Source organism: Mauremys reevesii, linkage group 3 (genome assembly GCF_016161935.1).
Source record: "Mauremys reevesii isolate NIE-2019 linkage group 3, ASM1616193v1, whole genome shotgun sequence".
In the NCBI taxonomy this organism is placed as follows: domain Eukaryota; kingdom Metazoa; phylum Chordata; order Testudines; family Geoemydidae; genus Mauremys; species Mauremys reevesii.
Window position 1 is genome coordinate 193,684,242 of NC_052625.1, and position 234,334 is coordinate 193,918,575.

Sequence of the window (234,334 nt, forward strand, 5' to 3'; positions counted from 1 at the left end):
TCCTGGTAGGGACACACCCAGCTGCAGCTTTACACACACATGCTGAGATCAGCACTGCATGGGAAGGCTCAGCTAAGGAACTGCCCCAGTACTCAAGTGCACTCCCACTCTAGAGGGTAGACCCAAAATTGTACCGTCTTGCACTGCACAGAAACTTGTACAGCATAAGCACATGAAATATCCCCCCCCCCCCACCAATGTGGAGAGAGAGATGCAATGGCTTTTTGTCCCCCCAGTTATGAATTCCACACACTGGGTTTTAGACAAAACACAAACAAGTTTATTAACTACAAAAGATAGATTATAAGTGATTACAAGGCATAGCAAACAGATCAAAGCAGATTCCCCAGCACATAAAACAAAATTCAATCTAAGATTAATATTCTAAAGAAATTGGTTACAAGTAGAAAATTCTCACTCTAAATGATGTTGTAGGCAGATTGCAGAGACTTGCTGGCAGCTTAAAACTCACTCCAGATATTCCTTTCACAGGCCAGACACCCTCTAGCCTGGGTTCAGCCCCCCACCCATCCCCACCCCACCCTCAGTCTCTTTGTTTTTCAGGTGTTTCCAGCAGCCTTCTTTTTTGGCAGGGAGTTAGTGAAGAATCAACCATGATGATGTCACTCCACTGCTTTAAATATTTTTTGCATATGGTGTGAATCCTTTGTCTCCCAGTGTGGTTCCCACCCCTGGTTAGCGGGAAAATACTAGTATTATCATGGAATCCAGTACCAGGTGACTTGGTCACATGACCATGCAGCCATAACTCAGAGGCTGTTTGTAGCATCTCCAGGAAGACTTCTCAGTGCATGATTAGCATCTTCAAAGACCTATTGTTCTCCCTAATGGCCCTTCCCAGCTAGACATCTAGACTTACTGCATTCTGCCTAGTGGGCATTCCCCAGGTGTAAACACCTTTGTAATAGATGCATAGACAATATTCCTAACTTCAGATGCAAAAATGATACATGCATACAAATAAGACAATCGTATCCAACAAATCATAACCTTTTCAATGATACCTCACATGACCTATCTGGTATAAAATACATCATAGTTATGCCATAATCATATCATAACAATATCTCTATGAAGACTGGGGGCTTAGTGTTACACAGTCCACCTATCGAGGAAGGGGAAAGGCATATTTGGATACAGACTGACTAACCTAGTGAGGAGGGCTTTAAACTAGGTTCGAAGGGGGCAGGTGACCAAAGCCCACAGGTAAGTCAGAAACATGGAGACCTGGGAGAAGGGTTGGAATTTGGGATGCGGGGGCATGTGCTGTTATAGCAGGGATAAGGGAGAGACAAGACAGAACTGTGGAGTGGAAATCAAATCAGAATCATAGATGTCTGTATACTAATGTGAGAAGTATGAGGAATAAGCAGGAAAAATTCAAAATGCTAGTAAATAAACACAACTATGATATAGTTGGCATCACAGAGATTTGGTGGGATAATACACTTGACTGGAATATTGGTATAGAAGTGTACAGCTTGCTCAGAAAGGAAAGGCAGGGAAAAAGGGAGGAGGTGTTGCCTTATATATTAAAATGTATAAGATAATAAGGTGATAAGTAACAGTCAGCATGGATTTGTCAAGAACAAATCATGTCAAACCTCCTGATGGCATTCTTTGACAGGGTAACAAGCCTTGTGGATAGGAGGGAACCAGTAGCTGTGGTATATCTTGAGTTTAATAAAGCTTTTGATACTGTCTTCCCTGACCTTCTCATAAACAAATTAGGGAAATGCTACCTACAAGGTGCTACTATAAGGTGGGTGCATAACTGGTTGGAAAATCGTTCCCGTAGAGTAGCTATCAGTGGTTCACAGTCATGCTGGAAGGGCATAATGAGTGGGGTCCTGCAGGGATCAGTTCTGGGTCCGGTTCTATTCAATATCTTTATCAATGATTTAGATAATGGCATAGAGAGTGCACTTATAAAATTTGCGGATGATGCCAAGTGGGGCGGGGTTGCAAGTGATTTGGAGGATAGGATTAAAATTCAAAATGATCTGGACAAACTGGAGAAATGGTCTGAAGTAAAAAGGATGAAATTCAATAAGGACAAATGCAAAGTACTCCACTTAGGAAGGAACAATCAATTGCATGCATACAAAATGAGAAATTACTGCCTAGGAAGAAATACTGCGCAAAGGGCTCTGGAGTCATAGTGGATCACAAGCTAAATATGAGTCAACAGTGTAACACTGTTGCAAAAAAAGCGAACATCATTCTGGGCTGTATTAGCAGGAGTGTTGTAAACAAGTCACGAGAAGTAATTCTTCCACTCTACTCCATGCTGATTAGGCCTCAGCTGGAGTATTGTGTCCAGTTCTGGGAGACACATTTCAGGAAAGATGTGGACAAATTGGAGAAAGTCCACAGAAGAGCAACAAAAATGAGTAAAGGTCTAGAAAACATGACCTATGAGGGAAGATTGAAAAAACTGGGTTTGTTTAGTCTGGAAAGAGAAGACACGATAACCATTTTCAAGTACATAAAAGGCTGTTACAAGGAGATGGGACAAGAATTGTTCTTCTTAACCTCTGAGGATAGGACAAGAATCAATGGGCTTAAATTGCAGCAAGGGAAATTTAGGTTGGACATTAGGAAAAACTTCCTAACTGTCAAGGTGGTCAAGCACTGGAATAAATTGCCTAGGGAGGTTATGGAATCTCCATCATTGGGGATTTTTAAGAGCAGGTTGGACAAACACCTGTCAGGGATGGTCTAGATAATACTTAGTCCTGCCATGAGTGCAGGGGACTGGACTAGATGACCTCTCGAAGTCCCTTGCAGTCCTATGATTCTATTATTCTAAAAAACAAAAGAAGATTCATCAGTTACCAAGTGTGAGGCACATGGGATCTGGGGGTAACGTTTTAAATGTTCTGTGTTGTAAATATGGGTAGCAGGCCGCTGGCTGGTAACTCAAAGATTTTGTATCCCCCAGCCAACTGACTACTGATGTACTCAGTAGGGTTTGCAGCCCTAGTCTTTGTTACTGCTAATTCAGATCTGGGGTGAATTTAATGTATCTGGCCCAAGTTCAGGAAAGCATCTCAATTCAGCAAAGCACTACGCATGTGCTCAATGGACCATTGACTGCTTTCCTGAATGTATTTATATACAGTAGATATATGTGCTTTTCTGAATTGGGACCTATATAGATAATATGACCTCTGCCCAAATGTCACATCCAGCTTAAACTTAATAGCTAGGTAACGCATGATAAAATGTAAAGTCCGGTTGAGGCCACTGACCTTTATTAAATAATGTCCTGTGGCTTGATATATTGCTATGTGACCCTCTTCCGCTGTCCAAATCTTGGTATTATCACCTGCTATTTTAAGCTTGCTTACAGAACTGGAATAAAACATGGATATAAAAAGGTGATTACAGCAGTGCAAGTCTGAGCTTTTAAGTTCCTTTTCCATGAAAACAAACCAAAGAATGTTTTATCCAAAAGACAGACAACTGGCTGTTGCTTGCCATGGACTTGAATCATGTACCACTTATTTAAGAGTCGAGTCTGATGTTCCTCTAAAAACAACCCCCTCCCCCCCCGAAACTGGTCATGATTTTCCTTCAGTTGTAAGTCCGTATATTTAGATAGAGTCTGTGGGCCAAATTTTCAAAATGGCCCCAACCTGGCCACTAAATTTGCAGTCACGGTTTTGTGGATATGCACATTTTTGCATATTGAAAATTTTGGATTTGTGTGACTGGATCAAGTAGCAATTAACTTATTTGCCAGCACAAATTCAAGTGCCAGGACATGCAAAAATTTGCAATCACTAAAGCCTCTACATCTCACCTCTTGGGGACATGGACTCTGACCCTGAAAGGCATTTGGGTGCCTAGCTCCCACTGAAATCAAATACCTTTGAGGATCTGGTGCATAGTTCTCTTGTACATGGTTGGGAGATTCTGTCCTGTGGTTTATGCAAAAAAGCAGACACTCCCCTTTTTCTTTTCTCACTTCACACTGGCACATCAGGGCAAGAGAGGCCAGGTTTGACCCCATACTGTTTAATAACAACTGTGCACCTGTGTCGGGTCCTGCTCCCTCACCTCCACTGTTCACATTTCACTAGGGACTGAAGTCTATGTGTTATGGCACCACCTCAGGGCAAACTTCAGTTGATTCATTTAATTATAGGCGTTTCTAGCAGGGTAGGCATTGTAGCAATTAGCTTTAGTACATTTTTTTAATCCTGAGCGTTAGCAGCATGGGCTTTGCTAGTAAATTTGTAGCAATAAACCCAGTTTGAAGCAGACTGTGCATGAGTCCCCAGGTCTGTGTTAACTTCAGGGATACTCGTATAAAATGTGATTGTTGTTACTTGTCTGCTCATGCTGCTTATTTTCTATTGGCTGTACATATTTGCAGTGTCATATAAAGGACTAATAAGTTAATCATAATAACTTATCATCCACACTGCTCTGCTTCTGAAAGCATAATTATTTCTATAGCAATCTGTTGGAAACAAAGGCACATTTAGGCCTGACAGAATCCTGCTGTGGATTTTAAGAGTTTCTTTGGATAACATTTAACAGCATAAGCATAAGTAGAACTGCACATGTGCAAGAAATTGTAGAGTAGTCATGTTTGTAAGAAAAAGAAACGACAAAGTAGCTAAAAGGCTAGAAAAGACTGGTCTGAACTAACAATAAACCAGTACTGATGGGGAAGAGGAATTAACGGGGAAATGGGAGCCTAACTCATAGATAGAAGAAAAGATAACAAAAAATTATAAATAAGTTTGTGTAACAAAGGATGGCTGAAGCTGTATTGTCCAGTGATGGAGGTGACTGTGATAAGATCATCCCAATGAGCTTCCCACTTGTGAGTAATTGATCCCTGCTTGCTAAGTGTTTTGCTGTAATAGAGATTTGTTAAACCCATCTGCTGAGTGAATCTCAGCCCTACACAACCCACTGATGGTATCATCCTAATAATGAATGAAGATATCAGGAAGGAAAGAAGCAGATAAAAACTTAAAAGCAGGGATCATCGTTTCACGTAATGAAACAGAGGCAGAGCAATTCAGGAAATGATCTCCCAATGTAAGCCAAAATGTCTCCTAGGATGCTTTTCCAAAACCTTCCAATGAGGGTCAGTAGGTCCTGAAGCACTTTCACTGGCAAAGGCAACCATAAAGGTATCTACATCATTCTGAACCAAACATATCTAGCACAAGGGGCTCCTGGTCAATGCCTGGGCTCCTAAGTGTTATTGCAACACAAATAAGTAATAATACACTGCTACCCTGCTATAACCTGACCTGATATAACAGTATGTTAAAGCCCTCTAGGGAACATCACAAAGAGATTACTCATTACAGTACATATTACTACAATAGGTAGTATTTGTAATATACACTACTCATTATGGTATATACAAAGAGAAAGCCCTGAAAACCCCCTGACTTTTGGATAGCTACATAAAATTTAAACATTCCTAAAAATAAATCCCCAAAAATAAAATTAATGGACCTCCCAAAACAGAAGCTCTATTCACCTTGTATCTTTTGCTGCAGTTTGGGACATACTGGGCAAGTCACTCCTAATAAATCTCATCCTGAATATAAGAACCAGGAGTGGGCTTGGTTATGTATTAAGGGCTTACAATGTACACAGCACTGTACAAGAGACGAAATAAATATAGTTCCTCCCCAGAGGAGCTCTAGCCTAAAAGGAGCTGGAAATATGTGTACCAGGAAGGCAGGCAGGATGTTTAGAAACCACGTGCTGGACAGGCTGTGTTCTTAGTTTGGGTTTGATTCAGCTGGCGTCTTTGATACTCCTCCACAAACTGTATGTGCTGTAGGCAGCTATCAGACGGTTTCTTTGACTAACTGGCTGCTATTATATCCCATTCACCAATTTAGGGAGGAGGCAATCTATCAGCCTGGGAGACCATTTTGACAAGCCAGTTGCTGCAGCTTCGCAACTAAACATTTGGTTGAGCACAGCTGAGAACTCAAATGCTGCTGCTTGTAAACATGCAGCAGCAGCAACCCCGGGGCCATTCATGAGCAACCTGATCTAATGCCATTAGTGATGCTAGTGAGTGGTGCCTTCTGTTCTCATGAGGATGTGTATGCCATGGGGTGTCTCCACCACTCCAAGAACACGTTCAGTATATAATATAGCTTACAGAGGACTGAAGGGGAGCACAAACCCCACACCAGACAGGAAGGGGTTAATTAACAGACACAGGCTCAAATTGCCCTGCCCTGTAACACTTGTTGCTGGGTGTTAGGTTAGGCCGGGGGGATTTAAAAGGAGGGGAGTCAGGTAATGGCCTAATAGACAGGGCATATAGGTTGCTGGGGGAAGAAGCCTCTTTGGGGCTAGGAGCTGCCTGGACACTGCATTAGGCCTGAACCATATTGTTTGTGTGATTGAAACTCAGAAACCTGATAGTAGACCAAGACATTACAGCTGGGGGCCCCCCTGCCAGGAAGGGGGCTAACGGCTGGGCTGAGGATGTTTTTGTTTGGTGTCTCTAGTGGATTTTGACTGAAGGCCTCAGTTACCCTGGAAGGGGTGGAGTGCTCTGAAGTGATTTGACGGGAGGACTAAGCCACATCTATAGGGGGAGTGGTCTGAATAGCATGGGGGGAAACTGAGGCAAAGCTGCTGCATTATACCATGGGAAGGAGGTGCTGGGATGGCACCTCTATTATAAGGACTCTAAGGAGTCAGTTAACCAGTCAAGATAGAAGCAGTAAGAATTGCTGTTATGCTTCAAGATTAACTTTGTTGCAGAACAAAAGATTCTTTCTTTGCTAGCAGTAGAGATTATTTTAAAAGCTAGTGGAATTCTTTGTTCCTCTTACTTTACTAAGCATCAAGGCTAACAAACATTTCTCTTTAGTTAAAAACATTCCTCAGCTAGTATCAGAGGGGTAACCGTGTTAGTCTGGATCTGTAAGAGCAGCAAAGAGTCCTGTGGCACCTTTAGACTAACAGACATATTGGAGCATGAGCTTTCGTGGGTGAATACCCACTTCGTCGGATGCATAAATGCATCTTTCTCAGCTAGCTATGCAGGCACAGTAGTTCATTTTTCTTCAAAACTGTGGGTTAACTGTAACACAACAAATTTTTATTGGGGGGGCTCTAAGTTGAGTCAGGAATTCTACAATGTTGAAGAGAAAAGGACTTTTAGGGTGACTCATGGGCAGAACATGTTAACGCTGCCTCTGCTGTCAGTTGCCTTAGAATTTACTGTCACTTCTAATTAGTGGCTTGTGCAGTGATAATCCTAGTGGCTATGTTACAATATATATTTACTGACACATTTTTGGTAAAGGATTGGAATTATACAGCTAATCCAGAGAGACAGACAGACCTTCTGTAGCAATGTTTCATTTACATTTCATTAATCATTCCCTGCCACCCATAGCTGGGCAGGGTGCTTTGCAGACTAATAAAAGACCCAGCCCTTGCCCCCCAGTTTTATTTTGCTGTCTTTATTGCATTCTGCAGAAGCCCTTGGTGGATATTACACACATAAAGAAGGGTCAGATTAAGAGCTGTGGAGACAATGATGTCACCCTAACCAGCTACAGGGAATGTTCATGGGTAGGTTAATGTTGATCCAGTCAGCATTAATTTTACCCATGTTTCCCACTCTAATCGCTGGACTCTTCCTTTAAGGAGGATTCCTAATCCAGTAGCCGGTGAAGGAACTGGGGACATTCAGAGGGGGCAGCGATGGATAAGAGCCAGTATGTAGGACAAGAACTTTGTAGATCTTTATCTGCTTTGTTTGGGGGTGGGGGGAGACGAACTCCTTTCTTCTTCTGAAAGGAGAAAACGCTGACCCTGAAATATGTCCTAAGATTGCAGGACTGGGTCCTTGGTTGTATTTTGTGTGGGTGGTCACATATCAACACGATGGGCCTAATTCTTCTCTTAGTTGTACTGATTCACTTCTGTTGAAATACTGGTGCAACCAGAGTGTAACTTGGAGAACAGTTTGGCCCAGCAAATCAAATCCCAAGTATATTTACCACTCCCCTTATCTGCAGTGCAACCTGTGGGTACTGAGCAGCTCAGGGTTTGGTTCATTGGGTCTAATCCTGCATCCACTGAAGTCAATAGCAAAACTTTCATTGAATTCTGGGTGATCAGCACTGGGTCACTATTTGCAGATCTTACAAGGAGCTGCTGTTCTGTGGTTGGTTCAGGGATTCCTTCTCAACCCTGAGGTTCCCTGATAATCTACATATACTTGGGCCGTGGAGGATCCCTGCAGCACTCTGATATGCACAGCCTGGCTACTCAGACATAGTGTTTGAGTCCAAATTAGTAAATGGCAAGATTGCCTCTGAAAGGCAGGTTTCATTAGCTACCAGGGAGCTCTCTTTTCTCAGTCATTTTTAAATATTTTAAAACATAATTGCCCATTATTATGGAATTTTCCTAATGTGAGTGTTTAAATACTTACGGGGATATTCAGAACCCTGTCATTGTTTCCACTCTCATTAGTGCTTGCTTTGAAAAACATTTGATACTTTAAACACTGGAATCCTGTGTTGGTCTCCTCAGTTGTCCCAATAATAATGTTGAAATGCTTGCAAGAGTATTTCCAAAGCTCAGGCTTAGATGTTCCCAATTTTCCTAATTATGGGCTCGCTCAGCCCCCTCTGTGGAGATACCCAGGCGGTGAAAGAAAAACTCTGCCTGGTGAACTTTGACTGTCTTCCAAGCATGAACTTCAACTGGAAGAGGCACTGAAGAATGAATGGGGAAAATCAGGATTGTTGACTTCAAAGAGGAGACAAGTAAGAGGGGATGTGATACAGGGATATGGCATGTGAATGGTGCAGCGAAAGTAAATCAGGTGCACCCATCCTCAGAATACAAAAAACAAGGGGACAGTCAATGAAACTGAAAGGCTACAGGTTTAAAACTGAGAGACCTTAGACATGTTCAATATTCTTTTAATTCTGCAATTTAGATTGTAAACTCTTTAGGATGGGGACTGTTTTCTGTGGTTGTACAGTGCCTAGCACGATGGGATCCTGGTTGGTTCATGACTTGGGCTCTGACATGCTATTGCAATACAAACAAATCATAATAATTAATCTATGGATTACAAGGGTATCCACCCACAATAGTAAGAATTAAAAAACAGAGAACAAAGACTTTGGAAGGGATCTAAAACCTCATGCTTCAGGACATAAGGACAGCCTCTAAGTAATGGAGTCCGGAAGAGACTTTCCCTGTGTGACGGTTGTCCTACAACTATCCACTGCAGGATTTCTTGCACCATCTTCTGGCACTGTCTGAGATAGGACTCTAGTCTCATTCACCACAGCAAGTCATAAGGGCCGTTAGTGGAAAGAGCTTGAGTGAATTGTAACCTTTCTATTGGATTTTTTTATATATTTACTTAACAGAGAATCATACTTTCTATAGACATCTGTAGGATGTTTTAAAAAATTCTGTGGGAATGATCTCATTCTCTGTTACATTTTATAGATTTTTCACAGCCATTTCTGTAGAACTCTACTGATTTCATCCCCATAACATTTTATAGGAGTAAGGAGATACCACAGAAAACTTTACTCTGAGGTTTAGCAGCCTCTGACATGCAAATGGGAGAGACAGGAGGAAGAGAAACAGTTCTTTTTCCAAGAAAGCAGAAGATCAAAACTCTTAAACGACTTTCTTTTTAAAAGAAGACCCAGATTGGTCCTCTTCCGCTATAATGGACAGATATTTTCATCAGTTTGTGTGTGCGCAGTGAAATTGACATTCACAGATAAAAGTCTAATACTTCCAAGCCTAGTTATTATGATACTAAACTAGGGGAACACAACAGAGGAGAACGAGAGTTCTGGCATAGCAGAGATCTACATGCAATGCTTAATTTGTGCCAGAGCTTAGCCCTGGGACCTCCAGACTGGGCAGGTCATAATCCCGGCACCTCTGAGCTTGCAGGTCAATTATGAAAGTAAAATAATCTGCTTGTGCCCTGGCACCACTTTCATTACAAATTAAGCTCTGTCTACACTCCAGTGCCCAGACCCAGATGATGCCACAGAAACCTGAACTCACCTCCACCTGGTGGGCAGAGTTTTCCCTTTGCCCCCCCCCCCTATGGAAGTGATTGTGAAGGGGGAAGAACAGAAATTCCCATCCTTGTGCAGAGAGGGGGGGGCAGACAGAAATAGGGTGACCAGACAGCGAATGTGAAAAATCAGGACAGGGTGTGTGTGTGTGTGTGTGGGGGGGGTAATAGGAGCTTATATAAGAAAAAGCCCCCCAAATCAGGACTGTCCCTATAAAATTAGGACATCTGGTCACCCTAGACAGAAACCTCCACCCACTTGTGGCGAGGCAGTGACTGATTCCCACCCCGCACCCCCTCGCCCAGCCTAGCGCAGCAGCCGGGGATGACACGAGCTCGGAGCGCGGGCGTGCTGGGGAGGGCGCGGGGGGCGGGGGCGTGTAGACGGGCTCGGCTCTCCCGCGCTGGTTGGCTGGTGTGTGTGGCTGAGCCGCGGGGCTGGCTGATTGGGCCGGCGGCAGCTGAGCCGCTTTGTCAGGGTGACAGCAGCTCCCCGGAGCAGAGAGCGGAGCGGAGCAGCGGGCGGCGCACAGGGGGTGGGGGGAGGAAAACGAGCCCCAGCAGGTAAGTTCAGGCGCAGGCTGCCCGGTGTCCTTGCAGCGTGGGACCCTCCCCGGGGGAAGCCATTGCCAGGAATACCCCCCCGGAAAGGTATTCCCCCCCCCCCGGCCCGTTATCTAACATCCCCCAGGCATGCTGTCCCGGGGGGGGGCTAGGGAGGGACAGTTCCCTGCTCTTCCCTGGCGTGGGAGGGGAATGAAATCCCGCTTTGCCCCAGGCGGAGGGGGTGTCGCTGACGGGGCGGGGGGCAAGAAATGAATCGTGCCCGGCGCTTGGTGTCACGGGGGATCAGTAATTCTCATGTCACTGCTCCGATGGGCCCCCCCCTTGGTGTCCACTGACACCAGCCCCTTGCAGGGGCGTTCTGAGCCTCCACTGCTTAAAGGGGTCTGGAAAAAACCTGTGGGTGTGGCGGGGGTGTTCCTATCATCATCCCCTCGGGGACCCAGCTCAATTTTTTTCCATTTTGTTTTGGCTGGGTCTGTGACCCGACCCCCTCCCCCGATTTCCCCCTTCCCAGTGCGCACACATCGAGCACTGCAGACCTCACAGGACAAAGCCACCCTGCGCTGTCGGAAACGTTTTGGGGCAGATTGTGAAGCCTTTGGGGGCAGGGACCAGGTATTTCGGGGGCTGGTGGAGTATTGAGTACAGCCTTGGCATGTTGCAAATACGGGGAGGGGTGTTTGGATAATTCAAGGGGAGGGGGGCTTGCTGTGGGGTTTGGAAATAAATTACTTATTTGGGGATTAAAGCGGGAATTGACAAATGAGGGAGTGTCTCATGTTGGGGTGTAGGGATGTAAATAGGATTTGGATACAAGACCAGATATGGGAGATGCTAAACGGGGCTCTGCTGGGCTGGATTAAACATCTCCGCTCACCTAAAAACCAATGGAAGTTAAGTGACAACGAACCTGTTCTGACGACTTTGTGTTGCTTCAGCGTGTGGCAGTACAAAGAAACCTGCATCACAGGCCCCTCACAAAGGGACTCCCCTGTTTTGAGAGACCACTATAAAGACAGCCCTAGGATTCTACTACGGTTTTATCTGACCTCAGGCCATCTCTCCTCAGCAACCAATTTTCCCCTGGATCCATGAGTAGTCATTTAAGACAGGTTTCACTCCCCATCACCTTCTAAGTTTGTGTCCATAAACTCCTCATGCATATATTGTTTTTAGCAACTAGATTAAAAATAAAAGTGACAGATTCTATAATGTTTCTATGGATTTGTTAGCGGGGCTTATAGTTCACATTTTAGATTTTCATAGTCTTCTGTAGCTATATATAGAAAAATAACTTGCTCCAGTTTTGTTTGTTCATAGAGGTTGCTCTGTGGAATAATTAAACATTGTTCTTTTAAAATTACAGCATTAGTCCCAAGCAACTCTGTTGCTTCAGTAAACATACAAAACCAGTAAGAATAAACAGTATGCTTTCACAGTGAATACAACACCATCCTTTGAGAGTCTGAGCTCTGAGACCATTGTGCTGCTGGGAAATTGTCACAGAAACTACAAACTAACCTTCTGTTTTGCTCAGTGGATGGTTACTAAGTGGGAAAGATGTCCATATGTATTGTAAACTTGGCTTTGTGGTTTCTTCAGTGCAGTAAGAACTGAGGACAGGTGACCCCAGTTTGAGGAGGCTGGGGCCCATCTGACTAATGTATTTTATTCTGTCTTCTGCCAAACAATGTGCTTGGCTGGCTGGCTCTTGCTCATATGCTCCTGGTCTAACTAATTGCCATGTGTGGGGTCAGGAAGGAATTTTCTCCCAGGTCAGATTGGCAGTGACTTTTTTTTGCCTTCTGCTGCAGTATGGCGTGCGGGTCACTTGCCAGGATTATTTGCATATATCTCATGTAATAATTTCCCTGCTATTGCAGGGGCATTGGTGTGTCTCAGTATCTCCTATTCTCTGCCTATGGCACTCAATAGCCCAGTCTCCTGTGGGCTGCAATATCATGGCCTAATTTTGGTTGTTGGGTTTAGTGTACAGGTGCTAGGTTGTGCTGATGGCTTGTGATAGACAGGAATCAGAGTAGATGAGTACCTTCTGGTCCTAAAATGTATGGCTCTAATGTGGGCTCTATTTGTATCCTGGGTTTTGGTTTGTCCCCACCTGTATTAAGAACACTGATGTTTCACTTTTAACACTGATATGATGGTGTCTGGTTTGTAAACTTCTCCTATGCGCCAGCCATGACATCTATAAAGAAAGTTTCTCCAAACTCTTATATTTCCAATGGCTTCAGTTTTTAACTTCCAAATTGTGAGGAAGGTGCGATAGAAACAAGACTGCCTGGACGGTTATTGTTCGATAAGATTGTCTTGAATTTCTTTTCTTAAAAATACAATTTATTAGCCTTATCTTTTCACCATGTATGTCCATATCAATATTTTAAAAAAGCAGAGCAAAACTACAGTCCTGATCCCACAATGTGATGTGCAGACTGTGCACCCAAGCAGATCCCATTGGCTTAAAAGTTCTGTCCTACTGGTTGTCATGCCATGTCTATCACCATGGAGTCTGAATATCTTCTAGAGGTTCATTAAGCAAGGTGGATATCATGTGTGGTTCTCTCTCTTTCTCTTTGCGGTGGCAGTTGGGAAGAAATGTGTGAGGACTGGAGCCACCCATAGGCCCCAATTCTGCAGTACAAAACTTATCGGTATTACTTTACAGGCGTCCTGCATGAGAAGTGCCATATGGGCAGTGTGTCTTGTATGTGGGTGTTTTATTAAATGTAGCCAAAGGAAAGAGAAACGTAAAGGCTCATTGAAACTAATTAGAAGCCAGGTCTTAATGGAAAAATTACTATGAATGAATAAAAGTGAATGGCCCCTCTGGATATTAAAAACTCCCCAAAATTGTCCCAAAGGCTCAGCTAAACTTAACAGAGCCAGAATTTCCCTGGAAAGGATTAGGGGGAAGAAAGGGATTTGCATCACTTTACAAAAAGTCCCTCTGCCTTATCCTATAACTTCACCACTTTGTCAGAGGGAGAGAGAGGGTCCTTGCTTTCTCCTCTCCAAGGAATGATTTGAGTGCTCTCTACATTTGAGACATTTTTATTGCCACTAGAGGGAGCAGTGATAAACCTGAGGGTGATACAGGCTACATTGCTTCATTGTCTGCAGCAGTCCATTGCTTTTGTCACTTGGTGTCCAATTCAGCTATCTCTTTTTAGGTGAAAGTCCCACTGGCATCAACAGAAGTGTTTCCATGGTAGGGATTGTGGGACTGGGATTTTGGTGTAATAAAGAAATACAAAGGCAAGTTCTCCATCTAACTCTGCTCCTATTGCAGTCAATGGGAATTTGATTTAGGCCAGCGCTCATGTGTCTGGTAAAAATCCCATTGACTTTAATGAGAGCAGAGTTAGGCCAATGTTAAGTGCATTTGAAATTCTCAGAGAGATTGCTAATGTGTCTCTAGTGTCCTGGGACCAACCTGGCTACAACACTGCACACAACGCTTTGAAAATCTCTCACACAGGGCCTGAAGACAAAACTGCCATTGACTTCAATGGGAGCAGAAATGGGCCCCTTGCTCTTTGCTCATTCCTTTTAGATATAAAACTTCTGATTTATTTTTGGTTTGTTTTCCTATTTTTCTCATTTTCTGTGGAATTAGTTTTCCCAGAAGGTTTGCATCTATTTAGTATTATTTAGTCACTTGCAATTTTGGTTATGTTTAAACCTTCTTCATTAGTAGCATTTTGGTCTGTCATTCTATTTTTAGCTATGTAGTTTGTCATGGCTGGCAGCATTAGTCAAAAAAAGAAAAAAAATGCTTCCTAGCAGTTTCAAGAGATCTGTAGTATCTTGAAGATGTACCCAAGGGACCTTTTAAAAACTCTTCTAAGACAGAAAAGCAGTTTCTAAGGAAATACATTATTAGTTTCCATAAACATAGTAGAAATGGATATGTAAATGGTGGTAATTGAGTCCCCAATTCAGCAAAACATATGCTTAAGTCCATCCCCATTCAGCAAAGCATATGCACATGTGCTTAACTTTAAGCATGCGCTTAACTGCTTTACTTCAGGGTCTAATTTCATAATAATATATACTTAAATGTATTTTCAGTCTTTGACTAGCAAGCCATTCTCTGCTGTCCTGACGTCAGAATGCCCTTAGTGACAATTCCAGTAGAATTAATCAACTGGTGTCTATTGGTTCCTGCTGGCCTCTACTGATTTTGCTGGAGAACCATTAGTTCCAGGAACCAGTATACTACCTGAATACTTAAATAGATCTACAACCTAGTTGCCAGAAAAAATCAGCAGAGATTTTTCAACTAGAATTTCAACTAGGGCTCAGGAAAGTGAGGATTTTGGGTGATATAATCCATCTCGATGTTGAGGGCCTTCACAAAGTCTCTGAACCCCTTCAGCTATGAGGCATTACTGAGCTGAGAAGGGGATAGTGGCTTTTGCACCACTTGAGCACCCAGGTGGTGGGATCTGGGCTAGCTTAGAATAGGCTAGAATGGAGTAGAGCATTGGGATGTATGCAAACATAGTGGCCAGGGAACTCCTTATAAGGGAAGCGGAAGGGCAGTGGCCACTGGTGTGGGCCATACGCTGAAGGAGTGGTGGCAAGGGGCCTGCATTACCATTCTGTGGGTTAGGAATGGGTTTAACATGCACATATGGGTTTAACACACACACACACACTTTCTCTCTCTCTCTCTCTCCACATAAATGCTCTGGCTTTATGCAGGTTTGCAGTGTTGACCCTTTGGGAATTGTAGTTTAATACCCAGAATTAAAACCAAGGGCCAGACTCAGCAATGTTGTTTAGGGGGATGCATAGTGGTAAGATGATTTAAAGGAGACTCACTCACATGTCAAGGAGCCAGAAGAAGGTGGAACTTACATGAACTTGGACTCAGACTTGCCTCTGAATTTGACCTAACGTTTCAGACTCGGATAGGCAGGGGTCCTGCAATGGGATGTGGTAATGTGGTCCCTGATGCCCAAGCAAAGGCTCGTTGACTTCAGCAAGATTCCGGGCAATAAGATTCAGTGGATTCCATGATAAGATCACAGCGTGCTTGGATCCTTACATCTGAGGCTGTTTTTCAGTAAACGACTCCTACTGGAATTCTCAATAATTAATCAAGTATCATTTTTTTGTTATCTTAGGTGTTTGTAAAAGCTTGTTTATATAAAAGCTAAATTTGGGGCCAAATTTAAATTCAGTGTTTAAAAATATATATGTAACCCTTCTGCCGGGCCGAAACGATAGCAGCAAGGGCCGGGTTCAATACATAGGGGTCCCTTCCCCACAACATAATGCAAAACCAGCTCGAGCCCCCACCCAGTGACCTGGGAAAATCTTACACTCACCCCTGGGTGCCTCGAAGAGGAAATACTTCCCCTCTCGCAAGCACAGAGTTTTGGTATAGCAAAAAAGCTTTAATTACATGACAAACAACAAGCATTAAACTGGGAAAATACCTCAGCTAGAGTTCATAGGTCAAACCGTGAGCAAAGACCCACTCCAGCAAATTGGGCCATGTCCTTCTCTCGGGGCCCCTGAGTCCAGCAACCCCCAAATCACCCACAGTCCCACAATCCAAAAGTCTCTGTCCCGGGTCAGTGCAGCCCCAGAGCTCAAGAGTCTCTCTGCAGAGGTCCCCCTCCCCAGCCTGGGTAGAAAGGGGCGGGGCACCTTACGTGGTTTCGGGGCCAACTGCCCTCCCTCTTCATGGGGTTCTGCTTTCACTAGTCATCTCCGCAAACAGCTCAGCTCCGCTTGCTCTGTGGGCTGCTCCGCTCTGCCAGCTGCTCTGGTCCACAAGCTGTCCTGTGAGCCACTCCAGCCGTCCTCACAAGCTGCTTGGCTCCACTCACCCAGTGGCTGCACAAACTGCTCCACTCTGCTCTGCCAGCTGCTCTGCTCCACAGTATTGCTTCAGGCTCCCCCACTCATAAGCACAGTACTTAGTGCTCTCAGCTCAGCAAGTCCAGCTCTTCAGTGATTCCAGCTCTTAGTAGGGGAGCCCCAGTATCAGTGAATTCAGCTCAGTACCCTGCATTTAAATTCTTATGAGAATCAAAAATTAACTCTGACATTCCACAGTGGAGAGAGGCACAGGTGGAACTGGTGCTTCTGGCTCACACAAAGAGCCTGCACCACCAAATACAGATCTCTGTCCCCAGCCTCTCTCTTTTCAATGGGTTTTGGAACCCATGTGCCCCATCTAGCAAGCGCTATCCAGCTGACAATGAAACCCCCCATCACAAGACAGTTTTATAGTTCCCCATTTACCCAATCAGGGTGACAACATTTCATTCCTCCTGCCCCAATAACAACGAAATTGGGGCTCCCACAGCTGTGAAAATAACCATCCCATGCTGCTTTGCGGTATGCTAAGTGGGGTGGGAGTGCCCATGCAAATAACTGAAATACCAATGCAACACTTTCCGCACTCCCCATAATTTACCACCAGATGTCAGGGTGGGGCTCATCCTGACTCTGCTTACATATATATATATATAATGGGTCTGATTCCCACCCACACTAATAGGGTGGTCTGCCCCTTTAAGGGTTAGGGGTTCTGGGGTCACACAGCCGAGTTGGATGATCAGAGGGCTGGGAAGGGCTCAGGTGTTTTCTATAAAGGGCTGAGAGAGTTCAGGTGGAAGGTAGCTGCAGGGAGGAGATGGGCTCCAGGTAGGGCAATTGAAAGGAAGAAACACCTTCTCTTTGACACCAAGAGCGGCAAGGGGAAAAGCACCTGGGAGCTGTGGCAGGCTGAAGAACAGCTTTGTTTGGGTGTTTTGCTTATGTCTTGTGTTTGAGGAATAAAAGGTTGGCCCAGAGGAATAACCTGAAAGATTCTAGGTGAGTCCTTCGTGGGCTTGGGGATGTAAATTGCCACGGGCACACAGGGGCGAAAGAAAAATGCAGGCCTGTTATTTACCAGGCTGCACGTGGCAATAGACTATATTGGTAAGGGATGCAAGGAGAGTATGGGTCACGATGCAAACTGCAGACACACACACGACTAAAATTAATCAATTTAAAGTTTTATTGGGGATAATTACAAGGGGTAAGGGAGCAGCGTATGATTAGCTAATAGAGTTAATGAAACTTAAAACACACAATGACTAAAATATCTACTAACAATATTTATAAACAAAGATGCAGCATTTAGTAAGAACCGATACTTACAAATACAAACCAACGCATAACGACCGGCAAACGTAGAAACTCTGTTTGAAACACGTGAGCTGAGAGAGAGGCTTCGAGGTGATCAGGCTCGGTTACGGGTGTACACAGGATTCGTTTTTCTTTTTCCTCTCCCTGCCTGCACATGGCAGGCAGGCCTAAAGTACCAACTATGACGACATAGAAGTGTCATAGGGGACGGGGCCCAAAACCTGTTTGTGTTCGTTTCTGATTGGCACAAGCAAAGTTTACACCAAGTAGGGGAGCAGGTGCCTTAAAGTCTGGCTTCGCTCCCAAAAGGTGAGGAAATGCATATTGTTTTAGAATGCGTTCAACACTGAATGACAAAAGAAGAGGCCAGGGCAATACCGGTATGGGCAAGTTTTACAGGATGCAGACAGGAACTCATCTCAACAGGGGAGACAGGCCAGCAGCCTTACAGGTCTCCTACATTTTCAGAGCTGTGTGCAGTGGTAGTAAATAAGTTTTGCCAGAAACAGTAGAATGGGGCTTTAGTGTAAATCCAAATGTGGCCCAGTTACTATATTATGCCAATATACCTGCTTAAAATAACCAGTGAGATGGACTGCAGTCATTTATAAGGAATTAATGATCTTTTTGTGGGGGGGGTGAGGGGAGGAGGTTTCTAATGACACCATGGGCTGGTATTATTATTAAATGATTGGCTGAATTATTGGCAAGCAAATGTTTCTGCCCCGGGTTTGTCTTAGGTGATAAATGGATTTAATGGGTGAGTAAATACTACAACAAAACAGATGTTTGATAACCACAAAATCTTTTTCTTAGGAACATAGTCCAGCATCGTGACATAGATGAGAAAAATCTCCACTTGTGAATGGCTGAGAGGTCATTGGAAGAGTTAGCGAATTCTTCTATTGTTTACACCAAGGCTAAGAAAACTTAGATTTGGAACAAGAGTTGACAAATCAAATCACATATGTGAATCTTAATTGGGCCTGGCTACAGCTGAGTCCATATGTTATCTATTAGCCGATCAGATGACATGCAAATCCCGGTTTCCTAATGACTTTTATTTAGCCTTGATAATGTTTCAGAGACTTCCTAGTTGATATCCCAGAGGAGCCCCCACTTCTAATGCCGATAGACCCCGATTGGCAGTGACTGGGATCAAACTTGGGACCTCTGGAGTTTAATGCATGAGCTAAAATGTATTGGTTTGTTCGCTGGGGTTGTAGCAGCCTCATCAATCTCTAGCTGGCCTAGGCATCACTAGAGGGGGACAGAGTGCAGGCCTGGGGTTACACAGTCATCAAAGATACTAGATAAACAAGGTGGGTGAGGTAATATCTTTTATTGGACCAACTTCTGGTGTTGAGAGAGACAAGCTTTCGAGCGGACACAGAGCTTTACAACAACATTGCATACAATCGTTAAGGATGTCCGTGCGTTTGTGGGAAGACCACTGTGTGTAGGTGCGCTTCCCACCTTGTCTTGGACAGAGGATATTGTTATCCCTCTGCCTAATGGCAGTGGATATCAGAGCCTAGCTGGCTGGCATCTTAGTGGAGAAGAAATCAATGGCTTGGAATCTGGATATATTTTAAGTGTACCTTGTTTTATCTATAGCACCAGTCCTGGAATGAATGTGGTTACAGAACATGCAGGACAATCCCTTCTCAGGAATCTCGACCCAAAACTGACCCCCCAGTTCCCAGAGACCAGCTCTGCCTTAAGAATTTACTCCAATCGTAGGCCAATGCAGAGAGAAATCTCTCCTGCAGCTCATACAGCAACCTCTGTATAACCTTGCATAACAGAACTAACAGCAGCACACATCTTCCTAAGGCTGAACATTGTCTCCCAAACAGAGAAAAAGAACTTGGAAGACTGAGTAACACCATCACCTGGAGGTACCTGATATAACAATAATCCCCTTCAGAGGGTTTGCTTTTATTGCTACCTTAATTAACACAAAAACAAACACCAGCTTTCTCCCCAAGCTTGGCTGCCCTTCAGATTTCCTTGCAGGATCTCTATTGCTGCCTGCTGTTCCTTCTGCTTGAGAGACCCTCCTAAACTGGAGCTAATTGGACACACCTGCTCTAACCTTAGAGTGACTTATGGTACATCTAACTACCTGCCGGATTGGCGGGTAGTGATCGATCTATCGGGGATTGATTTATCGCGACTAGTGTAGACACGATAAAATCGATCCCTGATCGCTCTGCCGTCGACTCCAGAACTCCACCGTGGCGAGAGGTGGAAGCGGAGTCAACAGGGGAGTGGCAGCGGTCGACACGCTGCTGTCCTCATGGCCAGGTAAATCGACCTAAGATATGCTGACTTTAGCTACGCTATTCCCGTAGCTGAAGTTGCGTATCTTAGGTCGACATCCCCCCCACAGTGTAGACCTAGCCAGAAAAATATCTCTGCACCTCCCTGTGCATGGTTCAAATACCTGACATCAGGATGACTCAGTAGAAGAGGGGCTTAGGATCTGACACCCTGCTATAATTACATTTGATTTCTTTGCTCTCTTACAGGGCCACCTCCCCTCACATAACATCCCCTTGGAAACCATAGCAATTGCTTGCATGGAACAGTAATACTAGGAAAGTATTTAATCTATTTTTAGCTGCCTTTTAATGTAATTTAGCACCTGTAAACAAAGGGGAGCCAAGACCTTGTGACCAGCTAGCTCTCCACAGACCATTGGCAAAGGGTATGTTGACCACTGGTGGTCAATACACCAGGTTTTGGTACCCCTGGGCACCGCTCAGTACAAACATCACACAGTATGACTGTCTGACCCCAGTGTGTCAATATCCAGTGGCCTGGTACGGTAATTAGCTTGGGCCCCTAGAGTTTTACACTGAAGATACATCTACACTGCATGCTCCTTTTGTGCATAGAGAACATATAATCTACACCCCCTCCCCAGTAGCACAGGTACAAATAGCAGCATAGATGGTTAGGCACTGCTTAGGTAAGTAAAGACACTCATGAACCCTGTGGGTATGTACCCTACACGCCTCTCTACTTACCCAAGCAGTGCCTCCCTTTCCACACTGCTATTTTTAGCAGTCTGATGTCCTGTTGCTTCCCCACTCCTGGAGCCTCTTTCTGCTCCAGAGAAAAGGGCCAGCAGCTCCCTGCGGCAAGAGTCTTTCTTTGCAGCAGGGAAAATGATAGACTTTTGGGGCGACTTTAGATTCTTCTACATGAAGGCTTTCTTTTAGTCATATGCTCCCACTGCTAACCTCTTTGATGTAAGATAGCTGTATGCTGTGCAAGCCTGTAAAGCCAGTAGGGTTATACTGGGGTATAGTTATGGCAGATTGGGCCTGAAGGGTTCATGTTACTCATTGAGATTGTTTCTAAATATCCCAGTGGAGTTGCACACAGTATAAGCCTGGGCAGAATTTAGCCCTACAAGTTTTAGTTGCATCTTTATTTACAAATGTTAACAAGGAACAGCAAGCAGTATGCAAGAGAACAAGGCAAATCAAAAACATCTGAACAAACTATGCAAATGTAGCCCTCTAACCACTTCCTTTCAGAAAAGATAATTTCTCCTACAACACTTGCATATAGTTAATTGTCTTCAGTAATCTGGAGCTTCTAATAATTTTTCATCTGCATGTCTCCTCTTGGGGCCTGATCCAAAGCCCTGTTCTCAAGTCTATTCTCTGCCTTCCACCCCAAATGTTCATTAAAACTCCTTTAAAAAAAGTGTTAATGAGCTTAGAACAACAGGACATATATTCTACAGCAAACCTTAAATCCAGCTGCAGTTTATTCTGTATTGAAATAGTAGAATAACAGGGTGTTGTCTTAGCTATATGCACTGCTCTTTTCAATCTTTTTATAATATCAGGTTTTTTGAGGAGCTTTACCTTTTTTACTTTGATTTGAAATTTGGAACCACCCTTACAGAACTTTCATTTTTAAATCAGTTTTGAAAACCTCACTTTTGAAGGTGTGAGAGTGAGAAAGACACACATTGTAATGGACTAACGCACTGAAGTTGTGCCTCTGTCTAGCTGGAGTCCAGACTACAAGGCACCATGATTGGGTTTCCACTTACAGCACAGTTATCCCTTGACCCAGTGACAAGATCATTTGTTTTTGTAGAGGGGAGGGGACCTAAACCATGTCTTTACTTTCATGGGCCTTTGTGGTGTATCCTCATACTCATCTCTCATTCTGTATCGAGAGGTTGACTCCCCACCTCAGATCAGCTGATGACCAGCCTCTGTCTCCCACTTGTTAAATTTTCAAACAAGCACCTTTGTGCTTTCTCCCTTGTTGCCCCTCATGCTTTGAAGGAGTTCCTTGTAAACATCCAGAAAGCGACTTCACGATTCTCCTTCAAATCCTTCCTCCAAAATCCCCTTTGTCATGATGCCTACAAAAACAGTTGTCAGTAGTTAGACTGCTGGTGTGCGGAGACCACACTTTATCACGCTGCTTTTTGCTTTCTTGTACTCTACCAATCTCTCTGTATCCATCTGGTGTCTCTTGTACTTAGATTGTAAGCTCCTTGGTGTAAGGACCATCATTTTGTTCTGTGTTTGTACAGTATCCAGCACAGTGGGGTCCTGGTCCATGACCAGGGCTGCCAGGTGCTATGATAATATTGTAAATAATGTGCCAAACTTATGGACGTGTCCCAGAATTGTATCATGTTTTGACACATGGTTAGGCCTCTTTTAGGCTGCTAGTCAAAATTTTCATTAATGACTAGGTTATCTCTAGCTTGCTTCTTGCTTGCATATATAAACCTGCCCCTGGAAATTTCCACTACTTGCATCCGAAGAAGTGGGTATTCACCCACGAAAGCTCATGCTGCATAACATCTGTTAGTCTATAAGGTGCCACAGGATTCTTTGCTGCTTCTACAGAACCAGACTAACACGGCTACCCCTCTGATTAATGACTTGGATAATAGAGTGCAGAGTGTCTATAAAATTTGCAGATGACACCAAGCTGGGTGGGATTGCTAGCTCTTTGGAGGACAGGGCTAGAATTGAAAATGATCTTGATAAATTGGAGAAGTGGGCATCACACTCCAGGAAAGATGTGGACAAATTGGAGAGAGTCCAGAGGAAAGCAACAAAAATAATAGGTTTAGAAAACCTGACCTGTGAGTAAAGGTTAAAAAAAACTGGGCATGTTTAGTCTTGCGAACAGAAGATTGAGAGGGGAACCTGGTAACAGTCTTCAAATATGTTAAGGGCTGTTTATAAAGAGGACAGTGTTTGATTGTTCTCCATGTCCAGTGAAAGTAAGTCCATTACTTCTTGTCCTAATCTGCAGCAAGGGAGACTTAGGATAGATGTTAAGAAAATCTTTCTAACTACAGTACAAGGATTGTTAACCAATTCCAGTACTTAACTAGGGAAGCTGTGGAATCCCCATCACTGGAGGTATTTAAGAACAGGTTAGACAAACACCTGTCAGGGATGGCCTAGGAATACTTGGTCCTGTCTTAGTGTGTGGGGATGGACTAGATGACCTCTTGAAGTTCCTTCTGGCCCTATACCTCTATGATTTTATAATGTAGACATGGTCCTAAAACTTTGGTTTGAACCTCATTGAAGTTGATGGTAGTGTCCTGGGTTTCCAGCGCAAGCTATTGCATTGCTGTCTAGTGAAAGCGACTTTCAGATTGAGCTTGATTTCAAGTATCTCGTCTAGGACTAAGAATTCCTGGAGAGACTTGTGTGTATGGTTTAAAAGCTTTATAGAATAACCATAATCTTTTCTCCATGCCATTAGGAATGAGGGGAGAATCATATTTCCTTGGAATGCGAGGCCCTGGTCACTACGGCTGTGTTCTGGAGGATGGGGGACTTCTCCTACTCTACTCTATAGACCGAGACAAGGATATAAAGAGATGTTTTGCAGAGGAAGATTTTCATGAAATAACTGATTTCAATGATCTCCCAAACTCTCTCTTCGCTTGTAACGTCCACCAATCTGTGTTTGAAGGCGAGGACAGCAAGGTATGGTGTGACTTTTCCACTTACATGTGAAGTATGGAAAGTATTTGTTAACATTTCAATGGTGCAATGCTTGTTTTTACTGATATGGAGACTATTTTTTTAAATGGTCATCATGTATGAGGGAACTGGAGCACAGACTTAAGTCTTTTTTTGAGGGGAATAGGCAACAATGGTCAGCCCCAATATTTGACTCCTTAAATACGAGTTGCCTGCCAACTATAGTGCATAAAAAGGTTTTGGGTTTTGTTAATGTTGTGCAAATCTCCTCAAACGTGGGCACATGTATCATAGCAACCATCACTGCAGACATTGTGGAGGTGGCAAAGTTGAACACATGAAAAAATGTTTCTCCTGCTCACTGGTAACACATTACTGTGATGTTACTGCCTTTCATGTATTGCTCACAAATGTTTTTAAAATCTGATCTGAAGTAACTTCTCACCTGGGAAACTGGAAAAAGGTGGGTTCTTCCCCCTTCCTCCGTTGGTTTCATTTTTGCTGATCTTCAACTATGCTAGTTACGTGGAAATTTGAAAATATTTATAGTACTATAATTAGGCTTGAAAAACTGAACTGGAACCCTTTAAAAGCCTCTAGAATCCTGATGGCTGAACAGCAGGGTTTGTGGTTGGAAAAAGGTTGTGCAGGAGGTGTGGGATTCTTGTTTCTTAGGAAACACAGATTGGGGTATTGTTAGAGGGAGGCTGGTTTTAAAACAAAACTGATATTGTTCTATAATTATAAGGGATTAGGCTTGGCTGGCTGTTGCAGGGATGCCCAGCCTGGTAGTTAAGGTTACTTGGGTGGCTACACATAAGCTGCTTTTTTTTTTTTTTTCCTTCCGGATGGAGAATCTCAGACAAGCTGACTCCAGTGAACATGGGTTTTCACTGGAATTGTCTGAAAGCCAGGAATAAAGTTGATTTAGGATAGAGAATGGAGAGCCTGTGTGGCGGGGGGAAGGTATGGCTTTTAGGCTGAAGGGTTCCCAGGCCAGAGCACCAACAAGTTAGCTGGAAGCCTGTAACCCTTTGTGCTATTAAAGGCACTGGCCAGCGTTCTTGGTTGAGGTTCTGCAAGTTGAATTACCATGTGTACAGCTTTACTCATTTGTTTGGGGTGTTGTGGTGGGTTTCCCCCCTCATCTTTCTTCAAGGTGAAGATATCTTATGTACCCACTGTAAATAACATGGATTAGGAGGGAATATTCTGAATCTCTGCATCATAAAGAAAATGATCTGCTGTGGGGTCCCAAACTCTGCTTACTGATGGCAGCCAGGTTGGCACGAAGGTTGTTATGCTTATAAAAAGCACACGAGATCTTTTTATAGGGGGGAAAAAGGCAACCCGCCACATTTATTGAGAATACAGCAGTTAGCATATGCTTTTTGTTTTTTGTCTCTCTCTCTCACTCCCCCACACACACCATGCACACAGTCCTGCCAGTCGATGTTTATAGTTACCAGTCCAGAGTCTGGATCAATCTTATGGCCAGCCAGATTGGTCGCAGGGGGGAGGTGGGCTCTGTCAGTTGCGATCCGATGCTCCTGGAGTGTGGCAAGACGAACCCAAAGTTCCATGGCAAAGCACCCTGTTCTTATAGTCCTTTTTTCTCCATTGAAGTCTGTGGATTTTGCTGTGTCATTTATGACTGGTTATGCCTTAATTGGTGTTATCTTTTGATGATAATACTCCAAAGCACCTCCGAGAAGATCATCCTGTCCTGGTTTCGATTTAATCAGTTATCTTGTCTTTTAGGGATGCCAGCCTCCACCACAGGGTTGTCAATCTCCCCTTCCTTAATTATGGATGTGCCTTGATGGTTCTCTGGTGTCCTTAATTGTCTTCACTCCTCCTTCCTTGACCATCTTCTCTTTAACAATGGCCTTCACACCTTATCTTTTCCTGATGCATACGCTCCTCATTCACACAAACCATCTTTTACAGAGACCTTCAGTGGTATACAAACACTGCTGTTTGTATGTTGAACAAAAAAGACATTGTAAATTACACCTTACTAAATCTAGTGACCAAAACAGTTCACGCTGGGGCCTGGGTCTTCAACATGCCTCTAATCTCATTAATATAGACACAAGACAAGATCCGGTCTCTTACTTACTATACATTTCTTTGTTTTAAGGTTTATTTAAGTAAAGGGCCTAATTTGTAATGCATATAGGAAACAAGACCCCACAGTAAACATTATAAATTATCCTAAAACAGAGGGTGACCATAATCAGCCATAAGGACTGTTCTGGTCTGTTCCTGCCTTAACATTAGTACAGACACTATCAGTCTGTCAGATGCATTTCTACCAGTGTCCCAAAGGGTCATTCCTTTTTGCTATTCAAAAAGGGCGGCTGACAGGATGATCAAATCCTACGTTAATACATTTAATATGTATTACATTATTATAACTGTCAATCATTCTAACCTCTAATACAAATATCAAATCGTACTCCTACAAGGTGATCCGCAAACTTCTACAGACTCTTAATAATAACCTTAGAGAATTGTGCAGTCATAGGTCCTAATACAGAGGTACTGCACCACCAGCTCCCCCACCATGCTCTGAGAGATGTTGCCAATTGGTCTGCCACTGCTTATTGAATATTTGCAGCTGACCGGCATTGTTAGGGTGTTTTCCTATCTGTCGCCTTGAGATGCAGATGATGGGAGTTGGTTGCTCTTCGATTTAGGAATGAAAATCCCATTGTGGGATTTTTGGCTCCTGATCTCCTAAATTCCTTTTGAGAGTTAAATGAAATGCTAAGAGCTGCAATGCCGCTTAAATACCTTAGGAAATCTGGGCCTTGATTTCAGTGGGAGTTAAGGGCATACAGTATGTTGCAGAATTGTTATGTTAGTTTACCTGGGTCTGGCAGTGTAAAAAGGCATTCAGGTGGAAGCAAATGTGGATCTTTGATTAGAATCTTTTCAGAAAGATGAATTTCTCTAACCATAAGTAAAATCTCATGAAAGTTCCTTTAGACATACCGTACACTGAGCTGCTCTATTTGAAGCTGGATTATTCCAGTGTTTAGGCGATGGCATAGTTAGCAAAGGAACTGGTGTAACATAACTGAGTAAGGGACAGCAATCTCTGAAGATGTGCAAGAGTAATGAGTGTGTCTTAAGGATAGTGACTCAGCTTTGGAGGTAGATGCTCCAATGCCATGTCCACATTAGTGAGGTAGAGAGTGCATCCACAGATAACAATAGATTAAGGAGCTCTGCTTACAGGTAAGCAGTGACTCCTTTTATTTAACAGTCTATATGTTGGAAGCTGTATTGTAATTCTGTCCAGTCTAAGTAACACAAATGTGCACCAAGGGACCTGATTTCCCTAGAACAAATACTTGTGTTCCCAGCTGATCTGGTTTCATAATCCTTTCTATTATTAACTACTACTGCAGGATAAGAACACATGTGATTTTAATATAAAATCTTGTATGTTTACTAGGCTAAAGTAACTGTTGGTTGATTTTGGTATTTTAATAAGTGTCACTAATGGACTCCTATCCTGCAATATTGCTTTTTAAATCCAGTTTATAGCAATGGCACAGTGGCCTGTTATGAAAACCACATTGATGTAACTTATACCTACAGTAAATGCATAAAGTTTTGCCTGTATTACAGACCAAGTAAGAACTCTTTCAGTATGCTTGTGTTTGTTGGCTTTGCTACTCTTTGAAGCACATTTTTGGGGGGTCCGGTACAGATGGGTTTTTACAAAAGATAAAGCCAGAGGAGGTTGCTAGTGTAAATTACTCTTTTGATCTGGTGTGTGAGCTTGAATCCTAAATTTAAATCTAAGTTCTAGGTGCACATGGCATATAACAATTTTAGCCTATCAGGGGGTCACGTTGACAATTTTTAAAAAACTTCATTTTCTACAACTGATGTTTTTATCCTGGAACTGAACGCACTTGAGACAAACTATACTTAAAAGCACATGGTAGTTTGGAAAGTTCTTTGTTTAAAGTAAAACAAGCCAAGTAGAAGGATTAATGTACTTTTCCTTTTGTCTGGGGATCTCTTTCCTGCAACCTGTCACGTGGTGGTTGTGGGTGTTTTAAATTTGAGAAGAAGAGTTTCATATCTAAGTTGTAGCAAATACCTTTTCCCTACCTCAAAATTAAATATAATAATTTCTCTTTTGCTTTCTCATATCTACCCCCTTAGTTTTCATATGGTTCTTTCCTTTCTTCTGCATTTCTCCCTCCCTCTCTTTCTTAGGGCTGGGTCAAATCAGAGGGAAATCCCTTTTGGTTTAATTAAATGCAACCTAAATTGTTGGGCATATCCTCCTGAGGACTACAGACAAATGCTGCCTGGCTGGGAGGAGGATGGCTAAAGATGAAGCCGTGCTGGAGTCATTGGACTTGATCCCAATATCTGGTTTCATAGCAATGTCTTTTTCTGAATGCAGAATCCCCGCTGCTTCTCCTGCTCTTGGTCCTCTTCATATTATGAGGAAACCTTGTGGATGCCAGATTAGAAAAGATCTTTCTGATCTGGAGGATCCACTTAGAGAAGTGACTGCTTGCTCAGTGGTGGCAGAGGAGAGGAAGATCGAGACTATAAATGAACAAAGCTCTCCTCCATGAATGGTTGCACCACAGGAACTGAGAAGCCTTCGGCTCAAAACTAATTCCTTAGCCCAGAAAATAGACAGTTCAGAAAGCAAAGAAACCTTCATACTGGGCAAAAAACATTCTGAGGACCACTTCCTGATGAATAGATAGGTGGAAAAGAAGAGCACGCAACATTCTGAGAATTTCCATGGACAACGCCGTACCTGTAGATGTACCTGGGTTAATGTCACGTTTTTTTCATATGAAATATAGACTAGTTAGTGCTCAGTTTGCAATCTGATTAGAAAAGACAGTTTCAGAGGAGGAACAAAAGCACAGAGATGAAGTGAGTTGCACAAGGTCACCCAGCAGATCAATTGCAAAGCTAAGAACAGAACCTAGGTCTTCTGACTCCCAGTCTATGCCCTACCCACTCGCCCATTTTATTTTTAGATTACAAGCTCTTTGTAGCAGAGACTGTATTTTATTCTGTGATTGTGTGCAGTGACCAGCACAAAGAAGCCTTGATTATTGGTAGGGGCACAGGGCATTTTGCTACTGCAAAATGAATTAAAACCCTGGGAAACGGCACATGACCTAAGTAATTGGTTTAAGTCACTACTCACTAGTGAGAAACTGATGGGATTACTTGTGAGTAAGATTTGGCAGAAGTGGGCCTGTTATTTTTGGCTTCTAGAGTAGCTAAATGAGAGGATCTGCTCCTTTCCTGTCCCTGATAAGGAAGCTGTGTTGTGAAGCCAAAGGGCATGACTTTGATAACAGTTTAAGGATGTGTGTGTATTGCTTTTAACTTAGCTAATTGCTCTGTGTAACCATAGATTTTTCCACTCCGTGATCTTTCTGTTTAGTACAACAGCATTTCTCTGTACGGTGTGTATTAGTGTTTTCCTTGTAAACCCCTCCTTTGGGGGAGTTCTGTAACTTGATTCTACAATTTCCTTCAGGCTGGAATTGGCAAATATACTGTAACTGAAGCACACATTTATTTTCTTTTGTTAAGATGCTTTAGAGTTGTAGTTGAAGTATCAGTACATTCTAAAGCTTGTTAAATACCAACCTCAGAGGTGCCTTAAAAATGTAAGATGGGCAGAGAAGGGACAGACACTTGTCTCTTTGGTCAAGTCAGTGAAAGACTATACAGCTACTTCTTCTCTCGCTTACTTCTGTGTAAATCAGGAGTAATGCTTCCAAAAGAGATGGAGTTACTGATGGAAAAGCTAGTGTGAGAAAAGGTTCAGGTCCTGTAGGGTTAGGTCTTTATGGTGTAGCTGGCTGCAACACTATAGCTAAGATCACATTACAGATTTGCCTTTTCCAGTAATAGTAGTGAGAGAAAAGAGCATATTCATCCCTGAATCAGTGCTGAGATCCATGTAGGAACTAACAGGAGGTGATTTGTATCCTCCTCATCTTGGTGATTCTGGTGTGTGATTGCAGAGTATGTTCTAGGGAGGTAATTAACAATTTAAATTTAAAATAAATCTCCAGAATTGTGGAGAGAGAGAGAGAGAGAGTGTGTGTGTGTGTGTGTGTGTGTGTGTGGAGGGGGTAGAGAGAAGGGTGCAGCTGAACTGATGAAGCAGGATTGTAGCTTTCAGTGGAATGGCTCTAATGGGAGTGCAATACAGGGAATAGCTAGTGATTTCATGTTACTTTTCCAGTTTAAGATTCTTCAGCTTTGCTAATACGTTGGGCATGATCCTGCTTTCGTTAAAGACAATGGAAGCTTGTTGCTGACTTCTATAGCAGCAGGATTGGGGTCATTATCGTCACAGCCTTCAAGAGAATATAGGCTATTTTATGTAGTCTGAGTGTCTCAATCTATAGAATTGGCTCTAAGATCATGCCTTAAGCAAACTCTGTAGCCTGGGCTACACTCACATCAGATTTAAACACATGCTTTTATGCACTGTAAGTAAGTCCTATTGACTTCAGTGGTGGGTAAAGTTAAGCTTGTGCTTGATTAGTAATAAATATTATTTTTTCCTTGTGTACCTGAATTAATTTTGTTAGCAAAATAAATGTCTGCAACTATTGGCAATACTTAAGGTGTATTGCAACTCAATGAACTTCTACATTGCCTCTGTTTTGTATAATAATCATAACGTTCATTCTGGAACTGAAATAGGCAGTTGTGTTACTTTTCAGATGAAGATCATGCAGAAATGAATTGAAGTTCGCTTTGGCAGAGCTCCTTCCTAAGCAAGGAATGGAGGCAATGTGACTGGGCATCATGAGTGGAATGTGTCCTCGCTTCCATGTTCCAAATGGCTGGTTCAGGAGGCATGTGCTGGGATGCAGTTTTTGTTTGTTTGCAAGGAGATCTGCACTTTTTTTACTTCATTTTTTAAACACAGTGAAAACCCAGAACCTCTCTGGCCATATGACATCACTGGAGCCTCTAGGTGTTGAGTCATCATTATTTTTAGGAAGTGGCACACTTGTTTTGTTCTAATAATAGTATTCAGGCCTGGACTCTGTGGAAAGTCACCCCAGCAAAAATGAAGTCACCACTCCAAGGCTGGAATGGAATGCAGGCTCCATTCCTGGCTTCCTGGTACACTTATTGTTGCTTTATTTTACTTTCATTTTTTCTACCTTTTAAGGTTGTCTGTTTGTTGGTGTGATAACGCTATCTGAAACTGCCACTTGAAATGGCGGGATGTTCTGTGCTGTGGGATTTTTACCTAGTCTGTATATAGCAGAACATAACACGGTATGAATGTGTTAATCCATCACTTGGTAAAAACAAAACCTTCCCCACAGGGTATGTACTGTATAGGCAGCTATCTATACAGAGCCTGCACAAAGGGATAATGGTAACGCAGAATGGGGTCCTTTACCATGTTATGGCTCATAGCTTCATTATGAAATCTTAGGCTAGCGTCATCCTACCTTCTTCTCCATCTAGGCAAGTCTATAGACAACAGTGTACTATCATCCGCTGTTATTTAGACCACAGTAGCACTTAGTAAACACAGAAGACATTTCTTGTTCTGAAGATCATACAGTCCAACAAGAACCTTTTATTTCCCATGGCTTTGCTTTCTCACCATCTCCACAGACTCAAGTCCTTTCCCCTGCAATCTATGCCAATGCCATATTTGAAGCGCACAGCGGGGAGAGTGGTCACAATTTTATTCAGCTCCCAGGAATTTTACCCTCTAGGAGCCTGAGTCTCACTTGCAGGTGGGATTTTTAGTTCTTGGATCCTCTCATTCCTTCATTTCTATGGATGTCCGCCTTGTGCTTCACAAGTGTCCCATCGGGCCCTGTCTATCATAGAGTGCTAGTCCTTGCTAAAGAATCAGCTCAGTACCCCACTTTTGGAATTAGGGAATCAGTTAGGATGGGCCCTTGGGTCAGAAGCCTGCAAGACCGTTGTGTCCTTGTTTTCTACAACAGCAGGGCAGCAGTCATGCACATGCAGGGGCTTGCCATTTATTTGAATCCAGGCCTACCATAGTTCTGGGACTATCAAACTCGGGCTGGTACCACTCTCCCCAGTGTGTACAACTCTCTCGACAGCCCTACAACATGTGAGTTTTGGGGCTTCCCTGGTACATGATACGTTCTGGAGTGCCACTACATGCTTCACCCTAGAATGGAGACAACAGTAGGGGGCAGAGAGAGGTTGGAAAGGTCACTTTGAGTATGTTGGTGGTGGAAAGATGCCAGACCACAGAAACGCTCCATTTCTGGTTGAGAGACGGATACATGTTTTGATGTCTTCATATTTTTGTAGACCCACTCTGCCCCTTCACAATTCTAACGCATATGCCCCAGGAGGGATGTTAAATATGATGTAGGAAATTTCACTGAGAAGTTCCTGACTTTACGTTTTCTCCATTAACAAAGCCATTTGCAGAGGGTATTAACAGTGAGTCAGGCCACTGGTCGCAAAAACCTAGTTCTCTTTATACACATAGAGCCTGATCCTGCTCTTATCTGAATCAACTCTAAAATTCCCAGTGAATTCAAGTATCTTGTTGCAACCGGCATCCTATTTGCTAGATGGCCCACAGCCTGCTCTCTGTGTCCTGTCATTCCTGTTCATAGCCAGGGCCATCCAGAAAATGAGATGGGAGAAGGCCAGGCTAATTCTACTCTCACTTTCTGGCCAAGTCAACTGACCAGCTTTCTGATCTGATAGCCTTGTCAGAAGGCTCTCCCATGTTCCTCTCCCGCAGAAAAGACTTACTATCCTGGGGCCCACTGCTTGCCACAATCTAGGCAAGTTGAATCTAGCTGCCTCTTAGTGGCTACCCTCTGGGCATCCAAAAATTAATAAACAAATTTCAAATACTCCTCAATTTGGTCAACATTGTAAAAAAAAATTCTTACTTTTAGAAATATTTTCAGAATTCTGCATTTAGCACCTGGCTAGTACAGTGGTGGGTGCTTGGTATATGCCTGAGACAATGTCTGAGTTTCAAACTCTGTTGCAGAGGTTTATAGTATTTGAGGTTTATTTTCCTATAAGCCTACAGGGCGTTTAGGTGCATGAGTGCCTTCACATTGATGGGAGACTGTCTCTGGGTCCAGATCAAGTGGGTTAAAGGTAGACTTGTGATTTCTGTAGCTGAAGTTAGGAATGATGCTTCAAAGCATGCAGTAATAAGCCAGTGCTAATTTTATAAAGAAGAACTGATGAACATTCTTCCTAGAACACACAAAACAGCCCTCTTTAAATTTGGAAACTTACTTTTCTCTTATAAGCTGCTGTGGAAACATTCTTCTTAGCATTGCTTTTGATGGTCATGCCCTGCTCAGCTGCATGCAGAAAGTGCTCGCCGTGCCATGAACAAAGGGTGGAGGGGATGTTTGCTTGGGAAAGAACCAACCAATCAATATAAATAACCATAATGACAACTGAGAGACTCCTATGCATTTGGGTTGTATAAGGAGTGTGCACTATTCTAAATAGCGAGGCGTGTTAGTGTAGTTGTTGGAGAGTCCATGCCAAGATTTAGGAAGACTCTACGTGGTGACATTAGGATGCAAAGGTTGTGCTAATCTATGAGCTAGAGCAGGGGTTCTCAGGGCAAATTTTTTGGTGGCCTCAGAGTGCGGCCACCAACTTTTGCTGGTGGCTGCTCTCACACTTTTTTCTAAAATACTTAATCACTTTAGGAAAAACAAATAAGCATGCACATATACACATGTCCACATCATTGTAGTTTGTTTATTGTTAACTAGTAAGTCTGTTGTGAAAAGTGATATGTACAAGTATCACTTTTCACAGCAGACTTCCTCAGCCCTGTCAAGCCTGGGGATAAATTAAGCCCTGGATGCAGTTGTGGGCTGGAGCCTGAAGGCCTGTGGCCAGAGCCTGCTGCTCCGTTACCCCAAGGCTGAAGCCGAAAGCCTGAACCCCACTGCCCCTGGGAAGGTGGGGAACTCACTGTCCACCTGGTCCTCACGTATTGTGCCCCAGGTGTCTCCAGAGGGGCAGCAGGACTCAACCACTGCTGGCTGCCCCAGCAATCAACACCAATGCTGTGCATCCTGGAGCAACAGGGTGGGGCCACTACTTTGCCGCCCTCCCCTGCCCTCGCCCCTCCCCATAATAGCCCAGGAGGCTGTGGCTGCAAGAAAAGCCCCTTGTGGTTGCATGTGGCCACGGTGGCCGCATTTGAGAAACACTGAGCTAGATAGTTATAAGATCTTCTCTGTGGCCTCAGTAAAGAATCCCCGTTTATATTCGTTACAGCCCAGTCCTGTCTCTTCTCTAGCACAAGGGACGCTACAGGTTAAACAGTAGAGATGGGTCTGATCCAAATATTCCCGAACTTTATGGAAATTTGTACTAATGTCCCAATTCTACTACAGAAGGGAGCCAGTTGCAGGCTGATCCAAATCCCTGGACCTGAACATCCCTGGTCTTTGAGGAAGTTGGGAACTTTGAGGCTGGAGCACCCTTGCCAATAAACAGTGTTGGAGAGCAAGCATGTAGGTGTAGTTCCGCCCAGAACTTGCTCTGCAAAGGAACATACTTTGCTGGCTGTTTTGTTCTTCCTAGATAATTCTGCATGAACTTTTTGAGACGTTAGATGCACGTACAATGTCTTCACTGCGCTAGAACACAGCTGAGCCTGTCACAGGACAGTAGTACAAGATATAGCCTTCTGGGAGGATAAAAAGCAAAACAAACCAAAAATACTGCTGTAATCTACCTGTATAATTTTATGCCATTTTATTCCTAACCAGCTCAGAGAGTTTTGGATTAGAGTGCTTTGTGTCAATATTCAACGGTGAAATATTTTGGTCAAGTTTACTAGCAACTGGTACTATTTACACCTCATGCCCTGCATTGTTTCTGCATTGTTGTCTCTCTAGTCAGGGCATCTGTGGAGTGGCATAGCTTTGCCTGACTTCAGTCAAACCCACGGGGAGGCTTGACCACAGACAGAATAAATAATGGCAATAAACTCAGACTTTCACACAATTATATATTTTTGCATCTAATTTAAATGCTAAAAATGTTGGCCCAGTGCAGTGTTAAACTTAGAAGTAAACTCCTCTGTTGCATGTGTGTCATTTATAGCAAGGGCTTTGGTTCATTCCATCAGATGATTTTAATCTCCACTGATAGCAATCATTTTTTCTCATTCCTTTTTGTGCTGCCTCTTTGGTAAACAAGACTCCAGGGAGTCCTCATTCCTAAACAGAGAGTCAACAAATATCAGTTTTTCTGGTTGATGATAATCAAAAGTGCAGTAAAGCCATCCTAATGCAGTTAATGCAGCAGCTGTTCCCAATCTTAATACCATCATTGATATCGGGACTTGTGGCTGGATTAGGATCTGTTTTCTGGTCCAAGGAAAAGGTTTCCATATGAAGGTCAGCCTTTACTACAAGTAGATGTGCACCATCTTTATGTAAAGGCTACATTCTGGTTGAATAATGTACAGTGCAATAGGCTTGCAATTATTTCTGAAGTAAATTGCAATTATAATGGAGTTTTTAAATTAGTACAATACATTGTTTGTTTTGCCCAGCATCTGTCAGTCAAACGATATCCATGCAGAATTAAATAGCATAGTTACTAAGTGAAATAATGAATAATAGCAGAGGGAGAGAGAAATTAAGCAAGGGGGGCAAAACTATTTTCAAAGTTGAAAAGAAAGGAAGACTCTATAAAGCAGAGATACAGGAAGCTGTTCCTTGTAGCAGCGGACGCAGAAGAAAGAAGGCCAGCAATATCAAGACTGGCAGTGACAGAGAAGATGGTGCTAAACAGGCAAAGGAAGATAAGGTGTCTCTTCCCCTAGATTCATCTCTGAATTAGAGTTCTCAGTTGGTGAAGTTAGATCATTGTGCTGTTAAAACAACTGACTCACCCTCTAAACTTCAGGTGAAACCCTGCCCCATTGAAGTCTGTGGGAGTTTTGCCATTGACTTCAGCGGGGCAAGGATTTCTCCCATGGTTAGACTCCAGGGGACAGATCTCCAGCTGGAATGAATTGCGATAGCTCCAGTGAAGTTAAACTATGCCAATTCATACCTGCTGAAGATCTGGCTCTCTCTCTGCATTTGGCCCAATATCTTTGCTTATGAGCTTTAGCAAATCTATGGAAGGTTTAAAAAATGAAGAGCCTGATTCTCTACAGCCCTGCAACTAGTGTAGTCATTTATACATGTTAAGTTCGTTAGCGTTTTACATCCAATTTATCCTCACTTTACACAAGGAGGGCACGTATCTTGAAATTACTGAACCTTGAATCTTGAAATTAATGTGGAATCATTGGAGTTGTATGAGAATATAGATATACATCTTTACACGTTTGAGAAAGCTAGAAGAATCTTTCAACCTGTGGTGTACTGGATGGAGTCTAGAGAGCTGGAACTTAGGGAGATGTAGGGAAGAGTTACAGTATTTGAGGTGAAAGATGATCAAGGCATATATGAGGATAGGCAGTGTCATACATTGATTATTTTAATGTTCATTTCAAGTCAGCAGACTATAAAATGCATTATGAGATTCTGTTCAACACTCAGTCTTAGCCATGTTAAAATTCAGCCCTTGATGATGATGGAACAGTTTATTGCCAGGATGTCTGATATCCTTTCATCCTTGGCACTTAGTATGTTGGATTGCCTTTTGTTCTAAACCACAGTCATATTGGCTGAAATTTTCAAAGAGCCCTTTGGAAGTAAGGCACCCAATTCCTATTGCAATTCAGTGGCAGTTGGGAGTGTGACGGTATCTCCCATAAGGCTTTATGGAAATATGCTTAGAATGTGTTTTATGCTACATATGCCAAGTAACGTACATCCACAAAGGTTATGATCTACTGAATGTATTAATCCTATTTGTATGCATGTATCATTTTTGTATTCAAAGTTATGAATGTTGGCTGTGTACTGGCTTGATTTCTAAATAACCTTAGTAGAGTAGAGGTCAGTTTCTGGTTCCTGGAAAAAAAAATGTTGAAATTATCAAAAACACTTAAAGGACAATGGAAGAAATGGATCAAATCCATAACAGTCTACTTGAGGACATTCAAGGTCAAGGTAGCATGTAGCAACAAACAACAGCTGCTACCTGTAAAAAGTGCTGCACTGGACATGTGACTTGCCCAGGTGACTCCTAAACTCCATTTTTTTGGGAGTGAGGAAGGAGGGAGGAGGAAGGAGAGAGGGGGTCTCCACAAGGAGAGAGGAGCCCTTTCCATTTCCCCTCCCTCTTAGCTAGTCTTCAGCCTCTCATCCCCAGGCCTCTTCATCCCCAGGATAAAAAAAAAGAAAAAACTGCATGAGTGATTGCTGGACCCAGGCTAAAAGGAGATTAGTCTGTAAAAGGGAGCATTATGGAACTGGTGAGGACCTTATCTGTATTCAGTTTGATTAGACATAGATTTGCGTATTTTATTTTATTTTGCTTGGTGACTTACTTTGTTCTGTCTAAGCAGCAAAGAGTCCTGTGGCACCTTATAGACTAACAGACGTATTGGCACATGAGCTCCGATGAAGTGGGTATTCACCCACGAAAGCTCATGCTCCAATACGTCTGTTAGTCTATAAGATGCCACAGGACACTCTGCTGCTTTTACAGATCCAAATTAACGGCTACCTCTCTGATATTTGTTCTGTCTGTTACTACTTGGAACCATTTAAATCCTACTTTCTGTATTTAATAAAATCACTTTTTACTTATTAATTAATTAACTCAGAGTATGTATTAATACCGGGGGAGCAAACAGCTGTGCATCTCTCTCTCTGTGTTTATAGAGGGTGAACAATTTATGAGTTTACCCTGTTTAAGCTTTATACAGGGTAAAACAGATGTATTTGGGTTTAGACCCCATTGGGAGTTGGGCATCTGAGTGTTAAAGACAGGAACACTTCTGTTAGCTGCTTTCAGGTAAACCTGCAGCTGTGGGGCAAATAATTCAGACCCTGGGTCTGTGCTGGAGCAGACACGAGTGTCTGGCTCAGCAAGACAGGGTGCTGGGTTCCCGAGCTGGCAGGGAAAGCAGGAGCAGAGGTAGTCTTGGCACATCAGGTGGCAGCTCCCAAGGGGGTTTCTGTGATCTAACCCGTCACAGGGCGCTTAGTTCATTTAGGCCTCTTTGAAAATGCCAGCTACTTTTCCTTGTTGACTCTGAGGCTAGTGTTTTGAATTCCATTGACCCTTTTCCTTTATCACCAGCCACTCAATCGTAGTCCAAAAGAATTAGTTGTTTATCAAAATGTCTCAAAGTTGAGAAGCTTTTTATATATAGTTTAAAAAAAACAACCCTGCTTGAGCCAGAGAAATCCTTGGCTAAAAACAACTGTATTCCAAGCCCAATGCAAAGGCAAGAACTAATTCCCACTGAAGTCAAGGGGGCTCTTTTTATTGGGTAGATTGCATAGCATCAAGCCACAGCCCTGACTGAAGTGATGTGGAGCTGCTCCACAGCTGGGGAGATCAGTGAGGCATGTGTCTTAGTGGGCACAATACCATTCCCTAGCTCCCTCGCATGACGAGAGAGTGGACAAGCTGCAGTACCCCTTGGCATGGTGCGGACTGCTCCCTTGGGTGAAGCCAGCCAGCTCCACTTATGGGAAAGTCCTACAGAATTAAGTAGAAAGCGGTGACCTCTGTACCATCCCACTGAATGTAATAATATCCCTGCTGTAGAATTCTATAGGATGGTACAAAAACCCTATAGAATGGAGCCCATCCCCTGTTAAACGCTAGAGGGTTTTAGAGTAGTTCTACAAAGCCCTATTATATCACCATAGACTATTACTGGTTCCATACCTATTAAATTCTTTCAGGCTGGTCCATAAAGTTTTGCAGGCTGATGTAGAGGAAGAGGGGGCATGAACCTTCCCTTCACCCTCTGGGGCAGCCATCTCTGTGTAAACCAGGGAATGCAGAGGGAGCAGTACTGTGTGATAGCTCTTGGCTCTTCTGGGTGGGGTTACAAGGATCCTTGTACCTTTCTATTCACCACGCACCCATCCTGAGCTCCCACCACTCTTCTGGCCCATTAATTTGAATGGGGCTTTAATCAGGTTACAAATCCTAACCTTGCTGTCCGAAGAACTAACTCTGCCACATGCTAGCACTGTAATTACAAAGCACGCTAGGTATTCTAATTATTCATCATGCATCCTGGCTGGAGCACTCACCAGCCTAGGGAGCTGACCTTTCCAGATCAGCGCTCTGTCAGTATGGTGGATATGATCTAAGTTAACTCCTATGTTTCCTTATTTAACATAATTTTGTTTTTAATTATTTTCTGAGTCCTTTGGGTTGGCCACCTACAAATTAATGTGGATTATTATTGTAAATCCACCTCTGTCTCTGGATTTGGAGGGTGGCTCTCATGTTATCTCAACTCCGTTTGGGAAATTAAAAAACATACAGGGTAATATACTCAGAATTGCTTGCTACAGCCATATGCTCCCTCTTACAGGTTTTTCAGACCCACCCCACCAAGAGCCATTCTCTCTTTTGTAGTCTGATCTTGTCCTGATTCGTTAATAATTTACACCTCCTGTTAATTATTTACCCTAGCCAGATTTTTGTCTGCTAGAGCTTATCTTCCTGATGGGTGGTGAGTGGATGCTGCTTAGCAGCTCCCAGCTGTCCCTGACTCCAAGGGCTTGATCCTGCATGGTGCTGAGCTCCCTCAATTCCCATTGACTTTGGTGAGACAGAATTGAAGGAATTCAGCACCTTGCAGGATGGTGCCTTTAGTGTCACTTTTTTCCTTTCATGGAATCTCAGGGTTGGAAGGGACCTCAGGAGGTCATCTAGTCCAACCCCCTGCTCAAAGCAGGACCAATCCCCAACTAAATCATCCCAGCCAGGGCTTTGTCAAGCTGGACTTTAAAAACTCTTAAGGATGGAGATTCCCCCACTTCTTTAGGTAACCCAGTCCAGTGCTTCACCACCCTCCTAGTGAAATAGATTTTCCTAATATCCAACCTAGACTTCCCCCACTGCAACTTGAGACTATTACTTCTTGTCTTTCCTCCCTCCTATAAATCGAATTCTCAGCATCTCTTTGCATCCACAGCTCACAAATAGCCTTCCTTGTTGCTGCTGACCTCTGTTTCAAGCAGGGGTGCCGACTTTGTGATTTCCCCGGGGGTGCAGGACCCCTGTTCTGCCCCAGGCCCTGCCCCTACTCCACCCCTTCCCCCCAAGCTCCCACCCTGCCTCTTCCTGCCCTGTTACTCCCCCCAGGGCCTCCTGCATGCTGCTGAACAGCTGATCATGCGGGAGGAGCGGGAAGAGCTGATCCTCAGGGCTGCCGGCTGGAGCACCCACGGGGAAAAAAAAAAAGTGGGTGCTCAGCACCTACTGGCACGGTACCCTATTGAGTGTGCGTTCTTGTAGCCCTATTAAAGTGAATACACCCCCTTTTATTACACTTTCAGAGCAATTCGAGATGGAGAAATCCATCCACCTGAAGGTGCAGGATTGCTTTTAGAAACAATCTCCAGTGCTTTGTCCATTCCAGTTTCAAATGTCTTAAATAACAAGGCTTATGCTTCTTCTCTTGGGAGACTGAGCCACAGACTTACAGGTATTGCCCTGAGGAGTTTTTTTCCTAAAGAGCCTAACTCTTACTTTCGTAATTTCATCTTCTGACCACACCCATCTGTGTTAATTTGTGCAATCCCTCTCACACCTTGGTGTTTATGCCCTTCCAATAACTCATCTGCCCAGTGGTTCTGATGGTGATCATATGTGTACTGCCCATTTATTTAAATTTCTAGGAGCCTGCCTGTTTGCAGAGGCAGCTGCCACTTAGCGAGTCAGAGCTAAGGTAGCATGTTCCTGAGGAGATAGAAGCAGTGCTCTCTCATGGAGAGTTTACTTTTATTTTCCCTCCGGCTTTATTTTTTAATGAAAGTTGAGATTCTTTCATAATCACTTATCTCCAGGATTTGAGGCTAGAAGCAAAACTTCAAATACGGTGAGACTCGTGATACCATTGTGAGAAGTGGCAACACTGTGTTGCCAACTCTGGCTGAAGCTATTCCAGGAGATTTTTTTTTTTTCCATCCCAACATGACATAATGTCATTTTCTTAAAATATCCTATTTAAAATCTCCCGGATTGCTTTAGATTGATATCGATTCTGGGAGACTCCAGGCCAATCCTGGAGACTTGGCAACTGTAGCCTCTAACCAGAGAAATACTCCCCCTGCCCCATCCCAGTGGAGTTAACAACATATGCCACAGAAGAACTTACTCAGAAACTTTATACAGGGTCCTAACTCCTGCTGGCGGAGTAGGTTAACAAGAGAGCCCTGTACCATTGTGCAGGCTTACAGATCTCTGTGGCAGTGACTATTAGATGAGACTAGTGAAATGTTTTCAGGTAATTAGGCTTTATAAGTCTCCAATAAGAAATAATTATGGAATTCATCTACTAGGAATCAACTACCAATACTAAGATTGCTGCTACTAAGCAGATCTTGAGGCTCAGAATCAGTGAAAATTCGGTTTAACATCATCTGCCCTCTTAGATGGCAGTGATTAATAATACCTGTCTCTTAGACAAATACTATTGTCCCCCTTTTACAGATGGGGGAACTGAGGCAGGAGGCTAAGTTACATGTCCAAGCTCACAACAGGAAATCTGTGGTGATGGAGGAAATGGAACCTGGGTTTTCCATGTCCTAGGCGAGTGCCTTAAGCACTGAACCATCCTTCCTTTCACAGATGGAGAAAGTTCTATCTTCATTACTCAAGGCCCTATGTGAAAGATTATCAGATGCAAGAGAGAGCATTAAGAAAAACCAACCAGCACCTAAGGGTATGTCTACACTGCAATTAAAAACCCGCAGCTGGCCCATGGCAGTTCACTCAGCCCAAGCCCTGCAAGCCCAAGGGGCTGTTTAATTGTGGTATAGACATTCAGACACCGGCTCTGGGACCCTGTTAAGTGAGAGGGTACCAGAGACCTCTACACCACAGTTGAACAGCCACTTAGCCCAAGCCCCACAAGCCAAAGTCAGCGGACACAGGCCAGCTGTGGGTGTCTAACTGTAATGTAGACATACCCTAAAATGTGTGACGGGAAATCCTAGGAACAGCTGGTTTTTGGGGAGAAATTTTAAGATGAGGATTATTGTTGATCAATAAGGCCAAACCCCAGGGAGGAGGGTAATTCTGACTCAGTTTGCCACCTGCTCAATCACCCAAGTAGGTTCACTGTACCATAAGTACAGCAAGCACTACTTCCCTCCGCCCCTCACCCCTGTGATTGTAATTTTAAGCCTCCTGATGACATGATCTGATCATGCTCCTCACCATACCAGGCCTCAGTGATATTCACCGGGTCTGGCTCCCCATAAGCAGACATGGACTGTCACTCCCCCATTCTGATCGCTAACTTGCCAACTGTAGCACTGAAATAGGAAAAAATGAAGTCCTTCCTTTTTCAGTCTGAATGACACGGTCACTCTTTTTGGACAATAGCTGACTGGATGGACACCAGACTCGCCTTCCAGTTACTGAAACCTCACGTTAGTCCTTTGTCTCTAATACTCATTTACCCTAGTAAAGCCTTCTGATCTATGCATGTTTGATCCTCGTTTAAGCAGTTCCCTCTAGATCTTTATGCTAGCACAAAGGGACTTGCTTTGCTCAGGTGGAGCTATTCTATAGTGAATACAGTAGAACCTCAGAGTTAAACACCTCAGGAATGGAGATTGTTCATAGGGCCGCCCGGGGGGGGGCGGGGCAAGTGGGGCAATTTGCCCTGGGCCCCACAGGGGCCCCCACAGGAGTTTTTCAGGGCCCCTGGAGCGGGGTCCTTTACTTGCTCCGGGGGTCCCGGAAAACACTCTCGTGGGCCCGGGGCCCCGGAACTTCTTCCACTCTGGGTCTTTGGTGGCGGGGGGTCCTTCTGCTCTGGGGCAGAAGGACCCCCCGCCACCGAATTACCGCTGAAGTGGAACCTGCTGCTGAAGTGCCGGGTCTTCGGCGGTAATTCGGCGGCGGGGGGCCGTCGGGTCCCGGAGCGGAAGGACCCCCCGCCGCTGAATTACCACCAAAGCGGGGAGCCCCCCGCCGCCGAAGACCCCAGGCCCCCTAAATCCTCTGGGCGGCTCTGGTTGGTCGTAACTTTGAAGCGTCTGGAACTCTGAACAAAATGTTATGGTTCTTTCAAAAGTTTACAACTGAACATTGATTTAATACAGCTTTGAAACTTTACTATGCAGAAGAATTGCTTTAACCATCTTAATTTAAATGAAACAAGCACAGGAACAGTTTCCTTACTTTGTCAAATCCTTTTTTAAACTTTCCTTTTATTTAGTAGTTTCACACAGTGCTGTACTGTATAGTATTTGCTTTTTTTTTTGGTCTTCATCTGATTGTGAATTTACAGCTCCAAATGAGGTGTGTGGTTGACCAGTCAGTTTGTAATTTGGGTGTTTGTAACTCTGAGGTTCTACCGTAGTTTTCTCTTAATTCAGTAGAGGTTCTTGTTCCCTAAGAAACTAAAATGCTTCTGCCTCATTTATGCATTGAGACCTCTGACTGAAGCCTCTGTCCAGAACCGGCTGGCTAACTTCCTCTCTAATGCTAACTGAAAGCAAAAGCTATCGGGCCAGATTCTTGTTCACACTACAGGAGCATAGACAACTTTTTTTATTGGGGGTGGGGGGAGCAAAGAGTTATAACAACAATATTAATAGCTGTTGACTAACACTTTAATGAGTAGCTTCGTACCGTAACTATATTTATCCATTTTACTAAAAGTGAGCTAAAAGGGCTTCTGTTCCAAACTCAGTGTTCTCTTTAATTATTAATCTAATCCCAATTTTTTTGTAGAATGGGTATAAAGCCCCCCCCCAACCCTCAGTTGTGTACACATGCACAAAGCCCACTCCCACCTGCTTTGGCAGTGTTTTAAAGGAGCCTTAGAGTGCATGTAAATTACATTTACACCCACTTCGAGGCCCTTTCTGATGCCAGAGTGTATTACCGTAGCTCCTTTGTGCACATAAGAATCAGGCTCGTGGTTAAAAGGGGTCACTAGAATACACTTGCTTTGAAAGGTCGTCCGTCAGTGAGCAAATGGTAGCAATGGCTTACAACCCCCCCTGAAATCTTGTCTCCATTTCAGGGTCTTTCCAAATGACAGTAGTGCCATCTGCTGTCCCTCTCTTGTACGACAATACCATTTCCTTTCTTTTGAAGGAAGGATGAATGGCAACAGCCACATCTCTATTGAAGACTAAATGAAGAATATAGGTTTTAAAAATTACATTCCATGTTACTGGGACTATTACATGTCTCACACTCACACACACATTGAATTCTTAGTTGATTAGTTTTTATGCAGTTAGAATAACACACTGTTTGTGCTCTTAAGTTTGTGTTACGAGTGAATATCTGCCTTGAAGTTTGACAGTTAAAGGAGTGTTCGTGCCTTGCATTGTTCCGGTTGTAATATTTCAATTGTGATGATCCCAAGCTACAACATTCAGATCCAGATTTTGAATACCCTGACGTTTCTGGATATTTGGATCTGCAATGTGGAGCTGGCCGAATGTCTAACTTGCAAATGTTTTAATGCTAGGCTGCCCTTCCTCATCCCATTTCCCACAATCTAGTCTCATTAGTTTCCTGTATTTGGCCTGGGCATGCAACATCAAATAATCCATAGTTGTGTGGAACACCCTAGAACTGTCTACCCCAGTGTGGAATACCAGCAGCACTACTAAGTTTGGACACCAGGCACTATGGGTATCTCCGTACTACCTGCCGGATCGCGGGCAGAGATCGATCCAATGGGGGTTGATTTATTGCGTGTAGTCTAGATGCGATAAACCAACCCCCAAGTGCTCTCCTGTCGACTTCTGTACTCCACCGGCGCGAGAGGTGCAGACGGGAGTCGACGGGAGAGCAGCAGCAGTCGACTCACCGCAGTGAAGACACTGCGGTGAGTAGATCTTAGTACGTTGATTTCAGCTACATTATTTACGTAGCTGAAGTTGCATAATTTAGATAGATTACCCCCACCCACCATCCCCCAGTGTAGACCAGGGCTATGATTATAGTATTATCAATATACTAATTCCAGAGCACAGACTGCAGGTTGTTGTTGACTGAAGTTTGATCACACAGTCAGCGTGTAGTGGGTGCAGTAGGGAAAAGTTTCTCTGCAGACATCTTCCCAATGGGCAGCACTGTTCTTACAGAAAGGGAGCAAAATCCAAGCAAGCCTGGGTGTTGATTCTGCACTGAGTGACACTGATATTGATGCAGAGTAACTCCCAAAAGACCAGTGAGCTGCAAGCAGAATTTGTCCCTAGCGCAAGAGGCACCAACCCACAGGCCAAGTTCTGTGGGGTTATAAATGACAGTGTAAGTGAAACAGAGCAACTTGTACCAGTTAGGAATTTAGTGGGTGCCAAAGATGATAGTGAGGGTGCTCTGTCGGCCTCCAAATCTGCATGTCAGGAGGCAGCAAACAGTGGGTTGGGCCAGCAGAGGTGAGGGTGAGTCTGGGTTGATGTCTGCCATTGACCCTCTCCACCAGCGCTTCCAAACTCGGGATGGAAAACAGTACCACCCTGGAAGTCTAAGGGGCAGTGGTTAACTGCCGGAGCTTTAGCAGGGATGTTCCACCAGGGCTGTGCTCTTGGTGGGGGCAGGAAGGCACAAGTGTGTTGCTATGAAATCAAAAAGCTGGTCTTGGCCTTCAACTGCTCCTTGGGAGCCATGGCTCCCAACTCTGTCAGACAGGCTGAGAAGAAATCTCTGAGAAGAGATCGCCCCTTCTGCCCATAGATTTTAAGGCTAAAAGGGATCACTGTGATCACCTAGCCCAGAGGTGGGCAAACTACGGTTTGTGGGCCACATCTGGCCTGCGGGACCGTCCTGCCCGGCCCCCAAGCTCCTGACCCGGGAGGCTAGCCCCTGGCCCCTCCTCTGCTGTCCCTGCTCCCTCACAGCCTCAGCTCGCTCCACCGCTGGTGCAATGCTGTGGGCGGCAGGGCTGTGAGCTCTTGGGGCAGCGCAGCTGCAGAGCCCGGCCTGACCCAGTCTCTGTGCTGTGGTGGTGTTGGCGGCGTGGCCTGACTCCAGCAGGGGGGCATGGCTGTAGTGCCACCAGTGCTCCAGGCAGCGCGGTACGGGGACACAGAGCAGGGGGGTGGGGGGTGGATAGAGGGCAGGGGAGTTTGGGGTGGTGGTCCGGGGGCGGCTGGTGTGGAGAGGGGTTGGGGTGGTTTGGGGGGTAACGGGGTTAAATGGGGGCAGGGGTCCGGGGTGGGGCAGGGGTTCCAGGGGCAGTCAGGGGACAGGGAGAAGGGGTGGTTGGATGGGTCAGGGGTCCCGGGGGGGAGGGGGGGGAGATGTGGGCCAGGCCACGACCCCCTCCTCTAACCAGACCTCCATACAATGTACGAAACCTGATGCGGCCCTCAGGCCAAAAAGTTTGCCCACCCCTGACCTAGTCTAACCTCCTGCATAGGACTTCCAGGAATTAATTGCTGTTTGAACTAGGCCATATCTCTCAGAAAAAAATCTGATCTTGACTGACAAATTTCCAGTGATGGCACCAGTGCTAAATCACCATGACGATGAACACCAGAAATAGAAAAGAGACAGAGAGGCAACATCTTCAGACAGTTTGCAAACCCCTCCCAAAAAGTCTGAGTGAAGCACTGCCGGTTTTCTAAGTATCAGTTGAACTTGAACCAAAGCTGATCCGTGATCTGTATTAAGTTTGAATAGAACATTTCGTGCAGCTCCTGTTTGTGTTCTGCCGTGCTGAAGGCCATTTTGCAAAAAGCATTGATTTAAACACCAAAGGAAATCTGTAAATTATTGGTCATTTTTCTTTAAATTAATCAATTACTTTTAATACCTCCCAATTGCCTACTATGGACCGAAACCTTATCCTTTTCAAAAAAATACCTAGGGCATCATCTGTTCGCATATAGTTCATTTTATGTAAATGCCTATAAAATTTGCTCAAGATTTCATAGAACTTCTACAGTACTAATTAACTTTTGATGAAATTGCGTCTCTGCTTTTCTGACATCAGTAAATTGAGCTTTTTTTCTATAGAATCAGAAAGATTCTAAAATGCATTTAACATTGGTTCTAATAGTGGAATTTTGCTGTTTGATTTTGCTTTATACAGATTCAAGTGTTTTCTTAATTTATTTTGATTGCATCGAATGAGTCCATTAGGGTTCACACTTTGTTTGTGGTGATGAGCACCTTGTTAATGCATTGTGAATCATCTTGGAAGTCAGACATCCTGAGTACTGTAGTACTCAGCTTTAAAATTTACAACAAAGATGTGATTTATGCTAACGAAAGACACAAGGATTTTAGTAGGAAATTCAAGCTACCTAATACATTGACAGAATAACATGGAACTTGGTTTTAATGCCATATTGGTAACACACACATTTAAGGCCAGCTTCTGATATACTTATTCACAATGAGAAGCACTTTACTTCGTAGCTAATTTCATTGAAGACAGTGGGATGGCTCCTGGGGTAAGATGCTATTAAGCATGTATCAGGATTGCTGAATCTGCCCCATGGAGGAGACAGAAAACTAAAGCTAATGAAGTATTTGGTGGTGGGTTTTTTTAAGTGGCTCATTTGAGGGACAGAAAGAGAAACTCCTACATCAAAAAATTCTGCAAATCTAACTACCATGCTCATTGCCTAGATCAGGGGTTTTAGCAACCATTTTTTTTGGTGTTCTCAGATTGCGGCCACCAACTGTTGCTGGTGGCCGTGCTGACACTTTTTCCTACAATTGTTTGTTTTTTCTTAAAGTTCATAAAGTAATATGCACATATACATCCAAATCATTGTAATTTATTTATGTAAGGTTTTGGCTTTGGTTTTTTTTTGCCAGAAGGGAGGCTCCACCCACTGCCCATGTGCCCTCTACTCGCCTCCTCACCCCCACCCCGCTCGCTGCTGGCCTCCTCACTCCCCTGCCACAGACACCCCCGCTGCCCCCCATGTGAACCCCTGCTCGCTGGTGGCTCACTGTTTCCTGCTGCTTCCCTGAACCCACTTGAGAACAGGCAGTCAGCTGAAGTAGTATGGGCCAGCTAGACCCTTAACACACTGATATCTTCCCTCACTCAGACCCTACCACCAGCCTGCTTATTTGTCCTCTTCAATTGAGTGTTGAGTCACTATAGCTGGCACAGAATAGCAGTCATGAGTGAAAAAAGAAAATGCCCCTCTGGGGCAGCATTCAGGAAAAAAAAATAGAAAGCAAAGGAAGCTTTTCTATCTAAGGAGGAAGGAGCTCTCCTGAGATACATAGACACAAATGTTCACAGTGAGCCTTCTGGCCCCAGTGAGGATGTGAGTGGTGAGGAGATGCCTGATCTTCCAGTTAGTCAGAGTGCAGGTGACCAGGCAGCTACTGCAGCATCCATCTCTCCATCTCATGAAATGGACCATGCACATTGAAGAAAAGAAGTGCAGAGAAGAGAGAGTGTGGTGGTGCGAAGAGGCCAATGCTGCATACTGTTTTTGTTGCAAACTCTTCCAGTCTAATGTTCCAGCCACATTGGGTTATACAGGAGCAAAGGACTGGAAAAAATCTGGCTAGAAATCTGGCATGCTATGAGAAGGCAGCAAATCACCAGAGAACATACCGTAGGTGGAAAGAGCTTGAGATGAGACTAAGGTTAAAGGCCACCATAGATGATCAGCATTAAGAGGCGATTGCATCAGAGTCTCTTTACTGGCAAAATGTTCTGAAAAGGCTCATTGCCATTGTGAGAATGCTTGCTACCCAAAACCTAGCACTGGGTGGCACTTCGGATCAGCTGTATGTGCCAAACAATGGAAACTTCCTTAAAATTGTGGAGCTGATGGCTGAGTTTGATGCTGTGCTCCAGGAGCATCTAAGAAGAGTCACCACCCAAGAAATGTATGCATACCACTACCTTGGAAAAAAAATTCAAAATGAGATCGTACAGTTACTGGCAACAGAAGATTGTGGCAGATCTGAAGTCAGCAAGATATTACTCTGTTATTCTGGACTGCACACCCTGACATCAGCCATACGGAACAAATTACTTTTAAGGGTGCATTTTGTAACAACAACAGAACCTAGTGAAAATGTCCGTGCAATGGTGACTGTCAGAGAGCATTTTCTAGAATGTATTGACATTGATGATACTACAGGAGCTGGTATGACAAATGTGTTTCTTAAAAAGCTGGAAGATACAGGAATTGCAATAGCTGACATGAAAGGTCAGGGTTACGATAATGGTGCCAACATGAGAGGAAAGAACAGAGGAGTGCAGATACAGATCCGAGAGTTAAACCCTCAAGCTTTTTTTGTCCCATGCAGTTCTCATTCATGGAAGTTGGTGGTCAGTGATGCAGCTTTTAGTGAGGCTGCCGAATTTTTTTAATGTAATTCAAAGCATCTATGTATTTTTCTCTGCATCAACTCATGGATGGCAAATTCAAAGCAACATCTGGGAACATTCTCTCTGACACTGAAATCACTGAGTGCCACATGATGGGAAAGTCGAGTGTAAGTGATAAAGCCCATCAAACACCAAATTGGGAAGATAGATGATGCCATAGTTGCCATTATGGAGGATAATGCTATGACAGGAACTGTTCATGGGAGAACAGCGGCAGAGGGAAATGGAATCACCAGAAACATACATAACTTCACATTTCTGTGTGGCTTAGTGTTGTGGCATGAAATACTTGTTGAAATAAACGTTGTAGGCAAGAGACTCCAAGGTGTTGATCTCGATATATCTGGATCAATAGAACAACTGGACAAAGCAAAGTCATTCCTACAGTCTTACCGGTCAGATGAGGGATTTCAAAACATTCTGAAGAGTGCACAGAAGTTGGCAGAGGAACTTCACACTGAAGCTAACTTCCCACCCATTCAAGAATACAAGAGTCACCGAAGAAGACGACATTTTTTTATTATGAGCACGGGATAATCCCATAAGAGACCCAAACAACAATTCAAAGTTCAATTAATTAACTAGGTGCTAGATGGTGCAATACTGTCAGTTGAACGTTTCATGCAGCTCAAGGAACACAGCAGTATATTTGGGATGTTGTATGATATTCCAAAACTCCTCACTATACCTGAAGAAGACCTACACCAGCAATGCAGGGCACTAGAGACAGTGTTGACACATGATGACACGCGCGATATTGATGCGAGTGATTTAGGTGATGAACTGAAAGCCCTTTCAAGATGCATTTCAGCAGGATCAACTCCAAAGGCTGTTCTGGAATATATGTGCACAAATAAGATGACCACCCTCTTTCCAAATGCTTTTGTTGCTCTGTGCATACTTCTAACACTTCCTGTAACCCTTGACACTGGAGAACGCAGCTTCTCCAAGCTGAAGTTAATAAAAACACATCTACGCTCTACAGTGACACAGGAGAGGCTGGTCTGCTTTGCAACCATCTCTGTAGAGCATGAGCTGGCCCAAACTCCACAGGAAGCAGTTCAAATCTTTGTAACCAAGAAGGCATGGAAAGCACCACTTTGATTATTCAAACAGATAAAAATGCCAATGTTTACTATGCAGACAAGAAAAGTTACATTTGCTGTTCAGGCGTTTGAAAGTTAAATGTTACTTAACATTTTTGAACAAGGCATTTTAAGTTATTTCTCCTTTATTGGGGTAGGTAGCAGAGCATTATCATGAGAGGAGTAGAAAAGGAAGGGAGAATTGAGACCTTTCAAAGTTTTGGCCCAAGTGAGGGGGAATGGGGGTGTCATTTGAGCTCCCCACCTCAGGTGCCAAAATGTTGTGGGCTGGCCCTGCCCCAGCCTGTAGCGGTGAGTGGGATTCTTCCATCCTAATTGCAGGACTCTGCACTTGTCCTTGTTGAACCTCATCAGATTTCTTTTGGCCCAATCCTCCAATTTGTCTAGGTCACTCTGGATCCTATCCCTCCCTACAGCGTATCTACCTCTCCCCCGCCCCACACCTTAGCGTCATCTGCAAACTTGCTGAGGGTGCAATTAATTGCATCATCCAGATCATTATTAATTTGTGCAAAGTGGATGTAAGACACTACTATGATAGAGGTTGTTTTTTTTTGTCCATGCCACACAGGTGTAAATGACTACATAAAGTGCAAGGCAGTCTCCGGCCCTAAAAAAACTATGGAAGCAAATTTTTACAATATACTTAATTTTGCTAATATTGTATGAAGTGAAGATTTTTCAGTTCTGAATAGCAGTTATTGCAAAATATGTTTTACCCTCCTTTCTTAAAGTATTCTCCAATATTGTGATATTTCTCTGTGATCAGGCTAAATGGATTCATCTGCCTAACAGAAGGTGGAGACATGCAGCTTTTAAAAAGCTTTGAAATAAAGCATGGCAGTTTGCCTAACAATTTCATGTTTTCCTGGTTGTACTTTGAGTTTTGTGTTTTACTGACCCCGGCTGAGCTGTATCATTCTAGTGGCAGTATTTTTCTTACTCTGTTCCATGAGAGCTCCATCTATTTGGATCAAGTCAATATGGGATTTTCTTTTGGTGAGATGACAGGTTTGTTTGGTTGATAAAGGTAATAGTGTTGTTGTAATATACTTAGATTTCTGTAAGACATTTGACTTAGTACTGAAGGACATTTTGATTTAAAAAAACTAGAAATATATAAAATTAGCATGGCACATATTACATGGATTAAAAGCTGGGCAACTGACTGTCAAAATGTAAAAATCATCATAAAACTGGTGAGTTTCTAGTGGGGTCCCATGGGATTGGTTCTTGAATCCAGGCTATTTAGTGTTTTTTATTAATGACTTGGAAGAAAATGTAATATCACTGATAAGGTTTGCAGATTACCACTCCCCTAGTAAACTGGGCACAAGCAAACAATGTGTGTTTTAATATGGCTCAATGTGTACATCTTGAGACAAAGAATGTAGGCCAAACTTACAAGATGGGGGACTCTATCCTGGGAAGAAGTGACCGAAAAAGACGTGGGGGTCATGGTGGTGATGCTGTGTTGAAAAGGGCTAATGCGATCTTTGGATGTATAAACAGGGGTTTTTACCTCTATATTTGGCATTAGCACGAAGTGCCACAGGACTCTTTGCCGCTGGAATACTGTGTCTAGTTCCAGGGGTGCTGGAACAATTTGGATAGTGGGGGTGCTGAGAGCCCTTGAAACAAACTGTAAGCCCTGCATATGATGGAAACCACTTCAAGCCAGAGGGTGCGGTAGCACTCCCAGTTCCACCATCTGTGTCCAGTTCTGATTCCAGATGTTGATAAATTGGAGAGGGTTCAGAGAAGAGTCATGAGAATGATTAAAGGATTAGAAAACATGCCTTTGAGTGATAGACTCAAAGAACTCAATCTATTTAGGTTGACAAAGAAATCCATCTATGATTCTAAGATTAAGGGGTGGCTTGATTAGGCTATAAGTGTAGACTGCAGGAACAAATATTTAATGATGCACTCTTTGTTCTTATAGAGAGAGGTTTAACGTGCTCCAGTGTCTGGAAATTGAAGCTGGACAAATTTATACTGGAAATAAGGCATACATTTTTAATAGTGAGAGTAATTAACCATTAGAACAACTTATCAAGTCATCGTAGATTCTCCCTCATTGACAGTTTTTAAGATTGGATGTTTTTGTAAAAGGTATATTCTAGGAATAATTTTGGGTCAGTTCCATGGGCTGGGTTATGCAGGTCTTGGGATCAATGATATCAGTGGAGATATGCTGACTTACACCAGCTGAGGATCTGGCCCAGAGTACATATTAGGATGCATGAGGGCAAAGAACTGAGCAGTCATCACAGTCATATTCTTTGTGTGCATGTGTGTTAATACATATAGTGTGTTCTACAGTAAAATATTCTACAATTATGATCCAATTTATGTAGTTTACGATATGATACCACAGAATACATTGTTTTTTTTTCTTTTAAAATGAGTGATAGGACAGCATTTATTTTCTAGTATGTAATGTTTGATGCGATGATGTCCATCACTTCAGCACATTGGGACATTAATCATCCAGACAGTTGAAATTAGTGTTTTGTCAAAATTTAATCACACTTTTTGCTGCTATATCTGCACTTCCAGAGACAAATTCTAAATCCAGTCCCTTGGCAGAGGGAATGAAACAATACCGCAGACAGCTAAAGCACGAAGAAGGCTTACTTCCCCTTCACCTGCGAAAGCCCTGCTAAAACTTTCATAGCATACACCTTTTGTTCCATTTATTTTGCCCATTAACATTGAAAAATGTAAACCGACTTCAGCAACTGTACAGAGAGGCTGCATCCTTGCAATCAGTGAGGTAGTAGCAGATATTTTAGCTCTGCACTCATACTTCTTTAGTTGGTTCAGTGAGCACTTTAGAAGTTTTCAGTTCTAACTCAGAAATCAGGTGAAACTCTTTGGTCAGATGAGCAACTTGGCATACGAAGTCCAGGAGCAGGAGTGACTCGACTGGAGTTGCAGTGGCATAAAACTGGCATAAAAGAGGCTGATCAGGTACTGTGAGCATTGCTCGTCTCCCTTTTTGCTGCTCCAAAAACCAACTGTTTGCGCCCAGCTGGATGGAGAGTTCGTTGGCATGGCAGAGCCATCAGAAGCATAGAGCTGGCCTAGCTGACTTCTGCACTGTCCTCCTCACTGCTGCAGCTTTGGCATATGGGGCACGTTGTAGGCAGTGAGGGGACATGGCCACAGACCATTGCACTCCAGCTATTCCCACTTGGTAGACAGCCCCTTGGGGATTGTTGGCAGGTGAGTCTTTCCTTCCTCACGTCTCTGTAGGGAGTGGATCCCAATAGTTCTGAATGAACCTCCCTGCTTTATTTGCCCCTGTCAGTGGGGGACAGAGTCTGCTTCCCTCACTCGCATTAGTTCATGAGCAGCCCCATTTTCTCCATTTTGAAATAAGATGCTGCTCAGCATAAATGAGCGTGGCAGAAATTGTCCCTTACTTAGTATTTGTACAGTCTTCAGCTGGCCCATTGCTGCAGGAGGAGCAAAGTCGGTGCTATCACTAGAGTCCTATTTTAACCTTGTTAGTTATAAAGATTCCATATTACTAAGAAAGCATGTGGGACCCAGAGTCCTCAGTGCCAAAATCTCTGGTGCAGCTTCACTGACTCTGTATACCCCTCCTGTGGTGAAAGCAAATGACCCAGCAGCTCCAGATGGTTGTATCTGAGATTCAGAAATACTTCATAGGCAGAAATGTGCATCTTCCTCCTTTTCCTCGGGTGCTGTTGTATTTTATTTCACTGGGTCACATGCAGTGGTGCTACCTGGGCATAAGTGAGGGCAGAATTTGGACCTTTCATTATTTATTTTACTTAAGGGCCGTTGGGGAAGGTATCAAGCAGTCACCATCAGTGACTGTTCCGAGTGCTAGTGCCTGCTAACAGGTGTCGACACAAAGGGGTGCCCTCTGGTAGCAGTTACAAATGTCTGCCGGGTTAATTGGATGGGAAGTAAATCGTAGGTGGCTGTAGCCTCCCTGAGTGTTTAGGGGAGACCAGTTTGATTAGTTAGCACCTGGGGGGCAGCCACAGAGAAGCTGGAAAAAGCGAAACTGCTGTTGTCATCACCTGTACCTGGTAGTACCACTCGGAGCACGTTCTGACAGGTGATCGAAACGGTGGTAAAAATTGTAAAAGGTAAATGATCCAGGAAAGAATACAATCAGAAAACCCTCCAGGGACACTTTGGAATCCCTCTCCTGGAGAGGAAGGATAGCTGACTGGTTAGGGTGCTAGCCTGGTGGGAGACCCATTTTCAGTTCCCTGCTCCAGCATAGGCTTCCTGTTTGACTTTGGGCACAGCACTCTGGCTGTATATACACTATCTGGGGTACTGATACTTCCCCACAAAGGTGCTGTGAGGATAACTATATTAGAGATTGTATAGTGCTCAGATACCAGGAAAAGGGGGGCCATGTAAGTTCCTTAGATGTTTCCATAGGGACATCTTCCTAACTTTCAAAACACTGATTTTTATTTGATGGGCTTTGCATATAGATTTGCTCACTGGGACCAGGACTCTTCCACCATCTTTTTAGGCCTAGGCAAAAACAGACAGTATTGATAATGCTATATTAAAAAGGGTCAGATTCTGATACCCTTACTCATGTTGGATAGTTCCTTACTCCACAGACAGTCCCACGGAATTCTATGGAACTGCTTTTTAGAGCACTGTAATACCTACTCTGAGTAGGAGATCAGAATCTGGCTCAGATACAGTAGCCAGGATGACCTTTAATGTTTTCCATCACTAGCTTTTAGGCATGGTAGACAAAGGGGGAGGTGGTTTGTCTGAGAGTACACTGGGCTTTAACCAAAATGGACAGGCCAGGTGGTTCTGCTGTAAGATCATGTCTTCAGTCCCTTGTGTTAGAGGTATTGTACAAACAGCCCCATATAGATCATCAGGGTTGGAAGGGACCTCAGGAGATCTAGTCCAACCTGCTGCTCAAAGCAGGACCAATCCCCAGATAGACTTTTGCCCCAGATCCCTAAATGGCCCCCTCAAGGATTGAACTCACAACTCTGGGTTTAGCAGGCCAGTGCTCATAAGAACATAAGAAAGGCCGTACTGGGTCAGATCAAAGGTCCATCTAGCCCAGTATCTGTCTACCGACAGTGGCCAATGCCAGGTGCCCCAGAGGGAGTGAATCTAACAGGCAATGATCAAGTGATCTCTCTCCTGCCATCCATCTCCATCCTCTGACGAACAGAGGCTAGGGACACCATTCTTACCCATTCTGGCTAATAGCCATTTATGGACTTAGCCATCATGAGTTTATCCAGTCCCCTTTTAAACATTGTTATAGTCCTAGCCTTCACAACCTCCTCAGGTAAGGAGTTCCACAAGTTGACTGTGCGCTGCGTGAAGAAGAACTTCGTTTTATTTGTTTTAAACCTGCTGCCTATTAACCACTGAGCTATCCCTCCCCCAATCTCTTAACCACAAGACAAAGTGCCTCTGTTGGCAGTAAACCTCAGGACCCCACTACATGGCTCTCTTATCCTTGAGCAGGGACAGGTTCTTGGCACATGCTTTTCCATTAATATAACTTGGGTACCAAGGGGCAAGAAAAATCACACCCTAAAAGTTGCTTTTCATTAAAAAGATTTTTATCTATATACTAAAATTCCAGGATTGCCACTCTGCATGTCTGTTAAGAATTAAGAATGGCCATACTGGCTCAGATCAGTGGGGACCACCTAACCCAGCATCCTGTCTCAGACAGTGGCCAGTGCCAGATGCTTCAGAGGCAATGAAGAGAACAGGGCAATTTTGAGTGATCCACCCCCCTGTTGTCCAGTCCTAGCTTCTGGCTGTTGGAGATTTAGGGGCACCGAGAGCATGGCATTGCATCCCTGCCAAGAGCCATTAATAGCTCTATCCTCCAAGAACTTGTCTAATTCTTTTTTGAACTGTTATATGTTGTAGCTGTTCCCATTACTTCACACTGACTCAGGCATAGATGGGAGCTCATTTTGTTTGGACTTTCATCAGGGTCAATCATCTCTGGGTTTCGGGGTCTGTCCAATTTTGAAGTTCTCAGCCATTTTGGGGCTTGTTTATACTTTACAAATGACACCTGAAGCACAGCATGGGCTTTCAGTGAGGGTTTTTTTATTTACTTGTACCTCATACCCACTGGTCAAAGATGTATTGGATGCTTCTTCCCTCCATTTGGTTGACAGGAGCAAAGAGTATTTGGAGTTGTACAGCCAGACTTTCAGGGTTTATTCCCTCCCCAGACAAATATATTACAACAACATGGACTTCTTCCATAGCACCTTTTATCTGAGGATCTCTGTGCGTCTTATAAAGCATCAGTAAAATCTTCACAGTATCCGTGTGAGGTAGATAAAGTGTTACAGCCATTTTACTGGTGGGGACACGGGCATTGACAGACTAAGTGGTTACATAGCAAGTCAGTGGGACTAGAACCGCCATCTCCTGTTTCCCAGTCCCTGCTCTAACCACTAACCTACTTTCCCTCTAAAATTACTTTCCTTTTCCAAGTGAAACTCAGTTAACTTTCTGTGGGCTAGCTACTCAACAGGTATATATTGGCATAGCTTCAGTAGGGCTATATAGATTTGTGCCGGTTGAGTATGGCTGTACAACTTTAATAACAACTGTCATGCTGATGCTAATTCTGACTAATAAACTCTTTTGAGAATATTATGGGAGAGTCGATCAGGGATCAGCAGGGGGATAGACAAGGTTAAAAAAATAACCATTTCTGTGTATAAATGATGCCAGGTCCCCACTCCATTCTAGTTAGAAAAAAAATTAGTACACAAAGCCCAGATATACTTTCATTTTTACCTTGTTTGAAAAATGAATAGAACACAAATGTATTTGTAAGGGGAAAAAGGTTGCATACTGCCCTCTCCTCCAAATGTGTTCTCACACACAAAAATCAGAATAAATACAATTGTTTATGCTAAAAGTTTTGCTGCACTTTGTAGTAAAAGCCATTTAGGTAAATGAATGCAACGAGAGGGATACATTTCCTTTGAACTGTTTTGACACATTTATCCAGCCCTCTTATTTTAAAAGCAGAGTAATGATACCTGTTTCTTTTTGTGAGTGGATCTGCATGTGCAGTAAAGTAAAAGCTGACAGAAATATTTGCTCTAAATTGCCCAGAATTCAGACAGTTATAAGCATCCTGGGTCTCTGCTCAAAATCATCAACGTCATAATAATGAGGACAGCGTGAAATGTCTTTTTGCTATAGTAAATACGCTTGAAGGCTAGTAAAAATGTAAATGAAGTAATAAAACTAAAAGACAGGTCTTAGTCTGAAGGAATTTTCCACTTTATCACATGCCAATAAACTCAATTGGGGAAAAAAATTAAATGTAGGGCCTGTTTACTAATATTGTTTTAAATCAGTTTCCAATTTTCTGCCTGCATTTAATTGCATTGAAGGCACAAAGGATAACATTTAGATTCCTGCCTGATTGTGTCTAGAAATCTGGTAGACAGACAATTGAAGGCCTGGTCTACACGCACAGTTGTACCACTTTAACTAAAGGTGTGATGTGTGTGTAAAATATAATATGAATGATCAGGAGATCATTAGGTTCTTTTCCCAGAATCAGGCCACTCAGAACTAAAACCAATGAGTTCAGTATTTTGTAGGAATCCTTGGGGTGTGTGGCAAGGACATTCACATTAAGGGCAAAGCAAAGCCTTAGGGACTTTTATTAAACAGAGAAGCTCCAAGACACATGAACAAATAATTATACAGTATTGGGGATAGCTGTGTAACATTCTTTGCATAAGCTCTTAGATTTGCATACTTACACCTGGTAAGAGACAAAGGACCAGCCCTGTCTCTGGCATGCCAAATGAGTCTGATGGTCTAGGTTCTTGTAACTAATACAACATGTTCAACTATAATCCATAAAAGCATTAGCAGCAACTTGGAACTGAAATTAGACAAGTTAAAAAAAAATCAAGCTATTGAATGTAGTTCAGCCACCCACTACCAACCTTATCAGAATGTCATTTATGACACAAATAATTTTCTTGTAATTGGAGTAACATGAAAGATATTACTAATGGATATTACTAATTGTGTTTCTTTTCAATACACTGTCTAGAAACATAACATCCAAACAACTTGAATATTTTAGGCTTCCACGTGTTTATTTTTCTATATTTTCAATAAACCTATTGACGCCTACAATAAAGGTGCACTAAAAGGAGACATTTGCATGTGGTATTTCAAACCCTTTTTAAAGAAGATGTTATGAGAACCAATAAAGTTTAGTGGGAGGGATCTCAAAACTTATGGCTATAGCCCTCCGCTCAACCTCCCCCCCCCTTTTGTGTCATAGTGCAGAAAAGGTGAAGAGTAGGTTACAAGCCTAGAAAAGCAGTATCTACTGTACTTTAGAATCCAGCATCTCAATACACAAGGGCATCCACTTGTAACGAACTCTGATGTAGTGGAACTGTATTCACAGGGTGAAATACAGGACTAGTACAAGATCTAAATCCTGTACATAAAACTGCAGTGAGGGCTTGTGCTGGCCTTCTCCACGGGGATGAATTTCACCCATACTGAAGTAGGTTGGAAATCCCTATGTATGTCCCTACATTACACTGAGCAAACTACAGTTCCAGAGATAGTGATACTCATTATTTGAAAGGAAAAAATCTCGTGTGTGTGTGTGTGTGTTTTAAACTGATCTCTGACTATATTTTGATCCCCATATTCATCAAGCTGAGTAGTGTTTTACTCCACAAATAGTCCCACTGGATAAAATTCTAGGTCCATTTAAATCCATGGGCGTTTTGCCATTGATTTCAATGGATTGAGGGTCTTACCCATACACTAATTCAGGTATTGCTCAACATGAGCAAAGGTCTCTGAATCCATTGCTAAGTAAACTAGGTTATAATTTAATATAGGTGAAAATGAGTGGGTTAGCTAGAGTGGTCTCTTTCCCTGCAAAATTAATATAGGGCAACTGGACTTGAAAATAAACCTCCACTAGTTGAACCCCAAAGTCTGGATTTAGTGGATTTTTTTTCCCTCCTCCAATTTATCACAATTTAAACATCTAGCAGACACTAACAAGTGAGAATTTAACTTGGCACCCTTCAAACTATACATGGTTTTTATTGCTGTATTTGAGGATACATTCAGCTCTCCGAAGGGTATAGTGGGGCAGTAGGGATTGTAATCAAATTCCTTGGTAAACAAAGGAGCCATAATTTTGAATTCTAGGTGCTAGCCCATGGACTAGGGGCTCTGCAAGGCTCCTTGATTCTGAAATCCACTTTCCCATTTTGATCTGTTAGACTTATGGGCATGCTGCAAAGTGGGAATGTTGTGGAGAGTTAACAAAGGTGGATTATTGTGTTTCTTGCTGTGATGACGATTTTATTTTGTTTTTATTTTTTTGGTGTTAGGTTCTGAGAGCTAAGGGCCCGATCCAAATCCTATCAACTGGAAAGATAGGAGCTTGAAGCAGAAAAAATGGGGCAGTGAGGGAGAAGCACCTTTAGTAAGATACTGATTAAAGGATGCCCCTCAGCAAGCCAGTTTGATTTTTACTATGTTTTTTTTAACTTTCAAGCAACCTCCCTTTCCCTCTTTAAGTGTTAAGCACCGACTCCCATTGACTTCAGTGGGCTTTGGATCAGACCTTAACTGAACAGTTCATTGAGTGATAGTTGACTATTTTGAAATAATTTAGATAATGGCACAGAGAGTACACTTATAAAGTTTGTGGGTGATACCACGCTGGGAGGGGTTGCAAGTGCTTTGGAGGATGAGATTAAAATTCAAAATGATCTGGAGAAATAGTCTGAAGTAAATAGGATGAAATTCAATAAGGACAAATGCAAAGCACTCCGTTTAGGAAGGAATAATCAGTTGCACACATACAAAATGGGAAATGATTGCCTTGGAAGGAATATTGCGGAAAGGGATCTGGGCGTCATAGTGGATCACAAGCTAAATATGAGTCAACAGTGTAACACTTTTTCAAAAAAAGCAACATTCTGGGATGTATTAGCAGGTGTGTTGTAAGCAAGACAGGAGAAGTAATTCTTCCACTCCACACCCTGCTGACAAGGTCTTGGGTGGAGTATTGTGTCCAGTTCTGGGTGCCACATTTCAGGAAAGATGTGGACCAATCGTTGAAAGTCCAGAGGAGAACAACAAAAATGATTAAGCAAAGTAAGCTGTCATGGGATGAGAGGGAAGGTCGTCTCATGGATTGGTAACTGGTTAAAAGATAGGAAACAAAGGGTAGGAATAAATGGTCAGTTTTCAGAATGGAGAGATGTAAATAGTGGTTTCTCTCTGGGGTCTGTACGGGGCTCAGTCCTATTCAACATATTCATAAATGATCTGGAAAAAGGGGTAAACAATGAGGTGGCAAAATTTGCAGATGATACAAAGCTACTAAAGGTAAGTCCAAAGCAGACTGTGAAGAGCTACAAAAGGATCTCACAAAACTCGCATATTGCCTCTATATAAATCCATGGTACGCCCACATTTTGAATACTGCATGCAGATGTGGTTGCCCCATCTCAAAAAAGATGTATTGGAATTGGAGAGGGTTCAGAAAAGGGCAACAAAAATGATTAGGGGTATGGAACGGTTTCCGTATGAGGAGAGATTAATAAGATTGGGACTTTTCAGCTTGGAAAACAGGCAACTAAGGTGGGATAGGATAGAGGTCTATAAAATCATGACTGGTATGGAGAAAGTATATAAGGAAGTGTTATTTACTCCTTCTCATAACACAAGAATTAGGAGTCATCAAATGAAATTAATAGGCAGTAGGTTTAAAACAAATAAAAGGAAGTATTTTTTTCATACAACACACAGTCAAACTGTGGAACTCTTTGCCAGAGGATGCTGTGAAGGCCAAGACTATAACAGGGTTCAAAAAAGAACTAGATAAATTCATGGAGGATAGGTCCACCAATGGCTATAAGCCAGGATGGATGGGATAGTGTCCCTAGCCTCTGTTTGCCAGAAGCTGGGAATGGGTGATGGGATGAATCACTTGATGATTCCCTGTTCTGTTCATTTCCTTTGGGGCACCTGGCATTGGTCACTGTCGGAAGACACGATATTGGGCTAGATGGACCTTTGGTCTGACCCAATATGGCCGTTCTTATGTTCTTATTAAAGATCTTAAAAACATGACCTATGAGGGAAGATTGAAAAAATTGAGTATGTTTAGTCTGGAAAAGAGAAGATGGGGGGGGAGGAGTGGGAAGGGGGAGAGGCAGCAGGAGAACAGTTTTCAAGTACATAAAAGGTTGTTACAAGGAAGAGGGGAGAAAAATTGTTCTCATTAACCTCTGAAGATAGGACAAGAAGCAATGGGCTTAAATTGAAGCAAGGGAGGTTTAGGTTGGACACTGGGAAAAACTTCCTAACTGTCAGGGTGGTTAAGCACTGGAACAAATTGCCCAGGGAGGTTGTGGAATCTTCATCACTGAAGGTTTTTAAGAACAGGTTAGACAAAAATCTGTCAGAAATGGTCTAGTTATTATGTAGTCCTGCCTTGAGTGCAGGGGACTGGACTAGATGAGCTATTGAGATCTCTTACAGTCCTACGCATCTATGATTCTATAATTAAGTTCCACAATTTCATAGAAATTCCTGTAAAGCTGACCGGACCCTGGGATGATCACTCATATGTTTATAAATTAAAATAAAGACACTGCGTGGATGCATGAACGTGCTGCTGTACAGTTGAGGTATCTGATTTTTGAAATGCTAATAACGTCATAGTTTGAAGCAGTTTTTAAAATACTGAAATGGGATCTGGACCTAGCCCGTTTCTTAAATGAGGAAAGTGTCTTTTAGAAGGTGCTTGAGGGAGGGCAAAAAAGCAAAAAGAGGTGGGGAAAGCAGAGGATTTGAGGGTGCCTTAGTGTTTTGTTAATAACACCTATTTGTTGTATCCACCTATTGTCTGTCACATTATACTTGGATTGTAAGATCTTCAGGGCAGTGACTTTTTTTGTTTAGACCTTTGTACAGCAACTGTCACAATGGAGATGAGCCCCATAAGTACCCCCCACACACACAAATTCGTAGTAAAACTCGCTGATCCCATGAAGCTTAATTTCTTGTAAGTTTATTTATGTCTCTTGGGCCATGTTCTGCTCTCACTTAGACAGGTATAAATCTGAATTAACTTCATTGAGGACCATTTTTAACCGTGCGTAAGTGAGAAGAGAATCAGGGCTTTAATTGTTAAAACTCTTCTGCTCCAGATGGTATCTGGAAGAGGAGGTATAGTCTAAGAATAGTTGTACCAAGCATGGAGAAGGAATTGCCTTGATACATTGAAAGTAACGGGACAGGTGTTTAGAATGTGAGGCTGCTTGCTCATAATCTGAGTGTACACAAGGAGAGATTTACCCTTTCGATTTTATTCTGCTTCTCTTTTCAGTGCATGTTGTATCTATTCGCAAACTTACAAAAATTCAATATTTTTTTAACGAAGGAAGCAAACTGTAACCTGCTGGGAAAGCCGGCTGACTTTCTGTTGGTTCACTGCAAATTTGTTAGCTGTTAGAGAAAACAGCTTCTAGAGCTGGCCGAGGTGACTGTTGCCCTGCACTATAAAGGTGTCTCCTCTTGCCCAAATATTTCAGTAATATCTCCATCTAGTGATGCTGGGTGACAACAATCGTTACAATAAAAGCGATCTGTCATCAAACCGTGCTTTTGTTCTCATTCAGGACCTACTCCCTATATTCCTTCCTTGTCCTCCTAATATTTGTTGACTGCATTGCATGGTCTCCTGGACTGGGATGTATATGAAACTGGAAAAAATTCACTATCCTAATGCAAGACTGGCCATGGTGAAATAGCACGTAATTCAAAGTATGTCTAAATGTTATGAATATTGTTTACAACAATATTTAAACCATAGTCGATTGATCATCCAAACAGAGGAGTAGGAGACAAGAGCCCTGGGTTCTCTTCTTAGCTCTCACAGCACACTTTGCTTTAGTATTATTGGGTTACTCTACAGCCTTTTTCTGTGTCTTGGCATTTAAGTGGATGCTTGAATCTAAAAGCATATAAGCGTTACTATTATTTATGTTTACTAATGTAAGTAATCACCAAAAAGGCACTTTTGGGTGCTTAGGCAAGTCAAAACAATAACTGGGTAAACAAACCACTGAATAAAAGGGATCCGCTAATAAACCTCCATGCACCTGACCGAAAAGATAGGTTACTAGCTGTGATAGCACTGGGTATATACTAAAGAGAGCTTCATTACATCAGTTTCTCCACTGAAGATTTTTTCAGTAATGCTTAATTTTCCTGGATTGCGGGCTTCCTGGGTTGGCATAATTGTGGTCCCAAGTAGGGTTTGGTTTCCCTGATTTGGGGAATTCTTAAGGGCATCCTCAGTTGGGAGCAGACTTTCATTGGGCTCCTGAACTGAAGGCACCTTTGTGTGATCATGCTATATCTGGTTCAAACACGTCTCTAAAGCATTTCCTATGTGAAAACTTTACTGATGCTAGAATTTTTGGCATAAGTGTCACCTTGCCAGGGACAATCCCAGAGCTGTCTCCTAGCTACAGTGTTAGAATAATAATCTAGCTGAAAAGAAATGTACAACATCATCAATGTGTCTTACACACAAAGTACGGCTAGAAATATTTTACATACAGATACCAAAGATTTGTCTTTGGATGAGTTTTCAAAGTCATTACACCTTAAAAAGCATGGGGACAAAGATGAAGTTTGCATGGCTGCATATGGTGCTTCAAAATTTCTTCTTAGCAAGGAGAGAAAGAGGATCTTTTACTGGAAGCTGAGCCCATGACTGACTGGATCTCATGACTGCCTCCATATCAGCAGGGCATGGAAATTGGGTTTTTCAAAGGAGTTGAAGGAGTTTGCTACTCAAATTCTACTGAATGTCATTAGACTCCTAACTCCTTCAGGCTTCTTTGAAAGTCCCAGCCAAAACCTATGGTGAGCTTTACTGCGCATTCTATCCCAAAGGAAAGAAATGGATATTTAAGCCAAAATGTCAGATCTTTTTTTTTTTTTATATTGAGAGCTGGGCAGTGGGGGGACAGGAATGGAAATTCGTGCCTTAAAAAGCAGTATGGAACACGAAACAAAAACCTAATACCAAAATGCTGTGTGGGCATTGGAAGTAATGCATGTTGACCTGATTATTCTCACCAGTTACATTGATATATAACTTCACCGACTTAATTGGATTTACTCCTGATGTACATCAGTTTAAATGAGAGAAACAAAACCCTGTACTGCTATTTAAATGTTGTTACAAAACTAAGGCATTTGATTAATGTCTGAAACTTTTATTTCAAACTTTAGCCTTTGCCTGGCATTGTGTAATGTGTATAGGTTGGTAAACAAATAGTGATTCATGATAACTGATGCACTGTGTCTTCTGGGATGGAAGATTTTCACCAATTTAGCTATCAGATCACTGTGCAGAAAGAGAGAACCGTTTTATTGTCAAATAGCCTTGCTTTCCCTGAAATTTCATTGCTGGGCCCCAGGTGATTAGAGATTTATGATTCATTCACTGATGCTCCAGAACTGAAAACTTAACTTTTATCAGCAAAATTGTCCACTGAATTTTGGGTTTTGGAGTGCCAACAATCCAGATGAATGGCTACATCATCATTACATAGGAGATGCCAATCAGGTAGCACTGTTGACTGTCATAAAGCATTTTGTCACCAGTTGTCCCTTCCCTATTATGTCATTTTTCTCTAGTCTTCACTCTGCCTTTGCTTTAGGCAGTCTTTCAAGCAGCTTGGATACAGTCTGAAAATGGAGAAAGATACATGAAAGGATTACAGTAATGGGGTAGAGTATGTGGGTACCATAGGAGACAACACGATCTGGTATGTAGATGCAGACATTGAAGTTGGAGGAGCTGGGTTCTATTCTGCTACTGACTCACTGTATGACCTTAGGCAAGTCACCTAACATCTCCTTGCCTTGACTTCCCCATCTGTAAGATGGAGTAACAATATTGAATCTCTTTTTGCAAAGCATTTAAGCTCTGCAGCTGGAACATGGTATATAAGTGTTATGTATTTATTGTTACACCTCAAATGCCCACTTTAGCAGCCCTTCCCACTCCTCTGTGCAAAAGATGGAAAACAATTAATTCCATACTGAGACTGAGTTATTCATTTTTGTGTTCACCAATTCTAATTTACTTTCCTCCATAACAAAGATGAAGTACTGTGCACTTTGCCAGATCTTCAAGTGAAAACTTACTTTATGTGAGATTAGCTGTGGACTAAAGTGCTTAAGTGAAAGTCTTCAGGATTCCTCTAAATGCTTAAAAGTGCTGAATGCAGTGTAGTTGTAGCTGTGTCGGTCCCAAGTTATTAGAGAGAAAAGGTCGGTGAAGCAATATCTTTTTATTGGACCACTTCTATTGGTGAGAGAGACAAACTCATACAAAATGATGGGGTTTAACTAAGCTGTTACTGCTCAAGAAAGATCTTGGAGTCATTGTGTATAGTTCTCTGAAAACATCCGCTCAATGTGCTGCAGCAGTCAAAAAAGATGATAATGTTAGGAACCACTAGGAAAGGGATAGATAAGACCAAAAATATAATGCCACTATATAAATCCATGGTATGCCCATATCTTGAATACTGTATGCAGTCTGGTCACCCGATCTCAAAAAAGATATACTAGAAGTGGAAAAAGTACACAGAAGGGCAACAAAAATGACTAAGGGTATGTAACAGCTTATGTATGAACAGAGCTTAAAAGACTGGGACTTTTCAGCTTGGAAAACAGATGATTAATAAGGGATATGATAGAGGTCTATAAAATCATGATTGGTATGGAAAAAGTGAACTAGGAAGTGTTTGCTCCTTCACGAAATACAGTGGTCACCCAACGAAATAGGCAGCAGGTTTAAAACAAACAAAATGAAGTACTTCTTCATACAGTCAACCTGTGGAATTCATTGCTAGGGGATGTTGTGAAGGCAGTTGATTGATATCTGAAACTTTTATTTGAAAATATTAATGGGGTTCAAATAAGAGCTAGATAAATTCATGGAGGTTAGGCTCACCAATCAATGGCTATTAGCCGAGGTGGTCAGGGATGCAAGCTGGGAGTGGATGACCAGGGATGGATCACTTGATTGCCTGTTCTGTTCATTCTTTCTCAAGCACCTGGCATTGGTCACTGTCAGAAGACAGGAAACTGGGCTGGGATCAGTAGTTTTCAACCATTTTTCATTTGTAGACCTCCTACAAAATTTCAAAAGGAGGTGCGAACGCCTTTGGAAACCTTAAACATAGTCTGTGGACCCCTAGGTGTTTGTGGACCACAGGTTGAAAATTACTGGGCTCGATGAACAATTGTCTGACCTAGTATGACCATTTTTATGCTCTTACATTTAAGCTTTTGAGCCACACAGAGCTCTACCTGGAATGGTCCCTTTAGTGGTTTGCACATATTCTAATGCTAAACAATCTGTTCCACCATGCATTTAGCTGTGACACTTGGAGTACCTTTCCCAGACTGGGAGAAGAGTTCTGTGTAGTTCAGAAGCTTCTCTCTCTTACCAACAGCTGTTGGTTGAATAAAATATATTACCTCACCCACATTGTCTCTCTAAATGTGCTGAAACCCAGATCTGCTCTTCTGCCTTGGGAAGCTGCAAAACAGGACAGGTACAACTAAGACCCGCTACAGAGTGAATGCCCAAGGGGTATTTGATCAACATGATGCCTTAGTTATGCAAATTCTACTATCCAAACACTGGTTAAGTGAAGTCTATTTCAGGTATGCAAATTAGTCTGCCCTACATAATTCACTCAGCAGCCTCCTCAGATGTGAAGCCAATAAGCATCTGACTGCCAAAATGTTTGTGCAAAAGATGGACACACTTAGCTTGATTTCAAACTCACTCTAATATGGTGAGTTTGGAAGTTCAACTCAAAGTTATTGGATCCACTTCCCACTAGGGAAAGACTGAAAAAGAAGCAGAGGGGAGGGGAAGGAAGAAAATCTTTAATGGAAAGCCCAAGGTTCTCTCCCCCCTTTTTTTTTTTTTTTGGTGGGATTTTTCCACTGCCTAACGCAAAGGCAAAACTTGCATTGAACTTTTCTATGTGCTCAAGTCTGCAAACCCTTATTCATCTGAGGAGTTCTTTTGTCAGTGAGTAAGGTCCTAGCTTCTGAATAAAGGATTGCAGGATTTGTCTTATCACCACCAAGTGAATAATCCTATGGCAGATGTTCTGTGTATCATGACAGGTGTGAAGATTCATGCTATTCACAAGTCCAGTGATGCTGGCAAACCAGGTGCCAGCTCGTGACAAAGCCCCAAGCCAATTTGTGTATTAGTATAGATCAAAGTGATTGTTAAATGTCTAAGAATGTATTTGGTGTTTAAACTTCATGAAAACTAATGGGATGTTACATGCATTGTTTTCACTTATTTGTATCCTGTTATGCAAACATTTACATTGTGTGTATACCCCTGTAACTCGATATACTTCTTTCTCTTTGATGGGTTAATGCATATGAAGAACTTTATCAGGAAAGTACTAATTCTTGTGCATTTGAAGGCAAGCGGTCATTGTGTGTGATGATCAGAGATCAAAGGTTCTAAATGCACCCCTCTCTCTCTCTCTCTCCACTAATCAAAGAAAAAGCCCATGTGGGTGGTGACGTTGCCAGCTTGTTTTCTGTGAGAAGAAGATATAAATTTGAATTCAGGGGAAAATCCTGCATCTCTGGACTGTTTGGACTTTTGCAGGGAAGGGCACCGGATGCAAAGTGGAGATTCCAAGACACATTCTAGATACCCTGAAAAGGCTTTTGAGATACTGGCAGATTACTACAGCTCAGCTGTCATTTGGAATTAGAGATTGTAACTCACCTGTTCATATCTTTTACCTGTTTTAACCTCTCAATAACTCTCTCATTTCTTTTCTTAGGCTTTGGCTACACTTACACTTCAAAGCGCTGCTGCGGCAGCGCTTTGAAGCGCTAAGTGTAGTCAGCCAGCAGCTGGCGAAGCTCCCCAAAGCTGTCCGCTCCCCACCTCCATCCATAAATAACGTACAGCGGCTGCGCCGCGCGGAGCCGCGGGGGGCTGACTGACACTGGCTGGCGCACGCGCGCTTTGCAGCGCCTGGAGAGGTGTGTTTGACACACCCCTGCTTTCTGCTGCTTTGTGTAGCTGCCCTTAGCTAATAAATCTTTAGTTAGTTTACTATAGAATTAGCTACCAGCATTGTCTTTGTGAGATCTAGGATGCAACTCGACCTAGGTGAGTGACTGGTATTCCTGGGACTGGGAGTAACCTGGAATATTTGATTTATTTATTTATTTATTTATTTAGGTGTAAATCACCATTTATTGTCTGAGTAGCAAGATAGACTGGAGTTTAAGGGGATTATCAGTGACTCCCTTATAAAACTATTGTCGTACTTTGGAAGTTCACATTTGGTACTGGGTTGGTGAGATCTAATTATAGAACATTCTGTCAGTTTGTGATGTCTGCCTTGCTTTTGACGGTCTGCTTTGATGCAGGCAATGGTGGTAATGAGCCACTCCAGACAGCATGACAAGCCCATTGAATTACAGTGATCGTTACGTTTCCCAAACCAGCATTTGGGTCCACTAATGGGTTCAGTAACTATATAGAAATGCTGGTGTTCTTAAAGCAAGACTCAGCATGCATGCTCTCCTGTGGCCACTGTTGCATTGTGATTGTATTATTGAGGAGGCTTCCATATTGATAGCAGCTCAGAGAACAAAGAGTAATAAAAAGGCCAGTTTTTTACAATCACAGGCTGTTGGGTCACACTTACTTAATTGAATTAATCATTGTATCTTAATCAGCTTGTGTAATTAATTGAAGTAATCATTTTAATTAAAAGATTAATTAGAATCATTAGTTGACCGTGCTGCTCAGACCTGGGTACCTCTTCAATGCCAGTTCTCAAAGGCAGCACCCAGATTGAATTCATGGGTTTTCATACCAGATCCAGTGTATCCATTCATCCCAAGGTCGTGATAGGTTCCTGGCAGAACTGGATATGATTTTTGTCTCCCTCAATTTGTTCATGAGGAGATCAGGACCATTATTGCTCCTCAGTTAAATAGCTTTCAGGGGGCCACCTCTTCCACTCTGCTTGACCACTCCTCTTCTCCCTCTGTAATGTCATCCACTCGTATGGCTTCAACTGCAACCTGTGTGGTAGTCACCAATCCATCTCTCCCCACCTCATCTGACTCCCTCGATCTCGCTGACATCTCCTCCTGTATGCATTGCTGACTACGGTTAACTGAGCTCCTGATCCATTCCTCTGAAACCCTCTCCATTCTGATAAATACTTCACCATATACCGTTTTACCAAGGCCTGTAACCTGCATGTCACTTTTGACTCTATCCTCACCACACACATCTGGGCAAGTCTGGAACTTGCTGCTTCTGCCTACACCAGGGGTCGGTAATCTTTCAGAGGTGGTGTGCCGAGTCTTCATTTATTCACTCTGATTTAAGGTTTTGCGTGCCAGTAATACATTTTAATGTTTTTAGAAGGTCTCTTTCTCTAAGTCTATAATATATAACTAAACTATTGTTGTATGCATAGGCGGCAGGTTTGTATAATTTTTGGTGGGGCCCAAAATGGTGCAAGATTACAAGGGTCAATTAAAAGTGGAAAGTCAGAAGCAGCACTTGCCTACTTCAATATACAGTATTATATTTTGTTGTACCTGTTGTGATGAAGTGGGAATGTTCTTAATATTTTCTCTGAATACTGTGTGGGTGCCTCAGTTTCCCCTGCAAGATGCCAACTGAAGGTGTTGGGGACAAAGAGATCAGGTGGCCTCCTTGTCCGGAAGAGAGACAGAGGCCAGAGGAGGGAGTGTCAGTTTGGAGCTGGCTGGGGAAATGGGGAGAGACTCAGAACTTGGTTCTGGGCAGATGGACCTGACCGAGGGTTCTCTTCTGTACCAACAAGCTCTGTTTAAACTGTGTTCCCATCATCTAATAAACCTTCTGTTTTACAGTCTGGCTGAGAGTCACATCTGACTGCCGAGTTGGGGTGCAGGGACCTCTGGCTGAGTGCATGGTGTGGAAGGGCATGCTGAATGCTCTGAGGTCAGACCCAGGAAGGTGTAAGCTTCTTGCCCTGGAGACAGTCTGCTCAGAGCCAGAGTCCTGACTGGCTTTGAAGGAGTGGTTCCAGAGCATCCCAGCATCTCCTTCCACCCCATGCACTTCTCAGAAGTCCACACAGGCACTAACACTCCCTCCTCTGGCCTTTGTCAAGAAGGCTAACATCATTTTGGGCTGTATAAGTAGGGGCATTGCCAGCAGATCGAGGACATGATCATTCTCCTCTATTCAACATTGGTGAGGCCTCATCTAGAGTACTACGTGCAGTTTTGGGCCCCACATTGCAAGAAGGATGTGGAAAAATTGGAAAATCCAGTGGAGGGCAACAAAAATGATTAGGGGGCTGGAGCACATGACTTCTGAGGAGGGAACTGGGATGGTTTAGTCTGCAGAAGAGAAGAATAAGGGAGGATTTGATAGCTGCTTTCAACTACCTGATAGGGGGTTACAAAGAGGATGGATCTAGACTGTTCTCAGTGGTAGCAGAGGACAGAACAAGGAGTAATGATCTCAAGTTGCAGTGGGGGAGGTTTAGGTTGGATATTAAGAGAAACTTTTTCACTAGGAGGGTGGTGAAACACTGGAATGGGTTACCTAGGGAGGTGGTGGAATCTCCTTCCTTAGATGTTTTTTAGGCCCGGCTGACAAAAGCCTGGCTGGGATGATTTAGTTGGGAATTGGTCCTGCTTTGAGCAGGGGTTGGACCTTATGACCTCCTGAGGCCCCTTCCAACCCTGATATTCTATGATACTCTAAACTGACCACCAAATTTCGGTCAGGTGAGGACTCTGGGGCAGGGCTAGGGATAAGGAACTTGGGGTGCAGACAGGCTGCCCCAGGGCTACCTCCTCTCCCCTGCAGTTCACTGCACATGCTCCTAGGGTCCCTCTCAGGTCCAGAAGGCCCACGGCCTCCTGCTGCCACCCCTGCTGCCACCCCTCACCATAGCCTCACTGGGGATGGGGCTGGCCAATGGAATGGGCTGGGCTCCCCATCCTGTGTATTTTATACCAGCCCCCATCTGTCTGTTCTGTGTTTGTCTGCTGCTCACAATGGCTGCCCAGGGCTCAGCCGCTGCCTGTGCTGGTTGTATGTAAAGTAAATAAGGTTTTTTAAATGTTTAAGAAGCTTCATTTAAAATTAAATTAAAATGCAGAGCCCCTGGACTGGTGGCCAGGACCCAGGCAGTGTGAGTGCCACTGAAAATCAGCTCGTGTGCCACCTTTGGCATGCGTGCCATAGGTTGCCTACCCCTGCTTTACACAATATCCCTAAGATCTCTCTGTTTCTCTCTGTCTACATGGCTAAAACTATCACGTAGGCCCACATCATCTTATCTTAATTCAATGGCAAAAAATGACTTTAACACAGTTAAGGTTGCTTGGTGGTAGGTCATCCCCTTTAAGAATGTGTTAAGTTGCGCAAAACTCAAACTTTTGTGAAAACCAGGAAATGAACAGATAAGGTTGCCCATGCAACCTTAATTCTGCCCTCTTTCAGTAATGCCCCAATATGCCCCATTTACACACACAACTTTACGCTGCCAACTCTACAGTTGCTGAAATGTACAAGTTCTTCACCTCGTTTTACAACCCATTCACTCTCACCCCCAGGAGTCCATGTAACACTGTTAAAAGACAAACAAGAAAGAAGAGAGATTGCCCACACCATCTTCCCTCTATCCTCCTGGAACAATGCCTCAATACGCACACTCGCACTGGCCCTTAGATGTTCCAGATCTATTTTTGAAGCTGGAAAGACTGTGCCAGAGAAATACTGACACAAGTATTTGCAGCATGTTGCATTCAGTATCATGAGTCCTCTTGCACCCTTTCTAAAAACTGTCTAGTTAACTTCAACTCATATCCTCAACAAGCTATGGGCATCCTCTTCAGCTTACTAGAGAACGTGCAGTCAGGATAACAAAGCATCTTATAAACCAAAGTCCTAGGAGTCTAATAAAGGTGGAATTTCGCTAAAGGAATTTGATTCCTGTGCAACTAGGTATTAATAGATGAATGATTTGTATTCCTCTCAGGCGAAGTGAGTGTGCAGTGCCCAGGACTGATTCATCCTAGCTAGGATTCACAATTCCAATATGACATGCACAGGTGCTTTCATTTACACTGAGCTGGATTCTTGTGTGCATAGATGCAGAATTCTTTGGTTATTTTTGAACTAGTCAACCAATGCTACTATGTATGTGGAAATACTATTTGTTAGGTTGGACACCTTCATTTCACTCACATGGTAAAATATGCTTTTTCATTGACCTCTTTCCCTTCTGCTTTCCATGATCGTTCGTGTGTCTCTAGTGCGAGAACTTAAACACAAAGAGCTATGCCTTAAGCTGCAAATAGAGAATTCCCAGGCCAGGAAGTCCTCTTGTTTGTTAAGCCCCTACTGCAACATATTCTGACTAACTGGAGGACGAGGAAATCTAGAACCACTACTCAGTATCAAATCTATCCTGTGATAGGGCCTTGGGCCAGTATGTTGTTCTGGCCTACTGTATAGATGGAGAAAACCAGAGTGGTTCTTGTTTGTTTCTGGGATCAGGTGTTGGATTCCGCAGTGACAGAAATTCCCTGAAAGCCTCTCCTAAATCCATCTTTCCCCCTGAGCTGTAGTTCGTGCTGTGATCATCTGCCACTCTGACTGCTGCTATTACTTCCTTTCTGGCTACCTGCTTCTGTCTGAGCTCCCTTCCACTCCTCCAAACTGATCCTGCTAAAATCACCTTTCTCTCCTGCTGCTCTGATCATACCATTCCCCTCTTTTAACCCTTTCTCTGAATTCTCCTCATGGACAACACCAAATTCAAGCTTCTTATCCTCAACCAAAGGCTCTGGGATAGCTCCCTTCTTCTCTGCGCTCTCATTATTTCCTACACCCTTAGAATCATAGAATATTAGGGTTGGCAGGAGGTCATCTAGTCCAACCCCCTGCTCAAAGCAGGACCAATCCCCAGATTTTTACCCCAGTTCCCCAAATGGCCCCGTCAAGGATTGAACTCACAGTCCTGGGTTTAGCAGGCCAATGCTCAAACCACTGAGCTATCCCACCCTTATCTGCCCTCACTTTGCTTCTCTAAAGCCTTCCCTCTTTGTACAGTATCTTCTTTACACTCATCTTATTTATCATTGATTTAATTAGATTTAAATAATTTAAATGTCAGGGTGCCCACAGCATCTTTTAATGTTATAACAACATAATATTTACAATAGCATTAAAACAAACATTCAGAGAGGAACCAAATAACTTAGCCAGCCAACTACCCATAAAAAAGGCTCCTTTCTGAACTCTGGCATTCTGGGAACACAACTTCAACCCTATCCAAAACCCCTTCCACACAGAAGCCTTTTGCAGCATGCCCAGAGAGTTGCATAATTTAGGTTATTTAGGACATAGTAAGGGGAAGTGTCATGTTTTCTTCCCAGTTATCCCTTCTGATGCTTAAAGGGTCTTTTCTCATGTGGCAAACTCCCTCCCTTCAGATCACACAAGAAGTTATTCTTCCACTCTACTTCGTGCAATAACTCCTCAGCTGGAGTATTGTGTCCAGTTCAGGGTGCCATATATCAGGAAAAATGTTGACAGATTTGAGAGAGGCCAGAGAGCAACAAAAATAATTAAAGGTTTAGAAAACATGACCTATGAGGAAAGATTGAAAAAATTGGCTTTGCTTAGTTTGGAGAAGAAAAGACTGATGGGGAACATAACAGTTTTCAAGTTCATAAAAGACAGTTACAAAGAGGAGTGTGAAAAAATTGTTCTTAACCTCTGAGGATAGGATAAGAAGCAATGGGCTTTCATTGAAGCAAGGAAGGTTTAGGTTGGACATTAGGAAAAACTTCCTGTCAGGGGGGTTATGCACAGGAACAAGTTGCCAGGGCAGTAGTGGAATCATCATTTGGAGGTTTTAAAGAACAGGTTAGACAAACACCTGTCAGGAATGGTCTACTTATTGCATAGTCCTGCCTTGAGTGCAGGAAACTGGACTAGATGATCTATTGAGGTCCCTTCTGGTCCTACACTTCTATGATTTTTCTGCACAGCCTCCTAGCCAGATTTTTAAATCACCTCAAGCTCGTACTGTTGTTGGTATATCGTGTTTATGAACTGTATTGTCTGTGTCTGTACTAGGTTGTAAGCTTCTTGGGGCAGGGACTTTGTACAGCATCAAGCACGATATCTAAGCTCAACATGTAGTTAATACTTTTTCATTTAGGTATGACATTTAAGTCTCTGCTTTAAATCACGAAACAGTTGCCCTTTCTCCAAAGCAGGCAAGACAAGGAATCAAATACAGATGTATGCTTTTTAATTCTCCATCAATTTTATGTCCCCTAGTACTTCAAAATGCAGTGTAATTGCAGGCATAAGTGGAAAAAAATTGTTAATGCTTCCCATGGTTATTCTGTTTGTTTGCTTCAAGCAAATTTTTTCTTTTAGGTTACAAACACAATACTTCAAGACATCTGTTTTCTGTGCAACTAGAAGCAACTTTTCCTTGCTCTTTATTTGAATTTTTAGCTTTTTAAGATGATTTAATTTCTTTTCCTCCCCAATCAGCTCTGGTGCATGCTGGTAAAATGCAGCATGTTATCTGTGTGCTGCCACCTTAAAAAAATAATTACAAAATAAAAAGCTGCTTTCATCTTGCCTACTCAGCTTGAATAAAAGGCTTAATTCCCGTTTTAGAAGTTTTAGTAATAATAATAATAAAAAAAGAAAATTAGCGAGAGCAAATTATTCATGCTTACTTTAAGGGAAGGAGGAATTATTTAGTAAGAATATAAAATTTATTACAGTTGAGGAGTGCTTCAAAGGGATTAAAGAAAAAAGTTAAAGGATGGTTTTCATTCTTCAGGGGGATTAATGGGTCATTGTAATTAAACAATCTGTCTAGATCTTGAACTGACATTTAATTCCTCCTAACTAGTCAAGCCTTTGAAGATTCACCATGGAATTATTTTACGCGTGATAAATACGGTGCCTGGTAGAGAAGGCTTTATAAATAGTTTAAGATCTAAAAATATTTTCAAAATGCCAAGAGGGGTATTTAGTAGTTTTAGGGGCCAGATTCTGCCTGGACTTTAGGGTAGGGTCAGTGCAAAGAGCTTCCTATCACTTCTTGTACCTCCCGCCTCTTTTGTAGCCTATGTGAGGGCCAATCAGAATTCCCATCCCTGTGTCCGGGAGAATTCGACAACTGCTCCCATTACGCCCTTGGTGCTGCATGGTACAAAAAGGGAAGGGGTCAGTGCATGACTCCACCCTCTTGCCCCCCCATGCACTGGCCATTACAGCTGGCTGGCCGCTTAGGGATTTACTACAATGCACCCTGTAAATCCGTTCTTTTGAACAGATTTTGAGGGGTTTTTTTATGACACCCATCACCAGGGTTGTGGGTAGAACCTTGCAGTGGTACCTGGCTATACGTTTTGGGTCCAGGTTGGATGGGAAAATAATGGGACCCCTCTTGGGTTCAGCTCTCCTCCTCCTTCCCTGCTCCTGCTGTCCGCTGCCCCTGCCTGAGCAGTGTGTGATTGTGACGTTCCCCTGGTGTTATCTGGACTGGGGTTATCTGCTAAGTCACTCCAATCCTTGACTCTGGGAACCAGACTTACCTTGCTCTGCTGTGAGAACCCCCACTCCTGGGCTGTTCACACACAGCCTCTGGCATTTAAGCTACTCCTTGGATTGTGCAACCGAATGACACTAGTCAATATCTCCGGTCCCAGACACAACCCTAGGAATCTCAGTCTTGCAGTGTCCAGTTATGCCCGCTGGATGCTGCAAGCTTGTATGAGTTTGTCAAGTTAACAAAGAAACAGATATGTACCAGGCTTGTTATCCCAAGGGGAGTCTCTGACACGCTTCAAACGAAACACCCTGCTTCAGGTAGAATAAACGAATGTATTAACTACAAAGATAGATTTTAAGCGATAAGTCAAAGCACAAGAAGTCAGATTTGGTCAAATGAAATAAAAGCAAAACGCATTCTAAGCTGCTCTTAACACTTTCAGTGCCCTTACAAATGTAGATGCTTCTCACCACAGGCTGGCTCGTTGCCCTTCAGCCAGGCTCTCCCCTTTGATCAGCGCTTTAGTCACTTGGTGGTGATGTCTGTAGATGGAGGTGGAAGCGAGAGGACGAGCATGGCAAACGTCTCTCCCTTTTTATCATGTTCTTTCTTCCCTCTTGGCTTTGCCCCCCCCCTTCAGAGTCAGGTGAGCATTACCTCATTGTAGTCCTGCACTGACCAAAGGAAGTGGGTGACTCATTTGAGAATCCAACAGATCCTTTGTTGCTGCCTAGGCCAGCGTCCTTTGTTCCTGTGAGGCTGGGTTGGGTTTGTCCCATACATGCCCTGATGAGGTGTGAACTGCCCCTCTGCTCTTGGAGAGCTTTGCCTGAGCTTGTTTTAAGCCACAAGGACACACTTTCAGCCTCATAACTTTATACATGAAATTACAACCTATAATGTCACTATCACAACAATGCTCAGTGTATCATGAGCCTTCCAAAGACACCCAACATGATGACAAACTTGGATTGGATACCACACAATCATATTATAAGGATGAACTTGGGGGTGTAGGGTGTTCCCCTGAGGTACAGAGTGTCACAGTGGTGCAGGATGAGAGTGCTGAGCAGTCAGTGCCTCTCAGTCTGCAGCATGCACACAGCACAGCAGGAATGGTGCAGGAGCAGGCCATGTTGCTGGGCTAATACCACATGCAGGAGGAGGTGGGGTGGTGGTACTGACTCAGATTCGGGGGGCATGGTGAGAAAAGGACTTGACCTTGTCAGGGTCGGGTCAGGTCAAGTAGGCTTAGGTGTTCAGGTCTGGGTCGGATTTAGCAATTAGGCCCAAGCAAACCTCTGGTTGTGGGCATGCTGGGAAGTCTCCTAGTTCTTCCCGTGGGGCAGTGCAACTCTGCACTGCCCCTTACTCTGGGGTGTAGCTTGGTACAAAAACAATAGGCACAAATGTACCATTTAAGGGCAGATGTTCTCATTCCCTTTCTTTTTCCTCTGTGATCCCGTACGTGCCATTTGGAACATTGGAACTTTATCCCTCCACTCATGTAAAATACCAGCTAAGTGACCCCCATCTGCAGCAGTGAAAACTCTCTGTGTAAAAGATCAGTACATTAGTGTTTACCAAAAATTGTCCCTCTGAAATAGTTGTTGGCTCAAAGTCCTCAATGAAATTCTGTATGTCAGATAAATATAAAAGTGTTTTGATCAGTGTTTGCACTAATTGATTTATGGAATGGGAATAACTCATTTGTAGAGCTCAGGATGTAGGCCGTTTGGTGCCTTCCGAAGCCAGAAATGCTTTTTAGCAGTATCCTTATGAACTAGGGGAAAGTCTTCTCCGCCCTTTTCGTTTATCTTGTCTACTTAGGGCTTGATCCTTCTCCCATTCAGGTTAATGAAAAAGTCCCATTACACTTTTAGAGTGTGATGTCTTGGAGGCAGGAATGGTCTCTTGCTTCAGGTTTGGGGGTTGTCTGTGAGATCTTGGGAGACAGGCCAGTTCTTGCTTACAGACAACCCCCCAACCTGAAGCAAATACTCACCAGCAACCACATACCACACAACAAAAACACTAACCCGGGAACCTATCCTTGCAACAAAGCCCGTTGCCAACTCTGTCCACATATCTATTCAGGGGATACCATCATAGGACCTAATCACATCAGCCATGCCATTAGGGGCTCGTTCACCTGCATGTCTACCAATGCGATATATGCCATCGGGTACCAGCAATGTCCCTCTGCCATGTACATTGGCCAAACTGGACAGTCTCTACGTAAAATAATGGACACAAATCAGACGTCAAGAATTATAACATTCAAAAAACAGTTGGAGCACTTCAGCCTCTCTGGTCACTCAATTACAGACCTAAAAGTCACAATATTACAAGAAAAAAACTTCAAAAACAAACTCCAACGAGAGACTGCTGAATTGCAAATTGGACACCATCAAACTAGGCTTGAATAAAGACTGGGAGTGGATGGGCCATTACACAAAGTAAAACTATTTCCCCATGCTTATTTCCCTCCCGCCCCCCGTCAGTTCCTTACATCTCCTCGTCAATTGCTGGAAATGGGCCATTTTCATTACCACTACAAACAGGTTTTTTCTCTCCTGACTGATAATAGGTCACCTTAACTGATCACTCTCCTGATAGTGGGTTTGGTAACACCCATTGTTTCATGTTCTCTCTGTGTGTGTATATATCTTCCTACTGTATTGTCCACTACATGCATCCGATGAAGTGAGCTGTAGCCCATGAAGCTTATGCTTAAATAAATTTGTTAGTCTCTAAGGTGCCACAAGTACTCCTATTCTTTTTGTAGAATTAATGTTCTGCGCAGAATTTCATTTTTCCCTGTAGAATTGATGCTGCAGAACTGCTGACCACCACTAGGGGCTGCTGAACCCAGCAGAGTCTGCCTCTCCAGCTCACAAATACAAGATACTGCCTAGAGGTAGGGGGAGCTGGAGGGTTCTGGCAACTACAGTTCCCAGCATGTCCTGAAAGAAGGAGGCAGCATGCAGGAAAATGTGTATAGGCCCAGGACCCAGCATCAGGCTCTTTCTCTCTCTCTCTCTGGATCCCTGGGCTGTGGGTGGTAGAGGATGTGGGTTTCTGAGCTGTAGGGAAGCACCCAATGGATGGGCTCTGGGGATGTAGGGGGTGTCAGTGTCTACGCCGGGGGGGGGGGTGTTCTGTAGCTGAGCTCTGGGTCTGTGGGGGTTTGAGACCGGAGTGGCAGTGTTTTCCCCCAAGTTGTGCCTTAACAAAAGCATAAAAGAGAAACAGGAACTGGGTTGTCATGGGGATTTCTTTAACTCGCTACTCCTGGGGAAAACTTTTTCATTGTCTGTATTGTTTCAGACATATTTTCTGATAGGTATTTTGAAATAAATAGTTGAAACTGGTGTGATTATACTATATTATTTTGACAAATAAAATATGCAGAATTTTAAAATATTGTGTTCAGAATTTTTAATTGTTGGCACAGAATTCCCCCAGGAGTACAAAATTTGGAACACTGTGATTGAGAACATCCTGATTTAAAAATGAAGTTTGTCATTACTGAAATTATTTGCAAAACTGATAAATTATATAGAAAACAGACACACATTTTGATTCTCCTTTCAAGAATGATGAGACTGAATTGCCTTCCTATCTGCACTCAGTCCTGTTCGTATTACAGTCACACACACAGTAACACAAACAGTAGCACCTTCTGCTCTAATAAGATCTCATCTCATTAGCTGTTCATGGAGTAAATCAACGAGAGTAATAAACATCGGCACAGGAACGCTACTATGCAATTGCACGCAGTGGAGAGAGGAATAATTGTTTGAATAAGGCTCCCAGTTGGCGCCACCTCATCTTGGAGGCTGTGCATTGTGCTCAAATTAGTGCTGTGGGATTATGGAATTTCTTGACTTTTGAACATTTTTGAGTGCTGCTGTAACCTAGTTTCTGGCACTATTTATATTTTTTGCGTTCAATTAACCTGTTTGTTTTTATTTAAAAAAGAGAAATGCAGAGCTACTTGGCCCTTGGGTTGCTAATGATAAAGTAAACACCTGAACGTCTTCATTCAGTCTTATTTGGCTTGCAAGCTCACAGGACCAGTTTCCTTCCTGTCCTGCACCATGCACATCCATTTACATCTGCACAAAATGGGAGTCAAGTGTTACTACACTTTTCTGAGAGCATTCTACACTCAGTGCAAGGCAGGGGAGAATCAGGTCCCTAATCTCTGTCCACTTCACCAACAGCTTTGATCATAGGTCTAGGCTTAAATCTCTCTTGTCAATGACAAAAGAGCCTCCCTTGTAGCGCTTATGATGATCAAGTTGGTCCCCTGCGCTGGCTGCTCTACCACAGAGATGTCCTTAACCTGTGCTATATAAATCTTCAATATTAATGTCTGGATTAAAATTAAATAAAAAGTTCTCTGAGGCAAGGACCCTGTTTTCTTATCTGTACTGAGAGATGCCTAGCATGCTCGTGTGTGCCACAAGATAATGATTGCCTTGTTATTGTAAGTTCTTCATTTACCTCAAGGGTAAAATTCTAGACACATCACAGACAACAAATTGTAGATACTGCTTAATCCTCTAGGCGTTGTATAGACCTGATCACCTTTTGAGTGTTTGTTCCCTTCTCCTCATTCTCAGTTTCCTGAACTTTTAGTCACTTTCTTCCCTTAGATAAAATTTTCAAAGCACAAATGACTGAAGATCAGATTAACCGTATTTCCTTTTGAAGTTCAGAAGAGATTGCATTCATAAGCATATCTATTCCCTAATCACATCAAATGACCATATGATAAATTGATATTGCATTTCAGAAATTTGTGCAGCAAAACCACAGTGCAAATTTTGTGACAAAATGCACAAAAGTAAACACTGGAGCTGGTTGAAAAATCATGAAAATTTTTGCAGTTTTCACCAAAATTTGAAATGGGAGCAGGGGCCTTTGAAATTTAAAGTTCACTTTTTTTTTTTTTTGGTGAGCCATAGAGCTGGTTAAAAATTGGATGAAATTTGCATGGAAAACTGAGCCATTTTTCTTTGAAATTTGGATGAAAGCATTTCTCTAACTTCAATAATTTTTTCATCCAGCTCTAGAACATAAGAATGGCTGTACTGGATCATACGAATGGTCCACCTAACCCAGTATCCTGTCTTTTAACAGTGGCCAGTAAAAAATGCGTCAGAGAGAAGGAACAGAACAGGGAAATTTATCAAGTGAGCCATGATATTATCTAATTATTTTTTTAACCCAATTGTACTTTTGGCCTTCACGATATCCCCAGGTTGACTCTACATTATGTGAAGAGGTGGTACTTACGTTTGTTTTAAAACTACTGCCTGTTAAGTTTGTTGGGTGACCCCTGGTTCTTGTGTCATGGAGTAAATAACACTTTTTCTCCACCCCAGTCATGATTTTATAGACCTCAATCATATCTGCCCCTTTAGGCGTCTATTTTCTAAGCTGAACAGTCTCCGTCTTTCCTCATATGGAAGCCTCAGTCCCAGGGTCTCCTCACATAGGAGCTATTCCACACACCTAATCATTTTGGTTGCCCTTGACTGTACTTTTTCCAGTTCTAATATCTTTTTTTTTTGAGATGGGGCGACCAGAACTGCATGCAGTATTCAAGGTGTGGGCATACCATGGGTTTATATAGTGACATTATGATATTTTCTGTATCATTATCTATCCCTTTTCTAATGGTTCCTACGATGGTTAGATTTTTTTTTGACTGCCACTGCACATTGAGCAGATATTTTCAGAGAACTATGCATAATGACTTCAATATCTCTTTCTTGAGTGATGACCGCTCATTTAGATCCAGTCATGTTGTATAGCTGGGATTATGTTTTCCAATGTGCATTACTTTGCATTTATCAATAGTGAATTTAATCGGCCAATTTGTTGCCCAGCCGCCCAGTTTTGTGAGACCCCTTTTTAACTCTTAACAGTCAACTTTGGACTTCACTATCTTGAGTCATTTTGTATGGTCGTCAAACTTTGCCACCTCACTGTTTACACATTTTCCTAGGTCGCTTATGACTATTTTGAGCAGCACTAATTTTGATGTCTTTTGGTAGTTGCTCTTTTTTAGCCTGTCTCGTTATAGTTTTACACTTCACTTCCCAGAGTTCGTTCCTTTTTATTTTCCTCAGTAGGATTTGACTTCCAATTTTTAAGATGCCTTTTTCACTATAGGTGCTTCTTTTACTCTCATGTTTAGCCATGGAGGCATTTTTTAGTCCTCTTACTGTTTTGTTTATACATATAGTTTGGGTGTCTATTATAGTCAATACTGTTAAACACTACTCGGTGCACAGCATTCAGAACTGTTTTTCTAAGAAGCCTAAGAGTGAACCAGCAGCGTTGTTATTCACTGAATAGAAGTCTTAATTTCCAGAGCAGTTGAGAGAGACATAGTGTCTTGAGAATCAAAAACTCATCAGTTCTAATTCAACACTTAATCTCTCTGTACTTCAATTTCCCCATCTGTAAAGTGCGGATTGTAGCTACTTCACAGGGATGTTGTGAGGACGAATTAGCTAATGCTAGAAAATGAAAAGTGTTCGATATTATTACAGGGCTAATTTAAAGCTCACAGTGTCGGTGCTAGCTCAGGGTTGATCTCAGAAAAGCTGGGGTCCTGTGCTCTTTGATGCATATGTTGTAAAGGTGTCTATTTCACGGGAAACCTATGCACCCTCTTTCATGCCATGAACTAAGCTTATAAACAAATGTTGTTATAAGAGATACTAAACACCTCATTGTGCCTGTTCAGGACACTCCTTTTCAAGAGTGGACCTGTTTGTTTCAGCATGATGATGATTTGTATTACAGTAGAGTTTAGAGATTGGGAATCTATTGTGGTGGGCCCTGTACATGCCCATAATAAGAGACAATCCCTGCTTACACTTTAAACAGACGTGGGACAAAGGAGGTGGAATCCTTATTGCACAGATGGAAACCTGAAGCCAAGAGAGAAAGTGACTTGCCCAAGGTCACCCAGACAGTCTGTGGCAGAGCCAGGGGAGTTGAACCTAGATCTCCAAAGTCACACAAAAACATCAGGGAGTCTTAAAGACTAACAGATTTATTTGGGCATAAGCTTTCGTGGATAAAAAACCCACTTCTTCAGAGGCAAAGTCACATAAGACCACTCTTCCTTTCTAATGCTGATGTATCAATACATTGTCAAAAAGCTTTAAAATTCTATCTGTCCATCAGGTGATTCCTGCACCACAAAGAGAAATCTGCAATAATACATAATTCCTGGATTTTTTTTTTTAAAGGGATGGGAAGAGACACTGCCATCCTACAGGACAGGTATAATTTTAAGGCTCCAGAATTATAGTATATAGATGCATATGTTCCTATGCAAATCCCTTCGTTGGATATATTCTGTGTTTATTGATTGCCAAAATAAATGGAATGGCCATATGGATCCATAACCCAAGCCAAGTATCTTAAGTCTGTGTGGGCCAGATTCTGCCCTTGGATAAAATGCATGCAATTTATGACTTCAGTGAGAGATGTACTGTCCTCGCTGAGGACAATATTTAGTGTCCAGATGCCACAGTGATGGGTGCAGTATATTAGTGCATTATCCAGTCCTGCAGTAACATGAATGTACTCTGACATCCAATACACACCTTTAACAAGTAGAAAGTTACAGCATTCAATATATGATGGGTAAAGAAAAGAGACGTGACAAAGTTTCATAGCAAATTGCAGCGGAGTTTCTTTGAAAATAGAAATAGTAATAGTTCTCTCAAAGTAAGACCTCATTATTCAACAGTGATTGTTCACATGCATGCGCATGAGAAGTGGGATCCACTCCAGACATGCAAGATCAGATTCTTTGGCAGACAGTGTCAGTTGGGACTGTGTCTGTGCTCTGTGTGTCCTCACACCCCAGCCCCCTGAATGCATAAAGGGCGAAAAGGGCCCAACCATCCCTTAGTTCCTTCTTCTTGCCCATGGCAGCTAAATGGAATCTTTGCAGTGTCAGCTTACTCTACACACTTTGCGATTACTTAGTTATTATGCTAGTTAGTACAGTTCCTTAATAAGTGGAGTTAGTGAATAATTCTTTTTGTTAAGCCCGTTGGCCAAAAATAAATACATGAATGTGGATGTCTATTATTAGCAATTTCTTGGTTCCCGGCAAAAAGGTGCCATTATTGGAAAGTTGCCAATAAATGATAGCCCCCCCATTTTTAAGTGCATGTTATACTGTACCAGTTTGGAACAGGAATAGTGTAGTTATAGAAGCATGACATTGAAATACATTTGTGTATTTTTGTTTAATACAGTGTTAAAAAATTAACATGACAAATCCAAACATACAAGAGTTTCCTTGAATACTGTAAATTTACACTGCATAGCTGCTGAAATAAAATGGTATTTTGTTCATATTCAGATGCTAACATCACTCTCTGCCAGCCGTTTACATGACGTGTATATAGAACCAAAAAAGGTAGGTGGGTGTGTGGGTTTGTGTACGTACTATAGTACTACAATTCTACAACATCATACTACAATTGTCGTTACAAGAAGTAAATGTAGGTAAAAAATATTGGTTTACTTACAAGCAATGCTCCAGGTGTGTGTGTCACAGTAAATGAGCACATAATTTTAAAAACACAATTTGTCCAATGTTGTCTGCTTTTTATTATTTACCATCTCCAAATCCCTCTCAATTTTGTGCTCAGCTTCATATCCAATTTCAAAGCCACGATTCTGGCATATCCTGTGGAAAATATCCACAGCATGTAATCGTTCTTGAAGTGAAAACTCTTGGGGTTCCTCGCCTGATGCATTATCATCTTGTAGCTCTTCAACCTGTGGGTGCTTAGAAGCTGTGACTGTCTCAAGAAGTTCCTCATCAGTGAGCTCACCTGCTATCTACACATGACTGGCAAACTTGACAATGACCTCAAGTTCCTTTGCTGTCAGGTTATCAGGAACAGTGTCCACCAGCCCAATGTTTTCTGTGATATACACAAACCCTATCTTTCTTTCTGAGAACAGCGGCCCAAGGCTCCTTAGTGAGATTGAAGTGCATCGATTAATGACTCTCTCACATTCAGATGAGCACAGTAGTGGCCTTTGAAGTTTTTAATGACACCCATGTCCATCAGCTGCGAGCCTGAGGTTGAGTTGGAAGGCAAAAATTTCAACATAATGTACAACAGACCTACACTGACTGAATGAGCTGGACAATTGTCAATCAACAGGCATGCATGAAGGCTTTGTAGGTACAGCTCCCTGTTCCATTTCTTCAGCTGCTTTCGAAACAATGAACTAGACATCCAAGCATTAGCAGAGTTCCTGTAGGTATCAGATAGCCTTGAATGATCTTTAGGGATCTTTAGAGAGGGCTTTTGCTCTTTCCAATCACCATAAACGGCCATTTTTCCTTCCTGTCCATGTTTGTCCACAACAGCAATGTAATGTGATCTAGAGCTTTTTGCCTCCTGCAATCTCTTTCCACAGCATACCAAGGCCTCTTGTCCAGAAAGCCCCAGTAGAAGCGAGCAGTCTCATCTCTGCTGAAGATGTCACGTGGTTGGAACTCATCTAGAATGCTGGCTGGGTGCTCACCTTCTATTCAGCAGCATCAGCCCAGAGAGTTGAGCACCCTGGTCAAGCCTATGCAGAAACCAGAGCCATCAGGTTTGACCAGTGTCTGCCTTCCAGCCACACTGGTGGCCTCGGTTTGTGCTGATCTCAGGCTCCTTCAAAATGTTATCACTATACTTAAGAATGTGCAAAACTGATTTTGAGACACCAAACTTCTCAGCTACTTGCAGTTGCTTAGTGCTGGGCTCACGTTGAATCTGGTGAGAAGCCATGGCACACAACAGGAAGGCACAGCTGCTCTGCGCAGCGCAGTCTTCAGTGTGCTATGAATGCTGCATAAAGCATGTGTATAAAGCATGCACAGCTGTAGTTTGTGTGCACTGTAGTCCTGGTGACATGCATTTGCTTCCTGCCTCAGACATGAAGCCAGCAAATTCATTACTAACTGGAAACTCTGTTCTAATAAAGTTGCCCTTAAGTGGCATGACCATTGCCAATATCTGAATCCCGTTAAAGTTAATGGGGCGGGACTGGTTCTCAGGAAAATGTTGCTAATAACTGAACATTGCCTTTATCAGGATTGCTAATAAGTGGCATCCACTGTACATATAAAAATATAGATTAGGTTAATACTGAGTACCTGTATTGAGCCGCTATGGCTGAGACTAAATCCCTGGGATTTAAAACTTGTCCCTCTTGTGAGGCTGCTGTATCCCTTAATGATGGGCACTCCAGGTGCCTTTAATGTCTGGGTGAGCAACATAAGCTTGATAAGTGTTTAGTCTGCTGCTTCTTTCCCAAGAGGGTGCAGAAAGCTGGGGAATCCTGTCTCAAGTTCTTCCTTCTGGAGTGCTCAGTGAGGGCCTCTTCAGTGCCTGATGCTAAAAATCCTGCTAAGCCTCCACAGTCTCTTTTGACAAGCGGCTTGATGAGCCAGAGGCTCCACTTTGAGTTCCTGGGCATAGTCTTCATCTAAGAGATCTGGCAGAGCAGACGAGCTCCTCCATTTAGCTGTCATATGAAAGAGGCAGGGAAGGAGCCATTACTGCAGGGATGAACACAGGCAGGACTTACTCTACTCAATAAGTTGCTATGGCCTGCAGACGCCTATCATTCCAGCATGCAATGTTGCCTCCTTGAGATATGCAGCCTTCCAGGAATCCTCTTTCTCCTGCCTCTCCCTCCCCTACAAACATCTTAGATCTGCTATATAGGTCAGTTAATGCAGTCACACAGTCTGCAATAGCCAGAATGTGACTGTGAGGAAGAACAGTTTTTCCTCAACAGCAGTTTTTTTCCCCTTCAGATGAGGCAGTTGCTCCTGCTACTCTTAGCTAGCCCGATGACTTCATGTCCTTGCAAGAACTTGTAAGGTGTATGTGGTGTGATGTTAGAGTTTATTCCGGTAAATTCACATGTGTATTACATCAAAGCAGTGGTAAATGTACAAGTATTTGGGGGTGTTTAAATTTCATAAAACTAATGGGATGTTACTTGTATTGTTTTCACTTATCTATTCCTGTCATAATGCAATAGTGAACATTTACATGGTAAATACCCTTGCAACTAAGTTACCCTCAAAGAAATCTTGTGAAATGCTAATGAAGACTTAAGAACTTTAAGAGAAATTGCTAATTTTCAAGCAAGTGACCATAATGTATATGGGTGGAGGTCAAAAGTTTAAGTGCATTCCTCACCCAGCATCATCAAAGGAAAGGCCTACCTGGATAGAGAGACTGCCAGTGTGTCTTCTGTAAGAAGATAGAAATATGGATACAAAGAAAGAGCCTTCATCTCTAGACTGTTTGGATTCTAACAGGGCAGAATAACTGAACGAGAAGATATTCTGGGTAGCCCTGGAAAAGATTTTTGGGAAACTGGCAGTCTATTACATCACTGCTGCTATTTGGAGTTATAAGCTGTGATGTACCTGTTGCTATATTTTACCAGCTTTAAACTCTCAATAACTCATTCTTTTTTCTTAGCTAATAAACCTATAGTTAATTTACTATAGAATTGGCTGCCAGTGCTGTGAGATCTGGACTATCAATTGATCTGGGATAAGTGCCTGGTCTCTTGGGACTGGGAGAAACCTGATGTGATGTGATTTTTGGTTTTAATAACCTTTTATCACAAAGTTCAGTTTGTCTGGGAGGCAGGATAGACTGTAGAGGTTAAGAGGGGGACTGTTTGTGACTCCATGGTAAGACTGGTATAGTGATCCAGGAGTTCACATTTGTTACTGGCTTGGTGAAATCTAATTCTAGAATACACAACCAGCATGGGATGTCTGCCCTTGTTTTCTGACTGTCTGACCCTAGATTGGCACTCATAGTTGTGAGCCACTCCAGACAGCGTGACACATGGTAGATACTCTAGAAATTCCAGTGGAGGGGATACAAAAAGAGTCATACAAATTACAAGACACCCTCCACTTTTCCATGCCTGTAGGCTTCCCATGTCCATTAATGAAGGCTTGTTAGAACTAGCTAAGGACTTGTGGCAGACCTTAGCATTAGTGTCAGCTGCTTCCAAAGGAGCCAGCTAGCAATATCCGGTTCCCTCTAACATAATTGAATAGATTTACACCCACCCCGTCCCTAGGTCACTAGTGGTGGCAGTTGTACATGGAAGATCTAAGCAACAGGGATATCCAAAGCTGACTCATAGGGATAAGCCTCTAAGAATAAGAAGCTTGATTTAGTCAGCAGTGAGATCTACTCCTTAACTAATCTCCAGATGCGTATTTCCAAGGAATAGCCACTGCTCTTCCATTATGACTATTTGAATTGGGACAAGGTGTCCCAAGTCATTGAGAAGCTTCCACAAGATCAGAAGGAGGAGCTAAGATCTCTAGTGTCTGAGGGGCAGTTAGTGGCCCAAACATCCCTGCAGGCTATTCTGTATGCATCTGATATGGCAGTATGTTCAGTGTCCACTTCAGTTTGTACAAGGAGACTTTGGCAAACCAGTAAAGTGCCTAAAATCACTATGGCTTATTGTTAAAGGCGGCCTAGTCAGCAAGCTGTAAATTGGCCATTCAGCAGTCTCAGCTTGACCAAGGCAGGAGGGGAGGGGGTTTTGGGTACCACAGCAAGAGCAGCTTGACCCCGCGTCCTTCCTGATAAGAATTGTGTTGAAATTGCTGATACATGCATTTTAAAAGAGCAGGATGTGCCACAGGAATGTTTATTGGGGTCTCAAGGCTGCAAACCCTGGAAAGACCCACACCTGGTTAATCAATAATCAGAAGGAACCTCTTGCTGGATCATTGAAATTGCTTACTTAACAAGGTTTCTTTAAGGGACATGTCATTCTATTACTAATAAGGGGAAAAAGCTTGAGATAGTTGGACTTGTTTGGGGACTCTTTTGGACTCTCCCTCTGGATACATCTTGCGGTCCCCACCAGCAGACGGAAGATTTGGCCATCGGCAGCCTGCCACTGTGTCACTCGAGAGCCACACTCAGCTTTGGTAATTATCAAGGGTTGGGGGTGTTTTACTAATCTTGTTGCCGACATGTGTAAGTACTTGAGACTAGTAAAGTTTAGCTTTAAGTGAAAGCACTCTTGTGTTGTCCTGTTGGTGCCAGCCATCTGTTGGTCGGACGGCCGTGTCTCCCCTGATTTATTTCCTGACACCCCCTCGCACAGAGTAAAAGTTACCAAGAGCTTTGGGTTGAAAGAACCCCGGTAACAAGTTGTGATGCACAGTGCTTCATGGCTCCAGTCTTCAGGAATACGCTGGTGCAAGCAATCATCAAGCTCCTGTTCGAAAGCTGCGAGCTATTTAATGCGTGGACAGATGAAGTTCTCCATTTATTCTTTAAAGGATTCAGAGCCATGCTCTGCTCTCTTGGCATAGTGATGGGGCAAGGCCAGATGGCTACAGTAAAGTAGTGAGGAACAGGTATGTTAGCCCCAGGCTAAACAAATCCCTGGTACCATGGTAACCAAATGGCAGTTGCTCCAGGTTAATCAAGACACCTGGGGCCAATTAAGATCCTTCTAGAAGGCAGTGGAGATAACTACATTGATTGGGACACCTGAAGCCAATCAAGGGCTGGCTGGAACAAGTTAAAAGCCTCCCAGTTAGTCAGTGAGGCGCACGTGTGAGGAGCTGGGAGCAAGAGGCACAAGGAGCTGAGAGTGAGAGGGTGTGCTGCTGGAGGACTGAGGAGTACAAGCGTTATCAGACACCAAGAGGAAGGTCCTGTGGTGAGGATAAAGAAGGTGTTTGGAGGAGGCCATGGGGAAGTAGCCCAGGGAGTTGTAGCTGTCATGCAGCTGTTACAGGAGGCACTATAGACAGCTGCAATCCACAGGGCCCTGGGCTGGAACCCGGAGTAGAGAGCGGGCCTGGGTTCCCCCCAAACCTCCCAACTCCTGATCAGACACAGGAGGAGTTGACCCGGACTGTGGGTTCCACCAGAGGGGAAGATCACTGAGGTGAGCAAATCCGCCCATAAGCGCAGGACCCACCTTTGTCACAGCATGTATACACAAGCCACAAGGAGAACACAAGTCAGATCCCAGAGCTTCTGCACAGAAGAGGCCTTAGTAACCTGTTCTTTATATAACCAGTCTATAAAGAGCACACTTTTACGAGCCATATTATCCGCTCAGAGAGTTGTGGAAATTCAAGCCCTCATGGCTGTTCCACCTTCCATTGTGTTCCATAAAGACTGATTCACTTGCCATTTTTCTTCCCCAAGCCCCACTCAAACCACGGGAAAGCCAAACTGCACATCCTAGAGGGGGGTTAGGGATCTTTCATGCTACTTGGACAGGACAAGGCCCTTCAGGATCTCCCCCAGAGTATTTGTAACATTTGCACGTAGGACTAAGGGTCAGACAGTATCCACTCAAAGACGGTCTAAATGGGTATCTAGATTATCTCCACCTATACAGGTTAGAGCTTATTCTAAGTAGTATCCCTATTTCAGACATTTGAAAGGTGGCTACATGGGAATCAGCCCACATTTTTACCCAGCACTTTTCCAAGTTGAGGACACAAGATCTGGCATCTGTTTTGGCAGAGCTGTCCTGCAATCCTTGTTTAAATAGGAGTCAGAGCACCCACCTCCTGAGTATGAGGTCCCTGCTTGCTAGTCACAAGAAGTGGAATCCATGTGATGATCACACAAAGAACAACGGTTGCCTTACAGTAACTGGGATTCTTTGAGATGTGTTGTCCATGTGGATTAATTGACCCACCTTCCTTCTCTGCTTCTGCAGAGTTATATTGATGAAAGAACTGAGAGATGGTTGGGCCCACTCTGACCTTTATGCCCTTCGGGGGAAGGAGGCGTGAAAACACCTGGGGGCACAGGGAAAGCCAAAAAAAAAAAATCCAATTTCTCATGCATGGGGCATATGCGCACCATAAGTGGAATCTATATGGACAGCTCATCTCAAAGAACCACAGTGACGGTAAGGTAAGTAATTTCTTTCTGCTGGGGCTGAAACATAATTGTTCATAGTAGTAATTCTTTTCCCTGGGCTTGCTTTCCCTTCTGGGAGCAGGGTTCTGAGTTTTGGCAAAGCCATGTCAAGTCACATAGCGACAAAGCACTATAAAAAGCTAGCATTACATCACTGAAGAGAAGCGTCATGTTACAACTGCATACGCCAAAGGCAGTGAAGGATGACTAATATTCTGCAAACTGGATTTTCAGCAATGTGAAATTCTTTTACCTACTGTGGTGTCCTCGTAGACCTGCCTCTAAGCTCAGTGGAATAACTTATCTGAGATTAATGTACCAGCCACAAATCAGATCAGAGGAAAACGTTGTTTTCTGGTATGCAGTAAGAAAGGGTGGTCCTCTGTTCTTGTATTTTTCCACACAACTCTGAATGCTGGTAATGAATGTTTTATTTCTTGACCTGCATTTTGCAGTGTTGTTAAGTAGAATACAAAGAATCTATGCTATAGAATAAAGCTGTATTTTTTCACTTCGTTGTACAGTACAAAGGACAATATCTTTTCTAATCTTAATATCACTCAGGATGGCAGCATCCCTGGTCTATTTTGCCAGAATGTCATGGATTCAAATTTAAGACTTGCGTTCATACTCAAAATGCTAATAAAACATTAAGATTGCAGATTTAAAAGTACTCAGAATCACGAACTGCAGAAGTTTAATTTCAGCAGCAACATTACTATTTCAATACAAATGTGAAGTACGCGTCATAGTTTCTGTTCTTGCTTTGGCTTTGATTAAATGTGGTGTTTAGGGTATGGGGCACACTTAAGGGTGTCGATAAAAGGTGGATCACATCATGGATCAAGAGGGGCTAATAGAGCCCCTTTATACAGCTCTGTTGGTACTATCGGGAATATTGCATTGAATTGTGGGCACCATATTACCAGACAGAAATTGACAAATTGGAGTTCATTCAGAAAAGATCAACAAAAATGCTGGAGTGCTGGCGTAACTGACTTATGAGGAAAGCTGAAAAGAGCTAAATATGGATAGCTTGAGGAAGAGATGACTAATGTGAGATAAGTTTGTAACACTGAGGATAGAAAATAGTTGTTTTGGGGTGGTACAAGGGAGTATAACAAGGAAATGTTTAAGTGAATACTACAAAAATGCTTTTCCTGTTAAGATCTATTAGGGTGTGAAATAATCTCCAGAAAGGAGTGGCAGAAGCCCCATCATTTGGGCATTTAAAATTAGTTTGGGCAAAACACTGGAAAAGGTACTATACTTATAAAGAACAATTCTGCACTGACATATTAGTCCTTTCTCATCTCTGACTTGCAGGAGTTTTTGATATGTGATGGGCAGTGTGACTGTATTAATGACCTTAAGGAATTTTAACTTTGCATTGTCTGACTTCAGTGATTTTTTTTTCCAGTGTGCAATCTTAATGTTGCTTTAACACAGGTTCTTTTTACATGTAATATAACAAGTCCACTAGCGCTTCATACAACCTCCATCTTGACTGCGACAATGTGGCTAGTGATCTGAACAAACGCTCCTCAGGCATGTCAATCTATCACAGGCTCACCTTCAGGCAGTGGCACCACTTACGAAGCTTAGAGCTCTTCAACAATCACAACTTTTAACAGCTGGAGCTCTCAAGAAAACAAACAGCTCCGCGGGACAGATCCTGCCAAAAATATAAAGTAACCAAAAGACCAGCATTACCAGATTCATCATTCCCCAAGGCAGAACATATGCCAGCAGCTTAGTAAAGCATGTCGTGAACAAGTTGCAAAAAAAAACTTTAAAGACTAAAAACACCTGCAGCTATAATTAAAGAGGCCTCTTACTAAGCTAAAAATAGACATGTCTATTTAAACTTAACTTAACTTTTGCTTTAAAGCAACTAAATTAAGACCCGCTGCAGGCCAGCCAGAGCCACAGTCATGGCATTTCAACTATTGCCTTGAAGAAGGTGCTGCCACTCAGCCGCCTTTATGTGATTGATACGCTGTGCAGAGTAAGATAGCAGGGAATACTGTGGATGATAGCTAAGGTCTTGTCCACACTGGCGATTTCCTTCAGTTGCAGCCTGGGTTGTACTGCGCTGCTGTGAACTCCTAAAATAGACTGTCAAAGTCCCAGTTTCAAGCAGGGGTAAGCTATACTCCCATAAACAGTGTTTTTACTCTTTAGGATTACACTGGTGAAGCTATACTGATGCTTGTAATCGGGGAAGATAAGGTCTAAACTGGGTGTAGATTGGAAACCTATGTCCTGCAGGCCAGATTCGGCCCGTTGCTTAATTTCAGCTGGCCCGCTACAAGTCTCGGCGGAACCCCCCCCCGGGGCCTGGAGCCTAGCGTGCCGGCTCGCCCTGCCGCGTGGGGGGAAGCCCTGAGCCGCTGCACCCCCGCGGATGGGTGAGTTGAACATTTTATATTTCTCTATTTAAAAACAAACAAACCCTAAATTAAGTTGCTTTTTACTTGTGTGTGGCCCGCGGTTGATATTTTTTTTCCTGTGGGTCAATGGCCTGTGATAGAAAAAAGGTTCCCCACCCCGGTGTAAAACCTGGAAGTTTCTGGGGATCTTGATGTCCAAAGGCAACAATCTTTAGCTTTTCTAAAGAGCTTCAAAACCAAAACTGATGCAGGCCTTTCTTAAACTTCTCCCAATCCTGAGCAGTACGTAAATAACAACAATAACTAGGCCAGTTTAACCAAGGTTAACTGTAGTGCTCTTAGCACAAGGTGTAATTGATATAGCAGGAAACCCTGTAGGTCTATATGCAATTAACTTTTTTTTTTTAATTTTTATTTTTTAATGCTTAGTAATTTTACCATGAGACATACCTGGCATCAAAAATGGATATGTATTTCCTGTGCTGGTAAATATATACTTCCTTTTTTTATTTTTTTTCAGTGATTTAAAATCATTTGGTTTAAACTGTCAGCAAGGGGATTCCAGTATCAGAAATTAAGACACTACTTAAAATACCAACATGTTCTGGGGGTCTGTGAAAGGGCTCATCACTTGATTAATGCAATTCTGGGATAAGCAGCGATGGATTTATTGGCAATCTTTTAATTTTTTTTTATTTTTAAAGTGTCCAGTGACTGGAATTTAATGATCTTAGTCTCATTTTCTTTTTACTTCCTAGAAGTTTACAGCCCACTGCCTGGTAAATGTGCCCCATCTACATTTCTGACTGGTTTGTACTTATAAAAAGTATAACCGAGTTTAAGTAGCCACAGATATGTTGCCTTAGCATGAAGAAACACATTTGTTAGCTATTTTTGGCCACCCCTAAAGTGTTTGACACAAATTTTCTCAATTGTACTTTAGGAACTGTCGATAATAATACCCTAAATTCCTTTACAGATGTTAAGTCTGAAAACAGCCGTATGAGGTAGATAGGTAAGTATCAATATCCCCATATTACAGATGGTGAAACTGAGACAAATAAGTCAATTGACTTGCCTGAGGCAACAGAGGCGGTCTGTGGCAAAGCTGGGCTTTGAACTCAGCAGCTCCAGATTTCCAGAGCACTTTTTTACCCTTGATCATGCATTCAGTGCTTCTGTACAATAAGTAGTATTATTTTCTTGAAGGGGACATTGCTTTTATCAGTAAGAGTCTAAGGCCCACATTCACAAAGGGATGTGAATGTTGTGATGCTGAGTGCCACAATGCCTAACTTTTAGGTGCTGTAACATTTAAGGGACCAGGAAGGGGCTCTGTCACTGCCTGCCTTGTAACTTTGCTGCTATGGTTCAGTGCTTTGACAGCAGTAGCCAGCCTATAAATAATAATAATAATTGGAGACACACCTATCTCCTAGAACTGGAAGGGACCTCAAAAGGTCATTTGGTCCAGCCCCCTGCCTTTACTAGCAGGACCAAGTACTGATTTTTGCCCCAGACCCCTAAGTGGCCCCCTTAAGGATTGAATACTCAACCTTGGGTTTAGCAGGCCAATGCACAAACCATTGAGCTCTCCCTCTGCTACAAGCATAAGGTCCCACTCTGGCTCCTACCAGCCTAGTTTACTACTTGCAGGATGACCTCAACAATGCCTTCTGGTCCTGAGTTGCCCCAAATCCATCTCCCTGAGTTTTAACTGCCAGACACTCAGACTTTTCCCTTCAGGTTCAACACCCTCCAAGGGTGGAAACCTGCTTCCAATTATCAGTTCAATCTGGCACACACGCTCCACACAGTTTGGACCATAGAGACCTGCCTGAGGTAAAAATAAACAAAAAGCTTATTTAATACAAAAAATCAGTTTCAAAGATGAAATCATAAGGAAAAGCAAACACATACGAGTTACACAGAAATTAACCATAGAGATGTAATCTCAGGGTTTGCATTTTTGATATTCGCTAAATCCCCTTCTCTAAAACAAATTACCTATTGCTGCTGAGCCGTTTCCCAGTATGCCCTCTGACCTAGCAGGGACCCCGCTTAGATGCTGGCCTTCAGTTTCTGGATAGCCTGCACTTCAAACTTCTTCCCTTTTAACGGGGTTTGCAGGATTTTCCCCTCTAGGGTAATACAGAGCAGGGTTTTTTCCACAGATTGAGGTTTTCTTTTCAGGTTCAGGGTTGTTTACACTTGAACCGCTGCAGCATCTACAGCTTCAGGGTTTACATTCACTACGCCAAGGGGAAGGGCTCTCCTGTCAGCTTAGGTAATCGACTTCCCCAAGAGGCAGTACCTAGGTCGATGGAAGAATTCTTCCATTGACATAGCACTGTCTACACAGGGAGTTAGGTCAGCTTTACTACGTTGATCAGGGGTGTGGATTTTTCACATCCCTGAGCGAGATAGTTATGCTGACCTAATGTAGACTAGACCTTAAGTCGTTTCAGTGTTTTCCCATTAACTTTAATGGTCCATCATTCTCTTCCTTGCTGGACAATGCTAGGTGCTTGGAGCCAGTTTCATGTAAACACCTAGTCTTGGAGTGCCCTCACTGCCCAGTTGCATCAGCACGCTGCTGGGAGGTGATGCTGTAGTTGCACTATAGTTACAATTGCAATTTTCTACACACATACACATGCATAAACTATAACCACAATCTGTATAGCTCAGTGGTTTGCACATTGGCTGGCTAAACCCAGGGTTGTGAGTTCAATCCTTGTGGGGGCCACTTAGGGATCTGGGGCAAAATCAGTATTTGGTCCTGCTAGTGAAGGCAGCAGGCTGGACTTCATGACCTTTTGGGGTCCCTTCCAGTTCTCTGAGATAGGTATATCTCCATATATATATTTTTTAAGATCAGAATGGCTGTCAAGCTCAAGAAACTCTAAGCTTTCATAAAAGACCTTTACTTGACATATTTTTATAAGCAACAATATTGTCTACAGCCAGTTGATTCAATTGCTTGTTCGTTGGAGTTCAGACCCTCTGTCCTTCCTTTGGGGTGTCTGGACCCTGATTGTCACAGATGCCTAGAAAAATCATTGGAACAACAATGGAATCCATAAAGCCTGAGTTAGGTGTCTAGGCTCCCTGTACAATGAATGGGGAGAGAGATGCTTCTTAAGGTCTGTCTACACTGCAATTAAAAAATCACAGCTGGCCCTTGCCAGCTGGCTCAGGCTAAGAGGCTGTTTAATTGTTGTCTAGATGTTTGGGCTGAGGGTGAAGCCGAGCTCTGGGACCCTCCCAGCTCGCAGGGGTTTAGATCCTGGGCTCCAGCTTAAGTCTGAATGTCTACACTGCAAAAAAGCAGCCCCGTTACCTGAGCCCTGTGAGCCTGAATCAGCTGGCACAGACCAGCCGCTGGTTTTTAATTGCAATGCAGACATACCCTTTGACTGAGACCCACAAAAGCCAGCACAGGTGCTAGCCAGGGGCAGATGCCGATGTGAGGCATGTGTCCTATGCCCTTACCCCTCTCAGCAAGTTCGGGGAGTGTATCTGGGATGCAGCGAGTCACCCCTCTCTGCCTGTGATCCTCAGCTGGGAACCACTCTCCTGGAGTCGGGTGGCTTAGGCACGTAAGTAATTTCTGGCAAGAATGTGTTAGGCATCTGCCTCTCTCCAGACAAAATGGTTGGGAGGAGGACAATAACCTTCTTCATAGCCTTTAGGTGTTTGTCTCTGTGTCTGAGGGATTGGAGCAAATGCAGTTGTATCTTAGAGCTTGGCTGTAGACAATGGATCGTGTGATGTGGTCTGGATGAAAGCTGGAGGCATGTAGGTAAGTATAGCAGTCAGTAGGTTGGTGTTTATGTGACCATCGCTTGTTTTCACTCTAGTGTCTAGGAAGTGGATCTCTTGTGTGGACTGGTCCAGGCTGAGGTTGATGGTGGGGTGGAAATCATTGAAATCCTGGTGGAATTCCTCAAGGGCCTCCTTAGTATCTGAGTGTTCCATAGATGTTAATCGGTTTATCCTTGCAACACCCCAGTGATGTAGAGAAGTATGGTGTTTGTTTGCTATAGGATTGCAAGGAGATAATTTCACCCGTGGTGTAACAATGCTGGTTCTGGCACAACCCAACTGAGAGAGCCAATTCAGGTCAAATTGCTTAAAGCAGGGCAGTCACAGCCCAAGGCTGGGGTTTTTCCACCTCTAAGGCAAACCAAACCAGCCAGACAAAGAGGACTTTGGTCTCACCCCACTGGCTAACCACAAATCACACAAGCAATTCCCTCCGACACTCCAGTTTCCCAGTATCACCACCAGTGCCACTCGTTATGGGGCTGAATGGTTATGAAAACCAATGCCCCAGTAGAAGAAAAAAGGTTCTCTCGATCCCAAAGGACCAAGCCCCAGACCCAGGTCAATATACAAATCAGATCTTACCCACAAATCACACTGTTGTCAATCTTTTAGAATCTAAAATGTAAAGGTTTATTCATAAAGGAAAAAGATAGAGATGAGAGCTAGAATTGGTTAAATGGAATCAATTACATACAGTAATGGCACAGTTCTTGGTTCAGGCTTGTAGCAGTGATAGAATAAACTGCAGGTTCAGATCAAGTCTCTGGAGTTCATTCTGGCATGCGGCTCCCCAGGGTAAGCACCCTGGCGGGCCGGGCCAGTTTGTTTACCTGCTGCATCGGTAGTTTCAGCTGACCACAGCTCCCACTGGCTGCGGTTCACCGTTCCAGGCCAATGGGGGCGGCGGGAAGTGGCGCAGGTGAGGGATGTGCTGGCCGCGGCTTCCCGCTGCCCCCATTGGCCTGTGATGGCAAACCACGGCCAGTGGGAGCCATGGTCGGCTGAACCTGCCGATGCGGGAGGTAAACAAACTGGCCCGGGCCGCCAGGGTGCTTACCCTGGCAAGCCGCGTGCCAGAGGTTGCCGACCCCTGGTGTAGAGCTTCCATTTGTAGCGAAGTCCCTCCAGAGGTAAGAAGCAGGATTGAAGACAAGATGGAGATGAGGCATCAGCCTTTTATAGTCTTTTCCAGGTATAAGAACATCTTTGTTCTTCCTGTGGAAAATTACAGCAAAATGGAGTCTGGAGTCACATGGGCAAGTCCCTGCATACTTTGCTGAGTTACAAGGTGTATCTGCCTTCTCTCAATGGGTCAATTGTATAGCTGATGGTCCTTAATGGGCCATTAAGCAGGCTAGGCAGAGCTGACACCAACTCGTCTGAGGTGTCACCCAGAAGCATAGCAGAAGTTTGAAATACAGACAGTATAGAGCCAATATTCATAACTTCAACTACAAAAACGATACCCATATACAGATAGCATAACCATAACCAGCAAACCATAACCTTGTCTTAGACACCCTATTTGACCCCCTTTATACAAGATTTGGTGCCACTACAGGACTCTGGTTGCAACAATGATCTATACGGTCCCAGTTCATGTCAATAACATCACACAGGACAGAAAAGGGGACCATCACTTCAGATAGCCCAATTACCAGTACGTAAAGGACACTGCAGGTGTCGATTGCCTTGAACTTTTACCTCTGACCAGGCTGAGTTCTTCAGCAGGGCTTGGCACAGGGAGTGGGGAGTCCAGGCAGGAAACTAGAACAAAACCTTTGTGGGATTGGATGAAAAGTCAATCCCTGAAGACCAGGGAAGAGAGAAGCAGAGACTGCTGGGGAGTAGAATGAGGCCAAGTCTACAATACGGACCTATATTGGTATAATCACATCGCTCAGGGGTGTGAAAAATCCTCACCCCTGATCTACACAGTAACACCGACCTAACCCTTGGTGTTGACAGCACTGTGTTGACAAGAGAGGGTCTCCTGTTGGCGTAGCAACTGCCTCCTGGGGAGGTGGATTAACTACACCGTGAGTGTAGGAGCATCTTCACTTAAGCGCGATAGTGGCACAGCTGCCCCAGTGCAGTGTTTTAAGCATTGACCTGCCCTGACTCCAAGTCTGCTGAGACTGAGGTGTCTGAGATAAAACAGATAAGCCTGCAGATTAAAAGCCCTTTTCTTTTGTTATTTTTTTCCCTTTCTGTTGAGAATAAACAACACTTTGTTTGGATAAGGCTGTTTTGGGTCACTGTATTCACCACCGGTCACTGCTCCTGAAAGGAAGATTTGCAGCTGAGCAATCATAGTTGGCACACGGGGTGTGGTAGCCCCAGCCTCAGCCCTAAGAGTGGGAGAATTGCTGGATTCCATCCCAGAACAAGTGGAGCCAAGAGGCCTAAAACCTGAAGGGTGTGAACTCAGAGAGATCAGAACAGGAGACACAGGTGCAGTTAGCCCTGAACCTGCTTAGTCCTTGGCCTCTCCTATTAGATTGGTACTTAGGCTTCTGTAAGGCATTTGATTTGGTACCTAACAACACTTTGCTTAAAAAAAAAAATTCAAATCAATGTGGCACACCTTAAATGGATTAAAAGTGACTAACTGCTAGGTCTCAAAATGCAATTGTAAATGGGGAACTATCACTGAGAGGGTGTGTTTCCAAGGGTCCCACAGGGATTGGTTCTTGGCCCTATGCTATTTAACATTTTTATCAATGAACTGGAAGAAAAGATAAAATCATCACTGATCAAGTTTGCAGATGACAAAAATTGGAGGAGTGGTAAATAATGAAGACAACAGGTCACAGATTCAGAGCCATCTGATCACTTGGCAAGCTGGGTGAACGCAAATTTAATATGGCAAAATGTATTCATCTAGGAACAAAGAATGTAGGCCATACTTACAGGATGGGGGAACTCTGTCCTGGGAAGCAGTGGCGCTCAAAACAGATTTGGTGGTTGTGATGGATAATCAGCTGAACATGAGTTCTCAGTGTGATGCTGTGGCTAAAAGAGCTAATGTGATCCTAGGATATATTAATAGGGGAATCTTGAGTAGGAGAAGAGAGGTTATTTTACCTCTATATTTGGCTGTGATGCAACTGCTGCTGGAATATTGTGTCCAGCTGTGGTAGCAACAATTCAAGAAGGATGCTGATAAATTGGAGAGGGCTCAGAGAAGAGCCACAAGAATTAATAAAGAATTAGAGAACATGCCTTAGAGAGAGAGATTCAAAGAGCACAGTCTATTTAAAAAAAGAGAAGGTTAAGGGGTGACTTGATTACAGTCTGTACTTATCTACAGGGGGAACAAATATTTAATAATGGGCTCTTCAATTTAGCAGAGAAAGGTCTAATGCTATCCAATGGCTAGAAGTTGAAGCGAGACAAATTCAGACTGGAAATAAGGCATAAGATTTGAATGGTGAGTAATTTAACCATTAGAACAATTTCCCAAAGGTCACAGTAAAAGAACTGAAAAAGAGCCACCGTGGCTTGGCTTAACCATGTAAAAGAAGCAGTGGGAGATAAAAAGGCATCTTTTAAAAAGTGGAAGTCAAATCCTAGGTAAATAGAAAGGAGCATAAACACTTCCAAATTAAGTGTAAAAAAGGAATAAGAAAACCAAAAAGGAGTTTGAAGAACATCTAGCCAAAAACTCCAAAGGTAATAACAAAATGTTTTTTAAGTGCATCAGAAGCAGGAAGCCTGCTAAACAACCAGTGGGGCCCCTGGACGATTGAGATACAAAAGGAGCACTTAAAGATGATGAAGTCATTTTGGAGAAACTAAATTAATTCTTTGCTTCAGTCTTCACGGCTGAGGATGTTAGGGAGATTCCCAAACCTGAGCCGGCTTTTGTGGGTGACAGATCTGAGGCATTGTCACAGATTGAGGTGTCACTACAGGAGGTTTTGGAATTAATTGATAAACTTAACAGTAACAAGTCACCAGGACCAGATGGCATTCACCCAAGAGTTCTGAAATAACTCAAATGTGAAATTGTGGAACTACTAACTATGGTTTGTAACCTGTCCTTTAAATCAGCTTTTGTACCCAATGACTGGAAGATAGCTAATGTAACACCAATATTTAAAAAGGGCTGTAGAGGTGATCCCGGTAATTGCAGACCGGTAAGTCTAATGTCAGTACCGGGCAAATTAGTTGAAACAATCGTAAAGAATAAAATTGTCAGACACATAGAAGAACATAAATTGTTGGACAAAACTCAACATGGTTTCTGTAAAGGGAAATCATGTCTTACTAATCTATTAGAGTTCTCTGAAGAGATCAACAAACATGTGGACAAGGGGGATCCAGTGGATGTAGTGTACTTAGATTTCCAGAAAGCCTTTGACAAGGTTCCTCACCCAAAGGCTCTTACGTCAATTAAGTTGTCATGGGATAAGAGGGAAGATCCTTTCATGGACTGAGAACTGGTTAAAAGACAGGGACCAAAGGGTAGGAATAAATGGTAAATTTTCAGAATGGAGGGGGTAACTAGTGGAGTTCCCCAAGGGTCAGTCCTAGGACCAATACTAAACTGCTCAAAATAGTTAAGACCAAAGCAGACTGTGAAGAACTTTAAAAAGATCTCACAAAACTAAGTGATTGGACAACAAAATGGCAAATGAAATTTAATGTGGATAAATGTAAAGTAATGCACATTGGGAAAAATAACCCCAACTATACATACAATATGATGGGGGCTAATTTAGCTACAACTAATCAGGAAAAAGATCTTGGAGTCATTGTGGATAGTTCTCTGAAGATATCCACGCAGTGTGCAGAGGCGGTCAAAAAAGCAAACAGGACGTTAGGAATCATTAAAAAGGGGATAGAGAATACGATGGAGAATATCTTATTGCCCTAATATAAATCCATGGTACACCCACCTCTTGAATACTGCATACAGATGTGGTCTCCTTAACTCAAAAAAAGATATACTGGCATTAGAAAAGGTTCAGAGAAGGGCAACTAAAATTATTAGGAATGGGTCCCATATGAGGAGAGATTAAAGAGGGTAGGACTTTTCAGCTTGGAAAAGAGGAGACTAAGGGGGGATATGATAGAGGTATATAAAATCATGAGTGATGTGGAAAAAGTGAATAAGGAAAAGTTATTTACTTGTTCCCATAATATAAGAACTAGGGGCCACTAAATGAAATTAATAGGTAGCAGGTTTAAAACAAATAAAAGGAAGTTCTTCTTCACACAGTGCACAGTCAACTTGTGGAACTCCTTGCCTGATGAGGTTGTGAAGGCTAGGACTATAACAGAGTTTAAAAGGGAACTGGATAAATTAATGGAGGTTAAGTCCATTAATGGCTATTAGCCAGAATAGGTCAAGAATGGTGTTCCTAGCCTCTGTTTGTCAGAGGGTGGTGATGGATGGCAGGAGAGAGATCACTTGATTATTACCTATTAGGTTCACTCCTGCTGGGGCACCTGGCATTGGCCACTGTCGGTAGACAAGATACTGGGCTGGATGGACCTTTGGTCTGCCCCAGTATGTTCTTATGTTCTTATGGTGGATTCTCCATCACTGACCATTTTTAAACCGAGATTAGATGTTTTTATAAAAGATCTGCTCTGGAAAAGTAATTTGGGGAAGTTCTATGGCCTGTGTTATACAGGAGGTCAGACTAGATGACCACAATGGTCCCTTCTGGCCTTGGAATCTTGGAGACTGCCAATAAACACTGCTATTTAGTGTCATTCAGGTAGCAGTTTGTGTTATGTGAATGCTTCTCCACTTAGAACTGGGCTGAAACCTCAAACCTCATTCGGAGCCATTGGGAAAGCTTTATATCCCATTACACGTTCCCAAGTCATCTAATATCCCTTTGTGCTCTGAACACTAATCTAAAACCTCTGCTGTTATATCTGTAATTCTCTAAGTGGGCAGATATTTCCCTGTGCTTTGAATGGAGGTGAGGGTGGATAGCTGATGGTGCTAAATGTAAAGTGGGAACAATTTGTTTTTCATGAATGCAGTGGGAGAAGTGAATATCTGCATTTAAGAATGCCTGAAACTAAATAAATCCCTCATCTCCCCTTCCCCTTTAAAATGTTCAGGCAATGAACCAATGACTGCATGAAGCATTGTATTTAATGTTTCACTGATTCATTAGCTATTATTTGCTGTCTAACTGCCTCCTGTTAGATAGTTTATCTTTTTCCCTTGAGCTGGCTTGATTTTGCTGGCTTGTCAGTAAGCACTGTTTTCTCTCAGAAGGGCCATTAAATCTCTCACCTGCATATCCTGTGCAGAGCTGCAGTTAGAAGATAAGGTCTCTCACAGCTGAGAGCATTGGTATTCCAACCTCTGTCAAGGGCATTCTGCCTTGGGAAAGCATCTCAAAGGACAATGAAAATAAAAAGATGTTAAATAAATGTCCTTAATGGGTAGGGCTGACACAAAGCCACAAGAAGGCAACAGTAAATGGAAGTGATTTTAAATAAATGTTTAAACAAAATTAGATCCCCAGTCATTAACAGAATTCATCAATAAATTTGAATTTGACAAATAATATAAATACATTAATTAAATAATATAAATACATTAATTATTGTTTAGTTAGGAGTATTACAGTGGTGTCTGTAGGCCCTAACCAACATCAGGCACAGAACAAATATGTAATGAGAGAGTTCCTGCCCCGAGGAGCTTATAATCGAAACAGACAAGACAAAGGATTCAGGAAAGTTGTGCTGACCTCTTGTTGAATACCTTGACCTGCATAATTTGCCCAAAGGTCACGTAGGATGTCTATGGCACAGCCAAGATTTGAACCCAGGCGTCTTGAATCCCAGTCTTGTGCCTTAACCAAATGACTAGCCATCCCTGCAAATGACTAGCCATCCCCGCTTTTTTCCCTACCGTGACTCCTAGTTTATATCCTTAGGGTTTGGGACTGCCCCTGAAGCTGTTTCAGTCATTCGTTTTAACTGAATTGGGGTAAACAAGAATCCTGACCTGGGGTACTGGAAGGTAAGAGACGGTGGGGCTGTTTGTATGTAGAGATGAGCCTGAGCTGTAACATTTCGCATCTGGATTTTGAGCACTCAGGGTTCTAGGTATTCAGACCCATGGCTTGTAGTAACTGTAGTTTTTAGCAAAAAGAACAGGAGGTGCCTCAAGTCCTCCTGTTCTTTTTGCGGATACAGACTAACACGGCTGCTACTCTGAAACCTGTAGTTTTTAGGAACATAACCAGATAAACTTCTTTTCATGATTTCAGTAAGGGCTGGCTCTAGCCTTGGAGGCTATATGTGTTTCCACACAGTGCTCCATGTTTTGGGAGACCTGGCTTTTAAACAACCTCTCCCACCATTGACCCAGAACCGTTCCCATCTGCGGGTCTGCTGCAGACTCCTAGCTCACTTCCCCCACTGTCCCCAGTTCCTGAAGCCCGTTTGACCTCCCTTTCGTACAAAATCCTTCCGACTCTGTTGCTGTTACAAGCACCTTTATACCCCTCCCTCTATGTGCGAACCACTCTCACAGCCCCCTGATGGTGAGAGCATCTGCCTGAGGTGCTACGTATCATGTGTTGCACAGTTTCCCATAAAACCAAGGTCCGGCCTTGATTTCACATCACTTTTAGGCAGCCCCTCAGTTTTATGTGCTTTTGGTATTGCAGAGTGAGATATAGCGCATGCTCAACAGGTTGAGTTAATAACTGTGCTTTGATTTCCTTTCTTTGGAAGAGTTGTGTAAAAATGAAAAGAAACAGAAAAGCCAGTAGATTAGAAGGCTAATATGTACATCTGGGAGGTAGGGATGTATTATCCTCCTTTTGTTCCAGATGGGGAAACTGAGGCACAGAGCGGCAAAATGACTTGCCCATGGTCCAGAAATCAGTGGGATTACTCGTGTGTAAAGTTAAATAGGCATGTAATCTGTGGGACTGGGGCCTTGCAGTATAAGCCATTTTGGATAAAGACTGTGTGTTCGGTAGTTGCAGTCTCTAACAAAATGTTGCTCATCTGTTTTATGGAGGACCTCTTCTCCGTGCGTGTGTGTGTGTGTGTGTGTGTGTGTGTGTGTGTTTAATCTTGGACTACCAGATTCCTTTTCCCCTCTCCTCTTGCTCCCCACCCCCATCATCTTAAAAGTAGGTTTGGAGAGCTATAAATGCTCTCATAACGAAAATTTCCGGAGCTGTAAAAGAGCTAAACATTTCTTACCGTAAATAAAGGTTCCCTTTCCAAAATTCAAGGACAGCCAAGGCACCGTGTAGCTAAGGATTTTGCAAGCTCTAATGTTCTTTATCAATTTCAGGAGATCATTTTAGCATTGACTACGCTTTTTTTTTTTTTTTTTTTCCTGGTCAAAATTCTATAATGTTATAAATCTCAAAACCTCATGATTAGAAATACCAAGCATTTCTAGCTGAGACACTCAAAAAGCCTTATGATTATTTGTTTCAAATGGAAGTGGAGCAGAGAGAGGCTTTTTTCAGTGTTCTTGTCAAGCCACAATTCAATGGAACTTTGGATGGAGGGACAGACGCAGCTAGCAAAGATTGATGGTATTGTAGGTGCTGGATACACAGCTGCTGCTTGCTTACCATGAAATTCCAGTTAATATATTCTGGCCTGAGAAGATTTGGATTTGACGTACAATTTATCTAGTTAGCATCACTGAAAAAATTCAGAGATGCTTTATTTGATGTCTTCTTTATTGATGGTCTTCCTGTAAAAGTATCTCGCCTCTGGAAATTTGTGCAAGCTTGATAATATTTCAAAACTTAGAGCAAAAGTAGTCCCGTACAGATGGTTTCTTCCAGGGCCTAATTTATTATGGTTTTAGCCATTTACAACGTTCCTGGAAAATTGACTAATGGTCTTGGATCTGAAGCTTTTTGGCCTAGGAAAAGGTCATATCCCAGCAGAGTTAGAATCCACATGTAGCAACCTAAAGGGAGACTTAATTGAATAACTCAGTGTGCAACAGCAGCAAAGAATCCTGTGGCACCTTATAGACTAACAGATGTTTTGCAGCATGAGCTCCTCTGATACTTGTCAGTGTGCAACATTCACTGGCCATTGTGCTTGGGAATATGGGTGGGGCAGGGTCTCTGGAGTGGTGTTTTAGCCAACAGTGAACCCATCCTTTTAGTATGGGGAAAGCTCATGGTTCAGAGGTGTGTTTATGGATGCCAAGAACATACTGTCCCCACATCCTGATCCTAAAGAATGTAGCCAACTTCTAAGAAGAATCAGTTCAATGTCCTTGCCCACAACAAGGAAAGACTTGCTCGAAAAAGAAAAGTAATGAAATTCAGAGCAAAATTCACCATTGCCTACCAATAAACAGTACATCTGTCAAGGGTGATTCCCCACTCTGGCCACTCCAGGCTTGTATTAAAATCACAAGGCTACAGCTTTTCTCTGACCTTGGATTGGTAGATGCTGCCACCACCCAAGTGCAAAACCCCTTTGAGAATCTAGGAAGGGGCACTTGGGAATTCCTTCCAGTGGGGTACCCTCAAGCCTTTTCACACACCTCCACCCTCCAGGGAAGAGCTGAGAAGAAAAACAAAGGAAATTAGCTGTTGCCACCAGCTAATTAAACAATGTGCACAAACCTCTTAGGATACAAAAATCCAATTCTGTTCTTAGGAAAAAGGTAAATTTTATTAAAAAAACAAAAGGAAGAAAATGCATCTGGGAACGCAGGCTATTGCTAGATTTAAAAAGAGCAACTACAAGAATTAAGCATCAAGAATAGTTTTTTGAGGTCCATCTTAAAGGTTAAAAGCAAAAAAAAAAAAAAAAAGCACTTGGGATTAGCACAGAGGAATCCACAAGCCATAAAGAAATAAAAAGGATAAACCTAATCATGTCTTCCTAGACATTTCCTGATCTACTTACATATCTGGGGTTTTAGATGAGTAGTTTCTAGGTATGATACTGATGATTTTTCATACCTGGGCCCAAGCTTCACACAGCATAACTGCTCCCTGTCTGTCTCCCCGAGAACAACAGACAGACAGACAAAAAGGAAGTTTTGTTTCAATTTAAAAAAGTTCCAGACTTCCCAATGGCTCTTTTGGCCAGGTGCCCACTCACTTCCTTTTACCTATGCATCACAGTGAGACTTTTAACCCTTTACAGGTAAAGCAAGTAGAGAACAGCTACTTTAAGAGGGATTTTATAGCTACTGGGTGTCCATAAAAGGGAGCTGCTCCTCCTTCATTTATCACAACATCAGTATATGAGTTATTACAAGATGGGGTCAGTTCAATGTTTTGATACTTATAACACACACAGTGACTTTTAATATCTACTATCTATTTTATCTAGATAAAGCCGGAGTATTTTTAATATTTATGATGATTGGACTTTTTGGGACAAAGCAACAGACATTTATAAGTCTGTTCCTATGTGCAAGAAAGCCAGGGAGCTTGATGAACTTCTGCTCTCCCCTCATGGCCCTTGCAGTGAGTGAATGGGAGGGGAAAAATCCTTAAGTGTGTGCTCTGCCACACACCTGAAAAACTCCATGATCCCTTTGTGGGATTCTGTTCAAAACTCAGATGGACAGCTGAGGCATGGACCATTTTATTGTTTTGTGTTTGTAGAGTGGCTAGCAAATGGGGTCTGGGTCCAGGACTGCGGGCTCCTAGGCATTACCATAGTATTATCACCATTCATCATAAGGTGCACTATTCTCACATCCTGAGAGAGACCCCATTGCACCTGTTCATGAATGATCAACAGCCGATATTTCCAGTTCCCACGTATTGTGTTTCTGATCCTGGTACTGAGAACCGGATATGATAAGATACAGATACCTCCTCAGAGGTGCTGAGTGCCTTCCGTTCCCATAGGGCCAATCAGGGGCAGTTTGTTTGAGGACCTCAGAATTTGGCCCATTTACTTCAATAAGAGCTGAGGGCACTAAACACTTTTCTGTCTCAGGTCTTAAGCCCTCTAGGCACTGCTTATGTTTATCAGCTTATGGTTTAATTGCAGCTGTGATCATTTTTTTCATATTATTTATTATTTGTATAGCAATTGTGCCTAAGAGCCCCAGTCATGGACCAAGGCCCGAAAGATGGTCTCTGTCCCAACGAGCTGATCTTCCATTGTTTCTTGTTGTCTAAGCTCTTCTGTTTGAAGGCTTGGCCATGATTCTTCTCTCACTCCAGTGTAAATCAGGAATGGCTCCGTTAGTGTCAGTGGAGTCTCACTGGTGTATGGGGTGGGGGGGGAATCGGACCCCTAGAGTTTTCAGCAATACTGCAAGTTTTAAAGCCCATTTGATGATTTCATAAGTGCATTCATAAAAAAATCAATCTTTTGACTGCCCTTACCCAGACTAGTTTCATAGGTGGTCTCATTTTCTTTTAATTTCCACCCTGAAGCATCCACACATGGTGCCCATCTACATCAATGCACAATTTTTATGATGGGCAAAGCAAGAAATATTTATGGGAAACTTTAAGTGACTAATCAAAACATGTTGGGAAGGAACTAGGAGAAATGACAGAGGGACTCATTCAGCATCTGGTAAGAGGGTGCAACTCCATTGGCTTCATTACTGGCTGCCTCGTGGTTTCCAGATGGAGTTTAAGATGTTGCACTGTAAAGCCTTCAGTGGCTTTGAACAAGCCAACTTGAGAGATGCCTCTGTCCCCTTGTGTTACTATCACCACTCTGAATAGCAGAAGTGTGAGATCTGGAGAGTTTGTGTGTTAAATGAGTAGGGGCTGAAATCTTATGATGTCTGTTACCTGGCCATAGTTGGTTGTGAGAGTTTGGTGGTGGAAGTCTAAATATTGTCAAGCCATTGGTAAGTATTTTTTTACTCTTATACAAACTGAAGTAAATACAGTAATGATCTGGAATTAATTATGTTAATTAAGACTAGACAAGACTAAGAAGAATTTCAGAGAGGCCTAACAAAGCTTGAGTAAATGCAGAACATGATGGAAGATGAAAATTAGTTTTAACAGATGTAAGGTGATGCACATTGGAAGAAGGAAGTTGAATTACTCATAAACCCTGCTGGGGTTTATATTAATGTAATCACTTGGCCAAAAAAAAGAAAAAACAACTGGGTGATGCTGTAGACAGCTCAGTAAAAACATATCAATATGCAGTGGTATTCAAAAAGCATACAAGATGTTTGATTGTGTTAGGAATAGGCAAGAAGAGACAAGAAACTAAAATAATTAAAGGCATAGAAAGCTGCCCTTCTGAGGATGGAGTGAAATACTGGGACTGTTCAGTTTAGAGACAAAATGTATAATAGGGGTATGATAGAAGTACAAAACTAAATAACAGGATAGAGAAGGTCAGTTGGAACTCCTATTTACCGATTTTCATAATAGAAGGACAAGGGGACATTCTATGGAATTGAAAGGGAACAAATTTAAAACTTTTAAGAGAAAACAATTTATTACACCACATATAACCTGTGGAACTCATTTCCATAAGATCTTGCCCCCTCACCTTTCTTGATCACTGTGGCCAATACACTCTCCTTCCTGTCACTCAGGTCCATAACCTGAGCATCATCTTCGACTTGGCACTCTCTCTAGATCCTCACATCCAGGCTAACTCTTGCCTATTTTTTCTGCATAATATCTCTAGAGATATCTCGCATGTTTTCTATCTATCCACACATCTAAAACTCTTGTCCAGGCTGTCATCATTTCATGTCTCAATTACTGCAACATCCTTTTTCTCTAGCCTTGACAAATCCAATTGTGCCCTGCTCATATCCATTCAATATACTGCTGTAAAGATCTTATTTATAGCCTGTCGCTTTGACTATATCACCACTCTCTTTGCCTCTCTCCACTAGCTCTCTTTTTTCCACCATATCAAACACAAGGTAGTTGTGCTCACTTACAAGGCCCTCCATGGCTTATCCCTATTCTGCCTATCAAAATGCCAACTCCCTCCTGAGATCAGCCAGTAATGCCAGTCTTCAATGAGTATCTTCATGCTTTCTGCCATGCTGCCCCTCATGCCTGGGAGGAGCTCCCTGTAAACATCCACAAAGCCACCCTATTGTCCTCCATTCTTAAAAGTCTCTGTTGTCACGATTCCTACAATAAAACTCAATGATTAAACTGCTGGTGTGCTGAGACTGCTGCCAATCATAGTATCTAACATTCCTTCTGCTCCCCAGTCTCTGTCTGGCTTTATCCACCCATTTTCTCTTGCCTTGTACGTGGATTGCAAGTTTTTGTCGTAGGGACCGTCTTTTTGTTCTGTTTGTTTGGCACCTAATACCATGGGGTCCTGTTCCATGACTGGGGCTCCCAAGCGCTATCACAGTACAAATAAGAAAGGATAATAATGATGAGGACAAGAACTTAGAATAATTCAGAAAAGGAGTAGTTAACTGTAGTAGTGAGGACATCCTCATATTAGATAGGGTACATTTTTAGAAGGTTATATTCATTATTATACATCAAGGCATAAACTAACCATGAACTATGGAGGTCAGGAAGAAACTCAAATCTATGAGCAGGTTACTCTATATTAACTACTGTGGGATTTCTTGCACAGTATCTGATGCTGGGCCTGTAAGGGACAGGATACAGGACCGTATGGATTTGGAGTGACAATTTGTTGCAGGTATTCAAATCTGGCATTTTGGTACAGAACTATTTTATTTTCCCCAAAATGTGTTTTAATTTGGAATTTCATTGGCTTTCTGTCAGTAAACCTGATTTATCCTGGAATCTTGCCTTTAGGCTTAAAACAGAAACTGTTTCAACTGAGCAGACATGCCAGCAGTGGACGTTATTTATGGATCAGCACAGATACGAAACGTTACCCACCCTTTAATATAAAAACCTCAGGAACAAAAAAAACCCAGCTTGAAATATTGCCACAAACGATGGGATTCGTTATCCTTTATATTTTACATCAACAAGGTGATAGTTTGTTTATTTGTGTTACTGGATCGACTAGGAGCTCTAATAATGGACCCCATTGTGGTAGATATTCTGCAGGTATGTGATGGGGTGTGCGCTGAGAGTTAAACAGCTCTGGGCCCCGAAGGCCCTACCCAGCCGCACCTGCTGGCCAGGCTCACATTGGAGGCATGGCTCAAAAGGGAGCAGTTCAGCTCTGTCTGGGCAGACAGAACAGGGGAGCAGTTGTGCACTGCTAGCTCCTGCAAAGAAGCCATTGGGGCTCTACAAAGCTGAGACCAGTCCCCACTGCCTAGCCACCATAGGCCCTTCGCCCCACAGACACTGGGAACAACAGGGCACGGTTGACAGAGGAAGTTCCTCTGGAGCGGGATCAGGGAGAACTCCAGGGGGAATCCCGAAACAGACCAGTGTCATTGACTGAGGAACCAAAGCCAGGGGAGGAAGCAGCCCCGGGAACCGGTGTAAGGGCACCTGCACCTAGGTCACATATTTGAGCTACTATTCTCACATGGTCCTAGGCTGGAACCTGGAGGAGCAGCGGGGCCTGAATTCCCCTACCCCTGGCTGTTGACTCTCGTCACTGGGAGTTACAGTCCAGACCACCACCACTAGGATGTGCTGCCCGGTTTGGACATCAACCCCCTGACAAGGTGTAAATCAGCTTTCCTTCATTGAAGTCAAAGGGGTTAAACTGACTTACACCAGGTGAAGGTCTGCCCCTGTATGTTCCTTAAGGAAGAACTGTAAGGATGGGTAAGATTATGGTGATCCAGTGAAGTGTCCTAGTTTGAAGAGAGTGTATCTCCTTCCGGTTGTTTTTTGAGAAGGGTGCCAAATTCCTGTTCACATACAGCCAGCCCTTACAACTATCTGGTTTTAGTTATTGCTACCTGTGTGTACAGATACAGGATCCAGTTTTGCAATGTGCAAGTCACCTCTTGCAAGGTGGCTGGACCACCTTCCACTCCGATGGGCTGTATTCTGTAGCTTTTCCAATACAAACATGCATCTGTTTAAAAAAGATGAAAAAATCGACATCAGAATATTAGCATAAGCAGTACAGTAACAAACAAAAACCTCGGCTTCCTTATTTCCCTCCCCCTCCCCCTTTCTATTTTTAAGGTAGAGTAAATAAAATCTTCCGTCCCCATGTTCAATGCTGAATTAATTTACACACACACTGGAGCTTTCAGTGTCAGAAGATCTTTTTTTGCCAGCATAAGCACTCAGCTGAAACAACAGCCATGACTCAGTTGCCAGCGAATTCTGCCTGAATTGATTCAGTCCGAGTTCAGACTTAGCACATAATCATGTTCAATTTGATCCACTGCGCTGCCTGGAGATAAAAGGGTTGAAAAAAAAAATAGATTTAGCTTATGTCAGTCTTTGTGATGATGTCATTGCCAGGAGAGATGGAATAGTGCTGTTACTAGGCTGTGCCTGCTCAGTTGGTGGGTGCACTAGGCAGAAGCAAGGAGCGACTCAGTTCAGTGCAAGGAGTCTGCTTCAGAGGCTTACGGCTATCGTCAGCCTTGAAAGCAGAATTTTGGACTGTTCAATAGCCGTACTGAATCAGGCTTTCTAATCATTCGTAACTCTGAGGCTGCCTAACTCCTTGTGTACAAGAGGGGGGGATGCCAGCCCGTAGCATGGACTGTGATGTCTCCACTCTGGTTGCCTGTGTGGTGGATGTGGAGATTTTTACCAATCAAGAGGTTAAGGTATGCACCTGCAATCCGTTTGTTACAGATCCTTCTTGTGAGAGCCTTGAGAGTAATAGGAGTTGGTGTAGAGCAGTTTAAAAGAAGTAGGCAGATGAAATTCTAGTAAAAACACATGCCATGCATGGATATCTTAATTACAGCAAATGAGAGAGACAGATGATTGCTTTTCATCAGGTTTTGATACGCTAACAAAACCGCCTTCTGTTTACCATTTAATGATACAGGAAATATGTTGCATAACTGAAGCCTGCATGTTTCATCTTGGTAACAAAAAATGACTCATTTTTAATTTCTCAAAGGTATTTTTAATCCAATGTCGCTTTCATAGCTGTAAGCTGTCATAAATACCAATTTCTGCTTGACAATTCAGATATGGAAACAGTGCATTGGTTTGTGTCTTAGCTTTAAATGGCTCAGTTTTTTCACACAATTGAGTAGCAGCAATTTATTGTGGTCTTTGTGATTCATTTTTTTAGAGTCAAATCAAATATTACATTTTATTAAAGAGTTAAAATGTGTACCAAGTATTTTTGGTGCATCAGCAATGTAGCTGTATGTAAAAAGCTGGGCAACTTATGTATAATATGAATGACTTGAAACCAATGCTTGATTCTAAGGCTTAATATGCTACACTCGTCATCCTTGATTTTCTGCAGTAGTTGTCAAATAGTCATGGGTAATTGCTCCCTGATGAAACTAACGATCTTTTTCATTTATATTACCAAAAGAGAACCCCAACAAATTAAGTTTTGAAAGAGGAATTGTAAGTGTGACTCTCACAAATCATCTCAAAGATCTCAGAGGTAAAATGCAGTGAGATGTAGCATTTTATTTAGAGGACACAGATACAAACAACTGAATACAGTGCACTATCCCTCTGGTTTTGGAAGGTGGAGGAGGACAAAGGGAGGGTCTGTGCTAATTTATGGCAAGGATTTGAACCCATTCCTCTAAATTACCCACACAAGTAGTCCTATGGAAGTAAATGGGACATACTTGTGTGAGTAACTGCTCACCAGCGTGAGTAAAGGATTGAGAATTTGGCCATTAGCCATTTTCCAGCAGACTCTGCTCTTTATTTAACATTGTATTGCTCTGTTAAAGTGCAGTCAGGTGGTACTATGTGCATTTTGCATAGGTGCTCATGTGTTACCAGCATGATGCTGTTTAATTCAAGAGGCTGTCTTTTTTTTAAATACAATAGCTTTCTTTACTACAGTTTGCAAACAGGTTCAGAAAGTCCAGTTGCTGGTGTGTATTTCAGGTGTGCTAGACAACACTCATGTCAGCGCTGACATGTTTCCTGTAGTTGAAGTGGTGCAGTGCATACGGACATGTTTGATTGTGCTTATGCTTGTTCATCTAAAAACATCATGAATCTGAAGTTTGGAATTTTCAGAAGTATTCACAGGGACTCTCAAGAGAGTGAACTGTGCCATTTAACACCTTACAGAATTAAATTATGGTGCTATTTTTAGAGCCTGTTTGTGCTACAATAATGACAGCACCCAATCCAGCTCCTATAAAAGTCAACAGAAAGACTCCTATTGACTTCAATAGCAGTTGGATTAGACTCGGCATGAGTAGTATCATACAGGAAGAATGGCTGAGGAATGTGGGGTGAGAGAGAGCAAACTGGTTAAGGAGATATTGAAGGAATTGGCACATGGGTCCACAATTCAGCAATTGAGAGGGGAAGGGATTATGCATCAGACTATTTAGATGCACTTTTTTTGTTTGCTTTTGTTAAAAACTTCTTTAACTCAAATATCTGAACAAAGAGCAGGGAGAAAAGACTCTTCATTAAAAAATTTATATTCCTGACACTTAAAAGGTGGAGAAAGCTACTGCTGCTGCTGTTTGGTCCTCCAAGGAAACTTCCAGCAAAAACAGGGGAGACTGGTGTCTAGGGACTTCACTATTGCCTTTAATTTTTACATAGAAGGATCTAAGACGCTATGGGGATGGGCATCAGCATAAAACTCAGATAGATAGATAGGACTTGACATTCCAGTATTTCTATGGTAAAAAAATCACTTTGGGGGCAGATGGGCATGGTGATTCGGGGGAGCGGGGCGGAGGGGAGGGAAGGCAAACACAGGCACACCACCTTTTTTCCAATGCCATTAATGCTTTAAAGTTGACTTGCAAAGGGGGAAACTGAAATTCTATGTTCTTGAGGTTTAAACTATTGCACGGCAAGATGGCCTGCTATTGTATTGCTGTTTACTTGAACCCTGGACTGTAGGGAACTCTCTCTCTCAGTATCCGAAAGGCACGTTATCTCAATAATAACTTGTACATACTGGTGGATGGCGCTTTTCTTATAAGGTATGTGGTCATTTATTAGGTTTTGCAGTATGGGCTAATAGTCATTTAGGAGTCAGTCTTCCACAGCAGTGCGGAAAGTTTTAGCAATAAGACTCCTGTTACATTCAATGGAAATTGGGTGGTGTCAACCTAGCCCCCATCTCATTTCATTTAAACCCACAGTTATAGAGTTGAATTGAAGCCCAGAGAGCGATGGTGAATAGACTAAGCTGTCCAATCACAGGTTTAAATTACCTGTCCATTCGTTTCGTATAAATTGGTCCTCTGAATAATAAATATGACATTTCAGAGAACAGATTAGGCTAATGCAGATGTTACCGTTTCCCTGATGCAAAATTTATGGTGCTCAGATATCAAGATAGATGAAATAGGTAAATGCAAATACTAGTCATGGAAACGTCAAACTCAGTTCTGCTCCTGAAGTTACACCGTTCAGTTGTATAATGAGAATTCTACTTTATTTTAATGCCTTCAGGTTGTCATTTTTATTGTAGAGACATTTTTACAAAAGCAAAAAATACATTTATTAATTAAAATCTTGTTTATTTCTGGAAGAGAGATTTCAGACATCAGTGAAAAAGGAAAAGAGAGAGTAGTATAAAAAATGAAGGGTCTTTTTTTAAAGTTACAAATGAAAGATTCTTAGACTGTGACCTCTTAAGGCTGGGAATCTCTTCACTCCATCTATGTACAGCACGTAGCATAATGGGGGCCCAATCCCTGATCGAAGTCTCTAGGCACCACACAATCCAAATAATAACAATATAGTAATGATAAAGGATTATGAGCCTACTGTGTGCACTACAGATATGGTACAGTGTGGCATATGGAAGTTATCTCAATGATAGGAAAAAGCTTGGCCAGATATGCAGAATGGGCATTGTTTTGTATTTAACCCATACGGTGCACTTGGAGGAAGCAAAGAGGGGCCATGCAGTAGTGGGAGAACTATTCTGACCTGCTCTGGGGACTTTGGGCTAATGCACATTGGAGCCAGGTGTGCTGTCTGCATTTAGGCAAGGTACAGTGTGCATATCCCTATCCCGGCTCATTATTGGATGTAAGCAGAGAGAAGGTCAGGCCACAGTTTTGCCCTTCCCTTCCTGCTCTCCCTTTGGAAAGTCTAGCAGTCTGACACCACTTCAAGACTTGTGACATTCAGAGAGTGCAGGGACAGTGATAGTGGTTCTCCCCCGAGACTGATCTGTTTGGCAGCCTTGAGCAGGTCAGTTACTTTCTCTGTGCCTCACTTTCTCCAGTCATGAAACTGGTTAACTCATAGGGATGCTGGGAGGCTTAATGTTTTTAAAGGGCTTTGAGGTAGCCAAGGGAAAGGCATTCTAGAAGGGCAGAGTATCACTGCTCATTTTCATATTGTCAACCCCAAGCACTGAAAAAATCAAGTCAGGCTCCCAAACCCTGTGTGGTGGTCTTAAAAATTGTGAGATTAATATATAATAATACATTACGAGCCTTTATTTGTCTTCTGGTTCTTGAGTCTTTAGAGTTCATGTTTTCAGACTTTGCTCCACAATCATGGGGACTGTGTTTTTGTAAGCATATCTGAGATGTTCACATAATCTCATGTCTCCAGGAGATGGCGTTTTAAGAAAAATACCAGATAACATGAGAATTGCAGTACCGTTTTATAATTTCTCTTTAGAGTGCTTTTATGTCTGATAGCTGTTTTCTGGTTGGCAGAATTGTTAGAAATCAAGCAGAAATATAATTACTACATTGAAATCATCCGTGAATTGAACACAAGTGCAATAACTCAGCTCGAGGGAATGTGTATATGCCTGTTACCTATTCTTATATAAGACTTGATTAAGTATAATAAATAACAAAGGTGGGGGGAGGAGGCCTCTTTCTTTTGACCTGGAAAGCAATCTGTGTCACTATCGGTTCATGTTTTAAAAGCAGGATCACTTTGGATTTGGGGAGACAGGATGTGAAGATTACATTTGAACATACAAGCAAGATGCTAGAGTTCAACTTAAAATAAGAGAGTTGTAAAGATAAATGTTTTACATATGTTTATAGGCTGGGTAATCTGAGATCTGGTTCTCTGTATAAAATCCCAGTTGCCAGCTGATTATAGGTTGTAAATATAAAGAGGTACAAAATCAACACAGATGTTCAACCTCTAAATAATCAGCTGCTTTCTGTGTGTGGGAAAGATTGTGTAAATGGAAAGCGATTGATAGCCCAGAACGTTGTGCATGTTTCTCAGGAGCCCCAGAAACAGCAGGGCTACTACTGGTGCTTCGGGCTCTGCCCTGTTATTTCAGTTCCTGTGGTAAGCCAGACTCTCAGCCAGTGACATGGCAGTATGGGTTGGGGTGCCTGCTGTTAGCACAGGAGGAAGCACTGTGAGGCACCTATGATGTAGCTCTTTTGGATGCTGCATGTTTCCCTTTCCAGCACTGTCCTTCCCCAGATGACCATTGTGTAGAGGCTACAGAACTCGTGGTAAAGAACCTCCAAAGAAGCAATGGGTTCAGTCACAATGTTAAGTTATTTGGAATAGTGATGTGACAAGACTCTCTCTAAGTTTACTTTCAGTAGGTTTTAAGACATACAGAATCACTTGCATGTGTTCACACTGCCTGGCTTGGAGGAAATGGGCATTCACTGTTGTAGTTGAAGTCAATGAGAGCCGCAGGTGGTGAACATCAGGTGCATTACGCCTAGCACTGTTACACCATTCTATTAGTGTTTCTCAGTTGTGTTATAGAAACTATGGAACATGTGTGAAGTTAAGAAGAGGATTGAGAGTTTTATATTCTCCCCCAGTCTCCCTTTCCATTAAAGGTCATACAGGAGTAGTCTCTTTTAAGAGTGATAATTACTCTGACTATAAATTTCCCATTGTCTAAAGAAGATCAATAGGATGCTAGAATGTGTTGCTAGAAAATACAGTATTAGTCCAAGGAAGTGTGGTGTTTATGTAACCCACACACTTTCTGGGTGTGGTGTCCCGTCCCATCTAGTGGCACCGAGACAGGGGAAAGAGATCAAATGAGTCTGCTCTACAGCCTTAGCTAAGAAGCAATGGTCTTTTAGCTCATGTGATAGAGGCTCATGCACTAAGCTCCAGAGGTCCCCGGTTCAGTCCCGCCCACCAACGACTGGGGTCTGTCTGTGTAACATTTATACAATAAGGTCAGATATATCATGCAATTATGCTATTAAATGACACACCTTGGTTATGTAGTGAACCAGAAGATGACACATTTTCAGTACATTGAGGAATTAATCATTATCACCACAGAGTCTGAGCCACCTCAGTATAGGTACTAATGTGGCACTTACATTTCATGAATATAATTATTTGGCTAGAATTTTCAAAGGACTATAAGGGAATTAGGCACCAAACCCCACCAAATTTCAATGGGCACCTAATTCCCTTAGGCTCCTTGGTAACGTCTGGGATTTTCCAATATATTTGTACACTTCATAGACGCTTCCATAATTAATTCAACTATGGATTGTCCAACATGCATTACTGTGCTGGCACAATTCTACTCCAAGTCTTAACAAAATCTGCTAATGAGGAACCAGTTAATGATTCTGTGACTAAACTTGGGGGAAAAAAAAATCCATGCAAACACCTAGTGCATGTGCTGAGCAGGTGTTCAGTGCTGGGGTTTGCTTTGGAAATTGTTATCCAGTTGTAGGTTAGAACCATCATTACTTGCAAGTGGTGAGGATGATTTGGTCCCAAGCAATGAATGTTTTCTTTTTGGGAGAGAAATAGATGGACATAGACATAGAGTACTTTTATCCTTGTCTGTTTGCAGTATTCATCCATAAGAACAGAGATACAATTAGATAGTAAAATCCTATTTAGGATACTAAACTTCTCAAGATAGTTAAGACCAAAGCAGATTGTGAAGAACTTCAAAAAGATCTCACAAAACTAAGTGATTGGGCAACAAAATGGCAAATGAAATTTAATGTGGATAAATGTAAAGTAATGCACATTGGAAAAAATAACCCCAACTATACATACAACATGATGGGGGCTAATTTAGCTACAACGAGTCAGGAAAAAGATCTTGGCGTCATCGTGGATAGTTCTCTGAAGATGTCCACGCAGTGTGCAGAAGCGGTCAAAAAAGCAAACAGGATGTTAGGAATCATTAAAAAGGGGATAGAGAATAAGACTGAGAATATATTATTTCCCTTATATAAATCCATGGTATGCCCACATCTTGAATACTGTGTACAGATGTGGTCTCCTCACCTCAAAAAAGATATTCTAGCACTAGAAAAGGTTCAGAAAAGGGCAACTAAAATGATTAGGGATTTAGAGAAGGTCCCATACGAGGAAAGATTAAAGAGGCTAGGACTCTTCAGCTTGGAAAAGAGAAGACTAAGGGGGGACATGATAGAGGTATATAAAATCATGAGTGATGTTGAGAAAGTGGATAAGGAAAAGTTATTTACTTATTCCCATAATACAAGAACTAGGGGTCACCAAATGAAATTAATAGGCAGCAGATTTAAAACAAATAAAAGTAAGTTCTTCTTCACGCAGCGCACAGTCAACTTGTGGAACTCCTTACCTGAGGAGGTTGTGAAGGCTAGGACTATAACAATGTTTAAAAGGGGACTGGATAAATTCATGGTGGCTAAGTCCATAAATGGCTATTAGCCAGAATGGGTAAGAATGGTGTCCCTAGCCTCTGTTCGTCAGAGGATGGAGATGGATGGCAGGAGAGAGATCACTTGATCATTGCCTGTTAGATTCACTCCCTCTGGGGTACCTGGCATTGGCCACTGTCGGTAGACAGATACTGGGCTAGATGGACCTTTGGTCTGACCCGGTACGGCCTTTCTTATGTTCTTATGTTATGTTCTTATGTTCACACAACTCATGGAGATCCAAGAACCAACCCTGTTTAAGCTTTCAGTCACACTCTCTGTGCCCAGCTGTTGTCAGGCATTGTGTGTTTTCCCTCAACAAACTGAAAAAAAAACCTTGTCATGACCATGTGCTTGGACTGTTACTCAAAATTACCCTCATTCATTTGGTTGACGTGTTTGTCAAAACAACTTTCAGCCAATGGAATTTTCCAAAGGGAGACTTTTGAGATTTATAGGGTGTCCGTTCTAATTCCTCTGTGAAAATGCAATACTGACTAGATTCCCACTCTTGGGTCTCAGCTCCCTAATATGAGACACCCTGGACCCTGCGCGCCCCTCCCCCCCCCTTTGGCCCTTTGATGCACAGGCAGCTCAGCTGCCTTCTGAGACCAGTTGCCCTACACAAGATTCTATATTTCATTTTTTTTCCTCTGGCTCAGCTAATGAACTTCTCTTCCCTTCCCTTCCATCCCTGCTTCCGTGCATTAATGATGCAACTGTGAGGGTGATTTCCAGCTTCTGCTGCCCCTTCAGACTTCAGACTGAATTTGGTCAGCATTTCTGTGTCCTCTGACCCTGCTCCTCTTGGTTTCCTTGGGCCACAGAGCAACTTCTCACAGCACCGGTGTCATCTTGATGCATTTAACTGCATATCTGCTTTGTCTTTGAGTTGTTGGTGACTCTTGGAAGCACAGAAGGTTTTTCAGCTGCAGCAGTTTGGGTTGATGATTCTGGTTTGCTGAAGATAATTCTATGTGGGTATATGTCCCCTTCTCTGTAGTAGCTAAGCACTTTCCAAATATTTATGGATTTATATTCACAACATCTCTGTGAGTAGGGAGATATCATTAGTCTCATAGTACAGATGGGGAACTGAGGCATGGAGAAATTGATTGTCTTGCTCCAGGCCACAGAGCAAGTCTGTGGAAGAGTTGGCAGACACCAGATCTTCTGCATCCCAGTCTAGTGTCTTAACCATAAGATGATCCTTCTTTGTTTCCTTCTCTTTATCATGGAGACATTATCCCAAGCTCTGTAAGGGTAGGTTTACACTTACCTTCCGGGTCGACGCGGTGAGTTCGACTTCTCGGAGTTCGAACTATCGCGTCTGATCTAGACGCGATAGTTTGAACTCCGGAAGCGCCGCGGTCGACTCCGGAACTCCACCACTGCAAACGGCGGTGGCGGAGTTGACGGGGGAGCCGCGGAATTCGACCCCGCCGCGTCTGGACGGGTGAGTAGGTCGAACTAGGGTACTTCGAATTCAGCTACGCTATTCACGTAGCTGAATTTGCGTACCCTAGTTCGACCCCCCTTCTTAGTGTAGACCAGGCCTAAGAGAGAGAAGAGTATTTCAGAACTTAATGAGTTTTAATGAGAATTTTGTGAGTCAAAACCATTGTAGGCCTGTAGTGCTTCAAAGAAGCACTGCCTAGCCCAGCTTTTGAAATAAATGTGGCCTTTCAACTCTGCCAGCAGAGAGACGCTTCAGTGCAGGAAAGTCCCAAGGTTCTGGATATCAGGGCAGAACTGTCCCTTGAAACTGTAGTTTCCAGGCTGTTACAAAGCAGCTCTTCGATGCGAACATGTTGAGGCCCTGAGGCTTAAGGTAAATGGTGTTTTTTTTTTTTCTTTTTGGTCTTTATGTTAATGGGACATTTCTACATTGTTTATAACGGGTTAATAGATATTACAAGATGGTACTGTACTATTGGGTTATCCGGGAGAGGGGGCGGGCGGAAGCCCGCCCCATGCTAACGGATCCCCCCCAGCCTAAGGGGAGGATCCACAGGGCCACGGAAACCCACTAAGTGCGGGGGACAACTAATAAAAGAACAGGGACAGGAGTGAGGTCAAAGGGTCATAAGGAGGGAGCCTGATGGGGACACCGAGCAGAGAACCCCGGACAGCGCCCACTGCTCCTCGAAGGCGTCAAGGGAGCCAGCGGACGCCGCCCAGAGGAACTCCGCCCGGAGACGTGAGCGGACGAGGGATCGGAAACAAGCCCCACAGTCGCAGGAGTCTCCGTCGGCCAACCTCCTCTCCCTGGTCACGTGGATGGCCTTTTTAGCCAGGGCGAGGAGGAGGTTGACCAGGAGGTCCCGCGACTTTGTGGGGCCACGAATAGGGAGTGCATGGATAAGGAGGTGAGGGTGTTAGCACCGAGTCACACCACAAAACTGAAGTGTCAACGAGTTCCAGTTGGCATGTTATTGCATCAATGCATTTCATGTGTCAGAGCTGTGATACTTCAAAGGTCAAAAATGGAGGCCTCAGAACACAGCCACATGGTTCAGAGGAAGCATTGATGTGCTATGTCCTCTTTGTAGGAATCTGTGCAGAGCTTATCCTTCAAGGCAGCAAATGTTCTGTCATAAGTCTCATTTCACCTAACTTCTCCATTTTTTCTTTCCCCCAAATCAGATGTATGAGGGGTGTAGCAAGTTTGGAGTAGGTATGGCTGAAGAACCAATAACACCCCATTCGTCTCCCAAATTATTAATCTCCCTTTTAGGGAAAGAATGGGCACTTCATGAATTGTCTCTGCCTTAGCCACTTCTGGCTTTACCGTATCACTTTCTACATAGTCAAGGTACTTAATTTCTTGTTGGGCTATATCACACTTACCTACTCTGATGGTTAATTCAGACTGGGCTATTTTTGTCTCCACTCTTTTTAGATGAACTAGGTGGCTAGACTAATCAAGGCTATAAATACTCTCATCTTCCAATTAAGCTGCTCTGTACTGCATTTGGATACTCAGTGGGCATGTTTCACTACTGCATTGAAACTGTAACTCTGACACTGGAATCCAGTCCTCTTAGCAGGCACAATTGCAGTATGTTCAGCTGAGTGTCTGCTGTTTCAGCTGCACACTGTCTCCTGTACCCAACAAGGTCCTTTCATGAGACAAGGAGTCAGCTGTTTTGCTTGAATAGCAGTGTCTCAAGAGACGTTGCAATCTGCGTTGAGCAGCACATCAGCCTGAAAAATGCTTGACGTAGCAGAGAACCATTAAGGGGTTTAGTTGGGAGCCGTCAAAACAAGCAATTTTTAGAATCCTACTGCACTATAAGGATTAGGGGGAGACTTGCCTCCACAGCTTTCTAACTGACTTGGAGTCTGCCCCCCCCTCTATGTGACTGCAGGGTTAAGCGTATCTTCGTACCAAAGCTTTTCCAAATTTTTTTTTTAATGTAGATGCACAATTATCCTGCCAGACCTCGTTTGGCCACAGTGTCGCACTAGGAGCACATATTCAGCTGATTATCCACCCTGACCCCAAATCTTTCTCAGAGTCACTGCTTTCCAGGATAGAGTTCCCCATCCTGTGAGTATGGCCTGCATTCTTCCTAGGGGTACACGTTTAGCCATATTAAAATATTCTAGATTGTAAACTCTTAAGGGCAGGAACTTCCCAGCTGTATGAACAGAGCTGACTACATTTGGGGGCACTACTTTCACACTAATAATAGCTTAATCTAGCTATGTCAGTACACTTACTTCTATATGGGGCTGAGAATGTTTCCCTGCCATACCTGGATGCTGAGAGGCCAGTTCAGTTAATATTTGTTTAGTATGCAGAGTTCCTCTAAGGTGTGTTATGCAAGTGCAAATAATTATTATTATTTACAAATATTAATTGATAAAATTTCACAACATGCATGACATAAGTCAATATTATCCCCCTTTCATTGATGTGGAAGTTGTGGCACAGAAAAGTTTATACCCTGTTTTTCAAAGTGGCCACTGATTTGGGTGACCCACTTGATTTTAGAACTGCTGAACACCTGCAATTCCCAGGTGAAGACACAATGAATTTCTGAGCTTGCAACATCTCTGAAAAGCAAGTGAGAGGTATCTCAAATTGAATACCAAAAATGGAGGCACTTCTGAAAATCTGAACCTTAGTGATTTTTCCAAAGTAGCATAACAAGTGTTTGGCTGTACTGGGAATAAAATCCAGATCTGATGCCTCATCCTAGTTTTTAACCACTAACCAGAGACCCACAAATTTTTTCATAGTATAGACTGCATCTTAAAAGAATGACTTGCTCGGACCTTCCTATCTTCCACTGCAAGGGCCACTTCCCTTTTCATATGGTATCACATAGCAACTCTGTGACAACTACAACACTTGCTTCCTTGGAAAAGTGATATCAGACAAGTATTTAGTGTATTTTCGTTGTCTTTGTAAAGCAATTTAAGAGCTGAAAACAAGGAGGAAAGCCAGGATCATGTGACCAGCCAGTTTTCTGCAGACCACCACTGGTCATGAATCATAGTTTGAGAATCATTGGACTAGACCCACTAATAATGAGCACTGGAAATCAGGCCAAATGCTGGTTATTCACAACAGCATTATATCTGCTATTTAGAGTAGTGAGACAGAAAAAAGTTACTGATCTCTTTATACAATTTCTGGAGAGAGAACATGTTTTCTTAACCTGCATATTTTAAGTAAAGAATTAAAAGTTCAGGTGCATTAAACAATCTCTCTTGTGATAGCAATAAATAACTAGACTGATACATTTAGTCAACAGCAATGATTTAAGCTACATGCACATATTCTGCTGGTTCCCAAATTACATGTGTGTCTCAGGAGAAAGATTGTGGCATCACTGAGCACACTGAATGAAGATTTCTGCTCAATGTTCAGCATCAGTCATAAAACAAATAAGAGGCTTGGTTGCATTAGGCACAGGACAGGGAATAATATGGAAAATATTATAATAATGCCATTATGGACATTCATAATACATTCTCTGCTTAAATGGTGTGTGCACTTTTGGTTCATTCAGTTTCAAAGGCAGAGTAGAAGGGCACAAATGATTATCACAGAGAGAATTTCATACAGAGAAGCTTTCAAAAGACTAAGAGTATTTACTTTGGGAACAGGAAGAGTGTTAACTGGTATAGGCATGGAGAAGCTAAAGACGAAGGGGTGTGTATTTGTATTTTATTTACACACACACAGAGATTGTACATGCACATATACAGTATGCAGGGGCGGCTCTATCCATTTCGCCACCCTAAGCACGGCGGCACGCAGCGGGGGGCGCTCTGCTGGTTGCCGATCCCTTGGCTCCGGTGGACCTCCCACAGACATGCCTGCGGATGCTCCTCCGAAGCCGCGAGACCAGCGGACCCTCCGCAGGCACGCCTGCGGGAGGTCCACCAGAGCCGCCTGCCGCCCTTCTGGCGACCGGCAGAGCGCCCCCCGCGGCATGCCACCCCAAGCACGCGCTTGGCGTGCTGATGCCTGGAGCCGCCCCTGACAGTATGTAGCTACTAATGGTTACAGACTGGTACTTATCTGTTGCTTTGAAATCCTGGGAACTACGGATATTCTATCTTGAATTCAAGAATGAGGTCTTCCTTGTCTGTAAGAAGTATAGCATATGGTGGTCTGTCTTACTTTAAGATGGAATCTATCATACCTAGTTATGATGTAGTTGTATATATCAGTTTCCTTCTCTGGCTACGCTAAACAAGTTGCACCCAAAAATCTGCAATCTGCCCAAATTGTTGTTTTTGGCTTGACAGACCATAGGTTACTATATCTTTTACAAATCATTATTGAATACCAAAATGGCACCTGTCTTCTGTTTTTCTGCTAAAATGTGTTAGTTTTACCGTTGCCCCATCGTCCCACCCCATCTTACCCTATTTGTCTGTTTTGTTCACCTCTTATGTCCTGTGTGACACGTAGATTGTGAATAATCTGGGGCAAAAACTATCCTTTTTGGTACTTGTTTATACAGTGCTTTGATGCTGAGCCTTGATTGGGGTTCCTACATACTACCATAATATAAATAATATATTTTAATAAATCAATCCATGGCATGGATGCCATTAATGTTAATACCACTGTTCAGATTATAAAATGTTATATGAGTGGACTGTCAACATTTAGCAACAGGCATTTAATTGTTTAAAATTACATTATAACCAAAAAGACCAAGATCATTTAGTTATTTCTGCCACCTGACACTGTAATTACAGTTTCTATGAAAGAGCAAAGAACTTTACAAGCAATAATTCCAGATGAGTAGGTCAGTATTATCCCCATTTTACAGATGGAAAAAAGCTGAAGCACAGAGAGCAAATGGCCTGTTTCCGCAAACCCTTAATTTTGTGAATGATCGTTAGCATGGTCTGATGCAAAGCCCACTGAAGTCAAAGGAAGTGGTCCCATTCACTTTCATGTCACTCTATAATTGTACTCACATGAGTAATACCACTGATTTCAGTGGGATTACTCACATAGAGTAAAATGTTGCAGAATTGGACTTTTAAGAGATGAATTTACAAAGGTACATAGCCACCTACAGATGTAAATAGGCACCTACTGGCATTTACAAAAAGCACCTATGCGGATTAGGCACCTAGCTTTCACCATTAGGAAACACTGACTTTCACTGGCAGGTGCCTAACTCACTTAGGCACCTTTGTAAATCCCACCAGACACCTATCTGCATCTTTAGATGCCTAAATATCTTTGTAAATGTGGCCGTAAGTGTCATGAAAGGTGAGTAATTCACGAACAGGAACAAAGCCTAACTTTGTGGTCACCCAATCCCCTCTCCAACCATGAGACATCCCTGCCCTTCCTATCAGTGATTTCTGTAGTAGCATTAGATGCAAGTTTCTACTAAGGGAGCATTGTACTAAGTAGGTCCAATCCAATAACATCATTTTCATTGGCACCTTATAGACTAACAGACGTTTTGCAGCATGAGCTTTCGTGGGTGAATACCCACTTCTTCGGATGCAAGTAGTGGAAATTTCCAGGGGCAGGTATATATAAGCAAGCAAGAAGCAAGCTAGAGATAACGAGGTTAGATCAATCAGGGAGGATGAGGCCCTGTTCCAGCAGTTGAGGTGTGAAAACCAAGGGAGGAGAAACTAGTTCTGTAATTGGCAAGCCATTCACAGTCTTTGTTTAGTCCTAAACTGATGGTGTTAAATTTGCAGATGAATTGGAGCTCAGCAGTTTCTCTTTGGAGTCTGGTCCTAAAGTTTTTTTGCTGCAGGATGGCCACCTTAAAATCTGCTATTGTGTGGCCAGGGAGGTTGAAGTGTTCTCCTACAGGTTTTTGTATATTGCCATTCCTAATGTCTGATTTGTGTCCATTTATCCTTTTCCTTAGAGACTGTCCAGTTTGGCCGATGTACATAGCAGAGGGGCATTGCTGGCATATGATGGCATATATTACATTGGTGGACGTGCAGGTGAATGAACTGGTGATGGTGTGGCTGATCTGGTTAGGTCCTGTGATGGTGTTGCTGGTGTAGATATGTGGGCAGAGTTGGCATCGAGGTTTGTTGCATGGGTTGGTTCCTGAGCTAGAGTTACTATGGTGCGGTGTGCAGTTGTTGGTGAGAATATGCTTCAGGTTGGCAGGTTGTCTGTGGGCGAGGACTGGCCTGCCACCCAAGGCCTGTGAAAGTGTGGGATCATTGTCCAGGATGGGTTGTAGATCCCTGATGATGCGTTGGAGGGGTTTGAGCTGGGGACTGTATGTGATAGCCAGTGTGGAGTCCTGTTGGTTTCTTTCTTGGGTTTGTCTTGCAGTAGGAGGCTTCTGGGTACACGTCTGGCTCTGTTGATCTGTTTCCTTATTTCCTCGTGTGGGTACTGTAGTCTTGAGAATGCTTGGTGGAGATTTTCTAGGTGTTGGTCTCTGTCTGCGGGGTTAGAGCAGATACGGTTGTACCTCAGTGCTTGGCTGTAGACAGTGGATCTTGTGGTGTGTCCAGGATGAAAGCTGGAGGCACGAAGGTAGGCATAGCGGTCGGTAGGTTTTCAGTATAGGGTGGTGTTAATGTGACCATCACTTATTTGCACCGTGGTGTCTAGGAAGTGGACCTCCCGTGTAGATTGGTCCAGGCTGAGGTTGATGGAGGGGTGGAAGCTGTTGAAATCGTGGTGGAATTTTTCCAGAGTCTCCTTCCCATGGGTCCAGATGATGAAGATGTCATCAATGTAGCGTAGGTAGAGAAGGGGCGTGAGTGGACGGGAGCTGAGGAAGCATTGTTCCAGGTCGGCCATAAAAATATTGGCATATTGTGGGGCCATGTAGGTGCCCATAGCGGTGCCACTGATCTGGAGATATATATTGTCATTAAATTTGAAATATTTGTGTGTGAGGATAAAGGCACAGACTCAGCAACCAGTTGTGCTGTGGCATCATCAGGGATACTGTTCCTGACAGCTTGTATTCCATCAGTGTGTGGGATGTTTGTGTAGAGAGCCTCTACATCCATGGTGTTTTCTGGAAGGTCACCAATGCACTGTAGTTTCCTCAGGAAATCAGTGGTGTCACGGAGATAGCTGGGAGTGCTTGTAACATAGGGTCTGAGTAGAGAGTCTACATATCCAGATAGTCCTTCAGTGAGAGTTCCAATGCCCGAGATGATGGGGCGTCCAGGATTTCCGGGTTTGTGGGTCTTGGGTAGTAGATAGAATAACCCTGGTCGGGGCTCTAAGGGTATGTTGATTTGTTCCGGTGTTAGTGTAGGGAGTGTCCTGAGTAGATGGTGCAGTTTCTTAGTGTATTCCTCAGTGGGATCTGAGGGAAGTAGCCTGTAAAATTTGGTATTGGAGAGTTGTCTGGCAGCCTCCTTTTGGTAGTCAGACCTGTTCATGATGACAACAGCACCTCCTTTATCAGCCTCTTTGATTATAATGTCAGGATGGTTTCTGAGGCTGTGGATGGCATTGCGTTGTGCACGACTTAGGTTGTGAGGCAAGCAATGTTGTTTTTCCACAATTTCTGCCTGTGCACGTCGGCGGAAGCATTCAATGTATAGGTCCAGACTGTCATTTCGACCCTCAGGAGGAGTCCATGTGGAGTTCTTCTTCTTGTGCTGTTGGTGGGAGGGTAACTGTGTATCAGTGCGCTGTTCAGTGTTGTCCTGGAAGTATTCTTTGAGTCGGAGACGGCGAAAGTAGGCTTCCAGATCGCCGCAGAACTGTATCATGTTGGTGGAGGTTGCAGTGCAGAAAGAGAGTCCCCGAGATAGGACAGACTGTTCTTCTGGGCTGAGTGTGTGGTTGGATAGATTGACGATATTGCTGGGTGGGTTAGGGGTACCACAGTTGTGGCCCCATGTGGCAGGTAGGAGTTTAGACAGCTTACAGTCCTTTTTCCTTTGTAGAGAGGTGAAGTGAGTAATGTAGATCTCCTGTCTTATTTTAGTGAAGTCCATTTGTATGGAAGTTTGGTTGTTGATGAGAGTCTCCAGGTTGGAGAGCTCTTTTTTGATGTTCTCCTGTTTGCTGTATAGGATGCTGATCAGGTGGTTCCTCAGTTTCTTTGATAGAGTATGGCATAATCTCTCACTGTGGTCTGTGTAGTATGTAGATAGCAGTGGATTTTTTACCTTTAGTCCATTAGGTATGATGTCCATCCGTTTACATTTTCACACCTCAACTGCTAGAACAGGGCCTCATCCTCCCTGATTGATCTAACCTCGTTATCTCTAGCTTGCTTCTTGCTTGCTTATATATACCTGCCCCTGGAAATTTCCACTACTTGCATCCAAAGAAGTGGGTATTCACCCATGAAAGCTCATGCTACAAAATGTCTGTTAGTCTATAAGGTGCCACAGGATTCTTTGCTGCTTTTACAGAACCAGACTAACACAGCTACCCCTCTGATACTTGACATCATTTTCATTGTGATTCGCTGATGATTGATACTTTTTTCCCTCATTAGTAAATGAAAAAGATGTTGAGAAAAACTGCAAGGTTTTTAGCTATAAAACAGAATTATTGTTCTTTCCCATTCTTGTGTTTCAAAAACAAAATCTCTGCCAAATGGAAATTATCCATTTGTCTTGGAAATGGCACATGTGTTGTTCACGAACTTTAGCTTTCTTCAGAGATGTGTACCACTGCTTGCCAAATTGAAGAAGAAGAAGAAAAGTTTGGGGATTTTCTCCCCCACCCCCATCGATCTAACCTAGAAATTTTGGAATTTCCAAACTGGCTCAGACCCATGGTCCATCTAGTCCAGTGTCCTGTTGAGAGGAAGGTGCCAGAATTGCCTTTTATAGGCAATTATGGGGTAACCGGGCCACAGGAAAAGTTTCTTCTTAACTCTCTGGTGGTTAGAGGTTGGCTTATGCATTGAATCATGAGTGTTTGTAACTTTTCTAGAACTACTGGGTTTTTTAAATTTTCACTATAACTCTGGATGTTCTTTTTATCCATATAAATATCCAATCCTCCTTCTTTTTATGTTGATTCATACCAAAATAGAAGTACAGATGTGTGTGGATCTTTATGTAGGAGTCAAAAGGCCATTGGGGGTTCCATCCTTCATTTTGTACCTTTTTTAGTGACAGCCTTTGACCATAGGTTACCTTTTGACACTCTTTTTATGAATGGAGACAATATTGTTCTGAAGAGCAAAGTAAGATTGATATATTGAAGGTCCAGATCCAGCCTTTGGAAGCACACGCACATGAATTTCAGCACCCTGCATATCTAACGGTGGAATTTGAACCATAATGTATGCAACCTTTCTTCCCAACATTGGAGCAGAGTCAGCTTGACCCCCTCTCTTGTGAAGGCAGGTTCTACTACTGCTCATATCAAGAACAGTTTTGCCCAGTGAATAACCTGTTTTCACATCCTTGTGACAGTCCATCAGTGGAGCAGAGCAGAGAATGGGCAATGAATAACTCACCTAACATTTTATTTTTCGGACTGCAGTTTTAGCCAGATCACACTGGAATGATTAACTTAATTTTCTCCTAGTTTTTCTGCGTTTCTACTAGGAACGGGTTAAGGGCTTCAGTGTCGGAAAGGGAACTCGTGTAGAATGCACTTTAGTATTGCAAATCTGTTTTACTTTTCAGAAACATCTTGCCCCCCACCCCCACACACCTGCTAGAACTGTCAGCTGATTACCTGCAGCCCAGACTGAGGTAAGAAATTGGAGAGAGAGAATGAATTCATAGTCCACGTATTTGTAGAGCCGTGCAAGGACTGTTTTCACTCTTCAGTGTCTGAAATTGACGCAAAGCTTCACAAAGGTGCATGGCAGTTGCAGTTTTGGACCAGAGCATGTAGTTTTTACTCATTCAATAAGTCAGGTTAAACTCCCATTGAAGTGCAGGATTTAACTCTCTGCTCTTTAGGAGCATAAATAAAATGGTGGCAAAAAAGACGCTGAGCCAGATTCAGAGAAGAGTCTAAATAAGTCTAGACAGAGTCTCAAGTTGATGTAACTTCCGCCTTCTTCCAGCTCCCTCAGTTTTTATGTTGTTCCAACTTAGGCTCCTGCTGCACTTCTGTACACTTACTTTCTCACTTAGGCTCATACCCATGCTATCAGTCTGTAGCTTGTATACACTTGGCTGCCTTACATGTTGTGACGCTTCCCGGGGGCATCCGAGGTTGTGTGCCCTTAACATGAGGAAGCCTTGTCTGTGCCTGCTGTGGGTCAGCTTGCCAATTCCATTGGCCACTGGCAACACAAGCCCCCCCCTTTCAGCCTACACAGGCACCTATCACTCTGCAGGTTAGCAATAGGCACGCAGCAACCCCCTGCCCCTCCGAGTGCCCCTGAAGATGTAACCCAGGTCCACTGGACATTTGCAGTATTCACTGATCCACTGCTTCCAAAGAAGCAGGACACCCAGCTTACTAGTTCCATCTCAGCTCACTGCTCCACTTACCTCACGGCCCTAAGATTTGTTTATAGCGAAATCAAGTATGTTTATTTAACAACACACAGAGATTCAAGTAAAAGTATTCTTATATAGGCTCCTATTACCCCCCAGCCCCAGCCCAATTTTTCACACTTGCCATCACCCTAGGTGAACTATTAGTCCCATATCTGACCCAGGGCATCCCTGTGTAATTCTGTGCACCCCCTGTGCCCTCCGCTAGTTGGCACCAAGGAATCCCTGAGTCATACATGTCACTTCTGAATTTGACCCACTGAGAATTGGTTTGTTTTGATAGGGAAAGAGGCTGAGGTAAATTAATCCCACCTTAATCTCAACTTCTTTTCCTGTTCTAAACAAACCCTATAAAGGAGTCTGTGTTAGTGTAACTCACACATTGAGAGAGTGGAAGAGAGAAGTACAGCAAGAAAAGCAACCAACAAGAGGGTTCAGTAATATGTAAGTTAAACTAGGCCACCCCAAACTTTAACTTACATCTGCTTGCACCTTCTAGCTAGTTTCTTGACATGTAACGTATATCAGTTTACACTGGCATATCAATAACGGGCAGTCAGCAGGACTAAGGGAGACGTCAGTATAAGGGAGTCTGTTATTTCGCTTCATGCATCACTTCAGGTTTTTCCCCTTCTAGCTATATTTCATATCCACTTTCAAGGTGTTCACTGAACCTTGCTCTCCTTTTCCATATTCCATTTTTCCCATTTGTATCACTCTTTTAACGTAGAAAAAAAGGGTCGTCTAGAAAAAGCCTAAAACATTTAATAAAACAATGGAAATTTGTGCTTGCTGAATGCATCATTTATAATTTCCCTCTGAACTCTATCAAATCATAGACGTATAAGTTACATTGCCATGGCTCTAGCTCTCACAAGTGGTTGGATTCCAATATCCTTATTAAATCCCTACTTAGGCAGAACTTCTATTGAATTCAATATGGCACCCATTCAGCAAAGTACTTCATCATGTGCTTAACTTTAAGCATGAGCAGTTCCATTGACTTCAAATCTTCAACCACTTCCAATACTTTGTTGGATTAGGGTCTGAATGTGAATTCTGTCAAGGTGAGGAGGAAGATAGGGGAGTGTCACAGGGTACACTCACCGCTAAGGTGCCTCCCCCTGGTTGCTCTGGCAATTAACTTTTTCTAGGTCCAACGCCCCCTTCTGCTGGTCGCTGCACACCATGTCGCCCCCTCTCTCACTCTCTGCAGTTCTGGGAGCTCTCCCTTCGTGGCTTGGTCCTCCAGCCAGGTCACTATGTGCTTTCCCCCTTCCGGGGTACTAACGTCTTTCTGTACAAACTGTGTCTCCAGCAGTCTTCCCATTCACTGCCCAGTCGGTGCCACTTCCCTAGTGGTTGGCAGGGGAACCCGGGCCCACCCTCTACACCAGATTCCAGCTGAGGGACCCTCTAATCAGCAGCCATGGTCTGCACACTCCTAAACCTTGCTGCCGTTCCCTTGAGCCTTTTTCTACAACCTCACCCATAGGTTTCCTTCTTTCCCTCTCTAATGTTCAGAGGCTCCCTCACTGCAGCCTCTTTCTGCTGATAGCTTCCTGGCTTCATCCTAATCCTTCCTATTCCTTCTCAGCTGGGCTCCATCATTCAGGGGATTACTTAAACCACCTAATTCCTCTTAGCTGTGGCCTATCCAGTTAATTGGTCCCTTCTCAGGCTCATTAACCCCTTCTAGGCTAGTGTAGGATAAACACTCCATCACAGGGAGCTAATTCTAGTCTTGCAGTTGTGTTTCATTGATGTAATCCAATTGATTTGCATGGAGTTATCCCGGATCTACACCTAATTGATGTGAGAGGAGAAACAGGCCCAAGGACTTCAGGAATGGGCCCTAAAAGGAGCTTTGTATCTCATAAGAGGTACCAGCAGAGCAAGATCTATTGTGCTTAAGGAACAGGGGAGACTACTGTCTTGTTCCATATCTTATTTCTTTTCCATCTTTTGGAAAAGGGTGGAATTCTTTTCCACCCGTCCCTTGCCCCTTTCCAATATGTGTTTTTTTTTTTGATCAGGGATGCCTTAGCCTAACCATATGTGAAATTAGTTTATCCTGTTTCCAGTTGTGTTTAGAATGTACTTGCAATGTTTGTCCTTCCTAGGTATGTTATAATAAATCACACACACCTTCTCTGGAGAGTTCCACATTATTATTATTATGATGTATGTATTTGTTATTTGATTATGATTTATTTATATTGCATCTAGGGCCCTGAATCATAGAACACATTGTGCTAGCTCAGGGGTCCCCATCTAAATGCGCCCACGTCCTGTCCGGCGGTCGAGCAGCCGCCGAAATGCCACCGAAATTCCACGGCATTTTGGCGGCGACACCTCTGGATGACGCCACTTGCCGCCGACAAGTGACATCATCCAGAGGCGTCGCCGCTGAAATGCTGCCGAATTTCGGCGGCTGGTCGACCACCGCCACAGTCCTTCGTCTGGCGCCTGACAGACGAAAAGGTTAGGAACCACTGTGGTGGGTGTTGAACAAACAGAACAAGAGAGAGTCCCTGCCCTGAGGTGCTTGCAATCTAAGTATAAGAGGAGTTAACAAATGGATACAGAGTTGGGAGCATAAGGAAACCATGAGAGAATACCGGTCAGCGTGATAGGCAGTAGTCACAGCACACCAAGTGCCTAACCATTATCTAGCCTTTTGTAGGTAGTATGACAAAGTAGAGTTTTAAAGAGGGAACTGACAGAGGACGACGAGGTGACTTTGTGTCTGTTTATGAGCAGCTCTTCTGCTGTAATTGAACTGTAAGTGCTGGGGCAAAGGAAGAGACACTCTTAGCCTGGGCAGTATTATTTTTTACCTCCACTAACCCGACTGTGACTCCCAGAGAGTCTGAAACCTTGCTTCTAGTTAGCCCCAGCTCTCTTAGTATTTGAGGCTAGACTTCAGCAGTGTGTCTCTCTCATCCTGGCATGCCTTGTGAGAACAAGAACGACAGGTGAGGTGTTCTCTCCTACCTACCTCAGTGGAGCATTTGTGAGGATTAATTTGTGTTTGTAAAGTGTTGTGGGATCCAGCTAGTAAAAGAGCTATAGTAGTAAATGGTATCAGTATAACACAGAAGACCAATTGCCTCCACTGTCTGACTTTGCAGAGGGTAACTTTCAGTGTGTTTTGGTTTGGCCTTTCAAAATTCAGGCAGGTAGGCAGCATCTTTTTTTAATTCTGCTGGTGCAGTTATTTGCAGTTGTACACTTGAGCTTCCCCCGTGACTGTGATGGGGAAAAACTGCTGAAATGCTACAAATGTTGATCACATTGGGCAGAACAGTAAATCAGGAATAAGCAAGCCAAGCTTTTCTTTTTAAATTGTTCCATGTTTTTTCCACAGTTTATCTTTCTTGTCTAAAGCCTCAAAGTCTCAAAACGAATAGCATGTATTTATGGTGGTTTTATAACATTACAGCTCCTAGTGAGGTTATAAAATAGCGGTGCAGCCACAAAGCAACGTTCTTCTGCTTGTAGTTTCCTTTTGATCGTGTTTCCTTCTAGTATTTATCATTTTATTCGCATAGGCCTGATCCTGCATTACTGGCATCAATAGGGACCCTGCGAGGGGGGAAGGACCCAGAGCTAGGGCTCCAGCCTGAGCCCAAACATCTACACCACAGTTAAACAGCCCTGTAGCCCAAGCCCAGGGAGCCCGGGTCAGCTGGCACTGGTGTTTAACTGCAGTGTAGATGCATCCTTAGTGTTAAGAGTTCCATTTTGCCAGAGGAGTGTAATTGTCGATCATGGTGGTTGTCCCAGAGCTTTAGGTGACCTTTTAGGTATCCTGGGCCCAGGTGATAGAGTGCGTTAAAGAGAAGGACCAAGACCTTGAACTTGGTTTACAGGGGAGCTGTGAAGCTAAATTTAAGTTTTGTGACGCTCACTGACACGAACACCACAATAGAAGTACAAAATATTAGTCGTACTACTTCTTCTCCCAGGCTTTAGCATTATGAATCTGAAGATCTTTTATATGGTTTCTTATAATAGATAGGATTGTGTTCAATAACTCTGGTTTCTTAATTAAGGTTGTCTCACGATTCTTCCTCCATCTATTACTTTTCCTAGCCTTATTTTTCCAGAGGAAGCCAACTGTTGCTGTTTTGATCAAGTGAGATCCTGTTTGCTAAGAAGCCAGTTTCTTTCTTCCTTAACTGTTTGTTGATTAGGATAATAGCAGTCTTTCGATTTCTCATCTCACAACAGGCTGTGTAAGTGGAGAGCAATACTTCCTTGTGTTACAAGTTGTTTGACAAGCCTTTATTAGTTGGATTCACATTCTTTCAGTAGCAGAGCTGGATCCACAGCCAGCGCTATAATAGGTATGTTGTTGGATGAGGATAGGGAGATATGTTGAAATGCCACTCGGCGTTTACTGCACATATTATCTAGCCGTTATGGTTTGGACTTGCACCAGAACGGATGCTCCTTCCACAAGGGCAACCCTCAAGCACTTTTTCTCCTGCCTTGATGCTCAACTTAATTTTTGAAGGTTCTACTTCACAATTGTAACCTATGGAGGACTCCCCAAGGCAAAAAAACTAACCTTGAATTCTGGGGGTGCATTAGCTCCACCACAGACCCACACTCACCTTTCCCCTTGTCAGCATAAGGGATCGTACAGTAGAACCAAGCAATACGATGCAACACAGTATTCAGGCCCAGAGTCTGATGCAGCTTCCTGGAGAGCTGTGAATGCCAGTTACACAGAACACTTCATGTTTCCTAGCGCTAGCAGCAGACTAACAAGCCTGTTCCAGGTACTATGCACTTGGCCAGGTAATTTGCCACTCTTGAAATAATGTTATGAAGGTTACAGTATTTTCTACAGTGTCTGGAATCTCAGAATGCTTCAGACATGAAAGTTCTGCTTTTCCACTGTATCAGCTCGTACTCTTGTAAAGAGGAAAACTAAGCCACAGTGGGTTTGTTAGGTGGGGGGAGGGAGTTAGTACAATCATGGGGGTGTGAAATTGAATTGAGAACTCTCCAAACTGTATTAAATCACCCCCTTGGCACTGCCACAGGAACAATTTATTTTATCTTGAAGGAGCCTTTGGTTTCCAGATGAGCGGAGCTGAGCAGAACGTGCGTCATTTTGTGAGGTAAACAGGGATGTGAGCTGGTTAAAAAGAGAAGAGGCAATGCAGCAGCATTCTCTGCCCCTGACACTTGTCAGCCTCTCCTGAAACGCAAATATGAGTTTCATTACGCACTTGGGCAGATAGTATCTTGGGCCCTTTTGTTGGACTGCTATATTGGAAGCTGAACACAAAGGCATGCTGGAGCCTAGGCAGTCTGGAGTTCTTTTCAGCAGGCTGATTTCAGAGCTATACTGAAACCATTCCTTGGCTAGCTGCCTGTGCAACTGATTGGGGGTTCTGCTGCTTCACCAGAGCACTTCACCCTTACCTCACACTGGTACCTCATTCGTATGTGGCTTTGTCACAACCAAAACCATGTATGTGAGTAGCCACTGCCACAGCTGCAGAAGTTTCCAAGGAGCAGCTGTCCTGCACCCACCCCCAGGTGGGAGGGGAGAAGGATTCCATCCTATATCCCATTGCAAATTCCCTTTTACAAAGGGTCCACAGAGTCTTTACTTCCGCAAAACGTCTGGTTATGAGATTGTGACGTGACAATGTGTGCTTTCACCCTAAAGGAGTAAGTGGATGGATGCCTAACACATTATTAATTATTTGCATGCATTATCATAGAGCCTAGGAGCCCCAGTCATGGGCCAGAACTGCATTGTGGTAGGTGTGGCACAAACACAAAATGCAAAGACCCCAAGGAGCTTTACAATCTAACTAATGTAACATGAAGATACCCAGAAGCACCCAAAAACTATACTAGGTAGTAAAGTATTAGGACATGAAATAAAACATTAAAATAAAATGAAAAAATTAAATAAAGGATTATTTTCAACTGCCTCCCTTGCTCGTGCTAGTGTGAGCCCTGCCATCCCAAATCAGTTGACCTGGGCTTGGAGATTCACTCCAAAATGCTGTTTAGACATGCCCATGCCTCCCTTGATGTGACATCCAGAATTTCTCACACACAAAGGTGATCTTAGGCTAAAGCGTACATGTCACTGGTGCAGGAAACATGCTGATGGACATACTTCTCCATTCCAACGCAGACGGCAGCTCTCGCCGACGTATGTCTGTAATGTACTGCATGAGGGCTCCCCTTTTAAGTTAGTGGGAATACTGTGTGCAGAGACCCAGTCTAAGGTCCCAGAGTTGAGTTCTAGTGATCAGTCGGCTTGCTACCCTTCGCTATGGATAGGGTGGGCTGGACGACTTGGCTAGGATGGGCATGGAGCAGATGTGGAGCCACTCCACAACTGTAGCTGTTAGGCAGGAAGCTTTTGATACAGAGAAAGATCAAACATAAATTCAGAACTCTCAAAGACCCATGCGTACACCTGATCTCTCTCTCTGTAGTTCATAGACTCACTATCCAGGATGTGTCAGTGACTGAGAGGGACTGTGTACCTCCTTTATACTTCCTTTTAACTTCACAGCCACCATCCTCCCCCTGCCCCCACCTCACATCTTGAAGAACTGAGAGTAAGGTCCTGCAAACCTCTTAACTACCATCTTAGTAAGCTGGTTTAAAATACTTTTAGCATGCCTAGAGCTTCAGGAGGGAGTCAGTAATGGCTCTCCCTCTGTGCATTGTGAAATTCCATGATAGGATAGAGGACTTCCTTCTTAGAACCAGGAAGCTAATGATAGTCCGTTAGACCTTTGTCCACCCTGGCTATTCTCAGAAGCTGCAATCATTTAAGGCATTTCCACCCTTTAATTGAATATATCCCAACCCAGTGCTCATCTCCCTGTTTGAAGCTCTTGACATATGCTTAACTTTTGAAACCAGTGTCTGGACTGATAATTATTAATCCACCTTTTCTTAGGAACTGTTTTGTTGTCATAGAAAAAATTTATACTGGAAAGTAGGAGAGAATATTTCAGGGGAAAACATATCATCTGACAATAATCAGAAATTGTACGTCTTGAGTCAGAACACTCCCTTCGGTATGTGTTATTAAAAATCCAAATAACTAATGACATACAAAAATGGAAAATCAAAGCAGACAATAGATGCTTTGAATGTTCACTGTGATCATATACAAAAGTCTAGGAAAAGGAATAGATTAAAGTTTTAAACAACAGCTGTTCCATAAGCCACAATGTGAAACAAGGGTGGTAAATGGGCATAAACATGCCAAATAATCTCACTGAAGTCAGCGGATTGATTCCATTGATTTCAATAAGCTTTGACTCTAGTTCTAAATGAACAGAATTCCAGTAAAGCTGTCCATGAAAGAAACCGGTATATTGGGTAGAAATGAAGAATATTTTAGCATGTAGTGTGCTCTTTGGGACAGGGACTGTCATCTTCTGTATATTGTACAATGCCTAGCCATGGTGCTAACAAATGTATCATATAATTTTTGTAAGACCTTTCTTTCTTCCTTCTCTAATACTGCTCTTATTGTCCTCCACTATCACCCTTATCTATGCTGGTAGCTACTTATGCATACAATTATTTGTTCACTATTGTTTGGCGCCCATTGTTAACTGTTGGTTTGGACTAATTTCTGTGTGGTAGTGCTTTACTTTGTGGATAATTTATCTGTTGTCAGATTACAATGGAACATTGATAAACCTGTGAAATATGCACCCTAAATTGAAATAATTATGGGTGGGCCGAAGCCACAAATTTGCTAAAACTGTCACTCTCCCTCTGAGCAGTAGTAGTTTTCTGGGCCTTGCAGATCAGTTTCCCACTGAAGAAGAAATCAGTGTGATGAAGCCGACAAACCTCACGCCAGAATGGAAAGAGTTAGAGTGTCTATAGGCTCAGATAGCCCTGCCCTGCTATATCTGCAGCCCGTGCTAGGCCTGGAGGAGGGAGAAGAAAAGGAGAGAACCTAGCTCAGTTCAGGGCTGACTGGCAAAGAGACAGGAACTAGCTGCCTCCCTGCCAGAGTGAAGCATCAGTAGCAGCCTGACAGCTGGGACAGCCACTGGGTAAGAGGCACTGTGTCCCTGACCGAGGGAGGCTGTTGAGGAGACCCTGCATCTGAGTGAATTGGGTTACTGAACCGTAGAGATACTGTGGGGTTAAACCCTGCCAAACTTACAGCTGCCCCATCTGGAGAAACCTGAGGCTGCTGCAGGACACTGCTCAAGGTCCACAAGGGGGTGCTACTTGAGTTAAGCCACTATGACTGTTTGGATTATAGGAGCCATGCCCAAAACTTAAAGGACAGCAGTAGGAAGTAGCCCAGGCCAGTGAACTTAGACTATCTGCTAGGAGGTCCCTGTTTGGTGGTTGCTTCAGACAGGGCTCTGGGTTGCGACCTGGTGGAGCAGGAGGGCCCGGATCCTTCTACCACATTGCCTTAAGGACTGAGGCACCTCAGCCAGGGAAGCAAGGGGCTGGAAGTCAGGTGTGCCAACCACTAGGGTGCCCAGCCCTTCAAGCACCCTGTTACAGGATATTTTCTTATAATCACTTGTTTATTTACATTGTGTACACCAGTCCTTGAACAGAGGTGATAACAAACAGCACACAATCACCCATTTTTAGGGATTTCAGCCCAAACACCAGTGCTGAGTTCCCAGGAAGCAACACTGAACCAAGAATTGACTCTAGTTAGAGAGATTGAGGCAGAGAGCAAAATTGTTGCTGTTCATCACAGCTCCCTCCAAATAAAGTGCATCACAAAAAGGTAACTACAATACAGTATTTCTTCCAATACTGTAGGCAGTTTGCGTGCTCAGAAAAAGAACTTGTGAGACTGAGTTACAATGCCATCTGGGACTCCCACCATACCAGTACTCTTTTCCTGCAATTTTGAGGGAGAAAAGTACAAATGTGGGAATTAGGGAATGGATCTCACAGTTGTAAGTGTTACTAATCTGATGATTTCTTGGTGAGTCGCGCAATTTGGGCTAGTGTGATGACACCACAAGAAGTTCCAGCCCCCTCTTGAATTTTAGCCCTGCCTGGGGGAAAACTGCCTTTGACTGGCTGCCTTCCCCACCTGCCCATCTCCTGGGGAAGATCGGCCAATCAGAGCTGCTGCAGGCAGCTGCCCCCACTCCACTAAGGAGCCAAACTCATTCTCCCAGCAGGGCCAGCTCCAGCTTTTTTGCCACCCCAAGCAGCGAAGAGGAAAAAAGGAAACCTGATTTGAAGGACCTGCTGCTGAAGACAGAAGAGGAGATATTAAGCTGCTGCCAAAGTGCCGCTGAAGGACCCGCCACCAAATTGCCGCCGCAGACCCGGACGTGCTGCCCCTTTCTATTGGCTGCCCCAGGCACCTGCTTCCTTTGCTGGTGCCTGGAGCCGGCCCTGCTCCCAGGAGGAGAGGAGGGAACAGAAAGACCCTGGTTGCTCAAGGTTGAGATTCTGCTCTCTCCTTCCTTCCACTGAACAATGAGTGAACTCCGCTCTGCTCTTCTCCCCCCTCCCGTCTCCATTTCTGCAACACCAGGCCTGAGAAGGAGGACACCACGGCAGTTGTCCCCCAGGCCTGGGAGATGAGTGTGAAGAACCCCAGGAGCTGCAGGCAGGATGGAGTTGGAGGCAGATCTGATGAGGGAGCTGGGCAGGGGATGAGTGGGCAGATGTGAGGTTGAGGGGACACAGAATTAATTAGAATTTTGGTGCTGGGGAGAAGCTGGAAGCTCCGTACCATCTGGCAGCCCATGAGCGTTCCTGCAATAGGCACCAAAATCACTTTACTCAGCAAATCTGGGAGAGTTGGCAACACTAATTAACTCTCTCTCTCTCTCTCTCTCTCTTTCTTTAGGGATGTGCTGGGGAGGGGAGATTTCAAAAATCAAGACAGACCAAAACACACAATATAATCTCAAAAATAAAACAAAACCCACCACCACCACCCTCAGTCTCATCATTTATTGGGGTCTGACTCATGATTCTCAACTTTTGGGATTGGCAATACTGTTAAAATAGAAAGTGTCTTCACTGTTGTTTTTCAGTGTATCTTGCAATCCAAAATTTTAAAAATATTGTATAAAAAAATTAAAAAGGCAAACTGAGTTGGTTATAAATCTTGTCTTATTTTACCCAAGAAACTTGAAGGGGAACTTGCATCAAAGGGAGGGAGAAAATTTGTATATCTCTTCACAATGCATACAATGTACTTTTTATAGATCAGAATGGCCCTAAAGGAGTTTTAAAATTCTATTAGTGAAATATGTACATTTGGCATATATTAAAAGTTAGAGGCAATAACGATCGAGGCATAAGGCATTTCCTGCAGTTTAATGACTAGCTGGGAGGAGTTTGATGGGTCATGATGCAGCTGAGGGCCATTAACTTGCAGCTGATGACTAATGCGCTCTGCTGAGGTCGTTGTTCTCAGCTGAAAATGAAGAAAACCCTACATGTATAGTTTTTTTAATAGGTGCTGCAGTTTCAGTTGGTACAGTACATACAAGGCACTTTTGCAGAATGAACGCTCTGTATAGTACTCAAATAGGGGGTCTGATTCCGGTCTGACCTCCACAAGTGTAAATCAGAACTGGCTCCATAAAGCTGACAAGTGTAAAACTGCTAAATGTTCAGAATAAGGCCCAAAGTGTTTTCATGATCTCTCAATATTACATTCAACTTCCAGTATTAATCATTCAGCCTTTCTGTAGCCATTCCAGTCTGTCTTTCAATGTCTGATGAGAATGTGTACCCCTAGTACACAGAAAGGTGCGCAAAATATCTTACATTTACTGTCCATGGAATCACTGTAATATTTGAATCTTCTCCATTATTTATGTATATTACTGCACCAACCAGTGGCCCAAATCTGGATCAGGATTCCATTATGGTCTGTGCTGTCTAAACATAAAACAAGACATTTCTTTCTCCCTTGCTGGGTAATGGTGATGGAGATTCTACTAGGACAATGGTTTTTAGATTTCCAAAGGGGTCCAACACCTCCATTTGAGATTGTTTAGTGGTCTGCAAATGAAAAAAGGTTGAAATACACTGTACTAGGAGGTTTAAATTACAGGTTTTTCTTTCTTTCTTTCTTTCTTTGTCGTCGCGGGGTTATTGTTACTAGCTCTATGGAAAGGGCTGCACTCAAGTAGCCATTTGCAATGCGAATGAAAAGTTTCACAGATTCTACAAAACTCAGGAATTATGCTAGATATTCTTGAGCACCATATTGTGGCAGCAGAATCTGTGTGTGGTATGACAGGGACACTGAACTGGGCCTGCTGCTCATGCCATCTGTTGATGTATTGCTCCAGTCCAGTATAATTGTTCATGGGTCTTCATTATCTCAGTAGGTCTTCTTGGCAATCTTTACAGTTGCTTCTGCTTTGATGTGGAGAAGATGTCTGCTCCAGTTCTGATAATGCTGCAACCTATGCAAAATTCCCGACAAGCAAACTGAGGTCCATTATCTCTGGAATTCTGTCAGGCAAGCTGAGCTTGCAGCATTAAATAAAAGACGCAACTGTTGTATGTAAGGGATTGATTTCCCAGTAATCCACATAGTACTAAACTATCATGAGTTTGATTTCCACTATATATAAATCTATGCCTAATTTGCTCCTTAGTTGATCAGTTATTTCTTGCACCATGAGTGGTTCCCATTGTTGATTCACGAGAAATTTGTTGCAGACATTGCACTGGTTTATGAGGTCTTTTACGTCCCTGCTCTTGTTTGTTCATTACAGAACTTCTCTCATAATGTTGTGATCTGGGTGTATGTAAGGGAGTTTGTTTACTTAAATGTGTATTTTTAAAGATGTTGATGAGGGAGCCCAGAGCCTGGGATGGATGCCTTTTTTGTTGTATAAGTCAGGGCCGCCCGGGGGGGGGGGGGCGGCAAGTGGGGCAATTTGCCCCGGGCTCCACTGGGGCCCCCACGAGAATGGCTGAGGCTCCCTCCCTGGCCCCGGCCCGACCCCGCCTCCACCCCTCTCCCGGAGCCTCAGCGCATCCAGCAGCATCCCGGACAGCTGCAGCGTGGCTCCGGCGGGGCCCCTGAGCTCCGCCCCACTCAGAGCCACGTGGTCAGGGGGCGGGGCTGCGAGCTCCAATGGGGCCTGAGCTTCCTCCTCTCAGCCTGGAGCTCGCAGCCCCGCCCCCTGACCACGTGGCTCTGAGTGGGGCAGAGCTCAGGGGGCCCGCCGGAGCCACGCTGCTGCTGTCGAGGGACGCTGCTGGATGCGCTGAGGCTCCGGGTGAGGGGGGGTCCCGGGGGTAAGGGGCTGGGGCTGGGGAGGTTGGCTAAGGGGCAGGGAGTCCCAGGGGACAGGGAGGGGGCAGAGGTTGGGGGGCGGTCAGGGGACAGGGAACGGGGGGTTGGATCGTGGGCGTTCTGGGGGGTCTGTCAGGACTCAGCGAGGGGGTGGATAGGGGTCAGGGCAGTCAGGGGACAGGGAACAGGGGTGGGGTCCCGGGGTGGTGGTTGGGGGTGAGGTCTCTGGGGGATGGTGAGGGGACAAGGAGCAGGATGGGTCGGGGATTCTGAGGGGGGTGGGCAGTTGGGGGAAGGGAGTGGATGGGGGTTGGATAGGGGGCAGGGCCAGGCTGTTTGGGAGGCACAGCCTTCCCTACCCTAAAGCTCATTCAGCAGTTTGAGGCTTGCAGAAGAGCCAAGCTGTTAGCTTTTCCATTAGGGCTGCCATCCCTTTCTCTTCTCAATGCCAAATTATAGTCTATATTTAATTTCAGTGCCATAGGGAGATTCATGTCAGGGGAGGGTAGCTTCATTTAAAATTAGCCATTGGGGGAAGGATCACATGAGAAGAGCAATATCCTTCCCAACCCTTCCAAGGGAGACCCCCGCCCTCTGCATTCCCTGAGGCTCCAGAGGGGTTAATTCAGTGGTTCTCAAACTTTTATACTGGTGACCCCTTTCACATAGCAAACCTCTGCGACACCTCCCCCCCTTATAAATTAAAAACACTTTTTTATATATTTAACACTATTATAAATGCTGGAGGCAAAGCGGGGTTTGAGGTGGAGGCTGACAGATCGTGACCCCCCACTAATAACCTCGTGATCCCCTGAGGGGTCCTGACCCCCAGTTTGAGAACCCCTGGGTTAATTTAATTTTAGCATCCTGTGTCCATTCACATGCATGTGCTATTTTGAGCATTTCAGTTTTCACAACATAGGCTCATCCCAGATTCTGGAACAAGCTCAAATGCTCAGTTCGTGGAGTATGTGCATAAGCTATACTAAAGACAAACCCACAGGAACCGTCTCCAGTTTGTGAGGGACCCCATGGAGCCAATCTCTAGGAAACAGATAAATGCATGGTGGTTAAGTCCATTAATGCTATTAGCCAGGATGGGTAAGGAATGGTGTCCCTAGCCTCTGTTTGTCAGAGGGTGGAGATGGATGGCAGGAGAGAGATCACTTGATCTGTTAGGTTCACTCCCTCTTGGCATTGGCCATTGTCGGTAGACAGGATACTGGGCTGGATGGACCTTTGGTTTGACCCGGTATGGCTGTTCTTATGTTCTAAGCTAAATGAACCCAAAGTTATGGAGACAGATATGAGTCAAGGAAGCCAGCAGAGTATCAGAAACTTGGAAAAATCTCTGACTGGATGGGCTCAGGCATCTGGTCACAAGCTGAGGTGGTTCAAAAATTTTGGATTTTTTTTAAGCAGAATTTTTTTATTGTTTCTTTAAACAATCAAACACAGCAAGCAGCAAATATTTGGCCACACATTTCTGAAACCCCAAACCATATTCAGGTTTTGGCCGACTAATTTCAGCTTTTCAATTGGGGAAAAAAAAACCACAACAAATTTTGAAGGAAAGCAGACATTGTCCGTGATTTTTTTTCTGCTTTTTAAAAGCCCCTAGTTTTCAATCCAGAAAAAGTTTTGACGGAAAATATTTTTCCAGCCCTTTTAATGAGCTGTAATGCCTTTTAGCACTAGCTGATACTGAGAACCAGTGATACCTTGTAAAGAAGTTTTCTCAAAACTGGGTTTGTGCTGTGATGCACAAGGTCTATTTTTCCCAGGGCCGCCTGTGGCGGGGGAGCAAGTGGGGCAATTTGCGCGAGGCCCCCTTCACGAGAATATTGTATTGTATAGTATTGCAATTTTTTTTATGGAAGAGGCTCTTAAAATTGCTTTGCCTCAGGTCCCCTGAATCCTCTGGGCGGCCCTGGTATAAGTCAATATGAGGAGCTGGACTCAAGAAGCCATTTGCAGGGCATAACAACAATCTTATTGAACCTACTAACTTGGGAGTTGTAAATAATGCTCCATATTCTTGTGCAAGTAGATTACACTCTATATATTATTCCTCTCTTTTTGTATGTGTGTGACACACACACAAACGATGTTACGATAACACTTAAGGTTGCAAAATCAGAATTTAGGCAATGCCGGAATTAAGGTTGCCTGTGTAGCTCTTGTTTCGCAGTATGATACCGGTTTTAATTTTATCATTGCATACTGTTTTTCTTGCAGGACACCAGCTTCATTCAGTGCACGTGTGCAAGAGGGTTGCACAGGCAACCTTAATTCTTGCATTTCTTAACTTTAGAGTGTTTGCCTTTGCAGCCTTAATAATGTTTTTAGCATAGTTTGTGTGTCTATGTCTGTACCATCTCTAGGAGGAGAGGAGACACTTTACCAGTGCATTTCGCAGAGGTTTGCTGGCAGCAGAGGACTGGTGAGACTCAGGAATCTTGGGTTCCATTCCAGTGTCTGGAGCGGAGTGTGCTCTGATGGGCACAGACTTTTCTCTTTCCCCCAACTCCCAACTTCCAGTCCCTGTTTCCCGCTCTGCACCTCCCTGCCACCCTCCAGTCCAGTCCCAGTTATGTGTCTACTCACTGCAGGCTCCTGGTGCCAGCCTACTCCCTCCCCCAGATCCTGCTCTTGTCACCTCTTCATTCAAATCAGGCAGCTTCCTCCTCCATGTTGCCTGCGTGCCAGCAGCAGGATCAATGAGAGCACAGAAAAAAGAGGCTCCCTACTCTCAGTTCCTGTGCAGGGTCCACAGCCATCCAGAGCTGCAGTTGCAGTGAAAGTCCTGCTCAGCCCCCAGCAACCGTGGGCTATAGCATGCTCAGTGCAAACAGAATCTTTGGGGAATTTAGCTGCAAACTCTAGCAAGTCTGCTGACTATATGCAAACTGAATTTTTATAGGTTTATAACTTGCACAAATCTGGCCAGATTTTCACAGGGATGGCAAAAGGCATACCCATGACACAAAGGCCACCCCTTGCCAAATTTTAAGTCCCTGATCCAAAGCATGGGGTTGTGAGAACTTCCCAAAGAAAAAGTTGCCAGTATTTTGTTAAACAATGTGTTTTTCACTAGCTTCACTCTTGGAAATGGCTGAATTGCTAGAAGTTTAAAAAAAAAAAAATCAGCCTGAGGCAGACACCTGGTATTGATAATTAGAGCACAAACAGTTTAAAGTTTTGAGATGTTTATAAGCAACTTAAAACACTTGAAAACTTAAGAAGTGGTGTCGGGCAACCTTATAATAGGTGGTGCGACCAGCTCCACCTATAATACACATACAGCATCTTTATACAATATTCCCATAAGCCAGCAGGTCTTAGTTCTGTCTCAAACCACACACCCATCTCCTTCCTTCCCACGCACCCTGGAGTATCTCCTATGGGTAAGGGTAGGAACTGGCATTAAGGCAGTGAGGACATATTAGCAGCTGAGCAGGATGGAGCAAAGAAACCAATAGTGGAATATAAACTATGGAGAAAGAGCCACTGAGGTGGAAATGGAGGAAGGAGACAGGCAGGGAGGCAGGTAATTCTAATGCATGTGTGCCACTAAGGCCTCATAACCCTCACTGGGAGTGGGACATTAGTTTTGAGTTTAATAATTAACCCTTTAAGAGGCATATTGTATTGACAGCGGGGATTTTAGCAATGCCAGCGTCTCCTTCTGACGCTTATGTGCTATATCTGCTGTGAAAAAGGTTGTTCTGAAAAGTGCTCCGCTCCCCACTCTGCCTGTATGATGAACAGATCAGGACTGGAGTATTGATTAGATTTAGATTACATCAGTTGAATTTTTCATATCTTCTTCTGCAGCCTTTCCCAGTTATCTTCTCTAAGGGGTCAGGAATTGTTTTGCCCCTTTAGAGCTAAAGAAGATGAATCTCGGGACATGAAGTAAAATTCTAATTTACACTGGAGATAATTCAGATGTATCAAGGCCAAAATTGGACTATGGGAATAATAATAAATTTTCTACATGACATTAGTAGCCCTGGCTTTAAATCAGAGATACAGAAATCGAGTGGAAGAATCCAAAGGGGCCTGTTTTCTTCTTGGCACCATGCCTTTTAGGAGACATAGTAGTCTGGACAGTTAACTTCAGCAACCAACCCACCAGATGCAAATGCTCCTGAACTTCAGGGACAACAGGATCCAGATGTGAACTTCACAGCTGGTGTCTGATATCTATGAGCTAAACCAGGGATCGGCAACTTTTGGCACGTGGCTTGCCAGGGTAAGCACCCCGGTGGCCAGGCCAGTTTGTTTACCTGCCGCGTCCACCAGTTTGACCGATCATGGCTCCCACTGACTGATCGCGGCTCCCACTGGCTGCAGTTCACCGCTCCAGGCCAATGGGGGCTGCGGGAAGCGGTGCGGGCCGAGGGATGTGCTGGCTGCCGCTTCAAGCCACCCCCATTGGCCTGTGGGACCTGCTGAACCTGCAGATGCAGCAGGTAAACAAACCTGCCCAGCCCACCGGGGGGCTTACCCTGGCAAGCCGCGTGCCAAAGGTTGCTGATCCCTGAGCTAAACCAAAATCCTAATCTAAAAAACCCCTCAGTCTTACTTGGGGGAACCAAATATCCACATCCAAACTTTACAGCACTGGAGCAGCTCTTAACAAAACTGCCTTTATGCAGCATCAGTGTGCTTTCCCTCTGCACAATGCAATACAATCAATCTGCTCTTACCCCTTTTAAAAGGCGTCACCTTCTTAATAAGGAGCACATGGCCAAGTTACATTCTGCTTCTAAGAAAGACTGGGAAGTTCCTTCTCTTTTCAATGCCTAACGAGAGAGGGTCTTTTGTATTGTTTTGTTTAAATGACATCCTAAGTGATTCCCTTTTTGCAAACACACACTACTTTGTGACACCCTGGAGTTTGCTCTTGTTGTGCAAACTAAACTTGTGGGGTCGGCTTGCCCTCTGCCTACCAAACCAGAACAGTTGTGTTTTTCACTCACTTTGGACAAGTGTAAAAGACTGTACAAGGTGCAAAGCAAGGAGGAAGGAGGCATCTTATTAGAACAAACTTCTTATGGGGCTGAAGGATGTGTGAGAAGCCTGCATTTGCAAGAGAACCCAGACAACTCTGGCATTTTGCCGAGCCTGAGAGCTTGTTCTTGAATAGTCTTGTGATGTTGAATAATTTCTATTTAGCTCTTTGTTTTGGCAAAGACAAAAGGCATGAGGAGTGGTGGTTAGTCTCATGTTATGCCCCGTGTCTTGTAAATCTACATCTGGCTACAGGTTCTCTTCACATATCGGGCCAGATCCTCAGCTGGTGTATATTGGAGCCAGGGGAGCGATGCCAGGTTACACCCACTGAAGATCTGCCCCATAGAATCTAGCTCTAGAAGAAACCTGTTAGGTCACCCAATCCAGCTCCCAACCAATACACCGCTATTCCTCATGGTACAATTTTAGTATTTCCACTTGCATCTGGAATCCTGTAGGAAGGTATTTAGGATTCCATTAAACCACAGTGTTTTGTGAATTGCACTAAATTTCATGTATGCAGTATAGTTGTAGCTGTGTTGGTCCCAGGATATTAGAGAAAGGTGAGTGAGATATCTTTTATTGGACCAATATCCGTTGATGAGAGAGACCAGCTTTCGAGCCACACAATGCTCTTCTTCAGGTCTGGGAAAGGTACTCTGAGCCTCACCGCTAAATGCAAAGTGGAAAGATGGTTTTGCATAAGCAGCTAGCATATATTCCAAGGGACCATTCAAGGAAGAGAATGGCCCGTTAACACCTTTGCAGTCATAGGACAAAAATGGGGAGGGAAGAAGGGGGGGAGAGTTAAGTGGATTACAGATTGTTGTAATAAACCATAAATCCAGTGTGTCTGTTCAGTCCATAATTTTTAGTGTCTAGCAGTTACGAATTTAAGCTCCCAGGCTCGTCTTTTGAAAGTGTTGTGCAGGTTTCCTTTGAGAAGGAGGTCGGATAGGTCAGATATAGAGTGATCGCTCTGTGAAAAGTGTTCACTCACAGGTGACAGGGTGTTTTTGTCTTTTATCATTTTCCTGTGTGAGTTCAATCGAGGGCCTAGTGATTGTCTGATTTCACCCACATAGTTGTTGTCGGGGCATTTAGTGCACTGGAGGAGATACGCCATATGTTGTGATAGGCATATTTAAGATCCATGGATGCTGAATGGAGTGTTGTGAGGGGTGTTGATCATTGCAGCATGTTCCTGCTGTGGAAGAAACGAACTCCACTCTCAGGCTGGAAGCAACAAAACCAGAGACATCTTTATTCAAGCAATTGCAAGGGAAAAATACAGCTGGCAGAGAACATCTCTGCCTCAATTTCTCCAAAATACAAGCAAAATCACACAAGCATTTATTCCTTTTTGTGACGTGCATTAATTAAAAACATCTGCATTTTATTTAGGCTATTTGCTATCTATTTTAGTATTTTCTCACTTTCTTTTCTTAAAACATCGTTATTTCCAGGCTAGGCCAACTGACTATTCTGCTGTTTTCCACTCGCTTCTGACGTGAGCCCTGCTTTTACAGGTCTCACAATATTAGGCTAAAACTTAGCTCAACAGTTGCTCTGTCTCTAACACTTAACTGGCTGCACTTCAACCCTCTCTTTCTTTCCCTGCTTCCACACTGCCATTGCTTCCATTAATCTCTCTTTCAGTTTCATACCAACTTGTTTTGGGCAATATGGATTGTATTAGCAATAAAATATTAGAGGTGACAAAATTTGCTCTGATCTGGGCAAAATAAAGGCCCAGCAGAATTACAGATGTGATGGCAGAAATCAGTAAATTACTTCCTTGTCCAAGACGCTGTAAATGCATCCAATTTTTTTAAAAGTCTAAGTAGCAGGCTAACTTCACCCCGGCATAACTCTGATTTCACTTTGCTACACGTCATTTTGTGTTATGTTAAAGTGGACTATACAAAAATCCAACTTATATAGAGCTACAGAGAACACATTTATTTTCTGTTAAATTGGTGATTCATTTAAATCAGTACCATGACATTGATGGTTACTGTTCTGATAACCAGTTTGGCTGGCTCACTAAGGCTCTATCTGTTTTTGTGTGTCTGATTTTTTAAATTGATTTTGTCTGAAAAAGCAAGCAATAAAAAATACAAAAAGGCAAATAACTTACAGCTTGTATGTTTCCAAATACCACATGCTTCTCGGGATCTCCAACAAAGTTAGGCAATTATGCAATTCTTACAATTCATCAAAGCTGCAAGACCAGACAATTAAAAAAACAAAACAGGCTATACTACATAGACATAACACATTTACAGTAGCATAAGAAGATAAGACCTGCATAAATAGGAAAAGAAGGGAACGAAAATCAATGGACTCTTTTAACTTCAGTGGGCTTTGGCTAGACCGTAAATGCCAATAATAGATACCATGATTTGCATATATGTGGAATAGTTCATAGTTTTTAACACAATACCCATGGTTTATCGTTTTGGGATTGATGCACATGAGTGGCTGAGTGGATGTAATGGGTAACAGCTGAACAATAAAGAGAGAGCAAGTGGCAAAGTTATGCTTCAACACAGAGCTGGAAGGGAAACTAGTCGAACTCAGTAACTGCTCTGGACACACAAAGAACCAGACCACTGGACAGGGCCAGCTCTAGCTTTTTTGCCGCCCCAGGCAAAAAAAAAAAAAAAGGCTGCTGGACTGCCAAAGGACCCTGGGGAGATGTGGTCAGTTGACAAGAGGAGGCATTTTGCATGTTCCAAATGTCAGAATATGCCCTGTTCTTGTTCATTGTACTAAAACTGGAGAAACACAGATCATTTTGGTTACCGTGGGCCTTATTTACCTCTCACTTACACTAGTGTGATTCCATTGGAATTCCGACTGATTTACACTCATGTCAATGAGGTCACAGTCATGCCCTATATTTGCATGTCATTTGTGGTTTACACCCTGACTTCTAAGAAGGACCATGACCGTCACAGTGGTGCTCGATGATCATCCATGTAAACAGTTAATTGCAGCAGTCTCGGTTTTTGTCATTCGCTTTCATAGCAGGTTTCAGATTTGGCAGGACAGAACGCAAACAAAGTTGCCCCTAAACGTGACCAAGGCCTTTTCATTTACAGGAGAAGTTTGAGGGCTTGTTCCGTGCCTATGATGACTGTGTGACGTTCCAGTTGTTTAAAAGCTTCAGACGTGTGCGGATAAATTTCAGCAGTCCTAAAGCAGCTGCTCGGGCCAGGATAGAGCTGCATGAAACACAGTTCAGAGGGAAGAAGTTAAAACTATACTTTGCACAGGTGAGAACCTTTTGACATGAAAGCCTTTCTCTCCTTACGTCTTCATGGGTAGCTGCTCTATGATCTTGTGTTACCAAAGAAACACTGTTCAATAAAATCCGATGAAAATAATAGCTATGTTTGAGTATTTTAAAGTGAATGGGCCAAATGTCGCTCTGAGTTACGACTGTGTAAATCTGGATCAACTCCTCCTAGAGTCAGTAGCATTACTTTGGATTTACACTGGTACACATGAGAGCAGAATTTGACCCTGTATTTTTAGCACTCATAAAAGGTTCCGGTAACGTGGTTGAGTTTCCTCAGCTCCAGCCTAAAGCTGTGCACTCTTTGTAGAGTCCAAATGTCATTCCCTGGCATTCTGATTTATTAACAAAAAGATAGTTCCAAAATTATACTTCATGTGCCCTTCCCCCTTCTCCTCAGGACCCGCCTGTCCCAGGCCCTCGCTCTCTCTTCCAGAAGGCGACCCCCACCTTACTTGTATTCAATAGTGAGTCTAAGCCACGCCTGCCCCAGTGAGTACATAGTAAACCTGAAGTTCCCTGCCGGGTTCTGAAACCTGCTAACAGGATGGGCCTGCAGGACACCCCTCCATTCTATTACAGTACCTCCAGGGGGGAGATGAGTTCTGATTGAACAAAGGTGTGTAATCTAGCAGACAAAGGCATAAAGAGATTTGTCTTCCACTCACTAGAACTAGATGAATTCAGACTAGAAATAAGATACAGATTTTTTTACAGTGAGGATAATTAGCCACTGGAACAATTTGCCTAGGAACATAGTGGATTCTTCATCACTTGAAGCCATTCAATCACGATTAGATGTCTTTCTAAAAGATAAACTCTGGTTTAACCTGAAGTTATGAGTTTGATGCAGGAATTACTGGGTTAAATTCTGGCCTGTGTGATGCAAAAATTCGGACTAGATGGTCACAGTAGTTCTTTTCTGGGCTTAAAATCTATTCATGAACAGCTCTGCAGGTGGAAGCCCTGCATTTATCTGCAGAGTAGGAACATTATGGGCAGAGGCTCACGCAGCCACACCCAGTGTGCCTGCCGTGGAGGAACCACCTCTGCAGGGATGAGATGATGATTCTGTTCCCAGGCCCTTGCAGTCCTTAGCCTCTCTGCCAACAAGAATGCTGGTTGTGGCAGAGGCCTTTGTGATTTGGCAGCTGTGCACAGAAAAGTTGACTGAGACTCGCCAACTCATTTCACAGATGCTACCAAACAGTCAGTAGTATCTGCTCTTTGAAGTTTGTGACTGTCTAATCAGTGTTCCATTTGCCTGCCCTACACTAAAATATTCTGTGTTTCTACTACATTCGAAAGGTTCAGACCTCCGAGACAGATGGGGACAAGCTTCATTTGGCTCCACCACAGCCCGCAAAACAGTTTCTCATCTCGCCTCCAGCCTCCCCTCCCGTAGGGTGGCAGCCAATAGATGATGGAACACCAGTCATCAACTATGACCTCCTTTATGCCGTTTCTAAACTAGGACCAGGTAAGCGTTGCGGACCTCCTGTATGGGAATGTGTCGGCTTAAGCAGATCGGAAACAGAGTGAAGATAAATAACTAAGAATGCAATTCTCCCCTGTGCAGAGAGCCGCGCAAGGCTTATATACTGCTTAAATTCAAGGGTCCATGTAGGGTTTAAGTAATTTGTAGGCCTGGCACCGGCTCTCTGCTCGGGATGAATTTTACCTATATGCATAATTATTCTTTCTTAACTTCAGTCAGTGTGCTTGGTGCTGTACATGACACAGAGATATGGGTCCTGCTCCCAGGAGTTTACAGTCTAAAATGCAGACTGGCATCAGAGGAGAATGCACGGACAGACCCAGAGGATGGTCACACAGAATGTTTCCATTGCACTGGTTTGCTTTTAATCTAGGTGGGAGAGGCAGGGGGGTTATACACGAAATTATAGAAGGGCAGGAATAAATGCTGTTGAGCAAGTTCTGAGTTCCTCACAACAAATCCAATCGGGCCTAGTCCTGCAAGATGATGTATTTCTTCTGGGTGGTGTGAGCTCAGTGGGGACCCCGGGGACCGAGCCTCACCCAGGGTCAGGTCCATTCTGAGATAGCAAAACGCACCAGAATTCTGAGTGGGACTCTGTGGGGATTGTTCATTAAGAGAATTAACCAATGAACAGCCCCCTTCGGTTACAGTGGGGAGACTTGAAAGAAGTGTGACGAAGCTATTAGGTGGGGGAGTCAGTTGTGGTCCCCAGGGAAGTGGAAGGCAGATTGACAATGTATAACCTGGTATAATGCTGGCAGTGGGGTTTAGAGATGGTTGGGAATTTTTTCACACATTTTTCATTGGAAAATATCTGTTTCTTTATAAGCTGTTCATGGAAAGAGTCCGTTCAGACAGATTTCCCGTTTTGGGGGGAAAAAATCAAAATTGTCAAAACAGCCCATTTCAATATTTTAGAAATGAAAAAGTTCTGTTTTTTCAGGTCCAAATGACTTTTCATTTAGAAATACAAGGTAATTGACAGCAAAACAATGCATGAAAAAATATAAAAAAGTCTATATCAAAACCAAGCATTTAAATCAAACAGAATCAAAAATTTTTTTTTTCAGATTTTTGGTTTGGGAAAATTTTCAAGATTTTGATGTTTCATCCTCTTTGGAATGAGAACGTTTTAAAAAATCTTAAAAAGTAGCAGAGGACAGGAAAATCATTTCCTGCCCAGCTCTAATGTGGATGCCCCTTTACTGGATTCTGGGAACAGCTACCGTTTACAGAAGCCTTGTCAGTGGGACTCCATTGAAACTGCCCTGCCAAACAGGAGTCCATGAGGGTACGGGGCTGTCTCCACCTCTCCCATGCCCCACAGGGACCATGAGAGTTGTGGGACTATCCCATAGCTTTTACCAGTGGGGACCCATACACCCACCCTCCCTGATGGAACAGAGGGAAGAAATCTGCAGGAAATGAATCTCTAAGACATTTCCTCCCTCTTAGTCCTCTCAGATGGGTTTTTCCTGCAGATGGGGATTATCAATCCATATATTACAGTCCATTATTCCTAGCATCAATGCTTTATGCTTCTAAACTGCTGAATAAAAGGAAAACAAAGAGTCCTCCTTTCCCCTTGCTGCAGCGACATTATAAATGGAAACATGTAAATGAATCCTCCAGCTAGCTGGGTAATAAATCAATTCCTGTTCTGGAGCAGTGAAATGTGAAATATCGCTCATTATTCTGCACTCTGGGACAGTGCTGCACGAAGGTCATATTCACTCTCATTTAAGGAGCCTGCAGGGAGCAATATGAAAAGTCATTGTCTGCTCTTCCCCCTCCCCGCCGGCTTTGCTATTTTTAGCATTTGTTAGGGAGATCAATTTTAGTTAACTGCAGAGGAGATCTTAAAACAGCACTGCAGTCCTCAGTTGTGCTCTCGCTATATTTAGTATTTCATTAAAAAAACAACACAATCCTCTGCAGCCCATCTCCTTTGAAGCATGCTGCCCTGCCATTGCTAGCATTTTATGCTCATTTTATCCAACAGGTCTCGACCCTTTTTAAAAATCTTAATTGTGGTTTATTTATTCCCCCAAAGGAAGGGGTGTTTTACAGTTTGGTTTCAAAGAGGTAACAATGAAAGGGCCTGGATCCCACAACCCTTCCTCCCCTGAGTATTCTGATTGGGTGACGTTCACCCCGTGCAGAAATTCAGGACAAAGCCCCATGTGCCACTTAAGTCCCACTTACTGTTTCATGCCAAGAGTGGAAGTATGAAAGCTTACATGGGAGCTTAGTGGGCTTGGCAGAGTTGGGTTTTTATTTTTATATTTTTGTAGTATAATGTTAACCAATAACATCCAGGTTTCTTGTAAAGCATTTTTTAGATTTTTCTCTTTTTACATTTTCACAGTTACAGGAAATTATGGAGAGTTCAGACAATTTAATGACACGTGCTGAGATTCAAAAAGTTAAAGCTTTGCAAACACAAATTATCAACATCGCAGGTCAAAATATACCAATTAAATATCCTTAAACCAGCAAATCAGACCTGTTTTTACTTTCATTCACTAATCTTTTGTAATCAGCCAAATTCAAAAGTCTAACTCACTGGATCTTGACTCTTAAGTTCTCAAGCAGCATTTTGCTTACTTTGCCGATGGTATATTTTGATTATCAATGGAAGTATTTGCCATCAGTTTGTGTGTGCACGGTGAAATTGACATTTACGGACATTTACAGATAAAAATCTAATCCTTCCAAGCCTAGATTTCAAAGGTGCATAGTGCTTGTGCTGGCCCTCTGCACAGGGCGAGTTTCACCCACTGATTTCACTGTGAGTCAAGTCCCAGCACTGGACCTAGACAATTTTTAATCCAAATAAAGTGAATAAGCTGCAGAATATTAGTAGTAATTATAGGTACCTATGGGCAAATTTAGCCTCTGCCTTCACAGAAGCTCCCTTGCAGCAGAACCAGTGAAGTTCCTCTGGGCAATGGGAAGGGCTGGATTCAAAGGGCCACATATGGGATGTTCCCCAACTTTGTGGAGTCTCCCTGCCCAGCAGGAGGCATGGGATAGAGGTGAATCCAAGGATCTGCTACTGAGTGGATCATCCTATCTTCTTTCCCCTGCCCAGGGATGGAGACAGCTAGGATTACAGATTAACTGGATTTAGGCCTTAGAATTTAAAGAGTTTAAGCAAGGCCCCCTGCAGTGGGGTGAATTTCATCCTTATCTAGTACCTTCCAACTGGAGATCTCTGAGTCCTTCACAACCATTAATTAGTTCACCCTCACACAGCCTGGAATGATAGGTGAGCAGTATCACTGTATTACAGATGTCAAGACTGAGCTGCAGTCACTTGAGAAAAGCCTTGCAGTAAACCAGTGACAGAGCCAGAAACAGAACCCAGGAATCCTGATTCCCTGTCCCCTCTAACCACTAGACCGTTCCTCCTATCTGAATGACACTCCCACGTCTGTAACATTTATCTGTACACCGACACTAATTCCTCTGTGAAAAACAGACTTTGCTGTAATTAAAAGTGCCAGAGAAAATATGTATCAGAGGGGTAGCTGTGTTAGTCTGGATCTGTGAAAGCAGCAAAGAGTCCTCTGGCACCTTATAGACTAACAGACGAATTGGAGCATGAGCTTTCGTGGGTGAATACCCAGATGGGTACATGCATCTGACGAAGTGGGTATTCACCCACGAAAGCTCATGCTCCAATTCGTCTGTTAGTCTATAAGGTGCCACAGGACTCTTTGCTGCTTTTAGAGAAAATATGAAATCCTTGCCCTGAGGTATTATAAAAGGAATGCACTATAACTTAGACCCCCATGTTAATGACTGTGTTCATTTCTTCCATTGGATGCCCATGCATATTCCCCACTAATGCCACATTCACTTAGGGTGAAAGTTATCCCTGTGCAAAAGGTCAGCACAAAGCCCTATGTGCTCACTTAAGACCTAGTTCAGCCCTGTTTTGAGGATGTGAGTGGGGCCCATAAACATCGTGCTAGTCTTGTCACCTTAGGAGTTAAAGCTGCTGGCATTAAAAACTATGTCAAAACTCCTGTTGTCATCAGTGGTACACCATCAGCACCTTAGATTAGAAGGCTATTGTTTGTGTGGTTTTTTGTGTTGTTTTTTTTTAAATGCTGACACTGTTAGAAGGGGAAAAAAATGCTGTGTGTAACGTGGCTGTCCATGAAAATCTCTGCATTTGGTCTGACCCTCTTTGGGCTGTCTGTATTTGGGGCTTTCCTACTCCTGTTTAAACAGTAGATCACAAAGGGGAAAGCGTCACGTTTCTGTGGAGTATTGCTGTTGCCTGGCATGTTTATTGATTTAGTCTTTGTTTAGCCCAGTCTTACGAGATTGTCAATGTATAAACCCAGGTACAAACACTACGTAGCCACCCCAGCAATGATCATAACAGAGGGAAGATTCACCCACCAAAAAGAAATGGTGATTCGAAAAAATAAGTTGAATTTTGCTAGGCTGATGTTATCCCAGTGACCCTCTGTCGCCTTCTATTTCTGGGTGGTTGGGGAGCATTCTGCAGGGAAATTCACAGAAAATAACATGTACTTTCTCAGAGCTCCCCTCATTCAAAGAAAGCAAAACTCCTTGGACAGTAAATTCTGTTCCCCCTTTTTGTTTCCCAAAATGTCGCTACCCTCACTTCCTGCACAGTTCTTCCCACAACTCTGTGATGTGCCTTCATTTGGCCCCAGTATCAGAACCCACATGCAGGCTGGCTTTGTCCATACTCCGCTAGCCAGGTTCTACTTTATATCCTGACTAGGGAGATACAGGAATGATCCTGCAAACAGTTACTCACTTCAATATAGTTATTCATGCACAGATACCTTATTGTGTGTGGGACACTTATTTCATAGAACCAAGGTCTGTCAAAGGCCAGTTTTTAGGACCTGTTCCTGCAGCCTTTATTCCTGTTGAAGTCAGGGGAGCTACTCATGTGAGTAAAGTCTTCTCACTCAAGGAGTAGATTGTGACTAGCCTTAATGCAGTCTTGCAAGATAGTCAGAAACTTCCACCTTCCTTGCACAGCGTATGTTAGGAGATGCCTAGATCTTAGTTCCAGGTGTTGGGGAGGAGAGCACATGGATTATGCAGCCAATACCACTCCCCCCATGCCCCTGAGCAGGCAAAGGGCAGCAGGGACAAGAAATAGGTGGAGCCATGCTTTATCCCCAGCACTGCCAGTGCTGACCTGTGGAATTGGCTGGTCACAAGGTGGGAGTAAAATTCACCCTGAAATGGGTTGTAGCAAATTACAGTGACCTGCCATGTGTAATTGGGGTGCCCCAGGATATCTTGTGCCACTGAGTCACAATTTCTTCCATGGTTCCTCCAAGCATGATTCAGCTACGGTTGAAAATACATAACCTAGCCCTGAGTAAGGGCTGCAGGATCGGGCCCTAAAACTGATACATGTTTTATGTCATGTTCGTTATATATAAAGAAACCGATTTTTAACTCTTTAATGAAACTGCAGTTGTGATTTTTAAGTACAAAGTGAGTGATATAATAAAGCTGAAAAGAACTAGAAACACCAGTGCCTTTCAAACCACAAAACAGTGCAGGAAAGTCAGGAGGCATCAGTGGAAAAATTCTGAGCAATGGGCAGTTGTTAAAGTCAGCAAAATTCTGTAAGAGTAAATGTTAGCAGGATTTAGTCTCTAAGCCCTTACGCTTCCCATAACTGGACAATGTGGCCATAGTTTCCAACCTTCTGGGCTGGTCTTCAAGTCCTCCTCTAGTCTCCACATAATTTATCCGATGGCAAGTTTAATACCTCTCTCTTGTGCACCTTCAAAGCTCTTATTAGAGCAATTTCCCCTCCCCTAAACCCTAAAAAGAAATCTTTCCAGATAAGTCAGAAGAAGGCTTTGTAGGAAATCCCTGGAAATAGGAGATGGAGGGTCATGCTATGGCACTGAAAGACAAGATCAGTCTGCACCGCTCAATGCAACATGGCATGGCATTGTTCTAGTGCACACTCCAGCCTTGTGATTATGAGGACCAGATTCACCATCAACTTAAATACTGTGGGTACATCTATACTACCTGCCGGATCGGCGGGTAGTGTTCGATGCATCGGGGATCGACTTACTGCATCTTGCCTAGACGTGATAAATTGATCCCTGAATCGATGCCTGTACTCCACCTCGGCAGGAGGAGTAAGCGGAGTTGACGGGGGAGCCACAGTGGTTGACTTGCCGCTGTGAGGACGGCAGGTAAGTCGAACTAAGATACTTCGACTTCAGCTACGCGAATAGCATAGCTGAAGTTGCGTATCTTAGTTTGAACCCCGCCCGCCAGTGTAGCCCAGGCCTATGAGAAGATCCTTGAATAATCATCTGATTATATCCATATTACCCTGGATTATGTAGGCCAGGGTTACCTACAAAAATAAAGATCTCAGATCTTCAGCTGAGGTAAATCTGCACAGCTACACTGACTTCAGTAGTGCTATGCCAGTTCACTGTGACTGAGGATCCGGCTCGTTGCCTTTGAAAGGGAATGCCTTTTGACACACGTTCAGAAAGGAAGTTGTGGTTTATGTTGGATTCTTATGTATCTTTCAAACGACTATGACTTCACAATAGGCCCCAGTTGTGGTGACTAATTTCAGGACAAATCAATAGCCCTGTGGCTACGATATATTTTTGGTCATCTACCACCTTCACTTGAGGATAATGGATACACTGGATTCCTGCCACATCTAAACCATCTGCAGAGGCAGGAATCTGACAGCAGAAACAACATTTTTGTGCATCTAAATATATCCACAAATCTTTTTTTAAAAGGCAAATGGTAATTCTAGTTGGTCAACTGATCTCACCGGCATGTTTCTGAAATGGTCTCTTACATGGAGGAAGAGACGTGATATCTATAACAAGAGAGTCCAAAGCTGCGATAAGAAGCTCAGTGGTTCAGATTGCCTCTTGCGGCAGTGTAAATCAGGACTACTCCACAGAAGTCCAAAGAGTGTCAGAGCAGTGTTGGTGAGATGGACTCAGACAACTCTTCACGTCTTCACTTGCTGTCGTGGCAGGAAATGAGACTTTGTCACAGGGTGAGCTGGCCCTTTAAGGGCACGTCGTTGGTGCAGCTGGGCGTGAGTCTGCCAGCCTGGGTAGACAGACTTGTGCTATCAGAGTTTGAACTAGTGTGCTAAAAATAGCAGCGTGGACACTGTGGCTCAGAACCACCCAGCGCGCTAGCTTTGCACTTGGGTGGCTGGCTGAAGTCTCGCCAGAGCTGCAATGCTCACACTGCTGTGTTTAGCCTGCTAGCTCAAGTTGCACTAGCACAACTCAGTCTACCCAAGCTGAGAGACTTGCTCCCAGCTGCAGTGTAGACAGACCCTAAGAGGGCTGGGGCTCAGCCTCACCTGTGCCAGGTGTAGCCCACCTCCTCAGATGAAGGGAATGAATCCATTGGTGCCATAATGGGAGCATGTTGCTCAGAACCAGGCCTGGGAGGTACAGTAACTCCTCGCTTAATGTTGTCGTTATGTTCCTGAAAAATGCAACTTTAAGCGAAACGATGTTAAGCGAATCCAATTTCCCCATAAGAATTAATGTAAATGGGGGTGTTAGGTTCCAGGGAAATTTTTTTCACCGGACAAAAAACTATATTATATAGATATACACACAGTATACGTTTTAAACAAACAATTTAATACTGTTCACAGCTGTGATGATTGTGAAGCTTGGCTGAGGTGGTGAAGTTAGAGGGTGGAAGAGGGAGGGATATTTCTCAGGGGATGCCTTGCTGCTAAATGACGAACTAGCACTTGGCTGAGCCCTCAAGGGTTAACACATTGTTGTTAATGTAGCCTCTCACACAAGGCAGCACGAACAGGAGGGAGGGGAGACAGCATAGCAGACAGAGACAGACACACACCTTGTGTGTGAGGGAGAGAGAGAGAGAGAGATGCACACTGCCCCTTTAAGTAAGCTGACCCACTCGAAAGTGCATTGTCTTTCTAAGTGGATCAGGAATTTGAGACAGCAGCTGCTGCCCCAAGCTCTCTCTGTCTCTCTCCGTGGGTGTCCCCTCCAGGCTCTATATGGAGAAGGGGTAAGCAGGGTGTAGGGGCAGCAGGGAGGGGGACACCCTGACATTAGCCCCTGCCCTTCCCCCCACCCCCCTGCACAGCAAGCAGGAGTCTCTGGGAGCAGCTCCAAGGCAGAGGGCAGGAGCAGCACATGGCAGTGGGGGGAGGGACAGCTGCAATTGCTAGCCTGCTGGGTGGCTGCAGCACAGGGAACTTAGGGGAGTGGGGAGCTGATGGGCGAGCTGATGGGGGGGCTGCCAGTCCACCCTGGTTCCAAGCCCCCACCAGCTAGCTGCAATGGGCTGCTCTTCCTGCAAGCAGTGGACAAAGCAGGCAGCTGCCAAACGACATTAGAAGGGAGCATTGCACAACTTTAAATGAGCATGTTCCCTAACTGATCAGCAATGTAACAACGAAACAGTGTTAACCGGGACGGCTTTAAGTGAGGAGTTACTGTACCGGCCTAGGCTGGAATGGTGCAAGTAGTCCTGCTCTGAGAGGCATTGTGCCTGCTTCGCTGTCCATTAGAGGGATGCTCCCTGCTCTGGAAGTGTCTAGCTCTGCCACCAACGTGGGTGGTGGAGGCTGTGGCCCTGCCTCTTTTGTGCTAGCAGGGAGCAATTCCTGCCCCTCGCCTGTGGAAGGCCCTTGTGTTGGAGGTGCAATATGGGATTAGCTCCATATGCCTCTTCTCCTACCTTCTGCACCCACACACAGACCAGACCTGTATTGTTTGTAAAGGCTGTAAATGTAAGATGTTGTTATGATACTAATGACACATTTAACATGGAGCCGACTGCTCTGGACCTATTAACATTTGATTATGATTCAGAACAGAGGACAAGAGAGCTGCAAAATACCACTACTCTGCCTTGATAACTAATTAAGCAACCACACATATTACATCCATTGCCAGACAATAAAAGCTTCATAGTTCAAGAGGAGCCCATCCATGAAAGGCCATGATACTGCCTCATAAAGCAGTATAAAACCTTGTGCTATTCATTTTTTATGATTTTTTTTAAATTCTCAAACATTACCAGACTGTTCCTGTGCTATTATTGCTGTGTGTGCAATCATCAGAGGTCACCAATCCTTTCATGGTTAATGTCCCTGAAGCAAACGGTCTCTATTTCCATCTGAGTAGTTAGGTTCATTGTGTAATGGTTGAGATTTAAGTCCCCTCGTACTGTTTTTCTTTTCTGCCAACTAAATACAGTAGAGGAAAATGTAAGTATTTCTAGAGGGCTAGGAGTTCATTGGAAGCATTTTCTGGTGTTTCAAGGGGACATCATAACTTAATTATTTTGTGCATCCTTCCCTCCAGCCAGATTAGAGCTCATAGAATTTATTTGGTGAACCGAGATATTTTTCTGAATAAGATGACATGTATTTCCTTAATTCATTCTTTTTAGATAACTTGCTAGATAATCTATAATGTAGATAAATGATTGCACAATTGCAATTCACCTAACACAAGGAAATAAAAATAAGAGGAGGGGGCCAGGGACATTTAAGGGGAGAGAGGAGGAGGACCAACCAAAGGAGATGCTGAAGGAATCACCCAAGAGGCAGGAGGAGAATAAGGACAGGGTGCAGTCATGGAAGCCAAAGCAAGACACGATATTGAAAAGGAAGTTATGATCGACAGTGTCACAAGCAACTGAGAAGTCCAAGGGAATGAAGGTGGAGGAAAGACCCTGAGGTTGGCCAGGAAAAGACTGTTGGACACCTCAGTGATTATGGTTCAGTGGAGTAAAGAAGGCAGCTCCTGACTGGAGAGGATCCTGAGTGCAGCTGGAGGAAAAGAATTTGAGGTAGCTTTTGTGAACAGCAGGTTCAGGGATTTTGAGAGTGAAAAGAAGAGAGGAAAGAAGGCAGTGATTGAAGAGGGAGGTGGAGTTAAGCGTTGACTTTCTCAGGGTGGTGGTGATCAGATCATGCTTGAATTGTGAGGGGAAGGAGCCAGAGGAGAGGCTGAGGAGAAAAGAAAAGGAGATTGAGGGTGGCGATTAGGAGAAAGGAGAGAATGGGATCACTAGGGCAGGGAGATGGGTTTCAGTAGGAAAGTGGATAGGAAACCTGGATATCAGTGATGGGGTGAGGGAAGATTGTAGCATACCTTGTCCGTCTGTGCCTAAATGAGGCCAGCAAGATCCTGTGCTGGGAGGGAGAAAGGTTTATCAGGGAGTGAAATATTACAAGTAAGTGACAGCTTTAATGTGGGAACCTGATACCATGAACCTATCTCACTGCGCAACTGTTTAACAAACACCAGAGCTGTGCAAATAACTGACTTTTTGGTTCCCTGACTGTACTGAAAAATTGGGAAGGGGGACTGTTTTGGTCATACACAACATTTCATTCAATCCAAAATGAAACATCTGATTTTTCAATTTGAAACAACTTTTAATTAAAACACTTTTTGTTAGGGCTGTTGATTAATCACAGTTAACTCATGCGATTAACTAAAAAAACATTAATTGTGATTAAAAAAATTAATCGCAATTAATTGCAGTTTTAATCGCACTGTTAAACAATAGAATACCAATTAAAATGTATTAAATATTTTGTGTTTTTCTACATTTTCATATATACTGTAGTCTGTGTTGTAATTGAAATTAAAGTGTATTTTTTATTACAAATATTTGCACTGTAAAAATGATAAACTAAAGAAATGGTATTTTTCAATTCAACTCATACAAGTACTGTAGTGCAATCTTTGTCCTGAAAGCGCAACGTACAAATGTAGATTTTTTTTGTTACATGATTGCACTAAAAAACAATACAATGTAAAACTTCAGAGCTTACAACTCCACTCAGTCCTACTTCTTGTTCAGCCAATTGATAAGACAAACAAGTTTGTTTAAATTTATGGGAGATAATTCTGCCATTCTCTTATTTACAATATCACCAGAAAGTGAGAACAGGCATCTGCATGGCACTTTTGTAGCCGGCATTGCAAGGTATTTATGTGCCAGATATGCTAAACATTCATATGCCCCTTCATGCTTTGGGCACCATTACAAAGGACATGCTTCCATGCTGTTGATGCTCATTAAAAAAATGTGTTAATTAAATTTCTGACTGAACTCCTTGGGGGAGAATTATATGTCCCCTGCTCTGTTTTACCTGCATTCTGCCATATATTTCATGTTAGAGCAGTCGCGGATGATAAACCAGCACATGTTGTTCATTTTAAGAACACTTTCACTGCAGATTTGACAAAATGCAAAGAAGGTACCAATGTGAGATTACTAAAGATAGCTATGGCACTCGACCCAAGATTTAAGAATCTGAAGTGAATTCCAAAATTTGAGAGGGACGAGGTGGGAAGCATGCTTTCAGAAGTCGTAAAAGAGCAACACTCTAACGCGGAAACCACAGAACCTGAACCACCAAAAAAGAAAATCAACCTTCTGCTGGTGGCATCTGACTCAGATGATGAAAATGAACGTGCGTCGGTCTGAACTGATTTGGATTGTTATCAAGCAGAACCCATCATCAGCATGGACGCTGGTTGAAGCATGAAAGGACATGTGAATCTTTAGCGCACGTGGCATGTAAATATCTTGCAACTCTGGTTACAACTAGAGTGACCAGACAGCAAGTGTGAAAAATCGGGACGGGGGCGTGGGAGGTAATAGGAGCCTATATAAGAAAAAGACCCAAAATCTGGATGTCTCTATAAAATTGGGACATCTGGTCACCCTAGTTACAACAGTACCATGCGAATGCCTGTTCTCACTTTCAGGTGACATTGTAAACAATAAGCGGGCAGCATTATCTCCTGCAAATGTAACCAAACTTGTTTGTCTGAGCGACTGGGTGAACAAGAAGTAGGGCTGAGTGGACTTGCAGGCTCTAAAATTTTACATTGTTTTATTTTTGAATGCAGGTTTTTTTGCATACAATTCTACATTTGTAAGTTCAAGTTTCATGATAAAGAGATTGCACCACAGTACTTGTATGAGGTGAATTGAAAAATACTATTTCTTTTGTGTTTTTTTTACAGTGCAAATACTTGTAATCAAAAATAAATATAAAGTGAGCACTGTACACTTTGTATTCTGTGTTGTAACTGAAATAAATATATTTGAAAATGCAGAAAACATCCAAAAATATTTAAATAAATGGTTTTCTTCTGTTTAACAGTGTGATTAATCACGATTACTTTTTTAAGCGTGTGATTAATTGTGGGTTTTTTTAATCGCTTGACAGCCCTCCTTTTTTTTTTAAATGTCAAAATGAAATTTTTTTAATTTTGTGACTGAAACAATTCTGTGAATTTGATACAAATCACGAAATGTTTTGGTCGACCCAAATATACATTATTTGGGTAAAAAAGTTTTCGTAGAATTTTCCCCCACTTTAATAAATAGATCAGTTAAACTCATCTTTTCACAAAACAACATAAAATTCTATTCAGGACAGAACGTGCTGTCTGCTCTTACCTTTACTTTGGGTGTGTATGAAGTGCGTGTTAAAACTCACAGGTTTGGCTGGAAGAATTAGTAAGTAAATGGATGGCCCTTCCAAAAACACAAGATCTGTGAGTATAGAGGTCTCATTAACTCTTCTAGTGCCTAAGGCTGATTAGACTGGCCTGCCTCCTGTACTATATTTAAAGTATTTGGGCCAGTCTAATTCTTGCCTTCTAAAAATAAATAGTTCAGATTAAAGTTGAAACAACAACTCTAATCCAGCCCTGGGGTAAGCAGGTGCAGATCTGTTGCAATCCATGGAGTTGCTCCCACTTGTACTGGAGCTGAATTTGGTCCAGTATGTTTTAATAAAGATTTAAAGCATAATCTCCACTTTGAGGATTTAGAAGAGGGTTTTTTAAACTAAAAACACATTTCTTCCAAATGAGTCATGGTCGCAGGCTGTGGTGTTGTCAGTTTCCCCTCGCACCTGAGTACAAAGTAATGTACTAAATGGGGCAGTTTTATAATAGTCAGCTTCCTTAGTGATTGTTTCAGTCCTTCATTTCAAACATACCTGTTAACTGAATCTCCTTGGTGAACAAGAGGTTAACCTTCAGTCCTCTTGAATTAGATGCATAGGAAGACAGGAGGAGGAGGAGAAGGCCTTTGGGAAGTTAGACTTCAGCACCCAGAATGAGTGGGTGAACATCAGTGTGGAGAGATTCCCATTTCTCATTCTGATCAGATTAATTGATTTTGTTAAATCTTGAGGTAGAGACCTTGCTGACGGCCATTGTGTTTTTCTGCTGAGTCATCACACTATCTGACAGTACCTTCATATGTCTAATTTTAAACCCTAACTAGCTTATCCTCTGTGTTTGGAGAGAGACTAGCATATTTTGGCACTACCACAATCTAAATGGTCAGCAAGTGTAAACTGGCGTAGCTCCCATTTCCGTTAGGCCTGTAAACCTAACTTGGACTAAGAGATTATCACCAAAACACCAATCACGTCAATGGAGACATAGCAATTTATATCAGTTAGGGATTTGGCCCATGATTTTTGGCCTGACGGTGTCCCTTTAAAAAGTGGGAAGCTCTGTCTTTTTCATCCTTTATTTATTACCTTGGTATCTGAGCTATTAATAGTACCTTAGTAGTATTCTTTTTAAAGACCTAAATAACAATTAGAAGTAGCACCAGATTCTATTTTTATAAAAATCCCGTTGATTGTACATGACCGTGTTCCAATCACTTAGTTATATTGGCCTCATTTTCAGTCCAGCCTTAACAAGGCTTCCATATTTTGGTCCACGATTTTGTAGGCATTAAAAATTGTGAATACAAAATTGTATCCACAATTATCTGTGGGCATAACTGAGTTTCTGTCAGTGGGTCCCACTCTAGGTATGCAGGAACCACATGCATGCAACACTGGTTTTTTTCTTGGCTATCAGTGTCCATCAGGGCTGTGCATGCACTCTGTGCTTCATTTCCCTCTTACCGCCCATGGCCAGGTGTCCAACCCCCTAGTTCTTAGCTCAGGCTAAACTCTGAAAAATTATGAATATCTTCAGACCCACTTCTGAGCTTTGATTTTTGACTTCAGTGAACTGAGTAATCATTGGAAATACAGTTCAGAGGTGCTCTGATTGACTCCAGGTCAGCAAGAGCTTACCTACTGGAGGACAGGTTCTTATCCCTTCACTCAGTGGTGCTTAACGTACAAGTGAAACCAGCAATGACAGTGTGTCTATATCCGGGGCTATTAGGCCATACATCAGTGTGCATATGTGAGATGCCACTTGCCAGACTTCTCCTGTAACCTTGATACTTGTGGCTGAGATCCGTGTATGCCCCATCCAGGCATCATATGAGTAAATGCGATGAAGACTCATCTCAAGTATTGCAAGAGCTGGCTTGGTGGCTAGACATGAACATGAGGAGAAAGGTGACATTTTTAGTCTCCCTTCCTTCAGATAATGTTTATCATGGACACACCAGGGACAGGCTGAGGGGCCCACCTGAAACACCTCCAAATGCAAGGCACATGGGCTCGGGACAATTTGAAGCTACACATGAACATCCTGAAACTAAGGATCATCAGGCTAGCCCTGTATAACATTCTTGCCTATTCTTCAGAATTCCAAGGTACAAATTCTGACAGACAACATGTTGGCAATTCATTATGTAAACAAGCAAGGAGGTGTGTGATTATCCCCTTTGCCTGGAAGCCATTAAGTTTCATATCATCAGCATGAGGTGACCCCACAAGCTCTATATCTTCCAGAGATCAGCAATTACCTAGCAGACTTTCTGAGCAGAATCGTGCTAACCAAACAGGAGTGGTTACTACAGAAATCCATCCTAGACCTGATATTCCATCAGTCGTGGACTCCCATCAAATTTGTTCATCACAGAGGATACCACCAAGTGCCGGAACTTTATTCCAGAGGAGACATGAGCTCAGGCTCTCTGCTGGATGCCTTCCTCCTTTGATGGTCTTGAAACCCCTGTATGCATTCCCACCAATTCCTCTGATTCCTAGGATAATATCCAAGGTCATATAGGATAATGCCTCAGTCATCATGATAGCCCCATACTGGCCAAGACAGTTTGATTATTAGATCTGCTGCAGATGTCTCAGCAGCATCGTATACACCTTCCAACTTGCCTGACATAGTACCCCAGAACCATAGTCAGATGTCTCACCCAGACCCACAGTCGCTGCATCTGATGGCAGGATGTTGGCTGGCTGAGCAACACTGACAGAGGCTGCTCCCTACCAGGTCAGAAAATTCTTATGCAGAGCAGGAAACGTTCCACCTGGAAAACTTAATCCTCCAAATGGATAAGATTATCCATGTGCGCAACTCAGAATAATATTGAGTCAGTGGAGTCCCTGATACCAAAGATCTTAGACCATATCCTGCTCCAGAAACATGTGGGACTAGCGCTTAACTCTCTTAAAGTCTACCTTTCTACAGTATTGGCATGTTACGCTCCAGTACAGTCGCACTCAGTCTTCTCACATCCTATGGTATTCAGGGGCTTTCTTCATGCTTGCTCTCCAGTCAGAGACCTAACGTCATTATGGGCCACAGTGTCATCCTTCTAAAGCTTACGAAGACTTCCATTGAACTGCTCTGGGACTACTCAATATACCTGTCAAGCTGTCAGGAGTGGCTCCAAAGCATGAGTACCAACCTCGGGGCAGACTGTTAAGAAGCAGGGCACACCCACCACTAGTGAGTTCTATACTTCGATTTCACCAACCTAGCATCAAGTGTGAACTCCTCAGCACTGTAACAGTCCAACCATGGAGTTCCATATAGTCAGCTTGGTTAATCCAGTTTGTCTTGCTTAGCCTAAAAGCTTAACTTTGTGATAGATCGTCTCTTACACCAAAAATCACCATAATATTGCAGTTACTCCCAGTCCCAAAGGACCAGTCACTTTCCCAGATCAATTACACTTTAGCTCTTACAAAGACAAAGCTTGTAGCCAGTCCTATAATAAACTAACTAAAGGAAATAGGAGTTATTTACAAAGTTAAAGGAGGTAAACATATACACACAAGTCTTAAGTTCTAAAAGCTGATAGAAGCGTCTATAATAAGTAAGCTTTATATGTCCTTTAGGGCTACTCCGGCCAAGCACTGCAGAGTTTTTGCTTATGCTTAGTAATCCTTGCCCCTCAGAGTCCAAGCAGCACAAAGATAGTTTCTTCTTGTCAGGGATTTTTATTCCCTTCCCCCAGAGTTCAAGCTGATGGGACGCATCCACCTGCACCTCATAAAGCATTTCATAAAGTCCAAAACACTAAATATATTTTTATAAACCTAATACCTAGTTTAACAATAGTAACACACAGGTGAGCCAGACTGGTTTCCAGCTCTGCATTTGTCAGTGGTCAGTTGAGGCCTAGGGGCCTTGGCATGAGCTGGCACCTGGTCTGCCAGCATCACAATACCACCTTACCATCAAAACAGATATTCTCATGGCCATTACATCAGCATGGACAGTCAGCAAGTTCCAAGCTTTTATGCCTGGATTGTTTTACACATCCTTCCAAAGGGACAAGAGGGTGGTGAAACTGTACCTCAAAGTCATCCCTAAGATGGAGTTGGAATTTCACCTGAACCAATCCATTACCCTGTCAGTCATCTTTTTGAAACTGCTCTCAATGCCAGGAGAAAAGAAGCTCCATATTCTATATGTCTCCAGAGCCTTTCTATATTACCTCAGCAGGACTAAATGTTTTGGATTCTCTCCCCACCTCTTCTCGGCTATAGCTGGTGCCTTGAAAGGCTGTCTTGTCACAGAGAATCCGTGAAGTGGCTCATGCAGTGTATTTCCACCTGCTATCAGCTGGCTGGCGAGCCTCTCCCTCCGAATGTCAAGGCACTTTCCACCAGGGCACAGGCACCATCTTCCATCCACTTCAGAAACATGCTGATCTCTCAGATCTACAAGGCAGCAATGCAGCATCACCTGCTAACTTTTGTTAAGCATTATGTATTTGACCTGGCAGCCAAATCAGAGACCACGTTCAGGACAGCAGTAGTTTTAATCTCTGTTTGACTGATGCAGCTGAACTTCAGGGGAGGGATACTGCTTGCCTGTCACCTACAGTGGGATCCACACTGACAAATACTTGAAGAAGAAAAATACTCATCACTGACTGTTCTTTGAGATGGTGTAGTCAGTTTGCACCCCACACCCAGCCCTCCATTCCTGCTTTTCAGAGTCCTCAGCCACAGAGGCTTTGAACTGTAAGGGAACTGTGGCAGGATTGCAGCAGCTCCCTGCCCTTTATGGCCTTATGCAAGAGCACAGGGAGGCACTGGAAGCATGGATGGCCCTGATGGATTCTGTTATCAAGAAAAATCTGGTGTCATGTGTATGAGGTGCTTGTGATCCTACAGTAGGATCCACAGTGCCTACGGCATCTCAGAGGATCTCAGTTATTGTAGGGCAATTAACTGCTCTTCACTTGGACACCTTCAGAATCCATTTATGGGAGCACTGAATCCTGATTCGTTGAAGTGACATTAATTGCTGCTGCAGTTACTTATGCCAGAGGCCTCTGAATGTTTGTCCCAGGGTCTATAGTTATTTCCACTTCTCTTTTTCAGTGGAAAGAAACCTTTGGGGAGGAATTTGAGCATAAAAGAATGTGGCATCTGAACTGGGATTATTACCTTTTAAGAGGACAGTGAATGTGAGTTACTGTACGTGGTGTGATAAGAAATGACCCAGCTTTGTGTGTGCACTGCACCACCGAGCTCTTTGCAGCTGACAGTGACCAATGTGCCCCTCAGTGCTGGTTGGCAGCATTGACGTCAGCCCATAGCTGAGAAATTAGCTGCAGCCTGCAGGGAAAAGAGGCAAAGCAAAACCATATAATTTCTCCATACAGCATGACCAAGCTGTTTCTCTTTTTACATTTTAGCTTCTCAACAAGCCCCATAGTGCTTTACTCAATCTGGAGCCAGAAAAAAGATTTCCAAAAATAGAGAAGTTTAATGTCGGCATTAATGGGATCACAGCAATAAAATATCTCTTGCAGCAAGAAGCCTAGTTTACAGGAGTTATTCACTGTCTTGATTATAAAGTTGCCTCCCACCTCCAGATAAAAATGCACCCTGTCCTCTAATCCCAGGCTTATAAACCTCACTGGGATGAACAGCAAACCAGCACGAACACCATGCTTTCCTTGTAGCAGGCGCAGAGCTACCTGGAATGATAGGGGCCCAACCCTGCAACCTTTTATTCAAAAAGGTGTGTGTAAAGAATCATGTGAATGAAGATTTTGGGGATCAGGCTCAGTCATTTATAAAACCTGGCAGGGGACCATCTTTTGGTTCTGTTTATATAGCCCCTAGTACAATGACGTCTTGGTTCATGACTAGGGCTACTAGGCAAAATACAAATAAGTAGTAATAATCATTTAGTCTATAGCAAATAGGATTTTGGGGTTCCATCTTATCTAGCTATATGGTGCCTTGCCCTCCTCCTAGAGTATTTGTAGTAAATTTGCATGGGCCACTCTTAACTCAAAGCAGTCATATAAAGCATAGTTCGTCAAAGACATAGTAGTGTTTGCCAGTAGCTAATCATGGTGTTTGTCAGAGTCTTAATAAGCCAATTTGTCAAACTTAAATAAAGTGCACTGGTGCTTGCAGGCATAAAAGATGGAAACGACCTATTCCAATAGGTCATCTAGTCTGCCCCTGCCAGGCCAGGATTGTTCCCTTCAACACATTTTCTAGTGCTTTCTCCAGTTGAGTTTCAGCTGCCAAGCCATGAGACTTCCCCTGCTTCCTTGGGGAGACCAGGTCAGTGCCTCACAGATCTCACCATTGGAAATTTTTCCTGTTATTCTTCTTAAATTTACTTTTTCTTAATTCCATCCCATTATTCTGAGCTACAGCCCCATGGTACCACACTGAACAGAGGCAGCGTTGTTCAGGAGATGGTACACAGGACTTGGAGCTAGGAATTACTGAGTTCTGAGCCTGGCTCTTACTCTGAGGCTGTGGGCAAGTCATTTCACTTCCCTGCTCCATTTCCACCTCCACAACACTGACCTCCCTCACAGGGGAACTTGGAGGGTTAAGTAATGAATGTGCATGGAGCACTTAGAAAATCCAAAGTGCTGCATAAGTGTGTAACCCATTGCTGAGTGTGGTACAGGTCCCACTCCATGCCCGATCTGCAGAGGATATGAGTGTGTTACAGCTACTGCTGAAGAGCACTAGCTCAGGCTATAGCTGCTCATGCTTTTAGCTCTAGAGGTCTCTGGTTCAATCCCCTACATGTCAGCCAAAATGACTGTCAGAAGTGCTAAGTAGATGCTGTGCCTACATTCAGTGCCGAAGGGTATTTAGAGATGTTTATAGCTGGAACTGTTATCAGTGATAAACAAACCCTCTCCCTCACAGCCTACCGATACAGTAGCTAGAGAAATTAGAGATGGGACCAAGCTGCAGTATGTGTAACTGGATCTGAATGATCCCCAGAGTTTAAAGAAGTTTGGGCCTGGGGTACTGAGGTTTGGCCCAGTTTAGATACAAGGGCAGCCATGAAGTTTGAGTCCAGCTCTGAACTCTCTGTTGATAGAGGGTTTAGGAAGTGTGGTTTTGAGCTGGGCCCATCTCCATGACACTAGGCTACCCTTACCTCGCCCCTTACACATACATTTAAGCCTTGTCTACTCTGTGATTTCAGCCACAAGTGTGGCTGCACTAGTGGGAAATCCTAGCATAGACATTAGTGCAACTTGTTTTTAACTAGTCCAGATTATCCTGGATTCCACCCTTAGGCCTCGTCTACACTTAGGAATAGCCTTGCGTAGTAACCAGTCGCCAGCTTTCGGTGTAGTTGCAGGGGTGCTGACCCCTATGTGTAGAAAGGGGCATGCAGGAATAAACCTCCATTATCTCAGTCCAAGCAAACTCCTGTGTGTTTTTGTCTATGCCTAAAGCTCGGCCATGGTGCAGCTACAAGGATTGCTGAATTAGGGCTATTCCTGGAGACGGACAAGGCCAGAGTCAATGTTTGGCTCTCCCATACTGGTGATCTTTGACCTAACCACTTATGTCTGCTTCCAGGGGAGAAGTACGAGCTGCATGCAGGGACAGAGTCCACCCCGAGCGTGGTGGTGCATGTCTGCGACAGCGACACAGAGGAAGAAGAGGACCCAAAGAATTCTCCAAAGCCAAAAATTATTCAAACCCGGCGCCCTGGCCTGCCTCCTCCTGTGTCTAACTGAGCCTCTCCAGCGGAAGCAGCACTTCTCTCCTCCAGCATGGCTCTTTGTTTTTCTGTTTGCTATGTTTTGTTGAAGGGCAGCCATTGCCTCTTGGGTAATGGGACATCTAGCTCATTGAAATCCCTTCTCTGTACTCAAGCCTGTCTAACACAAGGGCTAGGAAAAAGTTCTTTGTACATGTAACCATATCACCTGCCATCGAGTGTGATAAGTCTTGTGAAAGGGGCTAGAATAGGCTGGGAAGAGGGGAGGGGGTTTAGGCTGAGGGGTTTTCATAGCATTGCACATTGTAATGATAGCAAAACCAGAAGCATCGCTTAGTAAACTAGTGATGGGCAAATAGGCTGATGTTGGGATTAACATTCAGACTAGCAGAACATTATTCTCTGCTCCCCTTTCCACAGGATCCCACTTCCCCCCCCCCCACTACTCCCCAGCAGACCTGGGTCTCCCACTTGTCCCTCATTCTTACCTGGTGTCATCTTGTGAGGTAGCAGCTTGGTGGCCTTTAACCCCTTCACCTCCACTTACTGAGCATTTATCTTGTAGGGGGCAACTTCTGTAGGAGACAAGTTTTCTGCATGTTTCAGTTACAGCCAGAGGACTGAAACACTCCTGTCCCCTGACTGCTGCTGAATACATTGGCCCTTTAAATCTGGGGCAGACACACTCTGGAGTGCATTGGGCTGAAGGGGGAGGCAGGATGTTGTGAAGGGGGAGGTGTCCTTCATTCCTTTGTCCTCCAATGATAGGGAGCCAGGCTGCTAGCAGTGGGGGAAATCCTCACATTCCCTCACAGTAGGAGGGCAAGGATGTTACTTCTCTTTTCCTGCACCCCTGAGGTTAGGGTGGAGAAGCTAACTTCCCATTACACTGGGATTCATTGCTGACTCATGGTAGCAGCAATGGGCAGTGATGGACAGAGGTTTCCAGTGGTATGCTGGATAGCCCTGATACTCCAGCTATTTGCAAATATTTGCCTATCCCTAATAATCAGCACTCCCCCTCCCCTTTGCTCGATGTGTTTTAAGGTCCATATTAGCTGTATGCAGTATTCTGCGCCTCCCACCCCCCCACCCCCCCCCGGCCAAATAAAACAGGACCACACTTAAACTTGAACTTAGACTGCATGGAATTTACTCTCTTGTCTCACTCACTCCGACATGTCCCTGTCACTCATAAAATGCACAGGATTACTGACATTTTTGTGCATTCATTGTGGCTGGTAGCAGAGAGTACCGTACTTAGATATTTGGATTTTCTACCTGGGCAGATCATCTCTGTTAATTATTCTCACGCACGCTCACCGTTTTGAGAAAGTGCTTTCTAGAGATCTAAGCCTCGCTCTCACAAAGGCACGTGAGCTTAACTTGACACACGTGAGTAGTTCCATTGAAATGAATGTTATGAAAGTGAAGCGTATGCATAGGGCTTTGCAGGATTGGGGCATAAGCAAACGAGCTGCCGTTCTATCCCACCCCTTGAGATGGCACTGAGGGGTTCCATGTTTAAACTCTCAGTGCCTTTCCGATCAAATTTGCTCCATTTACAAGTAAAAAGGAAGGTGTTTGTTTTTTTTTACTTCTCAACCCTGGAAGGTCAACCTGGGATCTGAAAGTCAAGCTAGGTTCTGTAATAAAACCTTGTTAGGAAGTTTCTGAAAATTACAGTGGCAGAATCTTAATTAACAATAAGGATACGCATGCTTCAGTGGACGCTAGCTCATTCTCCCATTGCTGTATTGACTCAGCAATACTGACAGAAAGAAAAACACATAATTTTGTCACTAAAATCAACAGAGACTTCTCAATGCCCACTGGGAGAACAGAGCTGTGGGTGTAAGAATGAGCTGTTTTTACAGAGTTCCTTTTCTGACCATCTCCATTCCTTAATATTCCCACTGAGAACTAGAGCCTTGCTTCTGCATAACCCTTATGGTGATGATTCTCAGTGCAGTGTGGACACCACTTAGCATACATTCACATTTACGTTCAACAAGCATGTTCATTGCAGCAAAGACCTAGCTTAAATAAGACTTGACTTTAACAGCTTTATGGGATTGAGACAGAGGGCCTTCTTTAAAAAGAAAAAAAAAAGCTTTTCAGCTATTTTCACATTATTACTTTCTGACAATGCTTTCAGAATGATTTAAAGAATGATCTTCTTCTTATTTTAAATCACCTTCCACCCTGGGACTATAATATGACCATTCCGGCTGAAAATGGTACATCAGGCAAGCTATAGTATTTAAGGAGAACAAATCCCCTCCTATTTCATGTGTCACTGCATAGATAAAAAGCTATTTCGTTGTCACGATCTCTTGGCTTTAGACAGTTAATTATGAATAGTATTTTTATGTGAGGTTTAAATGTAACATTTCCTGAATAAAACCGTCACTTTGAGATGGCAAAGATTTGGGGGCCAGATCCTCAGCTGCTGTAAATCTGTGTAGCTCCATTTACCTCAGTTTACACCAGCTGAGGATCTGGTCTTTTATGTACAAAAATCAAACAATGAGGAATAAGGAACCCAAACCTAGGCCCCACATCGAAGCAAAATCAGACTTTTGGGGGTTTGGAGCCGGGTCCAAACTATGCATCTTGGGCTCAACTCAGATTAAAAATCCTATTGTGACTGAAGCATCAGTTTTAGTTTAATGGTCACTTCTGTCTTATTGTCTCAAAGTGCATTATGGGGCATGCACACAAGGGATACTTAAAGACAGGCACAGTTAGTTGACTACGTTAGGTCCTAAAAGAGTGGAGCTATAGGGTACTGTGCAGGAGGGTGTGGGAAATAGCTTCATTGTCCAAACCACAGAAAGAAAAACACAGTTGAAAGATTGAGACAACCCAAGGGAATCCTGGTATGGCTGCAATCAGCGTTTATAAATCACTATGTGAAAGGACAATACTTATAGATTAACCTCTCTAGTATGAAAATAACATTTGAGAACCTGGCAAGCCAGCTTTGTAGCTCACCAGCAGCCTAAGCCTGACTGGTAATGGAAAACAGGTTTCCTCGAAAAGGGCTGACCACTCTGAAAAGTAAATTTTCTACATAAATTCAGTAGTCCAGATCCTGTGGCCCTGCTGACTTCAATGGGAGTTTTGTCTATGTAAGGTCTGCAAACTCAGCTACTATGACTTTCACTCGCTGTATGAGGATTTGCAACACCAAAAGCAGATTCTGCTTTATAAGAGAACTATAAATCAGGACTAACTCCACTGGCTTCACTGGAGTTACCCCTGATTCACACCAGTGTAAGTGACAGCAGAATTTGGATCTGATTCTTTAAACTCGCTTCTCAAATGGGTTCTAAGATGCTATTGAAATGGTTTTCTAGAGGTGAAATGGCACCCTCTAGTGGATATACATTGCTCACTCCTCTGGCTAGAAATGGAGTAGAGAAAATGAAGTTTACAATTGCTACTACTGGTGTCCCCTCTACCCTGTTCGTCCTCCCCTTTCTTCTCTGAACTTAGACTCTTTCATACTCTGCATACGGTGACTTCTTTTGTAAACGTATTTGTGCATTTAACTTCCTTAAACTCAAAGCAGGGTGCTCAAACATTTCAAAAATAAATAGCAGTCAATGTCAAAAGTCTCAGTGTTGCAATGGGACCCCCATGCCATTGTGGGGGCCCACTGTCATCACTAGAACAGCATACTAGCCGATCCCATGGCAGGATTGCCTTCCTCCAAAAAACCCTGCTATAATATCTGAGCTAAGTGGATCAGTACTTTAAAAAAAAAAACAAAAAAAACCTTGAATAGGGTTAAAAATGTGTCCGGTGGGTAAACTACAACCCTGCTCTTTCACATTTATTTGCTCCCAAATTGGCTAGTTCTCTTTTCATGCAGTGACAGTGAAAAGGGCCTTTCTTGAGACAAAGGGAACGTCTTTTGTATAGAATGATAATCAGCTAAATAGTCTTGCAAGACTTTGCAGTGGTATGTCCTAGCACTGTGAGAGTTAGTTATGTGTCAGCATTTCCATTATACTGTACACACCTTTTAAAAATATTCTATTTAGTCATATTTTATAGGAGTATTAAAAAGGTTATTGGCTAATGAATCACTTTTGCACTTGTATAACTCAGAGCTTAGTTTTAAAAAATAAATATGGCAAATGATGATTTGTCCATGTGTTCTACTTGCTTTTGGCATTTTGAAAAGCAATCCTCAAGAAAGGTTAAAACAGTCTAGTGAACTGGCTAGTGTGAATGTGCACTACTGCTCGCTACTGGATGGAACCAGGACTGCTTAAAATGTGCATCACAGGCCACATGCTGCTGACTGGAGATTATCCTTTAGTTCAAGTGGGCCTGTGTTTGTGGAGCAGGAGGATAAAGGAAATATAAGTGTGATATATGCAAGCTTTCACTTCAGTCACTATTGTTTTCTGTACAAATTATGACAATTCCTGGCAAGATATGAAGCTAAAATTCAAACCTAATTTAAGTAGTTGCAATTCCATTGACTTTCATAAACTTACCCGGTTTATACCATATCTGAATTTACCTGGGATTATGTAAAAATAGCACACTACATCACTTCACAAAAGCAAATATGTGTCTCTACCAACTAAAATCACTCCACAGTGGCTGTTAAAAATGGCTAAACATGATACATATGCATGTTTAAATAGGTAACGTGGCATTGAGAAAATGCCTAATCTTAAAAAGAAAAGAACAATACTAATCCTGATTACCACAAAATATCAGAGTGATGGTTTATGGTCTACCATGTCAATTCATATAGGGTATTTTTCCTCTTCCACTAGGATAGTCCTGAAGGATTATTTTGTGTTTAAGGCAAAGGACTGGAGCCAGAAGATATGGGCTCTCTACCCAGCTCTGCCAGAGATTTCTTGTGTGTGACCTGCAAGTCGTTTAGATCTAATTTTCATAAGTGGATAATGTTTTTGGTGCACACCACCAGGCATCTTAAAGGGGCCTGATTTTCAGAGAGATGGTGCTCAGAACTTGGTAAAAATCAGGACCCTTTAATTTCTCAGATCTCCATCCAAAAATTGAAGCACACAAAAATCATTGGTCTCTACAATGTAGACCTTATTCTTTGTGTCTGTTATAAAAAGGTGGTAGTGATGGGATCCAGGGCTAAAATGGTCTGTATAACTCCTAATTATTCTCTACTGCTAGGCAGCATGTGAGCTTGTCCAAGCAACAATGAGAAAAGATTCTTTAGCTGATTTGTAGTGAAACATGACAATTGTCTAAATGCCATTTGTGTTTGACTATTGCATAAAAGGGGAAAACCACGTTGCCTGGAAATAAGCCCAGTGGTTGCCAAAGTGAACATTGGAGGCCATGTTTCCAGACAGGCCTCACCTGGACTCTGTATGGGCAAATGTAATAACAGAAGTTATATGCACAAAATTCCATTAAGCACTTAATCTGAACACACACATGGGCTGTTACACTTCTGGAGTAGGGCATTTGCACACACAAGTGATAGTGTGCAATTAGGGCCTGATCCTGCAAGATGCTGAGCAACTCTTGGGAATCAGAATTGAAGGCATGTCTTACCTCCAGTTGTTATTCAGCACCTTACTGGTTCATGCCCTGATTACTTGCACAACTGCCTGCACACACACAATTGTGCATGTATTCTGTTACAGGTGGTGTGCTTGGGACTGTGCAGGACACAAATCAAGATAATCCCCACCCCAAAGAGTTTACAACCTAAACAGGACAGACATTCGAGCGGACAGGATGCACTGGGAAGCCCAAAGCAGGCAACAGTTAGAATGATTATTGCTGACTCACTTTTTGCACAGAGGCCCCCTTTTCAAAGGGGACTCAACACCTCACAGGATTGGGCTTGTAGTTACTTACTGCCTGATAATGGAGAGTCTGCAAATTATTTGTTAGAATTACTCACAGGCTCATCAGAATGATTTATCTGAGGTGATAACAGCCCAGCAGTACTTTGTCATAGATTGGGGTGGGGACAGGAACTGTTTTTTTCCTGGAAGAGAGATGTTGGGCCGGTTATTATGAATAATCCTGATTAGTGCAACTGCTATTCGTTTTGTTTCAGCAATTTCCTGCTAGCCATTGAAACTCAAAATCACAGAACACGGTTTGTAGGTTCCCTCCTCCCCACTCCATTCAAGATTCTTTAATAATAAAAAAAACCTTTTTGCAAATTTAGTTTAAGTACTGCAATTACTTATCCACTGTGCTAATGTATAAGAAAATAAAGCAATGTCTCATCTTGAAGCTTTTGCGTTCTCCTCAAGGAAGCCACTTTACAATAATAGTGGCCAAAATATACAAGGTTTGCTGGCTAAAAAAAATAAGATACAGATTAAGGTACTGGACAGACCCTGGCCAAGATTAATCCCTGGTGTAACAACACTGAAATTAACAGTTACACTGGTGAGGAATACGGCACCTTTATTCAAGAAGCCCATACAGGGCAAAGTTCAGCAACCCACACTGTACCATGTTCACCTGGCTTTGCAGTTGGAGTTACGGAGGCTTTTAGCAACACCATATGGGGCAGATTGTGCTGCACCCCGTGCAGATGTGTAAGCAGGGGGGTAGCTCAAGAGATCTGTTACCTCACATACCTAGGTGAGGGTTGGCCATGGTTCCACTGTTTGTGCTCAGAAGAGTGCAAGGACAGAGGAGCGAGTGCCACTACCTACCCCAAAGAGGTTGAGGCACCTGCAAACTGGCCAGTGGAGATGCTTTGGCTTGGAGAGGAGTATAGGCAGCACAACACTTGCACTCCCTAAAACACAATGCTACCCTGCATTCTTGCTAGGGCAGTGAAACACCGTGCTGCCTCTAGGTCAGGGATGTTCAGAAGGCATAATAAGGTTTATCAACCCATTTAACAGATACTCCAAGATGGGTAGAGGTCACCCACGGACTCTTTGGATACCAGTATTCCAACAATGCAGTATCTGCTGGCCCTAGCGTCCAGGATTTCTTTGTCTAGGGAATCTTGTTCAAGTAAGCACTAGGAACCTGATGCTCCACCTGAAGTGCTGATCATCCTCAGAGTCAATGGGAATTAAAGGCATTCAGCACCTAGATAAAGACTCTAGGATTTAATCCCGTAATTCATATCCATGATATAGAGGGCTCAATCTTGCTCTTGCTGAAGTCAACAGAGGTTTTCCCATTGACTTCCTAAGAATAGGATCAGGCCAGCAGGAGTAAACTGGTCTATTTTCTGTACATCAGAAAATCAGCCTTGTTTAATAAACCACTGAAAGTGATCGATCATTAATCTAGTGCAGGACCATCGTGTCTACATTACTGTCCTGAAGACATGTTCTCTTCACTATCAATTTAGAAAAAAAAAGTATAAATGTTTTGAATCCATTTTAGAGCAGACTGCTTCTGGTTCAGAGATTTCTGAAAGGAATGTGTCATCCGTATTGATTGCTTCATCCTTACTGTTGATTTGGCAAGTTGTCCTATTGTGATTAGCTGCGGAAGCCTTTCATGTATGTTATTGTGGATCTGAGACCATTAACCATGTTCTCCTCATTCAAGTGTCTGGATTGCTGACAAAGATGTGACATATCTGTACATATTATAAATCAATACTATTTTTAATCATATATTTTGTACAAATACATTAGCTCTGTACTTCAGTGGAAATCTAATATGGTATTAAACATTTTGGTGGAATTACTGAACTTCTTGCCTATGCTTAATTTCCTTTGATTATCATTAATCACCACAGTATATTAATTTCAAGCAGCCAAAGCATTTCCCACAGCCAAGAAAACACTACCCCTGTTCTAGCTATTTGTAACAATAGATACATGCAGCATGCTGGCTTAAATGTGTGCCAATGGCTCCCTCTAATGGATTGCCCTGACAACTATAAGCTTGGCAGGTACCACTTTAGTCCAGGAGAAGGAGGCCTCATTTTGTTGCGGAAGGATGAAGATTCACTGACCACCACCAAGGTGTGTTTATCAACCTATCACAGATTAATAGCTGTGTATCTGTGGTACTGCCATAAGCTTGAGTCACAATATTTAACAATACAGAAAAACACAGTCGCCTAAAGGCACCTAAGTAGGTTTTGTTAACCCTGTGCTCATATATAATTTTATCCCGCATCTGTGTAATGCAATTCTTCCACCTTCCTCTGACACCTCTGTTGCTGACCACTGTCAGAGACAGTATACTGGACTAGATAGATCTTGGTTCTGAGCCAGTCTGTCAGTTTCTACGTACTGATGTCACATTTTATACAAATCAGACCAATAAAACACATTTCTAAGATACATTCAAGTTGTGCACTAATCTTGGACCCCTAGTTTTTCATTTGTCAATCTGTGCTTTAATAATGCAGAATATCAAATAAGGCACAGACGGTACAACAATGAATGATTAAAACAACAGCCATGTCTTATAATCCCCAGCACTGAATGTGTTCAGATATCAACAGAACACCAGACCTCCATCTTTACAGAAACCTAGGTAAAGTGGCAGAGGACCATATTCTCCCACTGTCCCTCAGCTGAGTGGTACCTTACTGCATGAGTAGACCATTGAAATACACCTCGCAGAGTAAGGCATCCCCAGGGCCGCCCAGGGGGGAGAGGCAAGTGGGGCAATTAGCCCCAGGCCCCGGGCCCCACAGGAGCCCCCACGAGAGTTTTTGGCGGGTCTTTGGCGGCAGGTCCTTCAGTGCTGCTGAACACACCCGGATTGAGTGAAGGACCCGCTGCCAAAGACCTGGAGCTTCTTCTGCTCCAGGTCTTCGATGGCAATTCAGTGGCGGGTCCTTCACTCGCTCCGGGACCCGCTGCCAAAGTGCCCTGAAGACCCGGAGCAGAAGGACCCCCGCTGCCAAAGAACCCAGGCCCCCTGAATCCCCTGGGCAGCCCTGGGCATCACCCGCGCCCCATGCAAGGGGACAAAATCTGGCCTTGAATGGATTATGTACAACCCTCTCCTCCTGCCATTGCAAATTACTAGTAACTACGCAGCAGTGGAAGTGTGAAATATACAACTAATACCTTATTAGAAATAAACTTCCTGAGCATGGGCCAGGCAGGAACAGCTTGCTTTCACTGTAGTGGGCAAAACCCTGGTCCCACAATAGTTTGGTTTTGTTCCTGAGTCTGCCGTTTTTATACTTTAAGGGCAGATATATGTTTGCGTGCCAATGGAAGGGTCACAGAGAGTGAGTCTGCTGTGCAAAAGGACAAGAAATGATGCAACCCTATGTGCTAAAGAGAGTTCAGTGATGCGTCTGTGACTCACCACTGAAGTGTGTAAATTTGGTTATGCTGGGGGCATATAAAGGGCATGTTCATTTGGTCTGTGCATAGTACAGACTCTCATAATCTCATGCTTGGATGAAGAAGAGAGTTCTAGGTTATACCACCTATTCTCCCAGCTACAGTTCAGTTTCCAGTGGGACTGGCCCTGGCCTGAAGTCAGGTCACCCCTTCCAACACACACTGTTTTCCAGAGCACAACTTTTACTGAAGCGTTGCTCATGGCCCAGGGTTTGGCGCAATGTGCAATAATTTATCATCTGCAATTTTTGCCACTGACCATTCTCAAATGGTGGTGCCCAGGTCTTTGCACATATTAACATGGACAAAATAGTTTTCTGCCCCCAAAACAACTGAAAAAAATTAATAACCACTTGCATTTCTTTGATAGCCTTGGAGTACTGATGAACAGAAAAACTAAGATGTTTGGAACAAAATCCACTGCTCTGTTAGTTTGAAATCACCACACACAGAAACTCATAAATGGGAAGTGAGTTTTGCTTCTGAGCTTTATGGTTAATGGGCCTGACACAAAGCCCACTAAACTGGGACGAATAACTCCCATTAACTTCAACAAGGCCCCATTTTTGTTCATTAAAAGAGCTGGGGCAGGGGGAGGTGAAGAAAAAGGACAGGTTTGCCTGTCTAAAATTGATGAATGTTGATCTTACACAGGTTTAAATCAAGAGCAACTCCATTGCTTTCTGTTCTGCCTGGGGTTTTATACTGCATCTGTATGGCACTGAGCGTCTGTGGTCATCAATAGAGTTACTAAGCCCTTGAAATCTGAAGAACACCTGTACTGTTAGAGGTGTCTGATGACTTGGAGGTATATAACAGCCCAGCCCTTCGTGCAGTAATGAAACGTATGTCTAAATACATACCATATAGAAATCCCCTTCCTCTCCAAACCAAAACATAACTAAGGAATGAATTAAGATTGCTGGTACACCACACTGACTCCCCTGCTTGCCATCTCAAACAAATGTACAGTTAAAAAAACAAAAATTGGGAAACAGGGAAATGTGGCATTAAGGTGATGCTTCTTAAACTACACAAAATCTCCCAATCAATAGGAAAAAGGGAAACCAAGAGTTAAGGTTACACTTGTCATACCTTAACCCTGTGCCCTAGTAGCAGAATAAATTACCCCTGCATGAACTACAGTGCTGACTGTAAATGGGAGGGGACATGCTCCACCAATCAATCAACCTTTGTATTATGATGTGTCTAGAAAAACACAACAAAGAATCCTGTGGCACCTTATAGACTAACAGACGTTTTGCAGCATGAGCTTTCGTGGGTGAATACCCACTTCTTCGGATGCGAGTGAAAAACAGAAAAACACAGTGGTTTACTAGTAGCTGGCATTCCAGAGGGGACAGTCACTTATAGCTGTTCTGCTTTGATTTCCCTATCTGTAAACTGGGAACAATGACACTTTGCTTCCTCAAAGGGATTCATGTTTGTGTAAAAGGCTTTGAGCTCTTTAGGGAAACGCTCCCACCCCCATGAAATTCTGAAGACTTTATAGGATTTGTAATGGTCAGATTTCATCCAAATGAGAAAGTTTCTACTCAATTTATATAATAATTCGGTCCATTTTAGGGTTTGTCCTGCTACCCATCACAGCAATATCGGCAGCCCAGATCCTCAAAGGGATTTCTATGGGAAACAGATGCCTATATATCTTTGAGGTCTGGACCTGAGCACATTCCACATAAAATAGTCTGACAGAAGCAAAGTCCCTAGATCCTCTGGTTCTCCTCCCATGCCAAGTTATAGGCAGCTCTGCTTGGGTTTGGGGGAAGAGGGATGGGCAGGAGCAAAAGTGTGTGTGGAGGAAAGGGGGACCAGTTCCTGTTTTAAATGCCATTGGCAGCTTTATTTGGCAGCATTTCCCACAGGAGGTTACACTACATTCACCAGTGCTCCTCTGGAAGTCTAGCCCTCTTAACTGAGAATATCCTAGTCCTGCCTCTGCTGCCTTCACAAGAACATATGGCACAGTTCAGGACAACTGCACATGCAGTAGTTCCCTTCAGTGGTACAGCAAGGGCACTCACCCTCAGGTTTCTGACTCCTTTGGCCATCACTTCTCTTGGGTGGAGACCCATCTTCTGGTCTCTTTCCCTTCTGACTAGGGTATCTCCAGGGTGAACAGTTCCCTGCCTGTACAGGTCTGGTGACAATTCTCTGAAAAGTTACCATATTTTTGGAGTTCAATGTGCCTACCCTACACACACTCACATCTTATATCATTTGAACGCTTATTTTATATATGTTCAGATGAGGTCTGATGTGGAGCTGTCCAATGGTGCCGTAAGCCTGTAGGTGAGGTGAAAATATGGCACCCAAAATGAGAACGTAATTTTTAGCTCAGTTCTAGAAACACTGCAACATGACTATGACTAGAAGTTTTTACTGTTTAAGTTCATTTCAACTTCTTAATGCCTTACACACACAGTGTTCCATACTGCAGGAAGGTCCGACTATGCCATATGGATATCAGTCTACATTCTTGGCATGTTAAATCTCCCTGAGGAAGTACATGATGTATGTCAGACACCTGGTTCTATCAATGGCATTTGGAGTGATGTGGGAACAGAGAAAACTGTCTTCAAAGACTCAAAGGGTAGAAGTGGGATTGTAGGACTGTCAAAAAAGAATCCAGCCCTTGTTATATGGAACCCCACAAGACATATCCTGAGTGAATATGCAAAAGCTATGAGAAAGAAGTCACCTAAGAAGAAGTAGTGAAGACACAGTCCACAAACAAGTCCTTGCCAACCATGTCATCAACAATATGATAAACCCATTTGACCCTGAATCACATCCAGAGGTGCATATAAACATATCTACTGGACTGTGTGTAACATCAGATGTACAAGAGTCTCTGCTGAAAATATTAGATGTTGGTGAAGAACAAATGGAGAGATTTGTGAGAGGTGCACTTGTTTCTTATGGGGCACGTAGCTTCTTCAGGCCAGTCAAGAAATCTGGCACCCCTGCCATGGCCAAGACAACCATATTTAAGTCTGGTAAGGAAGGAACAATCATAGCACCTATCATACCTGTGCATGCAATTTGTGACACACTCAATTCTGACTTCTGCAAGATACTACCTGCTGCACGTGCCTTAACTGGATGTGATTCTGCATCATCCCTATCTGCTATTGGGAAAAAAAATCTGTGTTTAGACTCAGCAAATCAAATGGAGTCTACCACTTGAGAGATCTTGCTAATTTGGCAGAGAGTAAGGACAAGCTGCAATTTCTGCAGCAAGGAAGTTCACAGTACTGCTGTGTGAGCAGAGAGAGAAAGAAAAGGAGACTGCTTCATACCTATGGTGCTAAAGGGTTCTTTGATAGTCCTATCATTGCCCCAAGGTTTACATTAGTGAGTCTCCTGGAAATGTTACTTACAGCCCTACAATAACAGATAAACAATTGTATTTTCACTACAATGGATCCCAAAGATATTAAATTTAATTCAATCAGGTTTATCCAGGATCCCAGCCAGAAACTGCCCCTCAGACATAACACTGTATGGCCCCCCTCCCCCAGGGAACTGAGTCCAAGCTCCTGCTAGCACAGACAACCCTACCATACCTTTATCAAGCTGTCTGTTAAAAGGAGTTAGGTGCATGGCCCTGCCCTGGGGCAGTGGAGTTGGCAGGCCCATGCTGCTGGAGGGGAAGCTCTGGGCATGGCTGAGAGGAGCTGGTTCGGCCAATGGCGAATTAGCCAATGGGCCCACAGGGCCTGTGCCCAGGGGCCCTGGCCAATGGGGCGCCCTGACCTGCTCCCCACCCAACGCTCCTGCTGGGAGTGGAAGAAGCCCCCGCACCTCGACACCACTCCCCGGCAGGAGCGTCGGGTGGGCGAAGACCCCACCCCAACGCCATTTCCCCAGCAGTGGCGCCGGTACACCTGGCGGCCGGAGCGGGGGAGCCCCAGCGCCCCCACCCCATTTCCCCAGCAGTGGCGCCGGGCGCGCGGAGCGGGGGAGCCCCAGCGCCCCGACCCCATTTCCCCAGCAGTGGCGCCGGGCGGGCGGAGCGGGGGAGCCCCAGCGCCCCGACCCCATTTCCCCAGCAGGAGCGCGGGAGGAGGGGGACGGGGGACTGCAGGCGGAAAGGGGGGGAGGGGCCCCCACTCGCTTTGGCCCAGGACCCCACAAAACTGTAATTCGCCTCCGGGTTCGGCTGGAAACGACTCAGCCGCACGGCCAGGGCAGCGCCCCGGGTTTAACAAAGTCCCGCTTGGCCCCGGGCCAGGCTCACGGAGCCCCACGCTGCCCTGGCTCAGCCCCTGCTCGCGCCCTGGGAAGCCCAGGCTGTGCAGGGCGCACGTCGGCTCCGGCCTGGGCCAGGAGCAGGAGCAGGAAAGGCTCAGGCCGGTGAGGGTGGGCGCGAGCCTGAGGAGCCCAGCTACCCGGGTCACCATAGCAACACCCAGCCGGTCACCTGCTCTCCCAACTGCGCACGCGTCCCTTTCCGCCCCGCCCATGACCACCCTGTCCCCAACACGTGACTGACAGCGTCGCTGGCCATTGGGGGCTGGGAGCTGGGCACAGGAAGTGCCCGAACAATAGGCGGGATGGAGGCGGGGTTTATCTGGGAGGAGGCGGGGTCTGGGAGGTGAGTGGGGCTGAGGGCGGGTGGTAGAGCTCGCGAGGCTGCTGCCGGGAGTGTGTGGCTGAGGCGCTGAGGTAGGCAAACCCTCTGCCCCTTGGCTGGCCGGCCCCGGCCCCCCGGGGGTAACAATATGTCGCGGGGCCGGCTCCGCGCCCTGGCCCCCGGGGATACCGCTCTATGGGGGGGGGGCGGTGCTGGCTCCCCTGGGGATCCCGACATATGGGGTGTGTGTCAGCTCCCCCTTCTAAACCCATATATCGGGTGTGTCCCCACAAGGACACGGGGGATGGGATGGCTGCCTCTGAGACTCCCTTCTCTTGATGGAGAGGCTTCATGGGTGCCTGTCTGATCCCCATGGGGGTGGGGGGAGGCCACCCGGAGAATGAGGCTGGGTGGGGCTTGCTCAGCTCTGTCTTACAGTATTGTTGATTTCTCTGATTAATTTTAGATGTGCAGGTCAGTGGGAAGCAGAAGATGCTCCAAATCCCTCCCCTGCCCCCCCCCCCCAAATGCACACATCTCTCTCTGTCCTGCTTGATCCAAATGCTCCATGCTGGTCCCCTCTGCATTTCTACACTGGTCTGTGCTTTTTGAGACACTGCTTGGATTGCAGTCTAAATTATTGTCTGTGGTATCTAAGTCCATCACCCTAGTGTATCTGAATGCCCAGGGCTCCTCTCAGTAATGTCATCCAGGCAAGGTGCATGTGGCAGGTTAAAACCAAACTTCCCGCTGTCATCTTAGGGAAACAAGACCTGCGCAACAGCTCTGATCAGCTTGAAATGACACGAGTGAATGCTGTCGGGGTGACTGAGAAAGGGCTGCTGGGTGGAAGACCCATGTAATATCTTGATCCGTATTGATCTCCTCCAGTATGTCATCCCTTTTATCTCAAACTTCGATGAATGTGTTTAATAGATTCCTAAGGCAAGAAGAGATGATTATATCAGTTTCACGGATCCAGTATCTGTGCTGCACCCCAGTTTTTAAACAGTTCCTTGGAGGAACCTCTTCAGTGTAGCAGATCCCCAGTGGGTCCCACTCCTCCTTAAAGCCTCTGGGCTCTAGCACACCTGTTTCACACTGTGAACTCTGCCTAGTGACTCCAACTGAGATAGATTCATGACTTACACTTCTCAGGGACCAGTGCACCTCAGCCAGGCAGCCTACTCAAAACAGAGTAGGGTCTATTGGGAAGTTCTTAGGTTAGCAGGCACCATAGAGAAGCAAAGGTTAAGACATAGTCCATCCTGGCCAAGCCAGTGCTCCACCTAGAAAAGGTGTCATGGAATCCATTTGTTGTCTCTCTCCCGTTTCTTCGTCAGGCTATGGTTTGGTCTCCATTATAGAGTTAGGGCAACTTAAGGGAGCTTACGTTGACCTAATTATGTCAGTGTCTACACTAAGGCCTTGCTCCTGCCAATGTAAGTAAGTGCCCTACTACACTGACCTAATAATTCTACCTCCAGGAGAGGCATAGGGCTGATGTCAGTGTAGTTAGGGTGATGCAGTGACTGTCTAGACACCATCTTACTTATCTTGGCCTGTTGGCTGTCATTCTTGTCAATTTCATTACTAGGCACTGGAGCTGTGAAATTAACAAGAAAAGCTCTCTGCTGTGAACCCTGCAGGGCTCACAGCTGGGCTGGCACCCCAGGGCAGGTGGGGGGCTCCAGCTGGAACCTGTCTGCTGCCTGGCCTCCACACCAGGCTCCCAGTTCCCTGCTATATTAAAGAAGCCTTTAGTACCGCTAGTTTCTAATTCATTCTTTTCCATAACCTTCTTTAACTATAAAAATGATTCTGCAATAGAACAAGTTATAAAGTTTTTCTGTAATGTAACCTTCATTTTTTCCCAGCTCCATCTCAAGCCCATTACTATTTGGTGATTTATGATAGGAATTGGTCCCTCCATGTATTTGAAGACTATCATATTGTTTTCTTCACATGTCCACATCTCATCCTTTTGCTTAGGTCTACTCTTCTGTCACTTTTGTTGCTATGCTTTCAAACATTGTATTGTGAAGCAGAAATTGTAAAAACCATGAAGAATGGTGATCTTGAGATTAAAACACTGAATTGGGACTCAGGAGACTTGACCATATGTATAATGAAGATAATAGTTTTCTACCTTAGAGAAGTGTTTTGAGGATAAATCTATTAATATTTGTGAGGTGTTCATCTAGGAGAGCCATTTGAGTGCCTATATAGGTAGTTCAGATTGATTGATAGAGGTATTGCAGGAGAAAGCTGAGCTGGTGCAGGGTTTGGGATCCAGGTTGTAAGCTGATAGGAAGGAGAAAAAATTGCCAGAGGTTGTGGAGATTTAGACTTTGTCTCACAATACTTGGTCGATTTCCACAGATAGATAAAACGAGTTCTGCCTTCATTTGTTCTTCAACCTTGTCTTTTAAGGAAAGCTCAACTTCAGGGATCAGATGCACAAGGATAATCAATCATAAACCTTGTGGATGTGGTCTACTTGATAGTCACTGTAAAACTAGTACTGATTTCAGTGGAAGGCTGTATATTGTTGATTTCAAAAGTCATTAAAATAATGAATGTATTGGATAAAGAGTGAAAGGCAAATCTGCATTATGTGCCTCACTATTGCTGATATGTGGGAGTGGACCTGTCAGTCAACCAGAACTGGTTTAAAATAACAATAGAATGAGGAAACAACCATATGCAGTAATCCTGTAACAAATAGAGGACAGGCAGGACAAACAGGCATTTTTAATGGGCTTTTGAGAAATGAGCTGTTGCATGTAAACCTGTTTTCAAGGCTTTACAGGGGATATATGCCTGCCTTGAATTGGAATAATTAATGTCTTGATTAGAAGTGTATGGGAATGATAAAACTAAAGCCTTCAGTGAATTAAGTAGCATCACAAGAGAGGATGACTTCATTTTGTATGAGCTCTGCACCTGCTGCTATATATAGATAACTCTCTTCAGGGTTTCTGTGGGCAGCTGATTTCTTGATGAATCAGCTGATCAGACACAGAGCTAATTATTTTCATGGCTATCCAGGAAGAAAACAATTTCTGCATGCAGCTCATAACAATCACTGGTTTTAGTTTGCAGTGATCAGATTAGATATGAGAATATTCTCATTTTAGCAAAGAATTTCTCATTTCATGATTTCTGTACTAAGTATATTCAGAAGTCAGTGACTGTTGGTTTAAAAGGACAGAAGAATTTTTATGCTTGGCACTGGACTGATTAGCAAGTGCAGTTATGAATCATCTGAGATGCCAGTTAATCTTTCTCCTTTTCTGCCCTTTTCCTTTATAAATCAAGAGACTTTTGGTAGAGAGAGATTTAAAATCTTTATATGTTAAGGGAAGTTAGATGGCTGAGAGTTGTATGGAGTATTTCACCTCTAAATCTCTAGATTCAACATGAGCCAGGTTGATAGCAGCTTAAAATTAATACTGCCTTTGTGATCGAAGCAGCACAACATGAGAAGTAATTCTTCCACTCTACTCAGCACTGTTCAGTTCTCAACTGGAGTAATGTTTCCAGTTCTGAGCATGACATTTTTGGTAAAGATGTGGACAAATTGGAGAAAGTCCAGAGGAGAGCAGCAAAAATGATTAAGGTCTAGAAAATGTGATGTACAAGGAAGGATTGAAAAAAATGGGTTTGTTTAGTTTGGAGAAGAGAACACTGAGTGGGGACATGAGAACAGTCTTTGGGTACAGAAAAGGTTGTTATAAAGAGGAGGGTGATAAATTGTTCTGATTCACTTGTTAGGATATAAATATTCAGGCCTGTCTGCAAAGGCCTATACTTTAAGAAATTAGGTGTTTTCTTATCACTTAGCTAGTTATAGAGGTATAAAAGAGAGAATCAAAATCAAGCTCTGTATGTGTAAGGGCCTTCTCTCACTGTGACAGTCTGAGGCCTGGTTCTTAGGCTAAGGCCTTTGGCTAAGCAGCAGAAGCCGGTCATAAACTGGGAAATACCTGGTCACATCCATACATTCCAAACTAGTCACATTAAAATAAGGTGCTATTAGGCTGTTAGGAATATCAGGACAGGATTGTATTCCTATCACCTCCAAAGAAAGGGAAGAGCCTAGAAGATGTAAAAGGAAACTTAGTTTGATAGCATCCTGTCTGCAAGAACTCACTTATCAATAGCTGGAATGTGAAATCCTCATTTCTGTATTGTTCTATCACTGTAGTCTTCACTTCCCTATTGTTTGTCTGTATAATCGCTGTGTGGTACTTTGATTGTTTGTCTGTTGTATAATTAATTTTGTTGGGTGTAAACCAATTAAGGTGGTGGTTAAATTTCAGTAAAATGATTGGTTAAGGTATAGCTAAGCAGAACTCAAGTTTTACTATATAGTTTGCAGTCAATCAGGAAGTAAGGGCGGGGGTGGGGGGAATGTGAACAGTGAATGGGAGCAGGGATGGCTCTGTGGTGTCAGAGCTGAGAAGGAGGACACTGAGGAAGGAAACTGGAATCGTGCTGGCTGGAAGTTCACCACAATAAACATCAAAGTGTTTGCACCTTTGGACTTCGGGTATTGTTGCTCTCTGTTCATGTGAGAAGGACCAGGGAAATGAGGGTGAAGGAATAAGCTCCCTAACATCACTGAGGACAGGACAAGAAGTAACGGGCTTAAATTACAGCAAGTAAGGCTTAGGTTAGACACTAGGAAAAACTTCCCAACTGTAATGGTAGTAAAGCATTGGAACAAATTACCTAGGGAGGTTGTGGAATCTCCATCGTTGGAGGTTTTTAAAACCAGATTAGACAAACACCTGCCAGGGATAGTTTAGATCAGGAGTTCTCAAACTGGGCATCAGGACCCCTCAGGGGGTCGTGAGGTTATTACATGGGGGGCGGGGGGGTTGCGAGCTGTCAGGCTCCACCCCAAACCCTGCTTTGCCTCCAGCATTTATAATGGTGTTAAATATATAAAAACGTGTTTTTAATTTATAAGGGGGGGTTGCACTCAGAGGCTTGCTATGTGAAAGGGGTCCCCAGTACAAAAGTCTGAGAACCCCTGGTTTAGATAATACTTAGTCCTGCTTCAGTGCAGGCAAGTGGACTAGATGACCTATTGAAGTCCCTTCCAGTCCTACATTTCTGTGATTCTATGATACCTGGATTTTTTTTTTTAAATGTGCCATAGCTGGAACAGGAAATTATAACTGGCTGTACCACAGACTCTTGTGTAATGTTGGGTAAATCATTAAATCTTTCTGTGTCTCAGTCCCTCATCTGTAAAATGGGGATAATACTATTTCCTTACCTAGCAGGGGTGTCAAGGGGAAATCCACTAATGTTTGTGAGGTATTCTACAGTGATGGGAGCCACATGAGTACCTCTAGACAGGGATTACTCACAAACTTGCTTCAGATTCACTTATACTGTAGTAAAGATAAGTGTTCAAGATAATTAACTTGCAGAAGTATTAACTGAATTTTGCCTTTGTATTCTAGAGATACCAACTTCGCACCTGAGTGAAAAAGCTTTTTCAGGATGGCTTTGAATTGCTACTGGGGATTCTTGGCAGTCTGTATGATGACTTTTCCAAGCACACTTTGTTTCCAGCAGGACCAATCCAGAGTGTTACTATTATCTTTTGATGGATTTCGATGGGATTACATTTATAAATTCCCAATGCCTAACTTTCATTATATCATGAAGAATGGTGCTCATGTTAAACAGGTTACTAATGTGTTTATTACAAAAACTTATCCTAATCATTATACAATGGTGACAGGTCTCTATGCAGAGAGCCATGGCATAGTCGCTAATGAAATGTATGATCCTGTCCTGAACAAAACTTTCTCCCTGAACAGCATGAACATCTATAATTCAAAGTTCTGGGAAGAGGCCTGTCCAATATGGGTCACCAACCAAATGGAAGGACATAGAACCGGAGCTGCTATGTGGCCTGGAACAGATGTAAAAATACATGGAGTCTTTCCTACGCACTATATGTTTTACAATGAGTCTGTTTCATTCGAAGATCGAGTTGACAAACTTATTGATTGGTTTACCTCAGAAGAACCCATCAATTTTGGTCTTCTGTACTGGGAGCAGCCTGATGCGATGGGGCATGTTTTGGGCCCAGAAAATCCACGTATGGGCGCAGTCATTAGTGAGATTGATGACAAACTGGGATATCTTGTGTCAGAACTGAAGAAAGCAAAGTTGTGGGACACACTGAATATCATAATTACAAGTGACCATGGAATGGCACAGTCTTCTTCAGAAAGGCTCATAGAGCTTGATCAGTACGTGGCTAGAGAGCTGTATACAATGGTTGACCATTCTCCTGTGGTAGCAATTTTACCAAAAGAAGGTAGGAACTATGGCATTAAAATGACAAGGTAACAAGCCTTATGGATGGGGGGGAAGTGGTAGGTGTGGTATATCTTGGCTTTAGTAAGCCTTTTGATACTGTCTTGCATGATCTTCTCATAAACAAACTAGGGAAATAGATGGAGCTACTATAAGGTGATTGAATAACTGGTTGGAAAACTGTTCCCAGAAAGTAGTTATCAGTGGTTCACAGTCAAGCTGGAGGGACATAACGAGTGAGGTCCTGCAGGGATCAGTTCTGGGTCTGATTTTATTCAATATCTTCATCCATCATTTAGATAATGGCATAGAGAGTGCACTTCTAAAGTTTGCAGATAATACCAAGCTGAGAGGGGTTGCAAGTGCTTTGGAGGATAGGATTAACATTCAAAATGATCTGGAGCAATGGTCTGAAGTAAATAGGATGAAATTCAGTAAGGACAACTGCTACTCCACTTCGGAAGGAACAATCAGTTGCACTCATACAAAATGGAAAATGACTGCCTAGGAAGGAGCACTGCAGAAAGTGATCTGGGGGTCATAGTGGATCACAAGCTAAATATGAGTCAACAGTGCAACACTGTTCCAAAAATAAAAAGCAAACATTCTGGGCTATATTAGCAGAAGTGTCGCAAGCAAGAAACGAGAAGTAATTCTTCTGCTCTACTCCATGCTGATTAGGCCTCGGTTGGAGTATTGAGTCACGTTCTGGGGGCAACATTTCAGGAAAGATGTGGACAAATTGGAGGAAGTCCAGAGAACAGCAACAAAAATTATTAATGGTCTAGAAAAGAGAACCTATGAGAAGATTTTGAAAAAAAAACTGGGTTTGTTTACTTTGGAGAAGAGAAGACTGGGAGGGAACATAAGTTTTCAAGTATAATAAAGGTTGATACAAGGAGGAGAGAGAGAGAAAATGTTCCCCTTAACCTCTGAGGACAGGACAAGAAGCAATGGGCTTAAATTGCAGCAAGGGTGATTTAGGTTGGACATTAGGAAAAACTTCCTAACTGTCAGGGTGGTTAAGCACTGGAATAAATTACCTAGGGAGGTTATGGAATCTCCATCACTGGAGATTTTTAAGAGTAGATTAGACAAACACCTGTCAGGGATACTTAGTCCTGCCATGAGTGCAGGGGACTGGACTCGATGATGTCTCGAGATCCCTTCCAGTTCTGAGTTTATGAAAATTGTGACTAGAGAGAGCAAAATGGGCTCGCCCTTACAGGCTTGGGTCCTTATTCATGTCAGCAATCACATTAAAGCCAGTGGGACTTCTGTCATGAACTGACTTGCATGGGTTAAAGTTTGCAGCTCATGCCCTTGTTTAGTATTGATAGCTCTGTCTAGCATAGCTTTCTAAAATAGACTTGCCTATAATTTAAAAATGAGTGATCGAGGTCCCAAATCTAGGTTGAATTTAAAATAAATATTGTATGGGAGCTTTTTTAATAAAAGTATATTGAGGCTTTAAAAAGATTTATATTTTGGCTTTAAACACATCTCTGCAGCATTTTCAGCATTGTACTAGTGCATGAAAACAAAGTGAAGCTCACCAGGGTACTTGCTGTCCAAGCTGAGTGAACTTGAAATGGAAGCAAATGGTGAAAATAAACGTAGATTTTTTTTTTTTAAACCTCTTCAATTGAATTTCTAAAACATTACTAATTGACAGGATTTTTTAAACGATTTGCAATGTCTCCCTTTAATAGGAGTGGCATCTTTTGTCATCTCATTGATGCATAATGTGCTTTTTCTTTCTATCCATCTGGAGGTCATTGCTTTAAATATCTTTTGCTTGAAGATGCTGATCTTCATGTTTTGCTGTTTCAGTTCTTTAGTTTGCTGGTAATATAAAACTAGTCTTTCATAGGCATAGTTAAAATTACTTTCTTTTTCCCAATAGGCTTTTAACTCTTTTTTTTTTTAGTTGTCCAACAATTAACTACTTCTTACTCAATCACTAGTCACAGCTAGAGGTTTTATTTTCAATTTTTGTGTGGAATTATGTTCTAAGAAATTAAGAGTAAATTCTTATAGCTAATTCTTCAGCTCAAAATTTAGCCACTATTCTCTTGTTTAACGTGTTCAGTCCCCAAGGGTCAGTAAAGCTAAGAAAAACAAAGCAGTAGTGTCTGTCTTCAGCAAGGAGAGGAAAAACTTGTTCTAAAAAGATCGGAGTGCAGATTATTACTGGCAGGGCACACCAATGCTTCATTGTATCTTCTTACTTATAGTTGACAGGTTGAAGCCAATGACATCTATCAACGGTAGAAGCTGAGATGTTTTTAGTGTCTGCTATGAGGGATCTGATATACCAACCTCTTATCAGAATATGCTCTTCTTTTTTTTTCTCTTCCTCCGCGTGTCCCCCACCCTCCCCCAAAAAATCAGACTTGGCCTTTCTCAGCTTGGGCAACCCCAGTTGTGTGATATACTTAAGGGGTATTTGAACCTTTCTGAGAGAAGTACATCATCCTACATGCTGTACACTGCAGACCAAATTCCGCCCTTAATTTACAGTAACTCCTCACTTAACATTATAGTTATGTTCCTGAAAAATGTGACATTAAGTGAAACGATGTTAAGCAAATCCAATTTCCCCATAAGAATGAATGTAAATAAGGGGATTTGGTTCCAGGGAATTTTTTTTTGCCAGACAAAAGGCATTATATACATTTTAAAACAAGCAATTTAATACAGGTATTAAACAGGCTGGCAGCCCCCCATCAGGTCCCCTCCCGCCGGTGCTTCCTGCCCGCTGGCGGACCCCGCGGATCAATGCCTTCCCCCTGCCTCTTACCCGCATCAGTCAGCTCCTTGCAGCGTTCAGGAGGCTGGGGGGAGGAGCGAGGACACGGCACATGTCCTCCCCCCTGCCTCCTGAATGCCGCAGACCAGCTGATTGCTGCGGGCAGGAGGGAGGGCGGAGGCTGCACGCTGCATCCTTGCTTCTCCCCCCCCAGCCTCTTGAACGCTGCAAGCCAGCTGATTGCAGCCGGCAGGAGGCGGGGGAGTAAGGGGAATGCGCCGATCTGCGGGGTCCGCTGGCGGGTGGGAGGTGCTTGGGTGGGGCACGTAGCGGAGCTGATAGGGGGGCTGCCAGCTGTGGACAAAGCAGGCAGCCAAACAATGTTATAGCAGAGCATTGCACAACTTTAAACGAGCATGTTCTGTAATGGAACAAGGACGTAACATCGAAACAACATTAAGCAAGAGGATGTTAAGTGGAGAGTTACTGTACATACAAATGTGACAAACTTTAATTTGAGGCTAAGGTTGTATGTCCAGGAAGAGGGGTTACTATCTTCTCTCAATCTAGGGGTGAGAAAAGAAACTTTAATGCTTTGTAGAGGGGAGTAGGGTTGCAGGAAGTGGGTGGACATGTACAACCACGTTGCCTTCAGTCAGAATGTATTGGTGTAACTGAAGACAGAACTTGGGCTAGCAGACGGAGAGGGAGGGTCCACTTATAAGAAGCATGCTGTGACCTTTTTACTAAATAAGGTCATAGTTTTAGCCCCAAAGACAAATAAAAAACATTAAACCGTTAAAACCCCACTTCCTACCCTTCAGTTCTTTCTAGGCTGCAAAGAGACCACTTGTCAGGGTCTGGCTTGCTGCCTGTTTTGAAATGTGGATGCATGAAACACAAAAAGAAGATAACAGCTTTATTTCTAAATATCAGCTAGTGCTGCAGAAACGTCCTGCTCAGCTAGTGACAAAATTATGATTTGCATAGCGCATGTGACAAAACCCTAAATTATATTGTAAATAGATTCAGCATGTGCAGGCTTCTTACTGTTAAAACGGGGAAGGCATGATAGCAAGGGAAAGCAAACTGCAAAGCTTTTAATATTGAAAACCCAGCACATATATGAGCAAGCTTAGGAACCAAAACTACATCTGTTTTCAAGCCCCCTTCCTCGTCTACTTAACCTGTCAAGTCTTGGATTCAGAGTTTCTTCTCTGAAACTTCATGGCATCACCACCATCTAAACAAGAGCAGGAAGGCTAGTTTAGGTGATTGCTCTGCAGTGGCAGATGCCATCAGTCGTCCGAAATAGCCTTCCGTGTTCTGTTAAGTGGTGGTAGTGTCACTGAGGCCCCAATCCTGCTCTCACTGTAGCTGGGGGCAGATTTCAGTGGGAACAGGATGGGGCCTTGCGAGGCAGAGGGAAGCTGAAACCCTGAACACAGAACTTGCCAAGAAAGGAATTGAGGACAATGAGATTTGGTTACCTTTATCTTTTAAGATAGAATATATTGTATAGATGGATCTGAGAGCGTGACCTAAAGAGAAGGTTGCATGACACTTCAACTACAAGACCCAGGTGCTTAAAACTTGCCAAATTAACCATTGGAGGTGACATTTTCCATGCCAACGATCTACCTGAGGCTGACTTTTTAAAAGTTTCTGCTAAAACAGTGCTGCGTATGTTTAAAAAAATAATTACAACCATTTCATTGAAGCTCTTCTGCTTCCATGCTTTGGCACAGGGACTTGAAATTTGGCAGGGGGTTTCTCTTGGTATGTCTACACTGCAATAAAACACCTGTGGCTGGTCCTGTGTCAGCTGACTGAGGCTCACGGGGCTAGGGCTGAAGGCTATAAAATTCCAGTGTAGATACTGGGATTTGGGCTGGAGCCCAGGCTCTGGGATGTGTTTTATTGCAGCGAAGACATACTCTCTGGTTTCAGGGACCAGAAAAGGCACATCCCTAACACAAGGCCACAGGGTGTGGGGAAGCAAAGTGGTACCAGAGCAGTGAGCGGAATGGGATGGAGAGGTAGATAGGTGCAGAAAGGGATGGAGACGGGCCATTGGGGTAGAGGGGAACAGACTAGCTGGAGGTACAGGAGCAGAAAGGTATATAACCACAAGAACACACTCCCCATCAGAACCTGTAATTGATTGCACAGGCAGTTTTAATTCTGGCATTTCCTGACTTTTGAATGGTAACCTTAACATACTTATAATGTATTTATGTAACATACATGAGATTTAGTTACTGATTTTTTTTGTTAACCATTTAACAATATAGTTGCAGAAAATACAGGTCAGTTTACTTGTACACAGGAAGGCTATTAGTTTGCTGTGTCATTATCCACCTTTGTGAATGTTCATGATTTTTCAGAGATGTCTGAAAAGACCCAGATTTTTATTGTAACTATAGTAACAGTGTGGCTGGGGTTTTTGTTTTTATGTGGCTTTAAGCTGTTTATATTGGAACAAATACAAAAATGTGATCTTTGAGGTTGTGAGCAGAGATTAGCGCTTACTTAAATCTTAAAAAACAATCTCTCTCCATGGGGCTTTTGGCACAGAAGGTTTTCTAAGTAGAATGTAAAGCCTTCAGCTCTTGCTGAATCACAGGAGAACAGTGTTAAAAGCCAGGGATGAAGTCAGGGGCGAGATTCCTGGCATCAGACAATATTTCTTCAAAGCAGCACCTTTGACTCCTCCAGTTTCTGTTAGTGAAGTGTCTGACATTTTACTGATACTTCTCCCCCCCCCCCCTTCACCATGCTTCCTGGGCTCTACTAGTTACTGCTTCTTAGCTCTGCTTTGCACTGCTCCTCCCCATTACTCTCCCCTCATCTTCCTCCACTTCCCATTCCATAGCTGCTTTTACTACAAACTTTACAGAAAACAGAAATAGGTAAATGATAAAAGTAGCACAGAAATAGATCTCTAGAAGAATGTAAACTTTTGGAGGCAGAGAATCTCTTTGCTACGTGTTTGTACAGTGGGATCCTAGTTCATGACTGGGGCTCTGAGGTGCTATAATACAAATAATAGACAATGATGAACAGAAACTTGTAGACTAAAATATATTTGAACCTCTATCTGTTTCTGTTTTTTTAAACCTCCATCTATTTCTATAGTTTCCCTACATTTTTAATCTAGTGTGAATATTCAAGTTGTGCAGGCTGTTAGACTATGTAACTGTCTAATTTTATGAATGACTTTCATGTTCCTTCCCATTCCACCTTATTGCTTGTTTTTTGTCTTGAAGTAAGTTGTAAGCTTCTTGGGCAGGGACCAGTTTTTGTACCATACGTAGTGCTGTAATTTGCTAATCTGGATTTGGGCTTCTGACCATTACAGGAACATTAACAATAAGAAGTAAATAATTTCCAAGGACAGAATATATCATTAGGATTATATAATACAGATTTGGACCTCCTCCCCCCACCATAAGCTGATTGGTTAGCTGCATAGTTGGGACCTAACCACCATTTGAAGAAAATTGCCACACCTATAATTTGAAATGGTGAGACAAAGAGGAGGCAAAGTTAATTAGGGTCAGATACCAAAGTGGGGACTGAAATTCTTTTAAAGTAAATACTATGGACTTAAACTGAAGATGGTTGGCTTCCTGTTAAGTAAAAGTTATGCTTTCGAGGCTGCTGTGGAGAAATCAACAGCTCCCAATGCAGCTTAAAGGAAGATGAACTCTAAAGCAACCCAACTGAGCACCATAGATGGTTTCTGGGGAAATGTGGCAATTCCCTTTTGAAGCTCTGCTCCCTGAGAAATCTGTGTGTACTGAACAGACTATTAGAGAAAGTGTCACTTCCCTCCTTTCAAGCTTTATATGCAACAGGGAAGAATCCGTTTATCCACAAAGGGGCTTACCTAATTCCTTCTAACTGAAGTGAATATGTGAAACTCCTATTGCTGTGCACAATGATGATAAAATGAAAAGTAGACCATTTTACTCTTGTGTTTAAACAAAAAGAAAAACATAACATAAGAGAACTGTTGTAATTCTATATTGAGGGACATGACAATTTATTGGAATGTGCTTTTACAGTCATGTGATTTCACCAGACTTTTCTGGTGAATGTGACCATCCAAAACTCTTAACAATAAGGTTACACAGCATCACATACTGTCTGCCTAGAACTCCTTTAATGGCTAAATTCTGCTCTTTAGTGTAACTATATTTTTTTTTATCCTTCATACCTAGTGCTGAAATAGATCATTTAAGCTATTGCTAGCATGTATACTAAGCGACTCATCATTGCTACTTGTGTTTTATCACTATTAAGTTCTTGTTTTATTTGGTCTAAGGCAAACTTGATGAAGTGTATGAAGCCTTGGTCAATGCTCATCCCAACATGACTGTTTATAAAAAGGAGGAGATTCCAAATAGATTACACTACAAACACAACAGTAAAATTCAACCAATCTTAGCAGTGGCTGATAAAGGATGGGAAATCTTACAAAACAAGTCTGATCAACTTCTCTGTAAGTATATCTTTCTCCATTCTGTTTCAGATCTATAAATTATTTTCTATTCAAACTAGTACAATAAAGTTATTAAATGCTGCCACCCCCTCTCCAGCCCTCAAAGCCCCATACCTGGCTTTAAAAGAGTTAAGAAGTCTTCAAACATATGGGTGGAATTTTCAAAAACACCCAAAGGTGTACCATCACACTGAAAGTCAGTGGGACTTGTGCTCCCAACTCCTTGTAGGAGAAAATCCAGTCCTAAAATGGCTTCTGAAACTTTAGCTGATCACAAATATAACTTTTAAAAAATAAGCAGTTTCCTCTTGCAAGGATCTTGGAACTTCTTAAGAACCTAGAGCCCAATTCTGTAAAGTATGGTATTGCGGTATGAAGCACTGCGAGCTCAGCCTGTTGATCTGAGGGGGATTAGTCTGTAGTGCAGAATACATGGACATCGCTTTGGAAGGGACTTCTGAGATGGATTAGAGAAACTGGTCTGCTGATTCAGAAATTGGAGAACACTTTTGTTAAACAGGCAAAGAATATCCTAGCCCAGGGGTGGGCAAATATTTTGGAATGAGGGCCACATCTGGGTATGGAAATTGTATGGCGGGCCATGAATGCTCACAAAATTAACAATTCATGTTAAAACAGGGACAACACAAATTTGTTTCAAAATCAACACTATTAAAATAATTCTGTTGAACAATGCGCTGTTAGAAAATTACATTACTGAGCTGTTTGTTGATTTTACCACACAATTTTGCTCCTGTCTGAACACACATTGTATGTTAGCTAAAACTTCTCAGTGTACTTCACTGCATAAAAGTTTTTGGTAGTTTTTCACGTTTATTGCTGACTTTACGATCTGTAATTGGCTTTGTTGAATCATCAGTGTTTCTCCATTTGATTGTGGCAATAACCAAAAGATATTCAAACTATTTTAGCTTCAAAGTAAACCATAATTAAGCAATGTTGTTAATCAGTCTAACTCTGAAGAAGAGATATTCAAAAACTTTATTGAATAAAGATTATATGTTAGTGGAAATAAACATAAAACCTTACTTACTGTTATAAATATACCATCATAACATATTACAGTAATTAAACCAAACTTGCCCCCTTTCCATGCCCTCTTTGATTAATGTGAACAATGCAGCGGGTCACCCTTCTTTACAATGGCATCAAAGTCCAGTGTCACTCTTGGTGTAGAAATCCGCAATACCAAGCTGAGATGTTGGTCAGTTAACTGGGATCTGTAGCGAGATTTGTTGTAATTCAGCAGGGAAAATGTTTGTTTGCAAACATAGGTGGAGATGAACAAAACAAGGATTTTCTATGCCACCTTGCGGATATTTGGGAACTTTGTTTCACTGAAGGAGGCATAAAACTCATCCAGTTTTTCTGAATTGTACTTTTCCTTCAAGGTGAAACCACACTGGAGATCAGTGAGCTCCAGTTGTATTTCTTGCGGGGCTGTCTCTAGTATCTTCTCCATCTTCTCAAAGTCAGAAAATCAATGAGAAAATTCTCCATGCAAGTCACTTAAAATTTTGCTGTACTTTTCTGTCTGCTATGGCAACACTTCCAAGTATTTTCAGTGCTGGAAAGCGAGTGAACACTCAGTCTTGTTTTCAAAACAAATTAAGGACAAACTTGACTTTGAAAGCTGTCGCACTAGAATACAATTTGTGTACAAACACATTCTTTCCTTGCAGCTTCATATTAAGTTCATTTAAATGTGCCTAGATATCCATGCCAAAAGCGAGGTTGCACACCCAATTTGAATTCTTTAATTCGGGGAAATCATTTTCTTTCCCCTGCATCTCCAGAAAAGTGTGAATTTCATCTCTGAGCTCCCACACTTGCTGCAATTCCTTTCCTAGGCTGAGCCAGCGAACATTTGTATGATAAAGTAAGTCCTAGTGTTCAGCATCAGTGTCTTCAAGAAGGGAAATGAATTGCTGCTGATTAAGTCCCCTCGCTCTAATGTAGTTCACTGTTCTCACTACTGTGCGAACAACATGATCGATGTCCAGGACATTTTTGCAGAGGGCCTTCCGATGTATAATACAGTGCAGAGAAATCACCTCTTTATCAGGTCGTTGTCTTTTACTTTGTCCTGAATTCTTTTTAAAAGTCCTACGTTTTTGCCAGTTTACTCCAGGGGAGCTTCAGATGTTCAAAGCAGCCAGACGCCCTCTCGTATAAATCTGATCCCTTAGTTGTGCGTTTCATTGATTCCATTGATAAAAATTCCTCTGATTTCAAATTTGTCATCAATGCCTCTGACAAAAATCAATAACTGTGGTGTGTCCTTAATGTCAGTGCTGTCATCGAGGGCTAACGAAAACAACGTAAAGCCCTGTGCTTTCTTCAACTCAGAAGCCAAATGTTCATCAATCACTTCTACGCGGCAAGTAACAGTTCTTTGTAACAAACTAATGTTTTCAAATTTGTTTTGGTATTCCGATCACAGCATGCCAGCAACAACCATGCATTCTTTCAAAAGCTCCTCTTCAGCAAAAGGCTTATTTTGTTTAGCGATTTTAAACCCCAGAACATAAGTTGCCTTTGTAATGGCTTCCTGAACTGTAGCTTGTCGCACATAAATATTTTGCTGAACTTTTAAGTTGGTGGCGAGTTTCTCAGCTTTTCTTGCCTTTTTCTCATTTGTAAAATTGCCGCCATAATTAGGATGTTGAAAAATGGTGATTCAAATTGTACTCTTTGAACACTGCAATGCTCTCCTGACAAATCAGGAATACAGCCTTCAAGTTCATGTTTGTGAAAATATTTTGCATTCCATTCTTCGTTGAAAACCCGACACTCACTATCCAATTATATTTTTTTGTGCAGCACTCATTTTTGAAAGGGAAAAGAAAATCTTAACTGCTGCCCTTATTTCAAACTGCTTTTTTTACAAGATTGCATGCACTTCGTGCAGGGCCTTGTTTTCAAAAGAGCTGCAACAGCAACGTGACTTTTTTTTAAATCAGAAGAGACGTGCTGTGCCAGGGGCGTAGCCATGGGTGGGCCTGGGTTGGCCATGGCCCACCCACTTATCCAGGTCCACCCATCACTTGTCCCACTCTGCCATGTGGTGCTCCAGCAAGGGAGTGGGATTGGGGGTTTGCCCTGCTCTCCCCCCTCCACCCCCCGAGCTCCTGCAAGCCCCAGTCCCTCCTCCCCAGCGGGAGAACCAGAGTAGGGGAAGGCCCCAACGGACCTCAAGGGCCAGATTAAAAACTGACAGGCCGGACACGGCCTGCGGGCCATAGTTTGTCCACCCCTGTCTAGCTACACATTGTTCCTCTCACCCAAATGCCTGATGTAAGAGTTACTGCATTTGTAAGTATATCAAGATATTCTATCCATGTGGCTTTATCTAGTTATTATCTTTGCTTCTGTTTATTTTTTAGGGCATGATCCTTGAGAGTTTTGGGTGTAAATTTTCATAAGTGACTGACGTCATTTTGTGAGCCCAGCTTGAGACACTTTAAAGGGGCCTGATAGTCAGAAGATGTGTATTTTAGCACTTTTTGAAAAAAATATAGGCCTTGGACCTTCTTCCACTTGTCAGTGCATCCTGTTCCGAGATGTGCACTATTTCCATTCCATCACCTACTTACTTTCTGTCTGTTGGGAAGAATGATATGCTAACGAAGTATGTTCACGGTGGTCTTTGAAAGATAGTATAAAGTGGTATGATGCAGATGGTTATGACCCCTGCCACTTTAATTGAAAAATTAGAAAGCAATGTTGTCTACAGATTTAAACAAAATAGTGAGGAGGAGATATCCGTGGAGGAGAGCCAGGTTTCGGATTTCATCTGAGGCTTTTCATTACTAGGTTAATATGGGATGCTTAGCTTAGAGGTGATACTCTCAGGAAGTTTAAATGCTGATTCTGTCTTATGCTTCTAATCTTGTCAATTCTAGGATCACTTAAAAGCCAACTTTCCAACTGGTGAAAAGCTGATGTCAAAGTACTCTTCATAGCTTATCAGATATTTTCACTGTTCATATTAATCCAACTATTTCCTCACTTTTCCCCTCCATGATGCATGTATTCATGTGCATACATTTCTCCTGTTCTAGGGCTGCCTATGAGCTGTGAGACAATGGCTCTTTTCAAGAAAACTGCATTGAAGCACTAGTTGTGAGACTGCTCCATGCTTCTGTCTCCATATCTTTTCCGTATTGTTGACAGGCATGTGGGGTAGAGGATGAGTCAGGGTCTCACACTAAGAGTTCCAGAAGGCTGGAGATTGGCCAATAGTCACGTAGAGGTTGAGAAAAAAGCCTCCATTCAGTATGGAGCAGCCAGCCCAATTGCGGAGTAGAATTCTCTCCTCTAAGCAGGCTTCAGTGCATGATGCCTATGATCGGACACTGAACTCTTAACGCCTTCTGAGCTTACCCTTCATAGGCCGCTCCTGACTCTAATGGCTCTTGAATCATCTCCTCTAGCCTCCTTGCCAATACAGAAGCCTCCTGCAGTAAATTCTTGAATGCTTTAAGTGACTCCCTTGATTTATGTGAAATTAATGCTAACCTTCTAGGCATTATGATTCACAATGTCTAATATTATGACTGATAAGTAGTAATTAACATTTGTGCGCTTGTTCAGAAATGTAATTAAATCTTTGTTACAATAAATTAGGCTGTTTGTTTTCCTTTTGCATTGTGGATTTTCTGGGAAAAGGTCCAAAGTTTCAATATTTCCTACTTTTAGTGAGCAGTGGAAGTGTTTTAACAACTTGAGGGTATCAGAAAGTTTTTGATAACTCACTTTCTCTTCTCTTTCCAGTGGGTAATCATGGATACGACAACGTCCTACCAGAAATGCACCCAATCTTCTTGGCCTATGGTCCTGCCTTTAGAAAGAATACCACCAAAGAAGCCATGAGTCTCACAGATCTGTATCCCTTGTTGTGCCATCTGCTTGGTATCAGTTCATTGCCAAACAACGGGTCATTCAGCAATGTGGAAGATTTGCTTCTTACAGAAGTTCCAAGAGACCTGAATCCGAGATATTATGCACAGGAGTCCTATGCCTATTTTATAGGAGTTTTTCTTGGTAGCATTCTTGTTGTTGTTTTTCTTCTAGTTTTTATTAAACACATAACCCAGAGCCACCTACCTAGAATGCAGGTACAACACACTGAAATTTCCCAGCCGTTACTACAAGGGTAATATTACTTTCCAATGAAGGCACTTTAATAAAAACAATGAAAAGTTATTCTAGGTATTTTGAGCTTAAAAGAAGTTTTCCTAGAAATTATTAGGTGAGGAAATCTGCAAAAATAAATGCACATGGTGCACTGGGGTAAATATGTAACAGGTGCATACAGGGAGAGCATGTTTCTGTTGCACCATATAACCACTTAATTTTTCAGGGGTTGAAAACCCCTCTAGATAATACTGGAAGGATATGTATATAGATATTTAGTACCTTTAAACCCTTGGATACCTCATTTTAAGCTAATATTGGGAAATAGAAATCATTTTAGATTCACTAAGCTCTTGGTCTTTATCTTCTGGATTTAAACAAAAATCTATTTAGGTTAAGAAAAGAGTGTAAGGGATCCACCGTGGAAGGATGGGCAGATAAAATCTATACTATCCAAAATGCTCTGATTTTGTGCATTCAATATAAATATCACTAGAATAGTGTTTGTACAAGTTGCAAAGCCATGTATGTCTCTGAATTCTCTCTCTAAATTATAGCAACTAAAATTCATACCTTGATATATTCCAATGTTGTTACTATAATAATCAGTCAGTATTAAATTTATTTGAACTGCTATTTGGTTAAAAAGTTTAAGGCTTCAATTAACTAAAATATTCAGTAGCGAAGTGAAGTAGGAAAAACATCATAACTAACAAGAACCTACATGGGTCTGTATCATACCAGGAAAACTGAGCTGAATTATCAAAATGATGCTATCTCATGGAAGTAATAGACAACAAAATATTGGACACAGCAGGCCAAATCCCCCCAGTTTAAGCAGCTGTGATTCCACTGATGCCAGTGGAGCTGAGCCCCTACCGGTCAGCAGTGAGTTTGACTGCCCTTTTAAAATAATATATCTTTGCAAGGTGGGGGATGTGTAGGACTTTCTTTGCAGCCATAGGGTAATCTGCATCACATTGTTTGTTGCAGACAGGTATCTGGAAAGTTTCCACAGAAACTATACTGATGCAGTGGATACTGCTCAGGAGTGATGTGGCAATGAGACCCTCTCTCATTCAAGATCTATTGTAATTCTAAGTTCTTAAAGAATTTTACTAGTTTTTATGTAAAAACAATTTTTTGTCTGAATTGTAAAGGGTGGCTTTTGCTTGAAAGTGGATCAGACAGGATAGTCTGAAATAAGCAAGAAAATTGATATAATTAGCAGGAATTCTTCCTTAATGCAACTTGTGTAGCAACAGGTGATTGTGCATTTTGGTCTTTAATTGTAGCAGGCAGTGTTGTGCATTTCTAAATTGAGTTATATGACCCACAGAAGGCTGGTGTTTCATGGGCTGTGGCTTATTGTCAAATTGGGGTGGGCAAGAATACTGAAACTGAGTTGGTTGTCACAGAATTCAGTTTCAAAACTCAGCATTGTGTATAACTTTATCTGACTCTCATGTCTGTGAAATTCTGTTGTAATTGTCCTGGGGAGCATGTGCTATTGCTCAATCTCCATCTTTGCTTAGGTGGTCAAGGAAAATCACCCTGTGGCCATAGCGTCTGTAATGTAAAGCTGCCTGTTGCTGGAGAAGCCCACATCCTGTTTTTAGTGTCAGATGATAACAGAAGTAGACTAGGCAGTAGACTTTGTCTTAAAAGAATTATTTTGTTTGATGAACTAAAACAGATGAAAATGGCGTTCACAGTAGTGGTTAAGACCTTGAAGCTCAGCAGATGAACCTAGATTAAAATCAGGCTACCAGTAAACTTTACTAACAGAAAGGTCAGGATCCACTGCAATCTTTACTTTGGCAATCTTGTCCTCAGGAATTGGTGGAAAGTATTTTGGTTGGATGGTAAGGGGAGATGTTTTGTATAAAATCTCTACCTTTTCTGATCTTAGTAACCTATATGCAATAATTCTCTCAGATCAATTGAATAAATGTATTCAAATTCAGAACTGAGAGCTACAATCTGACAGCACTTCCTGCATTGCAGAAGCCTAGATAATCTTCCCTTACTCTGTCCATTTTCAGTAGCTTCTTCACTCAAGCTCTGTCTCCTCATCCCCATGACTTTGGTATTAAAAATTTCATGCAGGATAGACAATGTGATCTTTCTTTGCACAATTGAATAGTTATTTTCTCTCAACGTGGCAGGGACCTTAATGTGGCTTTTTAGCAAATGCCACAGTGAGCAAGTAAATTATATCCTCAAGGGTGTAGTAAGCACTTGCAATTTGTTTTTATATCAGGTTAAAAGTTGTATAATTCAGTCTGTTAGGCAATTTACTGATTTAGGGAAAAAGAAGTTCAGTACATCTGTCAACAATAACATTTGTACCCAGAATTCCCATATCTAAACATACAGTCTAGTGAAGAGCAATGTGTTCTAAGAGAAAATTTTGTATTTGTGAGCCAATACCCCCAGGAAAAAGGGATTTTGCTAGTCACAAAACCTGTTTAAGTTGAAGCATGCACTGTACTGTAAAAATAACGGACAGGTTTTGAAGGGGGAAGCTGTGTGTTCAGTTGTTTGATTTTTATATCCCTACAAGCTAAAAACTGTCTGTTTTCATGTTTTATTTTAGTGTAAATAAAAAAACTTTAATGTCTATGGTTTAGGAATAGTTGCAGGACACCTATCTAATAGGGGTTATGTTTATAAATGAACAAGCCTAAACTTGTACGCACAAGAAATAGTACCATGGGAGAAGTGTGATAGATGCTCCAGCCCATGCTCTTTGAAAGGGCACAGGGTGTGATGTGTGTGCCTTTTGAGTACTTTAAGATTGCATGTGATTGAGTTAGTGGAAGCTGGGGTTAAAATATATTGTGAGTTCAGGGAATTGGAAAGCTCGCACTGTTTAACAAAACACACTAAAATGTGGCATACTTTGACTCTAGTCAATGTTCTTTCCTATCTGTGTTTGCAAACAATTTTGTCAGTGCTAGTAGTATTCAAGTCATAACTAAGATTGTTGAGAACCTGAAACTTGTAACAGTTTTATGAAAAGATTTAATAGGCATGTGTTTTAATTACTGAAATAATTAAAACAGTAAATAGTAAAGAAACATGGGAGAGTTCTGGTTTCATAAATTGAATGTGAGCAAACTAAGGGTCTGGGATATGAAACTGTAAGGCCTCACATGTATTCATTATATTTTGATATATGCAACTTAACCGTCTTCATAAAGGTATTTTGTGGCTGAGTTAACAATTACTCCTATTCCTGTCTTTATTCAATTACTTTGGAGAGAAGTAAGGTGGATGAGGTAATATCCCTTATTAGATGAACTTTTGCAAGTGAAAAGTTTTACATATGCCAAGGAAATCATTGTCTCAGTTGAAGCACCAGAATGACTAATTTAATTCTTCCTTTATTCTGCTTCATCTAGGGTATCACTATCTCCAGTTTTTAAGCATAATTCAGATACAGATTTCCAATTAATACTCAAGCTTAGAGGTCATGATCATCTCAAATCCCATTGTGAAATATACTCTTTTCAATGCATATTACAAAAGATGCGGCTTTATAGCATCTAGTGCTGGAAGAGAAACAAAATTCCAGAAACAGGATGCCTGATGGAGAAGGTGCTACCACAGTGCCCCTCCGTGGCAAGGTAGCTCCAGTTTTAGACATCTCTACTGGTCTCATCTAAGGCATAGGAGCTGGGGCAAAAACTATTTTCTAGATAACCAGATCCCATAGCACTCAAGGGCAACTCTAACCAATCCTACTGTCCTCATACTGTGCCAAAAGAAGCTGGCAGTTTAAAAAATAGCATGGAGAACTTAGTTTGTCTAATGGTAGAAGATCTGCCAGTGCACTTAATGCAGTTTTTACCCAAAACCCATGTCTAAAACCAATTGAGGATTTAAGCAGTCTGAGGACTCAACTAACCAGCTTATGTGTGCTGCAACCTTCTCCAATATGGGATATTCTACACAGGTTACTGGCTAAAACTGGCACCAGCTGCTGCTTTAAGGACAGTAGAGATGGTTACTCAGTACCTGGGCTCTTTAAGCTCTCACCCACCCTCACCAACCTGAGCCCTTCCTGCTCCTAGCCCAGGCTGGTAGCTGATGTGTGCCTCCTCTCCCTGCACAGCCATTTGCTGTTTGGATGCATTAGCCTCTTTGAGATAAAGATCATAGTCTGCATTAACTGGGAAATGCTATCACATGCTGTAACAGCAAAAGCTGTACCAGTTCCAAAGCAATGAACAACATGCCATGTTTTTTTTGCTTAGAAAAAGATAGTTTAGAATACTTTCTAAAATTTATTTTACATATGTAAAATGTTTTCACAGAAACCAAAACCATACAATCAAAATATAAATATTTCACCACATTAAGGCACTAGCCCTTTAAAAATAGTCTGATCTTAAGCACATATATACATACACACATAGGTGACATTCTAAATTCCCTTTATTTTCCATTTTTTCTACCCCTGGAAAACTGGATGCAGCTCCCTTTAGAGCTACCAATGCCACTGAGTATCAGCAAGGCACCATTCAAGAGCAAAACTCAGCACTTTGAGCTCTTTCTTCAAACCCTGATCAGCAGCCTGGGGGTGAAGTGGCATATAGCAAATCATACTGCATCACTAAAAGGTTCAGTGGTTTTCAGATAATACCATTAGTTTACAACAGAACTTTAAAATTGTGTTAATAGGTTTAGATACAAAAAAAATAAAGTTCATTGGTTTTTCATATCCTTACCTCAGCACTAAACTCAAGTTTTTCTTCATGTTATTACAATCATGTTTTAACCAGAGACAGCTTATCCTGAAGTGAAGGGTCCCCATTTAAAAAAAAAAGTAATCCCAAACTTGGGTTTTGTTTTTTTTTAAAGTGTATATGAACGGTAGGGGTGTATTTGAGAAATGTTTTCATATTCTTCTCTTTAATAGTATTTTGTACTTCAAGACTGCCACCTGAGAATCTCAAAACATTTCACAAACCAACTCACTATTATAGAACTGGGGTGACTTTAGATGAGGAAACTGTGGTAGAGAAAAGTCAACTGACTTGCACAAGGCCATGCAGAAAGTCAGAAGTGGGACAAGAACCTCGATATCCATAAACCCAGTCCTGTACTTTAAATTACACCACCTCCTGGTTAAAAAACAAGGAACATTGTACAACTTGACTTATAGTTGCAGGGGAGAACTGCCACTACTGCTGAATTTCTATTGCTAGTTCATTTAGATACAAGAAATTGAAATCTTTGTTTCCAAGAACAATCAATATACACCAGCCAGAGAACCACTGGTTTTAAAGTAAGACCCAGGACAGATTTTTCCAACCGATACAGGAGTGCAAGAATTGTAAGATCACTGCTATTAAATTTAATACAAAATGCAGCCAGTTTCATTTACAAATGTTAAAGTTCAGACTCCTAGCCTAGTTTATAATTGATATTTTACAAGTGTGTAAATACCCAAATGCAAAACATCTGTCTTGTTAAATGCCTTTTCCAGTAGGAAACACAGGATCCTTTCAGTGTAGATTTGTGAATCTTGTGCTATTGAATTGTTAGTCAAGATGCAGAGGCAAACAGTTCAACAGGTTTGTCTGTACATCTTAGGCAATTTTAAATGAGTACTGTTTAAAGTGCATCATAGAATGATCAGCAAACTTGCAAATTAAACATACCATTTACTTCCAGACCCTAATATCTATGTAGTAGTGAGATTAAAACTTCCCTACATCTGCTATCCAATTAAGGGATCATCATCCTCTTGTAGCTGAAGTCGGGAAAACGGACGTGGAGAGGACACTCTATTCTTCATGATTATTATAAGGCAGGTCAGAGTAGTTAACACTAGGAGGACACCAACAACTATTCCAATTGCTTCAGGGAGATTTATGCACCACTGGTCAACTAACAAGCACTTGGTGTTGCTGAACGTTCCATTATTGGGCTGAGGTTTTAATCCGAGGATGTGACACATCATTGGGTAGATATCAACATTATTAATTGTGTTCTGCTTGTAGCCTTTGTGAAAAGCAGGACCATGAGCAGCCAGGAATGGATGCATGCTTGGGAGAGCATTGTCATAGCCGTGGTCACCTACTAAAAGGAGAAATGCAAAGTTAATAAACAAATATAAAATTAATGTTGTAAACTAACAAACTAAGTTGCTTACAAACTTTGTCAGCTATATTAACTATTGTCCATTCCTTTAAAAAAAAAGGAACAATAAAGTAATGCAACACTTGTACTAATGCCTGAAAGCCACAAGAATATTTTAATAGCAAAGTTTCCTACCTAAATATTAACAGGGCCCTTTGCTGGAGTTTCTTTGGATTATGAAAGTGACTCATCACTGTCTATATGATATGATAGGTTTGTAGCCAGATTTTTTTTTTTAAAAGTGGTCAAGGTAGGTAATGTACTAATTCACAGCAATTCAGCAGAAATTTTAACAGGCATTTTAACCTCTAGTTTTCATATAGGACATGCAGCAATTTGTGGTTTTTAAAAAATAATTGCAGTAAAAATCCATTTAAGACAAACTATATTGTAACTTTTAGGATTCTAGCAGTATGGAATAACAGTAAAGTAGTTTTTGCTGGGTTTTTTCCCTTAAGAGTAAACAATCTTGTTTTTCTCTAGGATAAACGAACTCCAGAGTATGACATTATTTAGAATGCAAACAAACAGCAACAAGCAACAACCAATCAACATAGAAACCAAACATCTTCCCTGTGTCCTGCTATGACAGCTGTACTTTACTGGGTCACTCATGTTGTTGGTTCATGGACTGAACTCTTCAGGACCAACAGCTGGCCTCTTTTGTGCACCTGGAACCCATTTCTAGTAGTCTGCCAGGCTCAGAATTTGAAGGGTTTCAGGATGCAGAGTAGAAGCACTTTTCAATTTGGCCTTTATCTGCTGATCACTCTAGCAGCAGGGAATAGTGGGTTTTTTTTATAGCAACTATTCTAAAGACACTTGTATTTGCTTTAAACTTGTATAAGATGCCAACACAATGGTTACTGTTTGCATATTAAATACATTGTTTCTTTCCACGGTCAACAATTCTACAATCAATCTGTGGGACTGTGGACTAGGTGTCCGTGAAAGACTGACTGAAAACTGAACAGAATTCAGCTATAGATACAGATTTCCAAAGAGGGAAGCTTATATTTTCCCTTTTTTGGTTACCCAAATATACAGAACATAGACACTTTGCTTTCACTACATCTGATTTTCAAAATATTGGTCTAAATTCTCTATCAATAACTTGTGGCTACTGTGACCATTGTCATTGCAGATGTATTCATACAGACTTGGTGACTGATAGTAGTACCTTAGGATCCAAACAATAGAAATAAAAGTTCAACAATAAGCCACCAGGAGCATGAAGGATGAAAATACTTACATTTTGTAAGTGACCCATTTTGTACAATTGTCCAGCCTTCATCTGCAACCAGAATTATGGGTTGAATGCGCTTATTGTGATGGTAATGAAACCTGTCAGGAATCTCTTCTTTAAGATACACCTTCATGGAAGTGCTGCAGTTTTTCAGTAAGTTATATACATACGTTTTGTCTGCAAAGAAAATAGTGTATGAAATAGCAACTATTCAGTTACGTAGTTTGTCCATTTACTGTCATTATCCATAAGCAAACTTTTAAAAAAAATTTTGAAGCCAAATGAGAGGGGGTGTCACCTAGGTACTTGATTGATTACTGAGCCGATCAGTGTTTGTCACCATTTGTTTCTGCTGTAACTGTGTTCATCTTCGAAGCTCTAATGGCTTCTCAGATTTTGTTGTGGAGAGAATGAAAGTTGAGGTAAAAATATAATTTCTAACACTCAATCACAGATAAGAAACTAGATTTTTTTTTTAAAAATATAAAGTGAACCCTGCATTAAAGTCAGTCAGGTTTTTCTGATCATTTTTCCCCATCAACCACATCAATTCTAGCCCTATTTTGGTAGTCATCAATAAGTGCTAATCTTCAGTCATGACCCTAAAATGGCATTAGGGAGTCCAGCTTTCATATAGAGCTAAAACCAATGCTATCAGTTTAAAACTTGACCAGTGAAATCAGGCTGTAATTGAAGGGGGATGAAAGAGGGAAAATGATAATCAAAATGATTTGGTTTAATAAGTTATAAAGCCCTAAACCTCAGATCAGTATAATTTTCAATCCCCAGTGACGTTATTTACACAGTTCTCATTATTGTGATACAACTGAGTAACTGACAGGGTGAGCAAAAGGAGGAAAAGCATGAATAGATTCCAAGGCCAGAAGGGACTATTGATCACCTAGTCTGCTCTCCCCTATACCACAGGCCATAGAACTTCCAAAAAAAATTCTGAGAGCATGATGATTTAAAGGTTTTCAGTGATGGAGAATCCACAACTATTTTAGAATAAGCCTCATTAACATGCGAGGGTATACAGCATGCAGGGTAAATATTAGGTATTCAACAAGTGCTCTTCATTGCCAGAGCCCAGTTATTTTTAAGTAACCAGATACCCCTAATTTAATTTATTCATTAATCCATTATTTTCTATCTAAATAGTGCAACACAAACTGGATTGTCTTCCCAACTCCTGTGAGTAATACACCACAAGGGAAATTTCCAGCAAGAAAGGAGACAAAAAGTTTAACACTTTCTCAGTATTAAACTGAAAAATATACATACTCTTTCTTGGCAGTATTGCAGCAACTGGTGTCGTGTCTACTAGAGTGTAGTTACCACGGCCAATGCAGTCATCCAGTTTAATCAGCTTGTGTGGGAAACACTGGGTCATTCCATGATCACTTGTAATTATGACATTAATGTTCTCCCACAATCCCAATGCCTTGAGTTTATAAATAAGTGAACCAATGTGATTATCCACTTGTTCTAACACTTTTCTCATGTTTTCTTTATCTCCTGGTCCATATTTATGCCCACTTGCATCTGGTTCTTCCCAATAGAGTGTAGCAAAAGTAACTGGTGGGCTAGAGTTGTTCAGCCACATAGTAATGTTCTCCATTCTCTCTTCAAATGTTACTGAACGATTATACTTCATAAAAAAGTGAGGTATTGTGTTGTTAATTTTTACATCAGTACCAGGCCACATTGCAGCAGCACTTCTTCTATTCTCTTGCTGCTGATTTGTCACCCAAATAGGAGTTGCCTCGTTCCACCAGAAAGGATCTGTATCATTAAGCTCTGAAAACTTCTTCTTTGTATCTTTGTCATACATTGCGTTAGCCACAATACCATGGCTTTCTTCATATAAGCCTGTCACTATGCTGTAATGGTTTGGGAAAGTTTTTGTAATAAAAGCATTTGTAACATGTTCTACCAACACACCATCCTCAATAAACTCCTGGAGATGAGGAAGTCTATAGTTTTTCAGATAGTCAGCCCTGAAACCATCAAAAGACACCAGGAGTATTGAATTGTAGTTAGCATTTCCACCATAACAGGCTAGAATTCCAGAAAGAAAGAATGTTAACATTAATTTCATTGCGGACAACATTTCAAAGTGTTCCCAGCAGCCAATCTGATGTACCTGAAAAATTAAAAAAAGATATTATACATTCAATCTAAAATATGTGTTACACTGTAGATGGCTTAGATAGCTGTTAAATATTTACAATTTTTCACGTCTTTCCAGAGAGGATTTTAACTGTGAGCTCACTATTGGCCCAATCTTGGATTCACTGAAGTCAATGGTAAAATTTCCATTGACATCAATAGCAGCAGAATTGGCCCCAGTTGTTTAGGTAAATACATGACCAATTTAACTTTTCACTTCATAAATTCTATTAATTATAGACTAGTCATCCTAACGTTGATACTTGGAAAGATAGTGGAACAAGTTATCAAACAATCATTTTGTAATCGTCTAGAGCAGGGGTTCTCAAACTGAGGGTCAGAATCCCTCAGGGGGTCATGAAGTTATTACCTTGAGAGCTGCAAGCTGTCAGCCTCCACCCTAAACCCCGCTTTGCATTCAGCATTTATAATGGTGTAAAATATATAAAAAAGTGTTTTTAATTTATAAGAGGTTTGCTATGTGAAAGGGGTCACCAGTACAAAAGGTTGAGAACTACTCATCTAGAGGATAATACAGCAATAGGGAACAGCTAACATGGATTTGTCAAGAACAAATCATGCCAAACCAACCTAATTTCCTTCTTTGACATGGTTGCTGGCCTAGTGAATATGGATAAACAGTAGATGTGATTCATCCTGATTTTAGTAAGGCTTTGACACAATCCCATATCATTCTCACAACCAAACTATGGAAACGTGGTCTATTAATGAAGTAACTATATTGTGGGTACACAACTCATTGAAAGATTGTACTCAAAGAGTCATTATCAATGACTCGTCAAAATGGGAGAATATATCTAGTGGGGTTCTGCAGGCATCCATTCTGGGTCCATTACTATTCAATATTTTCATTAATGACCTGGATAATGGAATGGAGAGTGTGGTTTTAAAATGTGCAGACACCACCAAGCTGGGAGGGGTTGCTAGCACTTTGGAGGACAGAATTAGGATCCAAGAGGACCTTGACAAATTAGAAAATTTGTCTCAAATTGACTACAATTAATAACAAAAAAATTAAAATGCACAAACACACAATGGGGAATAACAGGCTACGCAGTAGTACTGCAGGGATCTGGGGGTTGTAGTGGATCACAAATTGAATACGAGGCAACAATGTGAGGCACTCGAGAAACAGGCTAATATTCTGGGGTGTATTAACAGGAGTATTGTACATAAAATATATGAAGTAATTGTCCCACTTTACTTGGCACTTGTGAGGCCTCTGCTAGAGTAGTACCGTGTCCAGCTTTGGGCATTGCAAAAACTGCAGAGAGTCAAAAGAGCAATATAACTGATAAAAGGTTTAGAAAAATCAGGCCTATGAGGAAATTAATTATTTTTATTAAAGGTAAAAAACTGGGAATATTTAGTTTTGAGAAAAGAAGACCGAGTGGGAACTTCTTGAGAAACAGACATTTAATTTGTGGCAAGATGGGGTGTCAATCTATGGACTAACTGTGTGAACCATGCTGATATCCACTACTAACAGTTTACTAATGCACTTTGATCTAGTCCTCTTTGAAAACAGGACCAGATCAAAGCACATTAATGAATTGTTAATGCACATCAGTAGGGTTCACAGACAGTCCGCAGCAGGCTAGCACTAGGTAGATTTGAACACCAGTTTGCAGAAAACTACTTGTTTGTGGACAAGTCCTTGACTGCTGCACAGGTAACACTGCCAAATTGACCAGGAGTTCTACCTTCATCAAAGCTAGAACTTGGACTGCTACACACTACTATATCAGACTGAAAATGTTCTTTACAAGTCAGTTTTTTCAATGAGAGAGAATTTTTAGAGTAGTAACTTCATGCTGTAGCATAATATCATCGTCAGACCGTTCATTAATCTAGAAAACAGCAATGCAAGTTCTGAAGGCATGTTTTACAAAGTTATCTAACAGACAGACAGAGATTGGCCTGGAGCAGAGAGGATGTGCTGCAATTTAGCATGGGTGGCATGAGGACTGTGTAGGAAGGACTAGGATTGCCTAATAAATTGCTAAGAAACATGATGTGAAGTTCCAGGTCGCACAAATCATCCTACAATATCAGAGGACATATTCTTGAAGCGTGGGCCAGTCAAGCAATATTGCTTGAAGATTAATTTTAACAGCATGCTTCTGACAAACTCTACTGTACATGTGCAAGAGACAGTTTTCTGTGTTTTGTAGGTTAGCCAAATCAGGGGCATCATATAGTACCTCCTTCACAATTGAACTATTTCCCCTGCCAAGTTTCAAGTATCCATTTCAAACCCTGAAATACCGGTGCTCTTAAAAGTCTAAGAGGTGGCTTTACTTTGTTAAAGCTGCCTATTTTCCCCTTAGTTTAAGGATTTTTTTGAAGCTTTAAATAAAAAAATTAATTCAGCCTGAAGCAGAGATCAAGCATGAAAAATTTCAACCCAAACAGTTTGCCAAAAGGAATAAGCAGTTGCAGACAGGGGGTTAGAATGGAAAGTGTTTAGCCACCTGTATAATAGGTGTTGCTACTATACAAACAGAAACATAAGCCTTGAAAACCGACATTCCCCCCTCCCATTTAGTTTTTTAATATTCATGAATTTTGTGTAGTGTAATGAAAGTTGGGTGAACTAATTAGCACAGTAGAATATATGTTGACATCTAAAGAGCCATAAATTCAATCCAAATCCTTAACCTAAAGTGGATTCTGTTTGAACAAGAAGTTTAACAAAACTATTCCCAAACCTTCAGAGTGCCAAAACTGAAGCTCTTGCAACCCCTGACTGAGGCACCAGCTGTAGACATGTTTTTTTAAAAGAGTAGAATTTCAGCCAGTCTTCATACATTCTTTATGGCAACAGCCTTTGCTAGTAGATCAAGGCCAATAGCTCGTCTAGAGGGGAGGTTTTGGACTGCTGTAGTTACCTTGCTGCAAAAATCCCTAATACAAACAAAATCTTAGATACCACTGTAAGAATCACCTCAGAAATGCCACAGGCAGATTTTCTAAACTCTTTCTTAAATTTTTGGTCTACGTTTGACTTTTTACTTCTAATTGCTATAAGAGATAAGTATTTGATAACTATTTCTATTCACATTGTGACAATGTATACCTGTTACACCCTGGTTTTCCATTCGAGAGTCATTTCACGGGAATAGGCTACAAAGTGTTGACTATTCTTTAAGTAAGAAGTTTAGAACTGTAGTTTAAATTTAGAGTCCGAATGTTTAGGATTGCCTTTACAAATGATAAATGTGTTATAATAATTCCCCTAACCTCCGTTAATAAGGTCAAGTGATGGCATTAGTGACACTGGAATCCATGAAAGTCTAATTTACTTTTCACTATATTTTCACTGTGTGTGCTACTCAATTTGGAAAAATGACGCTAGACTGGCCAGTTTAACTTCCTGGTTAACATCCATTAATACAATGTGTTGCATTAGAAGTCACAATACGACAGAGGAATTTTAAATCCAACACATAAATCCACCCTCATGCTCATTGAAACATCATTAAAATAGTTTTGCATTAAAAAAAGGATTAAAATTGGGATCTAAACTAGTCTTTTTCCTCTGATATATGAAGTTAAGGGACTCTACTTGTGATTCTGGAGGGTAGGGATAGGATACAGAGGGACCTAGACAAATTAGAGGATTGGGCCAAAAGAAATATGATGAGGTTCAACAAGGACAAGTGCAGAGTTCTGCACTTAGGACGGAAGAATCCCATGCACTGTTACAGACTAGGGACCGAATGGCTGGGCAGCAGTTCTGCAAAAAAGGACCTAGGGGTTACGGTGGACGAAAAGCTGAATATGAGTCAACAGTGTGCCCTTGTTGCCAAGAAGGCTAATGGCATTTTGGGTTGTATAAGTAGGGGCATTTCCAGCAGATCGAGGGATGTGATCATTCCCCTCTACACAGCACTGGTGAGGCCTCATTTGGAGTACTGTGTGCAGTTTTGGGCCCCACACTACAAGAAGGATGTGGATAAATTGGAGAGAGTCCAGCGGAGGGCAACAAAAATGATTAGGGGACTGGAGCACATGACTTATGAGGAGAGGCTGAGGGAACTGGGATTGTTTAGTCTGCAGAAGAGAAGAATGAGGGGGGATTTGATAGCTGCTTTCAACTACCTGAAAGGGGGTTCCAAAGAGGATGGATCTAGACTGTTCTCAGTAGTAGAAGATGACAGAACAAGGAGTAATGGTCTCAAGTTGCAGAGGGGGAGGTTTAGGTTGGACATTAGGAAAAACTTTTTCACTAGTAGGGTGGTGAAGCACTGGAATGGGTTACCTAGGGAGGTGGTGGAATCTTCTTCCTTAGAGGTTTTTAAGGTCAGGCTTGACAAAGCCCTGGCTGGGATGATTTAGTTGGTGATTGGTCCTGCTTTGAGCAGGGGGTTGGACTAGATGCCCTCCTGAGGTCCCTTCCAACCCTGAGATTCAACACTCCAAAAACAAAAACAAAAACATAATATTTTCTCACAAAGTGAAATGAGTACTATGAAATAAGATGGCAATCTAATTTCAGAATATGTAAATCCACATATCTTGCACACTACTCAGCTGTCACAGGCAAAGAAACAAAATATAAGGAAAGGGAAAAAGCCAGTATCCATTTCTGGTTTACATCACCATGGGGCATCTGCTTACAACAGCATCAGCAGGAATACATGCTCGCATACACAGATTCTCACTAAGGTGGCCACACTACGCTCCCATTTTCTATTCCGAACACATTTCCTTAGCTGAAAATAAACCCAGACTCCATCTTCTCCAGCCACTTTACCGAGGACATGGCATTTATTTAACACCTCTCATTCTCAAGGATCCCAGAGCGCCCGCACACACTACAGTGAACAGGGATCACTTTATCTTCCCCCAAAACGCAGCCACCTCTGGGCTGAAACTGAACAACTGTCACATATGCCCATGCCCAGCCCAGCGACACTCAGGGACGCAGTAAAGGACGTTGCGTGCAACTGGCACCGCAGGCAAGGAAGGGCGGGCCCCCTGCCAGGCACCCAAGCCACTGGGGGCGGGAACGGATCAAGGCAGGTGCACCTCACCAGGTACTTGGGATGGGAGGCGGGCTTACTGGATAAGAAAATAAGGGGACACTCCCCCGTCAGACAGTCGGGCCGGGCACCGTACATGGGGGGGGGGTCCAACCCTACTGTCAAAAGATGGGGAGGGGCGGGGAGACCCCTCTGCATACACCTCCCCCGGGGGCGCAGTCTCCCCCAACTCGCCCCTACCACAGCCGGGAACCTCAACTTACCCCTCCGCGTCCCCAGGCAGCGCCAGAAGGTCACTCGCTCGCTGCTGCGCGGTTTCCTCACAAGGCGAGAAACGAACGGAGCATTCGCGCCTGCGCAGTGAAACCACCTCTCTTCCTTCAACGGCAGCCCCAACTGCCAAAACTGAACCGCAATACCACAGGCTATAGTCGGGGGGGAGGGGGGCCGTTATTGAGAGCCGGTGGCTCTCTGGTTGGTCAGAGCGCCCGCGGCCTGTGATCTGATTGGCCTGCTGGGTTCCGGAGCGGAAAGAAAATGTAAGGAGCTGTTTGGCTCCTAGAGGGTGCAGGTGCGAGGTGAGAGAGGGCGCTGCGCGCTGCTGTGGGCGGGCACGCGCTGGTGTGTGGGGCAGGGGAGCAGGCAGGGGCAGCAGGCTACTGGGGGCGTGGGTCGGGTTGTGGGAAGAAGGACAAGCTTTGTGCGCTCAGTGGGAGGGGCAGATGCAGCGAGCTGCTGTGGAGTAGTTGCATGGCACCACAGACCTCACCTGTATCCTGCCATCGCTTCCCATTGACCCCCCTCCTGGCACCACAGCCCTCACCTGTATCCTGCCATCGCTTCCCATTGACCCCCCTCCTGGCACCACAGCCCTCACCTGTATCCTGCCATAGCTTCCCATTGACCCCCCCCCCCCCGGCACCACAGCCCTCACCTGTATCCTGCCATAGCTTCCCATTGACACCCCCCCGCCCCGCACCACAGCCCTCACCTGTATCCTGCCATAGCTTCCCATTGACCCCCCCCGCCCCGCACCACAGCCCTCACCTGTATCCTGCCATAGCTTCCCATTGACCCCCCCACCCGGCACCACAGCCCTCACCTGTATCCTGCCATAGCTTCCCATTGACCCCGCCCGGCACCACAGCCCTCACCTGTATCCTGCCATAGCTTCCCATTGACCCCCCCCCGCCGGGCACCCCACCCCCCACCTGGATCCGGCCATAGCGTCCCCTTGACACCCCCCCACCCGCCACCACAGCCCTCACCTGTATCCTGCTATAGCTTCCCATGGACCCCGCCCCCCCGCGGCACCACAGCCCTAACCTTTTTCCTGCCATTGCTTCCAATTTACCGCCCCCCCCCCGGCACCACAGCCCTCACCTGTATCCTGCCATAGCTTCCCATTGACCACCCTCCTGGCACCACAGCCCTCACCTGTATCCTGCCATAGCTTCCCATTGACCCCCCCCGCCCGGCACCACAGCCCTCACCTGTATCCTGCCATAGCTTCCCATTGACCCCCCTCCTGGCACCACAGCCCTCACCTGTATCCTGCCATAGCTTCCCATTGAAACCCCGGCACCACAGCCCTCACCTGTATCCTGCCATAGCTTCCCATTGAACCCCCTGACACCACAGCCCGCACCTGTATCCGATTCCTGCCATAGCTTCCCATCGAACTCCTCAGCACCACAGCCCTCACCTGTATCCTGCCATAGCTTCCCATTGAACGCCCCAGCACCGCAGCCCTCACCTGTATCCTGCCGTAGCTTCCTATTGAACCCCCTGGCACCACAGCCCTCACCTGTATCCTGCCATAGCATCCCCTCATCGGATTTATTTTGGCCCAGTCCTCCAATTTGTCTAAGTCACTCTGGACCTTATCCCTACTCTCCAGCATATCTACCTCTCCCCCCAGCTTAGTGTCATCCGTGAACTTGGTGAGGGAGCAATCCATCCAGTCATCCAGATCATTAATGAACATGTTGAACAAAACCGACCCCTGGGTCACGCTGCTTGATACCCGGTGCCAACTAGACATCGAGTTGTTGATCACTACCCGTTGAGCACAACGATCTAGCCAGCTTTCTAGCCACCTTATAGTTCATTCATCCAATCCATACTTCTTTAACTTGCTGGCAAGCATACTGTGGGAGACTGTATCAAAAGCTTTGCTAAAGTCAAGATATATCATGTTCACCACTTTCCCCTTATCCACAGAGCGAGTTATCTCATCATAGAAGGCAAGGCAATCAGGGTGTTCAAGCATGACTTACGCTTAGTGAATCCATGTTCACTGTTCTTGATCACCTTCCTCTCCTCCAAGTGCTTCAAAATAAATTCCTTGAGGACCTGCTCCATGATTTTTTCCAGGGACTGAGGTGAGGCTGACTGGTCTGTAGTTCCCGGATTTTCCTTCTTCCCTTTTTTAAAGATGGGCACTATATTTGCCTTTTTCATCCAGGACCTCCCCTGATCGCCACGAGTTTTCAAACATAATGGCTAATGGCTCTGCAATCACATCAGCCAACTCCCTCAGCACCCTCGGATGCATTGCATCTGGCCCCATGGACTTGTGTATGTCCAGCTTTTCTAAATAGTCCTTAACCTATTCTTTCACCACTGAGGGCTGCTCACCTCCTCCCCATACTGTGCTGCTCAGTGCAGCAGTCTGGGAGCTGACCTTGTCTGTGAAGACCAAGGCAAAAAAAGTACTTCAGCTTTTTCCAGAGGTGAAAGTAAGCCGGTACTGTCCGGTACGGCGTACCGGCAAGAGCCAGTACGCCATGCCGGACCGCACCGGCTTCCGTGGCAGGGATTTAAAGGACTCGGAGCTCCCCGCGGCTGCGGGCAACCCAGAACCCTTTGAATCTCGGCCGCGGCTCTGGCGGCCGGGCTGGGGCCGGGATTTAAAGGGCTCAGGGCTCCCCGCAGCGGCAGAAGCTCTGGGCCCTTTAAATCCCGGCCCCAGCCCGGCAAAGCTCAGGGTTCCCGTGGCGTCCGGAGCCCCGGGCCCTTTAATTTGCCCCTGAGCCCCGGGGGCTCCCAGCCACCTCTTCAGCTGGGAGCCGCTGGTTGATTTAAAGGCCCTGGGGTTCCCAGCCACAGCCAGTGCCCCAGGGCCTTTAAATCTTGAGAGGCACCGCTTCTTCCGGTTGAGGCCACACCTCTTCTGGATGAGGCCACGCCCCCTCAGGACTCCAACAGTACCGGTAAGTCCTGTAAGTTAGTTTCACCCCTGGCTTTTTCCCCATCATCTGTCAGTAGGTTGCCTCCCCCACTCAGTAAGGGTCCCACACTTTCTCTGACCTTCTTCTTGCTAACATACCTGTAGAAACCCTTTTTGTTACCCTTCACATCCCTTGCTAGCTGCAACTCCAGTTGTGCTTTGGCCTTCCTGATTACACCCCTTCCTGCTCGAGTAATATTTTTATACTCCTTCCTAGTCATCTGTCCAAGTTTCCACTTCTTGTAAGCTTCCTTTTTGTGTTTAAGCTCACCAAAGATTTCACTGTTAAGCCAAGCTGGTCACCTGCCATATTTGCTATTCTTTCTGCACATTGGGATGGTTTGTTCCTGTGCCCTCAATAAGGCTTCTTTAAAATACAGCCGGCTCTCCTGGACTCCTTTCCCTCTCATATTAGCCTCCCAGGGGATCCTGCCCATCAGTTTCCTGAGGGAGTCAAAGTCTGTTTTTCTGAAGTCCAGGGTCCATATTCTGCCACTCTCTTTTCTTCCTTTTGTCAGGATCCTGAACTCGACCATGTCACGGTCACTGCTGCCCAGGTTGCCACCCACTTCTACTTTCTCTACCAATTTGTCCCTGTTTGTGATCAGCAGGTCAACCCCCAGTTGGTTCGTCCAACACTTGCACCAGGAAGTTGTCCCCAACACTCTCCAAAAACTTCCAGGATTGTCTGTGCACTGCTGTATTTCTCTCCCAGCAGATGTCAGTCCCCCATGAGAACTAGGGCCTCCTGCAATCTGGAAACTTCAGCTAGTTGTCTGAAGAAAGCTTTGTCTACTTCATCCTCCTGGTCTGGTGGTCTATAGCAAACACACACCACAACATCACCCTTATTGCTCTTGCCTCTAAACTCAACCCAAAGACACTCAACAGGCTTTTCTCCAGTTTCATACTGGAGCTCTGAGCAATCATACTGCTCTCTTATATACAGTGCAACTCCGTCACCTTTTCTCCCTGGCCTGTCCTTCCTGAACAGTTTATACCCATCCATGACCGTGCTTCAGTCACGTGAGTATGACATGGTCCATCTGGCTCAGTATCCTGTCTTCTGATAGCAGCCAGTGCCAGATGCTTTGGGGGAAATGAACAGAACAGGGAAATTAATGAGTGATCCATCCCCTGTTGTCCAGTCCCAGCTTCTGGCAGTTAGAAGTTTAGGAATACCCGGAGCATGGTATTGCATCCCTGATCACCTTGGCTAATTGCCATTGATGGACCTATCCTCCCTGAACATACCTAATTCTTTTTTTAACCCATTTATACTTTTGGCCTTCATATCTCCTGGCAACGAGTATCACAGGTTGATGATTGTTGTATGAAGTACTTCCTTATGTTTATTGTAAACCTGCTGCCTATTAATTTGATTGGGTGACCCCTAGTTCTTGTGTTATGTGAAGGGGTAAATAACACTTTCTTATTCATTTTCTCCACACCACTAATGATTTTATAAACCTTTACCATATCTCTCCTTAGTCATTTATTTTCTAAAATGAATAGTCCCAGTCTTTGTAATCTCTTCTTGTATGGCAGCTGTTCCATACCCTAATCATTTTTGTTGCCCTTCTCTGTACCTTTTCCAATTCTAATATATCTTTTTGAGATGGAGCGACCGGCACTGCATGCAGTATTCAAGGTGTGGTAAACCACAGAAGTGTATAAATCATCCCAGGTGAATTCAGATAAAATAGGTGGAACATTGGCAGCCACTCAGACCTAAAAAAAACAAAACAAAACAAAACAAAAACCTTGATTTGAATCTGACATAGTGATAAGTATTTATGTACATGAATTACTGCATGCCCATTTTTCAGTAGGAAAAGGATATGTCCCTTATAAGTGACCTTACTGTATTCTCGTAAAAATATATTTGCCATTTTATAACATAGGAAATTTAAGGAAGTGGGAGAGTGTGCAGAAACAAGAGGAGGGAGCTCCCAGCCCTTTAACCTATATAATCTTTGTATACATTTTCCTGTTTTTCATACCAACCCGGCATTTTACCAGCCTCTAACGTACTCCTTAAAGTAGAAGCATTCTATTTATACAATGATCCACATAGATTTTCAGAGTTAAAAGAATATTCCTATTGGCTTTAATTCCGCAAAGCACTTACTCATGTGCTTAATCTTAAAAATGTGAGTAATCACATCCCTGTTCACCAGAACATTTAAGCATGTGCTTAAATCCTATTGAAGTTATTGGAAGTTAAGTCTACTTTATTTGTCCAGTTTAACCTCTGTGAGAGGCAGCATGCCTTGACTATTTATGCTTTTAAAATGTCTTAGTACTTGAACATCAGACCTTAAATACTAGTCTAGAAAAGACCTTTAAGACCCATTTATGCCACGATGCCTTCAAAAATGAGTCAGCAATAATATTTATTTTATTTGTATTTATAAAAACAAAGTCAAAACAAGGAACTAGCAAGCCATGTCCCTTTAGTCACCGAGACCACTTTGCTTGTATGTTGTGTTCCAATCTCCAACTTTTCACCTGTTTAGATTGCAAGGGCTTTCAGGAAGGGACTGTCTTTTTCTAAATCTATATGTAAGCAGAGTCAGGATGAGCTCTACCCTGACATCTGGTGGTGAATTATGGGGAGTGTGGAAAGGAATTTCAGGTATTTGCATTGGCACACCCACCCTACCTAGTGTAGCTAATGGCAGTCTCGGATGGTTATTTTGACAGCTCTGGGATCCCCAATTTCTTTGTTATTGGGGCAGGAGGAATAAAGTGTTGTCACCCTGATTATGTGAATAGGGAACTATGAGACTGCTTTATCACAGAGATGTCTCAACATCAATTAAGTGGCACTTGCTGGACGGGGGACATGGGTGCCAGGGCCTGGTGGAGTGAGAGAGGTTGGGGACTGGTGTGTGTACCTGATGGTATGGGCCCCTTTTGAGGGCCTGGAACACTAATTGCACATCCTTCTGTCTTCACTGTTGAAGAGCAGAGCTAATTTTGATTCTATTAGGAGTCCATCTAGAGGCTGCTGAGCTGAATTCACGTTGGGCTAATGGTGCACCAGCACTGGGGCTCCCCTACTATGAGCTGAAATCACTAAAAGAGCTAAGCTTACTGAGCTGAGATCACTGAGTGCTGTGTTAACTAGTGGGGGAGCCTGAAGATCTATCGCTAAGCGGCTGGCAGAGCGGAGCAGTTTGCAGCACGTTGGAGCAGCCCACGGAGCAGTGAGCGGAGCGGAGCAGTTTTCGGAGACGGCTGGAGCAGCTCACAGGTCGGCTGGAGGAGCAGCACAGCTGGTGGAGTGGAGCCGGTTGTGGTGAAGGCTGCAGCAGAACTCCATGGAGAGGCAGAGCAGTTGGCCCTGGCCCACGTAAGGTGCCCCTTAACACCCTGTGTGTGCCCCCCCCATTTCCACCCAGTTTTGGGGGGTAAAACTCTGCAGATTTTGAACTCTGGGGTGGCACTGACCAGAGACAGAGACTTTTGGGTTGTTGGACTTTGGGGTGATTGGACTTAAGACCCTAAGGGGGAAAGGACATTGCCAAACGTACTTGGAGGTGGGTTTTTTTGCTTATGGTTTGTGTTATAATCCTGTTTGTGGTGTTTCTCCAACGTGATGCCGGATTGTTTCCCTCCTTTATTAAAAGGATTTTGCTACACTCAGACTCCATGCTTGCGAGTGGGGAAGTATTGCCTCCTAGAGGCGCCCAGGGAGGGTGGTATGTAATTGTCCCAGGTCACTGGGTAGGGGCTCGAGCCGGTTTTGCATTGTGTTATTGAAACGGAACCCCTGGATACTGAACCCGGCCCTTGTTGCTGCCAATTCAGAGGGGCAGAAGGGTTACATATAGAGCACCGAACACATATTTTAGTGGCACTGCAATAAAAATAATGCTTTGTCTCGAAAAGCTCCATATAAGGGTACTGGTGTTACAGGTGCTTTTCTTCATCCATTTGCAAAAGATATGTTGGTTACAAAATACCTCAGTGCTTGGCTAGACCTGTTAAGGAAATAGTGGGGACTGCAGGCTGGGAACCACACTCCATTAATGAAAAACAATTCCTAACTAACTTTTGAGTTTGGTTCAAATAAAAACAAATGTGAAATTTTACTAGCTCAGACAACTGCATTAAATTTGTTCTTAAATTTCAGGGAATACCATCTCCTTGAAATCACACATTTCCTTACTACTATTCTGTTACCAGTAATAATTAGATTGCTATAACTGAACTTCTAGAGGAAAAAATATTTTTCTGTATTTTTTCAGTTTATTTTATGCATTGGGCAGAGCTTTATGTATAGTTAGTTCTATATTTCCCCCCTGAACAGTCTATTAGTCAGTCAGTTTCCACTGGTGTTTGTGGATCTTGCACACTGCTGAGGGGAGAGAAAACACAAAAGTATTAGAAAATGTGATTTATAAAACCATAAAGTGGCAGGTGTAGGACCTGCAATTATTTTTAATTTTATTAAATTGATTAGATTTCAAGTTGATAGTGTCCCTTTAATCTGAAGAAATAAATGTAAAAGGAGAGGAACTCTACCCGCACAGATCCTCCCACTCCCTATAAAATGATACTCCTAAGGTCACATGTGTATGGCTGTCTGTTATATTTCACAATGACATCATGATATCTCCTTGTGGCTGTATAGTCCGATCTGCAAGAAGCAAGGTTGTGAGTAAATGTCACACAAGAATGTGTCGACTCCTGCTGAAGACTTGGCATGCATGATGTTTGGTTCTTTTTTCAATCGATTTTTTGCATTTGTGGGGCCGGGGATGAGGTGTTTGGGGTGCCGGCTGCCCCGAGGCTGCGACAGGGAGAGAGCCTAGGATGGGGGGGAGGGGTGCCTCTCCCCACCACAGTTGGGGCCGTGGGAGAAGCGCCTCTCCCATGACCGCTGCAAGACCGGGGCTGGGTTGGGGCCAGGGAACGGGTGTGTCTCCCCCAGCCGCGGCAGGGCTGGGCTGGATTGGGGTCAGGGGAGGGGCACATCTCACCAAGTTGTGGCACGTCTGTAGCTGGGCTGTGGTTAGGGCTGGGGGAGAGGAATCTCTCCCCCCACAGCCCTGAGTGCCTGCATGGTGCTTAATAGGTTGCCTCGCGGCCATGCAGCTTAGAGGGAAGTTAGGTCAGAACCTGCTCCTGCGCCCCAACCCTCTGCCCCAGCCCTGCACCCCTCCCGCACCATAACTTCCTCCCGGAGCCTGCAACCCTGCCCTGAGCCCCCTTCCATAGCCTGCAGCTCACACCCCCTCCTGCACCCCAACCCTCTGCCCCAGCCCAGAGCCCCCTCCTGCACTCGAAAACTCTCTCCCAGTGGATTACAGTGGGATCCGAATCAAAGGGAGGGTGAAGAGGGTACAAAGAGGAGCCACAAAAAATATTCAAGGGCTGGGAAAAATGCCTCAGAGTGCTAAACTGAAGGAGCTCCATCTGTTTAGTTTATCAAAAAGATCAGAAAGTATCTTGATTACAACATATAAGTACCTTTATAGAGAGAAAATACCGGTATTAATGGGCTCTTTAATACAACAGAGAAAGGCACAATGGGAACTACTGTCTGGAAGTTAAAGGCAGGCAAATTCAAATCAGAAAAAAGCACACCTTTTTAACAGCAAGGTTGATTGACTATTGGAACAAACTACCAATGGATGTGGTGGATTTTCCATCTCTTGAAGTCTTCAAGAAGATATCCTTTAATTAAACACAAATTATTGGACTCAATACAGGGATAACTGGGTGAAATTCTATAGCCTCTGTTATACAGTAAGTCAGACTGTATGACTGAAAGGTCTGCTCTGGTCTAAAAAAATTTGTGACTATGAAAAAATACAGTACCAGGCTTGTTGAGTCTGGATGGTCTAAATAAGCAACTCGGCCTGCCTAACGTATACTATCTCAAAGAAAGAGAATGAATTCAGAAAAGAAAAATACTTTTTACCCATGGAAAATTTTACCCATTGCTAATAACTTGGTTTTACCCATACTAACTGCGAAGTCATAGTCAGAATCATTTTAGTTAATTTGACTTTTCAGTGTATTTGAACACACTACACACTTGTAGTGAAGATAAAGCTGTAAGGTGAAAAGGGTGTCTGTTCTTCATTTCCCAGATTTATTTTGAATAAATACTTTCTTAGATGCAGGGAGAGGGCCAGATTCTTCACTGCTTTGCACCTTATATAGTCCTTTATACTGTGCAAAGTAGATATAAAATGCTATGAGATCAGAGTAGCATTCTACACCCATTTTGCACACACTTTGCACAGGTATAAATTGTATACCAATTTTTGATTGAGTTTTTTGGAGCAGGAACTCTCATTTATTATCTTTGTACAGGGCCTGGCACACTAAGGCCCAACTTGGTTGTGACCAATATAAATGTTAAAAAATAATAATGAATAAAAAACATAAATAACTAAAGTGCAAGACTGTGGAGTCTAGTCCCAATCTTCCAGAGGAATGAAGCTGTGTTCTGTGCAAGCACCGGGGTGGGGAAAGAGAAGTGGTAAAAGGGATTTTATTATTCAAAAGTATGAAACATCAAGTTTCAAACTGTTGCATAATATTTGTATTTTACCTGCCTTCTTGTTCATTTCCAGCAGGTGCTGCTACTTACTGCAAGTGCTTTCTCTGCGAAAAACTGATTGTGGTGATTTAGATCTGTAGAAGCTGCATGTTGGTTCTCCTCTAAAGCAGTCATCAATGGTGATGATAGTTTTTTTCTTTTTTCACTTCTCAGTGATTTTTAAGACTGGGTGGCAGCAGGGAGAGGACAGGGGAAGCATTTTGATGGTCTTAGAAGATCTGATCCTGCAAGCACTCTGTGCATCAGGTATCTCTTGAAATCAATGGGAGTTATGCCCAGAGAGTTCTTACAGCATGGAGCCCTTCATCAGAGAAGTCTTTGAACAGCACAGGTTAGACAACAAAGTGCATCTATGTTCTTGAAAAGCTTGAAAACATGCAAAGCATTTTCTTAAAAGCAAGAAAATTTGAAAACCAAATAAAAATGTCATACAAAACCAACGAGCTCCCCTTCTTCCAATCCCTCCCAGGTTCTTTGAGCTGTATATAACAGAATAACAAACAATAAGCTCTAACAAAGGTCCAAAAAGCCAAGAAGGCATATTAAAGAGGGGGTAAGGATGGACTGAGGCAGCTGATGGAGGGCAACACATTTCACTCCGCAAGATGAATATGGAAAGAGATGCTTCTACCGCAAAGCCTTTTTAAAATGCTACTGTTTGAAATAACATTTCTGAACTCAACTGCAACTTTCAAGTGTTATCTCTCCATCCCCACCCATCTTCCCCTGAGATATACCTTCTGTTTTATAAGGTAGGGGTGGATCCACACAATAAGCTCTATAAAATTCAGAGGGATAAAGAAAACAAGTCATAAGGTATGACCCTACTTCCCTCGTGCACCCAAACATTCCATTTAAGCCAATGGTTGTGTTGGGTGTGCATTTGAGGCCATATCCACTGCTCTAGTGCTCAGCCCAAGTAGCAGACTTGTGTGCTGAGAGAGATGCACATTTTCATGAAGTTGCCCTGCGGAAGCATCTTAGCATATCTGCTCTATGTGTGAGACCAGCTGAAGGTTTCCTAGAGCAGAAGATCTTCTGGCTTTTGCAACCATTGCCTGGCCCACTTATTCAGGGAACTCTCATGAAGCTGAGTTCTTGTGCTGTACGACTCCCTGCTTTGAATTCAGCCCTCTTATGGAGTGCAATTGCTCTGATTTCACCACCAGGGGGACCTCCACATTCATAGAGGAGGAGACAGGGTGTTTGCCTAGGACTGTGGAATCAGGCCCTTCATATAGTTTTTGGGAGCTGTGTAGATTTAAGAGCTCATCAAAATGTCAGTGGTGCCAACTCTCATGATTGTATTGCAAGTTTTGTAATATCTGGTGTGAGATCCTGGCCACGTTTAATGGCAAAGCTCCCATTGGCTTCAATGGAGCCAGAATGTAACCCTTCATGTTTATTTGAAGCTCCAGGTCTGGCAGGCAAATGATTATTCAAGAATTTCAGCTTTCATTTTAAAAATGTAAGTTTCTAACCTTCATGATTGCACAGAAAAGCATGAAAACAGGACCCAATAACTTGTGAGGTTTGAAAAACAGAAAGTAAATCAAAAGAACCCCATATTTATTATTTTAAAATCTCATGATTTGTAAGCCAATCTCTTGGTTATGGGAGCCGGACACATGATTTTTGATGATGTTTGATATATGTTTGATAATCTTTTAATTTGGATTTGAGAAGATGTTCAAGCAATGTGCCAGTTACACATGGAAACAGTGAAGGGGAAATGGGCTTTGTTCAGCTTCCTGACATTGCTTGTGGATCAGGCAGGATTACATGAGTAACACACTGAATATGAATTATACATCCCTGAAGTCCTCAGTTTGTGCCTATCCAGAAAAGTAATCATTTGTCAAGGTATTTCATTGTCCTTCTGTTATTTAAGTCAATCTATGCGGAATGGTACTAGTTCCAGATAGGGAATGCAAATTCCACTTGCAGCATTTTTATTGTCTATATAAAAATTATATTTAGGTAAATCAGAATGACTTAGGTAATGAATCCAGCTGCCTGTAAATTTAAAGGCTGCTACACTTTTGCAGCTTGACTTTTATTATTACTTTGATAGGCTGAATACAAAAATAATGGCTTTAATCCACAGCCTCCTGATCTCAGGGAGACAGCATCTGCTGCACCACCTTTTGACAGGGTTGTAGTGTGTGCACCTCTTTGTTCTGTGCAGAGATGGGTGGGGTATTAGTTCTGCTCTCCCCCGAACGTCCCCTGTCCCTCTGGGGCATCCACCACTGGTTGTAGCAGTCAACTCAGAGAAGCACAAGGACTTCACTGTGCCAAGTCCTTGGCTGAGGGTGCAGGAGGAAAGGTCTCCTTGCATCTTCTCTCCTTCCTTACGCACCCATGCAAGATTGAATGCAGTTGAGCCTTAAGAATAGAAAGATAGTCAAAGTGCAGAAGATGCATGAAAATGAGAGATGTCTTAATCCAATCACTAGATCTGTACCTCCCCAAACCTTGGAAAGTTCAGCTCCAGATCCAAGCTTTATGACTTGGGGCCTCTCTAAGAAAAACTGTCATATAAAGAACCTGGATGTAAATGGCAGATACATATAGTACATTTTAAATGTAATATTATAACACTTAACACTTATAGTGCTTTATTTCTAGATTTCAAAGCAATTTACAAATATGGATAAATGTTATTGTCCCCACTTTACAAGTGGGCAAGTTGAGGCAGACAGAAGTGAAGTGACTTGCCAAAGATCAAATAGTGTGTCAGTGGCAGAGCATGCAAGTTTCAAGACAACCAGTCTGGTGCCTTATCCCCTGTGCTACTTCTTGAATTTATTTTTCAGTAATTGATTCTTCACTGGCTCGTGATTAACCACTGAAGTGTTGTTTACATTGTTGGTGGCATTTTGTGATCAGAGGAATAGGTGCCCTTGCTTTTCA

The 234,334-nt window shown here is 43.1% G+C and overlaps 3 protein-coding genes across 4 annotated transcripts; 2 read left to right on the plus strand and 1 right to left on the minus strand.

Annotated features, from left to right (window-relative positions):
* Nucleotides 1-10,559: 10,559 nt before the first annotated feature.
* Nucleotides 10,560-182,029, plus strand: RCAN2 (regulator of calcineurin 2). The gene is made up of 5 exons (XM_039532685.1): nucleotides 10,560-10,669; nucleotides 23,618-23,844; nucleotides 152,396-152,569; nucleotides 153,901-154,072; nucleotides 174,189-182,029. The coding sequence occupies exons 2-5, from the start codon at nucleotides 23,620-23,622 to the stop codon at nucleotides 174,347-174,349; spliced, it is 732 nt and encodes a 243-aa protein (XP_039388619.1). The 5' UTR covers nucleotides 10,560-10,669; nucleotides 23,618-23,619; the 3' UTR covers nucleotides 174,350-182,029.
* A 6,252-nt stretch (nucleotides 182,030-188,281) lies between these two features.
* Nucleotides 188,282-210,255, plus strand: ENPP5 (ectonucleotide pyrophosphatase/phosphodiesterase family member 5). 2 transcript variants are annotated; one of them, XM_039532683.1, is made up of 5 exons: nucleotides 188,286-188,348; nucleotides 189,019-189,146; nucleotides 193,737-194,605; nucleotides 201,687-201,863; nucleotides 206,661-210,255. In XM_039532683.1, the coding sequence occupies exons 3-5, from the start codon at nucleotides 193,777-193,779 to the stop codon at nucleotides 207,044-207,046; spliced, it is 1,392 nt and encodes a 463-aa protein (XP_039388617.1). In that variant the 5' UTR covers nucleotides 188,286-188,348; nucleotides 189,019-189,146; nucleotides 193,737-193,776; the 3' UTR covers nucleotides 207,047-210,255. The 2 variants fall into 2 exon arrangements, with proteins under 2 accessions (XP_039388615.1, XP_039388617.1); XM_039532681.1 differs by lacking the exon at nucleotides 189,019-189,146 and having other exon boundaries at nucleotides 188,282-188,348.
* Nucleotides 210,256-211,302: 1,047 nt separating this feature from the next.
* On the minus strand, nucleotides 211,303-222,187 carry ENPP4 (ectonucleotide pyrophosphatase/phosphodiesterase 4). Its single transcript, XM_039532684.1, has 4 exons — nucleotides 221,867-222,187; nucleotides 215,707-216,568; nucleotides 214,429-214,599; nucleotides 211,303-213,116 (listed from the first exon to the last, which is right to left on the minus strand). The coding sequence occupies exons 2-4, from the start codon at nucleotides 216,533-216,535 to the stop codon at nucleotides 212,755-212,757; spliced, it is 1,362 nt and encodes a 453-aa protein (XP_039388618.1). The 5' UTR covers nucleotides 216,536-216,568; nucleotides 221,867-222,187; the 3' UTR covers nucleotides 211,303-212,754.
* Nucleotides 222,188-234,334: the final 12,147 nt, after the last annotated feature.

Excerpts from the sequence above, each read along its gene's own strand:
- RCAN2 (XM_039532685.1), top strand. The coding sequence starts at position 23,620 with ATGAGGGGAGAATCATATTTCCTTGGAATGCGAGGCCCTGGTCACTAC. Across the intron at positions 23,845-152,395 it reads TTGAAGGCGAGGACAGCAAG|GAGAAGTTTGAGGGCTTGTT; the intron begins GTATGGTGTGAC and ends TTTCATTTACAG. Across the intron at positions 154,073-174,188 it reads CGTTTCTAAACTAGGACCAG|GGGAGAAGTACGAGCTGCAT; the intron begins GTAAGCGTTGCG and ends GTCTGCTTCCAG.
- ENPP5 (XM_039532681.1), top strand. The coding sequence starts at position 193,777 with ATGGCTTTGAATTGCTACTGGGGATTCTTGGCAGTCTGTATGATGACT. Across the intron at positions 194,606-201,686 it reads AGCAATTTTACCAAAAGAAG|GCAAACTTGATGAAGTGTAT; the intron begins GTAGGAACTATG and ends ATTTGGTCTAAG. Across the intron at positions 201,864-206,660 it reads CAAGTCTGATCAACTTCTCT|TGGGTAATCATGGATACGAC; the intron begins GTAAGTATATCT and ends TTCTCTTTCCAG.
- ENPP4 (XM_039532684.1), bottom strand. The coding sequence starts at position 216,535 with ATGTTGTCCGCAATGAAATTAATGTTAACATTCTTTCTTTCTGGAATT. Across the intron at positions 214,600-215,706 it reads TGCAATACTGCCAAGAAAGA|ACAAAACGTATGTATATAAC; the intron begins GTATGTATATTT and ends TTTTCTTTGCAG. Across the intron at positions 213,117-214,428 it reads AAATGGGTCACTTACAAAAT|TAGGTGACCACGGCTATGAC; the intron begins GTAAGTATTTTC and ends TTCTCCTTTTAG.